Source organism: Schistocerca cancellata, chromosome 10 (assembly GCF_023864275.1).
Source record: "Schistocerca cancellata isolate TAMUIC-IGC-003103 chromosome 10, iqSchCanc2.1, whole genome shotgun sequence".
Lineage (NCBI taxonomy): Eukaryota > Metazoa > Arthropoda > Insecta > Orthoptera > Acrididae > Schistocerca > Schistocerca cancellata.
In genome coordinates, this window is record NC_064635.1 from 100,137,349 (window position 1) to 100,366,337 (window position 228,989).

At 43.5% G+C, this 228,989-nt stretch overlaps 1 protein-coding gene across 1 annotated transcript; it reads right to left on the minus strand.

The window, feature by feature from the left end:
* Window positions 1-14,351: 14,351 nt before the first annotated feature.
* LOC126106551 (gamma-interferon-inducible lysosomal thiol reductase-like) lies at window positions 14,352-163,938 on the minus strand. The gene is made up of 6 exons (XM_049912890.1): window positions 163,802-163,938; window positions 143,982-144,149; window positions 116,949-117,122; window positions 20,794-20,940; window positions 18,277-18,339; window positions 14,352-14,497 (listed from the first exon to the last, which is right to left on the minus strand). The coding sequence occupies exons 1-6, from the start codon at window positions 163,859-163,861 to the stop codon at window positions 14,435-14,437; spliced, it is 675 nt and encodes a 224-aa protein (XP_049768847.1). The 5' UTR covers window positions 163,862-163,938; the 3' UTR covers window positions 14,352-14,434.
* Window positions 163,939-228,989: the final 65,051 nt, after the last annotated feature.

Genomic DNA, 228,989 nt, shown 5'->3' on the forward strand with positions numbered 1-228,989 from the left:
TGGCTGACTTGTTCATTCCTGTCGTGCGCATTATCCTCCGCTGCTGACAATATACTGACCATTGTGTTGTGCGACAGTTTAATTGTTTATTTTTCTCAATAACAACTATTTTATTCGCTATCACGCATTGTCAGTTTGGCAAGCCCTAGGTGAGTAACCAGTATCTGGCATGTGCCTATCATTCCGCCTGAAGGAACGCTCGTCATTATTTTAATACTGCTCAGATCAAGAGAAGGAATAAAATCCTTTGGTAAGTTTCCATTCCCGTCGCTCAATGTTAAAAATGCCATGGGTTACGGGGATTCCACCAAAATTCCAACAGAATTGCCAATCTGTTTTTGTGTGAGTTGTTAACCTTTTCTCATTCGAAGAAGCATCATCATTATGAGTAAAGGCCACATTTCTCTTGGTGACTGGTTTAATTGTACTTCCTTTGTCACAATGTAATTTGCCAAACTCATCTCACAGCAGCTATTGAGACAGAATTCCGAAACGTAGGGCCTCATTAAACAAGTAATTGGCAATTACAGAGCTCAATAGCTTACGAAAAACCTCATAGTATCGGTTTGCAGTAACATAAAAAAAGAAATTTCATGTTTATTTTCATACTAGGAAGCTCTTGTTTCGCTAGCTGTCGATAACTCTTAAAAAATTAGTCACTGGAGTGAAATAAATAAAAAAAGAAGTATAAGTAGCGATATATCGCCATAGATAAGAAAGTTCCGTGTGTTTAATAATTGGCAAAACACTCTCCTCCTTGTGTGCTATCATTCGCCAAACTTTCGTTTCGATGTGTCGAGCGGTTTAGGAGATACGAGAGATGTTGCGAGTATTTCATTCTCGCAGAAGTGAGATCGGAAGTGAGCGCGCTACATGGGATCCATTTTCTCGAGATCGGAGGCAGATAGAGATCTCCTCCCAAGTCTAAACAAAAATTCAGCATGTTAGCTAAATTTCATACGCAGCAACATATGGTGTAATACGCACCAAACGCAAAATCATAGTGACCCCTAATTTTCGTTGCAAACTTTTTGGGTTTTGCGTAGCGTCTTACTAAAATGTGTACATCACAATAAGAATGCTCATTAGCGAGATGATGGGCACGAAGCTGACATATAACGCTACAAGTAAGGCAAAAATCATATATTTTCACAGAATAGTTTCTGTAAAACCGTTTGAGAAAGGTAAGAGGTTGCGCGCGCTTCGGTTCAGTCAGCGCAGAGCGTCGCCAGTCGGCGCGTGCGAAGTATGGTGTACGCGTCGCAATATGCGCTGGACCCGCGCGACCCATGCGGCACGTGCGTGTCGCGCTGCAGTGTCGTGTCACGTCACACGTGCTATACGCTTCTCAATTTGCGCCTAGCCTGTGTGAGGGCGCCACCAGTGGAACACGTGGTCCCAGCGGCCAATAGCGGCGCCCCCGAGAGCGTACTTAAGCGCCGGCCTCTCGCTCATCCAGCTTCCAAGACCCAGGCAATCATCGTAGGTCGTACCACTCGCTCCTTCCGGCTCCTGGATTTCTCTCTTACTGTCTGCGCCCGTCCTGTCCGCCTCACCCCCACCCTCACCTACCTTGGCCTCACCATTGACCGTCACCTCACCTGGATCCCTCATCTCTCCTCCATCCAATCCAAAGCCCACAACCGCCTCCATCTCCTCAAACTCCTCACTGGCCGGACACGGGGTTGCACCCCTCTACCATCCTCCACACATAAAAATCATTAATCCGTCCCATCCTCTGTTATGCCAGTCCCGCCTGGATATCTGACCCCCTCCCCCCCATCCAAGTTCTATAAGTCCCTCCAGATCCTTGAGCATCATGCACTCCGTCTCGCCTTCCGTATACACCTCCCGTCCTCCACACAGATCAACTATGACCTCATTCCTTTCCCCCATCTGCTCCTATTCCTCGAACATATCTGCTTACTCTACACCTCCCGCCACCTTGATCCCCCTCACCCCCTGGTTGCTCCTCTCCTCTCGAACACCCTCTGCCGCACCTTCAATGTTGTGTCGCACCTTCAATGTTGTGTCCCCCCTACCCTCCATCTCTACACCCTTCATCAACTCCCCCTCCCGGATGATGCCCTCTCTCCCTCCATTTATCCCTCCTATCAACTCTGATAATCACCACCCCTCCTTTCCTCCATCCTTTTCTGGGCTCCCTCCCCCCCTTCCATCCTCTTTCTTCCCCACCTACCCTCTCTCTGCCCCTCTTCTCTCCCCCAAGTCCTTCTGCATTTCCCTCCTCTGCCTTTTCCCATTCCCTCTCGCGTCTGCCCTGCCCCTCCCCCCTGCTTATGAGTCCTCTCCCTCCTTTGGTTGCCCCCCTTTCGTTTTTCCTCTCCTCCCTCCTTGTTTTTCCCCCCATCTGTTCAGGTCCCCCCCCCCCCCGCTGCCCTTGGCTATGGTGTGTCAACTTTGGGCCGACATTTTAGTGCAGTGTTTACAGTGAGTGTTCAGTGTTGCGTGTCTTTTCGAAGTGTTGCGAACGGACGCCATTCTGTTGCTGGGTGGGATTTTTATATCTCTTGCGAACAGAATCGAAATTCAATAAAGGAAAAAAAAGCTCATCCAGTCAGTCTAATCTCGCTTACGTCTGTTTACACTTCGCTTGCGCTAGACTGCTTTCTTCCTGGTTCGTGCACGAGTTTGTTTCCTTGTGACACTGTTGTTCGGCCTTGTCGTATTCGTTCTGTCCTACGTTGGTCGTGTCGGTCGTATTCCGTTGTTGTTCGCAGGCCTCTCCGCGGGTCCCGCCGCGCCTTCCGTCAGTGCTACCCCGCGACCGTCCTGGTCGCAGTTACAACATAAATAATTTCTAATATCCTTCGGGAAAGAAACTTCTCTGATGGTTGACAGGAAGTAGCATTTTACAGCAGGTACTGCCAGCAGCAGCAGAAGACAGCTTGTGAATCCAAAAAGTCATTTGTTATTGTCTGCATTCATTCTGCCCCAAGTGTTGATTCTTGGAGCCTTAATGAGTACGGCATACACACCGACACTGTGAGTCCCACCAGGTATTGAACCGTAGTTCTGTCTTTGCAGCAGTTTAGCTACCCAGCACCACCGCTGCAGTACCACTTCACTGACGATGTCTCGACTAACCAGTCGTAGCAGGCTAGCCGCTTCGTCCGCAGCTGTTACGAAGAAGACAGGGAAGCGAGCTGTGTCGTGCCTCACAGGGACCTCGGTGTGAGTTCGTTGTGAGCTCTGGAAGACGGGAAGGCGGCTGGAACCCGGCGATACGGACTGGTGATGGCTGTAGAGTGCAGTGTTGCCAAGTGCTCGGGTGGTCAGGCAGCAATCGCAGGTTTGAGGGCCAGTCGCGGTGGTGGTGGCTGCGTAATAACATGGCGTTGCTCTCACGACAGCGACTGACACAGACTGGATGTCATGCCGTAGCCCAGTTGGATCGACCACCACTGGTGGACCTTCAGGGAGTTTAAATACGGCAGCTGACGTCGCGGAAGGAATACCGCTGCAGCATTTGCTCATGCCGTCGAGTGCTGGCACGGAAGGTTCCCGAAGGGTGGTCAGTTTCCTGAGTCTTCTTTGACTCCTGTCAGGAGGTTGGCGCGGAAGTGGCTGCTCGGTGACAGATGGTTTTGCAAGCATATGTCGTTGACTTGCAGCAATTGATACCCTGAACTTCCCATTTTGTCTGTGGCGCTGGGACCTGGCTTTAGTTGGTGCCATTACAGTATGCGTACTGATATTTGGGTGGGTACACAGAGAAATTAAGTTATTTAATCAGTTAGTTACATGTTCCATGGACCATTTTGCACGACAGATTGTAATGATGTGGTACGAGTCATTCGACATTCACATTACAAATTAGTTTGTACATATGATTATTTTCTGAACATTTCTAAGTTTCTTTACTCAAAAAGAAAAAAAGATATACAGATGTGACTTAGTAACTCCTACCCTACCACCTTTTACATATTACTGTAACAGTACTTTTTATATGGAGTGAAAAGAATTGTCAAGGAGAAACTTTCTCAATTTGTCTTCAAATTTTACTTTGCTTCCTGTGAGACGCTTTACACCACTAGGCATGTGATAAAAAAATTTTTGTTGCAGAATTTTGAATCCCTTTTGAGCTAAAGACAACCTTAATGTGGCGTAATGAATGTTACTTTTCCTTTTGGATTGTAATTATGTACTTCATTGTTCCTTTTGAACAGTACTGGATTGTTTGTAACAAACTTCATGTTGTTGTTGTGGTCTTCAGTCCTGAGACTGGTTTCGTGCAGCTCTCCATGCTACTCTACCCTGTGCAAGCTTCTTCATCTCCCAGTACCTACTGCAGCCTACATCCTTCTGACTCTGCTTAGTGTATTCGTCTCTTGGTCTCCCTCTTTGATTTTTACCCTCCAGGTTGCCCTCCAATACGAAATTGGCGATCCTTTGATGCCTCAGAACATGTCCTACCAACCGATCCCTTCTTCTAGTCAAGTTGTGCCACAAACTCCTCTTCTCCCCAATTCTATGCAGTACCTCCTCATTAGTTATGTGATCTACCCATCTAATCTTCAGCATTCTTCTGTAGCACCACATTTTGTCCAAACTATTTATCGTCCATGTTTCAATTCCATACTTGCCTACACTCCACACAAATACTTTCAGAAACGACTTCCTGACACTTAAATCTATATTCGATGTTAACAAATTTCTCTTCTTCAGAAACGCTTTCCTCACCATTGCCAGTCTACATTTCATATCCTCTCTACTTCGACCATCATCAGTTATTTTGCTCCCCAAATAGCTTACTCCTTTACTACTTTAAGTGTCCGGTTTCCTAGTCTAATTCCCTCAGCATCACCCGACTTAATTCGACTACATTCCATTATCAACAAACGTCATAAGGGAATAAATATACCGCCAGAACGCCCAATGCCTCAAGCAAATGTCTAGAAGATGATCGTGGGTGAGCACCACGTATTATTCTTACAGCACATTTTTACGCAACGAAGATTTTCTTACTTCAGGATGAGTTACCCTAGAACGTTATTCCATATCACATTATTGAATGAAAATGTGAAAAACATGTCCACCTACTGATTCGTCTCTCCCCAAGATTTTCGATGATTCTAAGTACAAACGTGGCTGAACTAGGTGTTCCAAAACGTGCTTTTTCCAGTTTAAATTCTCATTAAAATGGCCACATAAGAATTTTGAAATTTACATCCTATTCATTACTTCCTCAATGTTTGTTACACTTATCATTGTTGTAGTACCCCTAGATGTGTAGCACTGAAAATGTTGTTTCTTTTTAAAATTGAGGGTCAGACCATTCGCTGAAAACCATTGAATGATATTTTTAAGAAAATTTATTTATCACCTCTTCTGTTGCTGCATGTATGCTTGGATTAATTACAGCATTAATGCCATCTCCAGATAGAACTAATTCTGCTTATTGTACGCAGATCAAAAATAGTTTTGCATCGCCTCGGTTCCGAGAGTTCCGGAACCTGTACAGAAAATTGGAATAGAGATCAACATAAACATCATTTCCGTCCTTTCTATTGCTCATGAAAACCACACATTGCATGCTGTACCATCATACAGCGAGATCTTCAGAGGTACTGGTCCAGATTGCTGTAAACACCGGTACCTCTAATACCCAGTAGCTCGTCCTCTTGCATTGATGCATGTCTGTATTCGTCGTGGCATACTATCCACAAGTTCATCAAGGCACTGTTTGTCCAGATTGCCCCACTCCTCAACGGCGATTTGGCGTAGATCCCTCAGATTGGTTGGTGGGTCACGTCTTTCATAAACAGCCCTTTTCAATCTATCCCAGGCGTGTTCGATAGGGTTCATGTCTGGAGAACATGGTGACCACTCTATTCGAGCGCTGTCGTTATCCTGAAGGAAGTCATTCACAGGATGTGCACGATGGGGGCGCGAATTGTCGTCCATGATGACGAATGCTTCACGAATATGCTGCCGATATGGTTTATCTAACGGTCGGAGGATGGCATTCACGTATCACACGGCCGTTACGGCACCTTCCATTACCACCAGCAGTGTACGTCGACCCGCAGGCTAACCTGATTGCCCCCAAACACGTCTCCGACGATTGTCTGGTTGAAGGCATACGCGACACTCGTCGGTGAAGAGAATGTCACGCTAATCCTGAGCGGTACATTCGGCATGTTGTTGGGTCCATCTGTACCGCGCTGCATGGTGTTGTGGTTGCAAAGATGGACCTCACCATGGACGTCGGGAGTGAAGTTTCGCATCATGTAGCCTATTGCACGCAATTTGAGTCGTAACACGACGTCCAGTGGTTGCACGAAAAGAATTATTCAAATGGTAGCGTTGCTGTCAGGGTTCCTCCGAGCCATAATCCGTATTTAGCGGTCATCCACTGCAGTAGTAGCCCTTGGGCGGCTTGAGCGAGGCATGTCATCGACAGTTCCTGTCTCTCTGTATCTCCTCATGTCCGAACAACATCGCGTTGGTTCACTCGAAGACACCTGGACATTTCCCTTGTTGAAAGCCCTTCCTGGCACAAAGTAACAATGCAGACGCCATAGAACCGTAGTATTGACCGTGTAGGCATGGTTGAACTACAGACAACACGAGCTGTGAACCTCCTTCTTAGTGGAATGACTGGAACTGATCGGCTGTCGGACCCCCTCCGTCTAATAGGCGCTGCTCATGCGTGGTTTGGGCGGGTTCAGTGACATCTCTAAACGGTCAAAGGGATGCCTATCCTCAGGTGTTGTTGGAACCAGGGTGATGAAAAACTTTTTTTGATATGTGTATATTAGATGGAAGATCATTTACATATATGAGGAACGATATTGGACCTAAGACAGCCTTTGGAGAACCCCATACATGATTTCTCTCTAGTCAGAATTAAGTTACTGGACTATATTGACTGAATTACTAAGTACAACTTTCTGCACTATTTTGGTTAGATATGACATTTCCCATTAATTGGCTGTACCTTCAGTCCCTTAAAAACTCAGCTTATCTAGGATAGTACTGTGATTCACACAAGCAAATGCCTTAGATAGGTCACAGAAAATACTAGCCGGCGTTATTTTATTATTAAATGCTTGTTTAATCTGCTGAGTGGGCATGTAAATAGCACTCTCAGTAGAACAACCCTTTGGAAACCCAAACTGTCATCTACTGAAGATATTATCACTGTTGCGTAAGATACTATTCTGGAATAAATAGCCTGAAAAATTTTGGAAAATGATGTCAGCAGTGAAACAGGTCGAGAGTCGTTAAAGAGTGGTTTGGCAAAGGGATATTTAAGTCTCTCTGGAAAAATGCCGTGAGTTAATGACGCATTACATATTTCAGGTAAGACTGGGCTTATTACAAGGGAAGAAATCTTTAATGCTGAATTGGAAACACTACCAAAACCAAATGAGCTTTTATATTTGAGAGAATGTGCAATTTTCTTAATTTCAGAATCAGAAGTTGCTGATACATTCATGTGATTGAATTTCATGAGAATACTTTTTCAGCATACTGCTGTGATTTTTCTCTTGAACTGTTTGTCCCTATACCTTCTATTACATTTAAGAAATGATTATTAAATATGTTTGTTACCTGTCACTCATCATTTATTAGCCTTGCATTCAGTTCAACAGTGATATTATCTCGTTCTGTGGCTGGTCGACCCACATCTCGTTTCAGTACATTTCATACAGCCAGTCCGAATTACTGATTTCTGTCATCATTATGTGCATGTTCCTTGATTTTGTAATTACCTTTACTAGTAATTTTGAGTATTTTTTGTGGTGTCCAACTACCGAAGGATCCGTACTTGTTGTTGCTGAAAGATACAAGTCACTTTTCCTTTCACAAGAGACTTTAATCCCTCTAGTGATCCATGATTTTTTACATGGCTGTTTGGTGTCCTTTCTGATTAGCTCATGCAGAAAGCTGTTTCCGGATAATGATTTTCATTTATTATGGAAAAGATTAAATTTTATGTCAGCGTTTGGTTTACTATAAATTTCATTATAAAGTGCAGTATAAATTTAATAACCAGGTATTGACCCATATTCGGAGATAAGAGTTTTATGTCGTTAAGTAGCAAAAATATGGGATTGAGTGATAAGTGTGGTATTGCACCTCCCCTGTTGCCACCTAAATTAATCTGTTTCACATGCAAGCCACGGTAGCGTTTGTGTTGCTTACTTTTGAGTGTTTTCTGAAATCTATTAGTAACTCACTTAAGAACCTATATATTTACTAGTGCCACGGCTTCAGCTGTCATTCAAAATGCAAGTCATGTATTTCATTATCTATTGGAGTCCATACATTGATGAAGGCAGACACTCTTCTTAGAGACAAGTTAATTTGTGAACATTCTGTAATCCAACTGAAAAAATTTAATAAACGATGGGTTACATAACAGAATTTGGGCTCACCTGAATTATATAGTATTACACACTGATCAACCAGAACATTAAGACCATCTGTCTAATAGCTGGTGTGTCGACCTTTGGCACGGATAACAGCAGCAACGCATCACGACATGGGAGCAATGAGACCTTGGTAGGTCAGTGGAGGGAGATGACACCACACCTGCATACACAAGTCACCTAATTCCTGTAAATTCCAGGGAGGGGAGGGAGGGCTATCAGCCCTGATGCCACGTTCAGTTGTATTGCAGATGTGTTCGATCGGGTTCACATCTGGCGAGTTGAGGGAACAGTACACCAATTGGAACTCGCCAATCTGTTCCTCGAACTACTGCATCACACTCCTGGTCTTGTAACATGGCGCATTATGTTGTTGAAAAATGCCACTGCCGTCGAGAAAAACGATCTTCATGAACGTGGTCTGCAACGTGCGTATAACCCTCCTTGGCCATCACGATGTCTTGCACGAGCTCCACTGGAACCATGGACGCACACATGAATTTTTTTCCTGAGCATAATGGAGCCACACCAACTTGTCTCCATCTCGCAGCACAGGTGTGAAGGAGCTGTTCCCGTGGGGGACGACGGATTCGCATCCTCCCATTGTCAGAATGAAGTATCCAGATTTGTCAAACCATGCAATGCTCTACCACAGCGCCAGCATTCAGAGCCGATGGTCACATGCAACTTTGAGTCGTAGATCTTGTGGATGACATCAGAAGTTCACTGAGGCTTTTTGCGGATGATGCTGTGGTGTATCGAGAGGTTGTAACAATGGAAAATTGTACTGAAATGCAGGAGGATCTGCAGCGAATTGACGCATGGTGCAGGGAATGGCAATTGAATCTCAATGTAGACAAGTGTAATGTGCTGCGAATACATAGAAAGAAAGATCCCTTACTATTTAGCTACAATATACCAGGTCAGCAACTGGAAGCAGTTAATTCCATAAATTATCTGGGAGTACGCATTAGGAGTGATTTAAAATGGAATAATCATATAAAGTTGATCGTCGGTAGAGCAGATACCAAGCTGAGATTCATTGGAAGAATCCTAAGGAAATGCAATCCGAAAACAAAGGAAGTAGGTTACAGTACGCTTGTTCGCCCACTGCTTGAATACTGCTCAGCAGTGTGGGATCCGTACCAGATGGGGTTGATAGAAGAGACAGAGAAAATCCAACGGAGAGCAGCGCGCTTCGTTACACGGTCATTTAGTAATCGCGAAAGCGTTACGGAGATGATAGATAAACTCCAGTGGAAAACTCTGCTGGAGAGACGCTCAGTAGCTCGGTATGGGCTTTTGTTGAAGTTTCGAGAACATACCTTCACCGAGGAGTCAAGCAGTATATTGGTCCCTCGTACGTATATCTCGCGAAGAGACCATGAGGATAAAATCAGAGAGATTAGAGCCCACACAGAGGCATACCGACGATCCTTCTTTCCACGAACAATACGAGACTGGAATAGAAGGGAGGACCGATAGAGGTACTCAAGGTACCCTCCGCCACACACCGTCAGGTGGCTTGCGGAGTATGGATGTAGATGTAGATGTAGATGCCGATGTTGCAGTGTCAAAATTGACACATGCATGAATCGTCGGCTGTGGAGCATCATCATTAGGAGTATTTAGTCCGCTGTCTGTTCAGACACGCTTGTACTCTGCCCAGCATTAAAATCTGATGTCAGTTCTGCCAAAGTTCGCTGCCGATCTTGTTTCGCCAGTCTGCCCATCCTACGACATCCGACATCGACGTCTGGACATCGACACCTGGACATGTTTTCACCTCGGTTGCGACACGCGTTGAAGACACTCGCCGCAGCACTCCTCGCACGCCTGACAAACCATGCAGTTTCCGGTATGCTCGTGCCGAGCCTCCGCGCCATCACAGTCTGCTCTCAGTCAAACTCAGGCAGACCGCGCGCCTTTCCCATTCTACACACGGTCAGCACGCTAGCTGATACTACACTCCTGGAAATTGAAATAAGAACACCGTTAATTCATTGTCCCAGGAAGGGGAAACTTTATTGACACATTTCTGGGGTCAGATACATCACATGATCACACTGACAGAACCACAGGCACATAGACACAGGCAACAGAGCATGCACAATGTCGGCACTAGTACAGTGTATATCCACCTTTCGCAGCAATGCAGGCTGCTATTCTCCCATGGAGACGATCGTAGAGATGCTGGATGTAGTCCTGTGGAACGGCTTGCCATGCCATTTCCACCTGGCGCCTCAGTTGGACCAGCGTTCGTGCTGGACGTGCAGACCGCGTGAGACGACGCTTCATCCAGTCCCAAACATGCTCAATGGGGGACAGATCCGGAGATCTTGCTGGCCAGGGTAGTTGACTTACACCTTCTAGAGCACGTTGGGTGGCACGGGATACATGCGGACGTGCATTGTCCTGTTGGAACAGCAAGTTCCCTTGCGGGTCTAGGAATGGTAGAACGATGGGTTCGATGACGGTTTGGATGTATCGTGCACTATTCAGTGTCCCCTCGACGATCACCAGTGGTGTACGGCCAGTGTAGGAGATCGCTCCCCACACCATGATGCCGGGTGTTGGCCCTGTGTGCCTCGGTCGTATGCAGTCCTGATTGTGGCGCTCACCTGCACGGCGCCAAACACGCATACGACCATCATTGGCACCAAGGCAGAAACGACTCTCATCGCTGAAGACGACACGTCTCCATTCGTCCCTCCATTCACGCCTGTCGCGACACCACTGGAGGCGGGCTGCACGATGTTGGGGCGTGAGCGGAGCAACAGTGTCCCTAATTTGCTGGGAAGTGGCGGTGCGGTCCCCTACGGCACTGCGTAGGATCCTACGGTCTTGGCGTGCATCCGTGCGTCGCTGCGGTCCGGTCCCAGGGCGACGGGCACGTGCACCTTCCGCCGACCACTGGCGACAACATCGATGTACTGTGGAGACCTCACGCCCCACGTGTTGAGCAATTCGGCGGTACGTCCACCCGGCCTCCCGCATGCCCACTATACGCCCTCGCTCAAAGTCTGTCAACTGCACATACGGTTCACGTCCACGCTGTCGCGGCATGCTACCAGTGTTAAAGACTGCGATGGAGTTCCGTATGCCACGGCAAACTGGCTGACACTGACGGCGGCGGTGCACAAATGCTGCGCAGCTAGCGCCATTCGACGGCCAACACCGCGGTTCCTGGTGTGTCCGCTGTGCCGTGCGTGTGATCATTGCTTGTACAGCCCTCTCGCAGTGTCCGGAGCAAGTATGGTGGGTCTGACACACCGGTGTCAATGTGTTCTTTTTTCCATTTCCAGGAGTGTACATGCACCGTGCGTGTGACTAGCAGTCACTCCTCGCCAAGTTAAGCTGCTGTCGCGTGGACGGGTTTATATCAAATGGTTCAAATGGCTCTAACAAGGGAACCCCCCCATCGCACCCCCCTCAGATTTAGTTATAAGTTGGCACAGTGGATAGGCCTCGAAAAACTGAACACAGATCAATCGAGAAAACAGGAAGAAGTTGTGTGAAACTATGAAAAAATAGGCAAAATATACAAACTGAGTAGTCCATAGGCAAGATAGGCAACACCAAGGCTGATGTTACCTCAGGAGCGCCGTGGTCTCGTGGTGAGCGTGAGCAGCTGCGGAACGAGAGGTCCTTGGTTCAAGTCCCCCTTGGAGCGAAAAGTTTACTTTCTTTATTTTCTCAAAGTTATGATCTGTCCGTTCGTGCATTGACGTCTCTGTTCACTGTAATAAGTTTAGTGTCTGTGTTTTGCGACCGCACCGCAAAACCGTGCCATTAGTAGACGAAAGTACGTGCCTCTGCAATGGGAACCGAAAACATTTGATCGCAAGGTCATAGGTCAAACGTTTCCTCCACAGGAAAACACGTCTGATATATTCTATACGACACTGGTGACGGCATGTGCGTTACATGACAGGAATATGTTGTCCACCCATCTAACTTGTACACTTGGCGAATGGGTAAAAAGATTCTTCTGCCTTGCCCGATTTAGGTTTTCTTGTGGATGTGATAATCACTCCCAAAAAAGTGATGAAAACATAAGAGTTTGTCACATAAACTGAAAATAAAAAATTAAAATTTTCACATGAGGGAAGATTTGAACCAAAGACCTATCCCGCCGCAGCTGCTCACGCTAACCACTGGACCAGAGCTCTCCGGAGCTCATCTTATCCTTGTGTTCCCTATGATGGGCATGGACTACTCAGTTTGTTTTTTTTGCTTATTGTTTCATAGTTTCACACAACTTCTTCCTGTTTTCTCGATTGATCTGTCTTCAGTTTTTAAAGGTCTATCCACTGTGCCAACTTATAACTAAATTTGAGGGGCGTGCGATGGGGAGGTTCCCTTGTAAGCACTAGGGGACTTCACATCTGAGGTCATCAGTTCCGTAGACTTAGATAGCGTCGGAAGTTCCATGCGGCTTTTCGCGGATGATGCTGTAGTATACAGAAAAGTTGCAACATTAGAAAATTGCAGCGAAATGCAGGAAGATCTGCAGCGAGTAGGCACTTGGTGCAGGGAGTGGCAACTGGCCCTTAACATAGACAAATGTACTGTATTGCGAATACGTAGAAAGAAGGATCCTTTATTGTATGATTATATGATAGTGGAACAAACACTGGTAGCAGTTACTTCTGTAAAATATCTGGGAGTATGCGTGCGGGACGATTTGAAGTGGAATGATCATATAAAATTAATTGTTGGTAAGACGGGTACCAGGTTGAGATTCATTGGGAGAGTCCTTAGAAAATGTAGTCCACCAACAAAGGAGGTGGCTTACAAAACACTCGTTCGACCTATACTTGAGTATTGCTCATCAGTGTGGGATCCGTACCAGGTCGGGTTGACGGAGGAGATAGAGAAGATCCAAAGAAGAGCGGCGCGTTTCGTCACAGGGTTATTTGGTAAGCGTTATAGCGTTACGGAGATGTTTAGCAAACTCAAGTGGCAGACTCTAGAAGAGAGGCGCTCTGTATCGCGGTGTAGCTTGCTGTCCAGGTTTCGAGAGGGTGCGTTTCTGGATGAGGTATCGAATATATTGCTTCCCCCTACTTATACCTCCCGAGATCACGAATGTAAAATGAGAGAGATTCGAGTGCGCACGGAGGCTTTCCGGCAGTCGTTCTTCCCGCGAACCATACGCGACTGGAACAGAAAAGGGAGGTAATGACAGTGGCACGTAACGTGCCCTCTGCCACACACCGTTGGGTGGCTTGCGGAGTATAAATGTAGATGTACATGTAGATGTAGAACTACTTAAACCTAACTAACCTGATGACATCAAACATATCCATGCCCGAGGCAAGATTCGCACCTGTGACCGTAGCAGCAGCGCGGTTCCGGACTGAAGCACCTAGAACCGCTCGGCCACAGCGGCCGGCAGGTTTATATCGAAAGTAGGTCGGTGGTCATAATGCTCTGGCTGATCAGTGTATTTAAGCCGTTTCAACAAGTTTCAATAAATTCAGTATGCAGTGCAGTAACACGCGAATTTTCACAGCTGCTTCTGGAAAATAATGAAAGGGATAGCATTAAATTAGAAGGCAAAAGGCAGCAAGAAGAGGAACCAATAAGAACAGGAGAAGGGGGCATGTGAAATACGAATCTGAGGCATTAAAAGGACAGCTAATTTGGTAATGGGAGGCGACGGCAACGAAGGGGGTGGGGGAATGCAGAGGGAGACCAAGCTCTGACACCAGTAAGTCAAACCAGTCTCTTAATGACGATTACGACAACACATTTTCGAAGGATTGGATGATATAGTGCACCCTTGCAGTATCTGTTTTGCTTTAATTTGGTATCCTTACTCGGTCCCAGATTATATACACTGTAAGCAGGTCCATTTATTCTGTTAAAGCTTCGAATGATCGCTAAAATATTTCTGAGCCTTACGAATAATTTTATATGTAGCAAAGAATGAAATAGCAACTATGAAGTTTATAAAAATAATTTTATTTTAAGCAGTATTACAAGTTGAATTGGCAGTCTGTTGTAGACTTTCAGTTCCTCATCTTCTATTCTTCAGCGTTAGCCAACGAAGTGTCAATCGGCTGAGGACAATTTGGAGGTATCGGATCCTGAAAAAAATTTTGCACCTTGTCAGTTACTGATAGTCCATAGATGACAGTCCTCACAAATAACCAGAATATCATCATTAAAAACTCCCTTACGCCTACTACAATTTTGATGTCTCCGGTCGATTCCAGTGGAAATTAACTCATACAACCAGCCCAGTGAGTTAACACACTATAATCCACCCTTTCGTTCCCTAATATTGCCAAAAATTGGATGCATTTATGCAACACTTTTAATTATTTTTAATATTAGAAAGAAGTGACAAAAGTCGTGGGATAGCGATATGCACATGAACAGATGAAGATAATATCGCGTACACAAGGTATAAACGGGCAGTACAATGGTGGAGCTGCCATTTGTAGTCAGGTGATTCGTGTGAAAAGGTCTCCAACATGATTATGGGCGCACAAAGGGAATTAACAGACTTTGAAAGCGGAGTTAGACGCATGAGACATTCCATTTCGGAAATCGTTAGGGAAGCCAATATTCCGGGATCCACAGTGTCAATAGTGTGACGAGAATACCAAATTACAGGTATTACTCACCACCACGGACAATGCAGTTGCCAACGGCCTTCACTTAACGTCCAAGAGCAGTGCGTTTACGTAGAGTTGTCAGTGCTAGCAGACAAGCAACACTGTCAGAGATAACAGCAGAAAGCAATGTCGGACATACGAAGAATGTATCCGTAAGGGCAGTGCGGCGAAATCTGGCGTTAATGGGCTATGGCAGTAGACGACCGAAGCGAGTGCCATTGCTAACAACACGATATGGCCTGCAGCGCCTCTCGTGGGCTCTTGACCATATCAGTTGAACCCTAGACGACTGGAGAACCGTGGTCTAGTCAGATGAGTCCCGATTTCAGTGATAAGAGCTGATGGCAGGGTTCGAGTGTGGCGCAGACACCACGAAGCCATGGACCCAAGTAGTCAACAAGGCACTGTGCACGTTGGTGGTGGCTCCATATTGGTGTGGGCTGTGTTTACATGGAACGGACTGGAAATGGTTATGTTCGGCTACTTGGAGACCACTTGCAGCCGTTCGTAGACTTCATGTTCGCAAACAACGACGGAATTTTTATGGATGACAATGCGCCATGTCACCGGGCTACAACTGCTCAGGACAGGTTTGAAGAACATTCTGGACAATTGCAGTGACTGGTTTGGCCACCCAGATCATCCGACACGAGTCCCATAGTACATTTATGGGGCATAATCGAGAGTGTTTTACTCGTGCATTTGGTAGTAAACAACATTAATCTCGGTATGACAGTCCAAAGATAGGCTCTGTTAGTGACACATTCACGACGTTGGTTCTTGTATCAGAGGTTAACCTCAAAGAATTCATGTTGATTCTTGACTCGACTGATTTAATACGTGAAAATGTTAAGTCAAGAAATGAGCAGTGTTTGAATCCTGGCTTTTTCAAGCAAGTAACAGTCCAGCATGTAATGTACCCGAGGATTATAGTGCTGTTTGCAACAAGACGAAATTGAATTCGCAAAATCAGCACAAAGCCAGCCAATGGCTAGGAAGAACCATAGTAATATTAGACATAATCAAAAACACCACAAACGTCTGTACAATCCAGATTAAATTCCATCGAATAATAATAATAATGATGATGATAATAACAATCACTGGCAGAATATATGGTAGTAACAAACAAATGAAAATGATTGAAGGAATCAGCCACCAGTGATTACAGAGGTAGTCAATGACAGTAATCAACCAACTAGCCCAAAACTGGAAGACTGAAAGCAACTGTATCTAGCCCAGATATGTTGACCACAGACTGGGGTGAGAGTTGTGTTAGGACAGTCAACTTGTTAACGAACAACTCTGGCATAGATATCCAGCATTATTGATTGTTAAAATTTTAACAGGCTATATACCAATTTTCACCCCTAAGGTCTGTCCGTATTGCTGTTTTGTTTCCCCAGCTCTGAAAGCAGATAAACAGGAAGTCAGTTGAAAATAACTACCAGCACTGCTAGTGTCAAACAAGGCATCTACATTTAAACATTAGTCAGTGCAATACCAACTATTTGATTGTTCCGTGTCTGGAATATGATGATGCATGTTCCAGGAGCAAGATTTTCTGATGTTTATTTAAGAGTATATTGAGGATCTTGTCAGATTAGGTATCAATAATATTAAAGATCGCTCTGACAAGCTGAATTTGGGGGCAGTTTGAATTAATTATTTAAATGTAAAGAGCCATTGTGAATACAAACTGACCTGCATATGTGATATGACTAACCATATTCACCTTTGTAATGATGAGATGAATCAGTGGAGCTTATGCTGCAAGTTAAAGGAAACTGGTATGGAAGTGTGATGATTATCCAACCTTGAGAGACATGCTGGTAAAGTAAAATATTGTAATCATTACTATAGATCATTTGCTCTGTTAATGCGAAAATTGCATCAAATCCTGAACTTTGCATTCAAAGCAAAAAACTGTGCAATGTTGAATTCTAACAACAAAAAAACGCCATTGAACCGATGAATGTTAATAAGATTACTTGTTACAAATCTTATGAATATTAATGATTTTACAACAATGCAATATTGACTTTATATGTGTATATCGAAATCTTTTATGAATGTGAATTAAAAATACTTCCACCTGGAATCCCATCGCAACCTGATCAAAAAGAGCCAGTCCTACAAAAATAAGTTATTGCAGAAAAAAATGATAAATGTATGACCTTCAGGCAAAGGAATTGTGATAGCACTAAAATTTAACATTTAAAGATTGCTGCTCCTATTGTGGCCTATCTAATGTCTTACAAGAATTTTATGTTTTTTTTTTCCATAAGTCAGAATAGCTATCGTTTGAGTGGTTGCGGAAAGAATGCAGAGTGTGCATTGTTATTGCCATTGAATTTCATCTATTTCACAATTTCTTACAAAAGAAAGTACTTGCTATGGCTTTGACTTCATTAGGGATAGATGTATTCTTAATTAGAGGCATATGCTGCCATTTTTGTTGTAGTGCATTTGTTGTATTTGCACAATTAATACTGACATTCTAGTTGTTAATCTACAACAAAGACAGGCGTGATAAAATATCAGTGGTGAGACTAATATATGTACTCACTATTTTTATTCCTTTTCCTGTTATATGACATTGTTTGTGTACAAGTTTCCAGTTCGTGATACACTGCCTTAGAGCCTGCAACTTTGGAGACTATTTCATTTTGTTTTTTGCTAGTAACAATTTAAACAAAGAATTTATTGACACTAACTGTTAGCCACACAACCATTCATGCATTGTATAGAGCATGAAATTATGTTAGAATTATGTTAGGAAACCTGCCGCATATCACCTGTGTTATATGTGAAGAGAAACATGTTTGAATCATCTAGCACATTTAGTGGCAGGAAATATCCAGAAAATAAGTCTGTGGTACCCCCCCCCCCCCCTCCCCCCAAACAAGCACACACTTTACATTACATCAGACAGATACAGATCTCTTTCCTGTTTGCTTTTTGTTGACACTAGAGGAAAATTGTCTGGTTCCTACTTTCCAGATATGACGAGTGTTTCTGTGTTTTAATTGATATAACTCTACCTGATAATGGGAATATCGATAATATTGACTAATTACAATTATTACTGAATTTCAGTTAATATTCATAATAATCTCTCTTAGGTGTGACAAAAAATGTTTGCATTTAAGTATCTTTGATCTGCATTAGTTGTCAAAAGAGCAAAAGAGGATTCACTGGTACACTGATGTGCAACAGCTCAACACCAAAAATATAGCACTCACCAACAACAGCTTACAAATTTCACCCCAGAGGTCTGCCCGTATTGCTGTTTTGTTTCCCCGGCTCTGAAAGCAGATAAATAGGAAGCCAGTTGAAGATGATTACCAGCACTGCTAGTGTCAAAAAAGACATCTACATTTAAACAATATATCTGATAGTTAAGTCAGTAATTTCTCATTTGATTAAAAATAAATTGAAAAAATAAGGACTGAATATTGCTCTTAATAAGAAAATATCTGCCATATGTGCTGCACTGAAGACCCAGAACCTCTTAGTGATACACTGATTTGACCTTAAAAGGGGTAAAATGCTAGAGTAGGACAAACACTAATGAACAAGTCTTCAGAGGGGAAATTTATATATGACATTAAAAATGATGTTCTTACTTCAGGAGAATGTTCTGTGAAAAACAGCATTATTAAAGGTATTTGAAATTCGTCTTTGGAACTATTAGACAATCTGCAGTTATACAGGGTGTTTTTAAAATAAATGTAAAAAAATGAGAGCGCTGGTAAGGTGGATCATAACAAGCAAGTTTCACATAGCAACCATGTCTGCATCACTTAGTGTTTGCGCACTAGGCCTCATTTAACAGTGTCACACACTGGCAGGAGGATAGGCATACAACCCACCATATGAGTCAATATGGTCTCAGGTATTCCTGATGGGACAATACCATAGAGTTTCTTCTGGCATTTTCTGGAACGTGAACAGATTGCATTTGGCAGTCCAAATTCCTGTTTGGTCCAATGTCATACAGAGGGCAGCTACTGTGCATACTGTAGAGTCTGGTTCGTTCCGTGTCAGTGTGTCAGCAACACTCTTGTGTTTCGTAGTGTGCAGAGCTGCTGGGAAATGGAGCACTTTTCTTGGGAGGAAAGGGCAGACATGCACTGGGCTTACAGTGTGGCAGCTGGAAATGCTCACACAGCTCAGTGGAGGCACATTTATCAGTTTCCAAATAATTGAGTGCCAGGTCCACAGATGTTCACTGCCCTCCACAAAGTCCTAAGAGAGACAGACACGTGAGGTGAGTTGTCTGCCGACAAGGTATCATAATCGTGCATATGCATTTTAGGCCTACATTAAAACCCGATGCATTAATTTTGTGGTACAGATGCAAAGGCTGCACAGACACAGTCGTCAAAGCCTGCACGGAGACCAGAGTTTGAAGAGGTGGCATTAGCACTGGTGCAAAACATATCCTCAACAACCTCGTGAAGTGTTGCTTGAGAAATGGGTGCAAGCCATTCCACTGTCTGGTGTATGCAAATGAAGATGATTTGCACCCTTACTGCCTTCAGAAACTTCAAGCCCTTAACCTAGAAGATTTGATGTATCACAATGAATTCTGCCAGTGGTTTTTGCATAAGTGGGGCATTCAGCCTGAATTCCCACAGTGTACTTTTTCTAGCTGATGCATCATTTACAAGGGAAGATGTGTTCAACAGCTACAATGAACACCAGTAGGCACTGGAAAATCCGCATGCACCCTTGTTTGTAGTCACCGAGAATGCTTCGCCATCAGCATTTGCACTAGTTCGGTAGGCGAAAATCTGATTGATCCATACATGCCTCCCGACAACTAAAGGCAAATAAACATTAATCTTCTTAGGGGAAACATTGCCAAAGTTATTGGAAAATGTCCCACTCAATGGGTGACAGTGTATGTGGTACCAACATGATGGTGCATCTGCATACTTCACTCATGTGGTGCGAAATCATTTGGTGAGACTCTTGATGCGAACTTGGTGGAGCGTAATGGGCTGTTGGCATAGTCTGCACCTCCTCTCAACTTGAGGCTCCTTGATTTTTTCATCTAGGGACATTTGAATCACATGTTGAGATGGATGAAGAGCTGATAGCGCGAATTATGGCAGCATCTCATGCGATCCCCACTTCATCACTTGGCATGGCCCCTAAACTTAAACAGCTTTGCTGAGGCTCTCCAGTCGTGTAGGAATAGCAGCTCAGCATCGAACGAAACGGTGGATCCTGCTTGAAACCCAGGCAGAGGCACTTTAATCGACAGAAACATAAACCAACGTCAGGGTTCCAGGTACGGTTCCCCATTTCACTCGATGCCTAGGCGCTATTCCAGTACAGCTGGAGAGCCTCTGCAAAGCTGTTCGAATTTAGCGGGAATACCAAGGGAACTGAGGCGTGAATGGGAATTTTGATTAAGGAGGGAGGTATGCTAAGGAAGTCCGTGCAGTTGTGCAAAGCTACTGTGCCAGAGTGGTGTAGTGGCTAGCGCATCTGCCTAGTGAGCAGAAGACCTGGGTTCGAATCCTGGCCCCAGTACAAACTTTAAATCAGTATGCACACATTCATCAGAGATGTTTGAAAAGGTTTCTAGAGCCATATAGTTTCGTTTTATTCAATATCTGTTCTCACACGAACAAAGAAAGATCACCATCATCACTATAATCGAGCAATTGCACCAAAACTAAAATATTTTAAAAAGTAAAGCTGATCTCTGCCCTGTAGGCTACAGAACAGTCGGGCCGTCTACTCACCCCGTTGAGCGTGACCGTGGGCACGCCGTGAAGCGGCGGGGTCAGCTCTTCGGTCACGTCCCCGTTTCGTTTCAGCAGCAGGTTGCCCCTCGAACCTCTGGAGCACTCCAGTATCGGCTGCCAGCTGATCCCCAGGTCGCCGGCGCACTGGAAACAAACCCGACAGTGAATGACAGTAAATTCCCTTGAGGGAGAAATGTTTGTATCCACAAATTGACACGGATATCCAAAGAAGCGATCCTGCGAAACTCGACTTGTCCTTTTCTGACACAATATAAAGAATGGTTGTAATAAAATTTTCTCTTCAAGAGAGGGCCCCCATGAACAAGGAGTGATCAAAGGACAATGAAAATTTACAGAACCATTTGCAAGGACATGAAACACAGTTTTATTTCCACATGAGAGGTTGTTGTTGTTGTGGTCGTCAGTCCTGAGATTGGTTTGATGCAGCTCTCCATGCTAGTCTATCCTGTGCAAGCTTTTTCATCTCCCAGTACCTACTGCAGCCTACATCCCTACATCCTTCTGAATCTGTGTATTCATCTCTTGGTCTCCCTCTAAGATTTCTGCCCTCCACGCTGCCCTCCAGTATTAAATTGGTGATCCCTTGATGCCTCAGAACATGTCCTACCAACCGATCCCTTCTTCTAGCCAAGTTGTGCCACAAACTTCTCTTTTCCCCAATTCTACTCAATACCTCCTCATTAGTTATGTGATCTACCCACCTTATCTTCAGCATTCTTCTGTAGCACCACATTTCGAAAGCTTCTATTCTCTTCTTGTCCAAACTATTTATCGTCCATGTTTCACTTCCATACATGGCTACACTCCATACAAATACTTTCAGAAACGACTTCCTGACGCTTAAATCAATACTCGATGTTAACAAATTTCTCTTCTTCAGAAACGCTTTCCTTCCCATTACCAGTCTACATTTTATATCCTCTCTACTTCGACCATAATCAGTTATTTTGCTCCCCAAATAGCAAAACTCCTTCACTACTTTAAGTGTCTCATTTCCCAATCTAATTCCCTCAGCATCACCCGACTTAATTCGACTACATTCCATTATCCTCGTTTTGCTTTTGTTGATGTCCATCTTATATCCTCCTATCGAGACCCCGTCCATTCCGTTCAACTGCTCTTCCAAGTCCTTTGGTGTCTTTGACAGAATTACAATGTCATCGGCGAACCTCAAAGTTTTTATTTCTTCTCCATGGATTTTAATGCCTACTCCGAACTTTTCTTTTGTTTCCTTCATTGCTTGCTCAATATACAGATCGAATAACATCAGGGATAGGCTACAACCCTGTCTCACTCCCTTCCCATCCACTGCTTCCCTTTCATGTCCGTCGACTCTTACAACTGCCATCTGGTTTCTGTACAAATAGTAAATAGCCTTTCGCTCCCTGTATTTTACCCCTGCCACCTTCAGAACTTGAGAGTATTCCAGTCAACATTGTCAAAAGCTTTCCCTAAGTCTACAAATGCTAGAAACGTACGTTTGCCTTTCCTCAATCTTTCTTCTAAGATATGTCGTAGGGACAGTATTGCCTCACGTGTTCCAACATTTCCGCGGAATCCAAACTGATCTTCCCCGAGGTCGGCTTCTACACATGAGAGGGTAACATTAATTATAGTTGGTGTCACAAACAATGGCGACCGAGTTTAGGTTCGTTCTGCGCATCTACTTCACGCATCCTCTGACAGCCAATGAGCGTTGAGTAGTGTTCTGAGCGCTTTGCTGTGGATGTCGTACCCAGTGTGACCATTAAATGTGATCTTAGCGAGTTGTTTAGCGAATTTTTATTCTATTCGTTACCAGTTGTCATGGCTGATAGTGGTGGTAAGCGACACCTTCTCCCAAGCGAGAGACATAATTTGAGGGATACACGCTTACATCCAGCGCAAGAACGTACGAGGTCTGTTCAAAAATTCCCGAAACATTCGTAATTTCGCGCCAGTGGTGCGTTGGAGCGACATGCGGTTGGCATCCCTACACACGTCTGTGTTTAATGTGTAACTGCAGGAAATTTCATCGTTGCATGTCTGTTAGTTATTGTCCAGTGTCGTATTCAGTAGAACGTGGTATCACACAGACTGCGAATTTCAAGATGAGAGAGTTACAGGACTGCAAAGCGTCTGCATTAAATTTTGCATGAAACTCAAGGAAACGTTTACAGAGACACACCAAATGATGCAGGAAGCCTACGGTGATGAGTCTTAAGTCGTATTCAGCGTTACGAATGGTTCACACGGTTTAAAAATGGCCGGACGGAAGTTAAGGGTGACCCTCGTTCAGGACGACCGACATCTACCGACGACTCTCATGTCAGGAAAGTGAACGTGTGTGCGTGCCAATCGAACACTGACTGTCAGAGATTTTAGAAGAATGTAACATTTCAGTTGGATCATGTCATGAAATCCTGACACAGTATCTTAGAATGCATCGAGTTGTCGCCGAGTTCGTCCCACGGCTCATGAGTCAAGACCAGATAGATCTTCGCCTCGCAATCTGTGAAGAGCTTTTCGATCGCACAGATGAGGACGAGATGTTTCTGAAGAGAATTACAACTGGTGACGGGACGTGTGCGGTCTCATGCGCCTTGTCACGGTTCGCGCGGCTCCCCCCGTCGGAGGTTCGAGTCCTCCCTCGGGCATGGGTGTGTGTGTGTGTGTGTGTGTGTGTGTGTGTGTGTGTGTGTGTGTGTGTGTTGTCCTTAGCGTAACTTAGTTTTAGATTAAGCAGTGCGTAAGCTTACGGACCGAAGACCTCAGCAGTTTGGTCCCATAAGACCTTACCAAAAATTTTCAAATTTCTATGGTTATGATGTTGAGACCAAGGTTCAGTCTTCATAATGGGTCGGGAAAGGTTCAACACCAAAAAAAGCTCGTCAGGTCAGGTCAAATGTCAAAGCCATGATGATAGTTCTCTTTGACTTTGAAGCATTAGTTCATCATGACATGTTATAGGGAAAAAAAAAAAAAACGAAATCACTGTGCTGCCTCATCCTCCGTACTCTCGAGACCTGACTGCTACGGACTTTTTTCTTATTTCCGAAGTTGAAAACCCCGTTGAAAGGACGAAGATTTGCAACGATAGGCGAGATAAAAGAAAATTCGCAGACGGCGCTTCGCGCTATCCAGCAAGAGGCGCATTACGACTGGCTCCGGAAGTGGAAACAGCGTTGGAAGCGGTGTATGAATTGTGGAAGAGAGCACTTCGAGGGAGACCATGCACATGCACAATAAGCAAAAGGTGAGCGCAGAAAAATTTTGTGGACAATGTTCTGGAATATCTGAACAGACCTCGTACATGCGTTTAGCGCAACTGTCGCTTGGAGCCGGCAACGATGCAATCGTGTCCGTTTCTCGACCTGCGCGAATCGTTATCTTCGTGGATCGTCCCCTAACTGCGTACCACCATGGTAGTAACTAAAGAGCCTGTACATACGCTCTCTGCTAATAACGCAACTAGTGTTTTTTCGTTTCTGAGCAAAGAAATGTAGATGTCGCCCTCCAAAGTTGTTAAGAAAATGTCTGGGAGACTTGGAAGAAAGAAAACAGTGAATATAATGAAAACAATATAAGGTTTCCGTATAGCACGAGTACTATTGAAAAAGAGTTAACAGCAGGGAAAACTTTATAACCTTGTGAACTTACCAATCTCCCATAGAAAATTTCAGAAATATAATTCTCCACTGTGTGCTGCTTGCGAATCAGTGGTAAATATACAACAAAGCCAGAAAACGAAGCTGTGAATTTCAATGATGAGAGCGTAGCAGGAATTTATTAGATATACTGCAAGTGCGAAAAAACTTTAAACTCACCTTCCCATAACTTTTGTCTTTCTTTATCCTAATATACCTTTTCTCTGAAACCACTTATCCCAGAGCAATGAAATTCTAGCAGTCAATTGTCTTAGTAAACGTGCGTGAAGTGACATTTTTTTAGCTTTCAATTTATATTATAAAGGAACCGATGACCTTTTTTATTTTAAAAATTTGCCAGAAAATGGGTCATAATTAATACATTTTTCAAAACTACAATTTTACTATACGAGACTTAAAAATTTCAAGGTGTAAGCAAATTGTGCAAATGCATGTGAAAAGAATTTCAGTGTTCTACTGTTAATACTTTGAGAAAAAGTACATTGAAAACGTACAGTTTAACGTGGTGGAGATAGAAAGTAGCTTCTCGCTTTAGTGAGGAGGTTACGTTTTAAATTTTTAAATGTGGTGCTTAATTACATGTCACATTGAAAATCAAATTTTTGTTGTCGTTGGAAGCTGATTGATAGGCAACCTGCAAATGAACTGTGCACTGTGAACCATGAAGCAGTTTAGCCGAATATACTCTGAAAGGCAAAAAAAGCCACGCCACAAATGAATTATCCGAATGGGACGGAAAACGGCGGATGTGATGTAAGCGTATGGACAAACAAATGATGACAATTTCATAAAAATGTATGATTTGATAAAAAGAAAGAGGTTGACAAATTGATCACGTCCAAGGAGATAACAGGGTGGTCGGAAACTCCCATCACAAACTTCTAGGACATGTAGAGGGTAGTGAGTACAGAACATTTTGAATAGGAACCCGTGTCCGGAATCTTATAGTTTCCGGTATACAACAGATTGAATTCAAATGTGTACCTCGTCAACGTCTGCTTAAGCCGTCGGCACACGGACCGTGCTGTCGAACGTTAACGTTGAGCGTTGCTGCTGAACGCTCAGGAACGATGCGACTCGTGCACACGGTACTTGGGGCCCCAACGTGGTATACGCGATCGCAACGCACTCCAGCGGCAGTTTGAGGGATGTTTCTAGTTCGTAAATCACAAAGGGCGCGCTTAAAATTCCCACGTTAGCTCTATTAAAACACACATTTCCTCCATCTTCCTCGAAAAGGAAAGTACCATTTCCAATCAATAAGGACACAGGCTTATAAAAAGTTCAATTACAAACAGTGCAGTACAAATTTGGAACACTTCTCCACATAAGATAAACATTATTTCATCATTCCCACAGTTTAGTAAAACCCCAAGGTCAGTCTTACTTGATCACTGTTCCTACCCAGTAGCAGAACCTTTGCAACATGTGAATTACGAAGCGTAAAGGAAAAAGGACAAAAATATCTTTATACAAGTAGCGCAATCTGTCCTGTAGAGCCGGCCGCGGTGGTCTCGCGGTTCTAGGCGCGCAGTCCGGAACCGTGCGACTGCTACGGTCGCAGGTTCGAATCCTGCCTCGGGCATGGATGTGTGTGATGTCCTTAGGTTAGTTAGGTTTAAGTAGTTCTAAGTTCTAGGGGACTGATGACCACAGCTGTTAAGTCCCATAGTGCTCAGAGCCATTTGAACCATTTGTCCTGTAGATAAAGCCGATCGAACAAAGTCACCCCTCAAAACAAGGTGAACTTATATTTACATAACATCAAATATTATAGTCTAATATTAAACTAATAATAAAGCATCAGAACCTAATAAAAACGCGAATGTTAGGGAAAAAAATTTGGATTTGTTGAGACGCGAACCACTGCCTCAACAAAAACTCATTATTGGACAGAGATGCCACTCTTTTTTTTTTTTAATTCATTTTGTTTGATACTGCTCGTAGGGTTTGGTCTGGGCGGACGTCACAAGACATCCGTTCAAGTGGATCGTTGATTCTTTGACTCAGTTTTTCTATTACAGAGAGCATGCAGCCCTCTGACCGAACACGCTGAGCTACTGTGCCGGCGAAACTCATTACGCTAAACCAACTACATGACACTTGTATTTAAACGTATTATGTTAGGGCTTACTGAAAATGTTAATTGTAGATAATTATGTTACTAACTGAAATTTAATTATAAGAAATTGTACCAAGAACAATGCGTTTTGGGTTGATCTTCAGTGTGTCGCTGCCTTCAAATAGCCTACTCTCATAATACGCAACTTACAATAATTCTTTTACCACGAATATGATGTTTCTCATTATTTTATTGGAACGAATCGCACAGCTAACAACGGATTTTCTAGTGATTCTCAATTTGCTGGTGCTCAGAAACGGCATATATACTTATAGGCTTGAAATGAATGCCAATCTGGCGCCTCACAACTCTGCACTGAAGGGAGATGGCGTGCGTGTGCCGTAGGCGGTGTTGTGCCATCTCATTGGTCAACGCTCAGACGCACACTCAGAATATCTGACCTGCCAGATATCGCTCTGCTCGTTCAGAAAGATTCCCGAACGTGCTATTCTACGCTATGACGTCAGAAACTCGGCACGCTCATCGTTCAACGTTCGGATGCACGGTCCGTGTGCCGACGGCTTTAGGGCAAGAGAAACGTACCAGAGTTCCCTGTCCTGGTATGCAACAGGGTAGACACGATGATGTGTACTACGTCAAACGATCCCCAGATGTCACTTATTGTCCGCTTTGCTGTGAGACCGAGTCAATACCTGTGCATCAACGATAGAGGAAACATGGTGCAGTACACGTTTGCGGAATACACAGACATGCTGCTTCTGTGTGGCGAAGCTGGAGGTAACGGAAGAGCAGCTAGTCGGCTGTATCACGAACGTTTTCCACAGCGTCACACTCCATCGCACAAACTGTCTGCCCACGTTACACAACGGCTACGAGAAACGGGTACCTTCACCGTGAGGAGGCAGGACTGTGGTGCTCTACGGCGTCGCATTGAAGATAGCGCGTCAACGAGTTCGCGAACAATTGCGCGTGCAATGGCTGTTAGTCACAGTACCGTCTTGGACGTCCTGCACGAGCAACAATTACATCCGTACCACTTACAAAGGGTACACGCTATTGGTCCAGCAGACTTTCCACAACGCGTCGCCTTCTGCACACGGTTCCTGCACCGTTGCATCGACGCGCCCCTGTTTCCACGTCGAGTCGTCGAGTTCTCTTCACAGATGAATGTAGGTTCACAAAGGATTGTGTTCTGAATGCTCGAAATAGTCATGTCTGGGCGGACGAAAACCCTCATGCCACGCATGTTCAGGGATTTCAAGACTGGTTTGGAATTAAGGTGTGGACAGGTATTCTGGACGGTCATGTGATTGGAGCATACATCCTTCCATCCAAGCTCACGGGTCCCGCATACTTAATCTTCCTATGACACGTAATGGGCCCGTTCTTGGAAGCTGTGCCATTGAATGTCCGTCAGGGATTAATGGTTCAGCATGATGGAGCACCACCTCACTTTTCACTGGCTGTCCGGAGACATCTCACCAGACGGTATGGTGAAAGATGGATAGGCCATGGTGGTCCAACCGCGTGGCCGCCACGATCGCCGGATTTAACCCCTATGGAATACTTCTTGTGGGGTCGTATGAAGAGCCTAATTTATGAGACACCTGTACGGACAGAGGAAGATCTGTTCACACGAGTTCTGGCCGCTGCACAAGACATTAAAGTGACACCACGTGGGATGGAGAGAGTGTACCAGAACATGCTTCGGGGGTACAATGTGTGTAACAACGTTGGTGGTCGCCACATCGAGCCGCTGTTGCGGTACGTTGCGACTTGTGCCGTAGGTGCTGGGTTCTTGTTGTTGTCGACTAATGTAAACCATAACGTGTAAGTTGTAATGCAAATGCGTAAGTAATAACGGAACGAGTCAGTATTCTTTTCAAATGGATTGCAGGAATTGTAGTGGGTCACGCCGAAGTACATTCCTCACGTGGGTGTGGATGAGATAATCATCTGCATTGAAACTGTCGTAGAACGGAAACGATACGTTTCTGGACATATTCAAAATGTTATGTACTCTTTAGCCTCTACATGTCCTAGAAGTTTGTAACAGGAATTTCCGACCACCGTGTATAGTGCCAAATTTCGTCCACTTGGCGCGTTACATCGTCAAACTACCGAGATGACTGGAGAGCGCGGCCCATAATGCTCCAAACGTTCTTAGTTGGTGTGAGATCCGGCGACCTTGCTGGTCACGGTAGGGTTTGGCAAGCTCGAAGACAAGCAGTACAAAGTTTCGCAGTATGCGGGTGGAAATTACCTTGCTGGAATGTAAGTGCAATATGGCTTGGCATGAAGGGCAACGAAACTGGGCGTAGAAAATCATCGACGTACCGCTGTTCTGTAAGGGTGCCACGGAAAACAACCAAAGGGGTCCTGCTATGAAATCAAACGGCACCCCAACCCACTGCTCCTGGTTGTCGGGACGAATGGAGGGCAACACGCGTGTTGGGGCGTCTCCAGACGCGTCTTCGGCTTGGAATCTCATTGAATGGAGTAGAGGTGTCTTCAGTGATGGGTCCCGTTTCGAATAGACCCCAAATGACCAGTAACGACGTGTTTGGATACGCCTCAGACAGCGGTGAGATATGATTCTAAGTTCCGCCCGCCATACTGCCTGACAACCAGGAGTGATGGTCTGGGGTGTCATTTCATTTCATAGCAGGATCCCTCTGGTTGTTTCCGTGACACCCTTACAGCACAGAGGTGTGTTGACGATATTCTATGACTCGTTTTGTTGCCCTTCATTGCAAGACATCTTGAGATTACATTTCAGCAAGATAACGCACGCCCGCGCACGGCGAGAGCTTCTACCCCTCGTCTTCGTGCTTGCCAAACCCTTCCTTGGGCAGCAAGTTCGCCCAATCTGTCCCCAATTGAGAACGCTAGAAGCGTTATCAGCAGGGCCCTCCCACCAGCTCGGGATTTTGGAGATCTATGTCCCAGTGGGACAGATTTTGGCACGCTATGCCGCAGACGGGCATCCAACATCTCTGTCAATCACTGCCTAGCCAAATAACTGCTTGAATAACGGCAAGAGGTGGACTAACGCGTTATTGACTTGCTCAATTTGTGAAGCTCTTTCTCTTTAATGAATCATCCAATGTTTCTGAAATTGTACTGATTTGTTTGTCTGTACATGTACATCACATCTACCGATCTCCGTCCCACTCGCAAAATTTCTTCGTGGTGCGTCGTTCATTGGTAGAACAACTAGAAGGTGCAACAGGTCTACTAAAGAGACTGCTTATTCCACGCTTGTACGCCTTATTCTGGAGTACTGCTGTTCGGTGTGGGATCCGCATCAGGTGGGACTGACGGATGACATCGAAAAAGTACAAAGAAGGGCAGCTCGTTTTGTATTATCGCGAAATAGGGGAGATAGTGTCACAGACATGATACGTGAATTGGAGTCGCAATCATTAAAACAAAGGCTTTTTTCGTTGCGTCAGGATCTTCTCAAGAAATTTCAGTCACCAGTTTTCTCCTCCGATTGCGAAAACATTCTGTTGGCACCCACCTACATAGGGAGAAAAGATCATCACGATAAAATAAGAGATCAGGGCTCGCACAGAACAATTTAAGTGCTCGATTTTCCCGCATGCCGTTCGAGAGTGGAACGGCAGAGAGACAGCTTGAAGGTGTTTCATTGAACGCTCTGCCAGGCACTTCATAGTGAATAGTAGAGTAATCACGTAGATGTAGATGTAGAGAGTGTATGTCACATCCCCTGGCTCCTATATAACTGTTTGTGTGTAGTTTCGTGGTTTTGTGTAAGCTTTTCATCTATATTTTTCTCGTCATGTATCCTTTATTTACGATTAGGCTCTCACTTACTTCCATTGACGACTCATTTGTAGCTGGCCAAAATAAGTGAAAAAGAGACAGTCATCTCCTGGGGGATGCAGAATTGAGCAGACGCAATGAGAAACGCGCTCACACCTCTGTAAACGATTTGCTGAAACAAACTGGTAACTATTAAGTTACCTTGACGTCGACTACATTAATTGTCAACCTGTTCGTTTATTTTATATTTATGTTGATAGTAGGATGTAGAAAGACAGTTATCCAATGAAGCAACGAAAAGATATTTGCCGCCAGTCCTAGTGAATGTATGAGAAAAAGCAAATTCAATCCATTCTCTATCTTCTGAATTTTCCCTGCTTCTATTGCCATCCACCTGAGAGTTTCCATGTCCTCTTTTGCATGTAGCCTCTCATTTTCATCAATTTTATTCACCTGAGGGTTTCCATGTCCTCTTTTGCATGTAGCCTCCCATTTTCATCAATTTTATTAATGTTCTATGTCATTACACGGTAGTAACAGACCGAATAAGGTTATTGTAATGAGAGTATTTGTACTGACAGCTCAGAATACTTTCCACTTGATTTCTATGCATGTTGGGTTACTTCCCTGGGTGGCCTGTGCGAGGCGAGCAACGGAGGACGCGGCACACTGCGTTACCGGTTGGGAGTTGCACTTCTCCGAATACTGGTAGGGTCATACAATGGCCTTAAGCGCCTGGCGGAATGACTGACGTCGGTCGAGTTTGGCCTATTGTATGCAGGGCGAAACGACCTGCGAGACGTCTGAGTGCCGCCGCAGTTTATGTGTTTACCGTTCCAGCGGGTCTGGAACGAAGACTCCTGGCACCGACTGACTGCATTGTCCTCTTGATTCTGCGACTACTTGTGGTGTGTGCCCTGCTGGGTGCGACTGTCTGGCACCGGATGGCCGGTGGTCTAGGCATGTGATTTTCGTAGCCGGTCAAACGGCAACTTCAGTGCCCTCGGCTGAATAGCAGTGGCACGATTGGTCAACTTAAACTGAGGCTAGTGACGTCGTAAAGCCCTGCTCGAAATTGGAGGGAACGGTCGCTACTGGTGCGAATGATGTTCTGAGACAGTGTGGGGGAATTTTGGAATCAGAACTGAATGCTGATTCGCAGTTTTCGAGGACGGTAGGGAGTTGAGCAATGTTGGCTTCGCTCTTGCATTGTGTGGGCACAGGGATTTGGGATCTGATCTTCGTTGGAGTCGGACGGTCTTGCGACTTAGTCGCACTTTTTTTCGGCAGAGCTTAGAATTCTCGGGCAGCCTTCGAGGCCAGGAGTTGAAACAGAGTTGCTGCACACCAGAAGTCGGCGCCTACATCATCAGAAAGCTGCCTACCGACGACCTGCTACAAATTTCAGGATTGGTAAAGTATTTAGCGGCTCCAGCATTGTAGGACATATAAATTTTATACTGAATCCCAGTGGCATAGCGTGGTTGTAAAGGTTGGGGAGACTCTACAGTTATTATAGGGAGACAAAATAGTACAATAAACAATAATTTAAACAAATGAAACAAAGAGCATCAAATAAAACAACAACAACAACTACTACTACTACTACTACTACTACTACCACTACCACCGCCACTAATAATAATAATATTAACAATAATAGCCGGCCGCTATGGCCGTGCGGTTCTAGTCGCTTCAGTCCGGAACCGTTGGACTGCTACGGTCGCAGGTTCGAATCCTGCCTCGGGCGTGGATGTGTGTGATGTCCTTAGGTTAGTTGGGTTTAAGTAGTTCTAAGTTCTAGGGGACTGATGACCTAAGATGTTAAGTCACATAGTGCTCAGAGCAATTTGAACCATTTTTTGAATAATAATAATAATAATAACTAACTTGTTCAAGAAATGACGACAAATTTGTAGAATTCCAGCTGCAAGAGAAGAAGCACTTATATTTTCTTGTACACAAGTGCAATGCGCCTGTCTTTTCTTTACATGAATAAGTCTATAACTCGGTCTGCAAAGATCTGACCACTGGATAGCTCTCCAAGTAGCGTCTTTTCTATTTCTAACGTGCTCAAACACGACAGCCGGGTGTTGCACATTGAATTCCTTCACTTGTTTAACTCATGCTTCGTTCTATGCTTGCTATAATTGCGGGTAGGGTCAAAACCAAAAGCAGGAACTCCGTTGTTTCTTCATAAACAGAGTTTAAATCATTGTTGACAATGTACTTTAAGAGGATTCTTGGAGATAAGTGTTTTTTCTCATCAGCGTATATGTTACACAGTTCATGCTCAAGTTGTTCGTAAAAAGGATACTGTTCTAATAACTGAAGCAGTTTCAACTTTGGGAATTCTTTTTGATAGTTTGGGAAACACTTTTCGTTCAGAAGTTCAACAAACTGAATTTGGGATAAAGTCTTTAAATCTTCTTTCCATCTGAACAACTTGCAAATTCATTATCTCGTAAGTTAATGCCCTGAGAGGTGTCTTTTGACTGTCACAGGATGGTAAGTTGCTATTCAAACACAAGCTAAATTTAATGCATTTATTAAGGAATGTTTCCGTTCTTAATTGTCATAAGTTTCACAAAACAATTCTTCTTTCATCGTGGCAAGCAATTATACTGACAGATTTTGACTGAAGAACATTAAAGAGATGATCGACAAAACAAAGCATCCTCGGTAGAAGCAAAGCAAGTAGACAAACGTAGGATCATCCATTCGTCGTTTCATTCCCGCAGCACAGCTCAAAGATTCTGCGTCCCATTGAGACTCTGTATAATCAATTATATAACTAAAAGCGCCATATAACTCTGAGAAATGACTAAATATTGTTGAAACTGCCCTGGAACGAAAGTTTCAGCGAGTGTTGCTCGCGTACGGCAGTTTAAGTCCTTTCTCAGTTAGCAATACGATTCGTTTTGACGATTCGCTGAAAAACGAATGGAATGTAGTACTATCACTTACAAACATGCGTACTTGTCATATGATTTTGGAGGCATGTAACAGTACCAAATTCAGGTGGTGTGCGAAACAATGAATAAACAGCACATAGAGACAGAACTGCTTCACCAATTGTTCTAGTCCTGTTTCTCTGCCCTCCATTTACTGAAGCGCCATCATCTGTTTGACTAACCACTTTTCCTTCCACATTCCATTCTTTCAATGCTGCATGAATAATGTTTGACAAACCTTCAGCAGTTTTATCTCCAGAAACATCGTAAAACCCAACGAATCTTTCCTCAATTTTGTTTGCAATACAGTACCTGAATATTATAATCATTTGACTCTTGCATGATGTGTCTAATGTTTCATCAGCCTGAATCGAAATGAAATTGCAGTTCTGAATTTCAGATTTTATTTTCTCATTAACTGCCAAAGTTATCATTTCTATTAACATCATTCCGTATATCTGGAGAAGTTCCTTTAAAGGTTAAAGATGGTGACAGATGGTCTCGGATTAACTGATCTCCTATCTCCTTCAACTAGTAAATCCAACAATTCAGATAGTTACCGTAGTTGCTAGAGGATTCGTCTTCTCGATGGCCGCAGAAGGCTAGTTCTTGTTTACAAATAAATACAATTGCCTGAATAAGACGAGCCAATACTCTCCTGTTGGATGCAACTTGCTCATTTTATTTCGTTGCCGTCAGAGGAGCGCCTTCAGGAAGGGCGTGCTCAATTCTACTTCTGCGCAATAACTGGAATGATACGTTGTTCTGCAGGTGACGTTTTGATATCTGATGCTTTTGTGCTTTCCTGTCAAAGTTCTTTATTATACAAATGCCCTCACTGCACCATTCGTTTTCACCACCGAAGACATATATAACAATATAATCTGTTATTAACTGCATTCGCAGTCAGCCAAGTATACTTTTCGTACCAGGCTGTCTGAAAATTGCGTTTTTGTCTGGCTTCACTTAAAACTACACTGAGTATAGGAATAGGTCGTTTGTCCTTCAATTCGCACTTTTTTCGTTCGTTAATGTAGAAAAAGGCATTTTTAATAAAGATTCTATAAGGTGTTCAGTTGCTGGCTTCAGTTGCTGGCTCACTCATGTTGGCGACACGACGAAAATATGGGCTAAAGTCATACAAGAATGACTATGAACACAAACCGCGCGACTGTTCACTTCCGTGTTAAAAGCCAGCATAGAAGCGGCAGAGACTAGTCTCGATATCTACATCTACATCTACATCCATACTCCGCAAGCCACCTGACGGTGTGTGGCGATAATACCTGCCAGCAAGTGCAGCGCACCAGCCTTCGTGGAAGAGAGAAAGTGGAGGGGAGCCGAGAATGCCACTAAAGCACAGGGGCGCACACAGCCAGGTAAGGGAAGGGAGGCAGAGACTGGGAGCAGTCGTGAGTCGAGTCTCAAGCGAGCAAATACACCAATACTCAGGATGCGGCGCGGGCTACGAAACTGATGTCTTCGCACATTTAGAGCTCTTAGTAGTATTGTTCGTGGAAAGAAGGATTGTCGGTGTGCCTCTGTGTGGACTATAATCTCTCTGATTTTGTCCTCATGGTCTCTTCGCTAGATATACCTAGGAGACTGGAATAGAAGGGAGAACCGATAGAGGTACTCAAGGTACCCTCCGCCACACACCGTCAGGTGGCTTGCGGAGTATGGATGTAGATGTAGATGTAGAACAGCAGAGGGTCTATGGCACTACCCTGCTTAACGCCAGATATGACTTCTGTTCTACTCGATGATTTACCGTCTATCACTACGAACTGTGACCTCTCTGTGAAGAACTGACGAATCCAGTCACACAACTGAGACGATACTCTATATGCCCGCAATTTGATTAATAGTCGTTTGTGAGGAACGGTATCAAAAGCCTTCTGGAAATCTAGGAATATGGAATCGATCTGAGATCCCTTGTCGATAGGAGTCATTACTTCACGGGAATAAAGAGCTAGCTGCGTTGCACAAGAACGATATTTTATGAATCCGTGTTGGTTATGTATTAATAAGTCATTTTCTTCAAGGTGATTCATAATGTTCGAGTACAGTATATGCTCCAAAATCCCACAGCAAATTGAGGTCAGTGATAGGGGTCTGTAATTCAATGGGTTACTCCCATTTCCCTTCTTGAATATTGGCGTGACCCGTGCTACTTTCAAGTCTTTAGGAACCTGATTGATGTGCCATCTGGACCGGAAGACCTGCCTCTCTTAAGTGATTCGAGTTGTTACGCAACCCCTAAGATATCTGCTTTTATATCACTCATGATAACAGTTGTTCTGGTTTCGAATTCTGGAATATTTATTTCGTCTTCTTTCGAGAAGGAATTACGGAAAACTGTATTTAGTAACTCCGCTTTAGTGGCACCATCATCGGTAACATTTCCATCGCTATCGCGCAGTGACGGTTTAGACTGTTTTTTGCCACTGGTGTACTTTATATACGACCAGAATCTCTTTGGGTTTTCTGCCATATTTTGAGACAATGTTTCATTGTGGAAACTATTAAAAGCATCTCGCATTGACGTCCGCACTAAATTTCGAGCTTGCGTGAAACTTAGACAGTCTTGGGGATTTTGCGTTCTTCTGAATTTGGCATGCTTTTTTCGTTGCTTCTGCAGCAGTGTTCTGACGTGTTTTGTGTACCCCTTGCCTAGCAGCTGCTGACGAGAGGCACGGAGGCCGAGGAGTGGTTCGTTTGTATGTGATTCTAACAAATTGTTGACTCAGCGGCCGGAGATGCCGGTCACGTGTGCGTGAGTTGTGCCCCAGTGATTGTGTGAATGTGTGTGTGCTCTGTGTTTTGTGACAAAGGCCATGGCCGAAAAATTAGTTGTGAGAGTGTGATTGTCTTTTCTACGTGCCTGTCTGCAGCTGAGCGATCATCTTCACGGCGAGTTGCTACCTATCCTCATTAGTACGAGGGTGAGTCAAATGAAATTTATAATAACAAATAGAAATTTCACGCCGTTATCTTGTAAGCTGGTAAGCGTGCTACAAACAGCGTGCAGAATGCTCTGTAGGTGGCAGCATAGTGCAGTATCAGTATAAAGATGGCCGCCCCACTTGCGACTTGTACCAGGGAAGAACAGCGTTCTGTTATTCGGCTTTGGCGTAGTGAAGGTGTGAATCCTATTGAAAGTCATCGCCGAATGAAGGTTCAGCGCGGTGATGCATGTTTGTCACAGCAGCAAGTCGACGAATGGAGTAGGAAGTTCGCAAATGGTGTGACTTAAGTGGAAGATGCTTCTCTTCCAGGTCAAGCACAACGAGTTGTGACTCCACAGAATGTTGGAGCAGTTGAAGCCATAGTGAAGGAAAACCGCCGAGTGTCACTGAATGACATTGCAGCATGTTTAACGATTAGTCATGGGTCAGCACGCCACAATGTGTATGATGAGCTCCAGTTTCACAAATTGTCTGCAAGATGGGTGCCACGGCAGCTGACTCATGAAATGAGAGAACGACGTGTTGATGCTTGTGAAGAGCTTCTTCGGCGCTTTGAACTACAAGGTGATGGCTTCCTTGGAAGAATCGTTACTGGGGACGAAATGGGTTCACTTCCACATACCGGAAACGAAGAGAGCGAGCAAGGAATGGCGCCATTCCTCATCACCAAAACCAAAGAAGTTTCTAACAGAAGCATAAGCAGGGAAGGTTATGCTGACTCTCTTTTGGGACGAAAAAGGCATCATTTTGGTGCATTACATGCCTAGAGGGACCACTGTCACACAGATCTCCTAAAAAATCATGTGCGGAATGCAATCAAATCAAAGCGACGTGGATTGCTGTCAGCAGGTGTCCTTTTGCAACATGACAATGCAAGGCCCCACACTGCCCGTACCCAACAGTTGCAACAATCACAGACCTGCGGTTTGAGTGTCTTCCTCATCCATCAAACTCACCACATCTCGCCCCAAGTGATTTTCACATGTTTGGACCACTCAAAGACGCAATGGGAGGAAAGAAGTTCCGTTCTGATGAAGAAGTACGCCACGTGGTGCATGACTGGTTGCGCGGACTACCAAAAGAATTTTTTCTAAAGGAATTTATGCACTTTGTAAGCGCTGGAGGACTTGCATTGAGCGTGGGGGCGATTATGTTGAAAAGTGATACAGCTTTGTACCACTTCTCCACAATAAATAATATTTTTAAAAAATATTTAAGGTTTTCATTTGACTCACCCTCGTATTGATTCTCAGAGTATCTGTGCCAGTTATCTGTTGCACGGATTGATCAACGCGGTCTCATTTCACGAACATGGTGTCTGTGACACGTGAATAGCTGGCCACACGACTGCACTTCCACGACGAGCCAAAAGCGCAGGCCATTTCTGTGGGTTTCTCTAACGGATCTGTCCTGCCGATCTGAAGCCCATCATTTCCCACTAACGTGCGGGCCCTTCCCGTTAGATCTAGTCTCACCGACATGCCTGCAGGACAGGTCTGGCTGTGTGTGGCGTAATGCGGCGGATTTTCGAGGTTTATGCAGGGACCCAGGACTGCGGTGGTCTTCGGCAGGCAAGAGGCCACAGACGATGGGTTTCAGCAATTGTGACAGTCTCACCGCAAGTACATTGTACAGTGCAGAGTTTTATAACCATTTTATATATTCTAGTACATTTTGGCACTTCCAAAATAATTTATACATTAGAAAGTATGGACGATAAGAAGAAGAAAATTATGGCGGTCGATAGCGGTTTGTACGCTATGTACTCATATATTTCTCGAAAGAAAAGTCACATAATACCTGTAAAATAATAGATATCACACAGTGACTAATAACTAACAATAACGAACATAGTAGAACCAGCATTTTATTGGTGGTCACCTATAGTATTGGTTTACACACCTCTTCTCTGCCTTCCGGGTTCGATTCCCTGCGGGGTCAGGGATTTTCACCTGTCTCAAGATGACTGGGTGTTTGTGTTGTTCTCACTATTTCATCATCATTGATGAACGTGGCGAGATTGGACTGGGCAAAGGCTGGAAAATTGTATGGGCGCTGATAGCCTCGCAATTGAGCGCCCCACAAACATCATTATCATCTTTCCTGCCTTATACACTTCTTTCAAGAGGCCTACTTTTTTTTACGTTATTTCTGAAACCATTGAAGGTATTTTAAATCTGTCCTACTACTCCAAGGAAATGGGTATTTTTGTCACAAATGTGTTTCGTTTTACTGAAATAAAATAACAACAGTGGTCTTAATGAAACACATATACCATTTGCCTTGCTTCCTCCATCTAAAAACTGTTCATTATAAAATATCCTGATTTTATCACTCAATATTTTTGGGGAAAGAAATATGGATGTCCTTACATTTTTTTGTCAACTTATGTCTTTACTTACCCATGAGATCTCAAAATTTGTTAGGGAAAAATGTTTGACTTTTCTGAAAATCAGGGAAATATCCAGGGAGTTTCACTTGGGGAAACTTGTGGCATCCCTGTAACCACAACTTCGTGTCGTGCAATGTATGCGACAAAACGGCGGTCAACAATCAGCAACAGAACTAAAATCACGATCGTTTTGTTCACGCCTATTAAAGCTTACTCTACAAGCAAACTCAAGACAGAAAAATCTCAATTTCAGTTCTGAGCAACAGACTGTAATACCTCTAGCTGACGTTGATTGTTCACCCTACCAACCGATAAGCAGTCCTGTTTGGCACTTGGTTGCAGACTGTGGACGATAAAGCAGATTCCAAACGAAAAAAAAAGCATGATAGCAAGTAAAATAAGAGCAAAAAAATGTTCAAATGTGTGTGAAATATTATGGGACTTAACTGCTAAGGTCAGCAGTCCCTTAGCTCACACACTACTTAATCTAAATTATCCTAAGGACAAACACCCATGCCCGAGGGAGGACTCGAACCTCCACCGGGACCAGCCGCACAGTCCGTGACTGTAGCGCCTACACAGCTCGGCTAATCCCGCGCGCCTAAAATAAGAGCAAATAAAAAGTCAATACGGTAATGAAAATCACTTGGCGAACTATTTGAAATAAAGAAAACTACATCTGGACTAATTAATTGATTAAAAGTAATAATGAAAGTTTGTTGATTAGATTTGGAAAAAAACAGTCTAACTTAATTTGACGCGATTCAAATCTACGACCTTCTAGGTGGCAAATTTATACGCTAACCCTTGCACTATGCCAGTCTGCTTCGTGAAGCTGTTGCATTTTTAAGTATGGTGTCCCAGTAGCAACGATGAATTGCGGCCTTCAAAAATTTGTCTTCACATAATGTTGTGCGAAGCTTATAAAGTGTGTTTCCATAAGAGCGTCCAAGAATGTAATAGGACACAGACAATGCTCCACTGAGCAATTTGGGTAGGGGACCTGCGGACGGAGAAGCCAGCTTGAGATGGTACTAATAAAATAACAGTACTGCGTATTTTTTTATTTTACTGTAGATACCATAATCGACAATGAACGTACCATTTGTACTGTATCTTACGAAATGTGCTGAAACTGACGGCGTCAAGCTCAATGCAAGCATGATATCGGCTAATAAGATTCTGACGCACACTGACAAATATCCCTGGTGTCTTTCGAATCACATCACAGGCAGCTACAATTCTGGCAACTAATTCCATCTCCGTATCGAAATGTATATGTGACACTGAATCGCGTATTGTGCGGAAGGATTCAGTAGTGTTTGGTTAGTGCTGTGTATGATACGCATTGTGTGTGTGTGTGTATGTGTTTTGGTGTGGTTATCACGTGTAATGAAATACAAGTAAAGGGGCCTGACCCAGGACTCGGGATGCAAACAACTATGAGAAAGAAAGCCGGACAGCTTGAACTGACCAATTGTTGTGGCAGTTTGGCAACGGCGAACGGATCGGACGTGACTTCGAGCGCTCTGATTGGAGGAAACCAACTCCAACGCATGAAGTATCAAATAGCAAGTAATTTTAATCGAACTATAGATTATAGGTAAATTGAAAGTCTCCGTAGTTCTGGCGGGATTCGATTCCGCGATCTCTCGGTTTGCAGGCACGTGTTTTACCACTAGAATAGGGCTGCTGATATAATATCGATATATCCCTATTTATTTCCTAAAGTATCGATTTTAGATAAAATATCGATATGAATTGCCAAAAGTTTCATCCGATATGTTGTTGCTGTTGTTGTTGTAGTCTTCAGTCCAGAGACTGGTTTGATGCAGCTCTCCGTGGTACTCTATACTGTGCAAGGTTCTTCATCTCCCAGTACCTACTGCAACTACATCCTTCTGAATCTGCTTAGTGTATTCATCTCTAGGTCTCCACGATTTTTACCCTCCGCGCTGCCCTCCAATACTAAATTGGTGATCCCTTGATGCCTCAGAACATGTCCTGCCAACCGATCCTTTCTTGGAGTCAAGTTGTGCCATAAATTTCTTTTCTCCCCAATTGTATTTAGTATCTCCTCATTGCTTAGGTGTCCGCCCCGACAGCTGAGTGGTCAGCGTGACGGATTGCAGTCCTACGGGCCCGGGTTCGATTCCCGGCTGGGTTGGAGATTTTCTCCGCTCAGGGGCTGGGTATTGTGTTGTCTTCATCATCACTTCATGCCCATCCGGGGCGCAGGTCACCTAATGTGGCGTCGAATGTAATAAGACCTGCACCATGTCGGTCGGAGCTGCCCCGTAAGGGGCCTCCCGGCCAATGACGCAAAACAATCATATCCATTTCATTAGTTACGTGACCTACCCATCTAATCTTCAGCATTCTTCTGTAGCACCACATTTCGAAAGCTTCTATTCTCTTCTTGTCTAAACTATTTGTCGTCCATGTTTCGCTTCCATAAATGGCTATACTCCATACAAATACTTTAAAAAACGGCTTCCTGACACTTAAATGTGTACTCAATGTTAACAAATTTCTCTTGTTTGGAAACGCTTTCCTCGCCATTGCCAGTCTACATTTTATATCCTCTCTACTTCGACCAAATAGAAAAACTCCTTTACTTCTTTAAGTGTCACATTTCGTAATCTAATTCCCTCAGCATCATCCGATTTAATTCGACTACATACTATTATCCTCGTTTTGCTTTTGTTGATGTTCACCTCATATCCTCCTTTCAAGACACGGTGCATTCCGTTCAACTGCTCTTCCACGTCCTTTGCTGTCTCTGTCAGAACTAGAACGTCATCGGCGAACTCCAAAATTTTTATTTCTTCTCCATGGATTTTAATTCCTACCCCGAATTTTTCTTTTGTTTCCTTTACTGCTTGCTCAATATACAGATTGAATAACACAGGGATAGACTACAACCCTGTCTCAGTCCCTTTCTAACCACTGCTTCCCTTCCATAGCCCTCGAGTCGTATAACCGCCAACTGGTTTCTGTACAAATTGTAAATACCCTTTCGCGCCCTGTATTTGACCCCTATCACCTTCAGAATATCCTCCGATATATCGATATCAAAATGGCAGTATGGAGTACCGATATTTTTATTTTAAATAAATTTTTTTCACAATCTTCTGTAAATATATGAAATTGATCTTTTGAAATTGTAGTAGAACATAAGTTTTCTTTCATTGTGTGAACGAGTCTTACTACCTTCCGAGCTTTCATTATGTCCAATCCTTCTGTTCGACTGTGTGAAGCAAGTACATGTGGAACAAAAGAAAAACTCTGATTGCACTAGCGGGTGGCGGTGTGAATGGTATAACAAGATTTCCAGTGTGAAGGAATAGCACACCAGTTGCGTTAAAAACAATTTTTAACGCAACTAGTGTGCTATTTCTTCGTTTTGTAACATAACTGGTCCGCAATTTCTTCACATCGGCATTCTTCAGAAACAGATGCTGAAAATGATGACCAAAACTCTAGCCGGCCAGAGTGGCCTAGCGGTTCTAGGCGCTACAATCTGGAACCACGCGACCGCTACGGTCGCAGGTTCGAATCCTGCCTCGGGCATGGATGTGTGTGATGTCCTTAGGTTAGTTAGGTTTAAGTAGTTCTAAGTTCTAGGGGACTGATGACCTCAGAAGTTAAGTCCCATAGTGCTCAGAGCCAGTTGAACCATTTTTAAACCAAAAATCTAAACGAAAGTTTGGTGTTACGGTGGATGGAGACGTGTCTGGGGAGATGCTGACGTAATCGGCGCTCGGCGCTACGAACAGAAACTGCAACATTTAGCTTCACCACACAGTTTTGACACTACAACTGCTAGGTCGCTGGCGTTGATTAAGGAAAACAAAACAAAAAAAAAAAAATAGGGAAGTCGGTATGTAGTGTTGCGGACAAATCTGACATGTGACGATATCGAGCGACGGACCCATCGGACACTATCTTTGTGCAACTTACACGCAGTTACCACTGTTGGGAAAGTGGTTACTGCCATGTGTGAATCTACATCGTTGTCTTTCAATTCTTGCTCTAACGGGGCTAGGCAGGCCGCTAGATTGTTGATGTACAGACTGTCTACTAATGAATCAATACTTAAATATCTATCTATCTATATCCGGATCCCGCTCCAGCTACTGCCGGGTCTGGGTGCTGATGAGTCCTCTCCATTTGACTCGGTCCTCCCACCACTTTTCTTCCTCCACTTGCTGCCAGGTCACACCTCTCCTTTCTACAGATATTCTCACTCCCATTTTCCACCGTGTTCTTGGGCGTCCTCTAGGTTTTTTCCCATCCATCTTTAGTTCTTCCACAGTTGTAGGGAGTCTCTGCCCACGCATCGTCTTAACATGCCCATACCATCTTAATTTCATTTTTTCAATTTCTTCTCTCATACGTTTCTTGATTAAGGTCCTTTCTAACCTCTACATTCCTTACTACGTCCATTCTTGTTTTTCCCTTAACTGCTCTCAGAAATTTCATTTCCCCTGCTTGCAGTCTGCTCCAGTCCCTTTCTGTCGTTGTCCATGTTTCTCCACCATAGGTGACAATAGGAAAGTAATAATTCTTATACGTAAGGAGTTTTGCTTTTTCTGAAACTTTCTTATTCCAAATCAGGTGTTTTATTGTTTGGTAGAAAATGCCTCCCTTCTGTAACCTCCTATTAATTTCGTTTGTTATCTTCCATCCCTAGATATTTCACTCCCTAAGTAAGTGAAACTTTCTACCACTTTGTGGGGTTCTTCATTCAAGGTAATATTTCCGTTGCTCTCTTCCAAATACCACTACTTCACTCTTATCTTTATTTATTTTTAATCCATACCTTTTCATTATTTCCTTCAAAAATGGTTCAAATGGCTCTGAGCACTATGGGACTTAACTGCTGAGGTCATTAGTGCCCTAGAACTTAGAACTACTTAAACCTAACTAACCTAAGGACATCACACACATCCATGCCCGAGGCAGGATTCGAACCTGCGACCGTAGCAGTCGCGTGGTTCTGGACTGAGCGCCTAGAACCGCTCGGCCACCGCGGCCGGCCATTATTTCCTTCCGAGCATCAAGTTGTAACTGTACATCTACCTCTTTATCACCCCATATATTTAAATATATAGCTCTAAAACCGTCTGTATATTTCCAGTGCGCAGCCGATATTTTTTTAGGTAGATACGTTGATGATTTTCCGTCGATATATCGATACGTATTTTGATGAATCGAGAGCTGATAATAATACTTTTTTTTGTAAATATCGTTATTCAGTATTTTTAAAATACCAACAGTTCTACACTTGACCACCGGGCGTAACACTTTCTGTAGTGAGAAAGAAATGATGCTTGAATGAAACGAACGCTACAGAGAAATCAGTCCATGTGGAATCGATCTTCAAAGGAAAATACGGGGACAAAATGCGCGTCTGAAGAATTACTGATCGGGTATATACAGAACAATCTTATAGGCCAATGCAGGGGTAAGCATTATATTTACGACTTTAGGATGTGAAAACATAGTATTAGCTTTTTCAATTACACAGTAGCGTGGAAAAACGCTTCTGCTTCGGAAAATACGTTATACATACTAAAGACTAGTAAGACGTCTTCGAAATGCGTGTCAGTCTCACTAGATTATCACAAACCGTAATAAAAGGCTTACGTTAATTACCTGAATATATTTTTGTAGGGCGGAGACAATTGCTCACAGCTTTTCATAACAATTTCGCAGCTTGCATTTGCTGGTATTACAGCGCTAAAACTTCAAGCATTCGAATGAATTACCGCCGGCCGCGGTGGTCTCGCGGTTCTAGGCGCGCAGTCCGGAACCGCGCGACTGCTACGGTCGCAGGTTCGAATCCTGCCTCGGGCATGGATGTGTGTGATGTCCTTAGGTTAGTTAGGTTTAAGTAGTTCTAAGTTATAGGGGACTGATGACCGCAGCTGTTAAGTCCCATAGTGCTCAGAGCCATTTGAACCATTTGAATGAATTACCTGTCGCCAGAATTCATAGCTATCCCTAATTACTCGTCGACAGCTTCTCCATTTTACGTGCTGTCAACATTGACTACCTGTTGTACGCTACAGGCCTCATCCGAAAATACGAGGAGCGTTGAATAAGTAATGCTATACTTTTTTTCTGAAAGCTAGTTGGATTTACTCAGGATTCCAATCATTAGTGATGATGACGATGATGATGTCCCATACTCCGAGGAGCATAGAGGACGATGCGGGACACCCGCACCGCCGTACTAGCAAGGTCCTAGCGGAAGTGGTTTGCCACTGCCTTCCTTCGACCGTAATGGGGATAAAAGATGATGAAGACGACACAACACCCAGTCATCTCGGGGCAGGTGAAAATCCCTGACCCCTCCGGGAATCGAACCCGGGACCCCGTGCGCGGGAAGCGAGAATGCTACCGCAAGACCACGAGCTGCAGACACACCACATTAGTGCCCACTCTTAGAATGGAGATTATCTAAGTTGTTGTTGTAGTGTGAATAACAACAACTTAGATAATCTCCATTCAATGCGACGGCCTGAAACTACCATACTGGGAGGACCTGTATGCCCACTCTATTGGTCGACGCCGAAGCCAACGTCTTGCTGCATCAATAACCCCCCACAATCCAAGTACTGTTCCCCGGTGGACTGCATCCTGCGTTGGGCCAATTAGACGGAAGACGAAAGGTGTGAGATCCTGGCTGTAGGGTGAATGAGGAATAACAGTTCAGCACATTTTTGTGAGCTCCTCTAGGTTGAGCAGACTTGCGTGAGGTTTTGCATTGTCACGGAGAACGAGAGGACGAAAACGCTGTAGTCGTTTCGTCATTTCCTGAGGGTGGCACAACGCACTTCAGAGTTGACCCTTGCTCTATGAGGGAGGAAATTCACCAGAATAATCCCTTCAGAGTCCCAGAAGACCGTCTCCATAATTTTACTGGCTGAGAGTTCGACTTTGAGTTCTGTGATGGTGTGTCACTGCTCCACGAATTGCAGTTTTCTTTCCGGTTCGAATTTATGAACCCATGTTGTAAGTAGGCTGTTCAGGTTTTTATGTTGGTGACGCCACGTAGCGCTCTGTATTAAAATCGCTGAATGCGCTGTGTGCAGTCTGTGGCTTGTCGGACTCATTGTTGGAAGTTTTTAGCCAGTGTAGTGTCGGGCAGTTGGATGTGGACAGAACTTAGCGTTGGGCAGTTGGGTAGCAACCTTGGGCAGTTGGAGGTGAGCCGCCAGCAGTGCTGGATGTGGGGAGAAAGATGACAAGAGTTTTGAGATGTTATTATGAGCTGAGATCAGGACGTGTGTCCGTCAGAAAAAGTAATTTTTTAAACGGGATGGTCCATTCATAGTGACCGGGCCAAATATCTCACGAAATAAGCATCAAGCGAAAAAACTACAAATAACGAAATTCGCCAAGCTTGAAGGGAGAAACCAGATGGCGCTATGGTTGGCCCGCTAGATGGCTCTGCCATTGGTAAAACGAATATCAACTGCGTTTTTTTTAAATAGGGACCCCCATTTTTTATTACATATTCGTGTAGTACGTAAAGAAATGTGAATGTTTTAGTTGGACCACTTTTTTGGCTTTGTGATAAATGGCGTTGTAATAGTCACAAACGTATAAGTACGTGGTGTCACGTAACTTTCCGCCAGAGCGGACGGTATTTGCTTCGTGATACATTACCCGTGTTAAAATGGACCGTTTGCCAATTGCGGAAAAGGTCGACATCGTGTTGATGTATGGCTATTGTGATCAAAATGCCCAACGGGCGTGTGCTATGTCTTCTGCTCGGTATCCTGGACGACATCATCCAAATGTCTGGACCGTTCGCCGGATAGTTACGTTATTTAAGGAAACAGAAAGTGTTCAGCCGCATGTGAAACGTCAGCCACGACCTGCAACAAATGATGATGCCCAAGTAGGTGTTTTAGCTGCTGTCGCGGCTACTCCACACACAGTAGGTGTGCACGAGAATCGGGAATCTCAAAAACGTCGGCGTTGAGATTGCTACATCTACATCGATTGCACCCGTACCATATTTTATGCACCAGGAATTGCATGGCGAACGTCGTGTACAGTTGTACCACTGGGCACAAGAGAAATTACGGGACGATGACAGATTTTTTACACGCGTTCTATTTAGCGACGAAGCGTCATTTACCAACAGCGGTAACGTAAACCGGCATAATATGCTCTACTGGGCAACGGAAAATCCACGATAGCTGCGACAAGTGGAACATCAGCGACCTTGGCGGGTTAATGTATGGTGCGGCATTATGGGAGAAAGGATAATTGGCCCCCATTTTATCGGTGGCAGTCTAAATGGTGCAATGTATTTTGATTTCCTATGTAATGTTCTACCGATGTTACTACAAGATGTTTCACTGCATGACAGAGTGGCAATGTACTTCCAACATGATGTATGTCAGGACATAGCTCGCGTGCGGTTGAAACGGTATTGAATAGCATATTTCATGACAGGTGGATTGGTCGTCGAAGCACAATACCATGGCCCGCACGTTCACCGGATCTGACGATGGCGGATTTCTTTCTGTGGGGAAAGTTGAAGGATATTTGCTATCGTGATCCACCGACAACGCCTGACAACATGCGTCAGTATTACAGCAAAGCGAAAAACATGGTCCAACTAAAACATTCATATTTCTTTACGTACTACACGAATATGTAATAAAAAATGGGGGTTCCTATTAAAAAAAAAACGCAGTTGATATCCGTTTGACCTATGGCAGCGGCATCTAGCGGGCCAACCATAGCGCCATCTGGTTTCCCCCCTCAAGCTAGACAAGTTTCGTGCTGTGTAGATTTTTCGTTTGACGCTTATTGCGTGATATATTTGGCCCGGTCACGATCAATAGACCACCCTGTATATATAATGACCTTTGAGCACTATTAAGGTAAATACATTGTTCTCTATCAAAATATTTCATTTGCTAACTACACTCCTGGAAATGGAAAAAAGAACACATTGACACCGGTGTGTCAGACCCACCATACTTGCTCCGGACACTGCGAGAGGGCTGTACAAGCAATGATCACACGCACGGCACAGCGGACACACCAGGAACTGCGGTGTTGGCCGTCGAATGGCGCTAGCTGCGCAGCATTTGTGCACCGCCGCCGTCAGTGTCAGCCAGTTTGCCGTGGCATACGGAGCTCCATCGCAGTCTTTAACACTGGTAGCATGCCGCGACAGCGTGGACGTGAACCGTATGTGCAGTTGACGGACTTTGAGCGAGGGCGTATAGTGGGCATGCGGGAGGCCGGGTGGACGTACCGCCGAATTGCTCAACACGTGGGGCGTGAGGTCTCCACAGTACATCGATGTTGTCGCCAGTGGTCGGCGGAAGGTGCACGTGCCCGTCGACCTGGGACCGGACCGCAGCGACGCACGGATGCACGCCAAGACCGTAGGATCCTACGCAGTGCCGCAGGGGACCGCACCGCCACTTCCCAGCAAATTAGGGACACTGTTGCTCCTGGGGTATCGGCGACGACCATTCGCAACGGTCTCCATGAAGCTGGGCAACGGTCCCGCACACCGTTAGGCCGTCTTCCGCTCACGCCCCAACATCGTGCAGCCCGCCTCCAGTGGTGTCGCGACAGGCGTGAATGGAGGGACGAATGGAGACGTGTCGTCTTCAGCGATGAGAGTCGCTTCTGCCTTGGTGCCAATGATGGTCGTATGCGTGTTTGGCGCCGTGCAGGTGAGCGCCACAATCAGGACTGCATACGACCGAGGCACACAGGGCCAACACCCGGCATCATGGTGTGGGGAGCGATCTCCTACACTGGCCGTACACCACTGGTGATCGTCGAGGGGACACTGAATAGTGCACGGTACATCCAAACCGTCATCGAACCCATCGTTCTACCATTCCTAGACCGGCAAGGGAACTTGCTGTTCCAACAGGACAATGCACGTCCGCATGTATCCCGTGCCACCCAACGTGCTCTAGAAGGTGTAAGTCAACTACCCTGGCCAGCAAGATCTCCGGATCTGTCCCCCATTGAGCATGTTTGGGACTGGATGAAGCGTCGTCTCACGCGGTCTGCACGTCCAGCACGAACGCTGGTCCAACTGAGGCGCCAGGTGGAAATGGCATGGCAAGCCGTTCCACAGGACTACATCCAACATCTCTACGATCGTCTCCATGGGAGAATAGCAGCCTGCATTGCTGCGAAAGGTGGATATACACTGTACTAGTGCCGACATTGTGCACGCTCTGTTGCCTGTGTCTATGTGCCTGTGGTTCTGTCAGTGTGATCATGTGATGTATCTGACCCCAGGAATGTGTCAATAAAGTTTCCCCTTCCTGGGACAATGAATTCACGGTGTTCTTATTTCAATTTCCAGGAGTGTATATGCCTATCAGTAGTTAGTGCCTTCAGTAGTTAGAATCTTTTATTTAGCTGGCACTATTGGCGCTCGCTGTATTGCAGTAGTTCGAGTAACGAAGGTTTTTGTGTGGTAAGTGATTCATGAAGGGTATAGGTTACTGTTAGTCAGGGCTTTTTTTTTTTTTGTAGAGATTATTGAAAGTCGGATTGCGTTGCGCTAAAATATTGTGTGTCAGTTCAGAAATGATCAGAATAAGTAAAGAGAAAACAGTCTCAGTACGTTCAGTTTCACTCTGGAGTTTGAAAATAAAGTAACTTAGAAGTTTTACCAGCACAGTCATTCTTTACATTCAAAGGGGAAGTTTCATAATGTTTTATCGTCTATGACGATGCTCGAAAAAAAAAAAAAGGCACGATCAGCCTCATAAAGCGCAAGCAATTCCTCACAAATGGTCCCGCATCGCTGTTTATATTTTCTGTTAGAAATCCAGCAGCCACACACCTTTGAGTACCCCAGCTGGTGAACCGATGGGTCAGCACTACCCACAAAGACGTCCAGTTGGCATCGAGGTAATCCGTTGATCATCTCGAATGGGAGTGTGCGCACATTGCAACATTGCAGGAAGACAGACGCCTCGCCCAACGACTCATCGTGCTTTTGTTCACTGTCAGGTCTCCGTATGCAATCTGGAAGCGCCTATGAATATCTGCGATGTTTTGGCTTTCCGACAGAACAAACTCAATGACAGTCTCCGCTTGGAATGCACCTCCGTCACACGTCCATTCTGAAGGCAATTCATAGCGCAGCTACCTATCGGAACGCCAAGAAACTACAGGGGTCGAAGCGGGAATATTCCACGATGTCCCACAACAAATTCCTTATTTTTTCAACCTAAATTTGCCGAGAAAAAAAATGTGTTGCATTACTTACTGAACGCCCCTGCAGCCAGTTTATGAAATATTTCAAGTCCATGGTTCTGATTGTCGGGTATATTCCCTCTTTTTCGTTTTTTCTTGCTGCTTCTTGTCAGCTACAACCAATACAGGCACAAGCTTTCTTTTGGATTTTCGTAGGGTTACCATACGTCCGGATTTCCCCACGATTTGTCCTGTGTTGCGGGAGGGGGAGACTCATATTAAACTTTCCATACTCCTTCATTGAGAACAATGAGAAGCTACCGAAAATCGACAAGAGCGTCTCTTTAATGTGCTTTACAAATCGTTCTTAGTTTCTTGTGTCATTTGTGTCATAGCTGATGCTCGGTACGAGGCGTGTGCACGCTGACGCTATCTACACACTATGTGCCCGGAAAAACAACCAGATGTGTCTAAAATATCCGGGGTTTTCGAAGTCTGCGTGGCGTCGACAATTTGAGTGATGACACAAGTAGGTTGTTGACATCTTAACCTTGTGAAATCTCGCTGCAACCTGATATTACTGATGGTGTTAGGGCAGGTCATACCGTCGTCATGTTTGTAAGTAGGTTTAATGACAATGAAGCATTATGAAAAAATAATACTCGAAAGAACTATTTTAATGAGAAATATTGCACGCTATAAATAAGATACAACAAGATACAATATACAAGATACAATAACTACCAATTACTGTATGTAAACTTTCTAAAAAAAAAAAAAAAAAAAAAAAAAAAGAAAACAAAGTAAAACAAAATCAGTATCTTATTGTTTATGACAGCTTTTGTATATTGGTTATTTGCTCCTCATAAATTATTAAGTGCTAAAATAATTTACATAATAGTAAAAAGGGGATTAAGCGTTGAGAAAATATCCCTTTCCCGAAATTGTGTTTTTATTATAAATTTACTTTGGTTCAAATGGCTCTGAGCACTATGGGAATTAACATCTGTGGTCATCAGTCCCCTAGAACTTAGAACTACTTACACCTAACTAACCTAAGGACAGCACACACATCCATGCCCGAGGCAGGATTCGAACCTGCGACGTAGCGGTCGCGCGGTTCCAAACTGAAGCGCCTAGAACCGCTCGGCCACACCGGTCGTCCATTCCGTGCAACTGCACGCCGTGCCAGGCCTGATGTGAACAAACGAGATGATTGGTCAGAAGTCTTAGTGCACGTACACTGGTGTTGTTACGCTTTGTAGGTCCTATTTATATATAGCAAATATTATATTTATATATAGCAAATATTATTACTAACAAAGGAACTTCCCCATCGCACCCCCCTCAGATTTAGTTATAAGTTGGCACAGCGGATAGACCTTGAAAAACTGAACACAGATCAATCGAGAAAACAAGAAGAAGTTGTGTGGAACTATGAAAAAAATAAGCAAAATATACAAACTGAGTAGTCCATGCGCAAGATAGGCAACATCAAGGAGAGTGGGAGCTCAGGAGCGCCGTGGTCCCGTGGTTAGCGTGAGCAGCTGCGGAATGTGAGGCCCTTGGTTCAGGTCTTCCCTCGAGTGAAAAGTTTACTTTCTTTATTTTCGCAAAGTTACGATCTGTCCATTCGTTCATTGACGTCTCTGTTCACTGTAATAAGTTTAGTGTCTGTGTTTTGCGACCGGACCGCAAAACCGTGCGATTAGTAGACGAAAGGACGTGCCTCTGCAATGGGAACCGAAAACATTTGATCACAAGGTCAACCGATTCCTCCACAGGAAAACACGTCTGATATATTCTATACGACGCTGGTGACGGCATGTCCGTCACATGACGGGAATATGTTGCCGACCCACCTAACTTCTACACTTGGCGAATGGGTAAAAAGATTCTTCTACCTTGCCCGATTTAGGTTTTCTTGTGGATGTGATAATCACTCCCAAAAAAGTTATGAAAACATAAGAGTTTGACACATAAACTGCAACAAATAAATGCAACAGCATCACAGTCGCACAGTTTTCCCTGTGCTCTGTCAAAACATACGTTTTTAACGTTTTCAAATTTTTACGTGTGTAGACCGTCAAATCCTGCATATGTCCAAGCAAATCTGACCACGTCCTGGAATTTTGGAGAGCGAAGTTGATTATGTGTGAGGGCCTGAACTTTGATAATTGTCTGAAAATAAAAAATTAAACTTTTCTCTTTTTTTCCATTTTGTTCGATGTTGATCGTTGTGTTTGTTCAAAATGGCTCTGAGCACTATGGGACTCAACTTCTGAGGTCATCAGTCCCCTAGAACTTAGAACTACTTAAACGTAACTAACCTAAGGACATCACAAACACCCATGCCCGATGCAGGATTCGAACCTGCGACCGTAGCGGTCCCGCGGTTCCGGACTGCAGAGCCAGAACCGCACGGCCACCGCGGCCGGCCGTCGTGTTTGTTCGTTGCGGACGTTACATGACATCCAGTTAAGTTCGTTTGTTGATCGTTTCACTCAGTTTTTTTACTACAGAGGCCAACCAGCTCTCTGACCGAACACGCTGAGCTACTGTGCCGGCATTCACTCGAGGGAATACATGAACCAAGGACCTCTCGTTCCGCAGCTGCTCACGCTAACCACGGGACCACGGCGCTCCTGAGCTCACACTTTCCTTGACGTTGCCTATCTTGCGCATGGGCTACTCAGTTTGTATATTTTGCTTATTTTTTCATAGTTCCACACAACTTCTTCCTGTTTTCTCGATTGATCTGTGTTCAGTTTTTCAAGTTCTACCCACTGTGCCAGCTTATAACTAAATCTGAGGCGGGTGCGATGGGGAGTTTCCCTTGTAAGCTACGTTAAACGAAACTTTACGGAGACCACACCCTGCCTATCTAACCCATGTTAATTTAGGCAAGCGTCTGACTATTTTCTGAAAAAAGTATTTGATGCAGGGCCTTAATATTTTTACTGTATGTTACATGATGCTAATAGTGTCAACTGTACTAAAATATGGTTTATCCATTTTATAGTTTTTAAGAAATACTTTTTTAAATTTATTAACAAAAAATATTAAGTTTTTTTGCAGAAAATATTTTTTGTGAACTTCCTAATAGGGAAATATTAATGAATGTAGTACCAGAGGGGGCTTTTTATGTTATGCAGAGTCTCTGAAAATTTCATTCACTTATTTATGATGGTTTCTGATATAATGGGGCATATGTACTGAAAATTACAGTTTGCGAGAAACTGACTTTAAAGAAAAAAACTTTTGAAATTTGTTACTTACAGTTAATTAAAACTGTCCTGCTGCATATGATGGCCCTTCTTTGGCCTCTAGCAGGTGTTCCAGCTTCTTTTTCACCTTCCTGGATGTTTGTCTTGCTTTCTTGGCCATATTAGGTGCAGAGCTGTCTGCATTGGCTCTCCTCATTTTATAGCAATGTTGCAGCTCGGTGATCATATTTTCACCAGGATAAATTGGCAGGATTTTCAGTACCCAACACTATCCAATATTACAACAATTGAATGTAATAACAGAATCATAAACGCCTAGTTTCATTATATGCATGCCTACAAATACAGTTTTAGGAGCCCGTTTCCAAATTATGCTTTTGAAACATTCATTTGGGTTCTATGTCTGCCCATGCAGACATTTCCTTAGAAGGTCGGATGAGCCAAGTCTCTGATGGTTCAAATGGCTCTGAGCACTATGGGACTTAACTTCTGAGGTCATCAGTCCTCTAGACCAACTTAAACCTAACCAAACTAAGGACATCACACACATCCTGCCTGGGGCAGGATTCGAACCTGCAACTAGTTGTCACACGGTTCCAGACTGTAGCGCCTAGAACCGCTCGGCCACCCAGCCGGCCAAGTCTCTGAAAATAGGTTTAATTGCTGTAATAACAGCAGCAGGAAGAGAATGCTGGTGAGAATAATATTCTCCAGTTGCCTGAGCCCTATTGTACTTGCACCACGAGTTTTCTCCTGATGGGCACAACCCATGACATGGCTTATCATCAGTAGAGGACTTATGGAAGAATATGGCCCAAACATCTGTCTTCATTGAGTCCAGATCCTCTTTATTTCTCCTAATTGCCTGCCCATACTATACCTGCAAGTTTTCTATTTCACTTTTAGTTAACCTACCCAGTCCGGTCAACAATTTTCTGTCTTCTAATTTTTTTCTTCTCATATCAACAGTTAGTTTTCTCAGCCTTGTCCCCAAACGTTTTTGATCATGGCCTACACATTCTATTGTGCTAATAATGGCATCTCCATATGGCTTAGAGTTCACCACATTTTTGTATGCCTTACTGTCACCATCGCCCAAATATTTGGTGTACCGTACGCCTCGTGTTTCTACGGAGTGATGAAATATTTGTTGTACTCCATGAACTTCCATATCACCACTTGTTTCTTTAAAATTAGCCACACAGTTGTGTTCTTTATGTTCATTGACTTTACAAAATTTGCAATATTTAGACATTATCTCCACATATAACACTTTACCGGTGTCTACACTCGTGGCAGTCACTACTCCATTCAGAGAAGTATGTCATTTTTTCTGTCAACTTCCATCAAGTAAACTGCAATATTCGAACATCCATCATTTTCTTCCACTGCTTCCATAGCAGCCAGCTTCATGCTTTCCTTGCTGTACGAGGTGCATTCAAGTTCAAAGGCCTCCGATTTTTTTTCTCTGGGCTGGAAAGAGATAGAAACATGCGCATTGTTTTAAAATGAGGCCGCGTTCATTGTCAATACGTCCGAGAGATGGCAGCACCGTACGGCAGATGGAATTTTACCGCCAGCGGCGAGAATGAGAACTGTTTTAAATACTTAAAATGGCGACGTTTGCCTTACTTGAACAGCGTGCAATCATTCGTTTTCTGAATTTGCGTGGTGTGAAACCAATTGAAAATCATCGACAGTCGAAGGAGACATGTGGTGATGGAGTTATGGATGTGTCGAAAGTGCGTTCGTGGGTGCGACAGTTTAATGAAGGCAGAACATCGTGTGACAACAAATCGGAACAACCTCGGGCTCGCACAAGCCGGTCTGACGACATGATCGAGAAAGTGGAGAGAATTGTTTTGGGGGATCGCCGAATGACTGTTGAAAAGATCGCCTCCAGAGTTGGCATTTCTGTGGGTTCTGTGCACACAGTCCTGCATGACGACCTGAAAATGCGAAAAGTGTCATCCAGGTTGGTGCCACGAATGCTGACGGACGACCACATGGCTGCCCGTGTGGCATGTTGCCAAGCAATGTTGACCCACAACGACAGCATGAATGGGACTTTCTTTTCGTCGGTTGTGACAATGGATGAGACGTGGATGCCATTTTTCAACCCAGAAACAAAGCGCCAGTCAGCTCAATGGAAGCACACAGATTCACCGCCACCAAAAAAATTACGGGTAACCGCCAGTGCTGAAAAAATGATGGTGTCCATGTTCTGGGACAGCGAGGGCTTCCAAAGGGCACTATGGTAACAGGTGCATCCTACGAAAATGTTTTAAAGAACAAGTTCCTTCCTGCACTGCAACAAAAACGTCCGGGAAGGGCTGCGCGGGTGCTGTTTCACCAAGACAACGCACCCGCACATCGAGCTAACGTTACGCAACAGTTTCTTCGTGATAACAACTTTGAAGTGATTCCTCATGCTCCCTACTCAGCTGACCTGGCTCCTAGTGACTTTTGGCTTTTTACAACAATGAAATACACTCTCCGTGGCCGCACATTCACCAGCCATGCTGCTATTGCCTCAGAAATTTTCCAGTGGTCAATACAGACTCCTAAAGAAGCCTTCGCCGCTGCCATGGAATCATGGCGTCAGCGTTGTGAAAAATGTGTACGTTTGCAGGGCGATTACGTCGAGAAGTAACGCAAGTTTCATCGATTTCGGGTGAGTAGTTAATTAGAAAAAAAATCGGAGGCCTTAGAACTTGAATGCACCTCGTACTCACATAGAGCTTTCTCCAATATTGCAGTCAGTTTTTCAAATTCATTTGGTGGTTGATGTAAGTTCATCACTGAACAAAATGTTCTCCCTGTAGCCATGCCCTTGCCAATGGATCGTAAAGCTTAAACTAATCTAGTATATTTCATAAGGGCCACTTGCAATTGGTTTTGAAGAACTCATAAATGAAATCACAGCTGAGCATTTAGTGCAAATTAAATCCAAAGCAATTGCTAGGCCATTTCTCCCACTGGCACTCTCACAAATTTTCACACTCTGTGACTCACCACACTGTCTACATTGTACAAATTTAGAAATTACATCTGATAATATTTTCAAATCTATAATAATGTTACTGCACCCCTTGTCACTAACACTAAATTCGTTGTAACTCTCTTGAAATGGTGAGAGCTACTTTGGTGATGCACTTGTTGAGGAATCACAATTAGAAACATCGTTGCTAGGCGACATAGCCTCTTGTACAGAAAAGTTTCTAAACTTGTTTCCTCTAAATTGTTGCTTCTTGAAAATGCCTTCACGTTTCTTCAGCTTCAATAAACACAACAAAAGACACGTAAACAAGCACTGTAAACGTGAGTATAACAACTAACCGAAATCACACTTTAACAAAACTAACCGTGAGTTTCAAAGCGTGTTGTTTACAAACAGCAGAAACAAAAGAATACCTACCATTGCATTCCAAGGATAGCCAACACACTCGGGAGTAAAAGAAAATCACTAATGTGCAATGTAGGGGATATAAAGATCTAAAATTTATGCAGAAGAGAGGGTGACAGAAAAGTGGCCGTGGCACATAAACACACGTGGTAGAAAAATGCCGTTTAAATGCTCGAAAAAAAATTCTTGTCAGTAAAATCCTTTTCAGACTACTTAAATTAAACCTTAATCTATCGAAATATGATGTTGTTGTTGTTGTGGTCTTCAGTCCTGAGACTGGTTTGATGCAGCTCTCCATGCTACTCTATCCTGTGCAAGCTTCTTTATCTCCCAGTACCTACTGCAACCTACATCCTTTTGAATCTGTTTAGTGTATTCATCTCTTGGTCTCCCTCTACGATTTTTACCTTCCACGCTGCCCTCCAATACTAAATTGGTGATCCCTTGATGCCTCAGAACATGTCCTACCAACCGATCCCTTCTTCTAGTCAAGTTGTGCCACAAACTTCTCTTTTCCCCAATCCTATTCAATACCTCCTCATTAGTTATGTGATCTACCCATCTAATCTTCAGCATTCTTCTGTAGCACCACATTTCGAAAGCTTGTATTCTCTTCTTGCCCAAACTATTTATCGTCCATGTTTCACTTCCATACATGGCATCACTCCATGCAAATACTTTCACAAATGACTTCCTGACACTTAAATCTATATTCGATGTTAACAAATTTTTCTTCTTCAGAAACGCTTTCCTCGCCATTGTCAGTCTACATTTTATATCCTCTCTACTTCTACCATCATCAGTTATTTTGCTCCCCAAATATCGAAACTCCTTTACTACTTTAAGTGTCTCATTTCCTAATATAATTCCCTCAGCATCACCTGACTTAATTCGACTACATTCCATTATCCTCGTTTTGCTTTTGTTGATGTTCATCCTATATGCTCCTTTCAAAACAATACCCATTCCGTTCAACTGCTCTTCCAAGTCCTTTGCTGTCTCTGACAGAATTACAATGTCATCGGCAAATCTCAATGTTTTTATTACTTCTCCACGGATTTTAATACCTACTCCGAATTTTTCTTTTGTTTCCTTTACTGCTTGCTCAATATAAAGATTGAATAACATCGGGGATAGGCTACAACCCTGTCTCATTCCTTTCCCAACCACTGCTTCCCTTTCATGTCCCTCACTCTTATAACTGCTATCTGGTTTCTGTACAAATTGTAAATAGCCTTTCGCTCCCTGTATTTTACCCCTGCCACCTTCAGAATTTGAGAGTATTCCAGTCAACATTGTCAAACGCTTTCTCTAAGTCTACAAATGCTAGAAACGTAGGTTTGCCTTTCCTTAATCTAGCTTCTAAGATAAGTCGTAGGGTCAGTATTGCCTCACGTGTTCCAATATTTCTACGGAATCCAAACTGATCTTCCCCGAGGACGGCTTCTTCTAGTTTTTCCATTCGTCTGTAAAGAATTCGCGTTAGTATTTTGCGGCTTTGGCTTATTAAACTGATTGTTCGGTAATTTTCACATCTGTCAACACCTGCTTTCTTTGGGATTGGAATTATTATATTCTTCTTGAAGTCTGAGGGTATTTCGCCAGTCTCATACATCTTCCTCACCAGATGGTAGAGTTTCGTCAGGACTGGCTCTCCCAAGGCCGTCAGTAGTCCTAATGGAATGTTGTCTACTCCCAGGGCCTTGTTTCGACTCAGCTCTTTCACTGCTCTGTCAAACTCTTCACGCAGTATCGCATCTCCCATTTCATCTTCATCTACATCCTCTTCCATTTCCATTATATTGTCCTCAAGTACGTCGCCCTTGTATAGACCCTCCATATACTCCTTCCACCTTTCTGCTTTCCTTCTTTGCTTAGAACTGGGTTTCCATCTGAGCTCTTGATATTCATACAAGTGGTTCTCTTTTCTCCAAAGGTCTCTTTAATTTCCTTTAGGCAGTATCTATCTTACCCCTAGTGAGATAAGCCTCTACATCCTTACATTTATCCTCTAGCCATCCCTGATTAGCCATTTTGCACTTCCTGTCAATCTCATTTTTGAGACATTTGTATTCCTTTTTGCCTGCCTCATTTACTGCGTTTTTATATTTTCTTCTTTCATCAATTAAATCCAATATTTCTTCTGTTACCCAAGGATTTCTACTAGCCCTTGTCTTTTTACCTACTTGATCTTCTGCTGCCTTCACTACTTCATCCCTCAGAGCTACCCATTCTTCTTCTACTGTACTTCTTTCCCCCATTCCTGTCAATTGTTCCCTTATGCTCTCCCTGAAACTCTGTATAACCTCTGGTTTAGTCAGTTTATCCAGGTCCCTTCTCTTTAAATTCCCACCTTTATGCACTTTATTCAGTTTTAATCTACAGTTCAAAACCAATAGATTGTGGTCAGAGTCCACATCTGCTCCTGGAAATGACTTACAATTTAAAACCTGGTTCCTAAATCTTTGTCTTACCATTATATAATCTATCTGATACCTTTTAGTATCTCCAGGGTTCTTCCATGTATACAACCTTATTTCATGATTCTTGAACCAAGTGTTAGCTATGATTAAGTTGTGCTCTGTGCAAAATTCTACCAAGCGGCTTCCTCTTTCATATCTTAGCCCCAATCCATATTCACCTACTACGTTTCCTTCTCTCCCTTTTTCTACTACCGAATTCCAGTCACCCATCACTATTAAATTTTCGTCTCCCTTCACTATCTGAATAATTTCTTTGATTTCATCATACATTTCTTCAATTTCTTCGTCATCTGCAGAGCTAGTTGGCATATAAACTTGTACTACTGTGTTAGGCGTGGGCTTCGTGTCTGTCTTGGCCACAATAATGCGTTCACTATGCTGTTTGTAGTAGCTTACCCGCACTCCTATTTTCCTATTCATTATTAAAGCTACTCCTGCATTACCCCTATTTGATTTTGTATTTATGATCCTGTATTCGCCTGAGCAAAAGTCTTGTTCCTCCTGCCACCAAACTTCACTAATTCCCACTATATCTAACTTTAACCTAATTTCCCTTTTTAAATTTTCTAACCTACCTGCGCGATTAAGGGATCTGACATTCCATGCTCCGATCTGTAGAACGCCAGTTTTCTTTCACCTGATAACAACGTCCTCTTGAGTAGGCCCCGCCTGGAGATCCGAATGGGGGACTATTTTACCTCCGGAATATTTTACACAAGAGGACGCCATCATCATTTAACCCGAAATATGATAAAAACCGAAAATCGATTTTTTTCGACCTGAACCACGGTGTGGCCTCCTTAAGATATTTTAATGTATTAACAGCCATCAATGTTTTTCTTAATCAAGCTTTAGCTATGTAGTTTTCATTTCAAAAATCGTGTACAGTCACTGTCTCTGCACTGTTGTGCTCTGATTGTCGCGCTGTTAATACACAGTATGAGAATATCGGAGGCTGCTTCCCATTCCGAAGTGAAACTCGTGTGTGGAACACGGTTAAAAAGTGCCGAGAAATAGATTGTTTCTTATGTTCTCCATAAATTTACAGAAAAAATGGGCTTTGAAGTTTTCCAAGAGACTGTATTCGATACAGACGAAATACGTATACACATTGGATGCTTAGCCGAATTGGTAGCGAAGTAGCTTGATGGATCGTTGCTTCAAGTCTCACCTTGGTCAATTTTTTCGTTCAATTTGAAATACCTACATCTCGTAATTATAAAGTTCGTTATCTTTTTTATGAATAATGCACGTCTTCTTGTTCCTGATTACATATTGCGCGCAAAACTCCTGTTTTCATTTCAAATAAAAATTCTTTATTATCGATATTTTATGAAAGATTATTTATAAAGGTTGCTTAAATTAAGAAAACATTACAATTTAATTTTTAGTGCATGAACGAAGACCAAATACACTTTATTTGGACTATGTCCATTGTTTTATACCACGGATGTAGTCTCACACGAACCAGAGTGATAAATATCATAGAAACATGAAAAATAATCATTTTCATAGCATCGAGCTCACCACACAAAAGCTGTGTTTTTTCATTTGCCACAGTACCATTACACTATTAACCCAACTGATCTGGAGCCAAGTTAAGAGATTTGGGCCGAGAAATAACAATAAAGAAGGGCGGATCGTTTAGTTTTGTCGTGAAATAGGGGAGATAGTGCCACACACATGATAAGTGAATTGGAGTGGCAATCATTAAACAAAGGCGTTTTTTTTGTGACGGGATCATCTCATGAAATTGCAATCACCAGTTTTCCCCTTCGATTGAGAAAACATACTATTGTCGCCCACCTACATAGGGAGAAATGATCATCACGACAAAATAGAAATCAGGGCTCGCACAGAAAAATGTAAGTGCTTGTTTTTTCCGCGCTCCGTTCGAGAGTGGAACGTGCTGTGGCCTTCTCCACCGGACATCATGGCGCCTAGAGTATCAGCAACCAAACTGACAGCCTGCAGCCGCGGGTTGCCCGCTTCGCAGGCACACAGAACCCCTCCACAACCGACAGGCAATAATGATGAATGGCCACAACAACAACAACAACAACACAGCAAAGACTCCAGCGGCTAGCAGGGGCCACTACTGGCCCATTTAAACATAAGGAAGAGGTCGCTGCAGATCCAGGAACTATTTTCACATGTCAAACCATGTGATGGAAAATAGTTCCGAGGTACTCATCTGCCACAGCGCTATAAAGGCCGGCGCTCGGCCGCACACCGGCAGTTCATCGACCGCTAGCAGACGTGGATAGCTGCCGCCCCGGCAGCCCGGCTTGGATCTTCTCGCTGATCTCTGGATTAGGCTCTGTATATCGGAGAAGTCTCTGGTGGAGACTAGTTGGAAATTTCAGTTGTTTTTATATTATTCTTGTATGTAGTTGTGATTCGGAGACGGATCACTGTTTTGTGTTGGTGTTATACTTGGAGAATTTCTTTTGGGTTAATTGAACAGTCCAATAAATTGTTTTCTGACTTTGATCGTTAGTTTCTTCTGCTTACACAGACATATCAGAACGGTAGAGAGACAACTTGAAGTTGGTTCATTGAACCCTCTGCCAGGCACTTAATTGTGAATAGCAGAGTAATCACGTAGATGTAACGTGAAGCTGCCACACGTACTGGAACAAAAGCACGCAGCTTTTTCACATATCACTGCCGAACACAGGCGGGATACAGAACAGCACGTCAGAAAAGGAGAAAATTCGGCGCCTGGGTGGGTTCATGGATTCTGTTGTTGATCGACTCGTTATCAACGTAGCAGATGACAGTTCCAATATTGAAATGTATTTCTTGAATTAGGATAAGGAAGCAGCTAAGCGATTACCAGATGACTGACTGTAATTAATACCTTCTGTGGCTTCAGCATTCAACAGTACAGTGAAATCCTTGCAGTATACCTTTGCATCACACACAGCTCGCTCAGAAAAATTACCTTGTGTTCAAGTTAGGAATTTTCAACATTCGTGTTTGTAATTAGAATACTGTGTCAGGTGAGAATGAGAGCATTTTATGCTTTCCACCTGGTCACCTAAGAAGCGTGGGGTATTGCTGGAATGTGGGCGAATATCATTTCATTCACTTTAAAAATTAAGTGACATTCGAAGCTGTATTGTTTCTTCGCTCATCTCCTTTTATGACTGAAAGGCAACAGTTCACATCATTGCAGATTATATGGAGCAACTGGCTGGCCAGAGTTCCGTCCCGCATTATCGCTACGTGGGTTAACACCGCATAAAACACATCCTAATGATCGTACTTGACTGTACTGGACACAGCTTGGCTTCCGCACCACGTGAAACGAAATCCAATGAAATTCAAGCAAATGCGGAAGAATATATGGCGTATTGTTTACGTCAGGTTTGTTCTTATGATGAACAGAGAACCACAGTTTAAAGACCTCGTAAACGATCAAACGTGTTTGACAAGATTTCCCTTATCTAGCTGAGGATTTGTCAAGCAAGCCGTGCCCGTCCAAACAACGTTTATGAGTTTAATCTCACTTTGAAGCAGATGATGTCCGTTTTGGAAATTTGTTGTAAGGACTATGGGACCAAACTGCAGGGGTCATCGGTCCCTACACTAAATCTAACCTATACTAACTTACGCTAAAGACAACATACACATCCATGCCCGAAGGAGGACTCGAACCTCAGACGGGGGCAGCCACGCAAACCGTGACAAGGCGCCTGAGACCGCACGGCTACCCCGCACGGCACTGTCCATCTTCTAAGTACACTCCTGGAAATTGAAATAAGAACACCGTGAATTCATTGTCCCAGGAAGGGGAAACTTTATTGACACATTCCTGGGGTCAGATACATCACATGATCACACTGACAGAACCACAGGCACATAGACACAGGCAACAGAGCATGCACAATGTCGGCACTAGTACAGTGTATATCCACCTTTCGCAGCAATGCAGGCTGCTATTCTCCCATGGAGACGATCGTAGAGATGCTGGATGTAGTCCTGTGGAACGGCTTGCCATGCCATTTCCACCTGGCGCCTCAGTTGGACCAGCGTTCGTGCTAGACGTGCAGACCGCGTGAGACGACGCTTCATCCAGTCCCAAACATGCTCAATGGGGGACAGATCCGGAGACCTTGCTGGCCAGGGTAGTTGACTTACACCTTCTAGAGCACGTTGGGTGGCACGGGATACATGCGGACGTGCATTGTCCTGTTGGAACAGCAAGTTCCCTTGCCGGTCTAGGAATGGTAGAACGATGGGTTCGATGACGGTTTGGATGTACCGTGCACTATTCAGTGTCCCCTCGACGATCACCAGTGGTGTACGGCCAGTGTAGGAGATCGCTCCCCACACCATGATGCCGGGTGTTGCAGTCCTGATTGTGGCGCTCACCTGCACGGCGCCAAACACGCATACGACCATCATTGGCACCAAGGCAGAAGCGACTCTCATCGCTGAAGACGACACGTCTCCATTCGTCCCTCCATTCACGCCTGTCGCGACACCACTGGAAGCGGGCTGCACGATGTTGGGGCGTGAGCGGAAGACGGCCTAACGGTGTGCGGGACCGTAGCCCAGCTTCATGGAGACGGTTGCGAATGGTCTTCGCCGATACCCCAGGAGCAACAGTGTCCCTAATTTGCTGGGAAGTGGCGGTGCGGTCCCCTACGGCACTGCGTAGGATCCTACGGTCTTGGCGTGCATCCGTGCGTCGCTGCGGTCCGGTCCCAGGTCGACGGGCACGTGCACCTTCCGCCGACCACTGGCGACATCATCGATGTACTGTGGAGACCTCACGCCCCACGTGTTGAGCAAGTCGGCGGTACGTCCACCCGGCCTCCCGCATGCCCGCTATACGCCCTCGCTCAAAGTCCGTCAACTGCACATACGGTTCACGTCCACGCTGTCGCGGCATGCTACCAGTGTTAAAGACTGCGATGGAGCTCCGTATGCCACGGCAAACTGGCTGACACTGACGGCGGCGGTGCACAAATGCTGCGCAGCTAGCGCCATTCGACGGCCAACACCGCGGTTCCTGGTGTGCCCGCTGTGCCGTGCGTGTGATCATTGCTTGTACAGCCATCTCGCAGTGTCCGGAGCAAGTATGGTGGGTCTGACGCACCGGTGTCAATGTGTTCTTTTTTCCATTTCCAGGAGTGTATTTTGGAGGAGTGAGAAAGGCCACAAATGCAGGCAAATCAGTCCTGGTATTGACTTTGGCACTTCGTTTAAAGAAGAAGGAGAAGAAAACAAGACTGGTACAGGTACAGAGAACGGCTTAAAACGAGAGATAAACATACAACTGAGAACCTGCTAACATATGTTATATTCAGAACCTGATGGTTACAACAACATTCTGCGAAAGGTCAGTGAAACGTTCAGTAACTTATTTAGCGTTAATTCGCCCTCATACTGAAACAGAAGACAAGTATGCGAAAATTTATTCTCTCCTACTTTTTCCTCTAAGACTGTTCATTAGCCGGCCGTGGTGACCGAGCGGTTCTAGGCGCTTCAGTCCGGAACCGCGCGACTGCTACGTCGCAGGTTCGAATCCTGCCTCGGGCATGGATGTGTGTTGTTCTTAGGTTAGTTAGGTTTAAGAAGTTCTAAGTTCTGATGACCTCAGATGTTAAGTCCCTTAGTGCTCTAAGCCATCTGAACCATTTGAACTGTTCATTTAAATATCACAACGTAAGAAAATATAGCCCACATCATCGGTGGAAGAACCGGAGGACTTCGATTTCTTTTATTTCATGTCACTTGTATGTGACAGTATGCATAAATATTGATTTTGTTCATACCCTCTTCAAGCGTAATACACTAAAGCGCCAAAGTAACTGGTATAGGCAAGCGTATTCAAATACAGAGATCTGTAAACAGGCGCCGAGGTCGGGAACGCCTATATACTCGTAAGATAACGAGTGCCTGGCGCAATTGTTAGATTGCTTACTGCTGCTACAATGGCTGGTTATCAAAATTTAAGGGAGTTTGACCCTGGTATTATAGTCGGCGCACGAGCGACGGGACACAGCATTTCCGAGGTAGCGATGAAGTGGGGATTTTCCCTTGCGACCATTTCACGAGTGTATCGTGAATATCAGGAATCCAGTAAAATATAAAATCTCCGACATCGCTGAGGACGGCAGAGAGATCCTGCAAGTATGAGACCAACTACGACTGAAGAGACTCATTCAACGTGACAGAAGTGCAACTCTTCCGCAAGTTGGTGCAGATTTCAATCCTGGGCCATCGAAAAGTGTCAGCGTGCGAACCATTCAACGAAACATAATCGATATGGGCTTTCCGAGCCGAAGGCTCATTCGTGTACCCTTGATGATTGCACGATACAAAGCTTTACGTCTCGCCTGGGCCCGTCAACACCGACATCAGACTGTTAATGACTAGAAACATGTTGCCTGGTCGGACGAGTCTCGTTTCAAATTGTATCGAGCGGATGGACGTGTATGGGTAGGGAGACAGCCTGATGAATCCATGGACCCCGCATGTCATCAGGGGCCTGTTCAAGCTGGCGGAGACTCTGTTACGGTGCGGGGCGTGTGCAGTTGGAGTGATATGGGATCCCTGATGGGTCTAGATACTACCCTGACAGGTGACACGTACGTGAGAATCCCGTCTGATCACCTGCATCCATTCGTGTCCATTATGCATTACGACGGACTTGGGCGATTCCAGCAGGACAATGCGACCCCCACACGTCCAGAATGTAGCACCAGGAACAGTCTTCTGAGCTTAAACACATCCGCTGGCCACCAAACTCGCCAGACATGAGCATTATTGAGCATGTGTGGGATGCCTTCCAAGGTGCTGTGAAAGGGTCCTGTAGCCACCTTTCATTGCCAACTCTCGTAGTGGTCAAGTCGGCAAAGAGGTTTCCGCTACTTGGGAGAAATCCACCTGCGTTAGGTTGGTGGCGGAAATGGCATCCTGGGGTTTTCCGGTCCACGCGGAGCGTGGAAGAGGCTGGAGAAGCGGGAGGCAGTCTGCCGCCGGTACGGGAAGCGTACACAGCTGTGCTCCAGTTGAAGAAGGGTGAGTTGGACTGACCGCGTGGCGCGTTATCACATAGAGAGGGGAGCTTTTAGCTTTTGGTCACGAATTTCGTCTTATAAAGATTTACTTGCTGGGTTGCAGCAGGGAATGCAAGGCTTTTGTAGACTTTCAGTTTGATTCCCAATGCAGTCTTGACTTTGATCCGTGAGAGGAACGCAGCACAAGGGAGTTGCATATGTTGAAGTGCCCTCGGTTCAGTGTGAATGTTTATGTGCCTACAACTGTGTGTGTATGCTTCTAATCTTTTCCAGATCTTGGTAATTTTTGTGTATTTGTGAATTTTCTTTGTCTCATGTGATTAAAATTTGGCCACGGTCCATAGAAATTGTCTCCGCGGACCGAGTGGACACGCGAGTCTGTTATGAAACGTGTAGTATTTCACAAGCAATTGTACATAGTTAGCATGCAACAGCAGTCTATAGATGCACTACATCAATGTTTTAAGGAATAAATAATTTTGCCTTCAATCTTATCTTGTGTACCGATGTTACGTCGCCGTTACCTTATAGTTTTCCTTGTTGGCCCACCTATAGCGTTTCCATGTGCACAGGTGTAGTGATTAGTGTCCCTTTTTTTATCTGAAACAAATGCTCTGGAATAGATCGTGTTTTCACGAATCTTGCTGCAGGCTGCACTTACGCATGGTGTTCACGACCTATTTACTTTACCCAATATTTGATTCACGGGAAGAATGCCTGGATCATATTAATAACTACATCCCATTCTTTATCAATGACTTTACAATGAATGTTCTTTTGTGAGTTTTTCTTATTAATAAATTAAGTAATTTTCCGACTCAGTGCTACTTCTTCTTTGTCGTGTGGCTAGAGTTGGTGGCGACCCAATCTTTTATATTGATTTCAGTGTCAAGTAGCATTTTCTTATTCAAAGTGCACGTGGCTCTTTTAGCTATCAGGATACATTCAAAGGGCGCTTCATGCTTCTTGCACATAGCGTCCTTTTATTCACGCTACTTATATTCACGCTGCTTACACATGGCTTACCCTGCTCACGGATTTCGGTAAACCAGAGATCTTCTGATGCGCAGTGAGGATTAGTTATTTTCGGTTGGATGTGCTAATTAGTATATTGTCTTTCTGTGATACAGAATTTACGTGAATTTATGATATAGGTGTGCATTTTCTTACATGTTTTATCTTGTATATGTATTGCTGTATAGATATTGTCATTTAGTATTCAATTGTGTTACAAGGGTGGGTTGACTCTTGTCCTGTGGCGTGTATCGGTGTCATATAGTAAATCTTGGGTGCTTTGTGGGGACTGTGAGTCCATTAGGAGACTTTGGCATTATTCTTGTTGTATTTTGGAGCACGGATTAACTATCCTTATGATGGAGACGCGTAGCTGTTCAGGGAGCCGCGACCGGAAAAACCTGCCAGACAATAACCCTGAACAAGGACGAGGTCAAAACGTCGAGTCCGACCAGGAACGAAACGCGGAAAACGCAAATACAAGTGTTGTCCATCCTGAGCCCGCTGTAGTGATTTCGAATCATTCGATAGATGCAAATTCATTACAGGCTATGCTACGACAATTACTAGACAGTAATAAAAAACAAGCAGAAGAAATTAGGAGGTATATCGAGGAATCGAATAAAAGATTGACTAGTGAAATAGTACAGGGTGTTGGGGAGAAACTGGCGATCATTGACCAACGCATCTCCGCCTTAGAAGAGGGGCACCAAGTCATTAGCAAGCAGGTGATGGAGCAAGAAGAAAGGTTCGCTGGGAATATACGTATACTAGCAGAACAATGCCAGAGTGAACAAGCGGCTCATGAGTCCCGAGTAAAACAAAATTCCGCCAGGGATCTCCGCGCGTTAGCAGAACAATGCCAGAGTGACCACGCGGCTCTTGTGTCCCGAATAGAGGACACTGCGGCTAAGTGCCCGGTCCACCTTAGCGCGCAGGTAGAAACCCTCAGCCAGGCGATAATAGCTCTCGAGCGAGAGCATGGGCTTACGCAAACAAAACAAGACACGGCCCACCGAGAGATGCGAGAAGAAATAGCCAGGATCTCAGATGCAGTGGCGCGTAAGTCTGACAATAATAGGGAAACGATTACCTCGTCATCAGCGGATGCAGACGAAATACGGTCGATAACGAAATGTCGGCGTGGACAGTGTGAAATAAAAATACAACAAAGAGGGGTTACCGAAGGAATGTGTGAGCGCATGGCCCGTTTAGAACTTCACCTAAAAGGGTTAAAGGCCCATGAAGTTGAAAGAAATGAACGAAAGGGCCATTATTCCGACGATGATTCCGGGAACGATGGCAAATTTGATCATCGTCATGATCACGGATCTCGTACCAGGTGGGAACGGCGCGGATCCCCTCAGGAACGTTCGCCAAGGGAAACTCACGAATTTGACTTTAAACATTTTCTGACCGTGAGGAAGTTTGAAGTCTTCCGTAACTCGGCTACGGGGATTCACCCGCGGACCTGGTTACAGCAGTTCGAGTTCTCCCTCCCTCCTACGTGGCCCAGTGCGCACAAAATAGAGTATATGTGCGGCTACCTCGAAGGTGAGCCAGCGGCGCGCATGAGGTCAATTGCACGCAATTGCTACACTGTTGGGGAGTTTCGTCAACACTTCCTGTCGATATATTGGTCAGTGGCAGCGCAAAGTCGTGTAAAACACGGACTCATTATGCTACCAGAGTTAAACAGGTCAAAATTCTCCAGCCCTGTGCAGATGTTCGAGCACATGCTACAGGCGAATGAACATCTTGACGATCCTTATGGACCTGCAGAAATTATTCGTATTTGCCTGGGAAAGTTTCCAATGCAGTTGCGGCACGTTATCCTTGCAGGACGATGTAAGGATGACGTAGAGGGGTTTCGCAGTCTCCTTTTAGAGCTTGAGTGCGATGCGAATGGCACCACGCAGAATTATGGTCAGAGCGCCTACGAGCAGCGGCCGCGCAAGCGAAGCCGCAGCCGTAGAGACAGGTGGCAATACAGACGTAATGACTCGCCTGAGAGTTACAGAATGCGCGAGCGTTGGCAGCGTCGCGACTCCTCACGGAACGCGGGCAGAACGAACTATGCCAATGGTCATCATGCGCCTAGAGGAAATCAAAGACACCCCTGGGAGTTTAGAAGATATGGTAATGAGCAGAGATTTAGGCGCAATTACAGCGGACCTAGGAACGGTAGTCGTGACCGACCCCAGAATAATTATCGAACAAGCAACAACAGGGGTCCCGTAAACAGTACGGGTGGTCTGCCAGTGGGTGTTGAAATTCGTCCCGCAAACCCGCGGCACAATCCGACAAATGCCTCTAATCAAAGGGATCAATGACTGTTGGCTGGCTCGGTTGGCGTCAAACTTAATGAGGACCGGTGCTATTGATGATATTGATGTGCATTTGAATAAAGGAAGACGATATTAGGGAAGATTTGTTGAGAGAGGGCCACAGTATTGGTGTGCCCGCGGTAAACCCAGTCGCCTCTGTTTCGTAAAATTACAGTGTATATTTTCCAATGTTTTGATTCACTCTGGTGTGACTGAAATTAAAGTTTATATTTTCTATGAATTGTAAAGGGTCCCCCAATATGTGTGTAGTTATTTCTTCTTGTCAGCAGAAAGGAGTAGTGTTGTGCAGCTTCAAAACATCTGAATGTGAATGATTATGAGGCTCATATGAAGCGTTTCCTATTACAGTAAGATGGCTTTCGTTCTTTGATGATAAATTACAGTTTTAGTGTTCTTATTCCCCTTAGGTGAGCATGATTCAGTGAGATTTTTCAAATGTACTGCGATGTTAATGAAGCAACTTGGTGACTTGTAGGTGAAGGACTTGTGTATGAAGGGAGATTAATAGTGTTTGATTTTCAGAGTTGCCATCTTATAAGATATTTGGAAAGTGTAACTTGCCGTCACATACTACTAGGTACGGTTGAGGACACCAGGGTGTGAAACCCCAGAAGATGTATATGCAAACAGCTTATAAACTCAAGCAGCTTGATATTTAATAGAGAATCAATGCGACTACCTCCAAGCTAAAATAACATGACGGTAGGTGAGGACCCCTGGGGACATGTGGTGAGTAAGTGTGTAATCATTATGAGTATCTTATGATAGCAGTAAGTTGGGTACTCATGGCCCTGGACAATGGATTTCTTTTGACAGTTTTTTTTATGTACTTATAGGACGAAGTGTTTATGTGTTTGCTAATAGGATAGGATGATTTTTATTTCCATTTTTATGCCCACTGACCTTTTGCATTAGTCTGATGAATAGATGTTGTAACATTTACCATTCCAGATGTGACTTGAATGAACCTTCTGTGTCTCATTAATCATAACTTTTATTATGCAATGTCCATAGAAAAGAAGTCTCGGAAATTTTTCACAAATCAGCAAACGTGTGCTGCTAACCTTGGAGGAGCAGTCAATGAACAACGATATGAGTATCGGTGTTGAAAGGAATATTTTGTTTATATGTGGGAATTGTAGTCGGGCTATATGGTGATGGTGACTAGTACGAGCTGGGTAGATTGTGTGTGAGAGCGTAGTTAGGAGTAGGTAGAGCTTTGTGTCTGTAGTTAGCAGCGGCGCCAAATCCTATCCAAATCCTGACCAAACCTTGTACAAGATCTACCCTGAATGATTGACAGCAGATGTAATGCTGGAACTATATTTTATAAAAAGGATTTTTTGTTTGTTTGAATATTGGTTATTTAATTTTCTTCATTGTTTTTTTATTAGTAATGTTAAGAAGGCCCTTTTTGTCAAGTTAATTTTGGGCACTATTCCATGTATTGATCAGGAGTGAGAAACTCCGAAGATTTTGTGGTAATCTGTACACATGATATTTTGTAACGATCCCTGTGAGCGCAGTTCTTAAGTGGGTGCAAGGCCGCCTAGGGAGCCTCCGCATCAGAAAGCACAGGGCTTGGTCCACCGGCAGGCGTTGCCGAACCCTGGTATCAACGGCGAAGCAGTGATACGGCGAGCGGTCACAGCTGTTTCCCCGTCAGAGGGGAGGGGACGCTGGTCTTCCCCCAGGCGCAGGCTCACACCGGAGCCCACAGGCGTGTCACCACGGCAGCGCCAGCTGATGGCCGGCGTTCCACCCCATGCGCTAGTCATCTGACAAGCGAAAGGGAAAGTATGACGCACATCAGGCGAGGCCGCCGATCCCTGAGCGCCGCTAGTCCAGACGGCTGCTGCGGTGAGGTAACGCCCACTGCCCGGAGGGACGCGGGTCCCACCACTGACGCATCAGCTGAGACGGTGCAAAGAGGTGATAAGCGGGTCTCAAGCCCGACACCCGCACGAGTTTACGTCGACCTCGATGCGACGCAGAAGAGCGCATGTCTCCCCATTGACACGACAGGAGACGGGGGCGTGTGTCGGTAAAACACATTCCTCCACAACACACGGACGACGACCGCCAAGCCGCCTTCTCGATGATGAGGCAGGGCCCACAAGTGGCGAAGTCCTGCAAATCCGCAACGCTGAACCATCCCACAGTATGGACGCAGAGGGTGGAAACGGGCACGAGGCAACGTCGCGGGGTGCTGTCTAGGATGAACAACCTGGGTTACAACGGACGTTACAATCAACGCCGCTGCGAACTCCCCAGTTCAGTGTTGTGGTCCCCTAGTAGCTTATCCTCCAAGTCGCCTTCAGAAGAGACGCCCACCCCAGCACCTAAAGAGAATACCCAGTGAAACAACCATGCGGCGAAACTGAAAAATGACAGCGTGTCAACGAGTTGATTTCTGGATGTGTTTTTATACTCATGCGTTATTTTCCATAGGTGATTATTTACCAGCTGTCATACCACTGGGTTCATTAATGATTTTGTATCACTGTATTTGTTGTGAATATTGTATTTTGCACTTTCACTTGCATGTTTTTATATATGTCAGCACCAGATGATACTGCTTTGGTTCGTGATAATGATTTTGCATCATTGTATTTGTTTATATATTTATATATATATTATGTACCTGTTCACCTATGTCTCTATGTTAACTTTTGATAGTTGGTTAAAGCAATTTTAAAATAATATCTCATGGTTGTGGTCGTAATAGGTCAGATGACATGATGTTAGCGTAGTATATCACGCTTAATTTAATTTGTTCTGTTTGCTTTGCGGACCGCATGAGGTCACAATTATTGACTAAGGTCAGATAAAGCTCACTTGGATATAAGAGATTAATCAACTCCTTTGTGCTGCTGTTTACTGTTGCAATTGTTACTCGTTAGGGTATGTTTGTTTCGAAGACTGTTGGCGAATCTCCTAGCATGGCGAGAAAATTCGCGGCACAGTCTTCTCCGGGACGTTTGGGGTGATGAAAGGGTCCTGTAGCCACCTTTCATTGCCAACTCTCGTAGTGGTCAAGTCGGCAAAGAGGTTTCCGCTACTTGGGAGAAATCCACCTGCGTTAGGTTGGTGGCGGAAATGGCATCCTGGGGTTTTCCGGTCCACGCGGAGCGTGGAAGAGGCTGGAGAAGCGGGAGGCAGTCTGCCGCCGGTACGGGAAGCGTACACAGCTGTGCTCCAGTTGAAGAAGGGTGAGTTGGACTGACCGCGTGGCGCGTTATCACATAGAGAGGGGAGCTTTTAGCTTTTGGTCACGAATTTCGTCTTATAAAGATTTACTTGCTGGGTTGCAGCAGGGAATGCAAGGCTTTTGTAGACTTTCAGTTTGATTCCCAATGCAGTCTTGACTTTGATCCGTGAGAGGAACGCAGCACAAGGGAGTTGCATATGTTGAAGTGCCCTCGGTTCAGTGTGAATGTTTATGTGCCTACAACTGTGTGTGTATGCTTCTAATCTTTTCCAGATCTTGGTAATTTTTGTGTATTTGTGAATTTTCTTTGTCTCATGTGATTAAAATTTGGCCACGGTCCATAGAAATTGTCTCCGCAGACCGAGTGGACACGCGAGTCTGTTATGAAACGTGTAGTATTTCACAAGCAATTGTACATAGTTAGCATGCAACAGCAGTCTATAGATGCACTACATCAATGTTTTAAGGAATAAATAATTTTGCCTTCAATCTTATCTTGTGTACCGATGTTACGTCGCCGTTACCTTATAGTTTTCCTTGTTGGCCCACCTATAGCGTTTCCATGTGCACAGGTGTAGTGATTAGTGTCCCTTTTTTTATCTGAAACAAATGCTCTGGAATAGATCGTGTTTTCACGAATCTTGCTGCAGGCTGCACTTACGCATGGTGTTCACGACCTATTTACTTTACCCAATATTTGATTCACGGGAAGAATGCCTGGATCATATTAATAACTACATCCCATTCTTTATCAATGACTTTACAATGAATGTTCTTTTGTGAGTTTTTCTTATTAATAAATTAAGTAATTTTCCGACTCAGTGCTACTTCTTCTTTGTCGTGTGGCTAGAGTTGGTGGCGACCCTATCTTTTATATTGATTTCAGTGTCAAGTAGCATTTTCTTATTCAAAGTGCACGTGGCTCTTTTAGCTATCAGGATACATTCAAAGGGCGCTTCATGCTTCTTGCACATAGCGTCCTTTTATTCACGCTACTTATATTCACGCTGCTTACACATGGCTTACCCTGCTCACGGATTTCGGTAAACCAGAGATCTTCTGATGCGCAGTGAGGATTAGTTATTTTCGGTTGGATGTGCTAATTAGTATATTGTCTTTCTGTGATACAGAATTTACGTGAATTTATGATATAGGTGTGCATTTTCTTACATGTTTTATCTTGTATATGTATTGCTGTATAGATATTGTCATTTAGTATTCAATTGTGTTACAAGGGTGGGTTGACTCTTGTCCTGTGGCGTGTATCGGTGTCATATAGTAAATCTTGGGTGCTTTGTGGGGACTGTGAGTCCATTAGGAGACTTTGGCATTATTCTTGTTGTATTTTGGAGCACGGATTAACTATCCTTATGATGGAGACGCGTAGCTGTTCAGGGAGCCGCGACCGGAAAAACCTGCCAGACAATAACCCTGAACAAGGACGAGGTCAAAACGTCGAGTCCGACCAGGAACGAAACGCGGAAAACGCAAATACAAGTGTTGTCCATCCTGAGCCCGCTGTAGTGATTTCGAATCATTCGATAGATGCAAATTCATTACAGGCTATGCTACGACAATTACTAGACAGTAATAAAAAACAAGCAGAAGAAATTAGGAGGCATATCGAGGAATCGAATAAAAGATTGACTAGTGAAATAGTACAGGGTGTTGGGGAGAAACTGGCGATCATTGACCAACGCATCTCCGCCTTAGAAGAGGGGCACCAAGTCATTAGCAAGCAGGTGATGGAGCAAGAAGAAAGGTTCGCTGGGAATATACGTATACTAGCAGAACAATGCCAGAGTGAACAAGCGGCTCATGAGTCCCGAGTAAAACAAAATTCCGCCAGGGATCTCCGCGCGTTAGCAGAACAATGCCAGAGTGACCACGCGGCTCTTGTGTCCCGAATAGAGGACACTGCGGCTAAGTGCCCGGTCCACCTTAGCGCGCAGGTAGAAACCCTCAGCCAGGCGATAATAGCTCTCGAGCGAGAGCATGGGCTTACGCAAACAAAACAAGACACGGCCCACCGAGAGATGCGAGAAGAAATAGCCAGGATCTCAGATGCAGTGGCGCGTAAGTCTGACAATAATAGGGAAACGATTACCTCGTCATCAGCGGATGCAGACGAAATACGGTCGATAACGAAATGTCGGCGTGGACAGTGTGAAATAAAAATACAACAAAGAGGGGTTACCGAAGGAATGTGTGAGCGCATGGCCCGTTTAGAACTTCACCTAAAAGGGTTAAAGGCCCATGAAGTTGAAAGAAATGAACGAAAGGGCCATTATTCCGACGATGATTCCGGGAACGATGGCGAATTTGATCATCGTCATGATCACGGATCTCGTACCAGGTGGGAACGGCGCGGATCCCCTCAGGAACGTTCGCCAAGGGAAACTCACGAATTTGACTTTAAACATTTTCTGACCGTGAGGAAGTTTGAAGTCTTCCGTAACTCGGCTACGGGGATTCACCCGCGGACCTGGTTACAGCAGTTCGAGTTCTCCCTCCCTCCTACGTGGCCCAGTGCGCACAAAATAGAGTATATGTGCGGCTACCTCGAAGGTGAGCCAGCGGCGCGCATGAGGTCAATTGCACGCAATTGCTACACTGTTGGGGAGTTTCGTCAACACTTCCTGTCGATATATTGGTCAGTGGCAGCGCAAAGTCGTGTAAAACACGGACTCATTATGCTACCAGAGTTAAACAGGTCAAAATTCTCCAGCCCTGTGCAGATGTTCGAGCACATGCTACAGGCGAATGAACATCTTGACGATCCTTATGGACCTGCAGAAATTATTCGTATTTGCCTGGGAAAGTTTCCAATGCAGTTGCGGCACGTTATCCTTGCAGGACGATGTAAGGATGACGTAGAGGGGTTTCGCAGTCTCCTTTTAGAGCTTGAGTGCGATGCGAATGGCACCACGCAGAATTATGGTCAGAGCGCCTACGAGCAGCGGCCGCGCAAGCGAAGCCGCAGCCGTAGAGACAGGTGGCAATACAGACGTAATGACTCGCCTGAGAGTTACAGAATGCGCGAGCGTTGGCAGCGTCGCGACTCCTCACGGAACGCGGGCAGAACGAACTATGCCAATGGTCATCATGCGCCTAGAGGAAATCAAAGACACCCCTGGGAGTTTAGAAGATATGGTAATGAGCAGAGATTTAGGCGCAATTACAGCGGACCTAGGAACGGTAGTCGTGACCGACCCCAGAATAATTATCGAACAAGCAACAACAGGGGTCCCGTAAACAGTACGGGTGGTCTGCCAGTGGGTGTTGAAATTCGTCCCGCAAACCCGCGGCACAATCCGACAAATGCCTCTAATCAAAGGGATCAATGACTGTTGGCTGGCTCGGTTGGCGTCAAACTTAATGAGGACCGGTGCTATTGATGATATTGATGTGCATTTGAATAAAGGAAGACGATATTAGGGAAGATTTGTTGAGAGAGGGCCACAGTATTGGTGTGCCCGCGGTAAACCCAGTCGCCTCTGTTTCGTAAAATTACAGTGTATATTTTCCAATGTTTTGATTCACTCTGGTGTGACTGAAATTAAAGTTTATATTTTCTATGAATTGTAAAGGGTCCCCCAATATGTGTGTAGTTATTTCTTCTTGTCAGCAGAAAGGAGTAGTGTTGTGCAGCTTCAAAACATCTGAATGTGAATGATTATGAGGCTCATATGAAGCGTTTCCTATTACAGTAAGATGGCTTTCGTTCTTTGATGATAAATTACAGTTTTAGTGTTCTTATTCCCCTTAGGTGAGCATGATTCAGTGAGATTTTTCAAATGTACTGCGATGTTAATGAAGCAACTTGGTGACTTGTAGGTGAAGGACTTGTGTATGAAGGGAGATTAATAGTGTTTGATTTTCAGAGTTGCCATCTTATAAGATATTTGGAAAGTGTAACTTGCCGTCACATACTACTAGGTACGGTTGAGGACACCAGGGTGTGAAACCCCAGAAGATGTATATGCAAACAGCTTATAAACTCAAGCAGCTTGATATTTAATAGAGAATCAATGCGACTACCTCCAAGCTAAAATAACATGACGGTAGGTGAGGACCCCTGGGGACATGTGGTGAGTAAGTGTGTAATCATTATGAGTATCTTATGATAGCAGTAAGTTGGGTACTCATGGCCCTGGACAATGGATTTCTTTTGACAGTTTTTTTTTATGTACTTATAGGACGAAGTGTTTATGTGTTTGCTAATAGGATAGGATGATTTTTATTTCCATTTTTATGCCCACTGACCTTTTGCATTAGTCTGATGAATAGATGTTGAAACATTTACCATTCCAGATGTGACTTGAATGAACCTTCTGTGTCTCATTAATCATAACTTTTATTATGCAATGTCCATAGAAAAGAAGTCTCGGAAATTTTTCACAAATCAGCAAACGTGTGCTGCTAACCTTGGAGGAGCAGTCAATGAACAACGATATGAGTATCGGTGTTGAAAGGAATATTTTGTTTATATGTGGGAATTGTAGTCGGGCTATATGGTGATGGTGACTAGTACGAGCTGGGTAGATTGTGTGTGAGAGCGTAGTTAGGAGTAGGTAGAGCTTTGTGTCTGTAGTTAGCAGCGGCGCCAAATCCTATCCAAATCCTGACCAAACCTTGTACAAGATCTACCCTGAATGATTGACAGCAGATGTAATGCTGGAACTATATTTTATAAAAAGGATTTTTTGTTTGTTTGAATATTGGTTATTTAATTTTCTTCATTGTTTTTTTATTAGTAATGTTAAGAAGGCCCTTTTTGTCAAGTTAATTTTGGGCACTATTCCATGTATTGATCAGGAGTGAGAAACTCCGAAGATTTTGTGGTAATCTGTACACATGATATTTTGTAACGATCCCTGTGAGCGCAGTTCTTAAGTGGGTGCAAGGCCGCCTAGGGAGCCTCCGCATCAGAAAGCACAGGGCTTGGTCCACCGGCAGGCGTTGCCGAACCCTGGTATCAACGGCGAAGCAGTGATGCGGCGAGCGGTCACAGCTGTTTCCCCGTCAGAGGGGAGGGGACGCTGGTCTTCCCCCAGGCGCAGGCTCACACCGGAGCCCACAGGCGTGTCACCACGGCAGCGCCAGCTGATGGCCGGCGTTCCACCCCATGCGCTAGTCATCTGACAAGCGAAAGGGAAAGTATGACGCACATCAGGCGAGGCCGCCGATCCCTGAGCGCCGCTAGTCCAGACGGCTGCTGCGGTGAGGTAACGCCCACTGCCCGGAGGGACGCGGGTCCCACCACTGACGCATCAGCTGAGACGGTGCAAAGAGGTGATAAGCGGGTCTCAAGCCCGACACCCGCACGAGTTTACGTCGACCTCGATGCGACGCAGAAGAGCGCATGTCTCCCCATTGACACGACAGGAGACGGGGGCGTGTGTCGGTAAAACACATTCCTCCACAACACACGGACGACGACCGCCAAGCCGCCTTCTCGATGATGAGGCAGGGCCCACAAGTGGCGAAGTCCTGCAAATCCGCAACGCCGAACCATCCCACAGTATGGACGCAGAGGGTGGAAACGGGCACGAGGCAACGTCGCGGGGTGCTGTCTAGGATGAACAACCTGGGTTACAACGGACGTTACAATCAACGCCGCTGCGAACTCCCCAGTTCAGTGTTGTGGTCCCCTAGTAGCTTATCCTCCAAGTCGCCTTCAGAAGAGACGCCCACCCCAGCACCTAAAGAGAATACCCAGTGAAACAACCATGCGGCGAAACTGAAAAATGACAGCGTGTCAACGAGTTGATTTCTGGATGTGTTTTTATACTCATGCGTTATTTTCCATAGGTGATTATTTACCAGCTGTCATACCACTGGGTTCATTAATGATTTTGTATCACTGTATTTGTTGTGAATATTGTATTTTGCACTTTCACTTGCATGTTTTTATATATGTCAGCACCAGATGATACTGCTTTGGTTCGTGATAATGATTTTGCATCATTGTATTTGTTTATATATTTATATATATATTATGTACCTGTTCACCTATGTCTCTATGTTAACTTTTGATAGTTGGTTAAAGCAATTTTAAAATAATATCTCATGGTTGTGGTCGTAATAGGTCAGATGACATGATGTTAGCGTAGTATATCACGCTTAATTTAATTTGTTCTGTTTGCTTTGCGGACCGCATGAGGTCACAATTATTGACTAAGGTCAGATAAAGCTCACTTGGATATAAGAGATTAATCAACTCCTTTGTGCTGCTGTTTACTGTTGCAATTGTTACTCGTTAGGGTATGTTTGTTTCGAAGACTGTTGGCGAATCTCCTAGCATGGCGAGAAAATTCGCGGCACAGTCTTCTCCGGGACGTTTGGGGTGATGAAAGGGTCCTGTAGCCACCTTTCATTGCCAACTCTCGTAGTGGTCAAGTCGGCAAAGAGGTTTCCGCTACTTGGGAGAAATCCACCTGCGTTAGGTTGGTGGCGGAAATGGCATCCTGGGGTTTTCCGGTCCACGCGGAGCGTGGAAGAGGCTGGAGAAGCGGGAGGCAGTCTGCCGCCGGTACGGGAAGCGTACACAGCTGTGCTCCAGTTGAAGAAGGGTGAGTTGGACTGACCGCGTGGCGCGTTATCACATAGAGAGGGGAGCTTTTAGCTTTTGGTCACGAATTTCGTCTTATAAAGATTTACTTGCTGGGTTGCAGCAGGGAATGCAAGGCTTTTGTAGACTTTCAGTTTGATTCCCAATGCAGTCTTGACTTTGATCCGTGAGAGGAACGCAGCACAAGGGAGTTGCATATGTTGAAGTGCCCTCGGTTCAGTGTGAATGTTTATGTGCCTACAACTGTGTGTGTATGCTTCTAATCTTTTCCAGATCTTGGTAATTTTTGTGTATTTGTGAATTTTCTTTGTCTCATGTGATTAAAATTTGGCCACGGTCCATAGAAATTGTCTCCGCGGACCGAGTGGACACGCGAGTCTGTTATGAAACGTGTAGTATTTCACAAGCAATTGTACATAGTTAGCATGCAACAGCAGTCTATAGATGCACTACATCAATGTTTTAAGGAATAAATAATTTTGCCTTCAATCTTATCTTGTGTACCGATGTTACGTCGCCGTTACCTTATAGTTTTCCTTGTTGGCCCACCTATAGCGTTTCCATGTGCACAGGTGTAGTGATTAGTGTCCCTTTTTTTATCTGAAACAAATGCTCTGGAATAGATCGTGTTTTCACGAATCTTGCTGCAGGCTGCACTTACGCATGGTGTTCACGACCTATTTACTTTACCCAATATTTGATTCACGGGAAGAATGCCTGGATCATATTAATAACTACATCCCATTCTTTATCAATGACTTTACAATGAATGTTCTTTTGTGAGTTTTTCTTATTAATAAATTAAGTAATTTTCCGACTCAGTGCTACTTCTTCTTTGTCGTGTGGCTAGAGTTGGTGGCGACCCTATCTTTTATATTGATTTCAGTGTCAAGTAGCATTTTCTTATTCAAAGTGCACGTGGCTCTTTTAGCTATCAGGATACATTCAAAGGGCGCTTCATGCTTCTTGCACATAGCGTCCTTTTATTCACGCTACTTATATTCACGCCACTTACAGCTGTTCAGAAGAGATCTCCATCCCCTCGTATTCTTACAGATTTAAGGACAGCGCTGCAGGATTCATGCTGTCAATTCGCCCCGGCACTACTTCAGACATTATCGAGTCCATGCCACGTCGTGTTGCGGCACTTCTGCGTGCTCGCGGTGGCCCTCAACGGTAATAGGTAGGTGTACCAGTTTCTTTGGCTCTTAAGTGTATATGGCTAGAAAAGATGATATACCTCTGTGATTTTGGTAATTGTCGGTGCTATTTTGTTTTTATATTTGACCGCAGATTCCATGGTTGTGGAATTCGCGATATAATGAGATAAAATTGTAAGAAAACAATTTTTCACTAAACATATGTGGCAAAACATCATCGCAAATAACATCCGCTATCTTGTCAAACTTTCGGTCAATCAAAATTTCTGCAAACACCTAAAACACAATCTATGCTTTTCAAACACGCCAAACAGCACTGTACACGGTCAAATATTTGGCAAGCGTAGTTAAATTTTTACAAAACGTTTGATCGTTTACGGGGGCCTGCGACACACCCGCTCAGTGGGACAGCTTCGCCTCAAGCGGCCAGCTAGCGACACATCTCAATACGATATGGAGGACTCCGGAAGGTATAAAGCAGAACATTACAGAAGAGTTTATTTAGGATTCACTTGTGACCTAAAGATATTTTTTTGAAAAATGCCGCTTATTGCAGGCAAAACTGCCGTCTACGTGAAAACCAAACTGCGACACCATGTAATACAGCTTTCCGAGATCGAAGGTCCATGAAGCTACTGGTGTCTGTCAGTACGTCGGTGGCCTAAGTCACGTCCATCGCGGCCCATCGCCCACCTAGAGGGAACTTAATACCTAAAGATATTTCTAAGTTTCTCTCAATACGCAGCAGAATATTTAATGGTAGAGACCTTAGCACGAAGCACGCTGAATGGAATTCGTGCATTACCAACGTCAGTGGTCGTCGCGAACAGCTGGTTGGCTGGTCGGTTGATTTGAGGGAGGGGACCAAACAGCGAGATCATCGGTCCCACCGGATTTGGGAAGAATAGGGAAGGAAGACGGCCGTGCTCTTCCAAGGGAACCAACCCGGCATTTTCCTGAAGCGATTTGGGGAAATCGAGGAAAACCTAAATCAGGAGGGCCGGACGCAGGTTTGAACCGTTCTCCTGAATGTGAGTCCATTGTGCTAACAGCAGAGATGCACGATGTGATAATAGCTGGGCTTTATGATCCAACTATTTATGCACACCTTGGGTGCCCCGATGCCCTAGACATTGCTATCCTAAAAGGCAAGGGCCAGCTGATGTTTGCATCCACCAGATGTGTCCTCTCATCAGGTCGTGTTCGTGTCATTTTTGGTCTTGACCTGGACAGGCATTCTACAATGGGTGATAGTCGACAGCTTGGAGATCTCGACTGGGATTGCTTTAAAGTGTATCTAGCCGACACCGTTGCTGTTGTCCCCAACAATAAGGAACCCGGCGTGGATGAGGCGCCCACAGTACCGCAAGCTGTTGACACAGCCATCCCTCCCCCACCCCACCCCCACCCCCATCATCGGCGTTTCTCCAAGCAGCTACCACCAAATATTCTGGGGTTCATCAGAGAGAAAAACAATATATTTCGAGGATGGCAGTTGGCACAACAACCTGCGACGAAACGGCAAATAAATCGCCTCCGCCGTGAAATTAAGGTCGTTGTCGATCACTATAGGAATCGTGACTGGGACTGCAAAATCGCTACCCTCAGACTGGACGACAACAGAGTGTGGCGCATGACAAAACAGTTTCTGCGAAAGAAACGCCACCATTCCCCCATGCAAGTCGGCCGTGCGATTGTCTACAAGCCACATGTCAAGGCAGACGCGTTCGCCAACTTCACGCCTATGGACGATGTAGTTGACGACAACCGCGATAGATCAGTGGATGAGTAATTATCTACTTTTATGGGAAACCGAGATGAGCGTGATTTATGTGATGAAATCTTGGAAAAAGAAGTAGGGACCCAACTCTCCCACCTCAATCCTCTTAAGAACGGTGGTGTCTGTTTGTTGTTATTGTAGTTGTGGTCTTCAGTCCTGAGACTGGTTTGATGCAGCTCTCCATGCTACTCTATCCTGTGCAAGCTTCTTCATCTCCCAGTACCTACTGCAACCTACATCCTTCTGAATCTGCTTGGTGTATTCATCTCTCGGTCTCCCTCTACGATTTTTGCCCACCACACTGCTCTCCAATACCAAATTGGTGATCCCTTAATGCATCAGAACATGTCCTACCAACTGATCCCTTCTTCTAGTCAAGTTGTATCACAAAATTCTCTTCTCCCCAATTCTATTCAATACCTCCTCATTAGTTTTGTGATCCACCCAACTAATCTTCAGCATTCTTCTGTAGCACCACATTTCGAAAGCTTCTATTCTCTTCTTGTCCAAACTATTTATCGTCCATGTTTCACTTCCATACATGGCTACACTCCATACAAAGACTTTCAGAAACGACTTCCTGACACTTAAACCTATACTCGATGTTAACAAATTTCTCTTCTTCAGAAACGCTTTCCTTGCCATCGCCAGTCTACATTTTATATCCTCTCTACTTCGACCATCATCAGTTATTCTGCTTCCCAAATAGCAAAATACATTTACTAGTTTCAGTGTCTCATTTCCTAATCCAACTCCCGCAACATCACCCGACTTAATTCGACTACATTCCATTATCCTCGTTTTGTTTTTGTTGATTTTCATCTTATATCCTCCTTTCAAGACACTGTCCATTCTGTTGAAATGGTTCAAATAGCTCTATGGGACTTAACATCTGAGGTCATCAGTCCCCTAGAACTTAGAACTACTTAAACCTAACGAACCTAAGGACATCACACACATCCTTGCCCGAGGCAGGATTCGAACCTGCGACCGTAGCGGTCGCGCGGTTCCAGACTGAAGCTCCTAGAACCGCTCGGCCACACCGGCCGTCCATTCCGTGCAACTGCTCTCCCAAGTCCTTTGCTGTCTTTGACAGAAATACAATGTCATCGGCGAGCCGACAGAGGTGGCCGAGCGGTTCTAGACGCTGCAGTCTGGAACCGCGCGACCGCCACGGTCGCAGGTTCGAATCCTGCCTCGGGCATGGGTGTGTGCGATGTCCTTAGGTTAGTTAGGTGTAAGTAGTTCTAAGTTCTAGGGGACTGATTACCTCAGAAGTTAAGTCCCATAGCGCTCAGAGCCATTTGAACCATTTTTTGTCATCGGCGAATCTCAAAGTTTTTATTTCTTCTCCATTGATTTTAATTCCTACTCCGAATTTTTCTTTTGTTCCCTTTACTGCTTGCTCAATATACAGATTACATAACATCGGGGATAGGCTACAACGCTGTCCATGCGGATTTTCGCGGACGATGCTGTAGTATACAGAGAAGTTGCAGCATTAGAAAATTGTAGCGAAATGCAGGAAGATCTGCAGCGGATAGGTACTTGGTGCAGGGAGTGGCAACTGACCCTTAACATAGACAAATGTAATGTATTGCGAATACATAGAAAGAAGGATCCTTTATTGTATGATTATATGATAGCGGAACAAACACTGGTAGCAGTTACTTCTGTAAAATATCTGGGAGTATGCGTGCGGAACGATTTGAAGTGGAATGATCATATAAAATTAATTGTTGGTAAGGCGGGTACCAGGTTGAGATTCATTGGGAGAGTCCTTAGAAAATGTAGTCCATCAACAAAGGAGGTGGCTTACAAAACACTCGTTCGACCTATACTTGAGTATTGCTCATCAGTGTGGGATCCGTACCAGATCGGGTTGACGGAGGAGATAGAGAAGGTCCAAAGAAGAGCGGCGCGTTTCGTCACAGGGTTATTTGGTAACCGTGATAGCGTTACGGAGATGTTTAACAAACTCAAGTGGCAGACTCTGCAAGAGAGGCGCTCTGCATCGCGGTGTAGCTTGCTCGCCAGGTTTCGAGAGGGTGCGTTTCTGGATGAGGTATCGAATATATTGCTTCCCCCTACTTATACCTCCCGAGGAGATCACGAATGTAAAATTAGGGAGATTAGAGCGCGCACAGAGGCTTTCAGACAGTCGTTCTCCCCGCGAACCATACGCGACTGGAACAGGAAAGGGAGATAATGACAGTGGCACGTAAAGTGCCCTCCGCCACACACCTTTAGGTGGCTTGCGGAGTATAAATGTAGATGTAGATGTAGATGTCTCACTCCCTTCCCAACCACTGCTTCCCTTTCATGCCCCTCGACTCTTATAACTGCCATCTGGTTTCTGTACAAATTGTAAACAGCCTTTCGCTCACTGTATTTTACCCCTGCCACCTTCAGAAAAAAATGGTTCAAATGGCTCTGAGCACTATGGGACTTATCTGTGGTCATCAGTCCCCTAGAACTTAGAACTACTTAAACCTAACTAACCTAAGGACACCACACACATCCATGCCCGAGGCAGGATTCGAACCTGCGCCGTAGCGGTCACGCGGTTCCAGACTGAAGCGCCTAGAACCGCACGGTCACATCGGCCGGCCGCCACCTTCAGAATTTGAAAGAGAGTATTCCAGTCAACATTGTCAAAAGCGTTCTCTAAGTCTACAAATGCTAGAAACGTTGGTTTACCTTTCCTTAATCTATCTTCTAAGATAAGTCGTAGGTTCAGTATTGCCTGACGTGTTCCTACATTTCTGCGGAATCCAAACTGGTCTGCTTCTGCCACTTTTTCCATTCCTCTGGAAAGAATTCGTGTTAGTATTTTGCAGCCGTAACTTACTAAACTGATAGTTCAATAATTTTCAGATCTGTCAACACCTGCTTTACCAGTGTATACGCATGCGCGTGACTTTCGAATTAGTTTTCTGTAAATTTATGTGAATCGGTATTGCGTGGAAATGCGTTTAGCTAGGACACTGATTCGGGTGTCTTTGTGAAGACCTTAGGGCGCACTACTAGGACTGAAAGAGAGACTATAAAAATATTCGTCGGACTATAATTGAAAATCAGTATTAACTGCAAATCACAAAATAATGAAACTTGTTGTCTCATACGACTCGTAAATATTCTCGGAATCGTGTAAAATGCAGTTCAGGGGAAAGCTCATGTCGAAAGGAATGCAAAAAGCCTAAGAAGTCCAGTAACTGACGAATGCGAGAGCTACGGCATCGTCGGAAAGGAAATGAAAATGAAAAAAATGGCACAAAGCGATTACGTAGCTGCCCCCTCGGGCTTACAGCTGACAGCGGCAGTCCATACTTCTGACTTTTCTATTCTATATCCATTACAGCACTCTGCGTAACTGTTGTATTAACCCTTTTTAACTGCAATAGTGGTTTAATGTGGGCCAGCCAACAACAATAAAAGCTTTTAACAATCGAAACGTGCGGGCGGAGCTTCTTTTGAGCGCTAGTCTAATCTCCGTACATTGTAAGGGGTCGGGCGTTCGTCACTTGAAACTTACTAGAAGTGAGGCAGGTGTCTAATTCAAATTTGACCCGCGATTCCAGATACGGAATTTTTTTAGTCAGCGTTTACTAACCTACTTTGTGATGTTTTAGGCACTTTATTGCCACAATAGTGCGGGGTCGTACTGAAAAATAAATCTTTGAACTATTGATGACGATGAGGTTCCATACTCCGAGGAGCATAGGGAACGATGCGGGAGACCAGACGAAAATTATTCGGACACAGTATCTTTAAGCGATTTTCAACCTTCTGACGAAGTGAACAAAAGCGAAGAAGAAAACACACAACATGAAATTGCTTTTGACTCAAGTAACTCTACGTCTGACGAGTCAGTAGAAGGAGATACCAGCTGTCAAGTACTATTACGTTGGTGTATAAGTTCGTAGCATTTTTGTTTTGCGTGTTAGTATTCCGGTAGCCAAGGGTTTATTTATCGGTTGTCATTTTTTATTTGTAGTTCATTGTTACTGTTTGAGTTTACATATTGTCATTTTCTCGTGTGGAGATAGTGAGTAGAGCTGTGAACGCTAGAAAATGGAGAGCCAAGTGGACAAATCGGAACGTTTCCGACATATTCTTCTGTTTTGAACTCAGTAGAGGCAGCGAAGGCACCCAGGAAACATTGCGCCGTCTATGAGCGTAATGCCACTGGATAGAGGACGGCAAGAAACTTGTTCTCACGTTTTAAGGGGAGGTTTACTATATTTTGGTTCAAAAAATTGCATTTTTGGATCCATAAAAGTGTTTAGAATCCACCCCTGAAATGGATTTTCCGAGTACGGAACGGAAATGTTTGTTACTCGCGGTTGAACAAAAAAATGCAACCGCCTGAAATCGGCCTTTTTCACGCACCAGTTTTTTTTCTTTCGGAGGACGAGTTATTGTACCGGTGCTTGGGAGGAAAAACACAAAATTCAAATGAAAGTTTGAACGCGTGGGTTCGGAAGTTAGACCCCAAGCATTCGCGTTCTGGTGCGAAGACTGTGGAGATACCGACTTTCCTGGCCGTGAGCAGCTTCAACGAAAGGTATTCAGCAATTCTGAAGACGATGACAACGATGGGCGTCACCCTGGGACTCTATTCGACGCAGTTCGCCAAGTATTCGGACGACTACCGTATTCAAGCGGCAGAAAACCTTGTCACCGGCCGTACGAGCGGCTCTGGAGCAGCGCAGGATGGCCCGGATCGAGCAGAGCGCCCTCTGTGGAGAAGAGGGGGTCTAGATCATGGACCCGGAATAGCAGATTGAACGTAAGTTGCATAATATTGCATTTACATGTAAGCAAAGCTTCAAACGCGATTTTCTAGAAATGACGTTTTTTTATATCGCGCGGTATGGTAACTTCAAATCTATTGAACCGATTGGCATGATTCTTTGTTTCCGACGAAGCTAACTAAATTGTCTAGGAGTTGTACCATTTTTATTCCGATCCATCAACTATAAATATTTTTACTTGGCCGACGAAGTCGAAAAATCGGTGAAAAAACCCAATTTTTTTTCCAAATGGGCGCCATTTTGTTTTATATCGTCCAAATAACTTAAGCGAGGTACAACTCCTAAAGAATCTTATATACTTCGCTAACGTCAACTCAATTTTGATTTCAGACGAGCCGGCTGACTTGTGACATACCGCGCGTGGAGGTCTACATCGAAATTTTGTTTCGTTTCGACGGCACTTTCGAAATTGCTCTTCGACATTTCCGGTCGAAAAAAGATCCAGTTTGTAGAGGAAATATCAATAAAAATTTTGACCAAATTTGACATTGATATCTACAACACATCCCGAGAAAAAAATTATCAAAGAACATGCTTTTTTTGGGCCAAAGATAGTAAACCTCCCCTTAAGGAGGATCGTTTTGACATTAGTGACTCTCCACCTTCAAGGAAACCTTCAGGGTCTGATGAAGATCGTTTAAACGCTTTAATCCGCAATGACCCACGTCAGTTTGTTCGAGAACTGGCAAATGTGATGAAATGTGGTCATTCCACCATCATGCGACTCGGTGTGCAAAATCTGTGCGTATCCATGAAAGATAATATTACGCATCTGGTGGAACAGCAATGGTGTCGTGTACGAGGTGCATTCAAGTTCTAAGGCCTCCGATTTTTTTTTCTAATTAACTACTCACCCGAAATCGATGAAACTGGCGTTACTTCTCGACGTAATCGCCCTGCAGACGTACACATTTTTCACAACACTGACGCCATGATTCCATGGCAGCGGCGAAGGCTTCTTTAGGAGTCTGTTTTGACCACTGGAAAATCGCTGAGGCAATAGCAGCACGTCTGGTGAATGTGCGGCCACAGAGAGTGTCTTTCATTGTTGGAAAAAGCCAAAAGTCACTAGGAGCCAGGTCAGGTGAGTAGGGAGCATGAGGAATCACTTCAAAGTTGTTATCACGAAGAAACTGTTGCGTAATGTTTGCTCAATGTGCGGGTGCGTTGTCTTGGTGAAACAGCACACGCGCAGCCCTTCCCCGACGTTTTTGTTGCACTGCAGGAAGGAATTTGTTCTTCAAAACATTTTCGTAGGATGCATCTGTTACCGTAGTGCCCTTTGGAACGCAATGGGTAAGGATTACGCCCTCGCTGTCCCAGAACATGGACACCATCATTTTTTCAGCACTGGCAGTTACCCTAAATTATTTTGGTGGCGGTGAATCTGTGTGCTTCCATTGAGCTGACTGGCGCTTTGTTTCTGGATTGAAAAATGGCATCCACGTCTCATCCATTGTCACAACCGACGAAAAGAAAGTCCCATTCATGCTGTCGTTGCGCATCAACATTGCTCGGCAACATACCACACGGACAGCCGTGTGGTCGTCCGTCAGCATTCGTGGCACCCACCTGGATGACACTTTTCGCATTTTCAGGTCGTCATGCAGGATTGTGTGCACAGAACCCACAGAAATGCCAACCCTGGAGACGATCTGTTCAACAGTCATTCGGCGATCCCCCAAAACAATTCTCTCCACTTTCTCGATCATGTCGTCAGACCGGCTTGTGCGAGCCCGAGGTTGTTTCAGTTTGTTCTCACACGATGTTCTGCCTTCATTAAACTGTCGCACCCACGAACGCACTTTCGACACATCCATAACTCCATCACCACGTGTCTCCTTCAACTGTCGATGATTTTCAATTGGTTTCACACCACGCAAATTCAGAAAACGAGTGATTGCACGCTGTTCAAGTAAGGAAAACGTCGCCATTTTAAGTATTTAAAACAGTTCTCATTCTCGCCGCTGGCGGTAAAATTCCATCTGCCGGATGGTGCTGCCATCTCTGGGACGTATTGAGAATGATGCGGCCTTATTTTAAAACAATGCGCATGTTTCTATCTCTTTCCAGTCCGGGGAAAAACAATCGGAGGCCTTAGAACTTGAATGCACCTCGTACTACAAATTGCGTCCCCGAGTTTTAACCATCACTGCTGACATTTTTTGTCAACAACTGAGGCGTTTTGCAGACGCAATCCAAAAACAACCATCAGGAAGACTACATGAAGTGCTGCTACTCCACAATAATGCCGCCTGCATTCTGCTAGACTGACAGAAAACACTATGCAGGAGGTGAATTGGGAAGTCATTCCGCACCTACCGTATCCACCTGATCTTAGGCCCTCGGATTTTCACGTTTTCCGCTGCATATCGAACAACCTTCAAAGAATTTGCTTTCCGGATGGAAATGCGCTCCGAACATTGCTCGACGAGTTCTTCGCCACGTGATTTCTACAATCGCAGAATCGAAAAGTTACCCCAGCGTTGGCAGACTGTTGTAAATGGCGAAGGAGATTATATTGTTGATGTCTGAAGTCTCTGTTACGTGTATCTGTTGAGTTTATTAAACGTATGGAAAAATGCTACGAACGTATGCATCAACTTAATATATATTGTCGAGGTAAAAATCGATCCAAGTGATTACTCACCCACCCAGTAGCTCCAGACTCAGGAGCCACAACGTCATAACTCATCTGCCTCGTACCGTAGGTCCAGCTCGTGAACAACGAAACATGTCACCAACTGAATCATGGCAGTTGCTGATACTAACAGAATATTCAGAAAAGAATAAAAGCAAAGCAGCTTACATTAACCATCTTAGTGTTCTGGAAATGGAAGCAGTCTTTCGGTTGTTGCTATTATCAGATGTATTCAAATATAGCCATGAAGTTAATGGGCAACTTGTTAAACCGGCCGAGATACATTCAGAATAACGATGTCTGTAAAGCGATTTATGTCCCTGTTATCTGCTTTGAGATTTGGTGAGGTGAATACTAGGAAGAAAGGTGAACTAATGGTCGGGCTGCTCTCATCTCAGAAATATTTCGAAATTTCATTTTTAGAGGGAAATGTTTCTCCACATTTATAAGAAATCGAAACCTGCAAAATATGGCGTCAAGATTATGTCCCATTGTGACGCTAAAACACACTATTTATATTATGCTTTTATATATACAAGCAAAACAGTCTCTTACAAAAAAAAAGTCAACTTCCAACAGAAAATGTACTGCTATTCGTGGAACCTTCATTTGAAACGAACAGAAATATAACTGCCGATACCTGGTTGTCTTCTGTGGAGCTGGTTGACGAACTGATCGAAAATGACGTGGTTGGAACGATGTGCAGAGATAAAAGGGAAATACCACCAGAATTTGTACCTGACAAACGACACGAAATATGAACTACCGTACCTGGTTTCGTGAAGGATAAAACATTGCCACCACGCGTCCCAAAAAAGAATTGAAGTGTAGTGATGATATCATCAGTCCTCCATGACAATTCAGTCTATGAGAACAGTGGAAAACCTGATACAGTTGAATTTTACAATACAACAAAAGATTTTGTTGATACACTAGATCAAAAATGCGCAAGTTATTCATTATCTAGAGAAACTCAACGGTGATCATGCAAATTTTTTTCGACGATATTGAATATTGCGGGCTCAAGTGGATTCGTTTTGCAAAAAGCGTCAAATAGTGGTAAACGTATGAAATGTAAACATAACATAATACAAATTGAACTAAAGATAAGGCCATTTATCAAAGAAAGAATGATGTTCTCTTCGTTTTCAGCAGGTTTGAAGAGTAGGATAGATAATATTTTAGGGGCAGCTGGTGAACCACAAGACGATTTATGACAAGAAAATTCATCTTCCACGGAAGTGGTTCACGAAAAAGACGAAGATGTCATTTATATAGCTCCAAAACCTACAACAAACAATTACAAAATGCGCTAGATGGTTTAATTTCATCTGTAAACGACGCTAAAAAAATATTGTGTAGCAAGTATCATACTTACTGTAATTACTGACATCGGCAACGTTTGTGCACTTTCATGTTTGGTTTCATTATTTTTGTTTCTAATTGATGACGCACAGTGGCCCTATTTATATTAAGGGGAAATTATGAAAAACCCCATGGTATGTGCAGGATTTCTAATTTAAGTCTTTTTTATTATTATGTTGTTGTGGTCTTCAGTCCGCAGATGCAGCTCTCCTTGCTACCCTACCCCGCGCAAGCTTCTTTATCTCCCAGTACCTACTGCACCCTACATCCTTCTGAATCTGCTTAATGTATTCATCTCTAGGTCTCCCTCTACGATTTTTACCCTCCACGCTGCCCTCCAATACTAAATTGATGATCCCTTGATGCCTCAGAACATGTCCCACCAACAAATCCCTTCCTCTAGTCAAGTTGTGCCATAAATTCCTCTTCTCCCCAATTCTTTTCAGAACCTCCTCATTTATTCTCTTCTTGTCTAAACTGTTTATCGTCCATATTTCACATAGTATGTGAAAGTAAGGGACAAGAAATACCTGTTAAATATGATAAATAAGACTTAGAAAAAAAAGTAACACAATGTAAAATTGTTACTTGGTAAAAGTTGATTTACATTTGGCCGTGCGGGATTAGCCGAGCGGTCTGATGCGCTGCAGTCATGGACTGTGCGGCTGGTCCCGGCGGAGGTTCGAGTCCTCCCTCGGGCATGAGTGTGTGTGTTTGTCCTTAGGTTACTTTAGGTTAGGTAGTGTGTAAGCTTAGGGACTGATGACCTTGGCAGTTAAGTCCCATAAGATTTCACACACATCTGAACATTTTTGATTTACATTTGAAATCTACATATACATCTACATCTACGTGATTACTTTGCAATTCACAATTAAGTGACTGACGGAAGGTTCATCGAACCTCCTTGAAGCTATTTCTCTACCGTTCCACCTTCGAACGGCGTGCAGAAGAAACGAACTCTTACATCTTTCAGTGCCAGGTCTGACTTGTCTATTTTTTAATGATGATCATTTATCCTTATGTAGGTGTGCGCCAAATGAATATTTTCGCAGTCGGAGGAGAAACTTGGTGATTGAAATTTGAGAACAAGATCCTGCCGCAGCGAAAAACGCTGTTTTTTTTTATAACTGCCACCCTCAATTCACTTATCAGGTCCCTGGCGCTCTCTCCCCTGTTTCGCGGAAATACAAAACCAACTGCCCTTCTTAGAACTTTTTCGATGTGCTCCGTCAGTAGCATCTGATACGCATCCTAGACCGCACTGCAATACTCCAGCAGGGCGAGCAAGCGTGGTGGTAGCAAGCAATCTCTTTGGTAAACATCCTGCATTTTTTAAATGTTCTGCCAATAAATCGCAGCATTGGTTTGCTTTCCCCATAACGTGATAATACACGCGTAAAACTTATCTTGCAATTTTCTCGGAACTGCCAGAGTAGTGCACCTTATTACTTGCCCTTTATGTTGCTTTAATGGCTTACTTACGTTGTATTTAGTTTGAAATATATCTGTGATTCCAACGTCGTGGTCTCCCCCTGTGAGACGATACTCGGTAGGCACACAATTTGTTTAGAATACGCTTGTGAGGAACAGTATCAAAAGCGTTTTAGAAATCTAAAAATATGGAACCAATTTACATCTCGTGGTCAACAGCACTAATTACTTCGTGAGAATAAAGAGCTAGTTGTGTTTCACAAGAACGATAATTTCTGGATCCGTGTTGACTATTTGCCAAAATCGTTTTCTTCGAGGTAACTCATAATCTTCGAACACAGTATATGTTACAAAATCCTACTGCAAATCGACGTTAGTGATATGCATCTACAGTTCAGTATTCGCGTTTCCTTTCTTTCCAGTCTTTAGGTACAGATCTTTCGACGAGCGAGCGCTTGTGTACGGCTACTAAGTATGGACTATTGCTTCAGAATACTCTGAAAGCAGTTGATCTGGTATACAATCTGGACGTGATGCCTTGCCTTTATTATGTGATTTAAGCTGCTTCGCTTATATCTACTTCTAAATAATAAAAATTGTTTTAGCACGCTCCTTACGCATTTGCGTATCGATTATGCCTTTTATAGGAATTTTGTGGCTGATTAGAGGGTCCATATGGACCTGCGATTACATCTACATCTAGATATAACTCCGCTAGCCACCAAGCGGTGTGTGGCGGGGGGCACAATTCGCGCCAAAGTCATATTCCCCCCCCCCCCCCCCCCTCCACCTACTCAACTCTGTTCGACTCGCGTATCACGCGAGGGAAAAGCGACTATCTGAACGCCTCAGTACGAGCTCTTATTTCCCTTATCTTTGAATGGTGATCACAGCACGATTTGAAAGTTGATGATAATAATATATGCTCTGCATCTTCGGTAAAGATCGGATTTCGGAATTTAGTGAGCAGCCCCTTCCGTTTAGCGCACCGTCTCTGCAAGTGTGTCCCACTTCAAACTTTCTATGAGATTTGTAACGCTTTCGCGATGGCTAAATGTGCCAGTCACGAATCTTTCCGCTCTTCTTTGGACCTTGCCAATCTCTTGAATCAGACCGAACTGTTAAGGGTCGCATGCAGACGTCCAGTACTCCAAGACTGGACTAACTAACGTATTGTAAGCTATTTCCTTTGTTGAACGACTGCATCGCTTCAGGATCCTACCAATAAACAGCAAGCTAGAGTTCGCCTTACCCGTTACTTGTGTAATCTGATCATTCCATTTGAGATCATTTCGGCCGGCCCGTGTGGCCGAGCGGTTCTAAGCGCTTGCCTGGAACCACGCGACCGCTACGGTCGCAGGTTCGAATCCTGCCTCGGGCATGGATGTGTGTGATGTCCTTAGGTTAGTTAGGTTTAAGTGGTTCTAAGTTCTAGGGAACTGATGACCTCAGATGTTAAGTCCCATAGTGCTGAGAGCCATTTGAAGCCAGATCGTTTCGAATAGTCACACCCAGATAATTGACGGACGTTACCGCTTCCACAGACTGGGCATTTATTTTGTGCTCGTACATTAATGGGGATTTTCGCCTTGTTATACGCAGTAGGTTACACTTACCAATATTGAGAGACAACTGCCAGTCATTACACCACACATTTATTTTCTGCAAATCCTCATTGATTTGTTCACAACTTTCGTGTGAAACTACTTTTCTGTAGACTACAGCACCATTGGCAAACAGTCTAAGGCAGCTGTCAATACCATCAACCAGATCGTTTACGTAAATTGTAAAAAGCAGAGGACCTATTACGCTGCCCTGGGGCACACCTGAAGTTACGCTTGTTTCTGTTGAAGTCACCCCGTTCAGGACGACACACTGCTCCCTGTCTGTTAGAAAACTTTCTATCCAACCGCGTATGTCATCGGATAGACCGTAAGCGCGCACTTTTTGTAACAAGCGACAGTGCGGAACTGAGTCGAACGCCTTTCGAAAGTCGAGAAATATAGCATCGACCTGGGAGCCGGTATCTAGAGCCTGTTGTATATCATGCACAAAGAGAGCCAGCTGTGTCTCGCATGACCGCTGTTTCCTAAAGCCGTGCTGGTTTCTCCAGATGAGCTTCTCACAGTTGTGTTGAGCAAATTAACGTTTCTGGTTAAGGGTTAAAGAGACTGATTTTTATCCCGACGATTTCACGAAATTTATAAGCCGCGGACCCGAACTGCGCACGCAGAGTTGTCGCAGCCAGTCTCGCGCTCCCTCTGCGCTTCTGCCCTTGGCTGCAATCCGTCCCCCACCTACCCCACCCTCCCGTGTGTAGGGACCCACAGCTGCTCAAGGCCGCACACAATGTTGTCGGGAGGCCTGGCTGTTCGCTGTCGCTATTGTGAAACCCAACACGCTGCCAGCTGTTCCCCTTACGGGGCCTGCACACGTTCAATATTTATTGGCAATGCTAGTTTTTCAAACCTTCAGTATATCGAAGCGACCTCAAGCTATCAGTAACATTGACAAAAACTGTCAATTGGCAACACGATTTTACAAGGTTAGGATGTCTAACAGCCAAAAGAAAGCGAGTGCTGCAATTACAGGGTGGCGCACGACTTGTGTTATGAATTGTTTCTTTCACTATTTACGACGCAAATTAGATATCCGCTGTGATCTCTACAGCAGTACCAGTAGAACTTTCACTATTTACGACGCAAATTAGATATCCCGCTGGGATCTCTACAGCAGAACCAGTAAAACTTGGAAAAACAATTGAGTTCCGAAATGACGTGTAATTCACGATACTGCCGCTAGGAGACTAGAAACAGCAATGGCTGACGGGTAGCATTCATCTCACGCTAGGTGAGGAGAACCCTACGTCATAATGACGTTAGGCTACGTCATCGTGACGTAACTAACCTAAATCGACTAAATGAGTACGTACATCGAACTTTGCAGTTGTACCGATAACGTCAAAGCTAAATGTAAATACATGTGTACAAACGAAGTGGTAGGAGTTGTGTGATATGCTCATCCCAGCTGAATGAATTGTTAAATGTAATCCCAATAATTTGCGATGTTATTGTGTATTTCATGAACATAATTAATGTCTGAGCGAAGGAGCCATAACGAAATAGAAAAAAAGCTTGTCATTCTTTTTAAACCGGATGAATCGTGCATAAATCGTGTGGACAGAAAAGTGACGTAATTAATTATTAAGCTGCAATCCAAAGAATGTGGAATGTTATTGTGTGTTTAGTGAACGTAACGAATATCTGAATGAAGGAATCATAACCATAACGAAAGTTAAAAAAGTGTCTAGTCATGTTTTCAATCCGATTAATATTGAATAAACCATGTGGGTAAAAACGTGAAACAGGAAGAAATTAAAGTGTTTCGTATATTTTTATAAAATCCAATGAGTTATACATAATTTATGTGGGCAGAAACGTTAAACTGAGAAATTGAAATGGTTCGTAAGATAATTCCGAATGTTGCTAGAAACATTAAACCGTCTAGTTCCATTTAATTTTGCCTTCGTGTTGTAAATCAACTAAGAAAGATAGTGAAATCTTTCAGACTATCTTCATGGATCTGCTCGAAAGTTCTCCCAACTCCGTTAGAGCCCATGTTCAGAACGACGTACACACTAGCAACACCGGACAATAGGACAATGAAAGCACATAAACAAATAACAATGCAGATTCAAGACGCACACAACAGTCGCTATATATAGAATGCACACAACAGTAGATAGGACAACTCGTGAAACTCATAATGACGCGTGCCTACGTCACTATGACGTAGGGCTCTCCTCACCTAGCGTGAGATGAATGCTACCCATGGCTGACAGTGGAAGACCGACGACACAGCAACGATCGGCAACTGTGTTACTTTTTCATGAAACGAAAAGCCTTGTTGTGACGCAGAGGCGTTTTCGACAACAGTTTAACACACGATGGGTCCCTTGCAAGAAGACCATCCACTGGTTGTACGATACATTTGTACAGGAAGGAACAGTATTGGAAGCGAAGCCTGTTTGTTCGCCTGAGAATATTGAAGCGGTACGAGTTGCTGTACAGAGAAATCCCGGGAAATCGTGTAGAAAGGCAGCAGTGCAGCTGGGAATATCCAGACGCTCCGTTCAACGCATTCTTAAAAGTTAAAAGTAACCTCCATATGTACCCATACAAGATGACCTGTGCAAAGAAGCTCACCGAAGAACACAAGCAGCAGAGACTACTGTTTGCTCAGTGGGCGCAGGATAGGGAAGAAACTCTCAAGAACGTTTGGTTTTTAGACGAGGCACATTTTCATTTAGACAGTGTGGTTAACAAACAAAATGTACGCTTTTGGGCCACTGAAAACCCACAAGTGCTTCATGAACGATAACATTATGCTCCGAGGATTACAGCGTGGGCAGCAATTTCCAGTCACGGACTTGTTGGACCCTTTTTCTTTGAAGAAACTGTGAACAGCGAGCGTTATTTGAGCATGCTTCGCAATAGCTTCATTCCACAGCTTCTTGCTACTGCCTTGCCCTTCAACACGCAGTGGGTCATGCAAGATGGAGCAAAGCCACATACTGCAAACACTGTGTTGGAGGTTTTACAAGAGCTTTTCGACATGCGGATCATTTCACTCAGGTTTCCAAGTCGCTTCAATGACGGACAAAATTGCCCCCCCCCCCCTCCCTCCCCCCCATTCGCCAGACCTTAATCCATGAGGGTACCAAAAGGAAAAAATTTTCCCGAAACGTCCACGTGATTTAATGGAGCACAGAAGACTTATTCTTCAAGCTTGCAGTGAAATTACGGAAGACATGTGCCGTAGGCTAATCACTAACTTCAGTGTTCGTTTGAAGGAAGTTAGGAAACGAAATGGTGGACATATTGAGCATGTGCTGAGTTAGAACAAATCTCCACGGACGGCTCTTCATTGTAGTATATGTTCCTTTCAGAATGTATTGACAATAAAGTTTATATTCAAAAACAAAATGATAACACATTTCGTGCACCACCCTGTATATTAGCTATAGTTTGGAAGCAACAAAAAACAGCGTAAAAAGAGGGAATGGGTCCGCGATTGGTTGACAAAAGGTGCAGTCACGTGTTAATTTACTGACAAATCAGAATCACGCACCCGAAAAATTTCATAAATTATTTTCCAATGAATTCTGCATCGTATGACAAGTTACCAGTGTTGATGATAGATAAAACAGAGAAGCAAAATACAGAGTGTATCAAAAAGAATCAACCTATTTTTAAAAAAATCATAAATACACTCCTGGAAATGGAAAAAAGAACACATTGACACCGGTGTGTCAGACCCACCATACTTGCTCCAGACACTGCGAGAGGGCTGTACAAGCAATGATCACACGCACAGCACAGCGGACACACCAGGAACCGTGGTGTTGGCCGTCGAATGGCGCTAGCTGCGCAGCATTTGTGCACCGCCGCCGTCAGTGTCAGCCAGTTTGCCGTGGCATACGGAGCTCAATCGCAGTCTTTAACACTGGTAGCATGCCGCGACAGCGTGGACGTGAACCGTATGTGCAGTTGACGGACTTTGAGCGAGGGCGTATAGTGGGCATGCGGGAGGCCGGGTGGACGTACCACCGAATTGCTCAACACGTGGGGTGTGAGGTCTCCACAGTACATCGATGTTGTCGCCAGTGGTCGGCGGAAGGTGCACGTGCCCGTCGACCTGGGACCGGACCGCAGCGACGCACGGATGCACGTCAAGACCGTAGGATCCTACGCAGTGCCGTAGGGGACCGCACCGCCACTTCCCAGCAAATTAGGGACACTGTTGCTCCTGGGGTATCGGCGAGGACCATTCGCAACCGTCTCCATGAAGCTGGGCTACGGTCCCGCACACCGTTAGGCCGTCTTCCGCTCACGCCCCAACATCGTGCAGCCCGCCTCCAGTGGTGTCGCGACAGGCGTGAATGGAGGGACGAATGGAGACGTGTCGTCTTCAGCGATGAGAGTCGCTTCTGCCTTGGTGCCAATGATGGTCGTATGCGTGTTTGGCGCCGTGCAGGTGAGCGCCACAATCAGGACTGCATACGACCGAGGCACACAGGGCCAACACCCGACATCATGGTGTGGGGAGCGATCTCCTACACTGGCCGTACACCACTGGTGATCGTCGAGGGGACACTGAATAGTGCACGGTACATCCAAACCGTCATCGAACCCATCGTTCTACCATTCCTAGACCGGCAAGGGAACTTGCTGTTCCAACAGGACAATGCACGTCCGCATGTATCCCGTGCCACCCAACGTGCTCTAGAAGGTGTAAGTCAACTACCCTGGCCAGCAAGATCTCCGGATCTGTCCCCCATTGAGCATGTTTGGGACTGGATGAAGCGTCGTCTCACGCGGTCTGCACGTCCAGCACGAACGCTGGTCCAACTGAGGCGCCAGGTGGAAATGGCATGGCAAGCCGTTCCACAGGACTACATCCAGCATCTCTACGATCGTCTCCATGGGAGAATAGCAGCCTGCATTGCTGCGAAAGGTGGATATACACTGTACTAGTGCCGACATTGTGCATGCTCTGTTGCCTGTGTCTATGTGCCTGTGGTTCTGTCAGTGTGATCATGTGATGTATCTGACCCCAGGAATGTGTCAGTAAAGTTTCCCCTTCCTGGGACAATGAATTCACGGTGTTATTTCAATTTCCAGGAGTGTATTATTTTATTTGAGATATGTGCATGAACAGCGTACTGTTGGAAAGAGCAAACTCTCGAGTTTTATATGGTTCCCGCTTGCTAGCAACAATGTGCGCCAACGTTAAGTTCTAATAAAAATGGTGTCGGGACAACGGAAAGCTTTTTGTGTTTACGTTTTCAGTAGTACGGGTCAGTAATAACTGTCCGGCGTGACTTTCGTATTAGGTATGGTGTGGATTCTCCTGCAGCACAGAGCATTAGACGATGGCATGAACAATTCCCCAAAACAGGTTGTTTGTGTAAAGGCCGTTGTGGCCGAGCGGTTCTAGGCACTTCAGTCCGGAATCGCGCTGCTGCTACGGCCGCAGGTTCGAATCCTGCATCGGCATGGATGTGTGTGATGTTCTTGTTGCCCCTTCTCCCCCATATATCACCAACTGTAGCACCTAACTAAACTAAGACTTTTCTTTGAACGATTTTATTTTTAAAATGATAAAAGGTGAATGACATTCAGTTTGCGCGTGAGTGTGTTTTAGAATGAATGGCGAAGGAATTCGCGGTGCTCCGCAAGTGTTGCCCACAACTCCTTCTCAGATAAGAAAACTAACTACCTACACTGTGGGTAGACACTTGTTACAAAACATGCTTCCCCTGCATTACCGCTCTCCACTGCGACACTTGCCTGACCTGCACACTGCAACCTCATTTAAAATCAATCAAGTTCAGATGTGTGCACTATACTTGCTGTTCGTAAATCACTTCATTGCTGCTCCCCTTACTCCTGGAGTGGCAGAAATTGGATGACTTCCAGCTGTCAGTGCTCTGTATCTGACCACAGCCACTAATAGTAATAATAATAATAATAATAATAATGATCGACATGAAAGTTTTCTGGGTATGGCACCGCGCCATAATGTATAAAACTACTGCTGCTGGAGAAAAACCAATGTTTCGCCCACAGTTGCAGTGGCCTTCTTCTGGGTCATACCCAGAAAACTTTTATGTCGACTGACTCTTGCCGCGCAAGCCTAGGCAATTATAAATAATAATGATAATAATAATATTGTGTACAGCACTATGATAGCCCTTATGCATTTATTGCTATGTCGTGACGTCAATTAAGGGGAGGGGGGGGAGGGGTAGGACGTCAAACGGGCCGACTTGGAGCAGGAGAGGCACCACAGGACATTTTATTTTCTACTGTCTATACTTTTACAAATAAATTCATAAAACTTTGTCAGCATGACCAGGAAGGATTCAGGATTCACACTCATAGCAGTGGAAGTGCAAAAACATAACAAAATAAATTTTTTTTAGATACGAAATTTCATCATTTTTTCACTTACTGTTGGCTGCATTTGTTGCTATAGGTACATTTTTCTTCACAAGTAAGAGAGATTCTTTGATGAATTTTGCGCAGCATACAAACCATACTTACAGGTGTATGAAAATCTAGAATTTTCCAGATCTATTAAAAACTGTGGTAAAAATTGAGATAATCAACTACAAAATTTGATTTTTTTCTAAACATAAAGTTTAAAACGTAACAGCTCATTCATTTTTTTCAGAAATTAAATAGATTCTAGAGTTTCAGACACCTGTTAGTATGGTTTGTATGCTGTGCAAATTTCATCGAACAGTCTCTCTTACTTATGAAGAAAAGTGTACCTATAGCAACAAATGCAGCCAATAGTAAGTGAAAAAATGATGAAATTTCACACGTAAAAAAATTATTTTGTTATGTTTTTGAACTTCCGGTGCTACGAGTGTGAATCCCGAATCCTTCCTGGTCATGCTGACAAAGTTTTATGAATTTACTTGTAAAATTATAGACAGTGGAAATTAAAATGTCCTGTGGTGCCTCTCCTGCTCCAAGTCGGCCCGTTTGACGTCCTACCCCCCTTCATTCATATATCTGTTTCGAAGCGAGTAACGAAGCAATTTGAGGACTACTGCTGTTATTGTCTACAACTTGCAGAAGATATTTTTTGAGACGTTTGGCATTTGTTACGTATATGTCTCACTTTTATGAGCAGCGATGTACAGGACGAAGCACAACATATGTATGTAGTGGATGGACTACTAACTGAGAAAAAGCAATTATTGATAATTTGTACAATCAGTATTAGGGTCTTACAAAATTCTGATAATAATAATGATCTTTTGAAAATAACTTGATTTCGTGACTGAAACAGAATCGCATCGTTCAGTTTTTACCCCTACAAAATTTCATTTTACGACTGAGGGGGTAATTACGCCCAGATTGTGAACCACTGATTTGCATCATATGTATAGTAACCAAAAACCGTACTATAAAAGTGACGCTAACGTCTAATTTGCAACCAAAAAGTAATTTCGTGATCTCTTTTTTTTATTTTTCTACGTTGATGTAATCGCCTTCGTCCTCAATGCACTCTGTGGGCCAAGGGATGAGCTTTCTAACGCCTTCGTCAAAAAAACTCCCCTACTGCCTTTCTGACCCATCGCTTGACAGCACTCTGGACCTCGTCGTCGGTAGAAAACTTGTTTGTCATAAACAACTTCAGAGCCGTGAAAATATGGGAATCTGAAGAAGCCAGATCAGACATGTGGATTGGGTGTTTGATGATGTTCCAACCAAATAATTCCAAGAATTGCTCAGTGGCGTTACCTGTGCGGGGAAAAGCACTGTCATGCGAAAACGACGCTCCCTTCATTAACAGTCACCTTCTTTAGCTCTGCATCGGCCTTCGCCATTTTTTAAAGACTCTGAGTACTGTGCATTATTAATTATTTCCTCCTTTGGTACTATTTGAGAGGTGTAGGCTATTTGCTGGCAAAGCATTTCACCCTTTCTCTTCTCTCACTATCCTACAACACAAACATAACACCAAAAAATCGCCCTCATACAGCCTTGCCACTCGCGGATAACGTATCTGCAGTGATAAGAGCTCCCTTGCACAGTAGGCTGAAGGCCTCACTAAGTCCTTCACAGACAGGCACTACCCACCAAACCTAGTCCACAAAGCAGATTTCCCATACCACATCCTCACACACCAACAGTCCTCCCACCATCCCCAAGAATTCGCTACAAAGGAGTGTCCCCCACGTCATCCAGTACCACACAGACTGGAACAACTGAACTACACTCCTGGAAATGGAAAAAAGAACACATTGACACCGGTGTGTCAGACCCACCATACTTGCTCCGGACACTGCGAGAGGGCTGTACAAGCAATGATCACACTCACGGCACAGCGGACGCACCAGGAACCGCGGTGTTGGCCGTCGAATGGCGCTAGCTGCGCAGCATTTGTGCACCGCCGCCGTCAGTGTCAGCCAGTTTGCCGTGGCATACGGAGCTCCATCGCAGTCTTTAACACTGGTAGCATGCCGCGACAGCGTGGACGTGAACCGTATGTGCAGTTGACGGACTTTGAGCGAGGGCGTATAGTGGGCATGCGGGAGGCCGAGTGGACGTACCGCCGAATTGCTCAACACGTGGGGCGTGAGGTCTCCACAGTACATCGATGTTGTCGCCAGTGGTCGGCGGAAGGTGCACGTGCCCGTCGACCTGGGACTGGACCGCAGCGACGCACGGATGCACGCCAAGACCGTAGGATCCTACGCAGTGCCGTAGGGGACCGCACCGCCACTTCCCAGCAAATTAGGGACACTGTTGCTCCTGGGGTATCGGCGAGGACCATTCGCAACCGTCTCCATGAAGCTGGGCTACGGTCCCGCACACCGTTAGGCCGTCTTCCGCTCACGCCCCAACATCGTGCAGCCCGCCTCCAGTGGTGTCGCGACAGGCGTGAATGGAGGGACGAATGGAGACGTGTCGTCTTCAGCGATGAGAGTCGCTTCTGCCTTGGTGCCAATGATGGTCGTATGCGTGTTTGGCGCCGTGCAGGTGAGCGCCACAATCAGGACTGCATACGACCGAGGTACACAGGGCCAACACCCGGCATCATGGTGTGGGGAGCGATCTTCTACACTGGCCGTACACCACTGGTGATCGTCGAGGGGACACTGAATAGTGCACGGTACATCCAAACCGTCATCGAACCCATCGTTCTACCATTCCTAGACCGGCAAGGGAACTTGCTGTTCCAACAGGACAATGCACGTCCGCATGTATCCCGTGCCACCCAACGTGCTCTAGAAGGTGTAAGTCAACTACCCTGGCCAGCAAGATCTCCGGATCTGTCCCCCATTGAGCATGTTTGGGACTGGATGAAGCGTCGTCTCACGCGGTCTGCACGTCCAGCACGAACGCTGGTCCAACTGAGGCGCCAGGTGGAAACGGCATGGCAAGCCGTTCCACAGGATTACATCCAGCATCTCTACGATCGTCTACATGGGAGAATAGCAGCCTGCATTGCTGCGAAAGGTGGATATACACTGTACTAGTGCCGACATTGTGCATGCTCTGTTGCCTGTGTCTATGAGCCTGTGGTTCTGTCAGTGTGATCATGTGATGTATCTGACCCCAGGAATGTGTCAATCAAGTTTCCCCTTCCTGGGACAATGAATTCACGGTGTTCTTATTTCAATTTCCAGGAGTGTATATCCTTTGACAGGACTTTAGCTGTCTCTCATCCTCCCCTGAAATGAGGGACGTACTACTCAAGATTCTTCCTACCCCTCCTGAAGTGGTGTTCTGTCGCCACCTGACCTACATAACATCCTAGTGCATCCCTATGCTACTCTCACTCCCAATTTCTTGCCACATATCCCTGTGGTAGACCAAGGTGCATGACCTGCCCAATCCACCCACCTAACACCCCCCTACACCAGTCCTGTAATAAGCTTATCCTATTCAGAGGCTGGCCCACTGCTGCAAACACTGCACAGATTTTTATGTTGGTGTGACTACGAATTAGCTGCACACCAGGATGAATGACCAGAACAAAGTTGACCACTAGATGTCACAACATATAGCTGCGCACAATATGCTCAGTTTCAATGGCTGCTTCACAACCGCTCCATCTCAATCCTTCCCTCCACCACTAGGTACACTGAACTACACAGATGGGAGTTATCCTTACAACACATCCTCCACTCCAATAATCGTCCTGGCATCAGTCACCCTCCACCCAGAAGTTTCCCCTTCCTCTCACCCCCTCCCAATTCATGCACCTACAATGGCTTCAGTGTGTGCCGCTTGCCACTGGCCCCTACAATCATGTATTACGTGTGTAGCCCACATACCTGCCATTCCTCTCTGCCGCATTCCTAACCCACAAACTGGCCATCTCCTGCCCAGCCACTAGCCACCCACCCCCAGTCCCTCTCCTGCCTCCCATCTCCCTCTCCACTCACCCCCACCCCCAAGCACTACCCCCAACACAACCTATCCACATGTCGAGAAACAAAGGGTTGACATTGTTAGCCCAGCTGGCACAATGCAGGGGCCGAAGTGTGTGTGTGTGTGTGTGTGTGTGTGTGTGTGTGTGTGTACTTACTGTAGCTCATCAAAGGATTACCCCAAAAGCTAGCAGGTTTTCTGTCTTTTGTGTGTGACTATCAACAGCTCAGTACTTCTGATTTTCGTTTAGTGGTATCCTTTAATCCAAAACTATTTACATTCTACAAGAACTTTATTACAACGAACATAATATTAAACTATGCATGCGTCCATGACACTCAACTACACACCACAAATACACACACAGCATGACTTTCACATATCTGCAAGGAGAGAGGCCAGTGTGTGTGGAGAAAGAACACCTTTTCCACTAGGATCCTGAAGCCATCCTGTGGGATATGACAACAATGCCATATGACACTTGCATTGCATACAGTCATTTTTTTCTTCGCTTTTTACGAGGAGAGACCAGGAAAGAAAATCTATAATATTAGGACAATGCACACATTGCACAGTAGCTTGTGGAGTATACAGTCTGTTTAAAACAAGGTGTCACATACTGCTGTAGGAAGTAGTATTGATCAAAACTAGAAGAAAAGTTCTTGTATTGATACATCTGGAAATAAATTCCTGTTGAGTGTGGGACAAATAGTCCTCTCATTCCCAACTGTCTGTTATGTTAATGTATAAATTATCAGCTGTGCTGTCAGGGCCGGTTCAAGAACATTTTTCCAATGAAGCAACTTCTCAGCTGCATCCCCCTTCCCCTTCCCCCTTCACTTTCCTAATACACTTTCATCTATGTCAGTTTCCTATACTAATTCTGATATGCGCTATATACAGATTTTGCAGTTGGGTGCCCCTGGCGCCCACTTCAGCTTGGCACCCCAAGCACAGCTACAAATTGCGATATGTCCTACATAGAAATCTTACAGTAGTGGCACCCCTGGTGCCCTTCTCAGCTTGGCAACCCAAGTGGCAGCTTGTGTCACTTGGGCTTAAAATCAGCCCTGAGTGTTGCATGTGGTTACCCAACATTCTGACAAATCCTTAAATCCTTCTTTATACTGAATCACACATTCTACTAAACACATCTGGCTCGATTTGGATTGCATTACATGCATTCCTCTTGCACTCCTGTAAGTTCTGCACATTACTGATGGGCCGGGTGTACACCAATACCTTTAAATGTCCCCACATTGAGAAATCCACAGATTCAAGTTTAGCAAATGGAGAGCAAATGGACCTTCTTTCCTTTCCTTTCCTTTCCTTTCCTTTCCTTTCCTTTCCTTTCCTTTCCTTTCCTTTCCTTTCCTTTCCTTTTCTTTTCTTTCCTTTCCTTTCTGCACATGGGATGTTGCAGTGAGGCACTGTTGCTTGATCCCTAGAAAATTGGGTGGTACCTCGACGTGCATAAATCACAACCATTGTCTTTCTGCAAGAGTAAAATTCTCCAATAGCAGTGGTAATTCTTTGCACAGAAATCGGTGGTACCCCACAGCACCTGTTTAATCTGTTTGTTGAAGTGTGTGGCCCTGTGACTCTGTCACTCACAATTCCTGGCCATACATTGATACTGAAGTAATACTGATGCCTCACCTGTATGACTGCTTGAGGATTTACGTCTGCCTAAACATGCATATTGTGGTAATTTACTGTGCCAGCTCTTGTGAACCCTGCCTCATCTGTTAATAAAATGCACATTACGTCACAAATAAAACAGCCCATTTCTCAACAGGTATTAGTTTTCGGATATAATCATATTGCAACTTCCCTTCTAGTTTTGACTAATATTTCCTCTTGTAGGAATATGTGTCACTCTCTTTTTCAACACCTCATACATGTCGATGGAGACTGCAGTTGTAGCTGTCTCTGATTATCTAGACATGAGCCAAAGTAATACCACTCCCTTCATACTGGTAATAAAGAGTGCAGGTAATCAGCGATCAATTCAGAGGGTGGCAGGGGGAGAAAGGTTCCCAAGACATTATATATCTCTATCCCTCATGAGAAATTCGTATCTATCAGTTACACTGATCAGCCAGAACATTACGACCACTTACCTAATAGCCGGTATGTCCACTTTTGGCACCGATAAAAATGGCGATGTGCCGCGGCATGGACGCAATGAGGCCTTGATATGTCGCTGGAGGGAGCTGTCATCACATCTGCACACACAAGTCACCCAATTTCCGTAAATTCCAGGGAGGGGGGGGGGGGGGCGATGAGTCTGACGCCAAATTCAGTGACATCCCAGATACATTCGATCGGGTTCAGATTTGGCGAGTTGGGGGGCCAGTACCTCAACTGGAACTCATCAGTGTGTTCCTCCATCACACTCCTGGCCTCATCACATAGCGCATTATCTTGTTGAAAAATGCCACTGTCGTCAGGGGACATGATCGTCATGAAGCAGTGCATGTAGTCTGCAACCAGTGATGCTCCTTGGCCGACTCGGTGCACTGCACAATCTCCGTGGACCCACGGATGCTGACGTGAATGCTTCCCAGAGCATAATGGAGCCGCTGCCAGCTTGTCTCCATTCTGCAGTGCAGGTGTCGAGGAGTTGTTCCCTTGGAAGACGACGGATTCGCGCCCTCCCATCAGCATGATGAAGAAGGTACCGCGATTCATCAGTGAAGGCAACGCTCTACCATTGCGCCAACGTCCAGTGCCGATGGTCATGTGCTCTTCAGGCGTAGTTGCCGGTGTCGTGGCACATGCGTGGGTCGACGGCTGCGGTGGCCCATCGTTAGGTGTGTTCGGTGCAGTGCCTGTTCAGACACACTTGTACTCTGCCCATTATTAAAGTCTGATGTTAGTTCAGCCACAGTTCGCCGTCTGTGCTGTTTTACCAGTCTCCCCATTCCTGGGTGTCCAGTATTGGTTTCTGATGCACAATTGCAGGTTTACTCTAACCCTTGGACCTTCACATTGAAGATGAAACACAGACATTTGATCGGGATTGAATACAAAAGGCACCATGCTAACTTCTGTCCAAGGGAGTAACGCTTGAAACGGTCTGTGCTTTGATCTATTCCTGGGAGTCCAGTAGTTGTTTCCGATGCACCACTGCAGGTTTACTGTAAGCCTTGGACCTTCACATTGACGATGAAACACAGAAATTGCATCGGGATTAAATACAACAGGCACCATGCTGACTTCTGTCCAGGCGAGTAACACTTCGAACGGTCTGTGCATTGATCCATACCTGGGAGTCCAGTAATTGTTACCGATGCACAACTGCAGGTTTACTGTAACGCTTGGACCTTCACATTGACGATGAAACACAGAAATTGCATCGAGATTGAATACATCAGGCAAGTCCGCAGCTCGTGGTCGTGCGGTAGCGTTCTCGCTTCCCACGCCCGGGTTCCCTGGTTCGATTCCCGGCGGGGTCAGGGATTTTCTCTGTCTCGTGATGACTGGGTGTTGTGTGCTGTTCTTAGGTTAGTTAGGTTTAAGTAGTTCTAGGGCACTGATGACCATAGATGTTAAGTCCCATAGTGCTCAGAGCCATTTGAACCATTTGAACAACAGGCAACATGTGTACTTGGGTCCAGGGGAGTAACGCTTCAAACGGTGTGTGTTTGATCCATTACTGGGAGTCCAGTGTATGATTCCGATGCACAACTACAGGTTTATTGTAACTCTTGGACTTTCACATTGACGATGAAACACAGAAATTGCATCGGGATTGAATACAACAGGCACCATGGTCACTTCTGTCCAGGAGACTAACGCTTCAAACGGTCTTTGCTTTGGTCAATTCATGGGAGTCAAGTAGTTGTTTCCAATGCACAACTGCAAGGTTCACTGTAACCTGTGGACCTTCACATCGACGATGAAACACAGAAATTGCATCGCAATTGAATACAACAGGCACCATGTGGACCTCTGTCCAGTGAAGTCCGACGTCTGTAATGAGGTGTGGCTGTCCAATACCTCGGTGTCTGCACGTGCTTTCACCTCGGTTTCGTCACGTGTTGAAGTCACCACAGCACTCCTCGAACACCCGACAAGTCGTGCAGTTTCCGAAATGCTCGTGCCGTGCCACCGAGCCATTACAATCTGCCCTCGGTCAAACTCAGATAGATCGCGATCCTTCCCCATTCTACACGCGGATAGCGTGTTCACTGATGCACCGTGCATGTGTCTGACTAGCAGCCATTCCTTGCCAGCTGACGCAGCTATCGTCTGGACGGGTTTATATCGATGGTAGGTCGGTGATCATATGTTGTGGCTGATCAGTGCCTGTGTAATATTAAAAGTCAAAATAATGTACGAATTTAAATAATCGTCGGGTCTGGTGTAATGTAACAACTAATAAGCTTGCATTGTTTTGACAAATTTAAAAAAAAAATGGTTCAAATGGCTCTGAGCACTATGGGACGCAACTGCTGTGGTCATAAGTCCCCTAGAACTTAGAACTACTTAAACCTAACTAACCTAAGGACATCACACACATCCATGCCCGAGGCAGGATTCGAACCTGCGACCGTAGCGGTCGTGCGGTTCCAGACTGTAGCGCCTTTAACCGCTCGGCCACTCCGGCCGGCTGACAAATTTCAAGTGTACCGGCAGCAGCTGTATAAGAAGTTTGGAATCAAGAATGGACATGTCGTGATAACTCTGCGTATAAATGGTACGTGCAAGAAAGATCTGTCTCTATACAAAGACTGGAGCTAGCTATAGACTTCGACAATTGTTGTAATTCATTTCTCTGATTAATTTAACCTTCTTGTATGTGATGTATGTTAGTCAATTGCTTACTGTGGAAGAGTGATGTGATTATGCAATCTGCATGCGGTCTTCATCAATTCGTCGGATGAAATGAAATGTCGTGTGACGAGGGCCTCCCGCCGGGTAGACCGTTCGCCTGGTACAAGTCTTTCGATTTGACGCCACTTCGGCGACTTGCTCGTCGATAGAAATGAAATGATGATGAGTGGGACAACACAACACCCAGTCCCTGAGCGGAGAAAATCTCCTACCCAGCCGGGAATCGAACCCGGGCCCTTTGGATTGACATTCCGTCACGCTGACCACTCAGCTACCGGGGGCGGACAATTCGTCGGATAAAAAAGAACCGCTAGTGGCGAAATACAATGTCGAAACAAAAAAATTCATTTGCTTTCTATTCTAATAAAGGACAGCAGAAGAAACAGACCAATGTGAGTCTAATGAAAGAAATAGTGAATGTGATGGTGAATTGCTTACTGAATATTCAGTTACTCTCACTCCGTTTTCGAGCGAAAAACTGTTGAACGCGAGGAAAACCGGCAGAAATGGGAGTGAAGCTTCTTGCAAATTGTGAGAAATGCACAAAAAAAATAATATCCAAACTCTACAAAAAAACGGGAGGAATGTTCATTTCTGATGGTTTCACCAAATGTAGGAAAGCTGCGGGAAGTGCAGGAAAACTGGAAAAGCAAGCTTAGTCAGAAAAACGTGCAATAGCTGTTGTCCTTTAAAAGTGTAAATTTCTGGCATTAAACACTCCAATTCATGTGCAGATATTTAAACAAAATTAAATTGAAAAAAGTATTAAATCGCCAAACAGCGTCTTTAATTCGAAGTGTGTATTTCCTTAGTAAGGAAGAAATACCCCACACAACAAAATATGAGCCTTTGTTTCATAAGACAGTACTTGGGAAGTCGGTTAAATTTCAGCGTCGAAGGGCCACACACGTTAGCAAATTTAATGATTCAGAATTATTAAATTGCGTTGGAGAGGTTCTAGACAGTCAAAATGAAACAATTTTCCACGATAAATACTTTTCCTTTACGACAGATGAATCTACAGGTGTTTTTAAACAAAGAGAACTGTTTTTGCTACTTTGTTAAGATGCGCCATCCCCGTCTTTTGGAGTGAAGGGGAGGATTTTACGTCTGATTGAACTGAAGAGTACAACAGCTGAATCTATATTTACAACAATTGATAATGAACTAAAAAACGAAAACTTTCTTACGACAATTACTAAGATGCTCTTTCGATTGTGCTGCTAATCTTAGTGGTTCTGTCACTGCGGTATGCGCTCGGTTATCAGATGTTTATGCTTTTCAGTTGCTGTCACCAAATGTAGGAATAAACACTCTATAATGAAATACACGTTACGTGTTGTTAAGCTCATTTTGAAACATTTTCATGCTTCACCTAAACGAGAAAATGTATTGCGTGAAATTTAAAGTACTTTAGAACAAACGTTTTTAAAAATACTCGAAGCTATCCACATCAGTTGGATGAGTACCTACTGCACAGTTCGTGCTATATTCCTGTGATACAGGTCCATTATGATGACATGTAAACATATGAACAAAAAATGTTCAAATGTGTGTGAATTCCGAAGGGACCAAACTGCTGAGATCATCGGCCCCTAGACTTACACACTACTTAAACTTATTTACACTAACTTATGCTAAGAACAACACACACACCCATGCCCGAGGGAGGACTCGAACCTCCGGCAGGAGAGACCGCGCAATCCGTGACATGGCGCCTCAAACTGCGCGGCCACTCCGCGCGGCTAACTTATGCACAAGGACGGTGTGGATTTAGCAAACTGGCGAGAGGAATCTTGTTAATTACAATTTCACTTTGAGTGATATATTAAATGCAATCTCAAACTTAAGTAAAGTTTTGCAAAAACAACTGCTCAGAATTTCACAACTCCCTCTACTTGTTTCTGTCTCTGGGAAATTTAAGACACATCGAGTCATCGGCTGCCTTTACCATTGCGATGAATATAGTGAGGAAAATGAAAAACTAAATAAAATTAAAAACTACAAGTGTACCCAACAGAAGTTAGCGGTGTGCCATTCACGCAGAACAAGAAACGAACTATGAAAAACGTAAAAAAAAATTACGGAAAGAATTATTAATAAAATTGAGCAACTGTTCAATGAAAAGGCTCTGAAACTAATAAAACTAGAGGCATATTTTGAAAGTTTTAAAACATTTCAAGAATTTAGAGATAATGATTGTAAATATCTGTGTTTGATGTTAGGATTTAAAAATGTGGACGCTGTTATTGCAGAATCGCATTCTTTGAAATATATTGCTCATAATAAGTCAAGAGATTCGTCTTCTGATATTGCTTCTTTTATCGTAAGGTCGGACATTGGCTATCAAGTGCTATCGATAATCCTTAAATTTGTGCTGTGAATTCCTATTTCCAATTCCAGTGTAGAAAGGTCATTCAGGGATGATGACAAAATTAAGAAATAGGATAGTTCAGGATATGTTTCGAACTTGTGTAAAGGTGTCAGCAGAAGGGGACAAGGAGCCCACAGAAGCTATTATTGTTGGTGTGACCAACAGCTATGCTGTAAAAAAGTCTTGTCACATAAATTTGCTGTAAATGTAAGTTTCCATACGATAGTATTATTTTACTGATTCTCATAATTTTATTCTTTAAGATAATTAACTTAGGCTATACCTACTTAGTACCTACACATAATTTCATTAAATGTAAACGATTTAGAGAACTTTTTACATATTAGTACTGATGTCACTAAAATTTGAAACCTACGGCATTCATCCCGCCCCCCATACCCTGTTGTTGTTGTTATGGTCTTCAGTCCTGAGACTGGTTTGATGCAGCTCTCCATGCTACTCTATCCTGTGCAAGCTGCTTCATCTCCCAGTACCTACTAAAACCTACATCCTTCTGAATCTGCTTAGTGTATTCATCTCTTCGTCTCCCTCTACGATTTTTACCCTCCGCGCTGCCCTCCAATACTAAATTGGTGATCCCTTGATGCCTCAGAACATGTCCTACCAACCGATCCCTTCTTCTGGTCAAGTTGTGCCACAATCTTCTCTTCTCCCCAACCCTATTCAATACTTCCTCATTAGTTATGTGATCTACCCATCTAATCTTCAGAATTCTTCTGTAGCACCACATTTCGAAAGCTTCTATACTCTTCTTGTCCAAACTATTTATCGTCCATGTTTCACTTCCAAACATGACTACACCCCATACAAATACTTTCAGAAACGACTTGCTGACACTTAAATCTATACTCGATGTTAACAAATTTTTCTTCTTCAGAAACGCTTTCCTTGCCATTGCCAGTCTACATTTTATATCCTCTCTACTTTGACCATCATCAGTTATTTTGCTCCCCAAATAGCAGAACTCCTTTACTACTTTAAGTGTCTCATTTCCTAATCTAATTCCCTCAGCATCACCCGACTTAATTCGACTACATTCCATTATCCTCGTTTTGCTTTTGTTGATGTTCATCTTATATCCTCCTTTCAAGACACTGTCCATTCCATTCAACTGCTCTTCCAAGTCCTTTGCTGTCTCTGACAGAATTACAATGTCATCGGCGAACCTTAAAGTTTTTATTTCTTCTCCGTGGATTTTAACACCTACTCCGAATTTTTCTTTTGTTTCCTTTACTGCTTGCTCAATATACAGATTGAATAACATCGGGGAGAGGCTACAACCCTGTCTTACTCCCTTCCCAACCACTGCTTCCCCTTCATGTCCCTTGACTCTTATAACTGCCATCTGGTTTCTGTACAAATTGTAAATAGCCTTTCGCTCCCTGTATTTTACCCCTGCCACCTTTAGAATTTGAAATAGAGTATTCCAGTCAACATTGTCAAACGCTTTCTCTAAGTCTACAAATGCTAGAAATGTACGTTTGCCTTTCCTTAATCTTTCTTCTAAGGTAAGTCGTAAGGTCAGTATTGCCTCACGTGTTCCAGTATTTCTACGGAATCCAAACTGATCTTCCCCGAGGTCGGCTTCTACTAGTTTTTCCATTCGTCTGTAAAGATTTCGTGTTAGTATTTTGCAGCTGTGGCTTATTAAACTGATTGTTCGGTAATTTTCACATCTGTCAACACCTGCTTTCTTTGGGATTGGAATTATTATATTATTCTTGCAGTCTGAGGGTATTTCGCCTGTCTCATACATCTTGCTCACCAGATGGTAGGGTTTAGTCAGGACTGGCTCTCCCAAGGCCGTCAGTAGTTCTAATGGAATGTTATCTACTCCCGGGGCCTTGTTTCGACTCAGGTCTTTCAGTGCTCTGTCAAACTCGTCACGCAGTATCACATCTCCCATTTCATCTTCATCTACATCCTCTTCCATTTCCATAATATTGTCCTCAAGTACATCGGCCTTGTATAGACCCTCTATATACTCCTTCCACCTTTCTGCTTTCCCTTCTTTGCTTTGAACTGGGTTTCCATCTGAGCTCTTGATGTTCATACAAGTGGTTCTCTTATCTCCAAAGGTCTCTTTAATTTTCCTGTAGGCAGTATCTATCTTACCCCTAGTGAGATAAGCCTCTACATCCTTACATTTGTGCTCTAGCCATCCCTGCTTAGCCTTTTTGCACTTCCTGTCGATCTCATTTTTGAGACGTTTGTATTCCTTTTTGCCTGCTTCATTTACTGCATTTTTATATTTTCTCCTTTCATCAATTAAATTCAATATTTCTTCTGCTACCCAAGGATTTCTACTAGCCCTAGTCTTTTTGCCTACTTGATCCTCTGCTGCCTTCACTACTTCATCCCTCAAAGCTACCCATTCTTCTTCTACTGTATTTATTTCCCCCATTCCTGTCAATTGTTCCCTTATGCTCTCCCTGAAACTCTGTACAACCTCTGGTTTAGTCAGTTTATCCAGGTCCCATCTCCTTAAATTCCCACCTTTTTGCAGTTTTAATCTACAGGTCATAACCAATAGATTATGGTCAGAGTCCATATCTGCCCCTGGAAATGTCTTACAATTTAAAACCTGGTTCATAAATTTCTGTCTTACCATTGTATAATCTATCTGATACCTTTTAGTATCTCCGGGGTTCTTCCATGTATACAACCTTCTTTTATGATTCTTGAACCAAGTGTTAGCTACGATTAAGTTGTGCTCTGTGCAAAATTCTACGAGGCGGCTTCCTCTTTCATTTCTTAGCCCCAATCCATATTCACCTACTACGTTTCCTTCTCACCCTTTTCCTACACTCGAATTCCAGTCACCCATGACTATTAAATTTTCGTCTCCCTTCACTATCTGAATAATTTCTTTCCCACACCCTACAGACCTTAATGTCCAGCTCCCCCCCCCCCCCCTCCCCTTCGACAGACAAAATGGTCTGTATTCATCACAGCAAATAATGTAAGGGGAAATTTTATATGCAGAAAACCAGGTGTAGAGTATGAAACCGGAATTTCCCTATAGATTAAATTCACTTTACTTTACGTCAATGGTCACAAACGTATCTCAACAGATTACCAGTTGCGGTCTATAATGATCATCTTCAGATCTGTTTTTATAAAACAGACCTGAAGATCGTCATTATAGTCCGAAACCGGTAATCTGTTAACAAAAAGTTTGTGACCATAGACGTAAAGTAAAGGAAATTTATTTTATATTCGGGTCATTGTTTTATTCGTGACAATGTACCAGCTTGTGTTCCCTATAGATGGTGCTAGGCGTCAGTGTACAGCCGTACAGTGAGACCGCGTCTGCAGCGCCATCTGCTTCCTGTAACGGCTGACGATGAATGTCAGCACACAGTAACCCAAGTTCCATACATCGGTGACTGTTTCAAACTCGTAAACATATCGAGTTTCGTGCCCACGATCTGCGATTTGCGAACAGCATTGGTTTTCTGTTATCAGTTGAAGAGAACTGCTGCAGAGTCGCATCGAGTGTTTGTCGAAGCTTTCGGCGAACATACTCTTGGGGAAACATAGTGTTTCGAGTGGTTGAAAAAATTCAAAAGTGGTGATTTTGACGTGAGAAACGACGAGCGCGGGAAACGACCGAAAAAGTTCTAAGACAACGAATTGCAGGACTTATCGGATGAAGGTGATACTCATACTCAACAGGAACTCTCGGAACAATTGAATGCGACGCAGAAAGCCGTTTCTCTTCGGTCGAAAGCTATGGGAAAGATGGAGAAAGTGGGAAAATGGGTTCCGCACGAACTGAACGAAAAACAGCAAGCAAATCGAAATACCATTTTTGAAATGCTGCTCGCCAGATACAAAAGAAAGTCGTTTCTCTATCGAATAGTGACAGGTGATAAAAATGGATATATTTGGAATCCTAAGTGTCGTAAATCATGGGTGAATCCAGGCAAACCATCGACATCCACTGCAAGACCAAATCGCTTTGGAAAGAGTACAATGCACTGTATTTGGTGGCATCAGAAGGGTGTCATCTATTAAGAGCTGGTAAACCCTGGTGAAACCGTTGACACTGATTGCTACCAACAGCCAATTATCGATTTTCATCGAGCATTACATGAAAAACTACCGGAATGTGGAAAAAGGCTAGACAAAGCCATATTGCTCCATGATAATGTCCCGTTACACACAGCAAAGCGGGTTAGGGAAACGGTCGAGGCGTTCAGTTGGGAATTACTAGGGCATGCGGCTTAATCCTCAGACTTGGCTCCGTCTGCTTATCATCTGCTTACATCACTGGGACACACTCTCACTGAACAGCGCTTCAGTTCGTATGAAAATGGCTTGCTGAGTGGTTTGCTTCAAAAGAGGAACGTCTTTTCTGGCGCGGCATTTATAGCCCGCCGGAGAGGTGGGAGAAATGTATAAATAGCAATGAAGATTATTTTGAATAAAATATTGTTTATCAGTTTCAAACAACAGACGTGTAATTATTGCAACCAAATTCCGGTTTCATACTACTACACGCGGTATACCCACCAAAACGTCTGTTTATGGCAGCATAGGAACCGGAAGACGAAAGTTTCCTGTCATCGAGTGCTCACTGTATGATCACAGCCAAACTGAGTCGATTGAAAGGTGTAAGACGTATGCGTTGCCGGCGATGGGCGATGCATGGCAGAGTCTCTGACCAGAGAGTAGTATGTAGTTAGTTGTTGCTTGTCGCTAGGGCATTAGTCTTGAGTAGTCGGCGTGAGTCGACAGTAGTCGGCGCGTGCCTGCGCGTGTCGGCTGTCTGCTCTGGTCGGGACTCTGGAGGATGAGTATTATTGTAGAAGGTAAAGAAGCAGCCTTGCGCATATCTAGTAATGTATATTAACTGTCATTAATTTCTTTTTAAAAAAATACCCCAATAATAATTTTTGTAATATAAAGTAATTTTCTTAAGAAAAGCATTCATTTCAATTTAAAGAATATTTCCAATGCATGATCATTTCTTCCAAGAATCAAAAAAAAATATATAGCCCAGCATTGCACGAAGCTGTGCTGAAAAGTTTTTACGTAAGAGCAGATTTATTCGCAGTTTTTATTGAGGTAAGAATTTTTCCTTTTTTATTCAGAATACAGGGCCGAGGCGCAGCGCTGCTGTCGTCATAAAATTTACCAGGTTACTGATTTTTTTTTATTATTTCCGGGTTTAGGAATTGAATTTTGTGGTTACATTAAATGTGAATGCATTTCTGCACAGAGATTATAAATGGGAGCCAATTTTGTTCAGAGGTTACAATATATAAAATTCATTTAATTATTATTTTTGTGCGGAGGTTACACTTGGTTCTTGGTTACTAATTTAAAATAATTCTGTGGGGAGGTTACAAAGGAACTCGGTACGCATGAGTGAATAGCTTACCTGCTCGCCAATGGCTTCAGGAAATGTCTCGTTGCGGATCGTGCATTCCACCAGCTTTACCATAGAAGTCTGGTCCTCGACGATGTCTATGGCACACGAGTGAATTTTGTTTCCCTCGCACTCCCGTGGACCGTGCTGGCAAGAGAAATTGTATCCTTCTGGCGTTTCAAACGTCTGCAAAAGTAGAGAATACACACAACGTGAAATAAACACATGTAAATCAAAACTGTAGAAATTAACAATGAAGTCATTAAACTAGTCAATGGGTTTTTATATTTCGAGTAATTTTTTTCGTTTTATTTCGCTGCCGGCCGCTGTGGCCGACCGGTTCTAGACGCTTCAGTCCGGAACCGCGCTGCTGCTACGGTCGCAGGTTCGAATCCTGCCTCGGGCATGGATGTGAGTGATGTCCTTAGGTTAGTTAGGTTTAAGTAGTTCTGAGTCTAGGGGACTGATGACCGCAGATCCTAGGTCCCATAGTGCTCAGAGCCATTTAACCATTTTTTATTTCGCTTCCGAAGTTTGTTCTCTGTTTGGCCATCTAAAACACTTGTTTACATTGCATACCGGTACTTAATCGCAAAATCATGGAATTAAAAGCTCAACCTGTCGCAATTTTTCAACACAAAGTCTTAATAAATACCACGATACGCAAATTACACAAGTTTGTGTTATCAGTTCACACTATTTCTTAAATTTAAACATGAGCAAAGCATAGAAGTAAAAATATGAAGATTTTACCTATACTCTAAGGCACGGTTGGCCAAGAATTCAGCGTGCCCCGGTACGAGTGTCAAAGAGCGCAACCTCGCTGCACATTTCCCCCACCAGCGCGGCACGCTGTCTAATTGCGTGTCGAGGGGGAAGAAGGGAAAACCACAAACACGCCGCGTTTAAATGGCAGTGCATGGCTTTATATTTCAGATACACTGAAGCGCCAAAGAAACTAGTATAGGGATACGTATTCAAATTGCAGAGATATGTAAACAGGCAGAATACGGCGCTGCGATCGGCAACGTCTACATAAGACAATAAGCGTCTGTTGCAATTGTTAGATCGCTTACTGCTGCTACAATGGCAGCTTATCAAGATTTAAATGAGTTTGAAGTGATGCTATAATCAGCGCATGAGCAATGGGACAGAATTTCCGAGGTAGCGATGAAGTGGGGATCTTCCCGTATGACCATTTCACAAGTGTACCGTGAATATCAGGAATCCGGTAAAACATCAAATCTCCAACATCCCTGCGGCCGGAAAAAGATCCAGCAAATACGGGACCAACGATGACTGAAGAGAATCGTTCAACGTGACAGAAGTGCAACCCTTCTGCAAACTGATGCAGATTTCAATGCTGGGCCATCAACAAGTGTCAGCGTGTGAACCGAACCATTCAACGAAACATGATCGATATGGGCTTTCGGAGCCGAAAGCCCACTCATGTACCCTTGATGACTGCACGACACAAAGCTTTATGGCTTGCCTAGGACTGTCAACAGTGACATTGGACTGTTGGTGACTGGAAACGTGTTGGCTGGTCGGTCGAGTGTCGTTTCAAATTGAATCAAGCGGATAGGCGTATACGGGTATGGAGACAACCCCATTAATCGATGGACCCTGCATGCCAGCAGAGGTCTGTTCAAGCTGGTGGAGGCTCTGTAATGGTGTGGACTGTGTGCAGTTGGAGTGATATGGGACCTTACACACGTCTAGTTACGATTCTGACAGGTGACACGTACGTAAGCATACTGTCTGATCTCCTGCATCCACTCATGTCCATTGTGCACTCCGACGGACTTCGGCAATTCCAGGAGGTCTGAGTTTAAACACTTCCGCTGCCAACCATACTCTGAACATTATTGAGCTTATCTGAGATGCCTTGCACCGTGCTGTTCAGAAGAGATTTCCAGCCCCTCGTACTCTTACGGATTTATGGACAGCCCTGCCGGATTCATGGTGTCAGTTCCCTCCAGCACTACTTCAGACATTGATCGAGTCCATGCCACATGATGTTGCTTCACTTCTGTGTGCTCGCGGGAGCCCTACACGATGTTATGCAGGTGTACCAGTATCTTAGGCTCTTCAGTGTAGGTCACAAACAAAACAAATTGTCAGTATTATGTAAGAACCTTTGGGTGACTGAAGACATAATTTTTATGTGGTACAAACTGTCAGCATACGTACAGACACAGACAATTTCACAGAGCTTAGCGCTCAGTTTCCACGCAGTCGTCGCTTATTTAGTTTCATAACCGAAAAAAAGTGTTTCACACAAATATGTCGATCGAACTACTTTAGCACTTTTGGTTGGTTGGTTGGTTTGGGGAAGGAGACCAGACAGCGTGGTCTTCGGTCTCATCGGATTAGGGAAGGATTGGGAAGGAAGTCGGCCGTGCCCTTTCAGGGGAACCATCCCGGCATTTGCCTGGAGTGATTTAGGGAAATCACGGTAAACCTAAATCAGGATGGCCGGACGCGGGATTGAACCGTCGTCCTCCCGCATGCGAGTCCAGTGTCTAACCACTGCGCCACCCCGTTCGGTCAGCACTTTTGCAATCTGATTATGGAGACTTGGAAACGCTACATGAGGAAAGCAATGCAGGTGTCGTAGACAGTTTTAACGTTAAAAGGTTTGTCATTAAAACTGGAATTACTTTGCAGGTCAATCAGTTAGATCGGCGAGTGCACTGTGGCACTTTCAGTTGAACCGGCAAACGGTCTCGAAAGCGGTACGGAAAGAGGTGTAAGACTTGTCCTAATTTTGTCAAGACCGCAATTAATTGTTCAAACTTCGCGTTTTCTTTATCGCCGATGAGTTTAGGGAAGTGGGTTGTTTTTGACAGTCTACAGCGCGATTTTCTTTTTAAATGCATCCCCATTAAATCAGAAAAAGTTACCTTGCAACGTCTGACTGTGGACAGTTGCAGTCAAGTCCACTTGCAATGCTAAGTCTGCAATCCATTCTGGGTGTTCTAATTATCGATCCTGCAGTCGTTTCTCCTTCATACACTACTGGCCATAAAATTGCTACACCACGAAGATGACGTGCTACAGACGCTAAATTTAACCGACAGGAAGTAGATGCTGTGATATGCAAATGATTAGCTTTTCAGAGCATTCACACAAGGTTGGCGCCGGTGGCGACACCTACAACATGCTGAGATGAGGAAAGTTTCCAACCGAATTCTCATACACAAACAGCAGTTGACCTGGTGAAACGTTGTTGTGATGCCTCGTGTAAAGAGGAGAAATGCGTACCATCATGTTTCCGACTTTGATGAAGGTCGGATTGTAGCCTATCGCCATTGCGGTTTATGGTATCGCGACATTGCTGCTCGCGTTGGTCAAGATCCAATGACTGTCGCAAGAATAGACTGTTAGCAGAATATGGAATCTGTGGGTTCAGGAGGGTAATACGGAACGCCGTGCTGGATCCCAACGGCCTCGTATCACCAGCCGTCGAGATGACAGGCATCTTATCCGCATGGCTGTAGCGGATCAGATCGCGCAGCCACGTCTCGATCCCTGATGGGGACGTTTGCAAGACAACAACCATCTGCACGAACAGTTCGACGATGTTTGCAGCAGCATGAACTATCAGCTCGGAGACCATGGCTGCGGTTACCCTTGACGCTGCATCAGAGACAGGAGCGCCTGCGATGGTGTACTCAACGACGAACCTGGTTGCACGAATCTCCAAACGGCATTTTTTCGGATGAATCCAGGTTCTGTTTACAATTTCATGATGGACGCATCCGTATTTGGCGACATTGCTGTGAACGCACAGCGGAAGCGTGTATTCGTCATCGCCATACTGGCGTACCACCCGGCGTGATGGTATGGGGTGCCATTGGTTGCACGTATCGGTCACCTCTTGTACGCACTGACGGCACTTTGAAAAGTGGACGTTACATTTCAGATGGGTTACGAATCGTGGCTCTACCCTTCATTCGATCCCTGTGAAACCCTACATTTCAGCAGGATAATGCACGACCGCATGTTGCAGGTCCTGTACGGGCCTTTCTGGATACAGAAAATGTTCGACTGCTGCCATGGCCATCACATTCTCCAGACCTCTCACCAATTGAAAACGTCTGGTCAATGGTCGCCGAGCAACTGGCTCGTCACAATACGCCAGTCACTACTCTTGATGAACTGTGGTGTCGTGTTGAAGCTGCATTGGCAACTGTACCTGTACACGCCATCCAAGCTCTGTTTGACTCAATGACCAAGCGTATCAAGTCCGTTATTACAGCCAGTGGTGGTTGTTCTGGGTACTGATGTCTCTGGATATATGCACCCAACTGCGTGAAAATGTAATCACATGTCAGTTCTAGTATAATATATTTGTCCAATGAATTCCCGTTTATGATCTGCATTTCTTCTTGGTGTAGCAATTTTAATGGACAGTAGTGTAACTATTATGTAGTTTATTTTACGTTGACGCTGTGTAAGCGTTTAAGGAGACCAAACAGCTGAGGTCATTAGTCTCATACTCGCCCTCCAAGATGAAAGCAGTGTACCCACTACGTGTATACAGTAAATACTGGGTGCAAGTGTGACAAAGTGTTCTAATCGTATGCGTAGAGTGTATCTGAGGCAGAACATGCGAACCAGGTCAGTATTCTCCTCGTGGGACGTGGGAAACCGCCTAAAAACCACACCGGCTGGTCAACGCACCGATACCTCGTCGTTCATCTGCTGGCTGGATTCGATCTCTGCTGGCATACCTCTCCATCCCGGAAATAGTCACGTTAAGATCTGCGGCTACCAAGGCGGGTTTTATTTTACGAATATGAAAATCCAACTGGGTGAAATAGAGAGTATGTCAAAGGATATTCAATAACAGTTGGAAAAAAGGTGGGCTGCATTTTGCCTTGTGCAGGTCTCAGTATTATGACAATGGCAAGCGAGAAGTCAGTCCGAAAGCTCTATTCACACCCTGCGCTAATAATATGCATTCTCTAGTCTTCCCTCTAGCGTGACCTGTTTTGGGACTGTAGAGAAGTTATAATCATTGTTGTCGTCTTCTACATACAGATGGGAATTACTTGTTGAAAAAAAAGAAAAAAAGCACGCTTGAAACGATTGTTTGGTACGCATTGGAGTGCTCATTACAATTCAGCAAAAGCAATAAAAGGAAACTTGGAAACAGTTGTGAGCAATTTGGAAGATGCGCAAGATCCATTCGAGCCATACATTGATACAAGGTTTGCAGCACGCTTGCTCCTTCCATCTATATGTGATTTCACCTTTTTGACCTACATACGCTTTAGGTACATGATACTGAAGGAAATAAATTTTGTCCAGTGATATGTACAATTTCCAAAGGTAACTTTGTATAAAGGACTCGCCAAATTGAAAATCCTGAATGAGGTTTTAATGACGGAACGAAGTACTATTACAGACAATGCTGTTACTTTTGGCACTAAAAAATGCAATGATTTGGATATTAACATTGACCGGACGAGGAAAAGAAGAGTAAATGAAATAATGGTGGGCGAAGTGGCTAATGACGTTGGATTACCGATTCAGGAGGAAGTTCGTCGATCAATGTCTGAATGCACCGATCGATTTATACAAGAATATTAGCACGTTGAAGGAAACCACCAAAAGTTTCCAAATTGTTGAAACAAAATTTGTGTTTAAAGCCTCCGATAACGCTTTGGCTGTAGCATTAGGGAGTCTGGTAGAAATTAACACTGGGTCTGTTAAGGAACAGATCCTGCAATAAGTAAAACGGTGTTACATGCATATATGCGCAACCGATAGAAGTGTGTACGCCTCTGTTAGATATGCAGCCATCTAATTAAATGGAAATTCAGTGAATCATTACCCTGTACAACACTTATAATCCAGTACTTCTGGACCATATGCGTCCCAATCACATAATGCGAAAAAAGGTTTTCTAAACTGAAGCTAATACAAAATATCTTGGCTTTACGATCAATCAAGAACTACTATCCAGTCTCTCCTTTTTATCAAATGAAAGAAAAGTTTTAAATTAAACAGATTTCAACAACTGATTGAGAATATCAGTAAAATAAAGACACGAAAACATGTACTATAATAATATCAATAGTGACTACAATCTCGTACTAAGGTCGCGAAACTACTGATATTATAATAGTACAAGCTTTGTTCCGAGACATGTGAAATAAAAGGTAATTTTATTATTTCTTTGGTCTCTACCTGGTGGTTGCTGTGATACACGCAGATTCGTATCCTCACCTATATCTTTATGTTGTTGTTGTGGTCTTCAGTCCTGACTAGTTTGATGCAGCTCTCCATGCTGCTCTATCCTGTGCAAGCTTCATCTCCCAGTAACTACTGCAACATACATACTTCTGAATCTGCTTAGTGTATTCATCTCTTGGTCTCCCTGTACGATTTTTACTCTCCACGCTGCCCTCCAATACTATATTGGTTATCCCTTGATGCCTCAGAACATGTCCTACCAACTGATCCCTTCTTCCAGTCAGGTTGTGCCACAAGCTTCTCTTCTCCCCAATCCTATTCAATGCCTCCTCATTAGTTATGTGATATACCCATCTAATCTTCAGAATTCTTCTGTAGCACCACATTTCAAAAGCTTCTATTCTCTTCTTGCCCAAACTATTTATCGTCCATGTTTCACTTCCATACATGGCTACACTCCATACAAATACTTTCAGAAACGACTTCCTGACACCTAAAACTATAGTCAATGTTAACAAACTTCTCTTCTTCAGAAACGCTTTTCTTGCCATTGCCAGTTTACATTTTATATCCTCTCTACTTCGACCATCATCAGTTATTTTGCTTCCCAAATAGCAAAACTCCTTTACTACTTTAAGTGTCTCATTTCTTAATCTAATTCCCTCAGCATCCCCTGACTTAATTCACTACATTCGATTATCCTCGTTTTGCTTTTGTTGATTTTAATCTTATATCCTCCTTTCAAGACATTATCCATTCCGTTCAACTGCTCTTCCAAGTCCTTTGCTGTCATCTTTATGTATGTATGTTAAAGTTACTACAGCGTGGAGTACACGCATTTTTTTGTCAGTCTTTACTTCTGTGTCATTGATTTTTTACACAATGTTCATTGTAAATACATCAATTGTTAAGCAGACGTTAGGAGCATTGTTCACGTATGAAAGAGCTAAAGATGACGACTTGGCGACCTTATTGGATTTCCCACAATGACACGTAAATTCTGTTTATGTCGTATCAGCAGCTGCCTTATGTCTAAGTCATTCCCGTTTCCTTTACATTAATAGAGCTCACTTATGTAATAACGGAAAGCTGCGGTAATGCTATTCTAGAATCCTCCATCCACTGGAATCTTCACTTATGTATCTACACCTACATCCACAGCTTGCAGACTACTGTCAGGTCCATGGCAGAGGGCACTTACCATTGTACCGCTTATTAGGGCTTCTTCCAGTACCATACACGTATGGAGCGTGGGAAGAATGATTGCTTAATAAACGCCTCCGTGCGTGTTGTGATTAACATTATCTTCGCGGTCCCTATGGGGGTGATATGTAGGCGGTTGTATATACAAACATCAACAGAAGTGTTGCATCACCCTGATTCGTCGTGCAGGGGCTTGCTATAGTGATTGTTCCTGTACTGATGGGAACGTCGTTGCTGGCATTGTTTGTAAACGTACATACAGTTACCGTGAGCGCTACCTGCGGTGGAAGCACTGAAGCATTTCAGTTGAAAGTAAAGCACCGATAAGGACGCATCAGAGATGCCTATGAAGCAGTGTAGTCAACATCCTTCGTGGCACGAAAGACAATCGTGACCAATGATCGTATCCGCATCATAATATTACGCGCTGAAGAATCAGCTATTGGGGAAGTCGCTCGACATGTGAAAGTGATCTGTGCAATTGGTTCCAATTGACAGGTAGTGCTGAAGACTTATACCGCTCAGGCTGCCCACGTTCGACAGGAACACAGGTTGTTCGATATCTACAACTTCAGAGTGAAACGGACCATGGGCAATGTGGTCTAAAATTGAATTCGGCGTCAGATGAGGCTACAGGACGTCGTGTCTCACATCAGAGTGTTGGGAGACGATTGTATGATGCCCTCTCCGCTTCTGATGACCACCAAGTCGTATACCACAACGCCATGGACTGCGTTACAGGTGGACAAGGATTCGTGCAGACAGGACGCTCCCGGAGTGACGTCGGGTGTTGCTTACGGACGAATCTTGGATCTGTTTGTACCCTGATGATCACAGACGACATGTCTGGAGGTAACCCGGTAATATCGAACGCCTTCAACACTGTATCCCACATGTGCTTGTAAGTGGTGGTGGAGTGATGTTCCATCGGCCAGTGTGGCCGAGCGATTCTAGGCGATTCAGTCTGGAACCGCGAGACCGCTATGGTCGCAGGTTCGAATCCTGCCTCGGGCATGGATGTGCGTGATGTCCTTAGGATAGTTATGTTTAAGTAGTTCTAAGTCTAGGGAACTGATGACCTCAGATGTTAGGTCCCATAGTGTTCAGAGCCATTTGAATCATCTACATCTACATCTACATGACTACTCTGCAATTCACATTTAAGTGCTTGGCAGAGGGTTCATCGAACCACAATCATACCATCCCTCTACCATTCCACTCCCGAACAGCGCGCGGGAAAAACGAACACCTAAACCTTTCTGTTCGAGCTCTGATTTCTCTTATTTTATTTTGATGATCATTCCTACCAATGTAGGTTGGGCTCAACAAAATATTTTCGCGTTTGGAAGAGAAAGTTGGTGACTGAAATTTCGCAAATCGATCTCGCCGCGACGAAAAACGTCTTTGCTTTAATGACTTCCATTCCAACTTGCGTATCATATCTGCCACACTCTCTCCCCTATTACGTGATAATACAAAACGAGCTGCCCTTTTTTGCACCCTTTCGATGTCCTCCGTCAATCCCACCTGGTAAGGATCCCACACCGCGCACCAATATTCCAACAGAGGACGAACGAGTGTAGTGTAAGCTGTCTCTTTATTGGATTTGTTGTATCTTCTAAGTGTCCTGCCAATGAAACGCAATCTTTGGCTCGCCTTCCCCACAATATTATCCATGTGGTCTTTCCAACTGAAGTTGTTCGTAATTTTAACACCCAGGTACTTAGTTGAATTGACAGCCTTGAGAATTGTACTATTTATCGAGTAATCGAATTCCAACTGATTTCTTTTGGAATTCATGTGGATCACCTCACACTTTTCGCTATTTAGCGTCAACTGCCACCTGCCGCACCACACAGCAATCTTTTCTAAATCGCTTTGCAACTGATACCTTACTAGACGGTAAATTACTGCATCATCTGCGAACAACCTAAGAGAACTGCTCAGATTGTCACCCAGGTCATTTATATAGATCAGGAACAGCAGAGGTCCCTGGACGCTTCCCTGGGGAACACCTGATATCACTTCAGTTTTACTCGATGATTTGCCGTCTATTACTACGAACTGCGACCTTCCTGACAGGAAATCACGAATCCAGTCGCACAACTGAGACGATACCCCATAGGCCCGCAGCTTGATTAAAAGTCGCTTGTGAGGAACGGTGTCAAAAGCTTTCCGGAAAGCCAGAAATACGGAATCAACCTGAGATCCCCTGTCGATAGCGGCCATTACTTCGTGCGAATAAAGAGCTAGCTGCGTTGCACAAGAACGAAGTTTTCTGAAACCATGCTGATTACGTATAAATAGATCGTTCCCTTCGAGGTGATTCATAATGTTTGAATACAGTGATGTTCCGAATGCCATTACATGGGGCACCGTAACACCTCTCGTGACAGTTGACGGTAATCTCACTTCCCCATGGAACAGGGAGGAGATTATGCAACCAATATTGGGACCGCAACGCCAACATTTTGGTGAAAATCTAATCCTGAGGGATGTTAACTCGCGTGCTCATTGCACGAGGGTTATCTGGAAACTAAGGTTTCAGGCATGTAGCTTTAGCATGGAATGTCCGTGCGGGAATTTGGTACGGGGTGTTCAAAAAGTCTCTCCGCAGTGCGGTATGATTGTTAGCCGCGCGTGCCGTATGCCGCATGAAACTCAGTGAAATACAAGTTATTAATGTATTGAATATTCATTTTTACTTACAAATTTTCACATTAAATGTTGAAAGTGTCCCCCGTGTTATTGAATACACAATTCAATTCGTCTAATCATGTTTCCAAACACAAGCTGTAACAGAAGCAGTGAAAGTGGATATTGCAGTTTTCAATTCATCGATGGATTTTGGGCGGTTTTTATAGACAGTTGCTTTCGCTGCACCGCAGAAGAAACAGTCAGGTGGTGTTAGGTCAGGCGATCGTGGAGGCCAAAGTTCCTGTGAAATTATGCGGTCACCAAAACCATCAGCAAGCAGTGACATTGAAACGCGAGTTGTGTGCGCGGTTGCACCATCTTGAAAATAACCGTTCATTATTTCAGTTAACACAAGTTCTCCTATGAATGAATACAGAATATCACTGCAGTATCGTTGTGCGTTTATTGTTTCGTTGAAAAATGTGGGACCCACAATCCGACGTCTAGAAATTGCAATTCAAACTCCTATTTTCACAGAATGAAGTGGTTACTCATGAATACACAATGGATTTGCAGTACTCCACATACGAGAATTGTGCCAATTCGTGTACCCGGCTAAATGAAACCACGCCTCATCAGTGAAAAACGTTTCATTCAGAATATCCCTTCCATTTTGTTGAACGAAATTTTTGAACCATTGACAATAATGCAGTCTCTTGCCATGATCAGTATTTTTCAGTTCTTGCACGACTGTCATTTTGTATGGGAAAAGTTCTGATTTTTTCCTCACAGCTGTGTGGGCCGTTCCGACACTAACATCGATTTCCAGGGCGAGTTTTCTTATTGAATTGTTCGGACTCACGGACATTTTATCGGAAATATCAAGTAGTTTATCCTCAGACAAAACGCTAGGACGACCACTACTCGGTGCATCTGTCACTGAACCCGTACTTCGAAATTTGTTAATCAAATCTGGCACAGTATCGCGATATGGGAGTGTTGCCTCCGGGAAAACTGAATTAAATGTTACACGAACTGAATATGTGTTTTTAGTCGAACAAGTGTTCAAAGCTGGCGGTAAAAACACAGGTATACACTTGTTCGACTAAAAACACACATTCTTCACTGGTTAGCGTTTTAACAGTGACAAAAACGAAACAAACGAACTACAACCGTTCACGTTAACACGTAACGACACACACCAACGATACTACTGACGCTGGCTGAGATAAATGAAACAGTGGAATGTTGGGAGAGCCCAATTGAAAGGAAGTAACCCAGGCAGGCGAACAATCATACGGCACGCGCGGCTAACAATCATACGGCACTGAGGAGAGACTTTTTGAACACCCCGTACCACTGCCGTGTAGCGGGAAGCCAGCGGAAGGAAGTTGAACGAGCATTCCCAACAATCAGTACCTCGTCGATTACTGTCGTGGTGACTGTCAGAAATGAGCGTTCCCGCCAAGTCCTAAGTGCACGCTATAATTCGCTACCTAAATGCTAAGGGCATGAACGCTGCTGCCAGTCATCGCGAAATTGTTTCAGTTTATGGAGAGGACGTAATGACAAGGCAGCATGTGACGAAATGTGTACGGAATTTCTATTCTGAAAGGACGGAAATTCACGATGCAGACAGAAGGGGAAGACGGTCTGTTGCGACTGCTGGTGTGATGCAGAAAATTGGACATCTTCTCTCTGATCGCCGTCCGACTATTGACGACCTGCATGCAGTTTGTCCAAACATTTCACGGGCTGTTGTTGATGAAATCGTAACTGATCGACCAAATTATCGCAAATGTGTGCGCTGTGGGTACCCAAGATGCTAACTAAAGCACACAAAATGAACAGTGCTGCTTTTGAATTTCTTGACCGTTTTGAGACTGAAGGCGAGGCTTTTCTCAAACCTATAGTGACAAGAGATGAAACTTGGGCTTATCACCGTACTCCAGTGAGCAATCAGTTTAGTGGCGCCATACTCATTCTCCTTCCGTGAAAAATTTCAAAACTCAGCAAACAGCGAGGAAAATCATGGTGTCAGTGTTTTGGGACAGGACCAGGTTTCTGCTCGTTGATTGTTTGGAAAAAAGTGAAACAATAAATGCTGCAAGATATTGTGAGACCACGAAGAAGCTTAGCAGAGCCACACAAAACAAACGTCGCAGGGTGTTGGCAACGGTAGTCTGTCTCTCTCGAGACAAAGCACTTCCACACACCGCTCATGCAACACAAGAGGGCAACACAAGAGCTATTGGGATGTTTTAAGACACCCCTCTCACAGCCCCGATCTCGCACCTAGTCACGAAATTGAAGGAATACCTTCGCGGAAAACACTTTACCGCCGACGACGAGGTGAAAATCGAAGTGAAGAACTGGCTCAAAAAGGACGTGAGACATCTATTACACAGGAATCAAAAAACTTATCCCACAGATGACAAAATGAATTTAGGTAAATGGTGACTATGTGGAAAAATAATGCAAGACTTATACTACAATGCATGTAAATTTTATTAAAATAAATTAATCTTTTGTACTTCAGTAAATTCTTGTAGCCTCACTTTCCAGATTAGCCTCGTACTGTTTTCGTGAACACGTTTCTTCAGCATGTTAGGATCAACAGAATGGAGTGGCGTGCCAGTTCCCGGGACGTGAAGCTGATCCAACACGTGTAGGATCGATTGAGACGAGCTATTTTTGGATATTGACAGTGACCACGTACTCTGTGCAACTTACATGGAACCGCCATTGAAGAGTGGGAAGATCCTCGACGTAATGATCTTGTCGAGGAGTGTCATGAACCCAACATCTCCCTTTGGGAAACAGACGATTTTGTCGTTACACTCTTTTGTGATCTAGACAAATTGCAAACGAATATGCAAGCCAGTTTTCCTTTTCATGAATTTAGAAATAAATGAGTGACGTAACACTTTTTTGGCCACGCGGTCTAAAGGTACGTTGTCCAAGACGCGACGCACACTAGCGACTGCGACGGGTCGCTACGTGACGTCAGAAGTTGCCTGCTGGCGCATGCGCAGTTCGAGTTTGGGATGCGACGCGCGACTGTTGCGGCAGCTGCCGCAGCACTGCACCAGTGAGCAGTAGAGATGGGTCGAACTCGTTCATTCCCGTGAACTACTTCATTCATTTCACTCTTTGCCGTGAAGCGTTCAAATGAAGTAGTTCATACATGAAGTACGGAAGCCTGGCAGAGTTTCCCAGTTCGCCGCTCAGCCACGGCTACGCTCGCTTCGCCTCGCTTGTACAATAAAGCTTCGTAATACTTCATAATTTTACCAACAGATGGCCGAACTATGCAGTAACGTACTCGCAACGTTTTACGCTCTTACAGCGTCTGAGTTAAGTAGAGCACGGTCGAAGGGGACAAAGGAAAGATAAACAGAGAAGCCTGTCACATATAAAGAGGGTATTACATTTAATCTAGCTCGACATTTTCTCACGAAGCGCTCAAAAAAGTCTTTATCTACCAAATGAAACATTATTTGTTGTATTCATGGACTGAAAACTAGGGCCACCAACGAAATGCAGTCCAATTTTATGTTCCTTTTAAAATTTAATCCAAAATAGAATGAGTATGTTTACCACCGTCACAAAGTCTATATACCTACGTTAAGTAATTATTCAGAACTTTTCCTGTAGATTTTATTTTTGTTGAAAATAATAACCCTCCTTCAAAACGTAAGCTGTCACCTGTAGTCATTGGTACAATTTCAGGTAAAATCCCTCTTTCAGTGTTATTAACAAACCTTTTATTTTCATGTTGGCCGCCGATGTAGTGGGAGAGGAAGAGGGGAAGCGAGCGAGTGAACTAGAAGAAAGTGAGGAGTGTGCTATCTGTGAAGAGTTTGAAGTACCAGTTCATTGAAATTGAGTGGTTAGTTCACACTTCACTGGAGTGAAGCGTTCATCTGAACGACTCATTCACGAGCTCCCCATCACTAGTGAGCAGTGTTGCAACGGAAGTCGCACGACACAAAGACGTACGGCTGCCAGAAAGATATCGAGCCAGTCAAGGAAAACAGAAATGAGCCACTCACAGGATGTGATGCTCTGTGAGCTGGTCTCGCAACATCCTTGCCTTTACGATTTGAAGAACCCTAAATATAGAGACACTATGTTCAGAGACAGAATTTGGGAAGAAATTGGTGCACAGTTGAAACTGGCAGGTGAGTGAAATATATAATATTTCCCCATTAATGCAAATTTTTCAGGCCTGTTATGAAAATCAGTATAATCCATGCAGATGTAGAATTAGAATGATGAAAATGAACTTGAAGGTCAATTTTCGCATTACTCTTTTTTGTGACGATAAAAATTGAAAACGGCAAGTACATTATAAAATGAACAATCTAAAGTACAACGAGAAAGTTACATTTTACAATACCTTCACTTTGAAAGTAAATGGTAGATTGGTGTCTTGATGATACCTTCTAGTCGTGAAAAACCACCACCAGATTGTTGTACAGCTTTCTGTAATCAATATATGTTCGTTTTTGAGGAAGGCGTTTCTCAACAGATTGCGCAAACAGTATGCTGCAATAAGTAATTTGTCACATTCACTTCAATTCATTGGTAGAAGATAGTGCTCAAAAAACTTGTGCCAAAAGTGCACTACTGTTTTACAAGGCCCTTCTGGTCTGACACAGTTCACAATTGAAATTCGTCTTTTGTAAATCCTGGAGTCACCTTTTGGGTGCAGCTTGGCAAGATTAAATGTTCATGTCATCCATAACGATGTATGCTGTCAGAATATAAGAATATGGAAGTTCATTTGGATGGGAATAAAGATTCAGTCGGCTATGAAAGTTGCCTTAGCTTGTTCCAAAAGTTTCTGCGTGGGAGAAACTGACAAGTATAATTTGGGGAAATTTTGTAAACAAGCACGGACGTTATTTCCTCCACATTTCTGCCAGTGTATACTGTAGACGTTCAGAATCAAAATTCTAGAAATGTTTAAGGTGTAACCCTATCTTGTTGTCAAGAACTTGAAACAATGCAATGACGCTAGCGTGCGCTTATTGTTAATAAACTAATCTTTCATTGGAATTTTAGGTGAAATGTGCAAAAACAGAGCCCACATCTCGTGGTCGTGCGGTAGCGTTCTCGCTTCCCACGCCCGCGTTCCCGGGTTCGATTCCCGGCGGGGTCAGGGATTTTCTCTGCCTCGTGATGGCTGGGTGTTGTGTGCTGTCCTTAGGTTAGTTAGGTTTAAGTAGTTCTAAGTTCTAGGGGACTGATGACCATAGATGTTAAGTCCCATAGTGCTCAGAGCCATTTGAACCATTTTTTTGCAAAAACAGATGGAGGAATATTCGGGACTCGTATCAGAGAAATAAACGAGAAAGAAAGCTTGGAACAGGTTCAGATGCCTCAGCAAAACCAAGAAAATGGGTTCTGCTTGATCACTTGGCTTTAAGAAACCTACATTTCGTGGCATTTTAAATGAAATTGTCAAGAGCATATGGAGAAATATTAGTAACTCATACCGGAGAAATATGACATAAAATGGTTTCATTAGGTCCAAATGTGTCAGCGAAACAAAACAAATGCATTCTCTATCGTGTGATGTCCACACGATCCTCGTTGCGCGTCGACAGAACTGGCGGCTAGTCGCGATGCTCCCGGAGATATATGAGCCCAAATCTCGGAAACGGAGATCGATATCATTCTGATCTCAACTTTAAAAATAATTTCGATATGTTAGCTTCTTTTCATCGGCAACGATGTATGACGTAACGTGCACCATACGTAAAGTAGCCAGCGACCACATTTTTCACTGTACACAATTCAAATTTTATGCAGTAGGTTACTTGTAAATTAAGTATCGGAATAACTGTGACGAATATCTGAAAAATAGACACCTCATTATCAAGCTGTGATGTGAAACGCAAACATCAATTTTTTGTGCCTTTTACTTTCCTCACAATTAATAGAGAAGTAATATACAGCGAAAAAAACACGCAAAACCGGAAGAGATACTTTTCAATTTTTTAAAGTAAAAGGAGAATCTGTATCGAAAAACTAACTCTGGGAGCCGATGTAACTTTGTTGCATTAACATACAGTATTTTTTACAGCAAGAAAATCGGAATTCTTATTTTTCTTATGTATTTGAATCCGCCGCCGCCGACCGGAGCTTGGGAAACAGCGACGACTCCAGTCGTGTTGCGGCCGTGTCGCCGTCTGCCAGGGTGGGAAAAGAGGAGGGGGCAGCGTCGGAGTCGCAGCCAACTGTCGCATCTTGCACAACGTAACTTAAGGCGCCTTACTACGTTTCCCACGGCTCCCCCGTCGGAGGTTCGAGTTTTCCCCCTCGGGTATGGGTGTGTGTGTTGTCCCTGCTTAAGTTAGTTTAAGTTAGATTAAGTAGCAGGTTGGTCCCGTAGGAACTTACGACAAATTTTCAAAACTTTTGGAGATGTGTGTAGTAAACTCCCAGATTCATCACTTAAAGATAGTTCTTGATACACTGTAAGTTCGCTTTCTCGGGATGGTCACCGAGTGAGGTGACACGGTAGTTAATACACTGGAACCACATTCGGGAGGACGACGGTTCAAATCCCTGTCCGGCCATCCAGACAGGTTTCCCGTGTTTCCTCTAAACCGCTTCAGGCAAATGCCGGGATGGTTCCTCTAATTTCCTGCTCAACCTATCATGATTCGAAGTCGAGCTCCGTCTCTAATGACCGCGCTGTCGGTGGAACGTTATGCTCTAATCTTCCTTTTTTCGGGGCAGTTAGCATCCGTCTTCAAGCGTTAGCCAGTACAGTTTCTTCAGGATTTCCGTGTCTCTCTGGCATGGGACTGAAGGGTATATGTCGGTGTAAGATCTGGCACTCTTATAATAGTTGAGTAAATATTAAATAAATAACTTGGTCATGTTTATCTGTTGCACAACGGATTGCAGCAGGAAGTAAAATGGAAATCTGTGAGGGAATATGTAAGCTTGTGCTCTGGTAAAAATATCACGTTTATTCAAGAACAGCTGAACAAACAAATAAGGTAAACAACTAATAAATTGGTGATAATTGCTATTCTTCATAACACTCTCGGCTGAGTTACAAAATCACATTTACAACTGCGTCTTGGAGACCCCACCACGATTTATCATTAATTATTAATTATGGAAGCGTCAGAGGAATCTTTCACTGGCGACATTCAGGACAAATATAAGAATAAAGAAAAACACTACCAGTATGCACGTGGTTTACAAACGGTTGTTCCCTTGAAGTATCATATCAGCGCACACTCCGCTGCAGAGTGTAAATCTCATTCTGGGTTGTTCCCTTGTCTTGAGTGCACGAAGCAAGTGAACAAAACTTCACCAATAAGAATAAACTGTTAACAGTTGCACCATAGAAAAGGTTCTGAAACTAATTTGGAACTTATACTCCGAGAATCAGTGACTGTGCCATGTGACGAAACTCACAACCACGAACAGAAATTCTTTATAAAATGAGCGGTAAAATTCTGGCTAGACAAGCAAATTGGACTAGATGTGTTACTGTGAGACACGATCTGCGACCTTAGAGGGTTTCAGATCCGTACTTGACACGTGCTGACTAGGGAACCTCCCCATCGCACCCCCCTAAGATTTAGTTATAAATTGACGCAGTAGATAGGCCTTGAAAAACTGAACACAGATCAATCGACAAAACAGGAAGACGTTGTGTGGAACTATGAAAAAATGAACAAAATATACAAACTGAATAGTCCATGTGCAAGATATGCAACATCAAGGAGAACGTGAGTTGAGGAGCGCCGTGGTCCCGTGGTTAGAGTGAGCAAATGCGGAACGAGAGGTCCTCGGTTCGAGTCCTCCCTCTAGTAAAAATTTTACTTTCTTTATTTTCGCAAAGTTACGATCCGTCCGTTCATTCATTGACGTCTCTGTTCACTGTAATAAGTTTAGCGTCTGTGTTTTGCGACCGCACCGCAAAACCGTGCGATTAGCAGACGAAAGGACGTGCCGCTCCAGTAGGAACCGAAAACATTTGATCGCAAGGTCATAGGTCAAACGATTCCTCCACAGGAAAACACGTCTGATATATTCTATACGACACTGGTGACGGCATGTGCGCCACATGACAGGAATATGGTGTCCACCCACCTAACTTGCACACTTGGCGAATGGGTAAAAAGATTCTTCTACCTTGCCCGATTTAGGTTTTCTTGTGGATGTGATAATCACTCCCAAAAAAGTGATGAAAACATAAGAGTTTGTCACATAAACTGCAACAAATGAATGCAACAGTTTCACAGTCGCACAGTTTTCCCTGTGCTCTGTCAAAACATATGTTTTTTACGTTTTCAAATGTTTCCTTGTGTAGACCTTCAAATCCTGCATATGTCCAAGCAAATCTAAACATGTCCTGGAATTTTGGAGAGCGAAGTTGATTATGTGTGAGTGCCTGAACTTTAATAATTGTCTGAAAATAAAAAATTAAACTTTTCACTCAAGAGAGGATTTGAACCAAAGACCTCTCGTCCCGCAGCTGCTCACGCTAACGACGGGACCACGGCACTCGTAAGCTGACACTCTCATAGATGTTGCCTACCTTGCGCATGGACTACTCAGTTTGGATATTTTGCTTAATTTTTTCATAGTTCCACACAACTTCTTCCTGTTTTCTCGATTGATCTGTGTTCAGTTTTTCAAGGCCTATCCCTGTGCCAACTTATAACTAAATCTGAGGGGGGTGCGATGGGAAGGTTCCCTTGTGAGACGACGAAGACACGTGGAATCTAGATTACGAACCGAAATCTAAATTAGCGAAGTTTTGGAGAAATCTGTTCAAATATACTATACTCGAGAGATAAACAACGAACTAAATCAGACCGAACTGAGAAGATACAATACGAGTCTAAATGTCTGAACGACGGTGGAGCAGAACAATAGCTTGCGTGCGTGGCCAAGTGTAACTGGTAACAACGTTCCGAAATTAACCAGAAAAATTCCGTATACCGCTCAACGAGCAATAGGCGATGAGAGTAAGACGTTGATTTTGCCTGGAGCTGAAATCCACAAGAATAAGATAATGAGATAACTATGAATAGAGACACTCACACTTAGTCGGTGTCGCCCGCCTCTCGTCTCTCGGAACACTGCCGAGTGAACCCTTTTGGAAGTCACGTGTTCCGTTCTTCCGGAGCGGCCAGTGAGCTCCTTATAGTGTGGTGCCAACCTGGTACGTGCTTTATAGGGCTGGCTATTCTGCCACACTAGCAGACTACTTCTGCTCCCTCAGATCTGGATACCGAACTTTACCTTGTACACTCTCATTCAGACTTTTCATTCATGAGAGGAGGAAAGGCTGTACATACTGACGTATTTCACATAGATGCATTGAATATGCGTGTGGGGCTCCGATAATTACCAAAAATGTCAGTAAAATATGAGGGGAAATAAAGGTAATATACCTTGCTTGTGGCCACTACAGACACACTCAGCTGCTCAGTCTTTTATTTTACTATATTTTAATTTAATTATATTTTATTTGATAGTTTTTTATTTTTTATTTTTTTTGTTTACAGTTGCGGCCGGAAATGAGATGCCGCAGATGGATACATTAAGTTAAATGTTAAAGAAAATGATGAATATGCTCATGTAGAGACCCTTCAGGACACTGAAAAACTGTGACCATTCCCTGTATGTAGCTTTCTCTGTACGTCTTCAGTATTGCTTACTAGTCCTATAAGGTGCAGTCAAATGAAAACGAGACAGATGAAAAAAACCAAGTGTATAAGCCACGGCTGAAAAATACTAACACGAATTCTTTACAGACGAATGGAAAAACTGATAGAAGCCGACCTCGGGGAAGATCAGTTTGGATTCCGTAGAAATGTTGGAACACGTGAGGCAATACTGACCCTACGATATATCTTAGAAAATAGATTAAGGAAAGGCAAACCTACGTTTCTAGCATTTGTAGACTTAGAGAAAGCTTTTGACAATGTTGACTGGAATACTCTCTTTCAAATTCTGAAGGTGGCAGGGGTAAAATACAGGGAGCGAAAGGCTATTTACAATTTGTACAGAAACCAGACGGCTGTTATAAGAGTCGAGGGGCATGAAAGGGAAGCAGTGCTTGGGAAGGGAGTGAGACAGGGCTGTAGCCTATCCCCGATGTTATTCAATCTGTATATTGAGCAAGCAGTAAAGGAAACGAAAGAAAAATTCGGAGTAGGAATTAAAATCCATGTAGAAGAAATAAAAACTTTGAGGTTCGCCGATGACATTGTAATTCTGTCAGAGACAGCAAAGGACCTGGAAGAATGGACAGTGTCTTGAAAGGAGGATATAAGATGAACATCAACAAAAGCAAAACGAGGATAATGGAATGTAGTCGCATTACATCGGATGATGCTGCGGGAATTAGATTAGGAAATGAGACGCTTAAAGTAGTAAATGAGTTTTGCTATTTGGGGAGCAAAATAACTGATGATGGTCGAAGTAGAGAGTATATAAAATGTAGACTGGCAATGGCAAGGAAAGCGTTTCTGAAAAAGAGAAATTTGTTAACATCGAGTATAGATTTAAGTGTCAGGAAGTCGTTTCTGAAAGTATTTGTATGGAGTGTAGCCATGTTTGGAAGTGAAACGTGGACGATAAATAGTTTAGACAAGAACAGAATAGAAGCTTTCGAAATTTGGTGCTAGAGAAGAATGCTGAAGATCAGATGGGTAGATCACATAACTAATGAGGAGGTATTGAACAGAACTGGAGAGAAGAGAAATTTGTGGCACAACTTGACTAGAAGAAGGGATCGGTTGGTAGGGCATATTCTGAGGCATTAAGGAATCACCAATTTAGTATTGGAGGGCAGCGTGGAGGGAGACCAATAGATGAATACACTAAACAGATTCAGAAGGATGTAGGTTGCAGTAGCTACTGGGAAATGAAGAAGCTTGCACAGGATAGAGTAGCATGGAGAGCTGCATCAAACCAGTCTCTGGACTGAAGACCACAACGACAACAACTGGTTATTATTTCAAAGGTAATTGCCATTCAGTTATTCCACTACGAAACAAGACGGTCAATGGCTTCATGGAAAAATGTTGCGATTGCCAGTGGAACCACGATTGTAGCCGGGCGTGCACCTCTTCGTCCGAAGCTAATCTACGGAGACGATTGTCTTTCCTCAGGGAGACCACATGGGGAGAGATGCAGATTGTATGAAATATGTGTGAGGTCTTTCCAGCGAAACTTCTGCAGCGCATTCTAAACGCCCAGGAACGTTGACGGACACCATCGTTATGTTGCAGGATAATGACCCCCATATGCTGCCAAGGTTGTTTCCACTAGGCTGCAGAAGTTTTACTAGGAAGCCACCTACAGTCTCCTCCATACAGTCTCGACCTTTCCCAACGCAATTTCCATATTTTCAGAGCCCTGAAGAAAGACTTTTTGGTCGTAGATCTGCTTCGGACGAGGAACTGCACGCATCGGTACAATCATGGTTCCGTAAGCAACTGCAAACATTTTTCGGTGACGGGATTGACCGTTTTGTCTCACAATGAAATAATTGTATTGACAATTATGATGTTTACTTTTGAATTAATGCACAGTTTACGTATTTTTTCCATCTGTCTCGTTTTCGTTTGACTACCCCTTACATTTGGTACAGGTCCCACAAACTTGAGCAATATTCTCTGACGGGTCGTACGAGTGTTTTGTAACAAGCCACCCTTGCAGACAGATGGTATGTGCCTGGTATTCTACCAATAAAGCGAAGTCTGACACCAGCTTTGCCTTCAGTTCGGGCTATGTGATCGTTCCAGTTAATCTCCCTATAAATTCCTGCGAATAGTTACGTCCATGTACTTGTATGAGCGACTCAAAGCGTGACTCGTTGTATTGTAATCATAGGATACTACGTTTTCTGACTTTGTGAAACACACGATATTACATTTCTGAACATGTAAAACTAGTTGCCAACTATTGCACTACTTTGAAATCTTATCGAGATCCGACAGAATGTTTGTGCATCTTTTTTTATGGTACTTCTTTATACGAGGGATATTCAATGATCAAGGAGACAAACTGATGTAGAAGTAAAACTGTACTTTTACAAAATGAGATTTTTACTACTTCTCGACATAGTCCCCACCAATATTAATACACTTGTCCCAACGAACTAGTTTTTTTTATACCTGCTGCAAAGAAGTCTTTGTCTTTTCGTGTGAGCCACTTTCCTACAAATTCTTTCACTTCCGCGTTGTTTTCGAAATTTTTTCCACGTAATGTCTCCTTGAGCGCACCAAAGGAATGAAAATCCGACGGTGTCAAATATGGACTGTAGGGAAGACGAGGTGTATTTCGTTCATCATAACCTCATGTAAATATCTCTCTATATATTTTTCCGCTAATGAGGAAGTATTGAATAGGATTTGGGATAAGAGAAGTTTGTGGCACAACTTGACCAGAAGAAGGGATCGGTTGGTAGGACATGTTCTGAGGCATCAAGGGATCACCAATTTAATATTGGAGGGCAGCGTGGAGGGTAAAAATCGTAGGAGGAGACCAAGAGATGAATACACTAAACAGATTCAGAAGGATGTAGGTTGCAGTAGGTACTGGGAGATGAAGAAGCTTGCACAGGGTAGAGCAGCATGGAGAGCTGCATCAAACCAGTCTCAGGACTGAAGACCACAACAACAACATATTTTTCCGCGTTTGCTGGGACCTCATTTGATTTCGTTTCACGTGTAGCGGGAGCCAACCTGTCTCGAGTACAGTAAGGTACGATAATGAGAATACGTTTTATCCTGCCCGTTAACCGTACATCGACTCAGCGATGGTACGGAGCACCAGCTTAATGGGCGCTTTTAACTTGGACAGCGCTGGCCAGGCAAGTGATACAGATAATCTGCAATGATATGAACAGGTGCAGTAAAGACGTGAAAAGAGACGAGCAGAGAACAATATAGCTTTGAATGTCATTCCGTTTTTAAGCGTAACGGAATTATACATGGCTTCTTAAGTGGCCTGACGAAAAACATAACACGTCCTCGATCTTGGCTAACATAGTATTGTAATTAAAAACAAGAGTGATAAAAATTCGTGACTTCAACAATAGTAATTTTTCAGTGTGAGGTATGCGTGGCGTGAAAGCGCACTGCTCATTTCCCATGAAGTTAAATATTGAAGCCACTGAATGCATTATAGTCAATCGTCTAGCAACTCTGAACTCCGTCCATATCGGAATCCGAGGTACATTTAAGTACTGCTAAATTGATAACGAAGCGACCAGCAATAGAATCTCAAGCCACCAAAAACTCCACATTTCCTCCTCCTCTTTTATGACGTACTGTTCTGCATTTCGCCATCGTTCGGTAGTAACGTGTCAAAGGTTCGTACATTAGTTCCAATACGTTCGGCAGCTTTTCTCGCGAAAAATCCCTTGAGTTGACTCCAGATAATTTCTGTTGGGTTCAGATCGGCATATTAAGGTGACAACTGTGAAAATGCAGCATTTGTACAGTGTGCTCCACGCCGCGAAAACTATTGTTTCCCATGTTTCTACGACGCTTATCAACCTGGCTCGTGTGAGACATCTGTCCTACAAAATAATGGGCATATTCAAGTAGAGCTGATTTTTCTCTGTAAGCTTGTGAGAAACATTAAGAACAACTTGTTCCTCGCCATTAACGGTGTACCGCGCACACATTTTACTACGAAGCAGGAAGCAAAGTCATCCACTTGCACAATACGTATGAACAGCGGGACAATCAGAGCAGAAGTAGCATTTACGGTGACTGGTAATGTACACGATTTTTTAAATAAAATTTCGTAGCTAAGGTATGATTACGAAAAACGTTGATGGCTGTTAATACACTCCTGGAAATTGAAATAAGAACACCGTGAATTCATTGTCCCAGGAAGACGAAACTTTATTGACACATTCCTGGGGTCAGATACATCACATGATCACACTGACAGAACCACAGGCACATAGACACAGGCAACAGAGCATGCACAATGTCGGCACTAGTACAGTGTATATCCACCTTTCGCAGCAATGCAGGCTGCTATTCTCCCATGGAGACGATCGTAGAGATGCTGGATGTAGTCCTGTGGAACGACTTGCCATGCCATTTCCACCTGGCGCCTCAGTTGGACCAGCGTTCGTGCTGGACGTGCAGACCGCGTGAGACGACGCTTCATCCAGTCCCAAACATGCTCAATGGGGGACAGATCCGGAGATCTTGCTGGCCAGGGTAGTTGACTTACACCTTCTAGAGCACGTTGGGTGGCACGGGATACATGCGGACGTGCATTGTCCTGTTGGAACAGCAAGTTCCCTTGCCGGTCTAGGAATGGTAGAACGATGGGTTCGATGACGGTTTGGATGTACCGTGCACTATTCAGTGTCCCCTCGACGATCACCAGTGGTGTACGGCCAGTGTAGGAGATCGCTCCCCACACCATGATGCCGGGTGTTGGCCCTGTGTGCCTCGGTCGTATGCAGTCCTGATTGTGGCGCTCACCTGCACGGCGTCAAACACGCATACGACCATCATTGGCACCAAGGCAGAAGCGACTCTCATCGCTGAAGACGACACGTCTCCATTCGTCCCTCCATTCACGCCTGTCGCGACACCACTGGAGGCGGGCTGCACGATGTTGGGGCGTGAGCGGAAGACGGCCTAACGGTGTGCGGGACCGTAGCCCAGCTTCATGGAGACGGTTGCGAATGGTCCTCGCCGATACCCCAGGAGCAACAGTGTCCCTAATTTGCTGGGAAGTGGCGGTGCGGTCCCCTACGGCGTAGGATCCTACGGTCTTGGCGTGCATCCGTGCGTCGCTGCGGTCCGGTCCCAGGTCGACGGGCACGTGCACCTTCCGCCGACCACTGGCGACAACATCGATGTACTGTGGAAACCTCACGCCCCACGTGTTGAGCAATTCGGCGGTACGTCCACCCGGCCTCCCGCATGCCCACTATACGCCCTCGCTCAAAGTCCGTCAACTGCACATACGGTTCACGTCCACGCTGTCGCGGCATGCTACCAGTGTTAAAGACTGCGATGGAGCTCCGTATGCCACGGCAAACTGGCTGACACTGACGGCGGCGGTGCACAAATGCTGCGCAGCTAGCGCCATTCGACGGCCAACACCGCGGTTCCTGGTGTGTCCGCTGTGCCGTGCGTGTGATCATTGCTTGTACAGCCCTCTCGCAGTGTCCGGAGCAAGTATGGTGGGTCTGACACACCGGTGTCAATGTGTTCTTTTTTCCATTTCCAGGAGTGTATATCAAAACGTCTTAGTTTCATTTACAATGACATAGTAATAAGATATCTAATACGTACATAGGACCTACTCCCAAGAGCGGCACAACACCATTGTAGCAGAGCTACGGCTGCTGCTTGTGTTTGTTTACATCAGGTTTATTCTTATGACGAACGAAGTATAGTATCTCTCAACCCAATTATACAACCGGCCAAATGGAGGACGGTGTGAGGGTGTCCATTGTCGTGAAACAATATCACGCGTTTCCTTTGATATCCACGACATTTTTCTCTCATTACTGGCTTTACTTTCTTCATAAGCGTGTCTGATCTTCGAGATAACTACCAAAGGCCGCACCTTGGTCACCCCAAAAGACGGTCAGCATGGCTCTTCACGCCGCTGACTGCGTTCTGAATTTCTTTCGGACAGGTGAGCTGATGTGCTTCCACTCCCTGCTTTGTTTTTTGGACTCTGGTTCAAAATGGTGAACGCAACTTTTATCACAAGTTAAAATCTTTTTTGGAAAAGGACCACCTTCCCCTTCATAGCGTTCTTTCTTTCAAGTCTGCACACACTTTGAGACTTTTTTACGTTGTGTTAAATGTTTCGAGATACACCTTACGCCTTTTTTCTGAACTTGAGCTTGTTACTCACAACGTTAGGAACGGTACCAACATTTACTGCAACTGGTTTCGCTATGTGTCGAATTGCAAACACGCCGGCTTCACGAATAATCACGTGAGTGCCGGTTTCAAGCGAAGGAGTTGACACTTGAATTGACCGACCAATACGTTGCTCGTTAGTCGCTGAGGTTCGAGTGTTTTCAGACTGTTCCACCTATTTGTAAAAGTTTCTGCAGTTTGTACAGCTTTCATCATGCTATAAAACCATTCGGGAAAGGACTTTAGTCGGATTTTCAGCTCCAGACCGCAAAAAACAAAAATCATTCGAGGAAAGATTTTAGTCAGATTTTCACCTTCAGAGAAAAAAAAAAAAGAAACGGAAAACGGATCACCGAATATTTTTCAACTAATGTGGAGACTTCAAGTGGACATATCATCGCTAAATGCAATTTTGAGGTTATAAACAAAACAATTTTTATCCGTCAGCTGTTCTCAACTCATCCCAGTGATACCAACCTAAACTCAAGAAAGTACAGACCTCCTTCTACAAACTATTTTGTTTCTACATCAGTTTGTTTCTTTCATTATCTAATGACTCTCGTACTTAACTATATCATCTGCCTAAAGTCTGCCAGGTCATTAACATACGACATGAACAACAAGGGTCCCAACACACTTCCCTGAGGGACAGCTGACGCCTCTTCTACATCTGTCGACGACTCTCCACATCTATCAATAAATCCTCAATCCAGTCACGAATTTCGCTTTCTACTCCATACGGTCAAACTTTCGGCAGCAACCCTGTGATGGGCCGGCCTCTGCGACCGAGCGGTTCTAGGCGCTTCAGTTCGGAACCACGCAGCTGCTACGGTTGCAGGTTCTGTTCCTGCCTTGGGCATGGATGTGTGTGATGTCCTTAAGTTAGTTAGGTTTACGTAGTTCTAAGTCTAGGGGACTGATGATCTCAGATGTTAAGTCCCATAGTGCTTAGAGCCATTTGAACCAACCCTGTGATGATGGACGCCGTGAAATAAAGCCGTCTGTGCTGAAGTTAACTGTTTCAATCCTCTGAAATAAGACGAGCAGTAGCTACTAAAAATATTGAAATGGAGTAAATTTTACTTACCTCAGCATTTCCATACGGCACCAGTTTAAGCTTGATCCGTTCTGGAGCTTTTAGATACGCCGGAAGCAACTGCTCGATGACGAACCCCCGGCAGTGCGGGCAAAGTGTTTCATAGTAAAGGCCGACCTCCACTGGGCTGGTGAGAAGTGTTGCGTTTACAGCGGACGCCTGCAACACAATATATGCCGTAACGACTGGTAATATACAGGGCTATTACAAATGATTGAAGCGATTTCATAAATTCACTGTAGCTCCATTCATTGACATATGGTCACGACACACTACAGATACGTAGAAAAACTCATAAAGTTTTGTTCGGCTGAAGCCGCACTTCAGGTTTCTGCCGTCAGAGCGCTCGAGAGCGCAGTGAGACAAAATGGCGACAGGAGCCGAGAAAGCGTATTTCGTGCTTGAAATGCACTCACATCAGTCAGTCATAACAGTGCAACGACACTTCAGGACGAAGTTCAGCAAAGATCCACCAACTGCTAACTCCATTCGGCGATGGTATGCGCAGTTTAAAGCTTCTGGATGCCTGTGTAAGGGGAAATCGACGGGTCGGCCTGCAGTGAGCGAAGAAACGGTTGAACGCGTGCGGGCAAGTTTCACGCGTAGCCCGCGGAAAATTGGCTCATGCCATAACTGGAGACCGACAGCGCCGACTTCATCTTTCAACAGGATGGTGCCCCACTGCACTTCCATCATGATGTTCGGCATTTCTTAAACAGGAGATTGGAAAACCGATGGATCGGTCGTGGTGGAGATCATGGTCAGCAATTCATGTCATGGTCTCCACACTCTCCCGACTTAACCCTATGCGATTTCTTTCTGTGGGGTTATGTGAAAGATTCAGTGTTTAAACCTCCTCTACCAAGAAACGTGCCAGAACTGCGAGCTCGCATCAACGATGCTTTCGAACTCATTGATGGGGACATGCTGCGCCGAGTGTGGGAGGAACTTGATTATCGGCTTGATGTCTGCCGAATCACTAAAGGGGCACATATCGAACATTTGTGAATGCCTAAAAAAACTTTTTGAGTTTTTGTATGTGTGTGCAAAGCATTGTGAAAATATCTCAAATAATAAAGTTATTGTAGAGCTGTGAAATCGCTTCAGTCATTTGTAATAACCCTGTAGTGAGGTGACGATAGTCATAGGCTAGCGATATGCACATACACTCCTGGAAACTGAAATAAGAACACCGTGAATTCATTGTCCCAGGAAGGGGAAACTGTATTGACACATTCCTGGGGTCAGATACATCACATGATCACACTGACAGAACCACAGGCACATAGACACAGGCAACAGAGCATGCACAATGTCGGCACTAGTACAGTGTATATCCACCTTTCGCAGCAATGCAGGCTGCTATTCTCCCATGGAGACGATCGTAGAGATGCTGGATGTAGTCCTGTGGAACGGCTTGCCATGCCATTTCCACCTGGCGCCTCAGTTGGACCAGCGTTCGTGCTGGACGTGCAGACCGCGTGAGACGACGCTTCATCCAGTCCCAAACATGCTCAATGGGGGACAGATCCGGAGATCTTGCTGGCCAGGGTAGTTGACTTACACCTTCTAGAGCACGTTGGGTGGCACGGGATACATGCAGACGTGCATTGTCCTGTTGGAACAGCAAGTTCCCTTGCCGGTCTAGGAATGGTAGAACGATGGGTTCGATGACGGTTTGGACGTACCGTGCACTATTCAGTGTCCCCTCGACGATCACCAGTGGTGTACGGCCAGTGTAGGAGATCGCTCCCCACACCATGATGCCGGGTGTTGGCCCTGTGTGCCCCGGTCGTATGCAGTCCTGATTGTGGCGCTCACCAGCACGGCGCCAAACACGCATACGACCATCATTGGCACCAAGGCAGAAGCGACTCTCATCGCTGAAGACGACACGTCTCCATTCGTCCCTCCATTCACGCCTGTCGCGACACCACTGGAGGCGGGCTGCACGATGTTGGGGCGTGAGCGGAAGACGGCCTAACGGTGTGCGGGACCGTAGCCCAGCGTCATGGAGACGGTTTCGAATGGTCCTCGCCGATACCCCAGGAGCAACAGTGTCCCTAATTTGCTGGGAAGTGGCGGTGCGGTCCCCTACGGCACTGCGTAGGATCCTACGGTCTTGGCGTGCATCCGTGCGTCGCTGCGGTCCGGTCCCAGGTCGACGGGCACGTGCACCTTCCCCCGACCACTGGTGACAACATCGATGTACTGTGGAGACCTCACGCCCCACGTGTTGAGCAATTCGGCGGTACGTCCACCCGGCCTCCCGCATGCCCACTATACGCCCTCGCTCAAAGTCCGTCAACTGCACATACGGTTCACGTCCACGCTGTCGCGGCATGCTACCAGTGTTAAAGACTGCGATGGAGCTCCGTATGCCACGGCAAACTGGCTGACATTGACGGCGGCGGTGCACAAATGCTGCGCAGCTAGCGCCATTCGACGGCCAACACCGCGGTACCTGGTGTGTCCGCTGTGCCGTGCGTGTGATCATTGCTTGTACAGCCCTCTCGCAGTGTCCGGAGCAAGTATGGTCGGTCTGACACACCGGTGTCAATGTGTTCTTTTTTCCATTTCCAGGAGTGTGTATGGATGGCGATAGTATTGCGAACACAAGGTATAAAAGGGCAGTGCATTGGCGCAGCTGTCATTTGTACTCAAGTGATTTATGTGAACAGGTATACGACGTGATTTTGGCTGTAACATAGGAAATAACGTTCTTTGAACGAGGAATAGTAGTTGGAGTTAGACACATGGGAAATCCTTAGGGAATTCAATATTCAGAGAGCCACAGGGTCAAGAGTGTGCCGAGAGTCACAAATTTCGGGCATTACCAATCACCAGCTTTTCTCCTGGGCTCGTGACCATATCGGTTGGACCCTGGATAGAACCTAGACGCCTCGAAAACCGTGGCGTTGTCAGATGATTCCCGATTTCAGTTGGCAAGAGGTGATCGTAGAATTCCAAGATGGCGCAGACCCTACGAAGCTATGGATACAAGTTGTCAACAAGGCACTGCGCACGCTGCCGGTGGCTCCATGATGGTGTGGCTGTTAGAGATGGGTAGTTCGCGAACGAACGGGTGCAAAGGAACGGTTCACCAAGATGAACGAAAGGACCGAGGAACGAATTCCAAGAAACGATCGGTTCATAGTTCACTTCGGTCGCGGCGGTCTACTTATAGTTCCTGGGAACGAGGAACGATCGGTTCATAGTTCACTAGTTCATTTCAGTCGCTGCGGTTACTTGGGCAGTTCTCGTTCCAGCCTCCATCGCGTGCTCGTCTGTCTCGGGCTCCCTCGGCCGCACTCGTCGTTCTTCGCATGTCCACCTGTCTCAGTTCCACTGCCGACTGCTCCTAGTTAGTTCAGTATCCAGTTGTTCGTTTCGTTCACTGCGCTCGCCTATTTTACATGTGTTCCAAACTGTTCTTGCACTTGGTTCTGGCTATTCAGCGTCCACGACGGGTAATCAAAAAGTAGTTTATAGTTACGTAAATCACATAAAAATTACGTTTTATGTAATAGGTACGTCTTTTCATGTAACAAAAGGGCATATCAGCTCACTTCATTATATCGATGAAAAGCAGAGGACATACTTATAACAAGGCAAGTTTTTTTGTTATTCATATATTTTTTGGTTTCATCGACTTGATTTAGCAGCTAACTTTCAATAATTTGCTTAATTTTTAGTGTAAGAAAATTCATATGAAACGATTTTCGTGTATCTTTCATACACAAAACATTACATTTAGGAAGGCTCTAATTATTTTTAAGTTTGGTTGTTTCCAATTTGCATTACCAGCTAGTTTGGTTTCTTTGAAAAAAAAAAAGTGCGTTGTGGGTCATTTTGGCTCAGTAGGAAAAGCGGTGCCTCTCCATTTGAAAAGCCATAGATTGCCATAAAATCGTATTTACTTATTATCTCAAAAACATTTGTTTAGAAGGAGATTTCAAACCAAAAACTTTGTTACTGCGAACTTTATTATTATTCTTATTATTATTATTGCTGCATTAGCTTTAATAATGCAACATAAAAACCTAATTTTTACTAAGCGTGTGATGCAAGTACGAGAAAACCGCATTTTATTTGATGCTTCCATGAAGTCTCTACTTCGCCTACGAACTCAGAGACAACGTGAAGTATATATAGGGTGTAAACGATTATTGTTTACAACGTACCATAGCTATATAGTGGAAGTCGAAACGAAGAATTTTATACAAGACCCTTGTGGTCTATTAAGTTGGGAAACAGCCACCGACAGGTTTACAAGACTAGACGAGCTATAGCCCAGCGTCGCGTGAGATTTTTCCTTTTTTGTCTGTTTGTTGTATCTGCTCGTAACGGGTAACACATCGTCCGTAATTGGCGAGCAGTCTGTACTCGGGGCCGGTTTTCCGTGCGCCACCCTATATTATTTCCCTGCGATCAGCCACATAAGGCTACGGTTGGCTAAACGAGCGGTTGTGCAGAATAACAGAAATTACTTCTAAAAGTGTGTAAGAATTCTGTAATGAATAAAAACTCTATACTCCAGGGGGGGGGAGGCAAGTGCCCCCTCTTGGTGCCCTCCATCCTTCAGTCACCTACACTACTAGTTTTCAGTTTTTCGTAAGCACCATATACCAAGCACAAATGAACGGTGAACGAGTAAAAATGAACGGTTCCCAAAAAAGAACGATCAGCAGTGAACTAGTTCCCAAGGATGAACGAGTTTACCCATCTCTAGTGGCTGTGTTTACATGGAATGGACTGGGTCATGTTGTCCAATTTATCCTATCATTGACTGGAAGTGGTTATGTTCGGCTACTTGGAGGCTTCATGTTTCCAAACAACGATGTAGTTTTTATGGATGACGGTGCACCATGTCACTGGGCCACAATTGTTCACAATTGATTTGAAGACGTTTCTGGACAATTAAAAGTGAATGGTCTGGCCACACGGATGGCCCGACACGACTCTCGTCGAACATTTATGGGGCATAATCGAGAGGTCAGTTCGTGCACAAAATCCTGCTCTGGCAGTACTTTCGCAATTATGGACGGCTTTAGAGGCAGCACGGCTCAATATTTCTGCAGGGGACTTCCGCAACCTGTTGAGTCCATGCCACGTGGAGTTGCTGCACCATGCAGGGCAAAAGGGGGTCCGACATGATGCCAGGACATGTTCCACGACTTCTTTCACCTCGATGTAATTAGCAGCATACATATTGTGATAAGCTGCCTTACAGGTTAAAACGCACTGCAGAATGGCAAAGGCAGGGGTCTGAAACTGGGTTCCCTAAACTGATGCCGTGTTCCTTGACTTCTGGAAGATATTCAGCACAGTTCCCACAATTGCTTAGTGAACGAAAGAAGAATTTCCCCAGTATCCTACCACATACGTCTAGATACGATGATCTTAAGGAAGCGAAACTCTCGAATTTAGAGTCCGCGAGAAATATCTATACACACTTTAAGGAAAGAAAAGTATTACTTATGTATTTATTTTACATTTAATACGAGAATGAGTCAAATGAAAACCTTAAATTTGTAATAACAACTATAAATTTTGCGCCGTTATCCTGTAAGTTGGTAAGCGTGCTACAAACAGCGTGCAGAATGGCCTGTAGGTGGCAGCATAGTGCAGATGCACACATACCGTCGCAGTATCAGTATAAAGATGGCCGCCCCACTTGCGACTTGCACCAGGGAAGAACGGCGTTCTGTTATTCGGTTTTTTCGTAGTGAAGGTGTGAAACCTATTGAAATTCATCGCCGAATGAAGGTTCAGTGGGGTGATGCATGTTTGTCACTGCAGCAAGTCTACGAATGGAGTAGGAACTTCGCAAATGGTGTGACATCAGTGGAAGCTGCTCCTCGTCCAGGTCAGGTACAACGAGTTGTGAGTACACAGAACATTGCAGCAGTTGAAGCCATAGTGAAGGAAATCCGCCGAGTGACACTGAATGACATTGCAGCATGTTTACAGATTAGTCATGGGTCAGCACACCACATTGTGCATGATGTGCTCCAGTTTCACCAAGTGTCTGCAAGATGGGTGCCACGGCAGCTGACTTCTGAAATGAGAGAACGACGTGTTGATGCTTGTGAAGAACTTCTTCGGCGCTTTGAACGAGAAGGTGATGGCTTCCTTGCAAGAATCGTTACTGGGGACGAAACATGGGTTCATTTCTACCAACCGGAAACGAAGAGAGCGATCAAGGAATGGCGCCATTCCTCATTACCAAAACCAAAGAACTTTCGAACAGAACCATCAGCAGGGAGGGTTATGCTGACTCTCTTTTGGGACGAAAAAGGCGTCATTTTGGAGCATTACATGCCTAGAGGGACCACTGTCACCAGTGCATCATACACAGATCTCCTAAAAAATCATCTGCGGAATGCAATCAAATCAAAGCGACATGGATTGCTGTCAGCAGGTGTCCTTTTGCAACATGACAATGCAAGGCCCCACACTGCCTGTACAACAGTTGCAACAATCACAGACCTGCATTTTGAGTGTCTTCCTCATCCATCATACTCACCAGACCTTGCCCCAAGTGATTTCCATATGTTTGGACTACTCAAAGACTCAACGGGAGGAAAGAAGTTCCGTTCTGATGAAGAGGTACGCCACGCGGAGTGGTTGCGTGGACTACCAAAAGGAATTTATGCACTTCGTAAGCGCTGCAGGACTTGGCATTGAGCGTGGGGGCGATTATGTTGAAAAGTGATACAGATTTGTACCACTTCTGCACAATACAAAATATTTTTTAAAAAATTTAAGGTTTTCATTTGACTCACCCTCGTAATTGATTACGCATATTGTACAATCTTCAGTTTAGCAAATGGTTACTTTAAATGTTCGGAACCGCGCGACTGCTACGGTCGCAGGTTCGAATCCTGCCTCGGGCATGGATGTGTGTGATGTCCTTAGGTTAGTTAGGTTTAAGTAGTTCTAAGTTCTAGGGGACTGATGACCACAGATGTTAAGTCCCATAGTGCTCAGAGCCATTTGAACCATTTTTTAAATGTTCACCGTTGGTGGCTATACACATAACAGAACGACGAGCGGTTGTCGCAATTACGCGAGTCAACGTTACAGTGGAGATCGCTGCACACGACGCTGTAATCACCTGGCGACGTTCCTCCACCGTGCGTGGCTTATGTCGATAGACGTTATCTTTTACAGTTCCCCACATGTAAAAGTCCATAGGTGTTAGATCTGGCAACCGTGGAGGGAACTCAATGGACCTCTTTGTCCAATCCAATGCCCCGGAAAATTGTCATTCAGGGAAGCTCGTATAGCTAGGTGGCAGTGTGGTGGCGCCCCGTCCTGTTGTCAGAAGACCTCTTTCATAAAGCGCACGTATACCTGGCAAAATTGATGTGCGTAACATTTCCAGGTACACTTCTCCAGTGACAGTAGCATCAAAGTAAAAATGTCCTACTAAGCTCCTAGATGATAGTCGACACCACACACGAACCCCTGGTAGGTTGACCGCTTTACCCACATTAACAAGCGGATTTTCTGGTGCCCAGTGCAGACTGTTATGCCGATTCACGGTTCCATTAAGTTTAAATTGTGCCTCGTCACTCCACACTACCTTCGTCACAAATTATTCGTCATCAGTTACATTTGCTGATACCATTCGCAAAATTGCAGTCGTCGATCAGGATCGTCAACATTAACCGTGTGCAGTAATCATGGAATGTAAACTTTCCAGTTTGCAGCTTTCAGAATTCTTCGTACACTTGTGCTGCTAACCACCACTTCACGTGCACATTGCGTAGCAGACTTCCGTGGAGAATTAACAAACGTTTCCAACACGAGAGCCGACGAAGCAGGACGACACTGGCTTCCTGATCTTCCCTTGTGAATATCACAAATCGTTCCATGCAGGTCAAACTTGGCAATGATGCGTTTAATTGTTGGGCAGGTTGGCGGTTCTGTTTCAGACTCCTGCCTCCACTGACGTTCCACTTCAACTGCATTGTCAAACTTGAAAAACCGCATGAAATCAGTGGGAGGAAACACTGAACAGAATGGCATACAGTGGTGGAACATCTTCTAATAGTCAACGCTTAGCGACGTTTGAGTGGCCTAAAGGGCAATGAGCAGTGGATAACTGGAAACAAGACATTTGGAGCGATGAGTCACTCTGTAGCTTGTGGCAATCCGATCTAGAGGTTTGGGTTTAGCGTATGTACGTAGAACGCTACCTTCCATCTTGTGTAGTGCCAGCAGTGAAGTGCACAGGTGGTGGTGTTACGTTATGGGGGTGTTTTGTGTTCAGGGCATGGTCACCTTACAGCGCTTAATAAAACGCTAAATGTGGAAGTTCATGAACACATTTTGCAGCATTGTACTCTGCATAGAGGAACAGATGGGAGACAGTGATGACAATGCACCCTTTCACAAAGCGGCATGTGTGAAGCAATGGTTTGTGGACAATTATATTCCCGAAATGGATTGGCTTGCCCAGAGATCTGACATGAAACAAACGGAACACCTCTGCTATGAATTAGGACGTCGACTTCGTTTTTGACCTCAAATCTTCTCTGGCTTCGGCTCTTGAGGAAGAATGGCCAGCCATTCCTCCACAGACATACAGATATCTCATTGAATTTCTCTCGTGCAGAGTTCGAACCGTGATAATGGCGAATGGTCGACACATACCATATTAATGTCAAATAACAAATGAGGGAGGGCACCAAACAGTCAGGTCGTTGGTTCCATCAGATTAAGGAAGGATGGGGAAGGAAGTCGGCCATGATTTTTCAAAGGAACCATCTAGGCATTTGCCTGAAGCAATTTAGGGAGATCGCGGAAAACATAAGTCAGGATGGCCGGATGCAGATTCGAACTGTCAATAGTGGAACATAGTTCGTACGAGCGCATTGTTAGTGTGGGTTGCATACATCAGGGGCAGGTATGCACTCAGGGGCAAACACATTGTCACCCTTTGATTAACAGGTACTTAACCTATTGTTCTCCTTTGACTGACAGGTCCTTAACCTATTGTTCTGCTAAAAAGCTCCTTCCTTTTTATTGACAGATACTTAACCTATTGTTCCCCTGCCCCCTCCCTCCCACCCTTCAGGAAACCTCGCTGCTATAAGTATACTTTCAGGTCTGAGTTATTGGAACAATCATTCTCACTCTTATCAATTTGACTGACTACTCAATTACATTGAGCAATTAATTAACCTCGCCCCTTCTAGTAAACCCCGCCCCTCCCCTTCTGGAAACTGGCGGGAAAAAGACTCAGTTGATCGGTCATTTGGGGGGAATTCGATTGTAGTGTATGGAATATTGTTTAAACTATTTAGAAAATATGTGGATACTGTATATTTAAACAATTTAGGGGATTCAAGGCAGTGTATGGAATATATGAAAATTGGGAGCTCTTTAGTGGAGAGGAAGAATCTCATAACAGGAAATACAAGGGTATATTATTTATTTACAAAAAATTCAGTTTGTGGGGGTTGGATTTCTCTTGCTCATCGTTCCCTGCTGTTTGGAAACATGTAGGTCTTGTAAGAAGTAATTACATGGGGCAAACATTTTGCATAACCTCATGTTCGTCACTGTAATGTAGATGTCTTGACCAAACGTTTGGCCCTTTGTCGACACTTAACCTATTGTTCTGTTAAGTGGTTTTCCATGTCACTCCATTTTCCTTAAACTATTGTACCGCCTTTATTACCAAATTAAGCAATTAGTTATGCCCTTTCACCATTTTCTGGTACACTTTTCGAATTTCACATGCTTTTGAAAGCCATTTCTGGCACATTTTTCTTTGTCACCCACCCCTCTTAAACTACTGTACTGCATTTTACATAAAAATTATGCAAATTAACCTAGTGTTCTGCACGTAACCTGCTGTTCTGCTCCATGTCACCCACTCACACACACATCCTCCCCATAACTATTGTACTGCTAACACCACATTGATATAAAAAATTCATCCAAATTAATTAAATCTATATTCTTCACATGTATGAGGTAGTATTTTTTTTAATTCACAGCATCCTATTAGTCAGTGAAATCGATGCAATATAGTTTAAACAAAAGATCGCTAGTGAAAAACACACCCTGTCACCCGATGCCCGACACCGATGTCGACGCTCCCAACTCCGAACACGTCCCCATGAGTCGGAGTGCACCCGCAATCACTGCGTAGTGACGACGCGTCCATCAGCTGCAGAGTCACATACAGGTGTCTGTTCAGGTCCCAGAAGCATGAGGTGGCGACATCCCGTTCATACTCGACACCTGAGAAATTCCTGTCAAAATACATGTTCACCCAGGCACTGTTGCTGGCGTGATGATGCCGAGCTGCAGCTCCAGCGCTATACAAATCTGTTCCAATGCTTCCCAGAAAACCTCAGGGTGCATTGTTCCTAGCGATCGTAACAGGACATGCGAGACACGTCGGCTGCACGCTTGTGTTTATGTGCCCAGAGAGGCTGACACATTGCCACGAGTGTGTTCATAGTATGACTGGAACTTTTGGTGTCCTACAGCTACTGGTCTGGAGATGTCCTCATACCACAATGTTGGATGAGGGACAGCATCACACCAGAGATGGATGGTCTGCTTTAACTTGTCTTTGAACATATGAACAAAGAATACATCACCTTACACTCAGAACATACTATAGATAAACCCACAAAAGTTGTCTACAGATCATCAAATACATACAAGACTCATAAGAATATTGGGAACTAGGAACATATTTACTAGTTTAATTACAATTAAATATTATGATTGCTGCTGCAGTCTGACATCAATCGATGTACAGGTCATGTCTCCTCTTGACGGCTGTGGTTCTGTAACATATCTCTGTATCTATAGTACACATAATTTTCCACATAAAAATCTCTCTCTCATACCCTCAGGGTTATCGATGTGCTGAATCTGCACAGTGCCCAAAAAAATTATGGTATGCCTACACTCACACCGACTATATGTCTCAATTCTCCTCAGTCCTAGGAAATTATCTGACAAAGTCTTCGATACGTCGCTTCTGGAAGATGCTGCAACCTGCCAAGTTTCTCTCAAACAAGTGTTATGAATGACAGGCGTCCATCACTATGTGATAACGAATAACGTACCCGCAGACGTAATGCCTGAAAAGACAGTGTAGTGTAATCAACATCACTATCAATAGAACAACAAGGAAAATGGGAGTGTATGCTCAGGGGTGTCGATGAAGGGACATTACAGCCGTATTGCCCATCCTGTTTGTACACTATAGCAGATCCAGTTGAACAATTGCATTTCTACATTGTGCAGCGGTTTACGAAATGAATCTATCACTACTTCCGTTCGGTTATACTCCTCAGAGTGTAGAAATCACAAATCTCCATGTCCAGTCTATCCTACCATTACGACTAGATATATGTATTTCTCTTTGTTTTCAGGTGAATAGTAGTTTGATTACTTCGCACAAATGTGAGTCGGAACATAAGCCACGGTACCTTCATGTTCAGGCAGCAGCATAACACTTTTGACTATCAATTACAGGTGAATAAAAAAATTGTGATACACTCACACTTGCACTAGCTGGGTGTAGTTTCCGCACTGCAAAAAATCCTCCCACCATTACGTATTTGTCAATGAATAAATGATATAATTACAATTTTAAAAAGTCCTAGTGTCTTTTCGGTGTATCGATTTCACCACTTCCACGAAACCTTTTGGTATTTTCGATACTTGTAAATCCAGCCAACATACAGTGGCGTCTTTTATATACAGGGTGTTACAAAAAGTTATGGCCAAACTTTCAGGAAACATTCCTCACACACAAACAAAGAAAATATGTTTTGTGGACATGTGTCCGGAAACGCTTACTTTCCATGTTAGATCTCATTTTATTACTTCTCTTCAAATCACATTAATCATGGAATGGAAGCACACAGCAACAGAACGTACCAGCGTGACTTCAAACACTTTGTTACAGGAAATGTTCAAAATGTCCTCCGTTAGCGAGGATACATGCATCCACCCTCCGTCGCATGGAATCCCTGATGCGCTGATGCAGCCCTGGAGAATGGCGTATTGTATCACAGCCGTCCACAATACGAGCACGAAGAGTCTCTACATTTGGTACCGGGGTTGCGTAGACAAGAGCTTTCAAATGCCCCAGGTCAGGAGAGCGTGGAGGCCATGGAATTGGTCCGCCTCTACCAATCCATCGGTCACCGAATCTGTTGTTGAGAAGCGTACGAATACTTCGACTGAAATGTGCAGGAGCTCCATCGTGCATGAACCACATGTTGTGTCGTACTTGTAAAGGCACATGTTCTAGCAGCACAGGTAGAGTATCCCGTATGAAATCATGATAACGTGCTCCATTGAGCGTAGGTGGAAGAACATGGGGCCCAATCAAGATGCTACGTACTCATGTACTTGATGCTAGTACTGTAGAGCAATGAGTCGCATGTCAACACAAGCACCGAAGTCAACAATACCTTCCTTCAATTGGGCCAACTGGCGGTGAATCGAGGAAGTACAGTACATACTGACGAAACTGAAATGAGCTCTAATATGGAAATCAAGCGTTTCCGGACACATGTCCACATAACATCTTTTCTTTATTTGTGTGTGAGGAATGTTTCCTGAAAGTTTGGCCGTACCTTTTTGTAACACCCTCTATATTCAGACCACCAAGTCGGGGTTTGTGTCAGTGCATACCATGCATAGCTTCTACCACTCAGATCACACAATTTTCCCCTGACTAAGAAATCATTGTGAGCCATTGAGTAACTAGAAACTTGGGACATCTACAAAGCCACTCTATGCTGGCTGTATTTACAAGTATCGAAAATACCAGAAATACCAGAAGGTTCCGTGGAAGTGGTGAAATAGATAAACAGAAAAGACTCTAGGAGTTTTTTAAATTGTAATTACATCATTTATTCATTGACAAATACGTAATGTTGGGCGGTTTTTTCTCAGTGCGAAAACGACACCCAGCTAGTACAAGTGTGGATGTATCATAATTTTTTTATACACCTATAATTGATAGTCAGAAATGTTATGCTGCTGCTTGAACATTAAGGAACCGTGGCTTAAGTACCGAGATACGTTTGTGGGAAGCAATCAGACAATTATTGATGTAAAAACAAAAAGAAATACGTATGTCTAGCCGTAATGGGAGGCTAGATTGGACATAGTGAATTGTGATTTCTACACACTGAGGAGTATACTGAACGGAAGTGGTGATAGATTCATTTCGTAAACAGCTGCACAATATAGCAATGCAAGTGTTCAACTGGCTCTGCTATAGTGTACAAACAGGACAACAATATGACTAACAATACGTCCCCTCATCGGCACCCCTAGGCGTACACTTGCATTTTCTTTGTTGTTCTATCAATAGTGATGTTACCTGTTGATTACAGTACACCAACCCATGTCAGTGATGTCTTTTCAGATATTACGTCCGCGGGTACGTTATTCATTATCACATAGTGCCGGATGCCTGTCATTCATAACACTTGTTTCGGAGAAACTTGGAAGGATACAGCACATTCCAGAAGCACTAAATCGAAGACTTTGTCAGCTAATTTCCTAGGATTGAGGAGAATCGAGACATGTAGCCGGTGTGAGTGTAGGCATACCATAATTTTTTCGGATACTGTACAGATTCAGCGCATCGATAACCCCGAGGGAATGAGAGAGATTTTTATGTGGAAAATTACGTGCGCTATAGATACTGAGATTCGTTCCAGAACCAAAGCCGTCAAGAAGAGACATTACCTGTACATCGATCAGACTGCAGCAGCAATCATAATATTTAATTGTAGTTACACTGGTAAATATGTTCCTAGTTCCCAATACTCTTGTGAGTCTTGTATGTATTTGATGAAATGTAGGTAACTTTTGCACGATTTATCTATGGAAAGTTCTGAGCGTAAGGTGACGTATTCTTTGTTCATATGTTCAAAGACTAGTTGAAGCAGTCCATCCACCTCTGGCGTGATGCTGTCCCTCATCTGACATTGTGGTATTAGGACATCTCCAGACCAGTAGCTGTAGGACACCGAAAAGTTCCAGCCGTGCTATGCGCACATCTCGTGGCGATGTGTCAGCCTCTCTGGGCACATAAAGACATGCGCACGGCAGCCGATGCATCTCACGTGTCCCATTAGGATTGCTAGGGACAATGGTCCCTGAGCTATTCTGGGAAGCATTTTAACAGATTTCTATAGCGCTGGAGCCGCAGCGCTGCATCATCATGCCAGTGCCTAGGTGAACACGTATTTCGCAGGAATTCCTCAGGTGTCCAGTATGAAAGGGATGCCGCCGCCCCATGCTTGTGGGACCCAAATGGACACCTGCGCGTGGCTCAGCAGCTGACGGGGGCGTCGTCACTACGCAGTGGTTGCGGGCGCACCCCAAGTCCTGTGGACGCGTGAGGAGTCAGCGGCATCGACGTCTGTGTCGAGCGTCAGGTGGCGGGGTATGTTTTTCACTAGTGGTCTTTTGTTTAAGCTATATTCCATCGAAGTCACCGACCAATAGGATGTTGTTGTGGTCTTCAGTCCTGAGACTGGTTTGATGCAGCTCTCCACGCTACTCTATCCTGTGCAACCTTCTTCATCTCCCAGTACCTACTGCAACCTACATCCTTCTGAATCTGCTTAGTGTATTCATCTCTTGGTCTCCCTCTACGATTTTTACCCTCCACGCTGCCCTCCAATACTAAATTGGTGATCCCTTGATGCCTCAGAACATGTCCTACCAACCGATCCCTTCTGGTCAAGTTGTGCCACAAACTTCTCTTCTCCCCAATCCTATTCAATACTTCCTCATTAGTTACGTGATCTACCCATCTAATCTTCAGCATTCTTCTGTAGCACCACATTTCGAAAGCTTCTATTCTCTTCTTGTCCAAACTATTTACCGTCCATGTTTCGCTTCCATACATGGCTATACTCCATACAAATACTTTCAGAAACGACTTCCTGACACTTAAATCTATACTCGATGTTAACAAATTTCTCTTCTTCAGAAACGCTTTCCTTGCCATTGCCAGTCTACATTTTATATCCTCTCTACTTCGACCATCATCAGTTATTTTGCTCCCCAAATAGCAAAACTCCTTTACTACTTTAAGTGTCTCATTTCCTAATCTAATACCCTCAACATCACCCGACTTAATTCGACCACATTCCATTATCCTCGTTTGGTTTTGTTGATGTTCATCTTATATCCTCCCTTCAAGACACCATCTATTACGTTCAACTACTCTTCCAAGTCCTTTGCTGTCTCTGACAGAATTACAATGTCAACCAATAGGATGCTGCGAATTAAAAAAACTATCCTACACATTTGAAGAATATCGATTTAATTAATCTGCATAAATTTGTTATATCAACGTAATGTTAGCGGTACAATAGTTAAGAGGGGGGCGGGGGTTACATGGAGCAGAATTTGTAAAGAACAATCGCAAACTTCAGACAGCTAGCAAAGTGTAAACAAATATAGTTTAAAGTAAAAAAATTTTGTTGATCTTCAGCTAATAATTGTTATGTAGAAGTTTTTTGGTTGGTGCATGCAATAAACTTGTTTTTTTTAGATTTAAATAAATTGTGTCAGTCGTATTAATTTTGTCGGATCGAAGTCTCCCTTATTTTGACAAAAAAAGTTGGCAACCCTAAGTATAGAATAGAAGGTGACTGAACGAAATGCACAGTGAGGCAAGAGAAACATCACCATTATTAAAAACAGTAATTAGAATGAATTCACCGAGATTTATGATGGTCCCCTGGACATTGCAAAGGGTGGTACATGGGTTTTAATAGGGTGGGTAGCCACTACGGATGGTTGTTGACACTTCCATATCGAAACTATGAGGAACGTTCAATAAGTAATGCAACACATTTTTTTCTGCAGCAGGTTGGTTTTGGTCAGAATTTCAATACACCATATTATTCCTCACTCACTTGACCACAAAATCTTATTTTTCAAGTTAGTCTCATTCAATGCAACGGCTTTACTCCATTTTACTGGGAGGGGCTATATGCTCGCATAGTACCATTCTAGTGGTCGACGTCAAAACCAACATTTAGTTGCATCAATAACCTCCCCATCATGGACTTGATGCTTCCCACAGAGTGCATCCTTCATTGGGCCAAACACATGGAAGGTGCAAGATCCAGGTTGTAGGGTGGATGAGGAAGGACAGTCCAATGAAGTTCTGTGGGCTCCTCTCGGGTACAAAGACGGTGACGAACACGCTGAAGTCATTTCTTTAATTTCCTGATGATAGCACAATACACTTCAGAGTTGATTGTTGCACTGTGAGGAAGTGCATAAACCAGAATAACACTCTCAGAATCTCAGAAGACCGCCGGCCGAAGTGGCCGTGCGGTTAAAGGCGCTGCAGTCTGGAACCGCAAGACCGCTACGGTCGCAGGTTCGAATCCTGCCTCGGGCATGGATGTTTGTGATGTCCTTAGGTTAGTTAGGTTTAACTAGTTCTAAGTTCTAGGGGACTAATGACCTCAGCAGTTGAGTCCCATAGTGCTCAGAGCCATTTGAACCAACCCAATCTCAGAAGACCGTCGCCATGACTTTACTGGCTTTGAACCTTTTCTTCAGAGAAAAGGTGGGGTGGCGCCACCCCATGGATTAAGTTTTGTTTCCGGTTCGAAAGGGTGAACTCATGTTTCATCGTCTGTGACAATGTTCGACAAAAAGTTGTCAGGATCAGCCTCGTAGCGTGCAAGCAATTCCGCACAGATGGTCCTTCACTGCTCTTAATAGTCTTGTGTTAGGGGGCGATGAACCCAGCGAGCACACACCTTTTCGTTCAAATAGCTCTAACCACTATGGGACTTAACATCTGATGTCATCAGTCCCCTAGACTTAGAACTACTTATACCTAACTAACCTAAGGACATGACACACATCCATGCCCGAGGCAGGATTCGAACCTGCGACCGTAGCAGCAGCGCGGTTCCAGACTGAAGCGCCTAGAACCGCTCGGCACACCTTTTAGTAACCAAACTGGTGGTCGAGTGTGTCAGCACTACCAACAGGGACGTCCTGTTGAGCAGCGAGGTGTTTGATTGAAATCCGTCGATCACCTCGAATGAGAGTGTCCGCACGTTCCAACACTGCAGGAGTCACAGCTGTGAGCGGCCGGCCAACACGCGGAAGATCGCACAGGTTTGCGCGACCTTGCGATGATGACAGACGTCTCGCCCAACGACTCATCGTGCTTCTGTTCGCTGCCAGGTCTCCCAACCTGGGGGTAATTACCCCCTGAGTCGTAACATGAAATTTTCTGAGAGCTAAAAATTAAACTATTCGATTCTGTTTCAGTAACGAACTAGATTACTACTATTGTCTCCATTTTGTAAGACTCTGAAACTGATTATATAATTTATCAATAATTAATTTTTCTCAATTAGTAGCATTAATGTGGTGGAGGTTATAGGTTCCTCACATAGTCCACCTGTTACACACATATGTTATGCTTTGTCCCATACATCGCTGATGATAAAAGCGAGACTTATACATGTAACAATGCTAAATATCTCAAGAAAATATCTTCTCAAAGTTGTAGATAATATATCCAGTAGTCCAGAAATTGCTTTGTTACTCGCTTCAAAACAGGAAAACTACACTACTGGCCATTAAAATTGTTACAGCAAGAAGAAATGCAGATGATAAACGGGTATTCATTGGACAAATATATTATACTGAAACTGACATGTGATTACATTTTCACGCAATTTGGGTGCATAGATCCTGAGAAATCAGCACCCCGAACAACCACCTCTGGCTGTAATAACGGTCTCGATACGCCTGGGCATTGAGTTAAACAGAGCTTAGATGGCGTGTACTGGTACAGTTGCCAATGCAGCTTCAACACGATACCACAGTTCATCAAGAGTAATGACTGGCGTATTGTGACGAGCCAGTTGCTCGGCCACCACTGACCAGACGTTTTCAATTGGTGAGAGATCTGGAGAATGTGCTAGCCAGCGCAGCGTCGAACATTTTCTGTATCCAGAAAGGCCCGTACAGGACCTGCAACATGTGGTCGTGCATTATCCTGCTGAAACGTAGGGTTTCACAGGGATCGAATGAAGGGTAGAGCCACGGGTCGTAACACATCTGAAATGTAACGTCCACTGTTCAAAGTGCCGTCAATGCGAACAAGAGGTGACCGAGACTTTTTAACCAATGGCACCCCATACCATCATGCCGGGTGATATGCCAATATGGCGATGAGGGATACACGCTTCCAATGTTGTTCACCGCAATGGCGCCAAACACAAATGCGACCATCGTAATGCTGTAAATAGAACTTGGATTCATCCGAAAAAATGACATTTTGCCATTCGTGCACCCACGTCCGTCGTTGAGTACACCATCGCAGGCGCTCCTGTCTGTGATGCAGCGTCAAGGGTAACCACAGCCATGGTCTCCGAGCTAATAGTCCATGCTGCTGCAAACGTCGTCGAACTGTTCGTGGAGATGGTTGTTGTCTTGCAAACGTCCCCATCTGTTGACTCAGGGATCGAGACGTGGCTGCGCTATCCGTTACAGATATGCGGATAAGATGCCTGTCATCTCGACTGCTAGTGATACGAGGCCGTTGGGATCCAGCACGGTGTTCCGAATTACCCTCCTGAACCGACCGATTCCGTATTCTGCTAATAGTCATTTGATATCGACGAACACGAGCAGCAATGTCGCGATAGGATAAACCGCAATCGCGATAGGCTACAATCCGACCTTTATCAAAGTCGGAAACGTGATGGTACGCATTTCTCCTCCTTACACGAGGCATCACAACAACGTTTCACCAGGCAACGCCGGTCAACTTCTGTTTGTGTATGAGAAATCGGTTGGAAACTTTGCTCATGTCAGCACGTTGTAGGTGTCGGCACCGGCGCCAACCTTGTGTGAATGCTCTGAAAAGCCAATGATTTGCATATCACAGAATCTTATTCTTGTCGGTTAAATTTCGCGTCTGTAGCACGTTATCTTCGTGGTGTAGCAATTTTAATGGCCAGTAGTGTAATTAATTTACACCACAACACAGCAGTTAACTATACAAAGGCTACTACTGTGCTGTACACAGTGTTGTTATTATTATTATAATTATTATTATTAGAGAGATTAGACACAAAGCATTTATAACCTGAATTTATTATTATTATTATTAGAGTGATTAGATACAAAGCGTTAACAGCCTGAAGTTTTCCAATTTCTGCCAGTTCAGAAGTAGGGAGAGCAACAACCAAGTGAGTTATTAACATAACGTATAGTGCACCATCTAAGCTTGTTTGATTTTAAATGGGGTTGCAGTGTGGATGTCAAGGAAGTGCCGCAATACACAAACTAAATATAATTCATCTTCTATCATTTTAAAAATAAAAGTTTTTCAAGAAAAGCCTTTCATTATACAGTTTAGTTAGGTGCTAATGTTTGTGATAATGTGGGGGAGGGGGCGGGGTAGTAGCTAATGTCTGATTGCACTCAGGGGTAATGGTCTAGAAAAAGTTGGAAACCACTGCCGTAGGCGTTCCGAAAGCGCCTGTGAATATCTGCGATGCTCTGATTTTCCACCAAAAGAAACTCAATGACAGCGCTCTACTTGGAAGACACCTGCAAAAAGGCGCCATTCTGTACGCAACGGGTAGCGCTGCCATCTATCGGAAATGCGCGGAACTATAGGGGACGATTTGGGAGACTTGCACAATCTCCCAGGTTTCTTGTGGAGAAAGAAACGGTCTGCACTTTTACGATGAGACTGGTATTTCGCACCGAGGAAGGCTTTGCAACGTACTTACCTGTGCGTGAAGCAAGTTGGTAAGACCGAAGGCAAAGAGCACAGCCAGTGGCAGAAGCATTCTGGTGGTTACTACAGTTCGCGGAGCTGCGGGGTCTTCTATTTATGTACCGCAGGCCGGCCGGCGTCCGTCCAAAGTCAAACAACGATCGACGCGACTATCGAATGACCCTGACATCGCTATAGCGGCCAAGGCCCGCTGCGCTTACGCCTGCCCGGGAGCACGTGGTTTCTCACGTGCCGATAGCAAAACGTGCGAGCCGATAGCAGAACACTGCGTCCCGGGTTTGTTGACCCTACATTACACTCGCACATGGAGAGGATGTAGCGAAAACTGATGCGGCCGAGGGTGGCGAGATGGCCCCAGCCCAGGGTGCAGACGCAGAGGGTCGCGCAGCTGACCAGAAAAAAGAAGACCAAGGAAGAAAATTAAAATGTGTGTGGATTCCTAAGGGACCAAACTGCTGAGGTCATCGGTCGCTAGACACTCCATAAACTAGCATACGCTAAGGACAACACACACACCTACGCCCGAGGGAGGACTCGAACCTTCGAGTGGCGGGGGGGGGGGGGGGGGGGAGTCAGCGCGATTCGTCATATAGCGCCTCTAAACGCGCGACTTAAAGGAAAAACGTTTAAGAATGAAGTGGGAGAGTTTCTTTATCTGGTCAACTGTATCCAATAACCCCATGTTATCCAGAACTGGTAGATGTCACTAGAGGCAAAACCGCGAGTATAAAAGGTGAAGGGGAATATCGGATTCTCAACTAAGCCAGACTTCGGCCAAACCTAATTAGGTAGGTGGAAAGTCGCTTCCACGGCTACACCACTCGGACTGCAATCCACAAATACAAAACATTCATACGACCCGTATTTGTTATTAATTAGTTATTTTATTAGTTACGCGTTTGAGACATAACAGTCCATTGAAACCCATTCAGAACACGAATTTTACGATCCAGTTTGAAATAAATAGGTATCACTGATGTAAACAAAAAGTAGTGGTATAGGTAAACCTATACTTATAAAACTGTTACAATGAAAGTATATAGGCCCTGTAATTTGTAGGAATATATAGGATTAACGTAATCAGGGGAAATCTGGAACAAATGATCGAGTACAATGGTCAAAGTCATATCTTTGAAACTGAGATGGATTTGTGTTAAAACAGTATCTAAATTAAAGTATGTGGTATTTAAAGGAAAAACCAACTTAGAGAATCAAAACTGATTAGAAAATTAAAATGTAGTTAGCGAAAATGTTGTAAGTGGCATGTAAACCTAGGCAGTTCTTTAGGTGTTTTGTCAATAATGAATAAAAGACCTATTGTACCACATTCAGTGGGAGACTTGGAAACATATACATTGGTAGGAACATTTTCCGAACCATGTATCTTTTGTATTTAGTAAAAATAGTAAAAATATTATAATACTTCATATTTTGAGCATTTGTACGCTCTTAAAATGCTATACGCTTGAAAATTCATCTATGTATTTGCTCGGTAAGAGCTAGTGCAACTGTTGAAATGAGTTATCAATTTTGAGGTAACAGTTTTAATTGTAATTTTATTAAAAAACCCTTTATAACAATACTGAGGATTGTTTGGAATTATATATAAAAGGGGTAGCCATGTTGACACTAGGGGTCAGTACTTTATGATCATTCGATGAAGTAAGGTGTGCACAGTGTCTTACGGGATTTTGTGCAAGAAGCGTGTAATTGACTGCATGAGTACTTTATGTAAATTCGCGCAGTAAGCATGTCAGACTTGGCAAATTGTATGGAATATGTAAGAAGACTGACCTATCATTACACCAGTGTACAGAAAAAGTTAAAAACTAGGCGATATAATAAAAAGAAGTTCTGAAACATAATGTTCGATTTAGTCATTCTTGGCATAAAACACCAAGTTACAGAGGACATACAGTATCTCAGTGACTGTTGCAGCAGCAGATCGACAAAAAGGAACTGAAGAGTACACCCCACAATATTATATGAATCTTAATATTTAATTTTGCAGTTTTTGCTTTGACAATTTTTTTTTGAGCTGTATTGAAGTTGCATTATTAGCAAATAGTAGTCGAAGTGAAAGAACCCAGCAGGCGGGAAATTTCATATGTTCCAGGGATCACTGGCATGATAAATCGTAATGGTGTGGAACGAGTCATTTTACATTCACAACGCAAATTAATTTATAAATATGGTTACTTGCTGAATTTTTTATTTTTTTTAAAGAAAATACATAAAAGTGAGTTAAGGCCGGTCCACACGCAACGATCTGTCTGCGCAGATGTCTGTACATGCAAAAGATCGCTGCAAATGTGTCGTGTTCACACGACACAAACTCCACTCTACTACTCGCCTGCCACCTGTCGGTGTAGAAAAGAAAAATCAGTGGGAAGCGACTACGCTCGCCGAAAACGTCACAAGTTTAATTAATTTATTTTGAAATTTAGGAATTGAAGAAATTCTGTTGTGGTCTGTGTTCGCAACTTCTGTTGCATAAAACAATCAGGCAAAACGCAGGAAACAGAGAGAGTGGTGAAATGGTATACATATTGGCTGCTAAAGCGGAAGCATTTTTCGCACGTACATTTACTGCGAGAGTTGCAGGGCCACCCTATCCCCCACCTTCTCCTTTTCCTTGAACACATCCGCACACTATATATTGTCCACCGCCTTGATCCCCCTCACCCCCTGGTGTCTCCCTTCCTCTCCACTCCCAACCAGTTGCCGCGCCTTTACCGTTGTGTCCCTCCCTCTCTCCATCTCCACACCCTCCATCTCCTTTCCCAACACAACTTCCACCATCTACCCCTCCCGGATGATGAGCTTCGCCCTGACATCTACCCTTCCTACCAACTCTAACCCCCTCTTCCTGCCTCCTCCTCCGGGCAACCTCTCCTCCCCCTCCCTCCTTCTGAGCGGATTTCCCCTCCTACTCCCCCTCCATCTCTTGTGCCTTCTTTCAGTGTCTCTGCACTCCCTCCTGCCCTGTCTTCCCTTTTCCTCTCCCGCCCCATGTGTCTCCTGCCTCCTCGTCAACCCACGGTTGCCCCTTCTCTCTTCATCCCGCCGCTTCCCCAGCTGCCCCATGCTCTCCCCTCCTTTTCCACCCTCTCTGACCTTTCCCTCGGCAGGTCCCACCTGGTAGTTTTATTCTTCGACGTGTGTGCTCCAAGTGGGTTTTAAGTGAGTTGTTTCGGAGTGTTTTTAATACTGTGGCCAACTTTTAACCTGTGCATGAGCATCCAGTGTCTTCTCTGTGTTTTCAGAATCGCCAACTGTGTTTTTTAACTTCCTGGTGACTTTTTTAACTGTCCCCCATGAACGTCTACATGTCCATGTCTTTTTACCTCCATTTTCTCCCCATACTCTGTTTTATGTTCCCCTTTTTATCTCCTTATGTATGTATTATTTTATTCTTGTTTTAGTTGTCGTGTCACTCGGCTGAAGAGCGGCGGATTGTGCTGCTGACAGCCCTCCCCTGCCCATATGTGGCAGGGGAATGAAATCACAATAAGGATAAAAAAGGCCACCCTAACGACTGGCGTAATTATTTACAGATAGATGTCGAAACTTATAATTGTCTCTTAACGCTCGTAACCTTTCATATTATACGAAATAATGCTTTAATGAGAAGAGCAATTTCTCTCCATGAACGGCTGACGGTGATATTAAGATTCCTGGCAACAGGAAGCAGTTATAAGGACTTTAAATTTTCAACTGCGATTTCTAAACAAGCATTGAGTGAAATTATACCCAAGTGAAGCTATTTACGCTGTCGTGAAGGATAAGTTCATGAAGGCAAGTCAAGTACATTAATTCTGTCAAGTTACAAATAATATTTTTGCTGATGAAGAATCACAATATTTTTGCTGTTTTAGACGTGCTTGAATCACAAAATACCACAAACTTGGCTGGTATATTTCATCCACTCCAACACCAGATCTTCGAGATTTTTGAACTTTTGATAATTATTTACAGTAAACAGTCCTCAACGATTTTTATTATTACCGTTTCTCAGTTCGCCGGTGTGTCAACTTCTCGAAATTTTTCAATTAATGCATTGTATGCAGCTGTCTTTTTGTTCCTGTCACTGTACCCTTTACTTTTAATCTTCCACAAACATGGGTCATTTCTATAAAGTTCAGTGAATTCACTGATAAGCTGTCTAGAACACGGACGAGCGTCAGCCATTTTAATGCTCCGTGAGCACAAAGACAAACACTAGACTGAACAAGCAGCTGTTTCGCGCCAGATTTGCGGCGATCTCCTGTCCACACGCTCCAACTTGTCTGCGCAGATGTGTTTTGAACCCACAGATTTGAGACGATTCGCTCAAACCTCCAACTCCAACTTCCAGGTTTGCACACACCTCATGTCGGTACAAATCTCCTGTCCACACGCAGCGATCTGTCTGCGCAGATGTGATGTGCACAGACATTTGCGCAGACAGATCGTTGCGTGCGGACGGGCCTTTAGTATTCTTACCCACTACATTTTATACACTGAAGCGCCAAAGAAACTGACACAGGCATGCATCTTCAAATACAGAGATATCTAAACAGACAGAATATGGCGCCTATACAAGACGACAAGTGTCTGGCGCAGTTTTTTGGATCGGTTACTGCTGTTACAACGGCAGGTTATCAAGATCTAAGTAAGTTTGAACGTGCTGTTCTAGTCAGCGCACGAGTCATGGGACACAGCACCTCCGTGGTAGCGATGGATTTTGCCGTACGACAATTTCACGGGTATACCGTGAATATCAGGAATCCAGTAAATATCAAATCTCCGACATCCCTGCGGCCGAAAAACATGCTGCAACAACGGGACCAACGACGACTGAAGAGAATCGTTCAACATGAGAGAAGTGCAGCTCTCTCGCAAATTGGCGCAAATGTTCAAATGTGTGTGAAATCGTATGGGACTTACCTGCTAAGGTCATCAGTCCAAAAGCTTACACACTACTTAACCTAAATTATCCTAAGGACAAGGATGCCCGGAGGAGGACTCGAACCTCCGCCGGGATCAGCCGCGCAGAGTTCAATGCAGATCCACCAACAAGTGTCAGCGTGCGAACCATTCAATGAAACACACTCGATATTGGTTTTCAGAGCGGAAGGTCCACTCGTGTGCCCTTGATGACTGCACGACACAAACCTTTACGCCGGGCCCGGGTTCGTCATCACCGTCATTGCACTGTTGATGACTGGAAACATGTTGCCTGGTCGGACGAGTCTCGCTTCAAATTGTATCGAGCGGATGGACGTGTACAGGTATGGACAACCTCATGAATCCATGGACCCTGCATGTCAGCAGGGGCTGTTCCAACTGGTCGAGGCTCTGTAATGGAGTGAGACGTGTGGAGTTGGAGTGATATGGGCCAGCTCATACGTCTTAGATACGACTCTGATAGGTGACATATACTTTGAGAATCCTGTCTGATCACCTGCATTCATGTTCATTGTGCATTCCGACGGTCTTGGGCAATTCCAGCAAGACAATGCGACACCCCACACGTCCAGAATTGCTACAGAGTGGCTCCAGGAACGGTCTACACGATATTACGCAGGTGTACCAGTTTCTTTTGCTCTTCAGTGTACATTGCAATAATAGAGATTCTTCTATGGAACAGAATGAGTTGTCAAGGAGAAATTTTTCAATTTGTTTCCGAATTTTACTTTGGTGTCTGTCAGAAATTTTATATTACTGGGTAACTCATCAAAGTTCTTAATTGCAGCCCCAGTCTAACATAACAGTCACGACATTCCGTCTCGTTTTTGTTACCTCAGCGATAGCAGTGCCCCAAGCGGCCAGCAATCGACACTTCTGAATACGACACTCCACGAGTGCGAATAATAACATTTTATATATAACATAGTTCTCACAATAGGAAGTGTATGGAATGCCGCAGAAATCGACAACAGGTAAAAAATTACGCCACGTTTCTGATTATTTAGTCCCTGGGAGATGCGAAACAGTGCATTACGGGACAGTTTATTTACGATTCTCTTGTAACACACAGACATTTACTGAATAATGTCGCTTTCCTTTAATAACAAAAAATTGCTAATGAACACCATAAGATCTGACCTTTTACAGAAAGTCGTCATGTATCTATCTAATAAAGCAGAGTTTTGTTCGCTATACTTTCAGCCAAATTGGTGAATGTGGAACGTAGGAAACCTATATGGAATGTAATACGTACATTATTTAACGTATTAAAAAGACACCACAACTGTAGCTTAAGGAAAGATCACACAGACATGATAATAAATCGCCAAAAACAATAAAACTGTTTCCCAATGCACGGGAAATAAATTCCATAATTGTTGCTAAATCTGAGCCACTAACAGCAAGAATCTTCAAAACATTCGCTTTCGAAGCAAAAGTAATTACATTTACAAAAGTACTCGTGTATTAGAAAGTCGAGTGATACGTAGGAAAGGGCGAATCATAGGACTCCACACAAAAATTTCAAGTGTCACGGAAAGTGCCTATTATAATAGCAACATACAACAACAGAAATATCTATGCTACTCATGAATGAAATGTGTAAATATTATCTTGCTTTCAGCGGAATAACCTCTAAATAAAGACAAATTCGAAAGTATTTCTTCATGAATGAGTTGTAGCTTATGTTACTGAATAAGTGTTATTTGGTTGTTTTCACATGTATTTCACGTCTCTTGATAAACTATTAACGCATGGAACGCAAGAATATAACAACTACTCCGTTTAACAATTAAAAACAAACATTATCCTTACGACGCATGTCACTGATTTCTCACTGCTTATAACGCTCCATTTATTAGACGTTAGTTGCAGTGTTGTGCACTATTTTTTTGCGCTAAAGCCAACCTTAATGTGGGGTACGAATGTAATTTTTCTTTCTAGTACCGTAATAATTATTTACATCGTTGTTACTTTTGAAGTACATTTAATTGTTTACAACAAACCTCATGAGGAAATAAATACAGGGTGTTTGTAAATGAATATCAGGGTTTTAACGCTTTATAATATCTATTACATTAAACTTACAGTTATAAATGATATGTCAAATGAAAGAGCAACTCAAACAGTTTTACCAAGAACCTTATAAATGTTAAATAATAGCGAAGTACGCGATTGGTTGAACTTCACTGTACCCAAGCACTGGATAGGCCGCAAGGGGCCCAATGATAGGGCTTGCTTTGCATGGCCTCCACGTTCACCCGACCAAACGCCATGCGATTTTTTCCTTCGTCAAGGATCGTGCGTACGTGCCTCTGCTATCAGCAGACCACCCTGAATTAAGAAACCGGATTGAAGCAGCTGTTGGCTACAATCACGGAAGACACACTTATCAACGTTTGGGAAGAACTCGACTATAGAATTGATGTGTGGCGTGTGACAAATGGTGCTAACATTGAACATTTACAAGGTTCTTGGTAAAACTGTTTGAGATGCTCTTTCATTTGACATGTCATTTATAACAGTACGTTTTATATAATAAATATTATAAAGCGTTAAAACCCCGATATTCCTTTATAAGCACCCTGTATACTGCGACGTACTAACCAGAATGTCCAATCCCTTAAACAGATGTCTACAAGATGATTGTGGGTGAGTACCACATATTATTCTTACAGCACGTTTTTGAGCAACGAATTCTTTCTCCCTTCTAGTTGAAATACTTCATTACATTCTTCCTCGTGATATTATTGAATGAAAATATTTCAACTTCTGATTTGTTACTCCCCAAGATTTGCTATTATTCTAAGTGCAAATGTGGCTGAAGAAAGCTGTTTTGGGAGTGTAAATTCTCGTCAATATGAGCACCTAATATTTTTGAAGTTTCCACCCTATTTATTATTTCCTCACGATGTATTACACTTATCGCTGGTGTAGTCGCCCTGGAGGTTCAGAACTGAATATGTTGTGATTTTTTTTTTAATTGAGGGCGAGACTATTCGCAGAAAACCAGTCAATAATACTTTTAAGAACTCTGTATACCATTTCTTCTGTCTCAGCACGCGTGCTTGCATTGATTTCAGTACTGGAGTCATCTGCAGAAGGAACTAATTCTGCTTGTTGTACAGGGCTATTACAAATGATTGAAGCGATTTCATAAATTCACTGTAGCTCCATTCATTGACATATGCTCACGACACACTACAGATACGTAGAAAAACTCATAAAGTTTTGTTCGGCTGAAGCCGCACTTCAGGTTTCTGCTGCCAGAGCGCTCGAGAGCGCAGAGACAAAATGGCGACAGGAGCCGAGAAAGCGTATGTCGTGCTTGAAAGGCACTCACATCAGTCAGTCATAACAGTACAACGACACTTCAGGACGAAGTTCAACAAAGATCTACCAACTGCTAACTCCATTCGGCGATGGTATGCGCAGTTTAAAGCTTCTGGATGCCTCTGTAAGGGGAAATCAACGGGTCGGCCTGCAGTGAGCGAAGAAACGGTTGAACGCGTGCGGGCAAGTTTCACGCGTAGCTTGCGGAAGTCGACGAATAAAGCAAGCAGGGAGCTAAACGTACCACAGCCGATGTTTTGGAATATCTTACGGAAAAGGCTAAAGCAGAAGCATTTCTTAAACAGGAGATTGGAAAACCGATGGATCGGTCGTGGTGGAGATCATGATCAACAATTCATGTCATGGCCTCCACGCTCTCCCGACTTAACCCCGTGCGATTTCTTTCTGTGGGGTTATGTGAAAGATTCAGTGTTTAAACCTCCTCTACCAAGAAGCGTGCCAGAACTGCGAGCTCGCATCAACGATGCTTTCGAACTCATTGATGGGGACATGCTGCGCCGAGTGTGGGAGGAACTTGATTATCGGCTTGATGTCTGCCGAATCACTAAAGGGGCACATATCGAACATTTGTGAATGCCTAAAAAAACTTTTTGAGTTTTTGTATGTGTGTGCAAAGCATTGTGAAAATATCTCAAATAATAAAGTTATTGTAGAGCTGTGAAATCGCTTCAATCATTTGTAATAACCCTGTATATTAGATGGAAGATCGTTTACATATGTGAGGAACAATTGTGGACCTAAATTGAGCCTTGGGAAAACGATGCATAATTTCTCCTCAGAAAGAATAATGTCCACAGACTACATTCGTTTAGTAACTAAGTATAATTTTGTACATTCTTTCAGTTACCTCTGATATTATCCACTTGTCAGCTGTACCATCAATACCACAAAACTTCAATTTCTCTAGGGGAATAATGTGATTTGCACGCTCAAATGCCTTAGATAAGTTGCAGAAAATACCAGCTTGCGCTGTTTTGTTACTTAATGCTCATAAAACTTTGTGAGCATAAATGTAAATGGCATATGCCAATGCCCATCTGGCTCGCATACCCAAATCCTACACGCAAAAACTGTACATCACAGAACGGCGATTATTAAACAGCATTGAAAAATTACACCCACTGCTGATGTCTATGAAACAACAAGAATTGAACCAATCTGAACTTGCGTGCTCAGACTAAGAGCGAGATATGGGAGGAACATCTTAAACACCGAGGAAGCATGGAAGACATTACCAACACACCACTGGCTACTCACAGATGTCCAAACTACACATTCACATACACAGCTAAAACGTTAGTACAAATCACAGCACTCACTAAACGAAACACTATTACCATACTTACTCATAAGAACGTGAGCCAACATTCAATGCATCCAGCCTAACAAAACCACAAAACTAATCTTAAGCACAAAAACCCTACCAATCCCACAAGATTCTCAAGCATTGTTACTCCACATGCAGTGTATGTTGATGAAGAGTCAATAAATACTTATCGCCTTTTGCTAACCTCACTTTCTCCAGCTCGTATATCCCACCCGTTTATGTAACCCCGCCAATACCTGCAGCCGTAGTTTTTCCTTATAGGTCTTGTCAAGATAGATTAACACACTACGACATAAATGTTAAGTGTGAATCCACTTATACAAGTATATACAAGCTTACAAACTACTGATGTGTGTAACTCTCTGGCTACCCTTCCACTTGTATCCGTGTCTGTAAAATTATCCCATACACGTATGACAAGTGTAACTGAAATTCAAATCATCACTCCCTCCTAACAGCCGGCCAGAGTGGCCGGGCGGTTCTAGGTGCAACAGTCTGGAACCGCGTGACCGCTCCGGTCCCAGGTTTGAATCCTGCTTCGGGCATGGATGTATGTGATGTCCTTAGGTTAGTTAGGTTTACGTAGTTCTAAGTTCTAGGGGACTGATGACCTCAGAAGTTAAGTCCCATAGTGCTCAGAGCCATTTTGAACCCCTCCTAACAGTCAAATAGCTCAATGCCTCACATCATACCTACATGTATATTTGCACAATATAAGTAAAGTAACAACACCAACAGCATTATCTGTTAACATACAAACCATTAACAGACTCCAGAATGAGATTTTCACTCTGCAGCGGAGTGTGCGCTGATATGAAACTTCCTGGGAGATTAAAACTATGTGCCCGACCGAGACTCGAACTCGGGACCTTTGCCTTTCGCAGGCAAGTGCTCTACCATCTAAGCTACCGAAGCACGAAGCACGACGCACGCCCGGTACTCACAGCTTTACTTCTGCCAGTATCTCGTCTCCTACCTTCCAAACTTTACAGAAGCTCTCCTGCGAACCTTGCAGAACTAGCACTCCTTAAAGCTGTGAGTACCGGGCGTGAGTCGTGCTTCGGTAGCTCAGATGGTAGAGCACTTGCCCGCGAAAGGCAAAGGTCCCGAGTTCGAGTCTCGGTCGGGCACACAGTTTTAATCTGCCAGGAAGTTTCATATCAGCGCACACTCCGCTGCAGAGTGAAAATCTCATTCTGGAAACCTCCCCCAGGCTGTGGCTAAGCCATGTCTCCGCAATATCCTTTCTTTTAGGAGTGCTAGTTCTGCAAGGTTCGCAGGAGAGCTTCTGTAAAGTTTGGAAGGTGGGAGACGAGATACTGGCAGAAGTAAAGCTGTGAGTACCGGACGTGAGTCGTGCTTCGGTAGCTCAGTGGTACAGCACTTGCCCGCGAAAGGCAAAGGTCCCGATTTCGAGTCTCGGTTGGGCACACAGTTTTAATCTGCCAGGAAGTTTCATTAACAGACTGATAGCTAATTGTGTAAATTTAAATAATAATGCCTATAATCAACAACAGAATTAACAAAAAAAGTTTTCAGACTAAGAATGTAAAATATGTATCAAAACAGCTTACTTACACTTGAATCAACCTAAAAATGTAAATAAAGAACCAAAAATTGAAAACTGGAAATGGGAAATGCTGAAGGTGCAAAAATTGTTCTACAGATTTTTCATGGAAACCATTGCATGTGCCAAGACGAATAACAGAGTAAATGTTGGAAGTACCACAAAGGTTTCCTTTTAGTTCACAAGACGTTGAATAGATGTAGGAGAATTGATGTTCGATCGCCAGCAGCCCGGTGAACGCGGAATGTGCCACACACCTAAAGGCAGTGATTGTTGTAACCTGTGAGTGCTGTGAACTCTACCATTATAGTACATTGAATACTATGTGAACTCATTTTGTGGTGTGATAGCCCGCATCTCGTGGTCGTGCGGTAGCGTTCTCGCTTCCCATGCCCGGGTTCCCGGGTTCCCGGGTTCGATTCCCGGCGGGGTCAGGGATTTTCTCTGCCTCGTGATGGCTGGGTGTTGTGTGATGCCCTTAGGTTAGTTAGGTTTAAGTAGTTCTAAGTTCTAGGGGACTGATGACCTAAGATGTTAAGTCCCATAGTGCTCAGAGCCATTTGAACCATTTTTTTGTGGTGTGATAAATGGCGGCCACAGCTAGAGTAAAAACACCTTTTATGGTGATCAACATGGGTGAAAGTGTTTTTTGGGCTCTGCCTTCTTTAGCTAATACGAATATTAACACCAGCAAACTAAAGATAACCAAACCTTCACTAATATGTTTCACTTCAGATAAGAAGTTATTGAACCAGACTGGACTGATTTCTCTGCGTTCAAAAAGGGACAGAACTTCAATGATCATCATCAGGTAGTGTACCTCAACTTCGACTGTCAAGCAAACTAAGTCTACATCTACATATGTACGTATATACTCCGCTAGCCACCAAGCGGTGTGTGGCGGAAGGCACAATTCGCGCCAAAGTCATATTTACCCCCCTCTGTTCCACTCGCGGATCGCGTGAGGGAAAAACGACTGTCTGAACGCCTCAGTACGAGCTCTAATTTCCCTTATCTTTCAATGGTGATCATTGCGCGATTTGAAAGTTGGTGGTAATAATATATACTCTTCATCCTCGGTGAAGATCGGATTACGGAATTTAGTGAGCAGCCCCTTCCGCTTAGCGTGCCGTCTATCTGCAAGTGGGTCCCACTTCAAACTTTCTATGAGATTTGTAACGCTTTCACGATGGCTAAATGTACGAGTCACGAATCTTGCCGCTCTTCTTTGTACCTTCTCAATCTCTTGAATCAGACCCAACTGGTAAGTGTCCCATAGAGACGAACAGTACTCTAAGGCTGGACGAACTAGCGTATTGTAAGCTATTTCCTTTGCTGAAAGACTGCATCGCTTCAGGATTCTACCAATAAACCACAATCTGGAGCTCGCCTTGCCAGTTACTTGTGTAATCTGATCATTCCATTTGAGATCATTTCGAATAGTCACACCCAGATACTTGACGAATGTTACCGCTTCCAAGGACCGGGCATTTATTTTGTACTCGTACATTAATGGGGATTTTCGCCATATTATACGCAGCAGGTTGCACTTACTAATATTGAGGGATAACTGCCAGTCATTACACCTCGAATTTATTTTCTGCAAATCCTCATTGATTTGTTCACAACTTTCCTGTGATACTACTTTCCTGTAGACAACAGCATCATCGACAAACAGTATAATGCCGCTTTCAGTATCGTCAACGAGATCGTTTATGTAGATCGTAAAAAGCAGCGGACCTATTACACTGCCCTGGGGCGCACCTGAAGTTTCGCTTGTTTCTATTGAAGTCACCGCGTTCAGAATGACATACTGCTCCCTGTCTGTCACAAAACTAGAAGTGAAGAAAAAGAGGACCTACTTGTTGTGATTCTTTTATTGATGTGAAATATATAGCATTTAATGAATTTCTGTGTAAATGGTGTCAGAGTGTAAGAACTTGATTGGACATTCGGCGTGGCACATTCAGATTTACCAAAACGTTATGTTTTGTGATAGTCCGTGCTCAATATCAAACACTCCTTTTTAAAGTGTGTTTGGTTGGAATGTTAACAGTGATGTCCAATATCAGAATTTATGTTTCATCAAATGCAGATTAATTGCAACAGAACCTCCGTAAAGCTTTTTCCCATTTTTTCAAAGAAAATTCCGCATGATTTTTTCTTAAATCTGCGACCGGTTTCGCACCATTTATCGGTGCATCCTAAGGAAATCTGTACAAAAAACAATATAATAAGAGCTCATATAAACTATTCGATCCCCCAATTCTGAGGTGCAAATTAAACTTTTAAATAGCCAAACAAGAAAGTACTCACAGACGCTATTCGTAGTATTGCCCTGTAGCCACTACCCACCTTTCTTATGGAGCTATATTACACCATGAATTCTAGGAGCCGATGGGTTCATCGGAATAATTGACCTCTTATTTTCCTCTTGGAAAGTAAGGGCAACACCCTTAATATTTCGGAGGAGGTTGAAATCTTGAGAGTTCTGAAGAAGAACGAGCTGAGACACAAGGGTCTTTTAGAAAATTTTGATTACTTAAACAGGTAGCCTTACCCTTATAACTTACTTGTTAGTAGGTTCTGTCCAATATACACTCCTGGAAATTGAAATAAGAACACCGTGAATTCATTGTCCCAGGAAGGGGAAACTTTATTGACACATTCCTGGGGTCAGATACATCACATGATCACACTGACAGAACCACAGGCACATAGACACAGGCAACAGAGCATGCACAATGTCGGCACTAGTACAGTGTATATCCACCTTTCGCAGCAATGCAGGCTGCTATTCTCCCATGGAGACGATCGTAGAGATGCTGGATGTAGTCCTGTGGAACGGCTTGCCATGCCATTTCCACCTGGCGCCTCAGTTGGACCAGCGTTCGTGCTGGACGTGCAGACCGCGTGAGACGACGCTTCATCCAGTCCCAAACATACTCAATGGGGGACAGATCCGGAGATCTTGCTGGCCAGGGTAGTTGACTTACACCTTCTAGAGCACGTTGGGTGGCACGGGATACATGCGGACGTGCATTGTCCTGTTGGAACAGCAAGTTCCCTTGCCGGTCTAGGAATGGTAGAACGATGGGTTCGATGACGGTTTGGATGTACCGTGCACTATTCAGTGTCCCCTCGACGATCACCAGTGGTGTACGGCCAGTGTAGGAGATCGCTCCCCACACAATGATGCCGGGTGTTGGCCCTGTGTGCCTCGGTCGTATGCAGTCCTGATTGTGGCGCTCACCTGCACGGCGCCAAACACGCATACGACCATCATTGGCACCAAGGCAGAAGCGACTCTCATCGCTGAAGACGACACGTCTCCATTCGTCCCTCCATTCACGCCTGTCGCGACACCACTGGAGGCGGGCTGCACGATGTTGGGGCGTGAGCGGAAGACGGCCCAACGGTGTGCGGGACCGTAGCCCAGCTTCATGGAGACGGTTGCGAATGGTCCTCGCCGATACCCCAGGAGCAACAGTGTCCCTAATTTGCTGGGAAGTGGCGGTGCGGTCCCCTACGGCACTGCGTAGGATCCTACGGTCTTGGCGTGCATCCGTGCGTCGCTGCGGTCCGGTCCCAGGTCGACGGGCACGTGCACCTTCCGCCGACCACTGGGTGACAACATCGATGTACTGTGGAGACCTCACGCCCCACGTGTTGAGCAATTCGGCGGTACGTCCACCCGGCCTCCCGCATGCCCACTATACGCCCTCGCTCAAAGTCCGTCAACTGCACATACGGTTCACGTCCACGCTGTCGCGGCATGCTACCAGTGTTAAAGACTGCGATGGAGCTCCGTATGCCACGGCAAACTGGCTGACACTGACGGCGGCGGTGCACAAATGCTGCGCAGCTAGCGCCATTCGACGGCCAACACCGCGGTTCCTGGTGTGTCCGCTGTGCCGTGCGTGTGATCATTGCTTGTACAGCCCTCTCGCAGTGTCCGGAGCAAATGGTGGGTCTGACACACCGGTGTCAATGTGTTCTTTTTTCCATTTCCAGGAGTGTATTTTTAGGCGTACTCCGGAACTTACACATTCAGAACCACCACATTTATTATTCTTATGGTTTTAACTAACTGCCCACTTTTTTTTATATCGGCCACCTAGCGTGGTATTAGACTTCTTTAAAAAAAGTAGACACAAGGAATTGTTAATCAAATGTTTAGCAGCCCCCACTCTTCACACCTTGTACACGTCATTCGGCCTCTGACGATTCTGGCGCCACTGCGTGAGTGCTTTCCGGGTATCGGCCAGTCAGTCAGGCCGTGTCCATTGCCGCACGGCTCCTCTCAACTTGCACGGTATGTTATGATATGTCTACATGGCCCTAATCCCGCTGTTTGTTCATGCTAATGTTCCGCTCTTCGTCGTTTGTGTTTAGGGGAGTTTTATCAGCATCGTATTTTATTTTTATTTTGTAGGTCATTGCCGCTCCTATCATTTAAAATTTTTTTAAAAAGATTTTTAAATTTTAACTACCGCTTTCACCAGATGACGGTATATTGGACGTGAATGGTGGGGAGCGGCTATAGGGAAATGTTCAACGCTACTATGTTATAAATAGCGTATGTGAGTACTTTCTTGTTCCATTCAAAAAACTGACTATTTAAAAGTTTAATTTCCAAAAAAAAAAAAAAAAAAAATAGGCTCTGAGCACTATGGGACTTAACAGCTGAGGTCATCAGTCCCTAGAACTTAGAACTACTTAAACCTAACTAGCCTACAGACATCACACACATTCATGCCCGGCCGGCCGGAGTGGCCGTGCGGTTCTAAGGGCTGCAGTTTGGGACCGAGCGACCGCTACGGTCGCAGGTTCGAATCCTGCCTCGGGCATGGATGTGTGTGACGTCCTTACGTTAGTTAGGTTTAATTAGTTCTAAGTTCTAGGCGACTGATGACCTCAGAAGATAAGTCGCATAGTGCTCAGAGCCATTTGAACCATTTTTGAACATCCATGCCCGAGGCAGGATTCGAACCTGCGACCGTAGCAGTCGCGCGGTTCCAGACTGAAGCGCCTAGAACCGCTCGCCCACACCGGCCGGCGTTTAATTTACAACTCAGAATTGGGGGATCGAATAGTTTATATGAGCTCTTATTATATTATTTTTTGTACAGATTGCCTGAGGATGCACCGATAAGTGGTACGAAACCGGTCTCAGATTTAATAAAAATCATTCATACAGCCAGTGCGGAATTTTCTTTGAAAAAATGTCGAAGTTTGGCTATGGTTTCCCGCCCTACAAAACATGTTTTTCTCATTTTCGTAAACATTTGCTTTCGGCACATTCAGCGTGTTCCCTCCTCCATAAGAGGAGTGAATGAGCAGTTGAAAAAAAATTAAAAAAAAAATGTTTGGCAGCAGAGAAGCAGTACTGACAAAATGTCCATCAGGAGCGCTAAGTGATTTCGAACGTGGACTGGACACTGGATGTCACCTGCATAACAGATCCATCAGGGACAGGTCAACCCTTCTAAAACTGCTCAGGTCGACTGTTTGTGATGTTATTGTGCAGTAGAATCGCGAAGGAACAGCCGCAGCTGAACCGAGACCAGGCAAAGCTTACGTACTGACGGACAGGGGCCGTCGAGTATTACAGTGGGCACTTGTCAAAAAAAAAAAAAAAAAAAAAAAAAAAACAATGAAATCAGGGTAGTTATCACTCTTGAATTCCAAAGTGCTATCAGAACTCCAGCTAGCACAATGACTGTGCGTAGCCGGCCGCGGTGGTCTCGCGGTTCTAGGTGCGCAGCCCGGAACCGTGCGACTGCTACGGTCGCAGGTTCGAATCCTGCCTCGGGCATGGATGTGTGTGATGTCCTTACGTTAGTTAGGTTTAAGAAGTTCTAAGTTCTAGGGGACTGATGACCACAGATGTTAAGTCCCATAGTGCTCAGAGCCATTTGAACCATTTTTTTGACTGTGCATAGGGGAGTACAGTGGGTTACAGTGGTCGAGCAGCTGCTGTAGGAAGTGCTAAGTGATTCTCGATATGATGTAAACAGCAACACCACTGCAACTGAGTGATATGGAGTGAGGAATCACTCTGTACCCTGTGTCAGTGCGATGAATGGGTTAGGGCTTAACAAATCCCTGGGGAACGTCACCGGCCATCGTGTGTGATGCCAATAGTGAAGGATGATGGAGTTGGTGTAATGAATGGGGTGTTTTTCGTGGTTAGGGTGTGGTCGCCTTATTGAACTTAACGAAACGGTAAATGCGGAATTATATGAAGACATTGTACAGCATTGTGTAATGCGTATAGCGTAAAGGAACAGTTTGCAGATGACAACATTGTATCGCTATGAGATGGCACCCTGTCATAAAACATCATCCGCGAGGCAACGGTCTGTTGTTGTTGTTGTTGTCTTCAGTCCTGAGACTGCTTTGATGCAGCTCTCCATGCTACTCTATCCTATGCAGGCTTCTTCATCTCCCTACATCCTTTTGAATACTTTTAGTGTATTCATCTCTTGGTCTCCCTCTACGATTTTTACCCTCCACGTTGCCCTCCAATACTAAACTGGTGATCCCTTGATGCCTTAGAATATGCTCTACCAACCGATCCCCTCTTCTAGTCATGTTGTGCCACAAATTTCTCTTCTCTCCAATTCTATTCAATACCTCCTCACAGGTTATGTGATCTACCCATTTAATATTCAGCATTCTTCTGTAGCACCAGATTTCGAAAGCTTCTATTCTCTTCTTGTCTAAACTATTTATCGTCCACGTTTCACTTCCATACATGGCTACACTCCATACAAATACTTTCAGAAACGACTTCCGGACACTTGAATCTAAACTCAATGTTAACAAATTTCTCTTCTTCAGAAACGCTTTCCTTGCCATTGCCAGTCTACAATTTATATCCTCTCTACTTCGACCATCATCAGTTATTTTGCTCCCCAAATAGCTAAACTCATTTACTACTTTAAGCGTCTCATTTCCTAACCTAATTCCCGCAGCATCACCCGATTTAATTTGACTACATTCCATTATCCTCGTTTTGCTTATCTTGATGTTCACCTTATATCCTCCTTTCAAGACACTGTCCATTCCGTTCAATTGCTCTTCCAAGTCCTTTGCTGTCTCTGACACAATTACAGTGTCATCGGCGAACCTCGAAGTTTTTATTTCTTCTCCATGGATTTTAATTCCTACTCCGAATTTTTCTTTTGTTTCCTTTACTGCTTGCTCAACATACAGATTGAATAACATCGGGAATAGGCTACAACCCTGTCTCACTCCCTTCCCAACCACTGCTTCCCTTTCAAGTCCCTCGACTCTTTATAACTACCATCTGGTTTCTGCACAAACTGTAAATAGCCTTTCGCCCCCTGGATTTTACCCCTGACATCTTCCGGATTTGAAAGAGAGTATTCCAGTCAACATTGTGAAAAGCCTTCTCTAAGTCTACAAATGCTAGAAACGTAGGTTTGCCTTTTCTTAATCTATTTTCTAAAGTACGTCTTAGGGTCAGTATTGCCCCACGTGTTCCAACATTTCTACGGAATCCCAACTGATCTTCCCCAAGATCGGCTTCTACCAGCTTTTCCATTCGTCTGTAAAGAATTCTTGTTAGTATTTTGCAGCCGTGGCTTATTAAACTGATAGTTCGGTAATTTTCACATCTGTCAACACCTGCTTTCTTTGGGATTGAAATCATTATATTCTTCTCGAAATCTGAGGGTATTTCGCCTATCTCATACATCTTGCTATAATATTGTCCTCAAGAACATCACCCTTGTACAGGCCCTCTATATACTCCTTCCACCTTTCTGCTTTCCCTTCTTTGCTTAGAACTGGGTTTCCATCTGAGCTCTTGATATTCATGCAAGCGGTTCTCTTTTCTCCAAAGGTCTCTTTAATTTTCCTGTAGGTAGTATCTATCTTACCCCTAGTGATATGCGCCTCTACATCCTTACATTTGTCCTCTAGCCATCCCTGCTTAGCAATTTTGCACTTTATATCTATCTCATTTTTGAGACGTTTGTATTCCTTTTTGCCTGCTTCATTGGCTGCATTTTTGTATTTTCTCCTCTCATCAATTAAATTCAGTATCTCTTCTGTTACCCATGGATTTCTAGTAGCCCTCGTCTTTTTACCTACTTGCTCATCTGCTACGTTCACTATTTCATCTCTCAAAGCTACTCATTCTTCTTCTACTGTATTACCTTTCCCCCATTCTTGTCAATCGTTCCCTAATGCTCTCTCTGAAGCTCTCTACAACCTCTGGTTCTTTCTGTTTATCTAGGTCCCATCTCCTCAAATTCCCACCTTTTTGCAGTTCCTTCATTTTTAATCTACAGTTCATAACCAATAGATTGTGGTCAGAGTCCACATCTGCCCCTGGAAATGTCTTCCTTTTTAAGACCTGGTTCCTAAATCTCTGTCTTACCGTTATATAATCTATCTGATACCTTCTAGTATCTCCAGGGTTCTTCCATGTATACAACCTTCTTTCATGATTCTTGAACCAAGTGTTAGCTATGATTAAGTTATGCTCTGTGCAAAATTCTACCAGGCGGCTTCCTGTTTCATTTCTTTCCCCCAATCCACATTCGCCTACTACGTTTCCTTCTCTTCCTTTTCCTACTATCGAGTTCCAGTCACCCATAACTATTAAATTTTCGTCTCCCTTCACTATCTGAATAATTTCTTTTATCTCATCATACATTTCATCAATCTCTTCGTCATCTGCAGAGCTAGTTGGCGTATAAACTAGTACTACTGTGGTAGGCGTGGGCCTCGTGTCTATCTTGGCCACAAGAATGCCCTCACTATGCTGTTAGTAGTAGCTTACCCACACTCCTATTTTTTTATTCATTATTAAACCTACTCCTGCATTACCCCTATTTGATTTTGTATTTAACACCCTGTATTCTCCTGACCAGAAGTCTTGTTCTTCCTGCCACCGTACTTCACTAATTCCCACTATATCAACTTAAATTTATCCATTTCCCTTTTTAAATTTTCTATCCTACCTGCCCGATTAAGGGATCTGACATTCCACGATCCGATCCGTAGAACGCCAGTTTTCTTTCTTCTGATAACAACGTCCTCCTGAGTAGTCCCCGCCCGGAGATCCGAATGGGGGACTATTTTGCCTCCGGAATATTTTACCCAACATCATTTAATCATACAGTAAAGCTGCATGCAACGGTCTGTAGCTAACAAAATTTCTGAAATGTACTGTCCTGTCCATTGTCCCGAACTCAACCCAACGGAACACCTTTTTGGATGAGTTGGAACTTCGACGCGCTCCAGACCTGAGGATCTTGCACCACTTCCTTCTCTGGTTTTGGCTCTTGAGGACATTCAGACTCCTCATTGAAAGTGACCCAAGCATGATGCAAGCCATCATAAAGGCGAAGGGTGGGCACAACCCATATTGATCTCCATTAACAGGTGTCCAGATAGTTTTGATTAGGTTGTGTAGACCCGCTAACGAGCCATTTGTAACATACATTTTGTGATCAAAAGTATCCGGACACCTGGCTGAAAATTACTTACAAGTTCGTGGCGCTCTCCATCGGTGATACTGGAATTCAGTATGGTGGTGGCCCACCCTTAGGCTTGTTGACAGCTTCCACTCTCATAGGCATACATTCAATCAGGTGAGATTTCTTGGGAATGGCAGCCCGTTCTTCGCGGAGTGCTGCACTGAGGAGAGCTATCGATGTCGGTCGGTGAGGACTGGCACAAAGTCGGCGTTCCAAAACATCCCAAAAGGTCTCCTGTAGGATTCAGATCAGGACTGTGCAGGCTAGTGCATGACAGGGATGTTATTGTCGTGTGACCACTCTGCCACAGGCCGTGCATTATGAACAGGTGCCCCTCATGTTGAAAGATGCAACCGCCATCCCCGAAAGGCACAGGAACCATTGGTATAACAGTTGTAAACTGTCGTAGCGTTGTTGGGAAAGTACCAGAGCTCCAAGTGCTAATAGGCACTGAAAGCTGGCTAAAGCCGAACATAAGCTCAGCCGAAATTTTTACGAAGAACATAACGGTGTTCCGAAAGGATAAGCTAAACACGGTTGGCGGTGGCGTGTTTGTTGCTGTCAGAATGAAGTAGATACTTCCTGTGATATAGTATGGGCAGAGGTCATTGTTGGCAACCGGAATAAAATAATAATTGGATCCTTTTACCGACCTCCCAATTCAGAGGATACAATTGCTGAAAGGTTCAAAGAAAACTTGAGTTTGATTTCAAACACGTACCCGACTCATACGATAATAGTTGGTGGTGACTTTAATTTACTCTCGATATGTTGGCAAAAATACATGTTTAATTCCGGAGGTACGCGTAAGATATCATCCGACATTGTGCTAAACGCATTCTCTGAAAACTGTCTCGAGCAGTCCGTTCATGAGCCCACACAAATAGTAAACGGTTGTGAAAACACACATGACCTCTTAGCAACAAATAATTCTGAGTTAATAACCAACATCAAAACCGATTCAGGGATTAGTAAACACAGGGTTGTCGTAGCGATATTGAACATTGTATCCCCAGATCCTCGAAAAATAAGGGAAAAATATACCTATTCAAAATAGCAGATAAAAATTCACTTGACGCCTAAAAATTCACTTGACGCCTTCCTGAGAGATAATTTTCACCCATTGCAAATAAATAATATAAGTGTAGACCAGATGTGCCTTAGATTCAAAGAAATAGTATCGGCAGCAATTGAGAGATTTATACCAAATAAATTAAGAAACGACGGATCTGATCCTCCTTGGTACACAAAACACGTTAGAACACTGTTGCAGAAACAACGAAACAAACATGCCAAATTTAAACAGACACAAAATCCCCAAAACTGGCGAACTTTTACAGCAGCTCGAAATTTAGCGCGGACTTGAATGCGAGATGCTTATAACTTTGTCTCGAAACTTGGCAGAAAATGCAGAGAGATTCTGGTCGTATATGAAGTATGTTAGCGGCAAGAAACAATCAATGCCTTTTCTGCGCGATAGCAATGGCGATACTATCGAAGACAGTGCTGCCAAAGCAGAGTTACTAAACACAGCTTTCGGAAATGTCTTCACGGAAGAAGATGAAGTAAATATTCCAGAATTCGATTCGAAAACAGCTGCCAACGTGAGTAACGTGGAAATAAATATCCTCGGAGTAGTGAAGCAACTTAAATCACTTGATAAAAGCGAGTCTTCTGCTCCAGACTGTATACCAATTATGTTCCTTTCAGAGTACGCTGATGCATTGGTTCCATACTTAACAATCACATACAGCCGTTCGCTCGACGAAAGATCCGTATCCAAAGAATGGAAAGTTGCACAGGTCACATCAGTATTCAAGAAAGGTAGTAGGAGTAATCCACTAAATTACAGGCCCATATAGTCAACGTCGATATGCAGCAGGATTTTAGAACATATATTGTGTTCGAACATTATGAATTATCTCGAAGAAAGCGGTCTATTGACACACAGTCAACATGGGTTTAGAAAACATCGTTCCTGTGAAACACAACTATCTCTTTATTCACATGAAGTGTTGAGTGCTATTGACAAGGGATTTCAGATCGATTCCGTATTTATGGAGTTCCGGAAGGCTTTTGACACTGAACCACATAAGTGGCTCGTAGTGAAATTGCGTGCTTATGGTATATCGTCTCAGTTATGTGACTGGACTTGTGATTTCCTGTCAGAGAGGTCACAGTTCGTAGTAACTGACGGAAAGTCATCGAGTAAAACAGAAGTGATTTCTGGCGTTCCCCAAGGTAGTGTTAAAGACCTTTCGCTGTTCCTTATCTATACAAACGATTTGGGAAACAATATGAGCAGTCGTCTTTGGTTGTTTGCAGGTGACGATGTCGCTTATCGACCAATGAAGTCATCAGAAGATCAAAACAAACTGCAAAACGATTTAGAAAAGATATCTGAATGGTGCGAAAAGTGGCATTACAGGATTTGGGCTGGACATCATTAAAAGAAAGGCGTTTTTCTTTGCGAAGGAATCTTCTCACGAAATTCCGGACACCAACTTTCTCCTTCGAATGCGAATATATAAATAACGAAAAGTGTGAGGTCATCCGCTTGAGTACTAAAGGGAACTCGTTAAACTTCGGTTACACGATAAATCAGTCTAATCTAAAAGCCGTAAATTCAACTAAATACCTAGGTATTACAATTACGAACAACTTAAATTGGAAGGAACACGTAGAAAATAATGTGGGGAAGGCTGCGTTTTAGTGGCAGGACACTTAGAAAATGTAACAGATCTACTAAGGAGACTGCTACACTACACTTGTCCGTCCTCTTTTAGAATACTGCTGCGCGGTACGGGATCCTTACCAGAAAGGACTGACGGAGTACATCGAAGAAGTTCAAAGAAAGGCAGCACGTTTTGTATTATCGCGAAATGTGGGAGAGAGTGTAACAGAAATGATACAGGATTTTGGCTGGACATCATTAAAAGAAAGGCGTTTTTCGTTGCGACAGTCTTCTCACGAAATTCCAATCAGCAACTTTCTCCTCCGAATGCGAAAATAATTTGTTGACACCGACCTTCATATGGAGGAACGATCACCACGATAAAATAAGGTAAATCAGAGCTTGTACGGAATGACATAGGTGTTCGTTCTTTCCGCGCGCCATACGAAATTGGAATAATACAGAATTGTGAAGGTGGTTCGATGAACCCTCTGTCAGGAACTTGAACGTGCTTTGCAGAGTATCCATGTAGATGTAGATGTTTAACAGTTGGACGCAAGAAGGTGCTTAAAACCTCAGTGTAGGCCTGCATTGTCACAGCGGCACGTAAAGCCCCCTGCATGAAAAACACGACCACACCATAACACCACCGCCTACGAATTTTACTGTTGGCACTATACACGCTGGCAGATGACGTTCACCGGGCATTCGCCATACCCACACCCTGCTATCGGATCACCACATTGTGTACAGCGATTCGTCAGTCCATACAATGTTTTTCCACTGTTCAATCGTCCAATGTTTACGCTCCTTACACCAAACGAGGCGTCGTTTGGCGTTTACCGGCGTGATGGGTGGCTTATGAGTAGCCAATCGACCATGAAATCCAAGTTTTCTCACCTCCCGCACAACTGTCGTAGTACTTGCAGTCTATTCTATTGCAGTTTGTAATTCCTGTGGGTAGATGTCTGCCTATTACACAGTACGACCCTCTTCAACTGTCGGCGGTTTCTGTCAGTCAGACGGGGTCGGCCTGTACGCTTTTGCGCTGTACGTGTCCCTTCCCGTTTCCACTTCATTATCACGTCGGAAACAGTGGACCTAGGGATGTTTAGGAGGCTGTTTAGGAGTGTGGAAATCTCGCGTACGGATGTATGACACGTGACACCCAATCACCTGGCCACGTTCGAAGTCCGTGAGTTGCGCGGAGCGCCCCATTCTGCTCTCTCACGATGTGTGGTGACTACTGACGTCGCTGATATGGAGTACCTGTCAGTAGGTGGCACCACAATGCACCTAATATGGAAAACGTATGTTTGATCACATAGTGTAGGTTACTTGTGCATAAGACTGTTGATTATTCTATGAGGTTTCAGGATTGCAACTGGATCGTGTTGACTTGTTGCCACAATATATTGCCTGACAATCGTCCAGCCATCATCAAATCAGTGTCCTCCACTGGAGTCGGCCAATTCACGGTGTCGGCCTTTTAGCTCCTGAACTAGCTGACTCTAGTCAACATGATCCGGAAGCAATAAAGAAACCTCATAGAATATTCAGTATGACGAGAAAACTTCAAGAATCACAACAGGAGTGTTAATATTTTTGAAACTAGCGGGAATCCTATGTCAATATTTTAAAAAATATCTTCAACGATCCTCGATATATCAGAAAAGTAACGATATATCGATACATTGACGGAAAAAATATCAACGTACCAGCCGATAGAAATATCGGCTGCATCCTCCCAGCCATAATCCGCAGGTAGCGGTCATCCACTGCAGTAGTAGCCCTTGGGCGGCCTGGGCGAGGCATTGTAAGTATACTGCCGGTTCGTCATTTTTTTTCTGTTTCCCGTCTTTCCCTTAGATGCTCTAAATTCGTGGGGGTATGTATTGTCTATGCAAGTAAATGAAGGCAGTTTGTTTATTGCCATAAGCGTTTCGCTGCTTTTATTTGGGATGCAGCATCAGTGGCCTTAAATACACTACTGGCCATTAAAATTGTTACACCAAGAAGAAATGCAGATGATAAACGGGTATTCATTGGACAAATATATTATCCTAGAACTGACATGTTATTATATTTTCACGCAATTTGGATGCATAGACCCCGAGAAATCAGTACCCAGAGCAACCACCTCTGGCCGTAATAACGGCCTTGATACGCCTGAGCATTGAGTCAAACAGAGCTTGGATGGCGTGTACAGGTACAGCTGCCCATGCAGCTGCAACACGATAGCATAGTTCATCAAGAGTAGTGACTGGCGTATTGTGACGAGCCAGTTGCTCGGCCACTATTCACCAGACGTTTTCAAGTGGTGAGAGATCTGGAGAATGTGCTGGCCAGGGCAGCAGTCGAACATTTTATGTACCTAGAAAGGCCCGTACAGGACCTGCAACATGCGGTCGTGCATTATCCTGCTGAAATGTAGGGTTTCAAAGGGATCGAATGAAGGGTAGAGCCGCGGGTCGTAACACATCTGAAATGTAACGTCCACTGTTCAAAGTGCCGTCAGTGCGAACAAGAGGTGACCGAGACGTGTAACCAATGGCACCCCATACCGTCACGTCGGGTGATACGCCAGTATGGCGATGACGAATACACACTTCCAATGTGCGTTCACCTCGATGTCGCCAAACACGGATGCGACCATCACGATGCAGTAAACAGAACCTGTATTCATCCGAAAAAATGACGTTTTGCCATTCGTGCACCCTGGTACGTCGTTGAGTACACCATCGCAGGCGCTTCTGTCTGTGATGCAGCGCCAAGGGTAACAGCAGCCATGGTGTCCTAGCTGATAGTCCCTGCTGCTGCAAACGTAGTCGAACTGTTCGTGCAGGTGGTTGTTGTCTTGCAAACGTCCCCATCTGTTGACTCAGGGATCGAAACGTGGCTGCACGATCCGTTATAGCCATGCGGATAAGATGCCTGTCATCTCGACTGCTAGTGATTCGAGGCCGTTGGGATCCAGCACGGCGTTCCGTATTACCCTCCCGAACCCATCGATTCTGCTAACAGTCATTGGATCTCGACCAACGCGAGCAACAAAGTCGCGATACGATAAACCGCAATCGCGATAGGCTACAATCCGACCTTTATCAAAGTCGGAAACGTGATAGTACGCATTTCTCCTCCTTACACGAGGCATCACAACAACGTTTCACCAGGCAACGCCGGTCAACTGTTTTTTATGAATGAGAAATCGGTTGGGACCTTTTCTCATGTCAGCACGTTGTAGGTGTCGCCACTGGCGCCAACCTTGTGTGACTGCTCTGAAAAGCTAATCATTTGGATATCACAGCATCTTCTTCCTGTCGGTTAAATTTCGCGTCTGTAGCACGTCATCCTCGTGGTGTAGCAATTTTAATGGCCAGTAGTGTGCAAGTTTCCTTTTATACATACAATAAACGTATTATGTGGTAGATATATTATGCTGCTATATTACATTCTGCTCTTTTTTTATATAATAAAGGTTAGAAGCAACCTTTGTAGGACAAGTTCCGTGCCGTGAACGTATCGTTCAGTGTTGCTTAACGATTTTCAACGCTGTTAACTCATGTGTGTGGTCCTAGAGATGTATTTGTTAGTTTCCATTTCTGGCGTTCTTTCATCCACATTTGTCACATCGCATATATCCCGAGAACGCCAGAAATCGCCCAGCTGGAGTATGGAAACTAACAAATACATCTCCAGGACTACACACATGAGTTAATAGCGCTGGAAATCGTAAGTAACACCGAACGATACGTTCACAGTACGGAACTTGTGCTACGAAAGTTTCTTCTAACCTAAAGAAACATATAAAAACCAAGAGAAAAACACGACAACATGTTAATATACTAGCATATTATATCTACCACATAACACGTTTATTGTATGTATGAAAGGAAACGTGTATTTCAGGTTACGGATGATGCTTCCCAAATAAAAGAAGCGAAACGCATATGGCAATAAACAAACTGCCTTTATTTAGTTGCATAGACGGTACATACCTCCACGGACACTGCCGGTTTTAGAGCTGTATATTTAAGTAGTGATTTTGTTAGTAGACATTCTGTACATCAACGAGCTAGCAGCCTGCAAGAGTTAGAATTCAAAGGAAAACGATGCACGTTCACGCTTGGCGACAACCACTTTACCAACAATGGTAACTGTACGTAAGTGGGCCGGCCGCTGTGGCCGAGCGGTTCAAGGCGCTTCAGTCCGGAACCGCGCTGCTGCTACGGTCGCAGGTTCGAATCCTGCCTCGGGCGTGGATGTGTGTGATGTCCTTAGGTTAGTTACGTTTAGGTAGTTCTAAGTCTAGGGGACTGATGACCTCAGATGTTAAGTCCCATAGTGCTTAGAGCCATTTTTTTGTCCGTGAGTGGCAACAATGAAAGGTGTCCGATGAGTCTGTCGTTCAGTTTCGTCACATATCGGATTTGTCCGGAACACTTCACGTCCACTTCACTTGACCTGGCACTTGCAGTGTCAAAATTCCATGGTGAAGCGAAACGTTGCAATTTCTGCTGGTAGAGCCGAACACCGATTACGTCAGCATTTCCTCTCACTTGTGTCCGACCACCAAAAGACCAATCTTGCCGTTTAGATCTTCGTTCATTATTTTCATTAACTGTTTTTGAAGAATGCCGATGTGAAGAAATAGCACACTAGTTGCTTTTAGTAAACAGAGGTGAAAAAGGCTGGAAAAATCAAATGAGTTTTTCAAAAATGACCTTGACATTGAGAGACAGCGCTTACACTTGAATATGTTAGACGATATCGCCAATAAAAAAAACAGCTGGTCTTAAAAAAACATGCCTGATGTAAGAAAGTACATTATGTGGTGTCACCGCCAGACACCACACTTGCTAGGTGGTAGCTTTAAATCGGCCGCGGTCCATTAGTACATGTCGGACCCGCGTGTCGCCACTGTCAGTAATTGCAGACCGAGCGCCACCACACGGCAGGTCTAGAGAGACGTACTAGCACTCGCCCCAGTTGTACGACGACTTTGCTAGCGACTACACTGACGAAGCCTTTCTCTCATTTGCCGAGAGACAGTTAGAATAGCCTTCAGCTAAGTCCATGGCTACGACCTAGCAAGGCGCCATTAACCATTTCTAGAGAGAGTCTCACTTGTATCATCAAGAATGCTGTATACAAATGATGGATTAAAGTTAAGTATTACAGAAGCTACGTATTTTTCTTTATAGCTTTCATTATGTATCCTGTTTCAGACCTCAGCAAGCCTGCTTGAATTTAACGCGTGCATTTCGGCTACTTCCGAGTGGCGTGGCTGTCTTGATACGCCACAACACATTACACAAGACCCTGCAGCTGGAGAAATGTTATGTGAAATAGTGAAGCGCATTAAGCTTCTCCAAGTACTTCTAATCACAATCACAACAGCAACAGCAGAACGGTCATTTAGCGCCCTTAGACATCTGAAGTCATATCTCTGATCAACAATGGGGCAGAAGCGATTGAAGAACTTGGCTGTTCTTCATGCCCACTGAGATGTTTTGGATGAACTGGATATCCGACCAGTCATCAACGACTTCACACTCAGTAAGCCAGACGGTCAACATTTGCACTTTTCTAAAGACACTCTAGCCCTAATAATGGCATTTAGAGCAATATTAAAAATCTTTATATAATAGAGAATTAAATACATACATAATGTTACATTTTCAGTTTCCAAATATTAGTACTAGACTAGAACTGTATTACTAAAATACTGTATTAGTTATATTCAAATACTTAAATATTTTTAGGGTGTAAGACCCAATTAACACCCAATATTTACATACTTTTTGACTGTATTAACTTTATTAACTGTATTAAAGCATTAACTTTGAGATATTGTTTTTATTTAATAACCCTGAGCTTTATTCAAAGTAAGCTTAAATTAGCTATTTCACTTATTAATCAAAGTGCTATTACTGTGCGACAGCAATATTTCGTTATTTTATTGCTAGTTTAGGATTTATTTACATACAATTTCAGATTTTTCAGAGCTATGTATTCACTGTTCTGTAATAGTCTACAAGCATGATTATTACTGTAAATTAAATTAGCTTTTTACGAAAATATTGTGCATGTTTATGTTTTGTTCTTTTTTCAAAGCCCAAAAATGTGTGAGGCTTGACGAGTTTCCCAGAGTGCTGAGTTATCGAGTGTCCAGTTTTTGGGGTTCTAATGTTGATCATGTGACTCTAATATGCTTTAAAACTCACTTTTTTCATCTAAAATTTAGAAAATTTCCCAGGGTAAGACTCCCAGTATGCCACCCCCAATGTTTTTTGTAAGTCGGCTCCCCTGAGTGTGCCAAAGTGCAGTGCCACGCCTCTTCACACAACATTCTTCTGTCACACTTCACTGTATTTCGCTCTGTAGAATTCAAAGTTGTAATGGAAGCCAACAAACCTATTTTCAGGACAGTGGAAATTAAAATGTCCACAGTTAATACTGGGCGGAATTATTTGTGACCGGGAGAATAAGAACTACTCAGAATATTTGCACTCTTTATTACCTATTAGCAAATAACTTGTGTGACATAAAATTAAATATAAGAGACATAAACCAGTAAAGATAAGAGACAAGCAAGCAAGACAGTACACATATCTTCAATCCTTAGATCCCATCATTTTCTCTCTCTAACCTTGCTACAGCTTTACGCGGCGTGCTTTCCTTTCTGCGAAAGAATCTATTATCTCATTAAAATCAAAATTTCGTTGTCTAATACTTATAATGCTGTTAATACGAATAGTACCGAAGAGTCTTGAGTTTCCTCGATTTGATTACGTCTATTTTGTCACTATTTGCTAGATAAAACGAAAAATAGGGCCTTTCCAATATTGCAGCAATTGTAACACACGCCAAATAAGCGAGACTGTTTTGCCACAAATGGTCATTTTTATGTACCTCATTTACATAAATAATAGGACAGAATATAATTCACAAAGTACCAACATCAAATGCCTTTTGGGCCTAATAGAAAAACACGTTTTATGTTAGCAAACAATTTCACATTTCATTCATACGCTCCAGTTTCTCGAGCATGAGACCGAAAAGCAGCAATCAGAAATTTTAAATAAATTTAGAATCGTCAAATTCTTCTGCATAATTTGTGTGATGCTCCCGTTCCTTCCGTGTCCTCGTTCTAACGTTCAGTCTCGTACGTGAGAAATTCTTCAACAAACTGCCATTGTCAAAAGTTACTCTCCGGTTGTAAGTAGGCTGTTTATGTTTTCTTATTGGCAACGTTACGTAGCGCTCTATATGAAAATCACTGGCTGTGCTGTGTGCAGTCTGTGGCTAGTTTGCATTGTTGTCTGCCATTGTAGTGTTGGGCAGCGGCAGCTGGATGTGAACAGCGCTTAGCGTTGCGCAGTTGGAGGTGAGCCGCCAGCAGTGGTGGATGTGGGGAGAGAGATGGCGGAGTTTTGAAATTTGTCATGAACTGCTATATATATTATGACTATTAAGGTAAATACATTGTTTGTTCTCTATTAATATCTTTCATTTGCTAACTATCCCTATCAGTAGTTAGTGCCTTCCGTAGTTTGAATCTTTTATTTAGCTGGCAGTAGTGGCGCTCGCTGTATTGCAGTAGTTCCAGTAACGAAGATTTTTGTGAGGTAAGTGATTTGTGAAAGGTATAGGTTAATGTTAGTCAGGGCCATTCTTTTGTAGGGATTTTTGAAAGTCAGATTGCGTTGCGCTAAATAATATTGTGTGTCAGGTTAAGCACAGTCGTGAATAAATTGTTCTAAGGGGACGTTTCATATGTCGACCCTTAGCCTAGGATACCTCACTGGAATCTTCTGATTTTTTCTTGTAGTTTGTGTATTTAGTGTAGCTTTTGTTTATTGCTAGCGCGTAATTATAGAGAGAATTTCCTTGGTAGTTGTGGTTTTTCATTGTTGCACAGTAAAACAGTTGTGGCATGCATGCAGATTTGCACCAAGTATTTCGCAGCTGCGCTTGCAATTAACTAGATATTATTTTCAGTTCTATGTTAATGTGTTCTCTTATTTTTGCTCTTCAAATTGTGTTTTTTTGTGTTGTCGTGTGAAATATTGTGACAATAATGGCGTGTGAAAAACGTAATACTAGGCTCCAAAGTAAACTGAGAAATGACAGTGAAGACGAAAGCAGTGTGTTAGCGCCACCGAATAATGAATTAACTAATGTTGAAAGTAGTAATTTGGTAATTGTACATAGGGAAATGGAGCGGGCTGCAAACAATGGTGTAGACAGTGAAACAATTAGTCAACAGGGAAGCATTATCGATCGATCGGTTGGCAACAGCTCCCCTCAGGAATCCGAAATGACAGAACACAATATTGCAAATACTGTAGACTTAGGTTTTGGGTCCTCACCGTTTTCTCAAATGAGTCAAGACACATTTTCTGCTTGTCAAAATGTGAATGTTGCTGGTGCAAATGCACTGCCGAAAAGCGTAGAGGAACAGATTCCAGACACTAATGCATTGTTATTACAATTAATGCAACAAATGGGACAAAATCTTCAAAAGTTAGACACAATGGAACAAAATCAGAGACAAACACAGCAAAAGCTTCAAAAGTTAGACACAATGGAACAATACCAGAGACAAACACAGCAACAGTTAGACACAGTGGAACAAAATCTTAAAAAGTTAGACACAGTGGAACAAAATCTTAAAAAGTTAGACACAATGGAACAAAATCTTCAAAAGTTAGACACCACACTTGAACAAACACGTGAAGATTTAACTACTGAGTTACATAACATCGAATCGAAATGTCAAAAAATCTGTAATGACGTAAAAACACAAATTTGTGAGCATTTCCAACCTATTTTTTCGCGTCATGAAAATGCATTACAGAATCACGAAGCAGCCATAAAAGAACTGCAAACTATTGTTCATGAAAATCATGAGACCTTGCAAACTAAAATTGACTCAGTTGCATCTACCGATTCGGTTACGTAACTTGCAAAAACTCAGGAAAATTTAAAGGACACAGTAGATACCCTGAAAATTGGTTCAGAAAGACACATGGAGGAAATAAGTACACTATCGGAGAAAGTAGCCGAACTTTCGGACCAGATCACTAACTTATCTGCAAAGGTAGATGATGATCTGAATGACACAAGACCCGTAGCCTTCACTGACACAGAAGAGTATGAACAAATAAGAAAATTCAAACAAAATCAAAATCAAATCAATACACAGTACAAAAGAGAAATCCAGGAAGTACAAGATCAGTTGACCCAGGTAATACAAGAATTACGTATTTCAGAGGACACTCGCGCCCCAATACGGGAAGAGGGACATAGAAATACGGAAAAGCCACAAAATAATAACACAGGGCATTTCGGTAATTATGAAAGGAATTGGCAAGGTACACCGAATTTTGAGATGGAACCGCCGACACGACGTAACAATGACCGATATGCTACTCGTCGACACGATGATTTTGACTATAAGCTGTTCATTACTACACGTAAATTCAAAACGTTTAAGAATTCTGCCAACGACATTCATCCACAAGCGTGGCTCCATCAATTCTCTCATTGTTTACCTCCCAACTGGTCATTGGAGCACAGGTTAGAATTTATGTGTGGCTACTTAGAGAATGAACCAGCTGTAAGAATGCGATCGGTCATTCACGATTGCCACAGTGAAGGAGAATTTTACCATGCCTTCCTCTCAGCATATTGGTCTCAAGCCACACAAGACCGAGTAAAACATGGCATCATAATGATGAAACATTTCGAACAATCTGAATTTTCCAGTCTTGTGAAATATTACAGTGGCAGTCTCATATAAAAAATTTCACAGGTCAAGAATTAGCGTTACAAATGTGTAGAAACAAAATCCTGTAAATATAAAAGTGTCCAAAAAATTTTCACCGGCGTTGTGATACAATAATACACATCGTTGTCGTAAAAATAACATCATAACACCTCAGTCAAATCTCAAAAACGTCGTAGCTTCCTGCAATAATTTCAAAACCTAACAAAATTCTCTGCTCATTTAAATAGCGGCATCTACCTCAAACGTACTTTAAAATCATTCTCCCTTACCAAATACATCATTCAAAGCTCTAATAGTATCACAATGGTACCAAAAAAATATGAACAGTTCACAAACTACAGACAAATTACAATTTCGTAAGTGTGAAGTTATCCAACGGTGTAATAACGTAAACATCTGTCACTACCGTAGTAAAAAAGTTTGTCTCAGTTAAACGATCAGATAGCTATGTAATTTATGTGTTAGAGGAATATGGTACCGATGTGTAAAATTGTATAAGCAAATACCATATTAGCTAGGGCTCCTTGTGTTTGCCAAACACATGGTACACAAAGTAGGCGTGTTCCCCCCTGCATTAGTAGCGTCGTGATAAAATCGTGTAGCTGTCACATTAACTAACCACTGTGCCATCTGGTATCTCCCAGAAAGTACTTTAATTCAGAATGTATTTTCAAGTAAACCAAAATGTTGCATTAAAATCTCATTAGCAGTACTGGTAAATATTCTAAGTATGTGAGCCTTATAGTCGTTACGTAATCGTGCAACTAACAAGCAAGAATGTACACACACAATAACACTGTGTCGTCTGTTCGCAATAACAATGCATTCGTAATTTCTGTTTGAATAAGTTCTCTTGGTTCTTGACTGGATATTTAACTTTAAACATTGTTGCATGGTAACAGTTTCTAAAGCATACTAGCAATGTAAAGTGAAAAGTTATATGGCAAAGACAAAGTTAAAAAGCAGATTATCTCTCAATAAACGGTTTTACATGTGAAATGTGGTGTAAACCTTTACTCTTCCTAGTATGCAGAGTTTCAACTTGAATGCAATTATCATGCGGTATTCGTCCGTAAAGAATACTGGAATTTTGCTCAAGGTTAGCGTCAATGTTATTTTTCCCTGAGCCAGCCGGCGCAAGTGGCAGCCTGCAGTGCGAGTCATTGTCTGTTCCTTTGTTGGCGCGCGTCGTTATTGATATTAGGAGACCTAGCTTCTTCAAATTCACGTTGTCGAAAGTGCGCTGCTCTGTTTGAGTCCCGCCAGTTCTGATAAAATTCAGGTCTGTCGTTACGATCACATCGTCTGTCGTCATGTCGGTAGTTACTGTAGTTTCTTTCTTGTCGGTTAAGTGGTGGATAATTTCTTCCTGAATCATAGCTGCGCGCTGAACTGTTGCGTCTGACGTTATTCTGTCTCCCGTGATAATAATAGTTCTGGTTGCCAAATTGTCTGTTTCTATGATTGTCTCTGTCATATTCATTACTACGGAAATGCGATCTTTCTCTGTAACTATTACTCTGCCAGTGGTTGTCATCCGGGTGGTGTCTGTTTTGGTCACAATTTGTGTAAATATTTCGTTAAGAAAGGTAAGTGATCTTGACGTAATGCGTTTTTGGCGCCCAGCTGAGAGGTAGTCATCTGACAAAAGAAAGCCATTAGGTGGAGAAAAAAATAGGCCTATACCTCCGCTAATGACATTCCTTTGTAGAAAGCGTCGCAAAAACCAAATGGTCGAACTTGAAAACATATGATTACACTGTGGAGCTCTTAATTTATGATATTTATTGACATGCCTAAGGAAATGACGAGAAATATTTTTATGTCTATAGACCTGATTAGGACTACTGTCTCTCTAGTTGAGAGATTTTTCTACTAACTTATGAAATGCCTCATGACTACTGAATGATGTTCTTATGCTTTACTTTGTACATAGTTGCTTATTTCATTTGATATCTGGTTTCCAGCTGTGTTGCAGCATTGCTTTTATAAAATAAAATGCATTTGCTAATGAGAACACTTTCTGTCAACAGATCTATTAAATAATAATTTTGTAATCCACATTCTTTAAAAAAGGAGCACTTGGAAAGGAAAGAACAATGAGAAGGGACTAGTAACAGTAACTGGACACATAATTTTCTTTTCAAGTACATGATAATATTTTTTTTTTTACAATAAGTTGTTGTGGTGCACCACTTTAATTACATAGGCATTAATATGTGAATAGACATTTTCCTTATCTGCATTGTTGTCTTTAGTGTACTATTTTTTTTGCTTGAGCTATGTCATGTTTAGATATAAGTTGCTGCTGCTGTTTGCCAGGCATAGTGTTACTGAATGTGACGTTGTATTACGCTGTTAAGCCAGTTTTACTACTAATTTATTTTTCTTGTTTCCTGCACAGTGCCTTATATTAGTTGTAGTACTGCAATTGCTTTGTCTATTTAAAATTTTAGTCCTTGATGCTTGTGTTAATTGTTTTATGCTGCTGCATTGCCTCGTCCCTTAGTTTAGCATCTGAGCTCAGTAGATTTAAGTTAACTTAAGAGGGGGTAGACTATAAGAGAATGAGTTGCGATGAATTGGGAGAAATGCATTGAGAAGTTATACGAAAAAAGTACAGAAAGCAGGTATAGGTAGAATTTTCTTGGAAATAAATGATGAGGTAAGATAATGAAAAATAAATAATGACGTAAGAAAAATGTGAATATATCAATACAGAAAGCATGCTTGGATAGGATTTTTTTGGTGGAAACAAAGGTTGAAATAAGACGAAAAATGTATGGAATGAAGTTTTGGGTTGGACTGCAGTACCAAATGTTGCACTGAAAACAAACCCTGTCCTTTCCTTTTGTGTTATCCCACTATGTGTTTGTGTACCCTTGTGTATTTGTTTTCTTCCTGTCTCTGTGTAGTTTCATAGAATTTTTTCTTCTTTTAATATTAAGCTACATTCACTATGATGAGGAATACTGTTATCCTCAAATATAATTGGCATTAATAATACGTTATTTACCTTGTAAATATGCTTAGACATTATTTATTCTGTTTTGTTTTAATGCTCATGTGTAAAGTTGATGTTTCAATAATTATTCTGATCTTTTATGTATTTACTTATGTCATAATTCCTGTAACACTGATGTATATGCCTATTTCGATTCTTTTGTAAAGCCTGTACTACAAATGTTATCTGTATTGTTATGTTCTTTAATGATGTATTTTGTAACTTTGTAATTGTATTCTCATGTTATAACAATGTAATTGACACCAGTTCATCAAATTAAGTAACTTGTAAGCATTCATTTCACTGCACATATTTCTGTTGGTCATAGTAATGCACAATATGTGAGAAGTTGGGACTGTTAGTGTTTGCACGTGTGTTACTAATTCAGCAAGGGACTGGATAACAGCATTGCTGGTTCTAAGGACAATTCCAAAAACTTTGTGAGTGCACAAGCGGTGGTTATGGACTTGCTCTATTATCCGCAAGACTCTTCAATGGTGATTGTGCACCTGCACAGTCACAACAGATGGCTGCTGGCCATCTCTACAAGGACTACAGTGGGTCTACAACTTTGCTGACTCACCAGTACCATTATTTCTACAAGGACTGCAGTGGGTCTGCACCTCTGGTGGCCCACCAATACCGTAATCTCTACCAAGACTACAGTGGGTCTACTCTGTGATGACCTACCTACCAATCTTCTTCAAAACGTCGAATGACTCTGCTGTGGGTTTGCTCTGTTGTGGCCCATTACCTGTCAGCATGTCAAGAGTCAGCACTGTCTTTCAGTTGGAAGGACAACACTACTTCTTCAAGACTGCATGGAAATCCACTACTTCTGTGTGCATTGTCTTTTACTGCTCAGACTTTGAAAAAAGAAACCACTGAAATTTTACTGTGATGAACAATCTGGACTGTCTTTATGGACTGTGAGAAAACAATTGTAAAGCCGCGTTCCCTTTTGTCTGCGGGAAAGTCTTTTTTTTAATTTCTTGATGCGACGGGGATTCCCATGGCAGAGGGGACACGTACACTATGCATGCAAGAAACTCAGTTTATTATTCGTTTAGGAGTCAACTTAGAATGTGTTTAAAAATGTTCAGAAATCACCAGGATGCGTTTCAAAATCATATGAATAATCGATAAGCCGGCCTCAGTGGCCGAGCGGTTCTAGGCGCTTCAGTCTGGAACAGTGCGACCGCTACGGTCGCAGCCGGCCCTGTGGCGGAGCGGTTGTAGGCGCTACAGTCTGGAACCGCGCGACAGCTACGGTCGCAGGTTCGAATCCTGCCTTGGGCATGGATGTGTATGATGTCCTTAGGTTAGTTAGGTTTAAGTGGTTATAAGTTCTAGGGGACTGATGACCTCAGATGTTGAGTCCCATAGAGCTCAGAGCCATTTGAGCCAATAATCGACAGACCAACGTGCGCTGCATGCTAGGCGCTTTGGTGAATCAAGGTCTTTTTCTTGAAAAATATTAATTTGGCGCCCCCACCCCCTCCTCCCCGATCTTTGGCTCCGTGTGTAGCGAGCACAACCACGCGGCGATTAGCCGCAAGGCGGACAGATGTAAACGCTCCTTGTATGGATCCGCAAACTAGTCGCCTGCGTGGTAACTGGTACATTATCTGATCAAAAGTATCCGAACTTCTGTTAGTGGACATTTAATTAATATGGGATAAGGCGACCGTTTGCATTTATAACAACTTGAACTCTGAAGGGGATACTTTCAGTGAGGTACCTAAATGTCTGTGGAGCAATGAGAGCCAATTCTTCCTCAACAGCTGAAACTGGAGGCTCTATCCATAATTTTGATTTGCAGCTCCTTGTATTGGCCGTGTTTTCAGTTTAAATTGTTGGATGTGAGGTCCGCCAGTTATGCAAAACACCGTTTTTCTCAGTACCCAAACATGATTCGGCACCACTGTGCCATCATCAATGGGTTTTCGTTTTTATTTATTCTGCAATGTGAACATTTTTGTTAAATGATTATAAAATCATGTGCAATTTTAGTTCAAACAACAGATCGTTTCCTTTTGTAAATACCTTTACATTTGGTGTGCATGAATTTTCCGGATCACTTGTGTGTTAGTTACTACAGGTAGCTTGTCATCTGCAACCAAACGATGTTGATAACAGCAGATGACAAGCTACCTGTAGTAACTAACACACAAGCGATCCGGAAAATTCATGCACACCAAATGTAAAGGTATTTACAAAAAGAAACGATCTGTTGTTTGAACTAAAAATGCTCATTATTTTATAATCATTTAACAAAAATGTTCACATTGCAGAATAAATAAAAACGAAAACCCACTGATGATGGTACAGTGCTGCCGAAACATTTTTGGGTACTTAGAAAAACGGTGTTTTGCATAACTGGCGGACCTCACATCCAACTATTGAAAGCCGGTCGCGGTGGTCTAGCGGTTCTGGCGCTGCAGTCGGCAACCGCGGGACTGGTACGGTCGCAGGTTCGAATCCTGCCTCGGGCATGGATGTGTGTGATGTCCTTAGTTTAGTTAGGTTTAAGTAGTTCCAAGTTCTAGGGGACTTATGACCTAAGATGTTGAGCCCCATAGTGCTCAGAGCCATTTGAACCATTTTTGAACCAACTATTGAAACTGGAGAAGGTTGTGATGATGGGCGTTGAGGTCTAGATCGAAGTCGACGTTCTAACTCGTCCCAAAGGTGTTCCACAGGGTTCAGATCAGCACTCTGGGCAGGCCCGTCCATTTCTGGGATGTTATTGTTCACGGAAAATTGCCCCACATACAGTATGCTGCTTTAAGATTGGGTACGTTGTCGAGCTGATACAATCGTCACCTCAAAACTGTTCCTCTACTACACGCAGTGCACAATGCTGTTAAATGTTACGCATTTGCCGTTTTGTGTAAGCGCGATATGGGGACCGCAGCTAAACCTAGAAAACACTCCCATACCATAACACCACTACCTCCGTACTTCTCTGTTGACACTATATACGCTTGAATGTAAACTTCCCCAGGTTTCATCGAACTGCACAGGCTGCATCTACGTGATGACTCCGCTACTCACAATAAAGTGCCTGGCAGACGGTTCAATGAACCACCTTCAAGCTGTCTCTCTACCGTTCCACTCTCGAACGGCGCGCGGGAAAAACGAGCACTTAAATTTTTCTGTGCGAGCCCTGATTTCCCTTATTTTATTGCGATGATCATTTCTCCCTATGTAGGTGGATGCCACCAGAATGTTTTCGCAATCGGAGGAGAAAACTGGTGATTGCAACTTCATGAGAAGATCCCCGTCGCAACGAAAGATTTAATGATTGCCACTCCAATTCACGTGTCACGTCTGTGGCGCTATCTCCCCTATTTCGCGATAATACAAAATGACCTGTCCTTGTTTGAACATTTTAGATGTTATCCGTCAGTCCCACCTGATGCGGATCCCACACCGCACAGCAGTATTCCAGAATATGGCGGACAAGCGTGTTGTAAGCAGTCTCTTTAGTAGACTTGTTGCACCTTTTAAGTGTTTTGCCAATGAATCGCACTCGTTGGTTTGCTCAACCCATAGAATTATCTATGTGATCGTTCCGATTTATGTTATTTTTAACTGTTGTCTGCCCCAGGTAGCTGAGTGGTCAGCGCGACAGAATGTCAATCCTAAGGGGCCGGGGTTCGATTCCGGGCTGGGTCGGAGATATTCTCCGCTCAAGGACTGGGTGTTGTGTTGTCCTGATCATCATCATCATCATTTCATCTCCATCGACGCACAAGTCGCCGAAGTGGCGTCAAATCGGAAGACTTGCACCAGGCGAAAGGTCAACCCGACGGGAGGCCCTAGTGCCACGACATTTACATTTTATTTAATTGTTCAAATGTTCAAGGGTGTGTGAATTCCTAAGGGACCAAACTGCAGAATCCGTCGGTCCCTTAGTCTTATACATTACTTGAACTAACTTATACTAAGAACAACACATACACCCATGCCCGAGGGAGGACTCGAACCTCCGGCGGGAGGGGCCTCGCAGTCCGAGACAAGGCGCCTCAAACCACGCGGCCATCCCGCGCGGCATTTGTAATTGTAATCCCTAAGTATTCAGTTGGATTTACCGCCTTCAGATTTGTGTGACTTAACGCGTAATCGAAATTTAGCGGATTCCTTTTGGTACTTCTGTGAATAACTTCAAACTTTTCTTTATTCAGGGTCAACTGCCTCTTTTCGCACCATACAGATATCTTATCTAAATCGTTTTGCAGTTCGTTTTGGTCATCTGATGGCTTTTCAAGGCAGCATAATCTGCAAACAATCTAAGAGGGCTACTTAGGTTGTCTCCTATGTCGTTAATATAGATCAGGAACAATAGAGGGCCTATAACACTTCCTTGGGGAACGCCGGATATTACTTCTGTTTTACTCGATGACTTTCTTTCTATTACTATGAACTGTGACCATTCTGAGAGGAAATCACGAATCCAGTCTCACAACTGAGGCGATATTCCGTAGGCACGCAGTTTGGTTAGAAGACGCTTGTGAGGAACGGTGTCGAAAGCCTTCTGGAAATCTAAGAATTTGGAATCAATTTGACATCCACTGTCGGTAGCAATCATTACTTTAGAGTATAAAGAGCTAGTTATGTTTCGCAAGAACGATATTTTCTGAATCCGTGCTGACTATGCGTCGATAAATAGTTTTCTTCAAGGTAATTCATAATGTTCGAACATAAATGGTTCAAATGGCTCTAAGCACTATGGGACTTATCATCTGAGGTCGTCAGATTTAGAACTACTTAAACCTAACTAACCTAAGGACATCACACACATTCATGCCCAAGGCAGGATTGGAACCTGCGACCGTAGCATGTTCGAACACAGTATATGTTCCAAAACCCCTACTTCACAGTGGATGACTGGAAACGAAGTTCGAAATATAGCGCATGCTTCAATGCAAAATGCTTTTAATAATTTCCACAACGAAGTACTGAATCTGGCAGAAGACCCAAAAAGATTCTGGTCAAACATAAAGCACGCCAGTGGCAAGACGCAATCAGTACCTTCACTGCGAGATTGATGAGAGGCATTGATGACAGTGTCACTAAAGCCGAGTTATTTAACACGGTTTTCCGAAACTCCTTCACCAAAGAGGACGAAGTAAATATTCTAGAATTACAATCAAGATAATTGCCAAGATGAGAAACATAGACGTTGATATCCTCGGTGTAGCAAAGCACCGTTGGTTGGGTTGGGTTGTTTGGGGGAAGAGACCAAACAGCGAGGTCCTTGGTCTCATCTAATTAGGGAAGGATGGGGAAGGAAGTCGGCCTATGCGCCTGTAATTCAACGGATTTTTGGATATAGGTATGACTTGAGCAATTTTCCAGTCTTTAAGTGCGGTTGTTTCTGTGAGCGAGCGGTTAGATATAATTGCTAAATATGGAACTATTGTATATGCATACTCTGAAAGGAACCAGACTGGTGTACAATCTGGACCGGAAGCCTTGCCTTTATAAAGACGGTTCAATCCCGCGTCCGGCCATCCTGATTTAGGTTTTCCGTGATTTCCGTAAATCACTCCGGGCAAATGCCAGGATGGTTCCTTTGAAAGGGCACGGCCGACTTCCTTCCCCTAGTGAGCGTGTTCTCAGAGCATTGTAATGCATTATTTTGATAATTTACGAGTTGTTTGCCTGTCTGTACATCAGTGTACTGCATTATTTCGGTGATTTACGAGTCCGCAGGTGTCAAATGTTCAAATGAGTGTGAAGTGCTATGGGCCCAAACAGCTGAGGTCATCAGTCCCTTGTCTTACACACTACTTAAACTAGCTTATGCTAAAAATAACTCATACACCCAAGCCTGAGGGAAGACTCGATCTTCCAGTGGGAGGGCTGCAGGTCTTTAGACTGTGTATTGTGACCCCAAGCACGTCAGAGCGAGCGTTTTGTATCAGTGTAATAAATAAACTGTGTGAAATCCATCCCTAAATAAATTAAATAAATTACAATCCTTCCTCTCCAGCAGCCCAGCACACGCCAATTCGAAGGAAGATGTGGTGTTCGGATGACTTAGGTTAGTGGAGGTAGCCCAAATGACTTTTTTCCCGCCAAAATTTTCCCGCCATTTTCTTAGCTTAGTGGAAGTAGCCCGTGACCTTTTTCCCGCCAAAATTTGAACTTCCCGCCATTACGTCATTGCGCCATCGCCACCATCTTGAAAAATATGGCAACAATGCAATGTGGGGCGACGCGCAGGTCTCCCCACTGGCGGTTTGTTTGTGCGTTACAGTGCGAGCTTGTTGTCTTCCCTACTGTAGCCTGTTGGTGTACTGTGATAGCAGCTGGTATAACCGGTCAACATTGCTGATTTGCAAGAGCTTGCTAATGATGTCGCTTGTGAGCGTATGTTAGGTGGTCTCTGGCCGCTTATGCTTCCTCCTATGCTTGTCACATGTAGTGGCGAGTTCCACTTTACATAGGGTGGCCAGGTATCTTCGATCAGATGGTGTATACCTTCTACTAGCAAAAAAATGATACTATCATGTGAAAGGTGGCTACACTGAGCCACAGCGCCAGAGAGCGCGCCAGAGAGTATTGTTCCGCCGCCTCCACTGGCAGTGCTTATTGAGACGTAGCGGCAGGCAGTGCTTACCGAGAAGTTGTGGTGGACACTGCTTGTCGTGAAGACAGAGTGAGATGTGGTAGTGGAGAGTGTTGTTCCATGTTTTATGCAGTGGTTTGATGGGAGAGATAGCAGATGTTGTTCTAATGGAGATATTGTAATGGTCAGAGTGCATTTCGTCAATATATATGGAGGTATTTTCTTTTATTCTTTCAGTGACCTGAATAATGTGTCATTACAGGTTCAGTCAACAAAGCATCTGGCGTGTGTTCTTGTATTAGAGTGTAATTCTGATTTTCTTGCGCAATTATACTATTTCTAATTTTCTTTTATCACGTCAGTATAATTGGTATTTAAAAATTCTTGTGTTGTTGAAGAAGAACCGTGCCAGATGTGCGTTGAGTCATACTACCACATACAGAACAGCTACACTTGTGTTTGTTGTTTCGTAGGTTTTATAGTTGCTGGGGACTTGATTAATTAACTGTGTTAACGAAAATTTTCTTACATTCTTTGTTGTCATTCTAAGCAGTCAGACTGCGTACTAAAACTAGTCAGGGCCAGCCGTTTACGAGACTTGCGTAATCGGACTTACAGCTACTAAAATTATTTGCATTTTCATTTTTTATTTAATTAGGCCCCCATGCACGTGGCGAACCTGCCAGGATCGTCCCTTGGAATCTTCTGATTGTAAAAATAGTAGACCGTAGTATTGTTGTAGTAATTTGAGTTAGTAATTGTAGTCTATAATGCATGTGTAGATTTGGTAATTGGTATTCTTCTAATGGTATTTTTCAAAATTTATTTATTTTTTGTTGTCTTGTCTACGGGTTTGATAATTTAGTGCAATTATTTCAATTGTTCGTTAATCGTGTTTGAGGGAAGCATATCGTGTGAATGGTATTGTTGGTGATAACGTGTTAAATTCTCCGTAATTTTCGTATTGTGACGAGTTTTGTATGTTTTGCAAATGATTACGCGATCGATGAAAAAGGCGAAAATAATAGATAGTCAGAATGACGAAATTGTTGACCTGGCGAACTCGCCAACACAGGACATGAATAATGCAGTTGAAAACAATTTAATAAGTCGGGAAGACAGTCCGGAACCAGTTCAAGGTTTTTCTCAATCAGAAAATTCACAGAATACGAGAGTAACGATAGAAGATTCTGGAATAGTATCGAACACAGATAGCTTTACAGCCATGACGAAGGAAGCTGGTTTTGTGGGAAATGTTAGGGGCGAAAGGAATCTCGAACAAGTTAATATGGAGCAGTTGATGAGTGCAATATTAAATTTTCGATCTGAATTTAAAACTGAGATGGGAACAATGGGATCACAGTTACGATCTGAATTAAAAACTGATATGGGAACAATGGAAACACGGTTTAGATCTGAATTAAAAACACAGATGGGAACAATGGAAACACGGTTAGACTCACTGGGATCACAGATGGGAACTTTGGCAACACGATTAGAAACTGATATGGAAACAATGGAAACACGGTTAGACTCACGAATAGGGACATGTTTCAAAAACATGAAAGATGAATTAAAAAAAGAAATTAGAGAAGAAGTACAACCGATTTTGAATGCTCACAATAATAGATTAGTTGCAGTAGAGATTAGACAAAGGGAACAGGATAGAGAACAGGAAGAAAGAGATCGCGTGATAGTACAGAAATTTTCAGAGTTAAATTTACAACGTGCAAAGGATAAGGAAGAAATATTTGAGAGAATCGAGGAATCTGTACCAAATGACAGAATAAATAACCTAACACAACAGTATGAACAATTAACTACTAAATGTGTTAATACTGAAACCCGAATCGCGACACTTATATAAATAAACAGAAAGAACAAATAGGTGATTTATCGGAAAGAGTTGAGGAGATTTCAGACAAATTGACAAATCTTAGTTTAAATGGGGACAGAGATTCAGATGATACAGCACCATTACCATTTGCAGAAACCGAAGAGTACCAGAACATAAATAAGCATGTTGAAAATCAGGGAAAATTTAATGAACGCGTTAAAAGGGAAGTTGAGGCATTACGAAAGCAAGTCAAACAGATCGAAGGCGAAATCGTAGGAAAAGATAGCAGAAGAAATTTAGAATCACGGATAGCAGAGGGCTTTGAAGAAAATAATTTGTTTCATTTACGGGATGCAACAAGAGATCGCCAGGCGCGCGAACTTGACAATAATCGACATTGGGACTGGGACAGACGCGGTAGGTCTTTGTCGCCACGAGGCGAAAACTTTGACTATAAACACTTTTTGACTGTTCGGAAATTTAAGATCTTCCGCAATTCTAAGAATGACATACATCCATGTTCATGGTTAGATCAATTTATCTACGCACTTCCACCAAATTGGCCACTAAGTCACAAACTGGAATTTATGTGTGGATATTTAGAAAACGAACCGGCGACGCGGATGCGCGCACTCATTGGAGATTGTAATAATCTGAATGATTTTTATCATGCATTTCTATCGGCATATTGGTCCGAAAACACGTAAGATAGAGTCAAACATAGTCTGATTATGCAGCGTAATTTCAAACAGTCTGAGTTCCGCACGCCGGCAGAATATTTTGAAGACATGATTCGAAAGAATCAGTTCCTTTCCAACCCTTACAGCCCGACTGAATTAATTCGCATTTGTTTAACTAAGCTGCCACAATCCATAAGACAAATTGCTTTAGCCGGACGATGTAAAGACGACATTGAGACTTTTAAGACTTTGTTGCAAGAACTTGAGTATGACAACGACGACGGGACTTCTTGTAACTTTTTCAGTAACAGTAATTACAATAGATTTTCAGAGAAAAGAGATAGTGATCGGAACGGGCGTTATATGGGTAACTTTGAGAATGACAGACGTAACAGACAGGACAATAGATACCAGCCTTTTGACAATAACAGACGTTCTAACAGAAATTACACAGACAATTATAATAACGGCAATTCGTACCGGAATGATCAATCATACGGAAACAGTAATCTGTATCACCAAGACAGAAATTATTTATACAGTAATAGAAATTCTTACTACAGAAATAATCAGGGTAGTAGATACAACAATAATTTCAGAAGTGACAGTCGAAATTACACAAGAAGTAGTTATGTAGACAGACAAGAAAACAGAAATTTTAATAACAGACGCAACCAAGAATTTGTATCTAACAGACAGGAGGGACCTAATTGGCATCCTCCACGTGACAGAACTTCAGAGAGACAAGTGCAAATCGTAGAAATGGATCCGCGAAATGACGCGAATAATCAAAGACGTGACGCAAACAATCGACAATGACTAGCAGCTTCGGCTTCTGGCAGCAATATAGACGGTTCAGAAAGTAATGACACTACGGCTTTACACTACGTACGCCTGGAAGACATGAGAGACATTTTGTTAGACGAAAAGAAAAATAATGTAGACGCATTTTTACATCCTGTTATTGAAGTATGTGTGGGTAAGAATAAGTTCACTGCAGTTTTAGATTCTGGGAGCCCATTGAACGTCATTAGTGAATCAGTTTTTCGTATATGTGAAAGGACTATTGCCTGTCCTGTGTTACCTATTTCTAAAACTACAATTCGAGGAGCGATTTCTGGAAAAGGTGTAGAAGTTAAACAACAGACCAACCTAAATTTCAATTGTCAAGGATACGAATTTTCTGCTAATTTTATTATTGTTCCATTACTCAGTACACAAATTATATTAGGTATGGAGTTTCTTAACGCACATAAGGCAATTTTGAACTTTAAAGAAGGAAGTGTGAATTTGACTGTTGCCGGACTGCTGAAATGTTTGAAATTTTTCACAAGATCTGAGTCAGATACAAAATGTTTAAGGTTTCTTACTTCTTATGTTTTCGTTGAGCATTATGACGACAATGTGTTTATTCATGACAATGACAATAGATACAGAGACGCAATGGATCATATAATTAATAGCGAAGAACTAATTAATGAAAAGGTTAAGAAAGCTGAAGTGCTAGATGACGTTGCAAGAGAAGAGCTGCACCAAATTTTGACTTCACATGCTACAGTGTTTAGTCATCACACGGGAACTATACAAGGCTTACAATATTTATTTAAAGTAAAAGAACACACACCATTTCGTGGGAAAACGTACGCTATTCCTTTGGCTTACAGAGACAAGGTTAAGAATGAACTTCAGTACATGTTAGATCAGGGCATTATTGAGCCTGCAGTCAGTCCTTATACTAGCCCATTACACGTTGTTCTTAAAAAGGATGGGTCAATTCGTTTGGTTCTGGATTCCAGACAGATAAATAATATCATCATTCCTGAAACTGACCGCCCACAAAATTTAGATGAACTTCTTCAACATTTTCATGGAATTAAAGTTTTATCCACGATTGATATGCGCGCAAGTTTTTGGCAAATAGAACTCCGCCCTGATTGTAGAAAATATACTGCCTTTTTAGCCTTTGGTAACTGTTACCAGTTTCGGAAATTACCGCTTGGACTTACTGTATCTTCAGCAGCATTCATTCGTAGTTTAAACGAAATTTTACCTGTTTATCTTCGTGACAATATTACTTCATATGTTGACGACATTCTTATTGCTAAACATTCTTGGAGTGAGCACAACAAAATTTTGGATTCATTGTTACGTATCTTTGCAAGAGTTGGCATTATTGTGAACTTGGAGAAATCTGAATTTGGTCGTTCACAGGTGAAATTTCTCGGTCACATTATTTCTACAGAAGGTATTCTTCCTGATCCAGAAAATCTTGACGCTATTCGTAATTATGCTGTTCCTACCACAAAACGTGATGTTCGTAGTTTCCTTGGTGTCTGTAATTTTCTTAGACGCTTTGTTAGATTGGACGATTTGGCCACACCTCGTTTATGTGAACTATCTGGAAAGAAATCTAATTGGTGTTGGGATGAGGAAGCTCAGTCAGAATTTGAACAACTTCGTGATGCTTTAGTTGTTGCTCCACTTCTTTCACATCCGGATTTATCTAAAGATTTTTGTTTGGCGACGGACTCATCATACAAAGGCCTAGGGGCACACTTATTTCAAGAGATAGAAGAAGACGGCGTTGTAGTACAAAAGACTATTGCATTTGGAAGTCGTGTTCTCTCTAAATCAGAAAAGAATTATTCGATAACGGAACTTGAAGCTTTGGCGGTTGTTTGGGCTTTTACAAAATTTCGGACATTCTTGTTTGGCAGACATACTAAGGTTTACACCGATCATCGAGCTCTGGAATTTCTTATGTCAACAAAATTAACTCATGGCAGATTGTCACGATGGGCGTTGTACCTACAGGAATTTGATTTTAGTATTGTTTACATACAGGGTTCTTCAAATATTGTTGCTGATGCTTTATCACGTGCACCTATGGGTTTGAAACAAAGTGCTGAAGAGGACTGCAAGGAAAACAATTATTGATGTATATTCAAGGTGTTGCGTTTGAGAACTTTATTTCGTCTTCGCTCCAGGACATCGCTAAGGAGCAAAATAAGGATCCAATCTGGAAGGACATTAAGGAGAAGTGGAGGAGAAAGGAAAGCGTAGCGATTAGACAGCATTATTTAGTTCGCAATGACATTCTTTTTAAACGAAAATCGGTCGACAACTCTGTTTGGTTAGTTTGTATTCCTGATGAGTGGGTTAATAAGCTGATTTGGTATACGCATTTCAGTTATGCACACTTTGGTCCCAGAAAATGCTTTCATAAATTACAGGAAAATTGCTACTTCAATAATATGGAAAAACGTATTAGATCTGTTCTGGCCAAATGCAAATTATGTCAAAAGGCTAAGCCGCCAACAATTTCTCACAGAGCACCGTTGTTTCCTATCATTCCAGCGAAATTAAAGGACATGGCTGCAGTTGATTTGTTCGGCCCAGTGGTTCGATCTACTAATGGTTTTGCGTACATTTTCGTAGCAGTGGAATTGACATCAAAATATGTGTGTTTTACACCTTTACGCAAAGCAACAGCCGTTCAGTATCTAACGCTTTCATCAAACATTTCCTTAAAGAAGTTGGTCATGTTGATAAGGTTATATCAGATAATGGATCACAGTTTCGTTCTAAAATTTGGCTTCATACTCTACGGCGTCGTAAAATTAAACCAATCTTCATTTCACTTTTTCACCCTCAATCTAACGTTTCAGAGAGATGGATGAAGGAAATCAATAAATTGTGTAGTCTTTATTGTCATCAGAATCACAGAACGTGGGATCAGTATCTTCATATTTTTCAAAACATCCTGAATGAACTTCCTAATGACTCAACTTCTTTACTGCCTATACTGATATTAAAAAACAAAGCACTGACAAATCGCATTTCTGAAATCGTTCCTTTTCCGCCTTCACGGAAACTGCGGCATTCTGAAGTTGTCAACCTGGCTCTACAAAATATTGCATCTGCGGCTGCTAGAAGAGAGAAATCAGCTAAGCGTCCTGGTCGTTTAAAAATCTTGTCAGGTGGTCAAAAAGTGTTAATTAAGTCTCATCGATTGTCTCACAAAGGAAAAGGCTTGTGTCGCAAATTTTTTCTGCTTTATAACGGTCCATATAGAATTCGCAAAATTATTCATGATAACACTGTTGAAGTAGAAACTCTTAAATTACGACCCTCTAAGGGAATACATCATATATCAAACGTTAAAATTTTTGTGGAATGACATATTTTTGAGAGGCTAACAGCTACTTGTAAACACGCAGAGAGTACAAGGACACCGCGCTGTGTTTTGGCGGCGGCACATACTCAAAGCAACAGTCAAGTCTGCGCGCCGCACAAGGCAGTCGTTGACCGCAAACAATCACTTCCTACGTCACGCGCCTACAGCTGATCGAGCGCTCAGTGCGAATGCACTGACAGCCGTAAACAAATACACAGTCTTTCTCCGAATAAAATCATTATAAAGCTATAATGACTTGATGAATTATGTATTAACATTCAGTATTTTTCAGGATACGGTTCTATAAGATATTTAAGAACTTCAGGTAAATTCTGTGTGTCTCCGACGTTAAGACGACTTGCTATCGAGAAATTTTCAGGAAGAATGTAATTTCCAAGAAGAAACTAATAAACTAAAAAAAGGTAACTATTAATTGAGTTTATTTTTCAGGTAACATATTTCCACTTAGGTACGTACTTTAGACATAATTGCTGCTGGCGATTACGTGATACATACTTTGTGCTAATTACATGTTCTATGAAATTACTTGTGAAGCGACGTGCTTGCGTACGTTAACTGATTTTGACAATGATTATTAATGAACTGGGTTGTAACTTGTGTATATTATGCATCACTTGACTGCACTGCTTTTTCACAGATGTCATATTTTTTAATTATGTGCCTGCTGTGCTTATTTATTTAAATTATAATTGTCACCTGATTAATTGTGCTGATGTGGTTAGGTATGTAAGTTATACTTTGTGATTTATCTGCTTGCGCCTTCATGTTTACTTATTAAGATTACATATGAACATTTATTTGCTTACGCTGATACAATGCTAATGACCTGTTTAGTACGTAAGATATATGTTTGCTGCTATGCGTATGGATTGCATATTTATACATCTCTGTTTGTCGTCACAACTACTCTTTAATTTGGTATATAGAAATGCTGATATACTGTGTATGAACATAGAGTTTAGGTCACACTATTGTATTAATTACAGATTGTTCGCTTGGCAGAGCCTCGTTGTAAGAATTGTGCTGCATCCACTTGTTGACATTCTGTTCACTACTGGTATATTTACTCGCTATTGCTTGTTTTGCTTACGCTCAGTGCTTTATATTTTAACATAATAAAATGAACTGCAGTAATTCGACGAGCGACTTTAGTACAAGAAACATCACAGAAGTCACATGAGCTGGAGGTTTTATGGAAGCTGCATACATTTATGCTAATAGGAAGGAAGCTAACGATATGACATACCAAAACTAGGTTTAGACCATTGACAGTTATTACACTGCATTTTTCGTGAGCAACTGAAATAGGAAGTGACACTTGACACAAGAAATACTCCACATGTTTGCTTCTGTTTGCCATAATTCTTGAAGTGGTGTACACACTGTGAAATATTAGGATCATTCACACTCCGTAATCGTACTTAATTACTGAGAGTTATTCGAACTAAGTCTGTTAGAGGTCATGTATGCATTCTTTGTTTATAATTCATAATGAGTAGAAGAATTTGGTCAGATGGATTACACAGAGGTTGTGTGTTGACAGTGTGTCTTCGGATTGTATGGGATGTGGAGGTTTGCATTAGGATTTTATCTGTACTTGTTCGAGGAAACTGACCAGAGGAAAGAGTTGTTATGGAAGTGAAATGAAACTGGCAATAAGGTTTATATGTATCGACGTATTGAAGAGGTATTATTGAGGTATTGAGATTATATGAAGTTGATGGGAGTTTTGGTGTATAAGAGGTAAAATAAGTGAGGTGCATATTTTTTTTTTTTTGTGTTGGTCTATATGGAACAAGGAGGATGAAGATAGCAGACTAGAACACTAAAATGGAAGGAAGATTGTCTACACACACTTTGTTAAATCACTAAGCAGTATGTACTTTTTTTTTTTTGGAGAGAGGAAGTTGCATATCTTGGCACACTGACAGTTGTTCAGCAACCATACATTTTGATCTGGCTTGGCAAACATTGGTCTTGACATGATTACTATGACGTTGACTTAACTATTATTGACTGTTATACATTGCTGCCACTACCACTTGATACACATGATGAACATCAAATTTTGACAGAATTGCATTTACACAGTAACACTATTCAATTACACAGTAGTACTTAATGTGGATGAAAGATGAGTGAGTGTGTTTTGTGTGTTTTCCTTTCCTAATCCTACCCACCTATTTCCTAAATATTATTTTATTTGTTTGTAGTTGCTTGCACTGACACCCATAAATATTATAGGTTTACTGATGTTTGTGTATTTGTAATAGTTAATATGACAATTATCTGACATCATTTGTGTGTTTGTTATGATTTGTATGTTTAGTGTAAAAGCATTTGTATGTGTATTCAAACTATTGTTCATGCTTGAACTGTCTGAGTAGTGATGGTGAATATTATGGACTGTTACCTGCACTTTTCAACATGATGTGGGACACTTAGAAATGTTTAATTTCTACTGATGAACTGTGTGATCAGTGATAGTTGTTTAATTTCTGCTGATGAACTGTGTGATCAATGATAGTAAATATTATGGACTGTTACTTGTAATTTTTCTACATGATTGGTGCCACTAGGACATGTTTAATTTCTGCTGATGAACAATGTGATCAGTGATAGTAAATATTATGGACTGTTACTTGTACTTTTTCTACATGATTGGTGCCACTAGGACATGTTTAATTTCTGCTGATGAACTGTGTGATCAGTGATAGTGAATATTATGGACTGCTGTCTGCACCTACTCAATATTGCTGGGCGCCACTGATGGACTGCTTCTACTGAAATGATGTCACCTGATGGAGTCTGCACCTGTTCCACAATGCTGGGTGCCACTGATGAACTGCTTCTACTGAAATGATGACACCTGATGGTGTCTGCACCTACTCAACATTGCTGGGTGCCACTGATGGACTGCTTCTACTGAAATGATGTCACCTGATGGAGTCTGCACCTGTTCCACAATGCTGGGTGCCACTGATGAACTGCTTCTACTGAAATGATGTCACCTGATGGTGTCTGCACCTACTCAACATTGCTGGGTGCCACTGATGGACTGCTTCTACTGAAATGATGTCACCTGATGGAGTCTGCACCTGTTCCACAATGCTGGGTGCCACTGATGAACTGCTTCTACTGAAATGATGTCACCTGATGGTGTCTGCACCTACTCAACATTGCTGGGTGCCACTGATGGACTGCTTCTACTGAAATGATGTCACCTGATGGAGTCTGCACCTGTTCCACAATGCTGGGTGCCACTGATGGACTGCTTCTACTGAAATGATGTCACCTGTTGGAGTCTGCACCTGTTCCACAATGCTGGGTGCCACTGAAGAACTGCTTCTACTGAAATGATGTCACCTGTTGGAGTCTGCACCTGTTCCACAATGCTGGGTGCTACTGCTGGAACTGTCAACCACTTGTTGTGAAAACATTTTATGTGAATATTTGTATAAACTGATTTTTTGTGTATTACTGTTTGTGAAAAGTTATGAGACTCTTACCTGTACATATTCGTCATTGCTGACGCTATTGATTGAACTGTTTAACCACATGATATTTGTGTAAACTATTATGTAAAGTCACATGTATGAAAGAATTTGTATTGCTTAGTGTGTTTTATATATTAGGCTATTGAAAGGTCAGTGCAAAGCCAAAATTTTATCTAGTTACATGATATTTACGTATTAATATTATCTTTTATTTTTGTCTTAATTTTTTTGACGAATTTGGTGGTATTTTCACCACCAATGCTGGCAAAAATACCATCAAATTCTAGCCCGTGGAGGAAGGGCATATGAAAGGTGGCTACACTGAGACACAGCGCCAGAGGGCGCGCCAGAGAGTATTGTTCCGCCGCCTCCACTGGCAGTGCTTATTGAGACGTAGCGGCAGGCAGTGCTTACCGAGAAGTTGTGGTGGACACTGCTTGTCGTGAAGTCAGAGTGAGATGTGGTAGTGGAGAGTGTTGTTCCATGTTTTATGCAGTGGTTTGATGGGAGAGATAGCAGATGTTGTTCTAATGGAGATATTGTAATGGTCAGAGTGCATTTCGTCAATATATATGGAGGTATTTTCTTTTATTCTTTTATTCTTTCAGTGACCTGAATAATGTGTCATTACAGGTTCAGTCAACAAAGCATCTGGCGTGTGTTCTTGTATTAGAGTGTAATTCTGATTTTCTTGCGCAATTATACTATTTCTAATTTTCTTTTATCACGTCAGTATAATTGGTATTTAAAAATTCTTGTGTTGTTGAAGAAGAACCGTGCCAGATGTGCGTTGAGTCATACTACCACATACAGAACAGCTACACTTGTGTTTGTTGTTTCGTAGGTTTTATAGTTGCTGGGGACTTAATTAATTAACTGTGTTAACGAAAATTTTCTTACATTCTTTGTTGTCATTCTAAGCAGTCAGATTGCGTACTAAAACTAGTCAGGGCCAGCCGTTTACGAGACTTGCGTAATCGGACTTACAGCTACTAAAATTATTTGCATTTTCATTTTTTATTTAATTAGGCCCCCATGCAAATGGCACAAAAATGGCAAATATGCTCATCTTTAAAAGAATGACTAATAAGTGGGGTACCTTCCTCAACACCTTTAAAAATTTTCCCCAAAATTTTGGCATGTGAAGATATCTGCACTCTTTTTAACATGCAACTTACCTCTCAATCGCACAAGCTCCCCTAACTGCAACTCACACCCACTAATCCATCGCTGTAAGTCGCTCATACCCATTCACTACCACTTGTCCCTTCTCACTCACCATTCAGCCCATCTCATTGTCGTTATGTCTTTACATCCCTCTAACTGTCACTGTCTCCTATGTCACAGCCACACCTTTCTCCGTTCCATCCTTCTGCTACTGTCCCCTCTAACTGTCACTGTCTCTTCCACTCTCTTACTGCGACTAACTCATTCATTCCTGCCCACTGATTCTGTCTCTTTTCACTATCTCTCTCTTCCTCATTGTCATTGCCATAGCCTCTGCCTCTCATTATCACTGGCATTCTTTCCTTCGCTCTTTCTATACCACAACCACTGTCTACTATCTTCCCGTATTTACTACTTTTCTGTCTCTTTTCCCACTTCCACTTTCTCGTTCTCTCTCATCATGAATATATTTGCATGCCAAAATTTTTGTGAAAATTTTTAAAGGTATTGTAGGTACAATGAGGCAGTTAGTACCCCACATTTCTGACAATGTTTTAAATAAGCAGGAACATATTCGCAATTTTTTTGCCCGATGGCATCATTTTTCCGCTTGTTTCCACCTTTTCCCTGCTGCAGCCGGGCATGTATTTTATGTGAAAGGAAATGTATTGGTCAGTAAAATTTTCATAGTTTACTTATGTGAAATTGAAATAACGGAAAACTAATTTTACACCTCACACCGGATTTTATGTGCACAAAAATTTTGGTTGGTTGCTTGATTTGGGGAAGGGGACCAAACAGTGAGGTCATCGGTAGATTAGGGAAGGAAATCAGCCGTACCCTTTCAAAGGAACAATCCTGGCATTTCCCTGAACCGTTTCAGGGAAATCACAGTAGCCTAAATCAGGATGGCCGGACGCGGGATTGAACCGTCGTCCTCCCGAATGCGAATCCAGGGTGCTAACCACTGCCCCACCTCGCTCGGTCAAAAATTTTGCATGTGCTTGAGTATTACAACATGGTGTTCCCGCATGATAACAGAGACACTTTACTGTATATTTCTCCGTGCTATGTCACTTTATAAACTGCATTTTCCCCTCACACTGGATTTTACGAGCGCATGTTACGTGTGCAAGTAGAGTAACATAGAACGTCTGTATTTAGGAAACGGATAAAGACATCAAGAAAATTTTCAGGGTAGTTCGAGATCTCGATCTTAGGGATACATTGACAAAATTACAGCCATCTGCTCTGCGTAACCGTCTCGAAATCCACGGCTGTGTTTTGGTTCCCAAGAAACAAGTTTTTGGGGTGTTTCTCGATAACGAATAAAGATTTTTGGAAACGGAGAGATAGCTCCTCTAGATAAATGCCTAAATATACTGTTAATATTTGAACAATTTTTGGCGGTTATTTATTGTTTACATTTCTCATACCGGATTTTACGTGTATAAGTTAGGTAATTTTCAGTCTCTGTATCTTGGAAACGGATAAGGCTGTCAAGTAAATTTTCAGGGTTCCTCGAGATAGAGATCATAGGAATATATCGTAAAAATTGCAGTTATTTACTCTGCGTAGTGGTCTTGCAATCCTCGGCTGGGTTTTGGCCCGTTGATGACGGCGAAAATATAGTAAAAGGACCCTTTTGCAGGGATGCACTAATGGTCCTCCATAAGTCCTATCAATCTAATCGTAAGTCGGCTGGGGTGGCCGAGCGGTTCTAGGTGCTACAGTCTGGAACCGTGAGACTGCTACGGCCACAGGTTCGAATCCTGCCTCGGGCATGGATGTGTGTGATGTCCTTAGATAGTTAGGTTTAAGTAGTTCTACGTTCTAGGGGACTGGTGACCTCAGAAGTTAAGCCCCATAGTGCTCATCGCCATTTGAACCAATCTTATCGTAAACCACATCAAATGCAAAAAGAACAAACCGATTTTCTCCATTTGCCTAAGCGGAAAGAAGTGTGTAATATTAATACTTCGACCATGTACTGTAGGGCACTGAAACTAAGAGTATTCTTCTACTGGGTACACAAATAGTCTCTAGCTCAAGGTCTATCGGCCGGCCGGAGTGGCCGGCGGTTCTAGGCGCTACAGTCTGGAACCGCGCGAGCGCTACTGTCGCAGGTTCGAATCCTGCCTCGAGCATGGATGTGTGTGGTGTCCTTAGGTTAGTTAGGTTTAAGTAGTTCTAAGTTCTAGGGGACTGATGACCACAGCAGTTAAGTCCCACAGTGCTCAGAGCTATTTGAACCAAGGTCTATCCAAAACACTTGACGCTACCTTTTTATCACCAATAAAACACGAGGTATGAACACAGGAAAATCCCATTTTTTATAGCGGCGTGTTGGGACATATTTGGTAGGCATGCCGTCGCATGCATACCGATTCCTATATTTCTGAGAAACGTAGGAAATTCCACTTTTCCGCAGAATCACTTACGTATTTTCTGTACTTTCTTCTTGGTTATTATTATTTTGCTGTGTTATTTCTCTTTCAAACATCTGAAAAAGTATGTTGTAACTATAGTTGGAGCCACGAGCGAAGGTGGTCGAGTTTAGGCTTGTTCTGTGCAGCTACATCACGCATTCTCCGACAGCCAATGAGCGTTCAGTAGTGTTCTCAGCGCTCTGCTCTGAATGTCGTGTCCAGTGCGAGAATTAAACGTGGTCGTATCGAGTTATTCAGCGAATTTCTATTCCTTTTGTTGCGAGGTATCATCGCTGATGGTGGTGGTAAATGACAAATCCTGCATAAGGAAGCGAGAGACATAATTCGCAGGATATACGCTTTTTTCAAGCTGAAAGCACGCGCATGCACATACCGCAACTCGCTTGGAATCGCTAACAATGCAATCTCAGTACTTGCCTCGACATGTGCGAACCGCTATCGATCGTGGATGGTACGCTGAAGCGCCAAAGGAATTGGTATAGGCTTGCATATTGAAATACAAAGGTATGTAAACAGGCAGAAGACGCCGCTGCGGTCGACAACGCCTTTATAAGACAAGTGTCTGGCGCAGTTGTTAGATCGGTTACTGCTGCTACAACGACAGGTTATCAAGATTTAAATGAGTTTCAACGTGGTGTTGTAGTCGGCGGAGTAGTCGGCGGACGAGCGATGGGACACAGCATCTTTGAGGTAGCGATGGAGTGGGGATTTTCCCGTGCGACCATTTCACGAGTGTACCGTAAATATCAGGAATCGGCTAAAACATCAGATCTCCGACATCTCTGCAGCCGGCAAAAGACCCTGCAAGAACGGGACCAGTGACGACTGTAGAGAATCGTTCAACGTGACGGAAGTGCATCCCTTCCACAAACTGCTGCGGATTTCAGTTCTGGGCCATCAATAAGCGTCAGCGTGCGACCCATTCAACGAAACGTCATTGACATGGGCTTTTGGAGCCGAAGGCCCACGCGTGTATCCTTGATGACTACACGAGACAAAACTTTACGCCTCGACTGCGCCAGTTAACACCGACATTGGACTGTTGACTGGAAACATGTTGCCTGGTCGGACGAGTCTCGTTTCAAATTGTATTGAGTGGGTGGAGGTGTATGGGTATGGAGACAACACCATGAGTCCATGGACCCTGCATGTCAGTAGGGGACTGTTCAAGCTGGTGGGAGCTCTGTAATGATTGGTGTGGTCGTGTGGAGCTGGAGTGATATGGGACCCATGATACATCTACATACTACTCTGGCAGGTGACACGTACATAAGCGCCCAGTCTGATCACCTGCATCCATTCATGACCGTTTAGCATTTCGACAGACTTGAGCATTTCCAACAGGACAATGCGACACGCGAAACGTCCTAAATTGCTACACAGTGGCTCCAGGAACACTCTTCTGAGTTTAAACACTTCCACTGCCCACCAAACTCCCCAGACACGAACACTATTGAGTATATCTGGGATGTCTTGCAACGTGCTGTTCAGAAGCGATCTCCACCCCCTTGTAGTCTTAAGGATTTGTGTTACAGCCCTGCAGGATTTACGGTGTCAATTCCCTCCAGCACTACTTTAGACAGTAGTCGAGTCCATGCCTCATCGTGTTGCGGAACTTCCGTGTGCTTGCGAGTGTCCTACACGATATTAAGTAGGTGTAACAGTTTCTTTGACTCTTTAGTGTAATATAGCAGAGGTCAATAAACAACAAATAAGTTAAGACAACAATGTATAGATCCTAAGTAAACTTCTGGAGTCTGACAGACACCATAATACCATTACGTTATTACTAGAGACCGGATTATATACATCATAAAAGCCTTAAAATATGCATGCAAATATGCATAAAATGCTTAACAATGTATGAAAAGTGCCGAAATATGCAAGATCAAATAATAAAAAAATAGTTACTTCGCGCATTATATTTCGAAGTCGAGCCTGTGCACGCATCCACGCGAAAAATTGGTATATTTAGAATGCTGGTATCATTTACTGAACACTTTCTGGTAGAGGTTAGGATGGGGGCCTTTCTGGGATTATTTTCTAAAAATTTGCAAAATGGGGAAGCATACCTTATTTAAAGAATTGTTCCTACTTTGCTATTGTTGTCGGTAACAAGCGGATGCGATGCGGGTGAGTCGCAGCGAAACGATCGATATGTACAATACCAACTTCGAGATAAATCGCACGCAATATTGTATTTAAAAAGCAACATACAATCATAAATTTTTTTGAACAGCATTAACTTTTAATTAATAGTATCGGACTTATGCATCATTTGCAATTTATTTTACAGTTTTCTACTATTGTAACCATAAACGACCAAGTAGTGTTCCAAATGTTCGGCCGTAAGATTGTGTTTTCGATCACTCAAAACGTTTTTGTAAGTAGAAAAGGACCGTTCTACATCAACTGAGGTAATTGGGCAGCATTTGAATTTCGTTGGTATGTTGACAGTTATTGTTTCTGGACAAAGTTCACCTGTTCCAGTAATAAAACTATCAATTTGGCACAACGGTTCAAAGCCTGGGTTATTGTTTAAAATGTTTTCAAACTTTTTTTACGACTTTTTGGGGACTACCTCCGGCAATGAGGAGTTCACAAGAATAATTTTATTCATTAACATTGAGATTCAAGCTTGCAGGATTATGGGAAAAATGACTGCTAATCACAGCAATGTCTTTTTTAATACAGGAATTATTAAAACCTTCCTCGCACTGTCAAACTGCCAAAGCCTCTGCTCTATGGAAGTCGTTTACTACCCCTCTAATAGTCTCTAAATGTTCATTGTAAATCAACACAGCTTCGACCCACGAACCTCAACGAGTTATCACTGCTTCTAGAGGTAAAGGCACCACACTTGGTAATTTTTCTTTGTAGGTCTTGATGCGAGCAGGAGCCTTTAGAAACTTTTTGTGGATGAAATCAGTTTATTTACATTCACGAACTTGGAACGTATTCCTTCAGCAAGGCGATGTGGCCTACTCCATGAGCAAATCACGTTACATGAATCAAATCGGGATAAAATGCTCGGAGGGCTTTCCCTGCTTTGATCATATAGGGAGCAGAATCTGAAATAAACACAAACACTCTTTCATCGGCAGTTTCTGGAAATATTTTTCTAATACCCATATTCACAAATCTGGCGATCGTAGCATGATTTACTTTTTTAAGTTCTTTGCAGGCGGCTACTGGCAAGATCAGCTTGGATTGCGTAGAAATGTTGGAACACGTGTGGCAATACTGACCTTACGACATATCTTAGAAGACAGATTAAGGAAAGGCAAACCTACGTTTCTAGCATTTGTAGACTTCGAGAAAGCTTTTGACAATGTTGACTGGAATACTCTCTTTCAAATTCTGAAGGTGGCAGGGGTAAAATACAGGGAGCGTAAGGCTATTTACAATTTGTACAGAAACCAGATGGCAGTTATAAGAGTCGAGGGACACGAAAGGGAAACAGTGGTTGGGAAGGGAGTGAGACAGGGTTGTAGCCTCTCCCCGATGTTCTTTAATCTGTATATTGAGCAAGCAGTAAAGGAAACAAAAGAAAAATTCGGAGTAGGTATTAAAATCCATGGAGAAGAAATAAAAACTTTGAGGTTCGCCGATGACATTCTAATTCTGTCAGAGACAGCAAAGGACTTGGAAGAGCAGTTGAACGGAATGGACAGTGTCTTGAAAGGAGGGTATAAGATGAACATCAACAAAAGCAAAGCGAGGATAATGGAATGTAGTCGAATTAAGACTGGTGATGCTGAGGGAATTAGATTAGGAAATGAGACACTTATAGTAATAAAGGAGTTTTGCTATTTGGGGAGCAAAATAACTGATGATGGTCGAAGTAGAGAGGATATAAAATGTAGACTGGCAATGGCAAGGAAAGCGTTTCTGAAGAAGAGAGATTTGTTAACATCGAGTATAGATTTAAGTGTCAGGAAGTCATTTCTGAAAGTATTTGTATGGAGTGTAGCCATGTATGGAAGTGAAACATGGATGGTAAATAGTTTGGACAAGAAGAGAATAGAAGCTTTCGAAATGTTTTGCTACAGAAGAATGCTGAAGATTAGATGGGTAGATCACATAACTAATGAGGAAGTATTGAATAGGATTGGGGAGAAGAGAAGTTTGTGGCACAACTTGACCAGAAGAAGGGATCGGTTGGTAGGACATGTTCTGAGGCATCAAGGGATCACCAATTTAGCGTTGGAGGGCAGTGGGGAGGGTAAAAATCATAGAGGGAGACCAAGAGATGAATACACTAAGCAGATTCAGAAGGATTTAGTTTGCAGTAAGTACTGGGAGATGAAGAAGCTTGCACAGGATAGAGTAGCATGGAGAGCTGCATCAAACCAGTCTCAGGACTGAAGACCACAACAACAACAACAACAACTGGGAAGAAGAAGGCTTTTATTTTAAAACACTAAGAATTAAATTTTCAATGTAACGGCCACAAGTGTGTATTGTTTCGTCAACTGAAGTCCAAATAATGCTGCCCTTTAGTTCATTGCGTATTTCTGCAAGAACATTTACGTAAACTGTCGGTATCTAATTTTTACGCAATGTTGATTCAGCTGGTATATTTCGGTTCAAGCAATATTTTGCGCAGCAAGCCTGAGGATAGGATTTGTAAGGTTGTGAAGAGGAATATTGCTTGCAATGAATGCTTCATATAGATGCATGTTACACCGAATTTTTGGTTACCTTTGGCCAAATCCCTACTATCATCGAGTAAAGCAGAAGTGATTTCTGGCGTTCCCCAAGGTAGTGTTATAGGCCCTTTGCTGTTCCTTACCCATAATAACGATTTTGGAGACAATCTGAGCAGCCGTCTTCGGTTGTTTGCAGATGACGCTGTCGTTTATCGACTAATAAAGTCATCATGAGATCAAAACAAACTGCAAAACGATTTAGAAAAGATATCTGAATGGTGCGAAAAGTGGCAATTGACCCTAAATAACGAAAAGTCTGAGGTCATCCACATGAATGCTAAAAGGAACCCGTTAAACTTCGGTTACACGATAAATCAGTCTAATCTAAAAGCCGTAAATTCAACTAAATACCTAGGTATTACAATTACGAACAACATAAATTGGAAGGAACACATAGAACATGTTGTCGGGAAGGCTAACCAAAGACTGCATTTTCTTGGCAGGACACTTAGAAAATGTAACAGATCTACTAACAATAAGGAGACTAACTACACTACGCTTGTACGTTGGTTTTTTAGAATACCGCTGCGCGGTGTGGGATCCTTACCAGGTAGGACTGACGGAGTACATCGAGAAAGTTCAAAGGAAAGCAGCACGTTTTGTATTATCGCGAAATATGGGAGAGTGTGTCACAGAAATGATACAGTATTTGGGCTGGTCATAATTAAAAGAAAGGCGTTTTTCGTTGCGACAGAATCTTCTCACGAAATTCCAATCACTAATTTTCTTCTCCGAATGCGAAAATATTTTGTTGACACTGACCTACATAGGGAGGAACGATCACCAAGATAAAATAAGGGAAATCAGAGCTCGTACGGAAAGACGTAAGTGTTCATTCTTTCCGCTCGCTAGACGAGATTGGAATAATAGCGAATTGTGAAGGTGGTTCGATGAACTCTCTGCCAGGCACTTAAATGTGATTTGCACAGTATCCATGTAGATGTAGATACTGCAACTTGCTCTTGTGTTAAGTTGTTGTCGTGGGCCTTTCTTCTGCATTCCAGCGAGATGAAGACTTGTCTTGACATGCTGGTCTATTTGAAACATTCTTCTGCACGAAACGTTTTTCTCGCAAACTCGACTACAAAAACAATTTCGTCATATGTATATGTTCCAGTGGACAGCTATCCATGAAACGAAGTTTTTTTTCTTCGGGCGGCATGGCGCACAACACGGTCCACACTACACGTCGTAAGCACGGTCAGCTATGTACAGGTGAATAGGAAGGTAAACTGAAACAATTTCAGAAAAGCAATCTCTGTGAACCAAAGACTTGCTGCTACTCTTCGTTTTCTGGCATCAGGAGACTCCTATCAAAGCCAGCCATATCTCAAATAGTTCCATATCATCCAGGAAACGTAGATATTTAAATCCAAACCACTTCGTTTCGTAAAGCGTGCGACTAAAAGCTTGCGTAGTTTAATTTCATTGTTGCCGACGTTTACGGCGCGGTCGGAACATCGTTCACAACATTGTTCGTGGCTAGTAATTGACTACTCGCAACACAAAATCAGTATTCCACGGCTGCGTCGGTAGAGATCAAAGAAAGATTGTTCGTGGCCTGCTACCACTAAATTCCGCTACGCAGCGCTTGTGTTCCTTTGCTCTGAGCGTTTTGGTGTTTGTTTTGCTGGAGTGTAGTGGTGCGTTTATTTGATGTCCCTTCATTTTTATTTGAAATGGAGTGGTCACGAAACAAAATTTTCCAATTTATATCGCTCTATGAGGCAGAGGAGTGCCTGTGGAATGTACGTTGCGCAGGTTACAAAAATACTAAGATCAAACATGATTCATTACAAAAAGTTGCTGCGGCGCTTGGCACCAGCAGCAGTGATGTGGACAAAAAAATTAAATCACTCTTGTCTCAGTACCGACGAGAGGAAAAAAATAGAGGAAAGTAAAAAATTTGGATGTGGTACTGACACACTTTACGAAACGAAGTGGTTTGGATTTAAATATCTACGTTTCCTGGATGATATGGAACTATTTGAGATATGGCTGGCTTTGATAGGAGTCTCCTGATGCCAGAAAACGAAGAGTAGCAGCAAGTCTTTGGTTCACAGAGATTGCTTTTCTGAAATTTGTGTCTTTCTTTGAAAAATTGGTCCTATAATATTCAAATACATTTCTAAATCCGACAGCGACATCCTAGTGAAGTTACGAAAGCCAGAACCGTCTTCCAAATTCAGCTCACAAAGCATGTCATTCCCGCCACGTCTTCTATAGTATGTTTTGGTCCACCAATGACGACTACGTCGTTTTCTTCGTCTGTTCATTTCGTTAAGTATTATTAATGCAGAACCAAATGTCATTAATTCTACCTCTTCACTTGACATAAAGTATTTCTTGATGTGAATACACAAAGTAACCTATCAGTTCACCGCAGCCGACTATGCGAATACGTAGAAATGTTGGTCGCTAGTGTAAACGGGAATGCGAACAACGAACAATGTTGCCAACATGTTGAGGGAACAAGTTGCACACAATGTTCCGAACAAAAACATGTTCTCAGCTCAATGTAAACGCGCCTTTACGGTATGACAGCGGAGGGGTTAACCAGGAGGCACGAGCGCAGTAGCATTGACTCTGTCTGCTTGTCCCACTTCCTCTTCTGTAATGATTTCGCTAGGCAGTGGCCTCTCCGTTAGCGATTGCACGCAGTTCTAGGTTGCAGTCAATCTGTTAGACATCGAAAGTAGATCGAGCTAGAGACTGGACGTCTACATTTTTAAAATATTATAAACATAGAGCGAAAATATGCATCATCACTAATTTTTAGTTAAAAATTGCAATAACCGGTGAAAGGAGCCAAATATGCATAAAAAAGCTTTGTGTTATGCCTTACGCAGCTCCTGTCATTTGGGAAGCCTCGTCGGAGAGGTCCACCGCATGAGCGTCTAGGGAAGTGATTCCAGTGGTGGTTTACTGTTGCCTTCTACTGATGATAATGATGAAATGATAGTGAGGACAACATAACACCCAGTCCCTGAGCGGAGAAAATCTCCGACCCAGCCGGGAATCGAACCCAGGCCCCTTGGCGTGACGATCCGCCGCGGTGACCACTTTTTTTTTTTTTAATCTCATTTTGCTCTATATTGGTGGATGAATTTGTTCGTGGCGGACGTCTGATGGCAGCCGTTCAGGTTCTTTGTTGATCCGTTCACTCACTTTTTTATATTACAGAGGGTAGCTAACCCTCTGACCGAGCACGCTAAGTTACCGTGCCGGCAAGGATGTCGCTCCGAGCAGGACTCGAACCCGGGATCTCCTGTTTACAAGGCAGACGCTCTATCCATCTTTTTTTCCGTTGTAGTTCGTTGTATTTCGTCGTAGCGGACGTCACATGGCCTCCGTTGAAGTTCATTGTTGATCTTTTCACTCAGCTCTCTGACCGAATACGCTGAGCTAACGTGCCGCTTTAACCTGCGGGCCGGATGGGGATGAAATGATGATGAAGACAACACAACACCCAGTCCCTGAGCGCAGAAAATCCCCGACCCAGCCGGAAATCGAACCCGGGCCCCTTAGGACGGCAGTCCGTCACACTTACCATTCAGCTATCCGGGCGGAAAATGATGATGATGAAATGATAATGAGGACAACATAGCAGCCAGTCCCTGAGCGGAGAAAATCTCCGACCCAGCCGGGAATCGAACCCGGGCCCCTTGGTGTGGCGGATCACCGCGCTGACCACTCAGCTATCGGGGCGGACAGAAATATGCATAAGCATATAATCCGGTCTCTAGTTACGAGGGCTATCCACAAAGTACATTACGTTCTGGAATTAAAAATAAATAAAGTATTGGAAATTTTTTTATTATATACAGATGAAAGCCACACTTAAATACTACTTTTCTACATAGTTGCCA

Bases quoted from the DNA above. Each gene is read 5' to 3' on its own strand.
- LOC126106551 (XM_049912890.1), bottom strand. From the start codon at position 163,861: ATGCTTCTGCCACTGGCTGTGCTCTTTGCCTTCGGTCTTACCAACTTG. The intron at 117,123-143,981 runs GTAAGTAAAATT...CTACTTTTGCAG, and splicing joins TGCCGTATGGAAATGCTGAG to ACGTTTGAAACGCCAGAAGG. The intron at 20,941-116,948 runs GTAAGCTATTCA...GTTTGTTTCCAG, and splicing joins CTGAAGCCATTGGCGAGCAG to TGCGCCGGCGACCTGGGGAT.